The sequence below is a fragment of the Seriola aureovittata genome, chromosome 18 (assembly GCF_021018895.1).
Source record: "Seriola aureovittata isolate HTS-2021-v1 ecotype China chromosome 18, ASM2101889v1, whole genome shotgun sequence".
Classification (NCBI taxonomy): Eukaryota; Metazoa; Chordata; class Actinopteri; order Carangiformes; family Carangidae; genus Seriola; species Seriola aureovittata.
In genome coordinates, this window is record NC_079381.1 from 10,044,359 (window position 1) to 10,292,500 (window position 248,142).

The following is a 248,142-nucleotide window of genomic DNA, read 5'->3' on the forward strand; positions in this document are numbered from 1 at the left end:
GAGCTGAGTAGAGAGAGAGATTGTGTCTAGGGAAAATAAAAGAAACAGGAGTATAGGGACTAGAAAGCATGCAGAACTGGGGCAAATGGGGGGAGGAGTGAGGAGAGGGAAGACTGTTGAAAGTTTAAATGGAGAAAAATGACGAGCTAGAGTATGAGACAGAAGCCAGAGGGGCCACTTACGGGAAAGAATCAGAGAATGTGGGAAGAAATGATAGCAGATATGGAGCAGCTGCAAATGGAAGAACGTCAGAGAAATGGATGACAACCTGCAGGGAGAAGATGACAGTGACCAGTAACCTGTAACCTTTATTTGTGTCTGTGTAGTGACCATTTAACCAACTTTTAATTCTTCTGAACAGGCAACTTTTCAAAGGCTCTTTTAAGGCTGGAGGATATCTGCGTGAACATTAAATGACAGAAAAATGGAGGCCTTTTAAAGCAAGGCAGAGGAGGAGAAACGGGCTGCTGAATGTAAATAAGCAAAATGATGGGATCATAATAAATGGAAATAGTTTAATTTGTACACCATTTATAGTGTTACTGCTTCCCCAAGGGTAGACTTATGTTTTTATCTCAATTCAGTCTTACTTCCTCCTTTGAATTGACCACAGACACATTGACCTACTTAGAATTTCTCTCCCCAGTAGCGTTAACTTTTCCTCTTTCATGATGAGGAGCAGTAATATAAGTTGGTTTCAAACTTGAGTCATAGGATCACCTGTGATTTTAGTGGCTGTTTCTTAACTTCAGTTTATGTGTATCATCCAGTCAACATGTACATCCCTGATCATGACCTTCAGTCTAATCATAGACACAGGACACTCCTTTAATTGTGTTGCTTTCAAGAGTTAAATGAGGCTAAATTAAATCTAAGATATTTTTGTTTTTGTTTGGTTGAATGATTTGATACATTTCTGACGACCACATCATCCGTCATTATCATTTTAGATTAATTATTGTCCTTGAGAGGAAAGTTTTTCCACTGTCATATGCAGATGATAAATGTGCACATAATTTAACATTACATCCATAGCAAAAACACTGTGATGTGTATTCATAACACAAAATGTTCAGTTGTTCAGCACATGTATGGCAGAAGGAACAAACCTTTTGCTAACACCTATTAAAAATTATGTAATATTTCAAATGTTGATCTTGACTGTGGGCTTCACAGATTTTTTCAAACATATATGAGGCAGTTCATCTGTGTAGGAGCTCATGGATTAGTGTTTTGCACACTTTCTATATATTATACTACCAGAGGAGGGCAATAGAGGACTGTACAAGAGACCAGGTCTGTGGTTCACTGTTTTCAGACACTGATGTGAAAACATCAAGGAAAACTCATAATCTTAAGTCATTTTGTCATCTTGCTATATCTCACTCTCTGGATATTAATTTTCCTAAAAAATGAAATAACATGACAAACATTCACTCAGGAAATAAATATAATCAAATAATCAATGTCAGTGTTGTGGAATACCTGGAAACATTGTTATTAAAACATCTTTTGAGTTGCAGAAACACTGTTACCACATTGTCAAATGTCAATTATGTAAAGGAAGACATTTTTTTTTAGGAATTCAATTTTCTGACTCATCCCCGTGCCAGTGTGGGTTCTCTCCGGGTACTCCGGCTTCCTCCCACAGTCCAAAGACATGCAAAATGGGGACTAGGCTAATAGGATACTCTAAATTGACCATAGGTGTGGCTGTGAGTGTGAATGGTTGTCTGTCTCTATGTGTTTGCCCTGCGATGGACTGGCGACCTGTCCAGGGTGTACCCCGCCTCTCGCCCGAAAAGATGCTGGGATAGGCTCCAGCCCCCCCGCGACCCTACTAGAGGATAAGCGGTAGAAAATGGATGGATGGAATTTTCTGACTCATAGTGGAGGGACCAGTACAATTTCCTTGAAGCATCCCACTCTCTGCCCACTCTCAGTCTCACTGGAAATCTGATATCAAAGGGCTACTGCTGCTGCAATTTAACAGATATAAGTTCAGTGACCACTAGTTATTGTATAATGCCTGTGCAGTATTGTCCAGCAGTGCTGCTTCATGTCATCAAGAATCCTGAGCCTAGAATAAGGCTACATTCACAGTGCTGTGCAGGTCTGCATAATGATGCACCGCTGACAACAGGCTACGGCTGCTGTGCATGTATTCATGTCTATAAAAAAATATATTAATTCAGTGTTTACTCTTCTCCTTTTCAGTGGAGTGAGTGTTTCAGTGTGTCAGAAAGTTTGACTATACAGGACAGTTGGTGTATTTTGCTGTAAGCGGCCCACCAGCCACTGTCGCAGGTGTCCACTCTGCAGGGGTTTGCTCTGGTTTTGAATATTTTAGCTGCTCTGTGGTTCCTACAGAATGATTGATTGGTTCCTCCTGGCCCACATTAAGTCTCTGCTGGTGATAGTTGGTGCAAAGGCCTTCAGGTGTTCACTCTGGCTACAGAAGAGACTCCTAATGTGTCCTAATATACTTGCAAAACTGCATACAGACTAAATGTAAGTTGCCTATTAAATTACAATTTAAATGGAATTTTGTAACACATACAATGCAATGAGACTGACACACACACACACACACACACACACACACACACACACACACACACACACACACACACAGTGGTACCTCAACTCATCACGTTCATGCAAGGGCAAAATGACCTGTTTTATCAGGACACACTGTGTAATGAATTTTAACAATGGTCAACCACACTAATGATAATTCAAGGACAGCTATGCCTGTGAAAAAGTACATGACTTCAGTTACAGATGGAAAGTAAATAATATCTTAACTGTATTATTATTTTTTTTTTTACAGCACATGGATATATCCCTCATTAGGAAAGAAATGAATGAAGGGTTTGTTGTGTGTGCTGTGTGGGGACATTTTACCTGTTAACACGATGACATTGTGAGGACTTACCTCCCCTCTGGTGACAAAACCTTGTCCCCACAAGGTAAGTTTAACCATTTAGTGTTATCTGTTTTTTGGTTACATTTAGGATGACAATATAATTCCTCAAATCTGAGAGAAACAAGAGTGTGTGAATGTGTGTGCATGTTTGTAGGCCTGAGGATAGTGTAGACTATCTCTTTATCTTGTCTTTTCACACAGCTGTTTTTCATATTAAGCCATCAATCAAGCTTTCTACTTTGACATTGAGCATCTATTTTTTTAATTTAGCCTACTGCACACACCATCTTTTAAAAAAAAAAAATCCATTCATATATTTAATATTTTTTCATTTTAGCTACATACCTTGCACATTATAAACCATGTTTATTATGAGAGAACTTTATATCCTTGACTGTGCCGTCTCCTACAAGGTCAGCCTTCACTAACTGCTAACACCACGTGTTGTGGCATTGTGCCCTGCTCATCTCTTCAGCCGAACATCGGGACATATATATATATATATATATATATATATATATATATATATATATACTGTCTGCTTGGTGAAAAAGGTGCACAGCTATATGATAGTCAACATTTTCATTAAGATGGAGAGCTACAGATCTTGCCACCCACCTGCATGTCTTGCATTGAAATAAACTTTTAAGACCACCTTGCTTGGCAACACACTGTCTACCAACACAATATGAAATTTACTTTAAGGGCGAATCATTCTCATCATAACTGAATGTATCAGTTTTCTAATAACTGTCTACAAAGACGCTTAATAGAGAGCTGGATATATAACAAATTAAACTGCTGCCAGTTATTATTATCTCAAAAATCGCACCTGTTTGCACATACTTACACACCTCTGAATTATTCACATGCAAAGCAGTACATCTTGTTTGCTTTGAATGCATTAATGAGTCACGTTGGACTTGTTTCCTGTTGGATAATAAATGAGAACAGTGAGCTTTAGAAACTTGTGTGTTGCTGTTTTATCTGGACTGCATTAAAGGCCTTCAGGGCATTTCACAGTCATCACCCAATAAAATGTGTCAGTTTGTTCACCAGAGAAAGGCCAGAATGACGGTCCAGTGAGATCAGGAGTGTCTCTCCTCTCATCCACTGACCCGGTATTTTGCTTTTTTTGAAAAAACCCTCTAATTCATTTTGCGTGGCAGAATAATGATGAAATTACTGACATTAGGTGTAAGTCAAAAACAAAACTTTAAAACTTCATAATAACCTGTATATTCTGACAGTGTTACTTGCAGATTTGAGGAATTTCTTGTTATTTGCGCTTTCAGTTCCCTCATGACATTTCAGCTTCATACATTGCTTGTACCCTGCGTCTGTTTTTGCTGCACTAGTCCACACATGTTCCATCAAGGTGATGTCGCTCATGTCCTGCAGTGTCACTTCGTCACACCGGACGACAGGACTTGGAGGCAATGCCTCTACTCAAACTTCAGCTGCGTAGAAACGAGCCGGCGCACCCTTCCTTCCTGCCGTATCCCCTGGTTTGTGTGGGCAAGAGTTGAATTCAATATGACCTCTTGTGGAATGTGACGGCAGAGAGCTGCCAGAGATCTGTCTGAGAAGTCTGCCAATTCTCCCACCATGAAAGCTTGAAACAGCTCCTTCTGCTGACCCCCACCCAGCTCCCACCCTCTCTCGTGCATCAACAAGGAACTGGGCTCTTGACAGCATCACTTTTCCACAGTGCAGTGACTGAGGGAACAGTATACTTTGGTGCGTGGACACGCATGATTACATACACAAAGTGTTTAACAGAGGACTCCACAGGTCAGTTCTTCTGCACAGGCTATTGGCATTGCATTTCATCTTACTGTAGGAGTCTGGAGTTTGTGAGTTTGGCATCTGTCTGCCAAGGAGCCTCACAAGTTATATGAAAACTGTTGAAACTTTTCCTCAGTTTCCAGTGGATTCTTATATATATTTAAAAAAAAATCTACCAGTTAGTAACTTTTCTACAGATGTCAGCCATAGCAGTCCAAATGTCTGCCTGCGCGCCTGTTTGTCTTTCATTTCTTTGTCTGTTTTTTTATTTTTCTGTATGCTCCCCTCTAAAAACTCAAACTTCTTCATCAGAGCTGTCAGTGGTTTTTGTTGAGGGTTTCTTCCATGGTTCATTCTTCATGAAGTTCCTATGAAAAGTACCAGAATGAAAGGAACAAAAGATGATTTGTAATACAATGTGTGTATGTGATGTGTGTATGTTTTTTGCAGTCATTAGTTGGGATTAAACTGTAGGCCCTCAAACATGGAAAGAGTCACAGATCAGGGGCCTCAGGAGACACAGAAGTCTTGAGTTTAATGCAAACCTGACTAAATAGAAATAGACAGTTATGAGACAGCAGCACCAATCAAGACCATCAGGTTATAATGTATTAATTAAATACAGTCAATGTAGAACCGCTGATAAAAATGAAAGGATTTTTGAAAAAGCAGTAACCTAAATTAAAAACTAACTAACTAAAAAAACAATTCCCTCATCAAATAACTTCAGTGTATACACAGTGCTAAAACTTTTTGGAATTGGTTTGTTTAGAACAGCAGCTAAAGTAGGATCAGTGGTCAAACTGCTGAAAAGTGACCCATCTTGCTGCATTCGCCCCCGGGAGCAGGTGCTCTCCCGGTGGCCGCCGAGTCACACCAGTTAATTAACACCACTCAAGTGTGTCAAGAGGAGGGAAGAAAAATTGCTGCTCTTAGTGGTGTCACACCTCGACCTGCACGGCGTGACAACAGGGAGATGCTGGGGGAATAACAATGAATTCATTTTAAACTAATGTGGAATTTAAAAAAAAAAGTATATTGAAAATCATAACAGTACAACCTATTACAACAAAACACAATGGAAGTTGTTAATCTCAGAATAGAATGAACTTGCGGGATAGAAAATGCACTTGTAAATAGAATAATAAACAATCAAGCAAAAGGCTCATTACTGTGGAAATAGTGGTTGATGCTTTTTATGCGTGCTTATTTTACCTCAAAACAGAGTGAAGTGTGGTTGTACAGGATTTGGTGGGGGTCATCTTCAACCTCTTAGTTAACTGAAGTGAGAGTGAAACCTATGGCTGACATCAGGTTTTTGTTCAATATTCCCAAGCACTTTTTTTTCACTTTGAGCTGCTGGAAATTTGTGAATCAGGTGATATTACTTCACCAATGTTCTTCCCTTTAAAAAAAATGCTATATATATATATAATATATATATATATATATATATTGTGCCAATCTGTTCATAAAGCCACTCAAAAGTGTGAGTGTGTGGTGTGATGACACAATGTGCTTTACATTCCCGGTGAACAGCAGTGACCATTACAAGAGAAAACATGCTTAATAACATCAGAGAGATGGAGAACATCTCCCAGTTTGTGTCTGCAAGCTGTCATGTTACCTTCATCTGTCTTCAAGCCCGGGCTCCTTTTCAATGACACTAAATAATTACACACTCGGCCCTCACAGCTGCAAGACTGACCACTCTAAATAATCTGTCCTGATATGAATTCATGTGACCACACATTTGGCCGATAAAGTCATTCGGATTCTTTTATTTTTTTACAAAAATATTTTACATTAGAAAACACAGCTTGAAATATACACAGTCCACTTGGTTTTGCAGGAACCATGGAACATCTCGACTCAAATATATCTGTGTCTATACTTAAACTGTAGGTAAATATATCAGCAATAATAAATCCGGTTGCTATCTTGTGAGGTCTGCGAAGGACGTCACCAGTAGGAGCTTGGATTGATGAAGAAAAGGCTCAGTGAACTATAATCTGATCAAAGCAATATGGAATCACAATCTATCCATATTCAATACAAAAAATACAACAAAACCGATACTGCCTCTGATAGAGGCAGGGAATGCTTCTGTATCGGGGGTGAAAGTGATAAATTCATGGAGATACATGAGCAGCAGTTCCTCGAAAAGCGTGGGGAGTATGGGTAAGGGATTTAAGCGAACATAATGACGTTAAGCGACATTAAGAAAGTCTGGGATCTTAACTCTCTGTCTAACAAGAAATCATTCATTTGTCTCACTTCCCACATCCCAGCGTGCCCTTTTCTCCACGTAGCTGCACTTAATGGTATTCACCTGTCTACCTTTTTGAAGCCCTGGGCGCCATTCATCTACCTGTCGACATCCCAGCTTGCCATTCATGTGTCATCCTGTCAACACCCCATGGGGCTGTTCATCTGTAAGCCTAACTATCTATCTACACTAAATCCCAGGGTACTTTTCACCTGTCTGCCTTGATACATGCCCAGGTGTCAGTTACCTGTCTAACGATAGTATCTGTATTTCCGAATGTCATTCTTTGCCCTGGTTTAAGTCTTTCAGGCTGCTCTACCTGTCCGACTGAGTTAAAGTCCTCTCTCTTTCTTGAGGATTGGTGGAACCAAACCCCAACTGTGGCCATAACCTTAACTGTAACTGAAACCAACCAATTTCATTGGTGGAGAATGCTGGGATGCAGTAAGCAGCTTGGCAGAAAGGTCTGCTTGCCAGGCACGATTTAAAGCAATAGTCAGACAATTTGGGGAATATGCTAATTTACATTCCTGCCAGAAGTTATATTAATATAGCAGCTTAGCTTGGCCTCACATAAAGCCTGGAAACAGGGAGAAACAGTAAGCTCTGTCTGAAGGTAACACAATCTGCCTACCAGCACACAACTACCTGTAAAAACTAGCACTCTTCATTGTACACTGTTTTTGTATGGACTAGATAAAATGTGATCATTAGCTTTAGAGGCGTTCTTGAGTGGAATGAGTTCCTGTACCTTTGGACAGAGCCAGGCTATAGCTGTTTCCCTTTGTTTCCGATCTTTATGCTAAGCTAAGCTAAGCAGCTCCTGGCTATCGCTTCATATTTAGCGTACAGACACGAGAGTTGTATCGATCTTCTCGTCCGACTCCCAGTAAGATTTTTTCCCAAAATGTGGAATTATTCCTTTAAGGTAAAAATGTACCTTTTAATCAATGTCTATCTGCTTACATCCCACAATGCCATTCATTATTGCTGTAAACTTCAACATGAAAAAAGTAATTATCATCAGTGTGGTGCAGAAAACTGTTGTAGATGTGAACAGTTGATGTTGATCAGTCCCACTCTTTCCTTTCAGAGACAGTTTAGTCACTCAAGACGGTAAAGAATAGAACTTGTGATTCCGTGTAACTCAATCTGTAAAGTACGGTACTAGCACTGTTATTGTCAGTGGATTGATGATTACTAGGGATACCCTAGTGTAATAGCATGATAACTGTATGCACTACTCATACTGCAAGGTGCTTTAGATGACCACCAAATGGCATGTGAAATAAATAACAGCAAAATAATAGCAAAACATACCAATTGATATTTATATGAACAAAATTTTTAAGTTTGTATTTAGTTTCCACTGGCCCTCCACGAGTGAGTCTCTCTCTTGTACCCAACTTGAGAACTTTGTCCCATGCTTTGGCATCATAGCAGTTCAGAGCGGAGGGCCAGCGAGAGCGTCCAGAGTGGCGGCAGGAGCCAGATGGGAGATGGGGAGGGGCGGACACCCAAAGGCGAGGCGGTGTCAGAGGTGCAGGAGCAAACCTCGTATCCATTCTCTGCGTGGTCTGGGTGATGGTGCCCGTTGATTCTCGTCTCTGTACTTTTGGGCTCTGTGTCTGGAGAGTCCGACTGCATCTCGGTGCACAGCAGCCAGTCCTTAGCGATGAGGCGGGGGTATCCTGGCTCCACCTCCATGTCGCTGCCCGGCACTCGCCAGTACTCCTTCCCCTTGAAAAAATAGGACGAGCCTTGATGAGGAGAGGGAAGAGAAAGGGTTGTTATTATTGTGTGCTATGAGATTGAGACAGAACAACAAGGATCAGAAATCAATTTAATATGAAACTCATCACATTCCATTGTCTTTGCCCTTAAGGCAGACAAAAGCACAACAATGATGCATATCAAGTATTAAAATACAGTAAAAAGAAATATATGAGCAGGCTTATCCAGAAAGACTAATGTATAACTAACATTATGGATGCTCTTTTGCTCCTTCCTTTAACTTATTTCTGCTCTCCCTCCAGCATTGTTCTTATCAAGCCAGTCATTTCCTCTCATCACTTTTCTTATCCATCTCTTAAACGTGTGATTTCTCTTTGGCTTCTGTCTCTCCTTAACACTCTTCTGACTCACTGTTCAGCAGTGATGAGTTGTCACTGCATCTTCCTCACTTCACCTCTGTCTATTTCACTGTTTTTCTCTTCATCCTAGGCTTGAGGAAGCAGCCTGAAAGCAGATAAAGGCTTTGATGTGGCTCCAGCTCCCTGGTCCAAAGGTGTGGATATATGTGAATATGTGTATCTTGTTTATATACAGTACGTGCTTGTATTTGTATGTGTCTTTCCATAGAATTGTGGATTTTGCTGGGGCTGTCCCCTCTTTTGGATTTGTCTTGTTCCCACTCACACGTACACACACATCAAAGAGCTTGGAGCAGGACCTGTGAAGCTGGCGAAAGCTCAGACACAACACAGACCTCTAAACAACCAACAGGGAAAAGAGCCGCCACACATTCAGCTGGGAGCTGCCGCAGGGGAGAGAGGTGATGTTGCTTGCTCCCATTGAGAGTGGCCTGAAACAAGGACTGAGTACCTCCTGCTAATGAGTTGTTTTTCTGCCAGTTTTCGACATCTACATGTGTTTTTATTAAGGCTTAATCTGGAGAACTGGTGGAAGCATCCCTTAGAGGAGATTTGCTTGGTAAAGGCAGCCAAAACAATGCAAGCTAAAGTAAACATTAATAATCCCTATGGGAAGTATGTCCTCAGCATTTGACCTATCATAATTGCTTAGGAACAGCAGGCAACCTTTCTCCAGCGCCTGGGGGCCGACTCCAGATCAGAGGCTCTTATCTAGTCAAAGGAAATGGCAGGAACATGCTGATATGATAAGTTGAAAGTGTCATTTACTTAGACAAAGCGATCACAATATATGATTATATCTCTACAATTGTTCAGTCATAAAATTTAATTAATACATTACATTACAGGCCAAAAACAGTATTTTTGCAAAGTTTCTATTGATGTAGAAAGGATACATCAAATATGGATGTATGGCTGATTTTCTTTTTACTGCATTACTGCGTTCAAGATTTATGGCAGAGTGTAAGTGAAGTATGAAATATTTTGTTATAAAATGCCTTTATGTGTCAAATATGATAGTTCATTACAGAATAGTAGTACAACTAATCAGTCTAGGGTTTATAACTATGAGTTTATAACAGTATAATAACCAGTACATAACACAAGCAAAAACAAAGTTAAACAACAAAATGATGCTTATTCAAGTCAAACCACATCACTGACCTTTCAGACTTCGCAGGGTCAAGAGTTAACACACTGACTATAAGTAGTTTACTGAATAACATCAGCAGCTGTTTAATGAACTCTTAACGTCCTCCTCCCTTTATAATTAGAATAGGAAACAACCAAACTTTAATGTGCACATGTCGCTTGGATTACCATAACAACATGCAATAGTGGGTTACAATCAAGCATGACAGCTCATTTTACCCTTCAGCACCAGAGCAATTGATTTGTTGACTGCCAGTGACATGCAATATTTGGTCTGTGTTTGAGTCTCACTTATAAAGTGGAACTAATGCTGGCGTTCTGCTGTGACTGAGAGGATTACACTGGATTTATAAAGAACATATGGGTTTAGATGTTTAATTATCCAGTTTTAAAGGTATTTTAAATGTATAAAAATAACTACACCTATGTTATATATTTTGTTCCCTTGTGTACTTACATTATCCCAAATATTTCCAGCAGTTTCCAAACCTAGAGAAATCCATAATTTTAATCAAGGTAACGGCCCATTTCATTTGGTCGCCTCTCAATTGCCCCAAGCCCAGCGCACCTAGACCCACCATCTAACCTTGCATGATTTGGTTTCTCTGAGTGTATACCTGAAATCTGCTATATTTTAATTCGATCACTCAGAAAGCAGTCAGCCACTGAGCCTCTCTTCTGATTGGCTCACCAACCTGTTGTTACTATAGAGCTCCAGAGAGAAGCCAGAGACAGGAGATGTAAAACTACATTGAGATGGTTTTTGGTTCTTAAATGCACAAGAATTTCTTCTTACAACTTCCAATAAAACACCGTCAGTGAATCACTGATATTTAACATGAAATGGCTTTATTCTGTGTTTCTACCAGTTTTAATCACATGGTCCATTTGATTTGGAGAGGAGGAGCAGATAATCCGGCTTCCAGTAAAAACCTCCTGAACAAGTGACACTGAAGGAATCCTAATCTGGGAGTAGCTAACTGCAATGACGGCAATGGTGGTGAAGACGACGGTGAACAACTCTCATGATCCCATACTTCTTTACAATGTCACCAAACACCGTCTCTTGTTATTGTTTTGATTGACTAGCGGCAGAAGTTACATCCTGTGTACTTAAGAGAATATCGTACAGCCAAGTAATGAGTAAACATAAATCTGATGGCCGGTTTGAAAAAAGTAGTTCACACAAATCAATTTAACTCAATAAGGTGAGTCTAAATGGATTTTTTTCTTTCTTGTTGAAAGCATTGAAAAAATATGTCCTTGCTGTGAAAATGTCCTTCATTACTTTTAATATTATTCGAAACTTTCAGAGACCAGGATAATAGCTGCCTTCTTGATTTATTTCATATTTTGTTACTAATTAAGTCTTATACTATTGTCCTCCACATCCTCCTATGCTGCACAGTAATTAAATCAAGTTATGAACCAGGCTCTTGGTTTCAGCCTATTTAGTCAGAGAGTCTAAATCTCAGTGCACTTATTAATTCACTTTTCGAGTTCTAACTGTGAGAGAAACATCAGAACAAATAAGCTGCAGACAAAAAATGTACATATCATGTATATGATCAAAATACATTTAGAGGGCAAGGGTTTCCATAAAGAGATAAGATGCATCAAACTGTGTTAACTGGCACACATATCGTGAATCTTCTACAGTATTTACACTGTCTCAACAAACTTCAACCCCTTGTGTTCATACAATGTAGTGGCATAGTGTGATGAATTTTTCTTATTGCAATTTATTTTCTGGAACACCCTAATAATGACTGTTCATAATGGCTAATGTCACGCTAATACCACACATAATTACACAAAGCGAGCTGTGAGCTCTCTCTGAGACACACACACACACACACACACACACACACACACACACACACACGTTTTCACACTCACATATGAGCGTGGGTTTTATAGAAAGTATTAGACATTTTATAGAAGCTAAAAGAGCAGAATATTTTACAGGCACAGATGCACATAGTCTGTCATAAAGATTACTGACATGGCAGATTCAGGCGTGACATGATCACATTACCTCACCTCCACCTATAAAGCCATGAAGCCACATTCAGAGAACGAAGAGGAGGGAAAGAGAGGGAGAGGTTGGGAGATGGGTTTAAAGGGAGGTGAAGGAGAGAGATAGGAAGGGAGTAAAACACGCACATCAACACACACACACACACGCACATCAACACACACACACACACACACACACACACACACACACACACACACACACACACACACACACACACACACACACACACACACACACCCACACACACACTCACTAACTGAATAATGTAAGATAAATATGCATTACATAACTTTATCAATTGCTCATTAAAATTGTTGTGTGTAAATACCCCCCGGTCTTTCTGGGGCGAATGGTCCAATTTATATCGACTAAACTATTTCACTCAGCTGGACAGCGTGGTAAATATCTGACAGCATTATTTGTACATGGAGGAAATTACAAAGGCAATATGCTAAATGTTAGGCAACTGATTTTTTCAAAAGATAAAACAAAGGTGTGTTCAGTACTTCAGAGCTCTGCTCCTGTGAATGTCGTTAATTAGAAATATCCAACAAAGGCTGGTGAAACATGTGTCATAGCTCTGAGAGCTGATATTAATATCCGGCTGATCTACTCTGTGTCAGACACAGAGTTGTCTACAGAATACTGTAGGAAACACATCCAGATCTGTAACAGTACTGCAAATGTATCACTTATATCATTCCTAACAAAGCAATATCTTGTTTGCTACAGAAGGTGTGTGCTTACTGTATGAAGTAGAACTGCTCGATCGCTGATCAAAGATCATAATTGACTGACTTATGTTTGAAAAAGGTCACCAGTGACTGGTGATGACTTTTTCAAGTTACTGACAATTGCTGTTTAGTGGTCGACCATATGTCATGAAAAATATGAGCCAATTTGAGGTCGTTAGCAGAGAACAAGACTTGTGTCGTCCATCTGGCGCTGACACTTCTTCCCTGATGTGTTTCAGAAATGACACAGACTCTAATTATATTCCGGAAGCTGTTTAATTATATAGGAACAGACGGTAGTGCCCGTGCTGCCACAGTGACACACCACAAATGCCTAGTTTATGAAGCTGAAATATTTGGAATGCAAGGTCACTCACAGACTCGAGCTGGCCCCATTTCTAACATATCATCCATTCTTTGATCGACATCGTCATTTGTTCATGTGGAAGCTCAATGGGAGAAATGCAAAAACTGTGGCGGTTGACAGCTGTAAGGGAAGTAACTGATGCTCAGGCAGATAGTGTGAATCTGTATGCCAAAGGGCAGTCTGTCAAACGGCTAAAATTGGCATTTTCTTTCATGCTGTTGTGCCATTCAGGACTTCCACAGAAGACAACTGCAAGCTGACTGACTGCTCAACTGTTCAAATGACAAACCTCAGCTCCATCTTGGAGCGCGGCAGTATCGGAGGATGGATCTGTAGAACCGGATCAGGATCGACTGTGAGACATTGATTGTGCTGAGGTTAATGCAGGAGGAACATTCTGTGCTGGACCTCCTTGATTAGATCAGTGATCTTGTCATGCCAACGCAGTGTTTCTCAAATGGTGTGCTCCCTGTGAATCTGACTGACTCCACTGAGCTCACTCCACTGTGGCAACATGGATTAATAAGGGGAGACCGGCGTGTGGATTTATAACACCCAACACTCTCTGCTGTGTTTGCAGTGTAAAGGTCAAGCCTGTTGTTGGCAAGCTGCGATGCCAGTCTTACGACCTCTCTCTGGTAGACTGGCTCAGTGACTGTAATCTAAAAAGTTTGTTGTCTGGAAACTTGAGCAGCTTGCATCCAAAAGGTCCCTTAAGGCAAACATACTGCAGCACAATTCATTTTCCATAACCACAGTTCACTTTTTTATGGGTCACTGATTATTTGTTATTGTATAGGCTATGTATACATCATATTTGCAGAGAGCCTGTAAATCTGTTTGTGAGGTTTTGTGTGGACGCAGAGTGTGAGTGTGCAGTTAGTTTATAGCATTCACTTGCATGATAAAACACTTAAATAATGCTGTTATTGAATAAACGTAACAGTTGTGTGTTTTTCATATAAAAGTTAATATAACCTTGGTGTTGCAATTTTTCCCAACTTTTCACAGTTCCCGTTAGAACCACATAAGACTTTATGAATCTGTCCTCACATTTTCTATTACTTTTCCAGTGATGAAGAGATTTCTGTTCAAGGCTCTGTTTCAATTTTGGCATAATTTAAAACTAATGTTGCTATATAGATGTACAGTGCATGAAGAAACAAACGCTTTGGAATCAATGGATTTGTCAGTTAGAGGAGGTAAAATGAAAACTAAAGAAGAAGGAAGGGTTCATTTCTAAGGCTCCTCACCATCAGACCACCTCATGGCGTCGTCCAGCTGTGGTGGCAGCCCCTTCCAAAGCGTGCTGTCTTTAGGGTAGCCCATGTCCATTCGCCTCACGTGATCATCGTAGCGCCAGTAGTCGTTGTCCTTGAAGAAGTAGGTTTTGTCGTTGTGGAGCCAAACAAAAGCTGCGTCTACGCCTTCTGAAGGTAGGCCAAAGTCACTGATTGGACGAGGGTAACCTTCCTCCACGTTATTGTCTTTAAACACCCAGTACTTTAGACCTGAGAGGTAAACAAAAATGTAATAATTAAAAAGAGTAATTATGCCTTTAGTTTACAATATATCCACCCAGTTATATCAGAAACACTTAAAAATGAATAAATGTCATGCTGATATTTAATCCACAATTAAATCCGCACAAATACAAAATACAAGTGAAACTTGAAATCAGATAGAGACATTGACCTTTAAAAAACACAATTTTGTGGTCCCCTGGTCTCTCATACACAGCGTCCACACTGTCCAGATTGGGTGGAAGGCCCCTCCAGAAGCGATGGATCTGAGCCGGACGCAGAGACACCAGGTGCTTCTCTCGAGTTAGTCGCCAGAAGTACTTCCCTGTGATGGACAGGAACACGTTAGAGCTTGGAGCCTCTTCACAATACATGTGCCGTGTTTGCAATCATCATAACAAAAGTCCTCCCTCTCCTTCACGTTGACCATGTTTTAGAAAAATTTTTAATTAAAATGCTTATTTAAAAATAATAAATGATGTTACCTTGTTAGTTTAGTTCGGTTACATTTATCTACTTGTGAACAAGAGTATTTGGCAATCAAGCAGTAGGGCTTGTGCTTAGGAGGAGAGAGGAGAAACTATTTAACAAGAAGGGGAACCTTAGCCGATACACATCATATAAAGTTATGTTATTAAAATCATTTTCAATCTTACCTCATTAAACATGTTGATGATAGTTCTCTTGCTCTGTAAATATACTGGCCAGACTCGCCAATGAGACGAAAAGATCAATTTCAAGATGAGCAAATTATATGTTTACAGCACGACAGCATGGCCACTAAAGGAACGTTTTATTTAGACTGCAGTATATGTGATGGTGTGTGAGCCTGTGATACAAGTCTGAGGAGCCACACATGACTTGGCTTTCTATCGATCGTTGGAGCCACCGCTCTGTCTTGTGCCCGGCCCCTGTCCCTTACTCTTTCACTTTATCTCCTCTCTGTTCACCTCTTTTTCTCCTTTCTCTCTCAGTGTCACTCTTGATCTGTCTGTCTGTCTGTCTGTCTCTCTTGTTCACTTTCTCCTTTTAGGCTTGAATACCTTTGAAAAAGAAGGCCTCCCCTCGTATTTGGGCCACAGCATCAAAGTGACTGGTGCATCTGTCTGGGGCATCTCGCGCCAGCCTGAGAGAGGAAATTTGGAGGAAGCAGGAAAGAAAACGCAAAGAGATTAGAATAGAGAAAGTGGAAGGCAAGGAAGACCTTATATTCAAATTCATATTCTGAACGTTGAGTGTCTGAGGGAAAATACATACTGTACCCACCTATTTTTTTAATATAAAACACAAAACAAGCACACTAGGTATACAGATCATCAAAAAAGAACAAACCCAGTCAATGCCATTTGCACACAAAGAAAAATAAAATAACCATGTGATAATTGAACTCACCTAAAGTGCATTCACAGAGTATTCAGAACCCTCCACATTTTTCATATTTTGTTATATTACAGCCTTGTGTTAAAATCGTTTTCATTTTTAACACATGACAAAGGGAAAACAGAATTTTAGAATTATTTGCAAATTTCTTAAAAATATATACATTGACAGAAGTATTCAGACCCACTTGAAATTTAGCTCAGGTGCCTCCAATTTCTCTTGATCATCTTTGAAATGTTTCTATACCTTGATTGGAGTCTACTTGTGGCCAATTCAATTGATTGGACATGCTTTGAAAAGACACACATCTGTCTATTTAAGGTCTCAAAGCTGACCATGCATATATATAAAAAAACCAAGCCATGAGGTTGAAGAAGCTGCCTGGAGAGCTCAGAGACAGGATTGTGTCAAGGCACAGATCTGGGGAGAGCTACAATAAAAAATTCTTCTGCATTGATGGTTCACAAGAGCACAGTGGACTCCATAATTCTTAAATGGAAAAACTGGAGCAACCTGGATGCTTCCTAGAGCTGAGCAACTGGGGGAGAAGGGCCTTGGTAAGAGAAGTGACCAAGACCCCGATGGTCACTCCTGATGGGAGAAACTTCCAGAAAAGCAACCATCATTGCAGCACTCCACCGGTCTGGGCTTTATAATAGAGTGGCCAGACAGAAGCCTCTCCTCAGTGAAAGTTTGCAAAAAAAGCACCTAAAAGACTTTCAGATAGTGAGAAACAAGATTCTCTGCTCAAATGAGATTGAACCGTTTGGCCTCAGTTCTAAGCGGAGGAACCTAGGCATTGCTCATCACCTGCCTTATACCATCCCGATAGTGAAGCATGGTGGTGGCGACATCATGCTGTAGGAAGGTTTTTCAGCAGCACGGACAGGGAGATTGGTCAGGGTTGAGAGAAAGTTGAAAAGAGCAAAGTACAGTGATATTCTTAATGAAAACTTGGTTCAGAGCGCTCAGGACCTCATACTGGACCGCAGGTTCAGCTTCCAACAGGACAATGACCCTGAGCACACAGCCAAGACAACACTGGAGTAGCTTAGTGCAAAGCTTTTCATAGCCAAGAAAATTCAAGACTGTAACTTATGTCAATGTGATGTTTTGGTTGTTCTTTTCTAATAAATCTGTGAAATTTTCTAAAATTCTGTTTTGACTTTGTCATTATGGGCTACTGAGAGTAGATTGATGAGGGAAATAATGAATTTAAATATTTTTTAGCATGAGGTTGCAACATAACAAAATGTCAAAAGAAAGTGTAGGGGGCTCAATATTTCCTGAATGCATTGTTTTGAGATGGTCTGAATTCTTGTATGCATGTGCATGTGTTTCCTTTAATTAAATAGGCTAAACATTAGGTGAAATGCTATCAAGCTAACACAGTGAGGTCCCCTAGTGCATTTATCCCCAGGGCTAATAAGTGATTTAAAGCACTGACGTGGTCTGCCTGCCAATGATGAAGCCATTAACACCACAGGGCTGCCACTGTGAGTGGGAGGCTGCCAGGCCTTGTATTATCAACAAAGATCTCCATTCAGAGCTCTATTAACATGACACCGCTGCCTAGTGATCAGCATTTGTGACCCTTGTCAAGCATAATCCAGTTTTTCCATGCATCATGCCCTGACGGAGGTGGTGAAAAATGAGTAATGAGGGCAGTGAAAAGCCAAAACTACTGAGGGTAAGTGGGTTTTATAAGCTTACTTAGTTTTGGGACTGCTGCGTAGTTTGTTATGTTAGTGCGAGTATATGCATGGAGGTCGAGCAACGGGTGTTGTTGTCAGCGGAGTTTCAAAAACAGTTTGATCACTCCCTGAGCAAGCTGACATGTATTGATCCCATTATCTAAAAAGACCATGAGAGTACAGCTGATTACTGTTTGAATGATCAAAAAATATGGTGCAAGATAAGATATTTTATAAGATATTTTATCCTACTATTTTAACAATGTTATGGCATATACAGCCATGGCTCCTGCAATATAAAACTAATAAGATATTTCCTGGTGGCTACTGTGACGAATCATGTGAAACAGCAGAGAAAGACTCCTGAATCCAGGTCATCCCTAAGAATTCCCTTATGGTTCATGTGCTACATGTTGCACTGCTCTGAATTTAGGTTGGCTTTTTTGGACTGTTCAAGACTTTGGTCCAGAGATATCTTTGGAACTACTAAACAGATCGCAATGAAGTTTTGTATTGATATGCATGGTCCAGGGGGATGAACCCGGTGCTGATCTTTCCTCTCTGCAGCCAAAATATCCAACATACATATCCACCCATCATATTCATGCTCCAACGACTATTTTTGATCATTTTGACTGTTACATTTTCTCCCTTCTAATGACTACCTGAGGCTGAATGATAAATGAATGCCTAGATGGTCATGAAATTTTTAGTCATGGTGGCCAGAGGATAAAACCTGGTTATTGTGGTGATCCATCTGCCTTCAGCACCAGCACATTGCCATGACACTGAGCATACTCATGCTCCTGAGGCAAAGAGCTCTTGACTTTGGTGATTTCATGGCCTGTGTGTGTGTGTGTGTGTGTGTGTGTGTGTGTGTGTGTGTGTGTGTGTGTGTGTTTGTGAAGCCCATAAAGCCAATCTTTATATTATATTTTTCAGTTCTCCTAAAGCTGTGGGTACTTGTACCAGGGAAGGTACCTCTGCAGATGCCATGGGTTGAGTACTTCAACTAATTTGATAAAATAAAAATTATGATATGATTCCATTTCTTAATTAAAGCAATTTAGTTATTTTACAAAAAAGTATGACATTTTTTAAAAATAATAGTTGAACAACATCTATTTTAATGAATTCAAATGAACACAATTGGACCATGACAGGTTGTGTACTTCAGTTGAACTGGCAGGGCTCTGGGGGTACATCTAACAAAAAAGGTTGGGAGCTACAATCCCAGAGGCTCCACACAGCAGCATTTAGGGTCAGTTAGAGGGTGTTTAACTTTGCCTGTCTGTAGGGCACATCTATTACAGCCTCTGCTCCGACATATTTACTAAGGCAGCGGACACCTGAGGGAGCTTGGAAAACAATGAACCATGAGTGTGTGTGTTTGAGAAGACCAGAAAAGAAGAGAGAGAAAAGAGGAGAGGATGAAACATTATGGATTAAGAGGCTGAATGTGTTGTGTTGTATGTGATTACCAGAACAGTTGCAATAAAAAGACACCACAACTTACAAGAGGGTGGATCTGTTTTCAGGAAGGTCCAGCAGGACGGGAGGTTCAGCTGTCTGGGAGGGGTTGACTGGTCGATTGGTGTGGGACACAGAGTCTCTGACACCTAGGGAGGATATGTGATTAAAGATCAGATGAACATACAAAAGACAAGACAATCAATTGTATATAATTTCTTATCATTGTTAATTTTGATTTGGGTCTTGTACCATGCACTTTGAAGACATAAACCAGGGCTATGACAAACTTGTGTTGGGTATCTTTTAAACATTTTTTTGTCATTCCAATTGACAAAAAAACAAAACAAAAAAACAATTGATCTATTAATCAGAAAGCTAAACAATGGACGTTCTGCAGGAGGAGCTGGCAAACATTGCTATGGAGGGGGATGTCTGGGCTACCTTGCTCAGCCTGCTGCCACTGTGACCTCACTCCGGATGAGTGGCATTAAATAGATGGATGGATGGAGCTCAGTTACATCCTCTTTGGTATTATAATATACATTTCTTTTACTGTTCCACAGTACAGCAGTTTTGTTTTAGTGTCTATGTTTAATTCAATTCATCTCCTCTCTTGCAGTCCTGTCCCTCAGCATTCTTTCCTGCAATTCATTCTTGCCTTTGTGATCATTAGTCTCTCCCCCGCACACTGCTACTCTCTTTACCAGGCAATGGTGTGATAAGGTCATATGCCATAAAGAGGTCCAATTAACTCCACCCGTGTTTTCATTAATCAATAACCCTGCTCTACAGAGCTCATCAATTCTTCTCTCTCTCCCTTTCTGCCCCACACACACACACACACACAGAGCAGTGGATGGACGTTGCATCGTACCGTAGAGCTGCCAGACGCGGACCTTGTCTTCATAAGGTAGGTCGTATTTCAGAGGGTCTCCTACAGGACCCTGGTAGTACGGTCTCATGATGGACTCCATGGCTGAGGTGTGGACCAGGCCGATGGCGTGACCGAACTCATGGACTGCAACAGCAAACAGGTCCATGCCGTGGGAGTCTGAAGAGAGAAAAGACAGAGAGATAACTCATCTTCAAGCTTTTTAAAGGACCAGTTTGTAGGATTTAGTGGCATCAGGCTGTGACACTGTAGACTGCAACCAAGAATACTCTCTCCCCACTCCCTTTACAGCAGGTAGGAGAACCTATGGTGGCCTTCAGGAAAATAAAAATGTCTCTAGAGCCGTGGCTTGGTTTGTCCGCTCTGGGCTACTTTAGTTTTTAGCGTTGCAACATGGTGGGCTCATGGCTGTTTAAAAGTTTAATAAGGACTAATAAGGACGATGTACCATACGGTAGATGGACAGAAGAAGAAGCACAACTAGTCAAGTGCTATTCTTTTCATTTGGTGGAAGAGGACCTGCTCCCTATGTAGATATGAAGGGTTCCCTAACGAAAACACAGCAATTCTTTGTTGATGATAATTATGAACATTATATTCCATTTCTGCCAACAAAGCCAACAAATCCTACGCACTGGTCCTTTAACACTATGCTTTTATAAGTCTTATTTTATTTGAGGGGATGGATATATGGAACATGATTATACTCAAGTTGAAACTGTATTTTACAAAGCAACACCATAGATCTAATGTTTCTTTTTATTTTGTTTTTGTTACATTACAATTTGTTTTCAGGAATTTTTTTCCTGTTCAGTAATACTGTTCATGTGACATTTGTCTTTATCCAATAGTAGCTACTGTATGTACCATTGTCTTTAAAAATAAATATTAAATCAATAACTAAATGAAATGTTCCTTGGACTTGGAACGGGAATAAAACAGGAAGACACACACCCTCCATTATGAAATGGAGTAATTTACGAGAGCAGTCAATTCAATCAAAGAAGCACACAATACTGCACACAGCATCATTTTCTTCCCTGCAATCATTGCTGACCGGAATGGTCGGAAATTACTTAATTCAAAATCTTAGACACATCTCTTCCATTGCTTTCATCATTTCAAAATGAACTAGCATCCTTTTGGGCAGGAAGAGGAAATAAAAAGGTTTTCACTTTGAACTCATGACACAGCATTACACCATCTCTCTCTCTCTCTCTCTCTCTCTCTCTATATATATATATATATATATATACTGTATATATATATATATATATATGTATATGTATCACCAAGAGCTGTCACAATGTCAGATTTTTACTACACAATTATCATGGCCATAAGAATAAGATAATAAGATATATATAGAAAATTAAAAAAATAAAATAAAAAAAATAATAATGACGCTTTAACTTTGTTTACTCTGTGTTTTGTGTTTTTTTTGGCAAATGAATTAGACTCAAATACGAGTGTAGGGAGCTGGTAAGAGAGTCTGCAACCATAACTGTAGAAAAGCAAACGAAAAGAACAATTACACTTTATGTAATTGAGAAGGCAACCAGATGAACTGATAAACAAAAAATACACAAGACCATAGATCTGCCATCATGTTATTATATGTGCATTATTAACATGATATCAATATTTTATTTTTTAAATATCATGGTTAATATTGGTACATCACGACACCCCTAATATCACCATATCACCAGATATTTTTAGTTCAACCGTCTCAGCTCCAGATTTTGACAGCGATCTCTTTGCTGCTTAAAGTTTGTGAGCTTTGTAGGACCAACGTGACCCATGTTTAAATGTTTATCTCTTTTATAAGTGAACTCTGTAAGTTGTAAGTTAACAGGGATGTCAGACATCTCTGGTGGCTTTGAGTGCTGTTAGGTGTGAGGTGTAGTGAGATAACTGTGGGAATACTTCTCTGTCCCTTGGCTGCCAATCAAAGCCTGAGCGTGGAAAGACACCTCAAGAGCATGCATGCTGTTAAGGCACATTCCCCTTGATGTTCAACTAAAAAAGAAAAGGCAAAGCCTCCCAAAACTCCTTGTCTGGCTCTGCTAAGCAAGACAAAACCTAGGGCTTGGAGATTTAGATTTGCAAAAATGTGAGTGGTAGCGTGTCAAGCCAAGCTAGCTTAGAGTTCTTCGGTGGCTGGGCTCAAGTCTGCATTCAGTTAACCTTATGTTGGGAACATCTCAGTGCTACGCTCTGTCAAAAGACAAAGGACAATTGGAGACATGCACTTGTGCTTACAACACCTGGGGTATTCAGAGGCTAAACGCCAGCTGTAATCTACAGGAGCACAAGGTGCAGAGAGGAAAGGTGGATCAAAGGAGGGATCGAGGGAGGGAGAACAAGGATTCAGAACAAAGTAGGTACTGTCGTCGTATTTACAGTCTGTCTGAGGTGGACAGAAAGAAAATCCCAATGCCTGCAGACAAAGTCAGAGCTGAGAGATTTGGGTGGATAAATGAGACTGATTGAGTTAGACACCCATGGCAGAAAGACAGAGAGCAGGAAAGAGAGAGAGAGAGAGAGAGAGAGACATAAAGAAAGCTTTAGTGTTAATGGACAGGAGCAAAATGATATTGCTGCATTGTAGAGGGCACAACCAGTAACACATATACAACTAACAGACCTGTTTCCAGTGTGTCATAAGTTATTGTATTAAAAAATCTCATTACTTTGAAACACAGTTAATACAATATATAAAATGCTGTCACTACCTTGAATATAGCATGATGTATCCTGGATGCTACAAACATAGCCTGTAGCATTTGGTTAAAAGTTTAATAAGGACGGTGTACCATACGGTAGAGGGAAAGAAGCAGGAGCACAACTAGCCGAGGGCAATTCTTTTCATTTGATGTGAATCTCTGTAGCTTTGTGACCTTGCATTACCTTGTGCTGTAATGACTCCGGAATCAATATTTTTATCAGAATTTTTCAGGTTTCAAATTTTTTTAAACTATGCTCAGGTTTAAACAACATACTCTCTTGATTTGTTCACGAGCATGTAGGTGAAATTAAGAGAGGATGATGATACAGCGGTCCCCTTTGTTGATATCACAGGTCTGGAAATATGATGTATTTCATAATTCAAAAGATGAAGCAAAGCTTAATTTGAGTAAAGCTGCTCGCAAAGTCACAGCTGTTAAATTAAAATATTGCATTTTGTAGTGACACGAGATGGCAGCTTCAACTGACAATATTTTGGAATTAAATTTATCTACGACAAATATTGATTTTAAGACTTAATCGTAGTGCAAATGGCCAAGGATAAACATTAAGGAGTCTTAAGTTTTATGGAAGAACTGTTCACGCAGGAGAACTGACATATTGATTGAGCTCTTCCTTGCGAGACTCAAATCATTTCATGAACTCCCTAAAAATCAATTCTGGCGATACCTGCTCCCACAGCTGACCTACATATTTTGTGCTGCTTTTTTTTCTTTCTTTCTTTTAAAGCATGATGATGCAATTATCCATATGTACTAGAGTGGAAAGTATAGGTAAGCCTTAATTTTATTCCATGTTCCTGCAGAGCTCACACTCTAGCCCTTACTCACAAATGGGAGGCTGCTCCTGACATAAATTTTCCTGAGGAGGAATGGACCTTTTTTCACCTAGAAATATGTGGGAAAATGTGTCCAGAGAAATCAAAGTTAGACTTCTGAAATATTTATCAAAGTTTATTGAACTCCATCAAGGCTCCAAATAGTGAAACTACAACTGAAATCAGACTGGAGTTACGGTATCTTAAATTTGGAAAGAACTGTGACCAATATATATTGGACAGGATATTTTATAGTTGAAAAATGAACTTGTAGGTGCTCTCTGTTGGACAAATTATGTAATTTGTCCACAAAATTACCTCAATCATATGATTGAGGTAATTTTGTTGCCAGTATTGCCATTACATTCGGAGTCTCTGTGTTGCAATTTCTTGTTACTTATCCACCGACACACAGGCAGATAATTGCCCGATAATATCCCTGCTGCCAGTGTATTGGTCAGGCTCTGTTAAATTAAATGCAACTTTCCCCTTTCACCTGGTGTGTATGTGTTTGGAGACAACTCCCATCTGTGATTTTGGCCTGCCCAAGGCAAAGTGGATACAAAGAGCTATTATGTCATGTTGAAAATTAATTGAAAGGAATGGAAGTCTGCACCAGCTCCTTTTGTGAATATTTAGTGTGTTAAATTAGGCAAGTTGGCAGCTCTAGAAAAATTGTCCTTCAATACACCTCAAAAATAAACCTCAATACAAAACAAGAGGTGTGGGACTGTCACATCTATGGTCCAAATTTGATTATTATCATTTTCAGTTTGTAACAATAAGCAACAGTCAACATGCAGCCACATCTGGCTCTAAACCATCAAAGGGCAAACACAGGGGAAGAAGAAAAAAAATGCAGCATGTTGTTTTCCCCGACCAACACACTCTGGAAGCATGCCTGTAAGGTGCAGCATGTTGTGATAAACAGAAATGCTGCAGCCAACACACAATGAAGACAAAATAATGATTCTTTAGTGAAAAAACATTTTTTTTTTTAAATGTTTTTTAAAATTCAGGATGAATCAACTGTTCTTCACGGTCCAGTATTATAAAAGTGACCAGAATTCACTGAAACTATTTCACCATGAAATTACATTTGAAACATTTTTAATCGTCTCTTTAAAGCTGCTATAATCAATATTTTGATATTACCACTGGATCATATGACTACTTTCATATGACAAGGGTGGCTGTACTGTAGGGTTGTAGTGATGAACTCACAGAGAATTATCACCTGGGCTTTTTAGCATTTTTGTTTTGGTTTTACGGCAACAGCCTCACTTCTCTCATCAGCATCATTTTCGGCTGCAGGAGGTCTTTGTTTTCAGTGAAAAGCTCAAAGGTCCACTGTACACTACCTGCTCAACAGCACACAGCACCCAGACAAAGCTACTGACAAGCAGGTGAACATAGAGGAGAATTTAAAGGTGCTGTTTGTAAGTTTAGCCATTGCTACATCGCCAACATTACAGTAGCAGCTGTTAACTTACCAGTCTTGGCAAGAGCTTCAGCCATCATTGCGTTAACAGGACAAGAGGTTATGATACGCCCTCTGAACAGCACTACTTCTTCAGGACAGCCTGGACGCTATATTGACTTGGTATCAGAAAGTGATGGGGTAGTCAGACAAGTCTACCTGGGTAGCAGCAGAGTAATTTCCGTAGAAGAAAAGTGACAGAAATAGAAGCAAAACAAGAGGGTTGCTTTCTAATGCTGGACACAGCTCTTGGTGAGTAAAGGAATGAAGTTTGATGCTGAACTTGCAAGATTTCTTCTAGACTGGTAAGTAAACAGCTATTAATGCTAACGTTGGCTATGTAGCAACAACAAAACTTTAAAAAAGCTAATTTAACAACTAAAGATCCAAATATTTTCTTCAGGAGTTGTTGGAGACATGGAACATGGTAACGTGTCATATCAACTTTATCATGGTCTTGTGTTTATAGATCATTTCTGTGCTATACTCCCCAAGTAGCCAAAAAATTTGTTAATGCAGGTTTAAGAAACAGAGAATGGGAAATTGGACGATTATTATCACAGTATAAAAAGCTGCACAAATAACACAGCTTGTAGGTGCCACTTGCTGCACGTCACTTATTTAATTTATCTCATAAACTGCATCACTAGCGCTGTGAAATGACTTGAATTTCAGACTGAATCGTTTGAATACCACATTGCTTTAGAGTTACACAGTTAATTATTAGAGAGCACTAGACAAAAAGAGAATATTTGAAATTCTATAATTAGTGAAGACTTCATTAGCCTAAAGGTGAGTCCCAAATTGCTAAAGGCATACTAGACAATCTCAAAGTACAAGAGTATGAGAATGATCATAAGGGCAGAGGCAAAACTTTCAAGGAGAGGATCAATACCTTGTTTTTACAGCGTAGAAATAATGTTGTCTCTAGTATAATCTGTATCTAAAATCACATAAACCCTAATTCTGTGCTAAAAGAATGATACAAAAATCAAAGGCAGCAGTAAACAACAAAGGGCTGTTTTTATTGCCATTGATTGGACTAAGAAACAAGCTCTAGTGCCTTTGCCGACTATAGATGAAAGATGAAAGAAGAAAAAGTCTGATGTGTTTTATTTGGTGTAGATTTCACCCTTCATCGAGGTGAGTGAAAGAAGTAGCCTTGAAAGCAGAAACATCTAACAAGGTAAGATGATTGACAGCCTGCATCTTTTCATTCTCGCTCAAAGTGCCTTGTTTTTAACACTGGTGCTGTATTCATCAGACTGTCACCACTGTTCAGCTATTTATTACTTTTTATTTGTTGTATTTCTCTGTTTAAATCAACATTTCTCTATGTTGGAAATTCTGTTGTTTGTAGAGGGAAATACATTGGCATCATGAAAATAAGAAAACACCCCTGAACCCTCCCTCCTACACTGCCCTGTTCCCATTAACCAAACTTTCATCTACGCAGGCAGTGCTACTACAGCATCATGCCATCATGTCATGCCACTGCTGCGGCCTGCTGGGACATCTAATTGGAGCAGATTGAGCCACCGTAACATATGGTTCACAGCTTTAACAGCTCAGAAGCAAAGAATGGAAATGAATACAGGTCGTGGTTGTATCACAGAGTCACCAGCTGGTACAGTCAGCATCATCCGCACCCCTGCTACAAGCTTTAAGTTCCAGCTGTAGGAGGACAGCACGGTGAGCGGTGTTTCTGTGTATCATATGTTTCCCCCTGTTTCCAGTGTTTGTGTAAGCTGTTTGTGAATGGTATTAATCTTCATCCAAATCTTGGCAGGAAAGCTAATTATCAAGAATGTCAAACTTTTCCTTTAGGTAAAAGTCTAAGATTATTCCATTAGTCAATTTAAAAATTGAGTGTAAGTGTTAGCAACAAAATAAACATGTGTATTAAAGGTTAAAGTACTATATTATAATATATTATATTACTGTATATTAGTAGGTTATTTTTCTGACTCGTTCATGTGTAAGAGGCTTTTTTATGTTGTAGCTGCTTGAAGCTGATTTGAACCAGTTTATAGTTCAATCTGAGCTATAAAATATAATATAAAAGAGTGGCGTAACTAGTAAATACAGCTGTGAAAAAAGAGCATATAAGAGCAAATATTTCTCTCGAAAATCAAGTAGAGTGGAAGTAAAAAGTAGTACATAATTGGAAATATTAGAGTTGAATACAAGTACTTCAAAATTGTACTTGAGTAAAATACTTGACTAGATGATTTTCCACCACTGTTTCTGACTATAAAGCGCGACTGATATTTCTGCACAGTGTGTCCGCAACTCTGTAAATCTCATCACCACGTCATTGTGTCCAAATCCTTCTTTTATCGATCATCATTAGAGCAGCTGTTAGTTGACATCACAGATTATAGTGCTGCTTCGAGGTCTCGGAGAGACATTTTCCTTTCAGCTTTTCATTGCCATAAATCAAAGGAAACACTATTCTTTAAAAAAAAAAAAAAAAAAAAAAAAAATTATCACTCAAATATTGTCCTTTTCTCTCTTTATTTTTCTTCCAAATCCTTCATCTGTTAAGAGATTTAAAAGACTCAAATGTTGTGAAAACCTTCTGGCATAATTCAACAATCAGGTGAGATCTATATAAGTCAGCAATAAAATCCCATTTCTTGTGTTAATTTCTAAAAAGACAAGACTTCACGGGTATCAGGCATATTAGAGTGTATTATTTGTTTATGGCAGTTGGAGGAAATGAAAGGATGCCTTCTTTGCCTCCTAATAAGCTTGTGATAACAATTACCGCTACTTTAGTCACTACTCTGAGTCCTGTATCTGAAGCCATGTTATATTGATAGTTCTAACACATTAAATATTAATTACAGAATCTGGAACATGAACAAAGGGTGGAAGCGCAGCTTGGCTTCAAAATACAGTCAGCGTTCTAGTTTTGGATATAGAAACCTTGCCGAGCATGGCAATTCAAAACAGTGTTCAGGCTCTTTTCATTTTCTAGACGCTGACTGTTTAAATCTCCTCATTTTATAGTGCTCTGGGAGTCTCTGAGAAATGTTTTGGTGACATGTTTCCCAGAATATCACTGCATATCCATTCTCCCACATCACCCTTCCAAATCTGTCTTTCACTAATTAATATAATACATGCATATTCAAGTGCATGTGTACAGCACTTAACATTTACAAGAGAAGTTCCTCACCTGGTGATCTGAAGGTCCACGCCTCATCATCATCAAAGTGTGTATCCCCGGCTGTGAACCTCTCTCCGGGGAAAAATGCATGTGCCACAGTGCCCCCTGGCCCGTCAAAGGGATATCCATCATTGTGGTCGGCCTTAGTGAAGTCGATTTGAATATCTGCGTCACTGCCGGCAACCTCGTGGAAGTTAAGAGGAGCGATGTCGCTCCAGACCTTCAAGGCGTAGTACATCAGGGCTCGAACAGTATCCCTGCCCAATAAGGCTGAATCCTTAGGGAAGGTCCTCACTCTGAGATAAGGAGGGGAAAGAAAAGGATTGGGGATTATTAGGTGGCAGATTTCAGTCTCAGGTGTGTCAGCCATGTAGTAGTTTTCAGCAAATTCACCTTTAGATCTTTTTACATGTATTTTTACGTGTAACCTGAGGAAAATAAATCTTTAAAAATACCTACCAAACACGTTAAGTAATATATCTAACTGAACCCAAATTTTACTAGCGAAGTAAAACAAATAAATAAAAACACCCACAATCCTCACACTGCCATTGTTAGACAGGCTATAAAAAAAACTTTTCTTTTGTCCATTCAGGTTGTATCTTTCAGGAGTTATGACAACAATTTTGATTACTTTGGTGAAGCATTGGGGCCCTTTGTAGTGCAGTACAATTTAAAGAGAATAGAATAGAATAGACAGTTTTTTGCCACCAATAGAGGTGACTCTTTCCATCAGATTTTTAGTCCAGTTTTTGACATAGCTGATAACAACAAATTGGCTGGAAAACTGACTCTGGCTTACTGATGCAGTTTTTAGCTAGAAAAAAAATAGTTCCTTCTATGAAGACCTTTCTCTTTTGTATTTAGGAAGACAGATAGGAAGTTTCAAAGAAATTCTTTTACCTTGAAAATGGCAGTGACAGCTTGTTTTACTCTCTGCTTTATTCATTTATTTATCAGGGAGACCATACATTAATTAACATTATGATAATTTTCAACTGAAAGTCCCTGGGCAGTGTTGTACATGTGATGCTTTTACAATAAATGGACACATTTTTGGGTTATATATTTAATCTTCCGTTTCATTTTTATCTCAAAGATTGTGATCTAGATAACAGAAAATAAGACAATGATCTAATTTGTTTACATTCACAGCAGACCTGTCTACTACTTATGGACAAATTATTACTCATAATACACTATGGAAAGCGGCTGCTGGTCTTTGATCAGCCTCAAAGGACACTTCACTCCGCTGCTCATTGACCTCCACTGGCTGCCTGAATCAAATTCAAGTCACTAATCGCTGCCTTCAGAGTAGCTTCAGGGTCTGCACTCATCTACTACTTTAACTCAATCATACAGGCTTATGCTCCTTCTCGGCCACTTCCTCCAAGGAATATTGTCTGGCAATGCCATCCCTACACACAAGAAAATCTGAGTCCAGTTGTTTGTGGTTCCCTGATGGTTGAACGAGCTACCGAATGCTATCATAGCAGAGGCGTCCCTCTCTGTCTTCAAGAATCTCTTGAAGACTCATCTCCTCAGAGGGCAGCTCCTCTCCTAACACCTCTATCACCCTGACATGCCTAACTAGCACTTACATTGCACTTTCATGGCCTTCTTTACCTGATCTGCTTGCACTTTGTGTTATTGAACAGAAGAAGCACTGAAGCTTTAGTGTTGTCCCTCACTTGGAAGTCGCTTTGAATGCAAGTATAAATAGTAACACAGACTAGAAAAATGGCTCATAGAAAAAATACCAACTCATCATATGTCTGAGCCCAGGCAGAAACTCAAAGACCCCTTAGGTCTTTCCATAGCTTCAATATGATACAGTCCTTTGTTGGCATAAAAATGTGGACATACCTAGTACAGTAGAGTTTTAAGGTACTTGAACATTTCCATTTGATGTGACTTAGGAATATTACAACTACAGTTCTGATGGAAATGTTGTACTTTTTATTACTCCACTACATTTATTTGACATCCATAGTAACTATTTATAGCTACTTGGCAGATCAAAGTTTTACATACCAAACATACTGTATGACTGTCTTATAAAACATTATACACTGCTACATATTGGACTACCCTATAATATAATATAAAGCAGGCATGCACTGATCTGAACTCATTGGTATAAAAACTGCAATACCGAAAAACATCAAACACAATAATCAGTGGTAATAATCATTTCATAAGTATAATGTGACACTCAACGGGCCATTCTGTCCTTAGGGAGAACTTTTAATTGTGAGACTTAAACACGTTTGCTGCTATTGTTTAATACAAGTACCGAATAGATGGTAAAAGTAAAGTTGGGTAATGCTGCTTTTACTTAAGAGATTTCATCCACCTCTGATTGAAAGTGAAGTATTGCATGACCAAAACAAAGGGGTCATTCCAAACTAATATATCACAGTTAATATTTGCCATCCTGACTGAACCACTGTTGTCAACATGCCCTATTAAGCAGAAAAGTGATGAAACATCTACTTTCTGTGCCAGGTTATCTGTTATCTGCAGCTGAACTTCATGTAAAAAAAGATAACAATGCTTTATGTAATCCATTAAACTCCACTGCAAAGATAAATAAATATCCAACAATGTTATGAGCTATGTTTGGAGCTTTGCTAACCCATCATAAAGCCTTCGCTATCCCGATGACCTGCTGATTTTTTTTTTTTTTTTTACTACAGAAAAGATATCAAAGTATTTTACTGATAACTTGAGCCACAACAACTTTTGCCACCAGCTACATTTCAGACCTTTCATCCTCACATGAGCCGGAGCAGAAGCTGTTTTAACGACTCAGCCTGTAGCTCAGGGTGACCTGACCTTTACTGTCAAAGTCAAACTTCTGAGCACCTGCCAGAGGAGCACACACCAGCAAGCTCTTTAATCTTTTAAATCACTTCTCAAGGCACACTTCTAGTGGCAAGTAAGTTTTCTTGTTTTAACGCTGTTTCAATTTTGCTCTCATTAAGCTATTCATCCTCTTTTCATTGAGTTTGGTCATTTATCTTATTTGTTTTGAATTTGTTATGCAACACAGTTTTAATTAAACACCACATGATAGATAAATAGGTAGATATCTCAGACTTTAATTTGACTTTTTCTGCTTTCTTTTTTCCGTCTCTCAACCCTTCTGTTCTGTTTCTTCCTTGATATTCTTCTCTCCTCCCATATTTTCTCTCAATAATTTTGGTTTCCCTTTATCCTCTTTAGTTAATCCCTTCTTCATTTCCCTATTTCACCTTGTGAGGCATGAGATGTATGTGTATACAGCACATGACTGATTTTCTCTCAGGGGTCCGTGCTGGTTGTTGTTTTTGTGAGTTTTCTTTTCCTTGTCCTTCTTATGTGTTAAAACCATCTCTACCTCAGAGATGATGGGTCCCACAACAACCAGATATAGCGATTTTCTTGAATTTTAGGCAAAACCTACTCTTCGTTTTTTTGTTTCTTATACGCTTCATAGAGTTACCAACGGGTTCTCACTCTTATTACCATGACTGCTGTTATACTACACAAATTATATCAAAAGAGTAGTTCTATGAAGATCCTCATGGTTCAGTATATGAATGTATACAACAAACACAAACGTAGATGATGATGTTCAGCCCTGTACTATAAAAACGAAACTATCAACCCCCACGTCACTTCTTTTCAATAAAATCCTTCCAAGCTTATCTCGGTAGCTTCCTAACATCCATAGTTTTAGCCTACATTCGCTGATATTTTCGCCTGCTCCTCACTGCACTCAACACTTGAGCTGCCTGTTTATCTGCTGTTGCCACGACGTCTTTAACACACCCAGTGATGCGAACGAGTTGATTAGTGCAGCTAATTAATGGATTAATTAGCAAATATGTCTATGTCAACATGTTGTCACAAAACACATGGACAGCATTAGCAAACGTTAGCTTAACGCAATGAGGAGGTGGTTGTTTGAAAAATGGGATTTTCTTCATTAATATGCAAATCTATGCCACAAGTCACGTCCTAATCAGATCACCTATTCTAAGGGGAGACCTGTGGTGTACAGTAAGTATGAATTTTTCTTATGTTCATTTGCCGACAAAAATGTGCCTACGCAGTCCACTTATTCATACTGCCTGAACGCATGGCCCTCACTCCTAACCACAGTTAGCCAAGGTCACTGCAAATGGCTCAACCTCCACAGACAATTCACCTGCTTATTAGTCCTAATTCAGACGGACGAGGGTGGGCGATTGTGTATATCTGTGCATTTGTGTGTGTGTGTGTGTGTGTGTGTGTGTGTGTGTGTGTGTGTGAGAGAATGTTGATGAGAGAGAAAGATGGAGAGGTAGACTGCATGGTTTTGTCAGTGTGTAAGTGTGTGCATCCAAATGTGTGTGTCAGCTTGTGAGTGTGTGTGTGTGTGTGTGTGTGTGTGTGTGTGTGTTTGTAATTGTAGGTAAGTCCACCAAGGTCAGAGCATTCCTGCCCTGCATCTCATATAAACTGAACAGTCCCAGGGAACTGCTGGTGTTTACACAAGGAGTGTATAAGTGCATGAAAAATGAAGCAGGTGTCATTTCTCTGTGGTGTCTCCTTTAAATTTGATTAACTTTACAGATTGTGACAGGGATCTTGTCACTTTGTCAATCTTACGCCTTGATTTAACAACCTTATTGATCATGTTTTAATTCAAGAAACCAACTGCGGTCAGTTCTTATGTTTATTAAACATCTTGTTATCATCAAGTCCACCCTGGTATGTTTTTGTGGTCTATTTGCTGTAATTATTTTTTCTCAACATAAACTACGAAGAAAGACCTTTTCCATGACAATATCATAAATCATTCTCTTATTTTGTAGACAAACATAAATTAAAATAAAAACACTGCAACATGTATATTACTGCTATCACCATTGTCAAAACAAAAACCTGTTATTTGTAAAATATGCTGGGAACTGGTTAAATATTTAATCTAATCAAAAACCTCAGTTGACAGTTCAGTTAGATCTCCTGTTGTTTTTTGTATTTATGATTTATTTTTAACCTGTTAAATCATCTTTAATTTGTTAATGGCACGATGATACAATAAAATATCTGAAAAGGCAAATACAAAAGTTATTACAAGAGTTCTGGGATTTATTCCACAGTTGAACTGATCAGGTATATTTAACTTTTATCAACCTGAATGTATTATTTTACTCGACATGGTTGTGGAGAGGAAATACTGCAAATACAATACTGACACTGCCAAAATGTTGATAGCCTGTTGGTTCCAAATCTAATTTATAACTACAATGTGATAAATCCTCATGTCAATAAATGCATTTCAGTTTTACATGCAGGATATGCAGCTAAACTTTTCAGTGCCTGATGAAGCGAAACCTTCGAGCTAGGTCAGGCAATCAACTCGACTTCACTGCTAGGTATGAGAGAGCCATTTTAAAGCTGAACTTGATACTCCTACCCTGTGTCTCAGCCAGTCTAACAGAGCACTGTGATTGACTGTGTCAAAGCACTAAGGTCCAGAAGAACAAGGGCTGAGCACATCCCATCATCGGTCACAATTACAAAGTCATTAGTCGTTCCAAGAAGAGCAGTCTCAGTGTTGATACTTGTGAAAGCCAGAATGAAATTTTTCAAAATGTTATCGTTTTCTGCTGTTAACAGCAACTGGCTGGACTCATATTTTTCAAAAAATGGTCGATATAAAAAGTAGCTTGGACATGGATTTTGTAATTTTGAGGGCAGGTAGGATCCATCCCATTTTTCTTTTAACAAATTTGCAAAATGATCAATAGGAAAGAAAGTTAGAATCTCATTCATGTCAGCTATCAGCATGCAGTCAGCATAGAGAGGTGTGTCTCCAGAGGGAAAGCTCGACGATGTGCGGGCGACTCCCTTCTACAAAAGGTGGGGAAGGTTTGTCCAAAAAGTTCCTAGATTTGTCACGAGATGCTTTTATGAAAAACAGTCTCTAACGAGGTCTGAAAACTTGGTTAATCTAGTGACACAGGCGCTAATTTGAAAATACTCCTTGCTCTGGCCAAATCATTTTGAAAGAGCAATGACCAACTCCATCACTTGGCCAGTCGACTAATGCAGTTGGCTGACCAATAGTGTAACTTCATCACTCAGTCAGTCAGTCAATCAGTCAGGTTGTGCACAGAAAGTAATTTGAAGTAATTCAGGTTACAATCATTAGATAAAGAAATGTTAAAAACTAACAGCAGAAAACGGCAAATAGATTCAATAATTCTGAGAAAAAAACTTTGCTGGTATTACATGAACTGGACAGGATGACACAGTGATTTAAAATGTTCTTTGGTGGGTGATGAACATTAGGGGTAACAGAAGCTCTGACTTTATCTACTTTATCAATGAAAACTTTTCACAGTCAGCATCATTTTCAGCTGTGGCACAAAGATGGGATGGATTTACCCGCTGATCCACAGTGTTAAATAAAAATCTGGGGTTAATATTGATGACCAGAGAAGTTCAGAGAAGTATTTTTCTTTCTTTACCATATAATTGTAGTGGCGTAGTAACTCCGTCATAACCTCATAATGTACTTGGAGACCTGATTTCTTCTATCTCCGCTCTACATTCCTACACTCTTACTATGAATACCATGATGTATCCAAGTCTGCTTTCTTTGTGCAGGCATTGACCTGACTTAATAAAGAGCAACATTATTGAATATGGACGCGCAGACAAAGTTAAAACAGTCCGTCAATTCATTGGTGTGACAGGGTTCAGGCAGAAGTGGGCTATGATAATTGAAAAAAAGAACCTTGAGACACTTTGTTCCTTTAAAATGCAAGAGCAAATAGAGTGGGTTGGACAGTGTTAACGCTATCTATTTAACAGGTAAAAACTATGCATTTATATTCAAATACACTCATGTTGATTCCACGATGAGAAATCTCACACCCACGTTAAAAACACTGTTGAAGATTAAAGGATGTAGTGATGTTTAAAAAAAATTGTGCATTGTGAAGGTTTGAGGAGTCATCAAGATGAATATTAAAATAATGACAGAGAACAAAATTTATTAAATTGTACTAAAAAGATACTGACAGATTTTGGAGGGTGATCCTTTAAAGTAAATATGATTAGGTGGAGACCACCAAGTTTAATCAGGAGAACACCAAAGGAAGAAAATTAATTACATGGTAAACAATGGCATTTGAAATGGTTCCTAGAGACACTCACAAGGCCACCACCTCAACCACTGCTCCTGGGTTTGCTAGGATAGTTGTAGTGTTGATGACACAGTTCAACAAGGCAGTGGTGAGTTTGTAACCAAGACTTAACGTCCACATTGGCAGATAAAATACAATCATCTAAAATAAAAGTTTTACTGGTGAGAGATCTCACATTGAAAGTGTAATTGAGCTAGGAGCCATAAATGATGGAGAGGCAGCGTCTGTTGGTGTGACAGTGGTACAATTTATGTACTTAAAATTGTTTTTTTTTTTTTTACCTAGAGTAACTCCATTAGTTACAGCAGTCTTAACAGGGAGATGAAGTGATGAAGGTGATGGTGACAGTGAAGGACAGGATGGGCTAGCACCCAATTTAGTGCATTGAGGCAGAACCATAGAAGAAGAGGCGGTTTCCATTGTGCATGAGTGAGAAGTAAACAGTCTAAATGTCAACGAGACAGCACTGTGTCCTGCATGTTTGCAGTAGTCAGCATCTGAATGCCTGCTTTCTTTTGTTGGATAACGTCTCTGTTAAAAAGAGACGATTCCAGAACAGGTTAAAATTGTCGATAAAACCAACATTGTGAGATCTACAAGCTGACAGCAGCCAAGGACTCTGCTGAGACAACCAGTACTGCGACCTGAATGGGACCTGAGATAAAAAGAGACTTTCCAAAGTGTTTTCAGAAATTAAAAAGAAAATCAGATTTGGTCAACTTGGGCTGTTGAAGAACTGTGTCAATTGCTCCCACATGGACTATTACTCTTCTAATAGTGGACAGGAGTGATGACAGTAAAGCCTCAAGCTTTTGAGTGCTTTGAGTGTCAGAGGCTGTGGCACCGGGGAAACAGTGTGTGACTGCATTAAGGAAACACACAGTTATGGAATCACCAACAATTAGTGTTGAGGGGAAGAAGAGCAGCTGAAGATGTGTACACTGGACTCTGTCAGGAGAAAACAGAGTATGTTCAGCATCCACAGAGTGTGCTGCATGGTCCCTTGCTAGGACTATCACTGCTCCCCTGCACCAGGTCAAGAAATAGTATTGTGCATAATTCCCCATTGTCCTGATCTTTTTTGGTTTTATATACGTATAATGTGTCCATTTTAGAGGTGCTGGAAGACTAAGTGTCTTGTGAGCCAGCCAATCTCTTTCCCTTTGCTTTCAGATTTTATGGAAAATTAAGAAAACTGGCTGCTGGCTCTAGCTTTATATTTAGCATACAGTGGCATCGCTCCTCTCATCTAACTCTCAGCAAGAAATTGAATAATCAGATTTGCCAAAAGTTCAAAAAAGTTTTTGGGCTACTACAAATGGGACTTTTACACATGAAACTGATATAAACTCAGTGGGAACAAAGTAAGAGCACAAAAACAGTTTGTTGATGAAAGTTTTAGTCAAGTTTTTGTGAGTAGCAACACATTTAGGGTCAAATTGTTGCACAGTTTTCTCAGCTCAGCTCAGGTTAAAAGGGATAAACCTGTCGCTGATCAAAGTCAATGTTTATTTTCTACAAATTTCATGACTGTGACTGATGAGTAGTTAGAGAGTGATAAGTACCAGAGCCAGCAGAGTTTGGAGATAAAAAGTGCAGATGTAAGTGTTTTTGGCTGCAGCTTAAAGCAGGAGTCATCAACGGTTCAGTGGCTGAGGGGCTGTTTAGCAGCAACACAGCTCCTGAGTGTGCATCGTTGACTCACAAATAAATATCTGAGAACAGAGTGTACTGTCAGACATTTCCACATCAATCAAATATAATACCTACATAAAGAACTGCTTACATCAAAGAACACCCTGACATTACTGAGCAGGCAGTCCTGGACAGACTGTGAATCTCTCTCCATGATGCTTAACTGACAAACAGAGGATGGAAGAAGCAGAAATAGCATGGGTAAGAAAGAGAGGGAAGAGAAAGGGGCATTGTTACAGGCTGATGGGAATTAGGAATGTAGGCGGTAGCGAGAGTAAGCACAAAAAGAGATGAAATATGCAATGTCACAGTGCTCTTGATGATTCGACACTTATTTATACCTTCGTTTCGATTTATTACATCCAATTTAAACCTGACTATGTCCTTGCTTGTCAAAAACTGACTGAAATCATTCTTTGTAATCATGTAAATGTTTTTACTCTTTTTCCACAAGTAGACAATCAAAGTTGAATACACTAGAAAGAACAGTAATTTCAGTAACATTAGTAACATCATTTTGGGTTCAATGTAGCCTACATACGTGGCCTGGCATCAGTCAAAAGCCATTAAGGAAGTTCATTATAAGGACATGCAGAGTTACGGACCCCCAATTGACACTTTGCGACTCTTTCCACCATCAAACTATCAGATTGATAGGAAACAGAGACAAAGGACCCCTCTTCCACAAACAGACCATGCTGTTAGCATGGCCGAACGACACAGAACCAGACCAAAGATCAAAGGGTCAGCTCCAGAGGATCAACCAATGGACACCAGACAACTGGAGAATATAGGCAAAATCTCCAGTTTGTAACAATAAGACTTTGTCTATTGATATTTGATTGTTTCTTGTATAGGACAAGTAACAACAAAAGGACTGATTAACACTTAGGTGTGAATCCTGCTCTGTCTGTGCCATGCATGAACACACACACACACGCACACACACACCAACCTCCCTTCCTCTGTCCCTCTCTAGATAAGAGTCATAAACTACAACCCACATTCCAATCCTGGGTAGTGATCAGCAGGACACTCCTCACAGACACAGATCAAAGGATGAATGTAAAATTAAATATCTAACTGTTCTCTAACTCATGAGATGTTCCTATGCAATAGTTTAACCCCAAACTTCTATCCCATAGAATGTTTGAAATGTAACATGTAGATTTTAAGACAAGGTCCTTCATGTGACCATACTGTCAGCATCCCTCACACAAGGTAACACAATACATGACATCCAGAATGTGCATATTATTATTATTACAGTCGAAGAACTGCTGTGTAATCCATATGTATAGATTATTAGCTTTGGGAAATGTTTATATTGTTGTTTGATCAATTAACCACTTGTATCATAATTAATTCCAGGTTTGAAGGATGTAATATGAAATTAACACTCCTATTACTCCTCTCTGCTATTATTAGTGCAAGTAGTTTTATGTTATTCCATTTAATGTTTTGTGGTCATGGTGGAAGAAGGATGTGCGAGTTTATAAATAAACTCTAGATTTAAATTATTCTAAAGTTCAGTGGAAAATTACTCTCTTCTCCAAGTGGAAACACAGGAGAAGATGGGTGACGCCCATGAAACATGCGCCAGCCCCCAAGGGATAAAACAGTCGTGAACAATTCGCCTATTGCCTATCCTAAGCCAAAGAAGCCAAAACCAGGCCTAAGCCTAAGTCAGGACGACAAGAAGATGTGAGAAGCGAGAAACGATGCAGAAACTAGAAGCTGAGATCTTTGCTCAAAGCTCAGAGTCCCGGCTCAAAGCTCGGCTCTGTAGCCATGTAAACTCTTAGCTCTAAGCTGCTCGCCACAAACTCATGGCTCTTAGTCATTTTTGCACTTTCTGCGTCTTTTATTTTTCTTTGCCACCAGCTCCAAGTAACATGATTTTTGTCTACATGCGCGATCTTTTATTTTTATAAGCCAAGTCAAGACCAACTGAACCAAAGCAACAGAAGTGCCTCAGAGTAATTTTGTAACTTTTAATCATCATCAAGTTTTCCTTTTTGAAGATTTTGACAACTTTAGAGTCATCTGGTCAACGCCAGTCTCCTCTAAGTTACCCAACCAAAGTGAAGAGCATTAGAGTTTATTTCGCATCAACCCGCAAGAGACACCAGCAGATAACATCTGCACGACCTCCTGCAGAGAAGCCGAGCAGAAATCAAGAGAGCCCGAGACAGAAAGTCTCCTGGCAAACTCCACCAGAGCTGAACCGCTGAGACACCGGCAGAATCCGTCATCGTGATAACGGGACACGGCCTCCAGGAGAATCCACCTAGACCCCGCGTCTCCAGGGTTACCACGGCAACCACAGCCACCTGGGTTCCAGCCGAGGGTCTTCAGCTACAGCGCAACTCACAGTAGGCCGGTCTTAACACTCTGCTCATGACTGGGTTGATGTCGAAATATAGCAATATTTAATCATCAAACCTAATTCGTAGATGTAGCATCATTAGCTGTATAGCCATAGTGTATAGCCATAACATATTCTCTCCCACCATTGCCAACTCATCACACTGCTCATTTCATTATTATTTTCATCTTTATGATTATTATACCTCGCATTTACTCTGTACATAGTAGTTTAGTTAAATAAACTCATTTATTTACACCCAGTTGTTGTCCTGTCGTATTCTTTTGACGTAGAGACTGGAGATCCATTGAATCGAGAAGTCATGGCTTCCGATATGAGATTGATAAATTTGGCAATGAAGTAATTCATTGTTGTCCTCCTAGAGGACTGGTGCCCCATTTCAACGAGAGTAAATCCTTAAATATGGACTTAACGCTACATCAATATCACATAAACCTTAAATATATTAATTCATATTCAAAAATATTGTTGGCAGAGTGATTTTTTTCCACAATTAAATTCATCAATTGTCAATTTTTTTTCATGAATACAGTGCCAACAGGGCTAATCAGAGTGTAGATAATAACTTGCTTTTAATTTGAAAGTAACAAATTACTTGGCTTCTTTTGAAGCTTGTTCCTGAGAAATTGGATTTGTTAAGGTTTTGGTCTCTTAATTTCCCCTGTTTAAAAACCACAATGTTGTGAGAAAAGAAAAGCTGTTAAATGGACATAAACACTGTGTAGAGACAGCTCAAATCTGTTTGCCTTTAAATCAATAAGAGGAGGGCAATGTTTGGCAATCCATTTTATGTGTAATGCATTATTTGTGCAAATTAATGTCTGTCCACCATAACACAGACCACACCCCAAGAAAATTCATGATTCTAAAGCAATAGTTCACAAAGGGGCAGGAAGAATGTTAAATAAAGCCTTGTATAATACACAGTAAAGTCTTTCATTAGGCTGCATTTCTATTGCATTTGAACAAAGTGAGATGAATTTCCCAAGAGACCAGATAATGATGGGAAAATAACTAAATTATTGCAAGTTAATGTAATAAACCTTCCAGTTTTCATGTTAATCAATAGGCTGTGGGGAGTTTTTCACAGTTGAAAAGCAGCTGTGTGCTTAAGTTTTGAATCTTATCTGACAGATGTAAAACTTCCTTTTGTGAAGATATCTATGAAATTGTAGCCTTGCAAGGTCTTTAACCAGTTTAACTTATAAATTTGTAATGAGGAGGGAAATTTGTTTCGCCATTACAGACTCCATTATGCAATATCGTCTCACAGTAATCCAACAGTCCAATTACAATGCATTGCTTTTTTTCTATTGGGATACTGCTTCAACACACAAAAAGTGCAATTTTTTAAGGCCATGTGTATAGAGGTGTGTTCCACCTCAAGAAACCTTTAACTGACGTGAAAAGTATTTGAGCACCACTCACTGCCTGTCTGCTTCATCTGTTGCAGATGAATATGAATGTTCCCTGTGTGACTTCAGCAATACAGGGACCTTGGAACTGGATAAAGGTGCAGTAGACAATAGAAAGCAAAATGTGTGAGATTCTTGTTGATGTTGTACAGTGTGTAAGTGATGATTTTCCATCTCAAAAATCAGTAAGTATCAGGATATTACAGTAAATATCTATAATAAAGATGCAAGCGAGCAAGGAACCATGCATTTTCCACATTAAACAAAATACGTGGATAAATATTATACCCAAACACTCCTGAGGCAGCAGGTCTGCTTAAATTACTTATTTTTCTATGTTTCTAAGTTAACAGTGCTTTCTATGTTGCTATATTGATAAATCACACCATATGGAAACCTCTCAAAATATGACTGAATGAAATCAACAAATAATCCACAAGTGTTTATAAGAAAAACAGGCCAACAAATTCACCATCTGTTGGTAAGAGTTCCAGGCTGAAAAAATCTACAATAGACACGAGGTTCGTAAATCTCAATTTCCAGTAAATCTTGGCCGCTTTGTACTGTTACACAATTGTGAGAGCTGTAAGTAGAAAGGTGGCTTGACTGGGCTGAAGAGACAGGCTGCCTTATTTCACAAAGCTGAGTGGGGCCAACCTGAAGGCAGCATAAGGCAGTAATGATTGGCAGTAGTAGGTTGGCAACAGTAGGATAGAGTGAGGGAGAGAGGAGGAGAGAGCGAGTGATGAGAAAAAGCAAAATGTTCCAGTCATAAAACAGCAGGTCCTCACAGCAGTGCGCATGCTGGTGCCCCGAAGCAGATGTTGACACTGTACAACAGTTTCTGTGCAGTGTGATGCTGGATCGCTTCCATCCTGTGCTCCAGGTCAGCTGACACCGTATAAGAGCCTCCATGCAATCATATCCTGATCCCCCCCAAATTTTCTGTATCTCTGACAGAAAGCCTCCAGTGGGTAGATGTGAGGGTTATTTGAACAAGGCAATGCCACAGGGACAAAGACCCCAGGTAATTTGTTATCACTAAGCCATAACCCCCCTGACCCCGGTGACAAGTGATTCATCCCTCTGAACTCCTCTCTCATGCGGTCTGAGTTGTTACTTCTGCAGCTGCAAACCAGTGTGGAGCAGAAAACTCTCTTGCTAATCCCTTTGCTGAAGGAGCTTACTCTTCCCCGTTAATCCTGGCTGGATGAACCAGCCCAGTAGTCTCTGGATATTAAGTTTATATTGGACAATTCTGCACCTACCTATTCACGTTCAATGATAACATTCAGTGCTAATGGAGGAAGTAATGTGACATTTATGTAGCCAAGTCGAAAGTTATGATGTGGAGGCCAGGGTGACTTCCATGTTCTTGACAACTCACAAGACATTCACGTTTATTTTGTTGTTTTTGTACTGTAACCACAATCTGTCCCAAACTACAAGCAAGTGATCTAGTTGGCTAACCTTAATTCTACTTTAACCACAGTATAACAAATGTTTCTTAGCTGTAAGCATAATCTTTTCCAAACCTTAACCATACTGGAGTTGCCAGGCATAAATGTTGTAGAAATAAGTAATTAAACAACATTGCCAGTGAACATTTGACAAGACCAAGATCCTGCAGCCTTGCTAGCCATGTTTCTGTGAGGCTGTACTTAGACACGGTGCTTTGAACTAAATGCTAACATCAGCATGTTAAAAGCCATGGTTAACGGGAATGCCATTAGTTTTCCTGGTATTTGGTTCCATTAAGTGTTGGACAAATTCCCACTTTCACCAAACATAAACATTGGAAATAAACCAACAATTGAATGGCAATCCATTCAATAGGTAGTATTCAATAGAATTGTCCAATATCAGTGTTCTGTTTAGGGACAGGTTTATGATGAAGCACTCATCATTACAAATGGATAACAATGACAAACAAATTTAGTAACAACAGACTATAGCACATTTTACAAAGGGTTTGTAGTTAAACTGTGCTCTTGTTGGATCTGGATTCTCTACTGAACTCTACTTTACTTTCTGTTCGGCTTTTACAGTAACTACTGCATCCCCCTCACTCCCTCTTGCTCGGACAGCATTCTCATCAGCTGAGAGTTCCTGCTTATCGACCTGTTTTTCTTCAATTCTCCAGTGCCCTGATGTCCTGCTTTCCCTTGGCATCTTGCTTCATTTTGCCTTCCTTCTGTCCCAGTTTAGATCTGTTAGCCTCCTCAGTTCATCATTCTTGATGCTTTGGCCTATCTGGCCTGTGTGTCCCACTCTCCTTAACTGCAGGTTGGTCTGGCCAACATAAGACAATGTAAGACTTTCCTCAGGCTCATAAACACTTGTTGAACCAGTACTTGTCTAACAAACATATTGCAACTTCCTGATGCAGATTCAGTCCTGATTACTTACTTGAGGGTGTCTCCTCAATGGAGACCTTTTCAGTTACAAGTTGGCAAACCTTCTTCAACTCACTTAGCTTTTTATCTTGACCTAAAGCTTTACGACATCAGCATCTGGAAATTAGGGATGGGAACGATAACGATGGTATCACGATACAGCGATTCTGCAATACTCAATACATTGCAAGGCAGTCTACTGTGATAGACCATGATATTTGTGAAAGTGAAGAAGAAGAATACTAATAAATCAAAAAGCAGGAATCATGTATTTATTCACTGCATTGTGGTGTCAGTTGCACAGAATTCGACAACTGAGATGAAGTGCATAGAGTCTTAGCTTCGGGCCTCACACACACTCTGACTGCAACTTGTCCATGTCCATGTGTGCCATCACTCCAACGTAAAATGGCAAACGCCTGAACTGCCAGAAGGCTGAACAGTTCCAGAGTTCAAATGTTTTAAATTAATTTGATACAAAAATACACATTTCTCTCTCATATCAGTATCCAAACTTGGAGACAGCAGTCCCTGTCTTAGTCAGCTGCCAGCTATAATTCACATGACAGTAAAATGTCCAGTGTGTAGGTGTTTGTGTGTGTATCTCTGTGTACGTTCAGTCTCATTAGCAGCAGACTGCTGACCCATCCACTCCTCTTCATGAAGCCTGCATGTGTTTATGCCCAAGTGTGTGTCGGTGTGTGAGAGGGAAAGACCTGCTCTCTCCGTCAGAAGAAATAGAGCCTGGCTGCTGACAGAGCACTAAGTAGTTAAAGTGTATGCGTGTGTGTTTGTGTGCAGGACAGCGTTTCTGGACTGGCAGTGTGTGTGTGTGGCCTTTGATATCGCATAGTCTTTATTGATTTTATTTGTGCCATGAGCGTTGTAAAAGCTGAAGTCGGACCAGACTTTCAACTTGAAAGATGATGGTACTGCTCTGATTTGTCTTCTATGTTCCCCCTGTGAGTTTCTTCTTCTTCAACACAAGTTTACCATCATTCGTTTGATTCGCGCCACCATGAGGAGTCATGAAGTAGTGACTCTGGTAAGTAAAATTAGCACGATCTGTTTACAGTGCATGCATGTTTTATTAAAAATATTGATATTTGGCACCAGTTTAACGATAACAAATTGCAAGAGGAAGTAATACAATATATTCCTGTATCAATATTTTGTCCCACCCATACTCTGAATGACAAAAGGTCATTTCATCTTGGTAAACCAAACAAATACAGCCCTTAATAATACAGGCGGCAGCTTGTCATGTTGATAGTCTACAATACCAGCATATTTTTCACTCCAACTGAAACACACTTGCAAACCAAACTTACTTTCTTGACAAACAGTATTCTCAGCATCACATGTTCTCAAGCATAGCCAAGATTTTCACAGTCCACCTGTCTGTTTGCGGTGCATTCCTGCTGTCAGGTACACACTGCAGCTTGTGGTAAGGCAACACCCCACTAACCTGAGATGCTGTGCTGACCTGTCAGCTATAAACACCCTATTCCTCATCAGAACTAAAGCTATTTAACCACTTACACTTGTGAAAAAGGAGAATAGTAATAAAACTAAATCAGAAAGACAGTACAGTCAAGTGACACAGATCAACTCTACTGCAGGTTTCTTGTCGTTTCCTGTTATTTGCTTGTTAGTGTACCTAAATGCAATACATCCTGCATCTGTTAGCAGTCCTAAAGTATAATATTTACCAGTTTTTTATTTTCATACATAGTTAGAAACTTTGCAGCTTTAAAATTTACAGCCAAAACTGTATCACTGGATAATCAATAAGCACTCAATGTACACTGAAAGAGCTATACTAGGTGATGCAACAGACTATCATTGAGCAACTAAGCAACTGTTAGGATGTGCACAGGCAGCCCAGTTGAGTGTGTTATCGTGCTAAAATTAGGCTAATTAGCACTAAACACAAAATGCAGCTGAGACAGGTGCAAACAGCAATGCAAGTGAAAGTGTCAATAAGACACTAGCAGTGACTGTACAGTACATAATTTCAATTGGTAATAAGATAATAATTGGTCATTAAACAAGTTAGTTTATGACCGACTCATCTCATCACCAACAATACAGCTGGATGAAATCATGGAGCGGTCAGTGGTGAGATTTTTTCAAAAGTTGTCATGACTTGTGTCTAATGGCTGATTGACTGAGAACCAGTGACCCTCTAAACAAATCTCTCACTAGCTGGGAGACAGAAAACAAGCTGTAATGTGGAAGGGGACTACATTAATGTGTAGATTGTTGCCTTTCGACGCCTGGGTGCACACAAAATGTACAAACTAGACAACACACCAGCTTTAGATCATCTCCTTGTTGAATCACCCCTGATAGTGTGTGTGGAACAGCACAGGCCAACCATATGTTTCACTGCCTCCTCCTCTGCTGTCTAGCACTAAGCTGTATCCCTGACAGATGGTTCGCTGGCACTTAGCATGACCATATTATTCTATCATGTACTGTATAAACCGCAGAATGACTCTGGTGATGAAGCCTTTGCTCTTCAGGAATCATACAGATGACTTTGGTCTGTGAGTGGGACTGCACGGACCAGGTGATGCAATTACTTTATGTGTGCAAAAACCTCTCCTATTCCATCCATTACTCTTACTGAGACACACCAGTGTTTTAAATTATTACACATTTTATACACAGCAATAGGAATTTGTTTCTTTGTATATTGTCTGAGAAGGGGTAAGCACTTGCTGTCTCTCTGCATGCTGCTGGTCTTTCTAACCAGCATGCCACTTTAACACAATGATCTCCCTCTGAGCCACAATTGATCCAGAAACCAAAAGACCACCGCCTTGAGGAACAATCACCTGACGTAATCTATCAGGGGATGCACAGATGGAGAAAAAAATTGTAAAAATGTAAAGGTTTATGACTTCTAGTTCCCTGCAGGTGCACCAATGTGATGTACTGAGCTGGACTAAACATAATTGTGTTAGACTTATAAATAACCTGCTCTCATTCCACACTGAATGAACTATACTGAAATACAAACAGTGAAACATTGTAGTGTGTATTTGTACAAAGTCATACTTAATAAAATAAATAATTATCCTTAATTGTAGTGTTTTGCTCCTTCCAGCCTTGAAGTAAGAAGGACCAACTGGACAATTTCTCATACACTCCAGGAGAAATAAAAATATAAAAATGTTAATAATATATATAGAATATGAGAATTATGTATTTTATTTTCATTCAAGTATCATTTGATTACAATCATTTACACTTTAATGTTGCAACTCATAAAAATGGTAAGGGTGATTATAACTACTTTATATGTTGCTTGGTAGCTTAATCTGTAATTGTAAATCATAATTTATTTGTTGATTTTATTTTGTAACCCTGATGATGATATTTGTTCTCTGAGCTAAGGCTCTAATCTGTGTTTCCACAGTGTATTATGAATAATAATTTGTCCATATGTAACAGACGAGCCTCTGCTGTGAATGTAAACAAATTAAATAACTTCTTTTAAAGATATTTTCTTATATCCTACTATCTAAATCAGAGTTCTTGAGGTACCTCACAAGTATACTTAAATACAGTGCTTGAGTAAATGTATTTAGTTACTTTCCACCACTAGTTATGGCTAACATACACACAACACATACAAGTGACTTATAACTTATAATGAGGTTGCCCAGCAACAGCAAGACGCCTCTCACTGCCCAATACACGCCAATGTGATGGGGATAAGAACTCACTCTGAGTCCATTGACTTAATGGTCTCATCAATGTGAAGCACCCTTCAGCATTCAGCATTACTACAGATGTAAATGGTGAATGATTTTTGTTCAGTGGTTCAATGCACTTGAAAATGTCAAATATGATTCTGTATATTGCTCATTCTATTCCCTTGAGGTATAACTGTGTAACATACAGTAGAATGGCACTTAATTGTTCCTTACCTCCAGGAAAGATGCCTCTTATTCCATTTGTTCTGAGGGTTCAAGCCTCGTTTCCTGCGGCCCACTGTCACCTCAGCCTCAGACACATCTGGCAGAGAACATCTGGGTGTTTTCATTAGACCCAACGTGGCTTGGTCTAAAGAGGAGTGGAGAGGAAAGCAGACGAGAGGAGAGGTGACTGTGTTGCAAACTAGTGGAATTATATTTATCAAAACTAATATTAATATAACACCATGATTACAACTTTTTGACTTTATTTATAGCCCCCACATGAGTACATGTTATCATGAATGTATAAAGTGGAAAACATCTGATCCACCACCATGGTTCAACATCAGTTTGAAAATGTCTGCTTAAGTAGCTGTGACTCATATTGTATGTCCTTATGTGCATATATATGTGCATGTGCGATAGCTTATGAGAGGCTATTTGGGCCATAAATCATACATGCTTTCTAGGATACCCTCTTACATGCACAATCACACTCTCATATACACCGCTGTTCAGGCCATAAATTCTACTTGCTTACACACACACACACACACACCACTGCTATGTTTTTAAAATCAATCACACACAGTATCATGCTTCCTATTCTCTATAGTCCTGTATGAGTTTGAGAAGCCATAAAGAATGACACTGTTTGTAGAGGAGTGTATGTGTGAGTCAGATTGGCAATACCTATGTACAAAAACAATTTGTACAGGGTGTGAAAAAATAGTAGAGAGTACTGTATACTAATCAATATACTGTTATTTGTATTACACACACCACTATTATCAGTCACATAGTGTGCAGCATTGTGTTTCTACTATGTGTGTGTGTGTGTGTGTGTGTGTGTGTGTGTGAGACAGCAAGTATGATTTGTTTTCAAGGTGTATCATGGTGTATAGACATGTTGGCAATCTAATGCAACCCAACAGAAATAAGTTAGATAAGTACAATCTTCCTAATATTCAGTGGCTGTTGTGTCACTGTGACATTTATTCAACTCAGTGGCAGTTTCTAAAGCCACACTGTGTGTTGGCTGGATTGCATTATATTGTAGGGTATATCTTGTACTTTTTCCAAAGGTACACTTAACATTAAAATAAATACTGTGGTCACACAGTAAAAACACACACAGTGATTCTATTAAACCAAAGTACCAACTCTCCCATGACCCCAAACAAACACATGCATGTACCCAAGACTCCGGTCTCCTTCAGCCCTCCAAACTTCTGCATGGCTTTGATGGCCTTGGTCAGGGCCTCCTTGGTCTGAAGCTGACCAGTCACTGGGTCAGGGGGCGGGAGGTAGCCGAACCTGCTCAGCCAGTCCTGGAGGGGAAACAGTAGACACAGAGTTCAAGAGTCATCCCAGGCATTTCAGTGACTCCTAGCATCCCAAAGCTGCTGAGATCTGACACCTGCTCATGTTTACTGTCTGTGGATTCTGTGTGTGTGTGTGTGTGTGTGTGTGTGTGTGTGTGTGTGTGTGTGTTTGTATACAAATATGTGCTTTCAGGATTTGCGAAAGCTTTGGGTGTGTGACAATTTACAGCAGCACTTAAATGGAACACGGCCATAATTAATGTTATTAGTAACATCTGTGCTTTTCCTGTTGTGACAAGGTAAAAACATCTGCTATGAAAAGGTCTATTATGTGGTCCTTAAAGTGAAGCAGCTAAATGGATTTAAGTCATAGGTCATTTTATTATTGACACCTGTGCTTTCCCTGCTGTGACATGCCAAAATGTATTCAGTGAAAAATGTCTATACATCTGTTTAATCCCAATACTCTAATTACTGTCAGGTCAGTTTGCGTATTTTTGCAACTTGCACACTGGTCACCTTGCAATCGATGGAATGACTGTTTAGCACATGAACACAGTAGCTTTTGTGAAAAAAAGGATCTTAGGAAATTTGCATAAAGTGTTCATGAGTCTTTCTTTTGGTTGCTTATATGACGGATATTTATTCACAGAAGCTATGTCAAGTGACAACTAATAGTTTCCTGAAAGATTCATTTTCATCTCCAGCCAGTTATCATCTGTTCCAATTACAACCAAATCCACTCCCTTTCTTTCCTGATAATTGATTCTGGCTGTGTCTCTTTGTAGTGCGCTTTCTCTCTTGCTGTTTCTCTTTCGCTGTCTCTTGTTCTCTCTGTCCTTCATATAGCTCAGCTCCACCCCTTCATGATCTGATAGCCAGCGTGATTTTTAATGGCTTTTTGATTTGCGCTCATCGGAGATGACTGACACTGATCAATAGCAAGGCGACCATTCTCTATTGACAACACTGGGAAAATTCCATTAACTAAATAATTGACTTTAGTCCTTACAAAGCTGTCTGTTGGCTGGTATTTGCCCCCTCATCCTTGGCTTTGCTTAACAAACAGGGAAAGTTAACAGAATACAGATGACCCCAAGTACCATGAGGCATGATGAGAAAGAAAAGCAATTCTGGCAGACATTTAAAAATGTAGGAGTCAGAATGTCATTCTGAATAACAACTTAGACAATAAGAAAGGTTAATTTTCTAACAAATGAAAACACAGAGATCTGTATTTATTTAACCTACAAAAAATCTGATGAAAAGAAAATGAAGAAAATTTTTCCCAATTTTGTTTTTTCTGCATTACTGGAAGCTTTACAAACTGTTGTGAGAAATGCCTTGTGTGAGTAATACAAGCATAAAATTGACTAAGAACATAAATGACAAGCCTTTACTAAACCTGGTGGGTAATCATTTATGTGTGTACATCAGTATGAGTGGTTACACTGTGTAAATATGTACATGTCTCAAAATCTTTATTTAAATTCTGGTGTGTACACAGTGAGTGGTACACTCTTGTCCACTGTAAGCACAGTATGTGAGCACTGAATTATATCACTGATGTCCACAAGATAATAACTGCCTGTGCGTTTATACACACTATCTTATATTTTAATGTCCCGATAAATGTCAGGGAGATGGGCCACTTTCCACTTACTAATAAACCTGAAGTAACTGTCTATGTGATGATGTGCTTTTAGTGTCTGTGCTCATGCCAGCCGGGTGAAATCCAGCTTAGATATAAAAGGTGGATGTGGGCAGGTTTATGATTGAGACGTTCTGTAAATATATCACGACATATCTGGCGGTTAAAAGGTTAGAAAAATGAGAAAAACAGAACATTTAGGAAAAATTCTGTGGTTGTAGGAAAAGTGGAAAGATAAAAAAAGAAAAGAAACAAAATTCTGAACAGCATCGGCCTGAAAGAGTTGATGTGTCGTACACTGTATGTGGTCTGGGTCAAACGCGCTGGGATTCTGGGGCAGGTTATGCTGAGCTGGAGGTTCTAGCTAAGCACTGGAAGGTTCAAAAGCCACCCGGCCCACTTTTCAGTGACTGAATGATATGTCAGCAAACTGAACGCTCTGGCAGAAATGCACAGAAAAAAATTATGATACTGTATAAGGCAATATTGATTCCTATTGTTAAATTTCCTCGTCAGCTTTTCTCCGTTCACAGGGCAGTCACAGTACAACACCCCTGCGGCTGCTACAGATTCAGCCTCTTGCTCAAAGACCAGCTTTGATTACATATGAACATGGTGTCTTTAGTAGGAGGATGGTTTCACTTCACCACCCTGCTACTGCTAAACAGAACATATTTTTACTGTATGCATTGGGAGTTATATCAGCTAATACATGGATCTGCATATCCAGAGAACTGTCTGTGCTTCACACAAATGAAAATAAAAATAAAATAAAAACCAGAAATACTGCAAATACAACCACACAATGCTTGTATGCATTAGTGGACCTTTTGACTGCAAACGGAGCAATTTCTGCACAGGAGTTGGTGTTGCAACCACTAAGAGAGCATCAATCCAAAGTGCTGTCTTTGTCGGATTTAAAGCAACAAAAGGCAAGGCAATACGCATAGCACATTTCAAACACGTTGTCAATTCGATGTGCTTTACATAAGGCATTAGAAATACATAAGAGCACTTACAGACATACTGAGTAGGAATCTAATCAGGTAATAGTAAGTAGAGATGAAATACCTTAAAACATTAAGGTTCTGAATAATCTTTATGAAAGACTACTGAAAGGCAGTTTCTTTTATATATGTATTTGTCAGCACTGTAGACAGTCGTAGCCAGTCTATTAACAATAAGACATACACAGTATATATCATGCAACAAGCCGCACTGCAACTATCAGCAACGTGTAAACTGCTGTGAGTGTCTTTATTCAAAGATCAAGTGTTAGACACTGCTGGTGCTCAGGTATCTTGCAACAAATGCAAAGTAGTAAAATGCTTTCACTAAAGGCCACATTTGATTACATTAAACTCCCAAAGAAAAAGAAGAAAAGAGAAAGCTGGTGTGAAGAGAGGGCAAATACCTTGCTCTCATGCGGAGACGAAAAAGGCGGTATATGATGAAAGGACTCAAGCTGCCCATACAAGTTTATTCTCTCTAAATCTGTGATTAACTGCAGCACGAGGTGGCTGACGCAGATGGCTGAGACTCCAGTCTTCTTTAATCATCCATTATTAAGACACACAGACACACAAAACAGCGGCACAAAATGATGCCTAACACTCCAGCATTCTCGTAGTCTTGTATCTCAAATGAAGAACATATTCAGAAAACACACCCCACCATGCCAGCTGCCACTCTGATGAGATCTTTGTCTGAACAATAAAATATCTCTTTGTGTAGTGTGCTGTCATGTTTCACTTGTTCTGCTGTGGTCGGCATAAAAGTGCAGATTCTTGTTCAAGAGTTGCAGAGCAGAACCAGAGAACTGAGTTGACAAACAACTTGCCCCATAATTCAAATGCTCTTATGTTACATTTATTCAAAAGGCTACATGAGATAAAAAGAAAAATATTGGCTCTTGACATACTATCAGTAAGTACAAGAAATCGCTTCTTGTATTTCTCTTTTGCTAAATTAAGCAGAAGAAAAGCTAGTTAAGGAACACGCTGTTTCAAGACAGAAACACGGTTTTTGATTTGTTTGATACTGTTCCTCGTATTTATCATCACTGTCCTCCAGCTGTCCCTCGGAGCAGAAGTGCATTTTCTTATTATTTCTGCAAAATTGACTCTTTGTATGCAGCATGGGTATCATCAACATGAGTCCAAAGTTGCTAATAAATGAATGCATTTTGGTTTAGATTCCCTGTGGGTTTTTTCCACAGGGGTTTAACTCTTCTTCTCTTCTTTGGACAAGCTTTCCTGATGAATTCAAAAGTTAGACAACAGCCATGCTAACGCTTCAATGAGGCTGTACTGAGGCTATTTCCACACTACTATGTTTACATTTTAAAACGATCTCCATCCAAACTAACAATGCATACATACATGACCATTCACGTACACTGGGCATGCACAAGCTGGTGTAAAGTTAGTTAGACATTGGTTAAAAACTAAACTACATTTTATCAGCAGGTCGGTGCCCCAGACTCAACATTTCTGAAGAACACAATTTTCATCCAGTGCCAGCATTCAGTGCTAACGCCTGAACCAGGGTGACCTTTGTTTAACAAGGCGAGTAAGTAGGCTACAGTAAGAGTGTTGAGGTCGAGACTAAAAACAGAAGCACTGAATGATAAAGACGTTATAACACAATTACAAAAGTTTTGCAGAAATGCCCAAAGTCAACGTTCTGTTTGGCAATGGGGCCGTTTATTAGAAAGAAGTACGTCATTGTGTTGCGAGTTTGTGGACACACAACAAGGTCGTTGTTCTATGCTGTCAAGAACGCCCAAACTCTGTCATCCGTCTAACTGTCAGGGCTGCCTGCTGTTCAGGAAGGTGACTGCACAGTGACTGTGAGTATCAGCATGTACTGTACGTGTTAGTGAGTGTGTGTGTGTGTGTGTGTGTGTGTGTGTGTGTGTGTGTGTGAGTGTGAAAGCAAAATAAAGACAGAACTTAGCCCTATAAAATACCTCACTCAAGAATAGAGAAACGTGAAAGTGAAGATGGAGAAAGACACTGAGGGGAAATAGAGGGGGTCCTCTGATGAGAAGGTCTTCTTGAGTCTTTAAAATCTACTCATCCTAAAGGGAGCCTTCTGTTGTACAGCCTTGTAAACATCAAACCAAACCACTGGCTATGATTTCACACACCACGAGAGAGAGGGGGGCAGTGAGTCATCCATGAGCAGCATGAAAAATATAGACCGTAAAAAAAAAAAGCAAAAGGAGAAGACGAAGAAGAAGAAACAGATGCCCTTACATTCACATTAGCAGCATCCCATGCTTCCTACTGGCCTCGTTCCAGCTGACCTGCCTACAATTGGATGGTTCTTCAGAACAAGGAAGGACAACAGGTCAGTGTGAGACGGGTAGTTGCATCTCCTCATGTGCATTTTAATACCAGCTGTGAGTGTTTAGTCCATAAAAGTGGACTGTTTTAGGTAGAGTCTATGGCCAGTCTGGTTTTATATGTTCCTGTGGGCATTTCTCTACTTTTTTCCATCGTAAAAAAATTTTTCCTATTCAACTGACAACTGAACTCAAGCCGACCGCAACTGCTGTTTAATATGAAGGATAAAACACCCAACTTTTTAACAGATACTTTTTAAGATGACAAATGGAGATTATTTGTACTGAAAAGGCAGATTGAAGGTTTTATGGTTGTTTACCAAAAATATATATTAGATGAACAGATCAATATGGAATTTATCAAGGAGAGACTGAAAACAGAGAAAGCATTTAGGTTTTTTAATAAGGTCATTTTATAGTTTTAGATTATTTCATAATTCTACAAACTGACAAACACCAAAAAGACATTTAGAGAGTTGAATGATGAAAGTGATGAAAGGAGTTCGGCTGAGTAATAACTTGAATTAACTTGATGATTTCTTAATGTTACACCACCATCAGTTTAAAACTGTAAATTGCCTAATAGTTTGCTTCATGAAATTAAATGCTATCCCCATGAATCTCAGCTGTTTTGTGCTAAGTGGAAAATGTTAGCATGTACACAAGATAAATTATTAGTTTAGACATGGTAAACATTATGTCTGCTTGACATCAGCATGATAGCATCGTCATTGTTCGCATTTCACTCAAAATTGCCACAAATTACAGCCTCACAGAGATGTTCTGGCTGTAGACTTATAGTCTAATTAACACCTGTGTGGGACTGCTTATTTAGCACAACAGCTTTATGCAGCCCTACCTTTGAAGTAGTAACTTCACACAGATTGAAACACAAATGCATAGAAGGAGGAAATGGAAAATGAACACTTCTGTTCTGGTAGCTCAGACAACCATAAAATACAAAAACACGTATAAAGCAATGCAGTATTAGTTAATTAAAAAAGGAATGAATTACAAAATAAATTATTCAGAATATCAGCATGCATGTAAGTGTTTATTATTATTTAATTGGGAGGGCTGGTTGGATCACCCCAAAGACCAATCATTTATATTGGTTTGGATGGAATTTTTGCACAAAACCTTTTGCAGAAACACAAAATTGCATTTCTTGACATATATTTTGCATCAGCCAATACTCAGTGGACGAGTAACTACACAGAAAAGGCTGTTTGATGAACCTAAACCCATTACAAAGGAAGAGAGAAAAGAGGAAACCTCATTAAGATGTCACACATGTCAACATACAGCGTAATACATAAAGATCAGTGGGTTTTATGGAGAAAAAATAAGCAGTGTTCTTTGACCAGTGTAAGATTGGAGACCTATAATTGATGCATGTTCATGTAATTTAATTATTTTATTATTTATCATCCTCTTTCGTACATTAACCAGGTCATTTATAAAAGTCATATTGTTTTGTTTTGTTTTTGTTTTGTTTTTTTGTTTCAGTTTTATTCTTAGTGCATGAATAAGGTCACGTACACCATAATCATAAGCACTGGCCCAGTCTCTCCCCTGCACATTTTAACATGAGATCAGTCACTGAACGTGATTTGAATCAGTCTCCTGCAACACAGGGGCAGGAGAAAGGTAAAAAAAAAACAGAGTGGAAAAAGGGATAGATTGATGAGTAAAGAGCAAGTTAGCAAGAGCAGTTGAAAGACAGGAAGTTAAAGAGGATTTTGTCAGCTGCTCCTCCTTATCGCTCACCGGTCAAAGAGCCAGATGGACAAAAGGGTGAGTAGATCTTAAGAACAAAGAGAGTGAGTGAGTGAGTGAGTATCAGATAGACGGAGGTGGTGGGGATGGATGTGATGAAGTTCGATGTAAAGATAGCGGACCAAAAGAAGAAGGGAAATACTGTACATCTTGAAGTGGATAGGATCAATACATGCATAGTTAGAGCTGCAGTGTGTGGAAATCAGTTGAATTTACATAACATTTAGCACAACATAAGCGTTATATAAAAATTGAAAGAGAAAAAAAAATTAAAACTCACTCTACATTCATTGTACAATGTGTTTTGAACATATATTTCTGACATATAGCTGCTTTTTTTGTGGGATTTGTATCTGCCTCTTAATGAGACACTTTGATCCTCCACAGTTTTAATTTATAAAACGATGCAGTATGGAGGAACTTTGGCAAAAGCAGGGTAAAGATGAAAGAAAGCGGAATAAATAAAGGCACACAGAATCAATATATTAAACAGAAATGTTTTAAAATTTAACTTCTTCAAAAAGAAACATCTTTTAATTTTAATATAGTAGAAAATGTATTTTTCCTGGTGTCACCGTGTCTTCATACAGTTCACTAACTTCTCTTGAACAGTAGTTCTTTTCACATTTCCCATTTGCATGCTTCATTATATTTGGCAATTTATGTGCCACCGTCTGCAACACATCAAACCAATTAGTTCTCAGATTAGCAAAACAGTTACGCAATGATACACAGAATTCAAAGGGATTAGTAAAAGCAGTAAATGCAAATGGCTACAGGGAAATAAATGTAGTATAGTGTTCACTGATGATGATGATGATGATGATGACGACGATGATGATGATGATGATGATGATGATTGTGTAATGCCATTATATTTCCTATCTCTGGGCATTCAGCTCACTGCTTCTGTAAGACACACTGCTTTTCACAAGGCAGCTATAAATCACATTCTTGCAGGGAGCTACGCTGTATGTTGTATATTCTACAGCAGGGAGCTATAGACTGTACATTATACTGCAACACTGTAGACAATGTAGGCTACCTGAGCGCGCAGCCACATCTGTATAAATGCAAATGCACCGACAGCTAAAGTCATGGCCATACAGCATGTAATTGCTTGTTTATAATTCCCTGAGCAAATGTGTTGTTGAGAGGATAGTTGACTGCATCTTTAGTATGGGCACAGCGTTGTCCACAAAAACAGCAGGTACACTCACTAACATCAGCGCCTGTAAACAGATACACAGCATACTGACCAAGGCCTGGTCTAATAGAAACAAAACAAGACCTGTGTGATCTGTCAAACCCTTCGATTTAACAGAAAACAGAAAAGTTCCACTATAGAAAAAGACACATATAGAGAGAGTGTGATTATGACATGTCTTTCATCTGGATGCATGTATATACAGCACTGTGCCACGGTTTTACGCGCTTTAGATGTTTAGATTCTTTTCAAAGACACAAGACCAGCATGGAGGCATCTGATCCATCCCAAATTCATTCTGCAGCACAACAGTGACCGCAAACATACAGTCAGAAACAACTACCTTCAGAGACAATAAGAACAAGGCGTCCCGCCACAGATGGTCTGGCATCAACATCCTTGTGTCAGTCTGGGATTACATGAAGAGACAGAAGAAACTGAGACAGCCTAAATCACTTCAGAACAACTGTGGCAAGTAATCCAAGAAGCTTGGAACAACCTACCTGCCAAGTGCCTTGAAAAACTGAGCACAAGTGTTCAAAAGAGAACTGTTGCTTTTTTTAAGACAAAGGGTGGTCACAGCAAATATTGATTTGATTTAGGTTTTAGCCTGGACCGTAACAGCAGGGTCAGCCCCATAATCGTAAATGTCTGTGACTGACTGACTTACTGATTGACTGAGTGATCATAATTCCACCACTCTTCAACCAAATGCCACATGACTGAGTTAGAGTTTCCCTATTGACTGGTGCTCTTTCAAACTGTTTAGTTTGCTGTGTTGCTAGCATAGCACATTCAAAGCTAATGTTCTCAGTTGGATTTGCTTCAAGTCCGTTTTGCAGTTCGCTTATCCTGTGCAGTGTGAACACAACACGCTCCAGATTCACTTCGCCTTTTGCCATTGTATTTTAGCCTTGCTGTTGACAGATCACATGCTCGAAAAAACATATAGATGCAACCATGGATGCTGGTAACAACAGCAAGGAGGAACGAACACAACAAACGAAAACTGTCAGAACTGTCTACTACGCACAGAAATGACCCCCCTCCTCTCTCTCGCTCGCTCTGCCTCTCCCTATCACACACATGTGCAAATCACACACTTTCTCTTATAATGTTGTATTTGTTCATGATCACACAGATGTTACTGCAATAATACAATATAGTGTATATATATATATATATATATATATATATATAGTGTGTTTTTTTGTGTATATATACAGGGGCTGTGAGTAGACATCGTTTTGCTTTGGCAAAACAAAAGCCAACATTTTCTGGGAACCGCTGCATTTGAGGATACTGCCACTTAGATTATCTACTTGGAGATAACTGGAGCCCATATAGTCATCATCCCAGGTCTCCCCCTTTTAAACGTCACAGAAAATGCTAGGCAACAAGTCACTAGAGTGTATAACACAATTTTGAAGTCTTTTGATACAGCGCCAAAGCACTCCCCAGTAAACAACAAATCCAGTTTGTATTTTATCCACACTTGTTTATAAAAGGAATTGAAAATCAATCCATGCAGTATTCGCACTTTTGTCCTGCTATAATTTAATAGTTCACACATATACATGCAGACATTCTCTATGCTTCTCAGCTGCTCTCACACACTCACACAAATTGTCAGTGGGTATTAAAGTGGGTATTAAATCATCCGAGGTTTTGTTTGTTCTATTTCGTGCTACATTATCCGTGGAACAAAATTTGTTTGCTCTGAAATGTTGAGCCCTGGTCACTGTAATCCTATTATATGTAAGTACTACAGCAGTTAAACGGCTACAGTAGATATTTCTTGTTCTGGTTTACATCTCCATCCCTTTCATCGCTCTTTTTTTTCATTTTCAACCTCTGTGTCTAATTTTTCACTTCCGCTTCTCTCCATGGACTCTACACCCTTTCCCCCCACCCGTTTTGGCAATGCTTCCTGTATATTGGCATGTTGTGATGAAAAATAAGAATGACCATCCCCATAGAGATGAAAGTATAGACAGAGAATAGACACTGAGACAGGAAGACAGAATCATGAATGCAGTGCGGCCTATAAACAGAGCATTCTGTATTTAACTCAACTACATTCCCTCATCCTCCTGTTACACATTAAAGTCATTTGTACATCATACAACACTTCCTCTCTTCCCAATTTCCCAAAAGGTCAAAGGTCACCTCAGCCTCTATATAAAGCTCAGTCTGTTTCGTCCCTCCTGCTTGTGAGCTCCTGTCTGAAAAAACCTCCCTCTGTTTTTCCCTCATGAGCAGCTGTTGAGACCCTTCAACCTCGGCCTTATTGACAAGGAATGAGTCACCAGGAGACATTTAACCCCGCGACCTGACTGTCTCTCAAAGTTCGCTGCGGCCACTTCAGTGTTTACATTGTTCTTAATGCCTCTGGGACAAGGGTGGACCTTTTCTTGCCTGTCTGCTACAAGGTTACGCAGCAGTAAAGTACTAACAGACAGCAGACAGATGAAAGGTTCAAATCAAGTAGCATTGACAGGAAATACCTCTTATGAAGTTTTGCTGGAAGTTTTTATCCTCTACATTGCACTTTTATACTAAAATACATAAGATCTGAGGCTATGTTTATAAAAGTTCTGTGAAATTCTTTTAAGTTCCAACTTAGGAGTAAAAAAAAAAAAGTTCTCATGGAAAATTTTCACCATAGTGTAGTAACCTTTAAGCACAGCTCTCGGGTGATTAAATGATGAATCACATGTATACTAAGAGAGGAAGAACCATTTAGACACGAGTATTTAACCTACTTCTGCCCCATTTTTCTTTCTTTCAAAAAATCCTTACATTACTTCAGTGATCATTCTGGAAAGGCACTTTTGACTTTGAGTGTATTATTCAATTTATGTGAAATTTCTAAAATCTCCAGTGGAAATTAAAGATGCCTTGTGGGGTTTTCTGGTAAACAAACTCAACGAACTGTTTACAAAATGCAATATGTCTATCCTTGAGGTCTTGCAAGTGCTAAATGTTAAGTGCATTTTCTTCGGCATAAAACATTTGCCGAAGTTCATGTTTTAAATTTTTTAAATCAAACATTGTTTACATAATTTCACTACATCTGTTGGGCTGTTACTGCCCATATTGCTTCAGATGTTGCAGCTGTTGTGTTCATTTTGATGACTGCTCTGATTGCAGTCTTTCCAAGACATGTCCCAGAAGGAGCGTGCTCACCTCTGTCTATGTTACCACAGCCAATTAGGACACAAACCAACTTAAGAGACCTCTGGAGCGCTAGTCAACTATATTTTGTCAAAGTCAAAATAAATATGAAATATAAGTCAAAAGGAATATGATGTGTCAATATTTTTATGTTTATCTTTTGCTTAAATTTAACGTTTCTTCTAGCAGTTTGAAAAACGCCAGGATAGATCTAGATAATGTACTGTATGAGATATGGTATTATTCTAAAATGGCACACACAGAATACATCAAAATAAACATCCACAGTCTCACATGTAAAGGATTGACTGCAGTCTTCAAAAAACATCCTCGTCCACCAAAAAGGCTATAAAAAAATGTTGCCCCTTCTGCGTCACATCAATCAACACAAAATCTGTGCTCTCAGCCAAGCCGATTTCTCTAAACCATTTCTCGCCATAACTCCCCGAGAGTGGATGCAATAGCTGCGGCGATGCGATCATTCTCCAAAGCAGTTGGAGCAGCTTTCCATTTTATATCACCAGCTTATTCTGAGAAATCGTTTACTTAAAGTATTACACTGGGATGATTTAACAGGCAGGCAATGAAAGCTTGTGTGTTTGACTAAGGAGCTCATAGAAACCAAAACCAATGGCAGACTTTGAAAGCAAACACTGTTTCCTGAAGAAATGAAAGATTTAGACTCACCTGTGCAAACAAAGGAGGTGAAAGAAAAAGGATATAAGAAATAGCAGGAGAGAGAAATTGCGGGTGACATACAGGGATGGCTGCACAGCCTGAGAAACATGCTTGATCACAAAACATTACTCCCAGGCAGAGGAAAGTGAGAATTAAACTGAGCTTAGATATTATCTGTATTCTGTGAGGCATTTCCCACACCTGTTGTCTTACCTCTCACAAACAAATTGGACTTCCTTCTTTTTGACTAGACAGCCAGACTCTCTAGACAAAGAAAGATGAACTAGACTTTCTGCCAAATTGGGACCAGACCACATCTGTGATTTAACACCCAGCAGATGACTGGACTGATCTACAACGAGGATAAGGATGCTCACAGGCCGAAGTGAAGGACTTCTCTCTGCGCTGTAAACATGAGCTCTTTCTCAGTGCCAACAAAACTTAAGAGATCATCACTGACTGCAAATAGAAAATCATCCAATTTTCAGTAACTTGCAATGTGCAGTAGAAATTACCACTTCCAGATTTTCTTTACCTAGTCTGAATGTGCCAACTGCATATGAGAAAAAGCTCAATGAACAATTTTGTGTTATAAAAAGAGCTTTTTGAGCTTTAATGTGACAGGTTTGTGAGTGAAATGGAATATGCAGGCATCACATTTTGAGAGGGATTTGATCAAACTGTTCAGGGATCGGCTCAACAGAGGGCGCGAGTTAGCGATTTATAAATGTAGATGACTTTTCACTTCAACCTGTTAAATTGGGAGGCAGAGGATAAGGCAGAAATTCATAAATGAAACCAAAACCACACTCTTTTTATATGCAAGGTTTTTGCCAGCCGATACACACACACACACACACACCTCCAACCCACACTGCTCCTCTTGCGGCGACCTAAGAACTAACACAGCTGAGAAGTACAATTTTATATGATGGGGCAGGTTGGCCCAAACCACTTTTAATTGCATAAATTTATGTACATACTCCTGAGTGCTGAATAAGTCATCACATTTTCTTTTAGAATAGTTAATACACAGATATATTTTCTCTGCTGCAGCAAGAGTATGTAGGGCAACATTCACACCAGGCTTTTTTTTTTTTTACATTATCATGTCATCATGGTCTTGCCATCATAGTTTTGGGCCATAGCTTTTAGTTTATCCACAGGCAGTAAGACCTGGTAATAGCAAACTGCGGTGCTATTTTTATCTACTATATGTTGTGTATTTTTAACCACTACTTAATGTATAATGTTATTCTCTGAAATTAGGTTGCAAATGGGTTGACCGTGATTCAGAGTCAGACAGACTCATGCGGTGACAGCCACTACACTGAACTGATGCAGTCTTTGGAATGTGTAAAAAAAAAAAAAATCTTCTTGGATCACTTATGTTGTCCTTGACAGTAGCCGAGGCACAGGCTTTGCTCTGGGTTGATATGTGCTGCTATAATTACAATGCAGATGATAATAAATTGTCTGAACTTGAACTTGAACTCCCTCCTCTCCATTTCTCTTTACTCTTATTTCTCCGCTCAGAATGCAGGTCATTTTATTTCATGGCCAAGTGCGGGAAAGGTAAAGGTCGACAATTCACGAAGGCCCTTATGTCTTTAAGTGGACGGCAGAGGTACAGGCTGTGTTTTTATTAATTAACATACTTAATTTTATGCTCCATAATCATTTCTATAGTCATTTATTCCCTCTTCCTCGATTGTCCTATTATGACGTTCTAAATGTACATTCAAGAAAACCAATATAATGTCAAAAATGTAAATGAATACGATTCCCTGAGGGCTCCCGGATGCCTCGTGTGTAGCTGGTTAGAGTGTGTGATACATTGTGTTGAGTGAGAAACTGAAACACAAGCACGCTACACCAACAGCATATGCTGACCCCCAGGTCATGCTTAATCCGAGATGTTCCTACAGTATGTGCCTCTATTTGAGTGTGTGTGTGTGTGTGTGTGTGTGTGTGTGTGTGTGTGTGTGTGTGAGAGTGACATTCACACTAGCGAGTATGATGTCAGAGGGGGTAAGAGGGACAAGTTAAATGGAAACTTGGGGAGAGGCGTATCATTTCTCTCTTCATCTCATGGTGTTTGCGCTTGAGAGGATAGAGACCCTGCACAAAGAGAATCAGTGAGGATGCTTGGAGGGACTGTGCTGCAGAAACTCTTCACAACTTTGAACTGCTGGACGAACATTATTAGGGCGCTCGCATTGATGTTAATGTTTCTGCTATTATTCACCAGTTTTCTTTTGAAGAACTAAAATGTTCAGCTCAAGCAATCAATACATCCACATTAGCACTGGATTAAATGCCATTTTAGCTTACAAAAAACAAGTAAACACAGACAGCGTTAGCAACTAGCTGCTAATCATAGTGAGCCACAGTACCCAGTACGATGAAGTGCCAGATATATTTCTCAGGAGTTGGTGGAGCCAGAGAAGGGATATTGAGCAGAAGGAGCAAATATCTGATTTACATTCATCATGTTGCCAGAAGCATGACTCCAAATGAATGCTAATGTAGGTCTTTGTCTGCTAGATGTGTAAATGGGCAATTGTTTGCTGACACTTTCACCACAACTTTATAAAGCGATGATATTGTGGCTGCGTGTTCAGCTTGCTGTGGAGTTCCTCTGCCTCAGAGGGGCCAAAAGAAAATCAATTACAGTGAATTCAGCTACTATTTACATTCAGCATTCCCCTTTATTTTAAATTACTTTCCATTTCCTTTCCTGTCTTTCTAACTGTGCTGTCCTCATCCATGTGTGAGCTGATTGTCCTCACACTGGGGCCCTTCCCATATATGAAAGGCTCAAACTGAGTGAACAGTGAGAAGGATGAGGAAAGGTGTGAAGGTGAAAGAGAGATTTAAACCCCACCTTCCATCCACTGTCATGGGCAATATACATAAGGTTAAGAGAGATAGTGAACAAGATAGTGAGCTCTCTGCCTTGGGCAGGACACAATGGGAATATTAGCGATGCTGTTTTATCTGCTTCAGAGAGAAGGCTCCAGGAGAATACAACACACTCCAGAGCTGAACTGCCAATTTTTCAAAAGGTGTGAGAAAACAGGGGGGAAAGAGCGATATGAATAGAAGACCCCAGCTTTTTTATCCAGCTAGTTCCTGAAAGATCACAGACACATCTGCCTTCCCAGTAACCTCAGCCATGCTCCCTCTTTTCACTCTGGCCAATATCAAAAGTTTCAAAAAAAAAAAAAAAAAATGACATGCAGTTAAATGTGACCTCTAACTTTTACCTGAGCCTGAGAGAGGGAGACAAAATATCACATTTATGAAGTACCACTGCAGCCTCACACTTCTTTCCCAGTAGATACACTCTTGACTACACAAAAATTCTGGGATTTTTGAGGAGTGTCCCATAAGGAAAACATGAATAGGTAAACATTTTATACTAAAAAATGGGTTTGAAACAAACAGCTGCTATAATTTATTTTGTCAGTTATGGGCGGAACAATTTGAAGTTGACAAGTTGATATCCACCTGGTCTTAAACTAAAAGAATTCCCTGGTCAGCTCTGTAGACGTGTGGTAGACAGAGGATGCTAGTGATGGGGTTTGTAGCATTTTATCTAATATGATTCCTTTCATGTCGCGTTTCATATGTTTTTGCGTAGTTTGTTTAGTGGGAAATGAAGACATATTAATTGAAAAGAAATGTAAAGTTTATATTTTTCAGTCAGGATCTTACTTAAACCACAGAGATTTGATGGTGATGAAATGGTTTAGCATCTTCTGTCACTCTGAGCTTCATTAACGCTGCCCTGACTTATGTTTGTGCTTTATAAATCAGAAAATCTGCATGCACAATGCACTTCAGGCCATGTGAAGGCGAAATCATTGGTTCACAGGTCACCGAATACAATGTACTGGCAGTGATAGGCTGAGGAGGAGCAGCAGCACTCTACCGTCCATCATGTTAAGATAAAATTTTAATCAATGTAACGGAATACTGCATTCCACAGTTGTTTCTTTGACCATGGTGGAGTGTATCCATGCTTTAGAAGATTCAGGTGTTGAGTGCTGAGTGAGAATGTGTTTGTATATGTTGTTAGTTTATTTTCGTTTACAGATGCCTGCAGTGTTAAAAAGAGACTATCTAAGAGATATCATGAATGAAAGATTCAATAAGGGATTCGATGGTCGCAGAGCTTAATGATTCTGGGTTTTTTAACATCTTATAACCAGATCCAAAATGAAACCAGCTATCAGAACCTCTAACACCTCTAAAATCTAATCTCATGATAAACAAAGCCCTGTTTGCTGAACAGCTATAGGTAGTGTTCATATATGACACATTACATCCGCTACATTCACAGAAACATAAATGTAACCATTTACACTGTGTTGTTGAAACCTTTCCTTGCTGTCCATGAATTTCACTGAGACATGAATTTTAGCAGTGGACATGTTCTACCTGCAATCTGTCAAAAGTTGATTAATTTTCAACTTTTTTTTAAAGAGGGGTCACATTATTTTCAAACACTGCACTCTGCTGTCAGTCCACGTCACCCATCAAAATGTACATTTTGCCCAAATACACAGATACACAAACTGTCAGTCACTGACATCTGTAATGGTGATGTGAGTGCTACCTTGGAGACACATTAAACCCTACATAAAAATTGGAGCAGGCAACAAAAAGTCTTAATGCCTGTCTAGACATTATCTGTCTTTTTGCACCTTTCCATCATCCCTCTGCTCAAAAAATAGCAAGTTTCTCCCTTCATGTCTCACAGGCACATTTTAGGAAGGTGTATGACTAATGTACCAGATTAAAATAGAATAAGAAACATTTTTGAAACAACGCTTTGATTGCTGATGACAGTGGAGTGGTTCTCCATCCATCCATCTGAAAACCTATTCCCACAATGCAGTATTTTAGACAGGTTTTTCTAAAGGTGTTTAGAAAGCTGCATTACTGTACTTCTTCATTTTGAGTTCTGAAGCCTTTCATTCCTCCATTTGTCAGGAAGAACAGCCAGATGCGCAACAGCTCTTTTGTTTAAATCCTCAAAAAATTGATGCATTTGGCACAATCACATAATGATTGTGATTCATGCATTGGAATTAAGACATTCATGTCGACTCTCAATTTTGTGCGGATGAAGTTGTTACTAAAGTGCATAGTCATTCCACTTATTGCACTGATTGATTATAATATGGCTCTTTATAAAGCTATGATTTCCACATCTTACATTGTAGTTTGGTTCTTTCTCAAAGAAAAAGCCTTTTTCAAAAGCATTTCAGAAATAAAAGAATCACAATGAAGAACTTTATATGCAGGAATCTGGTGTCATATAGTACATAGAATGAAATAAAAAAAACAGTTTGATAGGGAACAGAAGAAAAAAAGGAATGAAAAGAAATGACCCAGCCTGTGTGGTACAGATTGAATCAAATCACTTCTAACTTTGAAAGGCACAAACACAATGGCGGAATTATGGATAATGGGCTGCATTGTCAAGCATTCATTCAGGAAAGGATCTGAACTCTGGACAGATTTTGATGTCATCTTCATTATACAAAAATGAATATATAAATATTAAATCCATTCATAAAGTACATGATCAAGTTGCAAGTTTTAACACGGAATGGACATTTCTGAGCTAGCTAAGGTCCAGTCAGATTCATGTTTCATGAAGGAAGCAAAACAAGTTGGAAAGCAAAATTCTGCTCTGAGGCGTAACAGTCTGTATTTCTTCTTGCAATCATTTTATCTTTCTCATAATTTTTTCATCATTTTATTGTCTAGCCGTTATCTTGTCCCCTGGATTGCGATAAAGTCAATTCAGGGGGCATCTGGAGTTCAAACCCCTCGATGCAACCTCTTCAAATTCGTATCATCCATGTCTCATCCATTTCTAATGTGCTGCCCTTCTCCTGTCCTCTCTTGGCTGTGAAACATATACATACAATTTTAAATCAAATCATTTTTTGATTCATCACTTCATTTCTTTGTGCAGTTTCCAGCTGATGCAGCATTAACCGCGTGAGGAATTCATTCCATGGTTTGTGCTTATCTGGAGCTTTTTAATTTTTTTGGATCCAAACTTTAGATGATATGATCGCTATCTCCGAGTTTTTATTTTTTTACTTTTTTTTGACCAAGGAGTCATCCTTTTGCAGGGACAGAGGTCTGGTTTTTGTCTATTTCTGCCAAATTCAGTGTCCAACTTTGTTGCTGTCAACATGACACTAACATCTGCAGCTATTATTTGGGCTTACTGGGCTGTTTACTGAAGGTAATTGCAAAGTGTTCAGCATACCGTTAGAATTTCAGATGAAGTACAGAGTTTTGCTCATGAAAGGGGGCCTGCACATGGTTCACTTTTATTATTTTTTAATTTTTTTGTTTTATGTAAATACATGAGCACTACTGTCTGTTATCCTACTACTGTTCTTATTAGTAAAAATCTGTATGAAAACCAAACTTCCTAAAATGACTAACTAAATAAATAAAACATTATCTCCCATGTAGGCGGACTGCACCACTATCAACCTATTACGTTCTGAATTAACATAAAGAAACACAGATAATGTGTTTGCTGGAGCACCAAAAAAGAGTAGGTTGGGACCATACTTTCAATAAGTGTGCTTACATGTATGAAGCAAACATTACACTGGGGTGAATGTGCAGAGAAAACTGATTGTAAGCAGAGGACACACACACACACACACACACACACACACACACACACACACACACACACACACACACACACACACACACACACACACACACACACACACACACGCTTCCGGTAGCTACAGTGTTCTCATAGTCTGAATCTGATATATTGCAGTCATTATCAAAAAAATGTAGGCATCAGAGATGATACATATGAGCTCTTATATGCCTTTACAAGTGGACACCAGAGAGCAAATAATCACTACCACTGTAGCGGGAATGTGCACTACCTGTGCCGTCCAATATAATGGAAAACAGAGGAGGGATGTAATAATCTTTGTGTATGTGTGTGTACATGTCCCTCTGTGGTTGTTTGGATACATTTTGGTTTGGAACCATCTTTGTGAGGACGTTTTGGTCAGTCCAATCAACTTCAAAGGGCTGTTTGATGGTTAAGACTTGGTTTTATAGTTTGAAGTTAGAATTAGGTTTAGGTTAGGGTTACACATTTATTTGTGATGGTTAGGGTAAGGGGCTAAAGAATGGAACAATTGTGACGAGCAGAATAGCTACTATACCATTGAAAAATATAACTTTACTTAAGTCTACATCAATTATTGACAAAGTGATAAGAGACTCAATATCATCAATGATTTTGACACATACCTTTGGCTCATTTCGAAAGCATTTTGGAAACAGATAATGGTCCATATTAGCAATTCATAAACATCTTTTGCAGGTCCACATGCTCCAATCTGTTGTAAGAGTTGCAATTAATAGAATTTAATCTTGAAATGACAGTTGATATGACTTTATTCATCTTAATTGGCTTGCTGAGCTAAGAGACCAAACTGGATAAGGAGCTGTTGATGTGGTAGATATTGCCAGCTGAGAGAGAACAGTATCATTTTCTTGAGGGAGTCCTCAGAAACAGATGGTTTCCTGGGTGAGACGGGTCAGCCAAGCACTTTCTTGCTTATTTCTTGGCTCCGCCATCATGCAGATCCTCATCTGAGAACAGTTGGTCGCCATTTAGCCTCTTTGCCTTGTGAGCAACAAGTACATGCTGTCCATGTCCGTGGTGCAAGTGCAGGTTGTAATGGGGCGCACAGTAATGGGGCACACAAGACCATTAATGGGGGTGGTGAACTGGCTTTCCTCTCATAAGAGAGAGAGCTGGAAGTGTTGTTGTCCAGAAATAAGAAGTCCACCACATTCACAGCTGTGCTGCTGACAGACTGAAGATGATGAAGTGAAAGGCTTTATCTGAAGTTAATCCTCAACTCAGGTGTTTTAAGTGCATTGAGCTGTAAGTTCCTTTTTTGTTTTGGAGAGCACCATATTGTCAAGTGAGCACCCTCGCATCTGTAAGACTAGTAGGGTTATATCATCTGAAGACTTTACCAGACTTGACATATAGTGCTATGAGCAGCGTACAAGGAGAAGTGAGGGTAAACAGCCCTGTGGTGCAGCAGAGCTGGCTGCTGCTTTATGTGGCATTGTGAAGGAAAAGCCCCAAAGACTACATGAAATCTTGAATGCGCTGGGTTTAGTCATATAATATCCTTGGGACAGCAGCGAAAATCAAGAGCCATGCAAGCTGGCACATTCAAAAGCTCTTACTGAATGAGTAAGAAGCACATGGCACAGAGTTAAAACAAACACAGAGGGAAACAATGAATAAGCAGGAGCACCAAAACACTGGATGCCAAGGTTGGCACCAGAACCGCAGTGAGTCAGTGTTTCAATGTTTATCCTCCTCTTCACCAAGAAACTATTTAGTCAGATGACAATGGTAGAGACTCTTGATTAAAGATGCCATATCTATGTAAAATACCATTTTCTTCACATGCCTTTAGGGTTGCAAATAATTATTTGAATTATCGAGCTCAATCTTTTTTTTTTTTACTCTGGAAAATATCACTCTTTCCCAGAATCCACTATTGTTTGTTCAAATTGCCTGTTTTTCTCTGCCCAACAGCCAAAGATATAAAATTTACACTGATATCAAACAGAGGAAATCAGTAAAATCTGCACATTTGAGAAGCTGGAACCAGCAAATGTTTGGTATTTATCCTTGATAAATGACCTGCAAAATGAAATCTCACCATGCTACTTTACATGCTGTGGGCTTAGGGGGTAACAACAGCCAAAGAGTGACATATAATAATATTCATCTGTTGGATTTAAAGCCACAGTGCTGCAAGCAGATGGCACACACCCCAGCCTGCTGAAACACTCAATCACCTCATTAGACAAGTACTTCCACCTAATGTGCTTATAATGGAACACATGGCTGATTTGTCGTAAGGATACGTTCTGCTGGATGTGCTTGCTTTAACACCCAGTTTCCACTCACAGCCGAATGCCAATGTTTAATTACATATATCTAGCTCTGATATAATTCAAATATAATTCAATTTAGTGGACCCACGTGAAGCAAAGAAGTGTGTGTATGTGTGTGTGTGTGTGTGTGTGTGTGTGTGTGTGTGTGTGTGTGAGAGAGTGTGAGTGTGTGTGTGTGTGAGCGAGAGTGTGACAGTGAGGATTAAAATGCGGCTGGTAAGTGAATCATTTAATCCCTGGCTTAGAGTGAGCTGGTTCTACAGAGAGCTGAGACACAACTCCTATCTGTTGAGGAGGGAAAAACAGAGAGAGAGAGAGAAAGAGACAGTGAAAGAGAAGCAGGGAGAGATTTAAAACAGGTACCTCTCCTCCATCTTCAACTCTACGCGACCTACACATGCTCGGTTAATGGAAACTGCCATTTGTTCAATCCTGTTAAATATGGAGCAGTGAAAGAAGGAAGGATGGAAGGATTGATGGACACCTGGTAATAGAGGGAATTGATCTGAAAGGCAGCAGTGCTGAAGTTAACTGACAAAGACACATACCTACACAATGCATGTAATGACTGAAGCCATGCACATAGGGCAGAGCGACCTAATGGTAACACAGACCAGAGGTCTAACACTCAGCTTTCATGTAGCAGTCAGGGCGGGTGGCAGTTCATATACTGTATACTGTCAGCATCACTGTAAATGTACTGCACTTACAGAACAGAGAGTGTTTCTCTATCTGAGCAGCACGAAGCACTTCACAGCGCCTTTCACATAATCACACACAGTCACACACTGATGGTGGCCGAGCAGCGATGCAATGTGCGAGCCTGCTCTCGGGAAGCAATTTGAGGTTCAGCGTTTTTCTCAAGAACGCCTCGACCTACCACCTGAGCCACACCAGCAAACAGCCAGCCAGCTGCAGGAGATTATATCCACCTTCCTCTGGTTTTTGGTGCCAACAGAAGGGGTTAATCACCTGAGGTGCGCCACGACAGCTCAAGCTGTTCAGGTTAAGTGTGTAGGATTTTAGCCTGACACATCCCAGGTTGTGACAAAAATCCAAGAAGATTTAAAAAAATATATGAACCGAAACAACATATCCAAATGATAAAATACACTGTTTATAACTACCCTTTACACAGACACATTAACAAATTTTCTGATTGTGATTTGGGTTAAAACATAGAGAGGGGAATGTCCTGCAAACAAACGTTCCCCAGCTGGGAATCAAACTTTGGGCATTATGATTATGTGGTGTGCCTTAACCATTAGGCCACAGTGCTACTTCATAAAGGTTACGACAGAGGTTGTGGATAAAAGAAACCCACATTGTAACAATCAGTAGGGAATGGAAATCAAATAGCAGATGTTTTGTTGACCCTCCCTCCCTACATAGACTTTGTTGCTCTATAATAACATCACCTTCTCCAATAATATTTCAGTAACTTGACCATAAATAGATGAACTTGCTGAAACAACAATAATTTTTCTTGGTAGGACAGTCTCGAAGAGATGCAAAAGCGCGGTCAGGCTACACCATTATCAACATTACCAGTCTAATTCATGCAACACAATGCATTACATTAAATGTGTTGATTCTAGGTGTAAATGCCTAATGTATGCTGTAAACAACAGCTTTATAACCCTGCCATAAAGTTCTTCCCACTTCAGGCCAAGAGTCATAACATGTTTCCATGAGGCAGTGCTTTAGTATAGTGTTTTTATTTTATTACTGTTGCTTCCGAAAAGGATGTTGCTGCATATCCCTCTTTGCCCTCCTTAATGTCATTGCATCTGTTTGTTTGGAAGGCAGAGATGGAAAAGAGCCCTTTTAGCAAATATGTATTCCTGTGAGGTTATTTAAGTGCAGGCAACATAGTGAAATCGATACGTTCGAAGATTACTTGCAAAATAAAACACTTTATGTATTGTAATGCAACATTAAGTAGAAATTGAAGTAAAGAAAACGAAAAAAGAGCGCAACACTAATACAACAAAGGTGTCAGTCTTTCCACAGCTGTCAGAGTGTTGTGGATGTCTGAGGAACATTGGACAAAATTATCAACCAACTAGCATATTTTATGTTAGCTCCAGAGGGGATTCACACAGAGTGCACGCAGTAAAAATAAGTCAGCCTTGGTTTAAAGATAAACAAACTGATGGCTTTTGGAGCCAATTAGGACATGCCCCTGTAACTGGAGTTTATTTTAACAGGCAGAAGATTCAGTGGCTCCACTCAGGGAAAAAGCCCCCAAACCTTCTTTGAAGTTCCCCTCTCTGTGGGTGGTAATGTGGCATGGCACCCAGCCAAAGCCCACAAACACGAGGATTGAATAACGCCTGCCCAGTGTCCCTGCAGTGGCATTCATCCCATATGCCACAATATAGTAGAAATATGCAAAGTCACACACATGCTATGCATATAAACACAAGTGCACACACACACACACACACACGTGCTTGATGGTGTGACAGATCAGCTTAACTATCACCTATGTCAGGCTCTGCCAGGAATAATGTCTAACATTTTGTGTCTGAGACGGTGAATTTGTGCATCAGTGCGCAAAGTTTGGTGTCACCGTCAAAATAAATCCAGGGAATTAAGACAACTGTGCTTCTTGTCTGTTTAGTTTTACTTGTAGGTTTATTACATTCAAGTGTAGTTATGACAGATGGTATCTCTGTCAGCTCCAAGTTAAAACAAGTTGTAGGAATATATATGAGTGTATTTATGGATCTTGTATGTCATTTATAGGCCCAAGGGTTTAGCCATGAGGCCAGAGCATGACAACACGCTGAGAACTGGTGGCAACTGGTCTGAAAAATACAAACGCACACTACCCAGATCTTGTTCCAAAGTTGGATTTAGGTGGCCATGTTTTGTTTTTGGATTGTTACAATGCAAGTATTTGCTGATCCGCCCCAAAGCTTGTCCGGTAAACAGTAGAACTAGTGCGATGCTCCACGGCACATGCCACATTGTAATCTACCTCATGTACTGAATTTGTCCAGTGAATTGAATTGGCAATGGTTGAACCAGGTTTAAATCTGAAGTTGTTTTTTTTTGTTGTTTTGTCTGGTTTTTTTGCCTGAACTCAGAGATGTTGTCACTGTGAATGCAGCCTTACATATTATAAGTGTGTACGCTCTCTGTCTATGTGATACCTCATATGTGCTGCTGTGTCTGACAACAAAAGCAAAACACCTCCTTACCTGTCAAACAAACTTCTCATCCCTACAAGCCTTCAAACTTTAGGCACTCCGTTTTCACACACAAGCAGTTTAACCTTCCACCCCCAGCCCCACCCCCAACCACCCCAAGGAGGGAAAAAAAGGGTCATCAAACAAAGAACAACAAAGAAGTCAGGATTTTATTTAGAAACCCCCATAGCTCAAAGCTGTGAAAAGTACAACACACACCACTTGGTGATGAGCAGTTATTGTGACACTGAAGAATTATCTGAGAAAAGAGGAGTAGTACCGGAAGGGAAAAAGAGGTGGGATGTTGGTGCGTGCGTGTGTGCATTTGTGTGCTGCTCCTGCAGAAACACGAGCTGTCTATATATGTGCTGTTTCATTAGCGAAGAGAGGCTGAGAAGAACTGTACTGGACCTACAGCAATAAAACTGCTGCACAGAAATGACAGGCCCACTGTGGATCAGCTGATTCCTCCACAGCCAGACACGGAAACCTGCAGAGGTGAGTTCATAGCACAACAAAGTCGAACTTCAAGGCTGAAACATGGAGAGTTGAATTGGACAAAATGAGGTGCAGGGGGAGTTTGCTTTGGTTTGAAATTTGACACAACTGTACCTTGGAAAGGGGGTCATAGTTGACACTGCAGCAATACTTCTGGTCTGGGAACGAAATCAGGTGCTGTGAAACAGCCAGAGCTCCACACTGAGACAGACAGCTTGTCCATGTATGTGCATGCATGAACCAATGCAATTCATGGCCTATCTTTTACTCTTGTGCATTTTCATTCCTAATGCATATGGTTCTCCATGCTGGATGTCAGGGGGATGGTGCTGTGTGTGTGTGTGTGTTTTCAACTCATCTCCTGTGGATAAAGCTGTGATCATGCTTTGTGGTAATAAGATGCTTTATGGGCAGAGAATGGCCCAGCTGCAGCGCTAACTGTGAAACTATAAACCAGGACAATTGTAGCCAGCAGTAGGAGAGAAATTCAAGTAGAGCTCACGTTATACTCATGACAGTCTGGTGGTCAGGGAAAAATGATTTGAGTTTAAGTACAAAGTTAAAATAGCATGTTTATGTTCTTGTAATTATGTGCACACAGGGCAGAAAAAGAAAACATGAAGGATATGCTACACTAGAGGACACCAATTGGCGGTCCACATTCCAAATCCCAGATGTGTAACATATAAATTATTGACAATTATTAAATTTGACGTAGCGTTCCTATTTTAACTGGCACAGCTTTTCTAGCCCTAACAGCACTGGTCATGTGATGCTATTCAGCCAATCATTGCGACTTGAGTCAGTTAGCAAGATATACACACACGATGAAAGACAATGTCGGAGAAATAGGTGGGGAAAGTGGGATGAAGAGGGAGAGAAAGAGAAAAGGAGGTGTTAAAGCTGTTCATTTGTTAACCACTGCACAGCTGCTCCTTTTAAAATGTACTTATGGCATTGAAAATCATGACAGTATGTATCATATCACATAGTCTAGAAGTATAAATGTAACTAGAAATTAGAATGATCACATAATATAATAAAACTGTATTGACATTTTAACAATCATTGATCTTGTAGGCACATCCCTGCTGATTATGTCCACTTATACCAAAGCCACAAAAAAAAGGCTGCCAAACTATAACAATCAAAAAATACCAAATTAACCCAATTAAAAAAAGACAACAAAACCAAACCAACTAATCAACCGACTCACAAATCAACAACCAGAATACATAAGCACACAAACATGTACTGCATAGAAACAAACTATCAGAGTAGATATCATCAGTTTAGGCAGGAATTCCTTGTCTAGCCAAATCTGCTTGACAATAGAAAAGAGGATAAACAAAAGAAGAGTCAGATGTTTCACAGGGAGAGCCAGATAAAGGAGAGAGAGAGCCCCACAGTCCTGGAATATAACGAATATGTTTTTTTATCATCCTGCCACGATCTGATAAAACTACGTGATAGGAGTCGGGGGAAACACAGAAGTCTGAGAAGCATAAGTGAGTTTGTGGAGCGACAGGGTTTCTGTTTACCTCAGCAGTACTTCAAACAATAGAGATGCTTTAAGCAAGTGCGGTTATAAAGAGTATCTGGTTGCTTCTGCAGAGTGATATAAGATGCACCTTCATTCGAATTTTACATGCATTACAAATGCATTAAAAACTGTAATCCACTTCAGCAACTCGACTCTGATAAGGACAAGTGCTTCTAGCATACCGAGAGACACAGAGTACATAATGTTGTCTTTGAAATGATTGGTCGATTAAGCAACTAGTTGTCCGAGGGAAAATTAATCTTTTTTTTATAAAATCAGTAATTTATTATAAGTAATGTATCATTAAAAATGTCCAACATTTATAGGTTTCAGCCTCTCTGAGAAAATCATTTGCAGCTTCTCTTTATCTTGCATAAATAAAACAGAATTTATTTGAGTTTAATGACTTTGGTCAGAAAAAATAAGTCTGACCATTTGTTCATATTTGTTTTTGACATGTCACATGATAAATAATTGATCATTTACACAAGCAAAAGTTGTCATTAAATTTGATTTGGTAAGTCGGTTTGATCATACATACAATAGCTGTATTATCCTGTGTTCACAGAGCAGACTGAAAAGGCAAACCATCACAATCAACATGGGCTAATAAATATGAACAAAAATGTCAAATTTATAAAATCAAAACAGACACACAAAGCTCCAACATACTGTATCTAACTCATGCTTTCATCTGTTTGGTCTTGCCTTGCTGCAGACACTCTGCTCTGCTCAAGCTGAACACAGAGCTTAACGGGCCACTGTGTACTATTTACTTTGAGTCTAGCTTCAATTCTGTGTCCGTATTAATGACTGAGTGTCGAAGCAACCGTGGGTTACAAACAGGCTGTCAGATCTGAGGATTTGTTTTGCTCCTACAAGTTTAAAAAATGTCAGAGTCTAAAAAAATAAAATCAATACACACTCATAGCCGGTGTTAACCGCTCAGATATCTCCTATATTCATGTGAAAATACAGGGGACTCAAGGAGCTTAAGATCTGATTTCAATGTATCGTGCTGAGATTCAACAATCAAAGGCTGTTGAAGTTTAAATTTCCATACAAAGCAAAGATAACCTGCAAATTGTGGTTTCGTGAGAAAGTCAGCATATTCTCCAACAGTGTGAATATTCAACAAGATAAAAAAAAAACAAAAAAACAAAAAAGAGACGTGCTGCTTTGACACTTGCTGAAGGCTTCGCTGCAGTTCCAGCTCTAGCTCCAGGTGGAAATTTGTAATGTGAATGTTTGTTGTATTGCTGAAAACATTTGATCTTTCCATGACCCAGTTTACATACTGTACGACTCTTATCCAGTTTCTTTCCACCCCTACAATTTGTAAAATTTTAAAAAAGAAAAAGACAGCTCAGACTCAGCCAGAAAGAAATGGCTGCAGACGAGTAAATATGGATTCAGTCAAAAACTCATCAAACAAGAGCTGTTTGACAAGTCCACTGTGTGAGACTCTGAATATGTTGGCTCCAACAATATTAAATGACAACAAAATAAATAATAAAGTGTTCATTTATTTAGAAAGTTTATATTACAAACTGAATCAGACTGTACTCATAATGCCTTTGCACAGAGTGATGTTTTTGTCAGTGCGATAATAAAGAATAAACTCTTTGGAAGAGCATCAGAACTCTTATCAGGATCAGTTAATTAAACTTAATTACTACTATATAGGATCATGGAGCAGAATGGCTGTGACTTATTAATATTACATTCATCACAATCATTTAATAAATTTGTTATACTCCCTCCTCCTCCCTCAAAAAACAGATTTCATCATGGTGAATTAAATTAATCTGACAGAGGTTTTTTTTTCTGCACCAATGCACTGATTGATCAAAACATATCACAACAAGAATCTATATTTTTTCAACTGAGAGGAGTGTTACTTTGTTCTTAGTATCTGAGGGTCCAAATTATATTCCATCTAAAGATGTCAAGCAGGGTGTGTATGTTTTGCAGCACATCTCCAGTCTGTGTTACAATATGTCTTAACACCCAAATAAATCCTAGCTGATGAAAAAATTAGGTTTTTCTGATGCAAGATGGAGTGTGAATTGTAGAATGGGGAAAAAGTTCATTTTTTATGATTTAAAAAAAAATTCATTTACATACATGTGAAGATCTCTATTGAGAATAAATCCATGAGCCTGAACCCTCTGAGATCACTTCCAGTGTCTTATTCTAATCTAATCAGCAAATTATGAGTAACTAATCAAGGTCAAACAGAATTCTATCTTTCTTATGCAATAATTCTGGCTGCCTGCCACAGCCATGATCTTGAACTCTGATGTAATTTCTACTTTACTCCAGTAGAGTTTACAGTCTGATCACTAAACTGCTTGATCTTTTGTGGGGGATATGTAATTAGTTTAATTGTCATTTAGGGAGATACATACTGAGAAATAACTCTTTTTGTTTGTCTCCCATGGGCTGGAGAGAGAAGAAAACACTGCAGATACCTAATTAGCCAATGAATAATTGCTGAGCTAATAGGGACCTCAAGATACAATCTTGAACGTAACAGTCACTCTCCAAATTAATGTGGCTGTGTATTATTCTGTGGGACAAAATGATTGTGCTCTCAGTAGCACTGTCTGATTTTTATGCGTTAATGCTTATTGCATCCAAGCTTTTTATTATAATTCTATGAGCACACTACTTGCAGACATTGGCCAAACACTCAATGTCTCCCAGTTGTGCAGTTTGTCTCTCTGCCTGTCTCTCTCCCTCGTCTTCATTTTGCTCAGGCACACAGACAAATGTGCCCTCATTTTGAGAGCATATAGTACTGAAAGTTAATTCCAAATCACACATCAAACGCTCCTGCAGTTTTCCTTTCTCTTTTTCTCCTTTTATTTTGCACAAACTGTCCTTCAGGTTGATATGAAATAAACTAAAAACCAGCAGTGCCCATCACCCCTGTGCCAATGTCGGATGAAAATCAGTATGTGTCTTGCTCCGGAGAGGCAACAGCCTTATTCTTTATCCTTGCACGCATACAAACACACTGCATTTATTACAATGCTACCAGTTTCAGAAGACGAACTTCAGAGGAATTCTGATGTTTGTTTGGGGTTTCCTTCAGTTCAACTGGCGGGCCTCTGGATTATTTTAACTTTAACATGCAAGCAGCACAAGTTCAGAAACCACCATAATTACAAGATCTGGTCAGTCCTTTGAATAGCATTGGCAAACAAAACCTTGATCCAGTGTATGACTAGAGAGGTACGGGATGCCTCGGTTAAAATGAGATGACCACATGGAGTTAATTTGGGGGTTTTCTACATGGGAAGCCTGAGAGTGAGCCAGCATGCTTTTAACCCACAGTTACAGTAAGTCATGAAACCACTAAGAGCCAATGGGAGACTGGAAGGATCAGATGCTGCTGAGGAAAACAGTTTGGTCCAATAAGCTCACCTACTAAGACTAAGACAGAAAAATCAGAAATTTGCAAATGCATTATTTTTGTCAGATTTATAAAGCCATGCATATGCATGGTTCTCTTTTATAAACCTCAATCATTGTGAAACTTGCACAGGCCTGATTTCCCCTCCCACAGTTTGCTATAGATGGATGTACATGCCTTCAAGCAGTGGTTTGCATATAAAATACCTCTATCTGTTTCTCTGGTCTCTCAATGAAATATATTTTCAAAGAATTGCATTGGCTAAGGTTTCAATCAGCACCAGAGCATCAATCTCTATACATGGCTGTGGGAATACACCCATAAGGCTCGATTTCCATGTTGGTGCAATGACCAGCACAAGCTACACTCTGACAGTTTATTTTCCTGACCTTGAAATTCGCTTTGTCCATTTGTGCCAAGCACAGCACATGCAGAGAGGTGCATACAGGTGGGAGGTTGATTTAAATGAGGCAGTGCAAAACGAGTCACAGGTTTTGATGGAAAACGTGTCTTAGACATTGGACTGAGAATAGATATCTCAGACTCACATCTGTTTCTGGTGCAGAGTCAATCCACTGCCAATTTTTGATTTTGTCTACACGGGCAAACTAAATACTTGCAGCAAATGTGGTGGAATAATGAAATAATGCTTCAAATGTAAATGAACGGTATTTGCCACAGTATCTATATAGTCCACAGCTACTAGTACTGTTTGAGACTCTTCTCCTTCAGTACATTAAAGCCCTGCAGCCATCTGAATGAAGCAGGACAGGTGTGTTGATAAATTTGATGCTTCTGATTCGAAAAGAGTACAGTGCGTTGCAGTATGCACAACCACTTTGATTAAATCCCATGCAAATGACACCAGGCTGCTACAGAATAACCCCACATGTTTATGTGCACGTTGTTGGATTGCCAGGACTCATTGATTCTGTGCATCATTGCCACATCACAACAAGAAAGATACGATGTGACCATTTAAGATGTGACACACAGTAGCATTATGAGTGAAATAGCTTTGGACTGATGGGAACAGATAGTCATCATAGAATTTTTTTTTTCTACCTACTGCACCTACATGAGCTGAAATAGCAGGTGTGCTTAGAGATGCCCACACAGTCCATGTGCCACTTTTTTTGCAGGTTGTTGTGCTTGGAATAGGGCCCATAGAGTTATTAATTAATTAATTCATCAATTCTGTGGCAGCAATACTGTATCTCAGTTGACATCATGTTTCTAACTGTCGTATCAAAATTGAGTTTTGTGTTTTACAATAGAGGATAAAAGGAGAAGCACCTGAACACGGGGAGATGATGAAACAGTGTAAAACACAACTGCTCTAAGAACAAGCTTAGTTTGAACTTTATGAACACAGTTCAAATTTCTAGGTGTGTACTCACAGATATACACACTCCAATCCACTTTACTGTATTACACTTGCTTGATCTACAAAAAATGTATATATGAGACATTGTCAGTGTGCATTCTGCCCTTTTATACCAGTTTATGTGTGTGATATTGCATCTGTACGGTTTTTATGTGTGAGCATCTTTCATAAACCTGGCTTCTGTTGATTACAAAAAAAAATTACTTTAATTAGTGTTTCAAATTTACACTGAGAGTATGTGGCCATAAGTCTTGTAAGATTCATTTAACTATTATATTCTCTTGTACTCATGAGTCAATATGAGAGTCCCCTGCAGTCAATCAAGTTCAGGATTCATGCCATCAAACTTTATCTTGAAACCAATGTGTTGTCATTGCCTGAAAAAGTCATGCAGAAATCTTGCAGCTGCCACACATCAGTCCCACACCGCCATGCTACAGTGGTGCCCAATGAGGTGTCAGGGCTCTTGAGACCCTTGTTGGATTGGTTTCTGAGGAAATCATAAACTCCTCAGTCTTCTCAAAAACTTGCAAGTCTCGGGAGAACTTTTAGGCTTAACAAGGCTGAGGTGACAGATTGGATAAGAGTGGAGTGAATGACTGGTTTCCCTCTTCCCGAGAAGCTGACAATGCGCTATATATTACATTCTGAACATTCGTTTTCTGTCAATCTCTGTGGAGAAATATACTCCCTCCAACATTCAAGCCCTCTCACACATGACATTGTTCCTGAAATAATCTCGTTGCCCTGAATACGAGTCCCACGATGCATTTCTACAGACAGAAGGTCACACTGCTTGATGGAAGTGGGACAGTGGTGCTAAAAGTATCCTAATGATCCAGGCTGGGAGTGTAATAACAGATATACATGAAAACGAGGATAACAGTGTTTTTCTGGTGTGGTTTTACATTCCTGCATGCATCATTGTCTACCTAACTATTTCCAACAATTAGTCTTTGTGGAAGAATCCTCTTCATTTGGCATATGTCTTCTCTTGACCCATAGCTATTTCACTGCAGCAAACCCTCCATCTTACTTTCCCTTGACTGTCACTGCTTGCAGTTTTCTCTTTGAGCCCCCTCTATCCCTCGCCCGCAGGGTGTAATCAGAAGAACCATGATGTGTGGTAGAAAGAAAGCCTCCTACGAGAAGTGCAGGAAGGAAATAGAAGAAGAGAGGCTGAAGGGACTGAATATAATGCTGGTGAAATGCAAAAAAAATTCAGGCAAACACTGTGCTACTGAGCGTGGTGTTAATGATGACAGCCAGACTGGTTGTATGCGAAACTGGGTTTGGACAGTAAATTATTTCACAATTACATTTTTCAGATCAAACACTGAATTATTAAAATTAGCATTTTCCAACTTGCAATCCACACTAAAAGCTCCTGAACCATTGTTGAGATGATTAATGGTACTTGAACGAAATGAGTTGGGATTCAAACCAAAGCATGAGTGGATGTTATTGCATGAGTGTGTTTGAAAATGGGATTTTATTTTGGTGTTGAATGCTCTTTGAGTCACTGTTATGCTTCTCTTAAGAACACGAGCTGCACTTAAATTATTGACCTAATTACTGAACATATTAAGGGTTTTCATGAGCCCTATCTATGACCATGGAAAAATAACTCAAACAGATTATAAATTGCATCAGAATTTATCAAAGAAGACACAACAATTTGAGGATTTTTGGGTTCAAACAATACAAAATAAAACAGTTATGCTCCTGATTACTGGACTTAAATTACTTTGTTTTTTTATGTCTGTTTTTTCGCTCCTTAATGCAATTTCAAGGCCTGATAAGAAGTCATAATTTTTGATATCTAACAGGGGGGGTTGTCAGTGACTGCTGAAGGCATGGGAGCAGCCGAAGGGTAGCGACTACCGCTCCAGTGAAATTGATGCCAGATGGTGCTCACATTGGAGAAATTAAACAGCAAAATGAAAGTTAGAAATGGGTTGGTGGGGTGTAGTCACACACACTCGCACAGTCTTAATGTTTTAGGATCATCACTCAAATGTGTAATGGTTGTGTTTCTTTAATGAATAAAGCTCCACAGGTGGCTGAGTATACAGTAATTTAGGTAATTTATCAGATGCTAATCTGGTCAGCTCCCTCTCGCTTATCAAAAGGGAAGCCCTGATTGTTCAGGTGAGCAGCTCCTCTGGGAAACTCGGCAGTTCTGTTTCAGTGGAGAAAATTCTCCTCACAAGAAACAGAATATGATGAGCAGAAAACACAAGGCGTATTAGATTTTAGTCGTTATGACTCAGTTCCTCAAGTGCTGAAATTGCACAATGCAGTAGTATATCAAGCCAGAGAGCAGCAAAGCTATAAAATGAATACTTCTGATCAGTGCTTGAGTGTGTGGTTCAGTTCAATTGTGGTTGTTATGAAGACGCATGCCATCTATAAGATTCACAATCTCAACTAAATGCCAAGTGATGGAGAGCTGCAGCTATGAAGTGTAATGGTTCTCGGTGGGAGCAATGATAGAGATCAGAAGATTGTTTTGTGGATGTGTGTGTTTTTTTTCTCATATTTTTTCTTTTTCTTTTTGTGTTTCAAGTTCTGAGTGGATAGCAGTAATGATCAGACACACGCTGGCAAACGCACACACACATACATATATCCACTGAGAACAATCATCTGATCCTATCTGTACCTTACAGCCTTTCCAGTGGCACAGAATGATGCTCTGAGTGTGTCCACTGGCTCCCCGGGGACTTGAAATCAGTCATTGGCCAACTAATCATCATCGGAGCTGTCTGCACTGATACTCTCTTTCTGTCTTTCATGATGAACTAGGAGCTGTAGTTAGATTTCACTGCCTAGATAAATTGTCTTTGCTATCAGTGATCAAACACAGGAATCTCTGTTGTTACAATGAATAAAGAAAGAAAACTTTTTTGTCTCTCAATTAATTGAGAACAGCGGGTGTCTAAATTTAATCTTCCTCCTTTATCAGGTACATCCTCTTCCAAAGAGATACTTCAGTGAGCCCTACTTTGTTCATGCTTTCTCTTCTAACAGGACTTTTTAGCATATATTATGATCAAATATTTTAGTGGGATAGATAGGAATATGAACTGAACTTTTGCTATCTGCACCCCTCCCCCTTGATCTCCAAAGTAACGGAGTCACATGCAGTCTCTGAAGAGCAGGCAGGAGGAGCAGGAGGACACTCATTCCCTGAAGCTTCATGAGCTTCTACAAAGAAGACTCTCTTCTCTGCCTTCTCTTGAGGAAAGACGAAAGAGTCTGTATTTCTTGGCACCCAAAAAAAAAAAAATGGAACAGTGAGACCTGTCCTGGACCTGCGGGCACAGTACAAAGATCATTCCACATGCTTCCTCGTAAGAACTGGTCAAGCTGGGTGACTGGTACAAAATGATAAACTTGAAAGGCACTTTCATGTCTTTGTGGTTTCTAGGCACAGGAAGTTCCAACATTTTGCCTTCACAGCAAGTTACTTTTCAGATGCTCCATTTTTCAAAGTATGGACACACTGAGAGATACACTGGGGTGCAAGGGAATTCTTCCATCGAGACAACCTCATCGATGGTCAATGGTCCATGTTGCATCCTCCCAGAAAAATTGAAAAAAAGTGTATAAAGCCGGATTTTGGTGAAATACTGATGTGAGGAACAGTCTGAACATACCAGGGGGACAGCAGAGAAGCAGAACATACTATGATAATGTTTTTTGAAGTTTTGAAGTACAGAGGTTTTTATTCAACATTTTTTTTTCCCCCACAGTGAAAACTCATCACGAAAGCTGCTCTTCTTGTGCAAGAAAGAAACTACAAATACATTTCAGCCACTATGCAAGCCTACAGATTTTAAGTGTTTGATACGGAAAGTAGAGATTTTGGTTTGGATATACAGATATCAAACTGGAAATAACTATTAGAATTAATCATACTTTAGATCTACTAAAGATCCAATATTTGTCTTTGCTCTGGTACAAAGATTGTCAGATCCAACATTATATTAACATTATATAGATACCTTTACATTAAAAAGTAAAAGTAATGTTCATAATTTTACCACACAGTGTGAAATTATTGTTTTACGGGGTTTACTAAGAAAACCATGACTTCTACAATACAAACTGTGTGACCCGCACCAACAGATATATTTAGCTCAAGACCATTGAACTAATGTGCACATTTTCAGATGTGTATTCATCACTGGGCTGGCAGTGTTGCTTTGCATTTACCGGCCACACAAAATGGGGCAAGGCATCACAACAAGAGTAATGGCTCTCAGACTACAGGCTGCACTGAGGCTGCAGGACTACTTTGGACTGTGTGTATCATACAGCTCTATCTCAAAATACAGGAAAGCTTCCACCTTGAGTATTATTTTCTCTGTCATGGTAAATGGAAGAAAATTGCTCCTCTTATAACAGCTTTTCATCGGGTGATACTGCTGTGTTTGTGGTGTCAGAGTTCACCTAAATCTCCAGGAAAGAAAATAAAAAGTTTGTGCTAGAGCTACTGTACGAAACTATCCACAACAGTAAAATATTTTATCTTTACTGGATGATGTGTCAGCTGAAATGCATTCATGTACTTTCACGACTGTGAAGTCTACAATTAAAGAAGAGAGATAACAATGCCCAGTAATAATTCCTGGCTGATCAGGGTCCAGCAGACACTGACATGGCATAACTGTCTTTAAGAGGTCTGACCGACAACAGACAGATAAACTGTAATTTTATTTCTTTTTGAACTTTCACTTAATGTTCACTGAAAGACTAAATGATAATCCTCAACCTTACTGATTTGATTTTCTACTGTGCTGAATCCTGTCTATTTGAAATGCAAAGTGAAAAGAGAAGTAACCCGACAGATACACAAAAAACAGCAAGTATTCCCATAGGTTGAAAATGAAGAGCGGAGTTGCTTTTTTTTTTTTTTTTCTTTTCTTCTTCCAAAATGATCGGATGAAGCTGGGAGACATATGGTTAGTACTCAGAGGTAGCAGCATAGTTTTATATTACAACCAGAGAATAAAATAAGACAAGAAATTAAAAGACCAAGGATGGGAGAGCTCTGTTAACGTACTGGCCTGTTTTAAGGCTTTGGTTGTTTGAGGCCGAAGCTACACAGTGAGGATGAAGTGTGTATAGGTCCTGATGAAAACCCTGTCAGATGCGGCCCAGCTGACCTTTTGTAAAACCAGAAAAAATTGATTTAGAGCTAAGATGCAACAGACCATGTCCTGGTGTCAGGGTTGTTGGCATCCACCTCAGCATCGAGTCTGGGTATTTCACCCTGATAAAAAACATAAATAATCTAGGCTTGGTGGGGCTATTGTGTGTGCTGTTTTGTTTTAAGGACGACTTCTTAGGTTATGCAATTACTGTACAAATTTCGGTAGCCTACATAATTTGTATTTAAGTTCAAACTGTCTTTGTCTCGCCCACACGCAGTCTTAGTTAGATTAAAAATGATGGCCCATACAAGCTCACAATCAAAGTGTTTGGTGTGTAAGATGTGTCAGAAAATAGCAAGACAAAAGAAAAAAGACAGACGCAGCAGTTCAAGGTGAAAGAAAAACCTGAAGCAAAGAATAAATAAAGAAATGGAAACTGATCCATTTTATTCCTTGTTCTAGTCTTCAAGAAAAACTTAATCCCCAAGCGCAGGTTTGAGAAAGAAGAGTTTGAGCGCTGCAAGAAGACAAAGACAGAGAGACAGAAGTTGAGATGAGCAGCAAAACAAAAAACGGATGTTGCCTTGAGGAGTGAATCTGGACAAAATGCAGCTTTAATGGGGTTGAAATTCTAAAGATGATGATGAGCTTTTGCAAGTCAACAAATTTTTCTCATATCTACACACAACATTCAAAATGTATTCATCTATCTGGATAAATGGAAAATATATATACACACATGCAGTATAAGCTTATGTCAGTTCATTTACAGCTCTTGGTTTTTGTGCCATGCTCCTTTAACCTCAGTCTTGACTGCATTACATATATGCTGTGGGTGTGTGATGATGATGTATCGCCACTGACCACTTTACAGTCTGCCTGGGTGTCAAAAGGCTTGCTTCATTACTCATGCAAAACATAAACTTAATAATATAATGCATTATATAAAATTCACTCTTAATGAGATGTTTTGGGGTGATCTGTTACATCATCTGTAAGGGCTTTTTTTCATAAGCAGTCACAGTTCAACTTGATTAATTTATGTCTTTTAGATGGTAAATTCCCTGCTATAATGAATTTGTTTAGTTGAATTTGCTGCTCAACCATAGACATGATCCTCTATGTAAAGGCGTCAATTGTCTGAACTTGGTCTTCCAGAGTCCTGACTGACAAAATATCCTATAAATCCTCATGGATTTAGTATATCCCAGTGAGCTCCAGTCACCTTATTAGCACAGGATATGTACTATGTCAGCACACTTTGGAAGAGGTCGATATGATGCCAATGGAAATCCTCTCACATGCATTCATTTCTTACAGCCCACTTTATTTATTTATTTTTTTCATTTTATTTTTTTGAATGAGGTTATTATTTGACAATAATAAGCTCCTATCCAAATTTGTATTTGTCGTCATGCATTGTGCCGTGGGACTCTGCCTCGTGCACTGGACTGCAGAGCGGTGTTAACATTCAGAGCAAGTATTTTGAGAAGACTGCACTTGCTCTTTCCTGGATGTTCAAGAGTAGCCCAAGTAGGACAGGAGAGAAAACCTGCCACCCCACTGCCCAACAGTATGCTAGGGTGAGACAGAAAAAGACACACCAGCCCTACATTCAGTGGTGCTATCAGGTAGAAAAACTTCCAAGACCCTTTTTCATAAGTAGGTAGAAAAGGTAGAAAACTTACCACCCCCATGTCCAGCTGCTCGGTAGTCAGGGAAGGAGCCGCTCCAGTCACTGGTAAAAACCACAATATCTGCACCAACAGCAGCATCTCCGGAGAAATATTCCTCATCCACTTGTGAAGAACCAGAGAAACCATGATGCCCTATGACAGGCTGCTCCTGCAGGGCTCAGACACCGACCCCGACAGCCGCATCCACGGGATAAATCACACACCGACACTCCTGCAAAATTTGTCCGAATAAGTCTACCTCACTGTTGAGCGTAAACACATAAAACACATTAAAACCGGTGCCGGTAAAAACACTTAAGACCATTAGGGCAGTTTATCTCCCGCAAAACTACACTAACAACTTACACCTAAGTGTTCATGGTCTGAGATAAACTGCGTGTTCTTGGCTTATATCAAGTCCATCTGAGGTACAATCCCTGGAGCAAGAAGCGAGAGCTCCTCTATCGGCGGTTGCGTCTCGAGCACTGACTGAAAGCAGCTGTGTGCGGTTGTGTCGCGAGCAGCAAAGATCAGCCTCAAGCCTGCCACAACAGCCTGTTCAACTTCCGGACAAAATTCCCAAAATAAAAGTCTCTCTGCTGGACGTAAAAGAATTACAGGTAACGAATGATAGAGTCGCAATATAACTAAACCTTTCAGGCTTTAAGTCCCTATATCAATGTAAAATCACAGATAACGCTTCCAAGCACGATTGATGACGTGTACTGACATATAATAACAACATGTTTGACTGCTATGATAATTATTTAAATTAATAGTGCTGAAATGATTTAATCCAGTTTTGAGGGTGATTGTACTTGTGTCAGCTACATTATACTAAAGTTGCTGATTATGATAATGAGAATATGAAATATTATTACTACTGATATATATCAAATACATTCACTTTTCTTTACTGTTTGTTCTCAGCATAAGCACTTGGGAAACATCACTTCAGATTGTTATAATCTGTGATGGACATGAAGTGCTTTTGACATTTATTTACTAAATGACTAAATTAATTAATTAGTCAGATTAAATTAAATTGAACCATTTAAATTGTCGCCTGAATTAAACACACCGTTGATTAATCAGATTTGTACTTGTTGTAGTTAATTATACTTTGGCCAAGGAATTTCACAGAGCTTAGAGAAGACTGTTCCTGACTGTTTCATTCCCATATGATGTTTTTACACATGGCAAACACATACAGGTCACGATTTCCTTGATCTCATCCACAAATATAATGTGAAGAGTAACAAATAACAGAACACATGTAAGAATAACTCATTAGACCTGTAACACCATGCCCAGCAGCCTTTTATATAATGATTTTAATACTATAAAATAATCAAGTTTCAATGTTGTCAATATATCATCAACTTCCCGCTCCAATTCACTGCAAATGTTAGTTTGTGCTTTTACTTTGAAGTTAGATTTTCAAACTTCCACTATCGTGCTACTTGAGTTTTTTCTAACTTTATTTAAACAGCTGTGATAGAATTTGAATTCGGCTTCAGGCGCCCTTTATTTGGCCTTTAATCATGATTCATGCACAAGATTAAACAGTTAATGAATGTGATTAAAGAATGGTCATGTTGTTACACTAGAAAAGTGATGTAATATGATGGTGGAAAATACAGTAGATGACACATCAGTGCTTAATAACTGCTGCTACTGCTGACCAAAAATGTTGGTTTCATAATAAGAAATACTGCTGTTTCCCCCCAACAAAACAGTTTTGTTCAGTAGTTTTAGTGGAGATTTGTTTGACGGATATGACTCACTGACAGATGTGATTGCTATGCCTAGGGTAAAACAAACTCCTAAAATCCTCATTTAAAACGAATGAAGTCAAAGGTAGCCTAAGGAAGTCTAAACAACAAGTGATTACATTTTTTTTTTCAGTTTAAAAATATAGCACATCATAGTATGACAAGGAAGACTCTTCAAGTGGAGGAAGCAAGTTCGAGCCCCCAATACGGCAATTATCCGCCCTCATGAAATGTCCTCCACCTGAATCCTTATTAGATCTGGTGGCGCTGACCTGAAGATGACCCTGCACCAGTGCACTCAGACCTCCCTGTGGAGGGTATGTGTAAAAAGAACATTTTCCGGTGGGAATTTTAAACAGTAAAACATTATTGTTAGAGCTGTTGAGAATCACCGTTAACTGCCTCCACAACACCAAGGTGAATTATCTATTTAAATCTTGAATCATACGCAGATTCACACACGCAACTTGGCAACCACCCACATACAGGCACCCACATGCAAGCACCTTAACTATTCTGTGCCTGCTTTGATAGACAGCCTCCTTAACCTTACTGCACTGTCACTAATGATTCACAGCACTCCGTTATTATACCACAGCCTCATGGCTCGACTGCAAAGAAATGCATAATGAGTGCATGGGCATGAGTACCCACATATACAAATTAAGCTTATCCAGTTGATCTCCTGCTGAAACTATTACATTTCCATATCAAATACTTTTCTGTGTAATTTTTAATAGATATGTTATTATTTTCAACTGGCAGGTCTAGACAAGTTGTGACGTGACTGTTTGTGAAATTAAAGTCCAGGAGCCCCAGAATCTACTGGGGAAACACTTAAAATGAACTGACACCCAATTAAATACAAATATTAGCAGGAGGTTGCTCCTTTATGTGGAGAAAGTGCACATTTCTCTGAAATGCAAAGCTTTTGTACCCCTCATTTCTCTTCTATTTTCATTATATTTGAAACAACACCAGAGAAAAGCAAAAAATGTGCTGAACTGCAGAGATAATCTACATGAAAACATTACAGCGAGGAAAACAATGCATCATACAACCCTGTCAGCCCACTCCTTGCTTCCTCTGAAGAAAGATTGAAACAATTATTAGTAAATCTTATGTTAATTATTACCAACATTCACCAGGTAACCCAGAAACATTTCATGATCAATCAGTTGATCAATCGGTCAATCCACAAAAAAGCCATAGATGCAAACACTTCCTCAGCTGGTCCCATTATTTATTCCGATCCATTACATTCCTAGAGAAATTTAGCTCATTTTCTTTGGTCGGATCATCTAATCATAGGGAAACTCATTGCCCAGTGTGAACGTGGACTGAATTTAGTTTTTTTGGCTGCTATTGTAACACATGCAGTGTAATATTTATTGTAGCACGTGGTGGCAGGTTGGCTGCAGACTTCTTGCATTGCTGAGGCTAAATCCTGAGTAAAAAAATATCAAATATCTTTCTATACCATCAAACCATGTTCCATGATATCACTGAATAGTGATGTGAATGCTTCTGTGTGGCGGAGTGGGATGTTGTTTGATTATGGAGACAGTGTTCGATTGTAATTGTTAATAACATAATTCATACTTGATGTATTTTGCATTCACACTGTCAGCTCTACTTAATGGGCTTTCCCATTAGTCAAGTTAACATTGTGATGTCAAAAAAAAACACCGTGTGTGTGCCTGATATTATTTTGCATATAATGCTACACAATCCTAGTCGCTTTAAAAAAAGTTGCAACTCATCACTTTTCTCACGTTGGTGAGGATTATCTGAAATAATCTTCAAAGGCATAGACAGCTGAGCACCCAATATCATGACTATGATGATGCCTCGCCTCACCTTCTTGTGTGTGTAAACAGCTATAGCGGAATGAAAATGCCCAAGGCTAACCAGGTAACATCCTCCATAATTTGTTATTTTTTAAAATTATGGAAACACACACTAAATTATGCTGTTTGCACAGCTTGTTTATTTTCATGAATTTTCTCCAGAAGTTGGTGTTTGTGGTACAAACAATAAATCATACAATAAAGGAACATCGGAAAAGATTCGATAAACAAATAAAAAATTTGAAAACAGAAACAGAAGGGTAAAGGCATGTTTATAAAGGAATGTTATGCAGTATCATGACCAACAAATACAAGTAGGCTCTGCAGTTATAGGGACTTGAAGCAGCACCAGCTTCCTTCCCACCCAACACACATAATTGTTATTGTTAAAACACACGACCAAGCTGAGTGTAGCAGGGAGCCAAAGGGAGGTATTTAAAAGGGATTAAATGTGAAAACTGATTTGGTTTGAAGATTGGCTGTAAGATATGCAAACTGTTCCGAAGATTAGGGGCTCTAACTGCAAATGTGCTATCACTCTTAAGGGAAATGAAAGCAGACAATATTGGCAGATTTAAAATGTTACGAGTCATAGTAGCACTATCTATTGCTGTAAAAGAAGAGAAAAAAGAAAAAAGAAAGATAGTCTAGTCATTTGTCAGTGATTGAATCTGTGATTGTGCAGGGACAAAGATTTTACCTCAACTTTGCGACTTTATTTAATTTCTTTTAATTATTTATCATTTCAGTAGGTTGCATAACTTGGCAGATAAAACTGGAAGAACATATTTGTCCCCGGTGTCACCTTAGACACAGCAAGTAAACATCATGTAAAAAAACACATAACAGTATACATTACACCGCAATGCAATACAACGCACATGCATAAACACTCCTAAAGTTCCTTGAGCACGTTGTGAAAAATCTCTCCCTTCAAGTCATGTCATTCACCAAGTTTCCAGAACGCCTCAGTATTGACTAGAAACACACCTCAGATCTCTTGGCATAAAATACCATGCCAGTCATATGTGAGTGCCTTGGGGGTCAAAGCAAATATAAAACAATCGTTTTGTTTTGTTTTTTTATTTGTTTATACAGATGGAGGACAGGGATTTATTGAAAGGCTTCTTCCACACTGATCCCTAGAAACCAATTCACACTGTCTTTTTCAACTTTTCTTTTCCAAAAGATTGTGCATTTCTGGGCATATACACATTCACTCTTGTGCAGAAGCAAAGTAAAAATACACATTTTCATAAAAAGAAAAGTGTTCTTCAGTTGTTTAAAATGCCATTTTTGCCAGGGCATTAGGAAAAAAAAAATCTATGTATTCATCCCAGGATGCGTTGGGCAGAATACAGAAAAACACCCTGAAGAGGTTGTTGGTCCATCATGGGTCAAGAGAAATTCAGTTTTGATAAATGCAAATCCAACATCTGTCACCCTGGGGAAGTTTGAATGAGGAGAACTTTGTCTGCCATTCTGCAAATGCATTTATGTAAAAATGGTTGGACTTTTTACCTTCAGCTTAAAGTGCTCCTGAATCAATGAGAGCAATGGATAAGTGATAAATGTTGAAAAAAAGGCCCGACAGTAAATCAGATCTATTGGCCAAGAACTGATGTTGTATGCGCTGAGAATCTGTCATGTATTTTTATGACTTCCAGTTGTCAGTACTTGTTGTCTATGGTCAGAAAAAAAACTGCTTTATTCAGACAGAAAAGCTAAAATTATGCAGGGCTACAGAGGCACCACTTCACTACGAGGAGTACTGTACTCCTCTTTAAGTAAGGGCCTCATTTTAAAAGCCCCTCTAGAGCTGCATTCCACCACAAAATTGTTTTACACGTGTTATTGTGATGAGAGTGTGTATTTCTGTGTGTCTTCCAACAAGATTTGAGTTACACTGAACTGCTGTAGCTGCTGTACCTCCATTAACATAATGATAAAGCATTATTCGTACCACCAGCACTAGGGGCGTTTATCTATATCCTTGTCCCCTGAAAATACCAGTGTATCCACTCAAGTCCTACAATGACGGTCATTTTTAAAATCTCCCCTTGTGGGATCAATAAAGTTTATGTTATATTTTATAGGGGACAAACCTGTCAGGTTTTCTCATCACCCTAAAACAAAGACATTTTGATTAATACTTGCTGCTCACCTGGCTCCGTGCAAAGTTAACAACATCTAAAGTTTATATTTCCTTTGTTTAATCCATACAAAAATCAAGACTTCTGTGATGTTACCAGCCCAACAAGCAGAAGTCCCAACCAAGAAATAGTCAAGCACTTAACTGCCCATAAACCTGCAACTTTTTTTTGGTATTTTTACAGATCAAACAAATAAGATATAGCATGTTAATTGGTGAGTTTTACCTTCAAGCAGAACCAAGCTAGCTGCTTCCAGTCTTTATGCTAATCTAAGCTAACGGCCTCCAGCGTTGCCAGCTGTTTTCAGTGGAAAGTAGCTAAAGCCTGTAATTACATCACAATTTACATACCTGTGACATCAGCTATTAGCCATTTTCATGCTGCTATCATCTCATCAATTGGCAGCTAAATGTAACTCAGGTACTGTTTTTATGAAGGCTGTTGTATAGACTGCGGACTGGGGTGTCATGAATAGGGACACGGGGATGAACTCACTCCTCTGAACCTTTGTAAACTGTGTATTTTGAGGAAATAGGCTAGCGAAGTTAAATCATTTAAAATGGTCAGCTGAAGGTGCAGCTGCTCTCCCCCCGAGCCACAGAACCCAGTCTCAAAAGGTCTTTTTTGAAAAAAAGTTGCTAATGTTAGAAAGTCAATAAGTTGGCAAAAGTGAACATCCTCTGGTCGCAGCTTCATATCTAATTTATGAGAGTGGTATCAATCTTCTTATCTAACTCTTGGCAAGAAAGCAAATAAGCGCAAACTATTCCTTTAAATACTTCTATTTAAAGCCCATACATACTGACACAAAAGTTACATTACAAAGAGCTGCAACAGATGATACATCACAAAACAGAAAAAGAGAAATAATCATGCACCGTCTAAACATAATGTAAGGCCAGAAGAGGAAATATGTGTTTGATAGAGAAATAACGCTTGTAGCTACAGAACAGGTTTCCCTCCCTGTCTTCTGAAGACGGTGTCTGTTACTGTCAGTGTTACAGCGGCTGAAAGCAGCGAAAGCAGCCACGCACTTGCTCCCTCCTTGTTACAGTGACTGCTCTAATAGAAAACGTGCTTTGTGTTAAGAACTTGTTCGTCTCATCGGTAGGACCTCAGCATGAGCCATCAGTGAGAGTCATCAATGATTTAGATCATCAGCACTCTCCTCGCTCCTTAACAGGATCCGCAGGTGTGCCGGCACTATCATTCATCACCGAAACATTATCAATTCTCTTCCAGTTTCCTACAGTGGCATTACAAGCACCTGCCCTTCACTCCACTGTCTCTCTCCCTCTCTCTGCTTCCCTAACAATGTGTAGCATCTTTTTTATCAATCAGGCTCACTGCCTGTTAAACCATTGTGCTGAGAAAAGTGTAATTAATGACCTGTAATGAAAATGATTTTCTTTTGATAATAAGCCTTTTCTTCTGTTTAATTGGGGGACAGTAGATAAATGAGAGTCGGAGAACATGGGGAGAGAAATGACATGTGACAAAAGTTGAACTTGAAATGGGGACATCAAGGTTACACACTCTGCATCTGAGATTGTTTGGCCGCTCTGAAGGTTAAATTTCACTGCTGGACCATTAATAATAAAGGCCAATTCATACTTTACGTGTCAGAATGTCCACGAGGGTCATTTTCCGTCTGCATGCGTAAATTACGTCATGCACCCATGTCAATGAGGATCCGCTCGGACCCCTATGTGGACGTCCACGTGCAGCCCAAAAATTGTGACCGCACAGACTGTAAGCGTAGCAAGTGCACTGACTGTGCATGCTCCCGATAACAAAATGGATTCTCGTTTTGAAGAGAGGTTGTGCAAGGAGATCACATTTATATGATTCTCCTTTGAAACACTACAAAGACAAGACAGCCAAGTCATGTAGAACTCCTCGGCTTACTCTACTATTCTTGTTAAGAGGTTGCACATTATATTTTCTCTTTTTGCCTCCCTCTTGTTCTCTTCTTCTGCTTCTTGATTTTTATAGTGGTTGGCAAACAACGTTGTGGTGCATTACTGCCACCAATTGGAATGATGTGTGGATCGGAAAAAGAGCCCGACCAGAGGAAAGTCTGCAGCTGTCCACGGACGCAGGAAGTGTGTCCGTGCCTTAAGACTGAATTTTGTTTCATTCATTCAGCCTGAAATTGCACTGATGATTTCTTGTTGCTGGGCGGAGGTATTGTGTTTTGTCTGTGGTGGCGGTCGCCAGAACATTTAATATGTCGATTTACCAGTTGTTATTTCTGTATTAAAACTAAAAACAACTTGTAGCATTGATCTCTTCCACACTGGTCAACATTTTCCTGTCACTATCTTCCTTTAACGTAGCTAGATTGCTGCTCAGGAAGATGAAGTCCTCATTCTCAATACCACCTTTGCTGATTGTGTTTTGAGCTGGCAGAAAGCGGCTGTCATTGGGTAAAACATTTGATCTATTTGAATCACTGAACAAATCTGAGATGTGGGTGGAAATCCAGGGGCCTGGATCCATGGCCAGAAATGAGAAAGGTGTGACATCACATCCCCAACTAACCAAACAGGATAGTGCTGAATAGTACTGGCAAGTACAATATTTTTGAAGAGGTAATGGAATTTGAGCAATACATTTTTTGAGGTACTAAAATCCAGTTTCCCGTTTCCATTTCAAAACAGCATAAGAAGGCACACAGACCACCAGCTCTGAGTCAGCTACCTAACCCTGCAGCAAGGATAAGTGGGATGTGGTGGTTCAGCCTGACTTCCTGCACAGTGACAGTCCATTAGGTTTAGTGTCTGGAATTTCAGATTGTTACCCTCTCATCCTTTTCTGAGAAGCTGCTATGGTCCAGAGAGGTGACCTGTGCCAGTGTAACCTGTTAAATATTGGGATTTAGTTTAGCTGCTGAGTATATAGTTATCAGTTTTTGCCTTCTGGGCCTAAAGAGCTCCACTACAGGGCTCTGACTGTTTCAAAATGGAACATCACTTATGCAGTGCAACTCTAGTTCTCTGAACACAGGTGGACCTCTCTATTCCCTGCTGCTCTATGAGCTGAGAGAGACTTACATTTGGTCAGAGGGGCTAATCCCCAGGGGCTGAGCTTGCACATGCAAATTTTCACTATGCAGAGATGGAAGAGATGAGTGTCCAAGCCTTAAGAGGCTTGTGAGCGCGTGATCACAGAACTAATGTTACAGTGTGTGCTTATATTATTTTGCTTTCATGACATGCATATTGATCCCAGAACGCATTTCCATTTGTTGTTGATGGCAATAGTATGATTACATGCTTGATTAAATCTGTGGCTACAGCCCAGTGGTAGCACAGCGTAATGAAATCTGACATCCTGGCTGAAAGAGGTCTGCATGCAGACTGCCGCAGTAAAAAAGATGAATGCCTTAAGTTTCTACCATCTCCTTCCTCCCTGTTCCCCTTGGGTCTGAATGAACACCAGCAGGTAATGGGATATTTAAATGGGAGAGGTCAAGAGGTTGCAGATCTACAAGTTGTAGATATGCATCTTTCATCTTTCCCCATGTTCATGAGACTATAGTATAATTCCGATGGGTGCATGTGTACAGCAGATCTATGATTTCAGCCCCAAGACAAACAAAGGGGGACATGGCATACTGAAATCAATTTGAGCTGTATACAGCAGCAAACTAATATGTTTGTTTATTCAGGAGATTGCCCTTCGGTTTTCCATTACAACGATTTACAGTGACCTCAAATCTAAGACTTTCCATAACCTGCACTCATGTAAACTTGATGTTCTCCTCTCTTTGTGCTTCAAGTTTATTTTACAAGCTAGGACACTGCAAATATGAGCTGGACGGTTTTCCAACAAGACAGGAAATTTGATGAAGTCAAATTACTTTGCTGTTTTGGGGTTTACTCCAATGTGTGCATTATGGTCTTGTGTTTTTCTCCTATCCCCTTTCCCAGTTCTCATAAATGCAATTTTCTATGGCTTACCTTTTCATATTTTACAGCCCATTTACACTATATGTTATGTTATGTTATGTTATGTTATGATTAATTGGACAGACTCTACAGCACTTGCTTGCTTCTCTGTGTATTTGTTTAGGTGCTGTGTGGTCTATTAAGCTTCATTTATTCAGTGTTATTAAGTGTCAGCACAGGGAGGGCTAGTTAGCATTACTTGCTTTGCCTCAGTTCGACAGCGCTGTGTCTCTGACAGATAAACAGCTGCACCATAGGGGATGCAGCAAAGCAATGCATCATCGAAGCAATGGTCTAGTCACCCTGCCCTCCTTCTTCTCTGTATTCTCCTTTCATCCGCTCTTCACACATCCTGCTATTCCATCGCCGATGTCATTCCCACATTTTGTATTTGTCAGTGTGCACTGCTTGCCTTTGAAGGCCTGCTGTGTCTCGCCTGCAAGACAATAAAAAAACATTGACAACTCGTGTTTAGCAAGTAGAACAGTTCAAAGAAAAGATCAATCCTACCTCATTTGCATAGCGTCTGTATGTGAGGCATTACCTAAATACTCCAACATTACAAGCTATTCTACAACCTAAGGAGTTTCATTGCCCTGAAAAGTACTCAGATGAACAAGAATAATTGTTTGGATTTCAAGAGTAACCACTGAAAAGAATATTTAAGACGGAACAAAAATATGGAAAGGGAAACAAAACCCTGTGTTTTAATGAGTCTATTATTATTATAAGCACAGAACTAAATACATGGTCCCCTAAAAGGCTTGCTTATAATTTATCATGGTACATGGCTCTCCACACTAAAGTGCTTTCTCACTTTCTATGGAACAGACAGAATTAGGCCATGGAAACACCCTAAGGAGTCCAATTAAAGGCTCTAATATTAGTAAGTAACAGTAAAAACAGTGGGGTTAATAGCTATTTAGTTATCCAGCTTAATTACCAGCCTGCAGCTTATAGCGAGGCCTACAGAGCCGGGGTTCGCACGGTGGCATGTTCAAAGACCTGAGATTTTATCACATGCATTGTCTTTTATCCTGACATATAATGCAGGAGGTGCAGATTTGGCCAAATATTACAAATACTTTATTAACTTCCCTAATTTCCCCCTTTTTTTTTGAGTGTATGGGAGAAGCAATGAAAAAACAGAGTGAAAAACTAAATGGAGAGCAAGAGGGAAAGAGAATGAGGTAGAGATATTTTAAAGGTTGTTTTTAAGAGAGCCCATAAGGCATTGCCCATTACTTACTAAGAGGAATTTACAATGCCAAATGTTTTGGCTTTGACATTTTTGCAGGCTCTGTTAAAGGCTTGACATGTCCTCTGGGAGTTTAGCAAATGCTGATAAGGGAAAAGAGACCAGGAAGTTCTGACTGTACTATACTGGCTGCAAGCTGCGTGCTACTGTACGTGCCCTTGTCCAAATCTATGAGAGCTGGTGGAGTAACTTCCTTGAAGGATAATAGTACGGTACTTCACTGCAATAAAATGGCTAAAGAAGCTGCTCAAAAAGCTTGTTTCTGTGTTGTTGTTGTCATGGAACATTTGTCACACCAGGAACATAAGTTAAAAAGCACCTGTAAAACCTTATTTTAATAATAATAATAATAATGATAAACTTTATTTGTAAAGCACCTTTAATACAAGAAATGCAGCAGAAAGTGCTTTACAACAAAGAAATTACATTCACCAAGTGCATCACATGAAAAGACATAAAATAAAAACAATGAAGTAAATAATTAAATGCCTTATAACAGCATTTTAAAAAAGTGCAGAGCAAAGTAAAAAATTTCAGAGCTAGTTAAAGGCTAAGGTGAAGAGAAGTTTTAAGCTTTTTTAAAAAAAAAATGCTTAGAGAACTGGCTTCCCTGATATTTATAGGTAGTGTGTTCCATAGATTTGGGCTATAACTGTCAAAGGCTGAACCTCTAATTTTCCTCTGGCTGTTGCTGGGAACCCTCAATACTATCACTAACTATCACAGTGTTCTTGGAGGTATATAGTTAATCAGGGAGTTAGCACTGTAGCTTGGTCCGTGGCCATTAAGGGCTTTGTATACGAGGAGGAGGACCTTAAAATCAATTCTAAAGGAAGGAATTCATCAATTAGAGCATTACTCGTAAGTACAGCCCGTACCCTTTTATGTAATTTTTGTATCCTGTCTTTGCTTTTCTGATGTGTGTGATACAGTAGTGTTATATTATTTAACTGAATAAAACTGATAGGCATGCAGTGGAAATACAAGTGTGTTTGTCTCTTCGAAGCTCCTGGAAACAGGAGCATTGTGCAGTGAAATCTTGAACAAAGTTCATGAATGTTAAACCTGCTGTGACCTGCTCCCACCTGAATATCAACAAATTTCTAACTAATTGAAAGACAGTCAGCGACTCACAATGTGGTAATCACAAGATAAAATTTGCATGACAAGATCTCTTGGCTCTTGACTTTGATAACAAAGTATCAGAAAGGCCCAATATATTCCATGAAGTCAGGTCTACACACAGTGCGCACACCACAGCAGGACTGATATTAAATATACATTAGCAGCAAATGTCATCCAAGGGACTGAGATACAGTGAAATATATTTAGCAGGCTTAGTTTCTTACCCTGTACACTGGGTAGGAACTCTTTGCCTCTATGCTGTCTAAATCGCATCATTCAGTTTCTGCATATCTCTCAGCTTTACATTTGTACTACAAACCTTTTCCTCCACTCCAATCTTTAGGTGTTGTGTTGGCTTTCCAGGCCACTGCAGCATCTTGGAATGATGACTACTTTGCGACATGGTGCATCATTCTGCTAGAAGCATCCTAAAGTAACACTGTGACCATGAAGGGATAAACCTTGTCTACAATGCTGAGGTACACTGTGGCCCTTAAAAGATCCTCACAGGTGTTAAGGAGTCCAGTATGCCAAGAAACACTCCCACAACCACAGAAATTTTTCAGGCAAGGTTCTTAACCTGCCAAGGTGTGTTCTACTGCTGCTGTAGCAAATTCACTTCAAATTTAACTGAGTTTTGTATGCTGAGTTGCTAGGATGACACATCCTGCCCCATGTAATGTTTAGTCAAATTAAAAGCCAGTATTTTTCATGGCGGAATAAATTCTTTAAAGTAAATTCTTCTGGAACTCAATTATTAACCCTTCCATTTTTACAATATGTAAGAATGTGAAGCGATTTACATGTTTTAATCACTTTTATTGCCAATGTGTGAAGGGATTGTAACATAACTTAAAAAATGTGACCTCTCCCAACTTTCTCGGTTGGCTGTAACAGCCTGTGGACTGATTTTATGTAAAGGGACAAATTTTCGAGGAAAATCTTAAAGGTGTAATTTTTATTCTTACTGCCAAGAGCCTTGCCTCAATTCCTCCTCCACTCCCCTACGCCAACCACATCTAACACTGACTAATGTCAACAAGCCATCACAGACCAACACAAACTCCATGTTAGTGAAACTATAGTCTAGTATAGCCGTACCTATCTCCACACTTGGATTTAGCGCTGTGCCTGCACTGTTGAGTAAAATATAGTCTTAATATAGTTTATAGTCAAATCATAACAACTTGTTACTTTATCAATATGATGCCGGTCAATCACGTTTAGTCTCACGTACATCAGTATGTTTTTTTTTTTTTAAAGGTCCCATATTGTATAAAGTGAGATTTCCATGTCTTTTTTAATTATAAAGCAGGTTTAAGTTCTATATTATTACTGTGATGGTGTCGAATGCACACAGCCTGTATTCAGACACTGAGCCTTAAAATGAACCGCTGGGACTTTCGTAACTTTGTGATGTCACAACAAAGCAGTCACCGCCCTCAGCCATGCCCCACACCCAGGCCACTTGGAGCCACCATCCAACCTTGCTGGATTTGGTTTCTCTGAGTGTTTACCTAAAATCTGCTGTATTTTTGTTCGATCACTCAGAAAACAGTGAGCCAATCAGAAAAGAGGCTCTGAGCCTCTCCTCTGCTTGACTCACCGACCTGTTGTTGCTAGTGCTCCAGAGAGAAGCCTGAGAGGAGATGTAAAACTACACTGAGATGGTTTTTGGTACTTATAACCACAAATATATCTTCTTATGGATTTCAAAATTTCTAACAAAACACTGGAAAAGCAAAAAATGTGGGACATTTAAAGATATGTCAGCAGTAGGGTTCACAAAACTCACAAATCATTTTTTTTAAGTTTAAGATTTTCTTGAGTTTTAGAGCCATTCCATGAATAAATTAAAATCATGTTTTAACCTTTTCCCTAATTATATATTGATAAGAAAAAGTTACACGTTTATAAAAAAAACAGGCAGGCTCAGTGGGGATACAAGGCACTCTCCCAACAAGGTACTCTCCCAGCAACACTGGATCTCGTTATTGATACGACTGTCACTTAAGAAATCAGTCATTCTGGTCTTTGAGATTCATCCCATGCACACAAGAATAACCTGTCTTAACCTTTTTTCCCCGATTACTTATTCATATGAACACAGTTCAGATAAATGTGCCCTGCTCTGGGCTTTCTAAAATATTCCATTTCCTCTTTTGATTTCTCCCTTAAATTAACATTAATGGAATCATCAGAGTGCAAGTAAACAGAGTGCAGCATTTCTGTGCTGCTTGAATGCACACAGATCTGTTCCCAGTCTTTCTGCTGTTTATCCATCATCTTACTGTCCACTGTGTTTTTAAGCTTTAAACAACTAACTTTATTTGATGAGCCTTTATGATTTTTTTTTGACACAGGGATACTAACCGGCCATCCATTCAGTTCCTCATTTTGAAATTCCATTTAGCTTGATAAATAAATAATGTTATTCTCCACCCCATCCTCATCTCCCCCAAGTCCAGCTTATAAATTCTACTTATTTATGTGTTTGTGTGCGTGTTCAGTGGATGTGAGTGTTTGAATCAGGCTGCTCAGGGGAATAAATAAAGAGAAAAGAAGTAATATTTTTGGCTATTTCAGTCAATTGTAGCAAGAGGGAAATCATCCTGGAGCCTAGACAGACCGCTTTGTGGATTTAGTGGTTCAACAGCATCAACCACACCATAGCAACTTTTGAAAATATTCAGATCCTTTTACCTTTTTCCATACTTTGAAGTGTTCTGAAGTGTTCACATATTTGCTCTTCTTTGTCCTTGTCAGAGTGGCCATGGATGTTTATAAGTTCAGGCTTCAACAGTCTCACTCAAGGACATTCAGAGACTTGTCCCTAAGCTAGTCTACCATTGTTGTTGTAGTGCTAAAGGGCACTCCATAGATGATTTCAGAGTATGCCCTTTTTCCATTTGAGGGCCTGTTGGTCCATCATACTTCCAACATAGGGATTGTACCATTCAGGGATGCATGGCCCAGGACATTCCCCAGACGCGCTGCTTGGCACTCGAACCAGAAATCATGCTCTCATACTCCAAGTCCAAAAGTGCCTTCCAGATCCCGGTTGTGCTGTCATGTGCCATTGAGTGTTCAAAACCTTGCCACTCTCTAGCAATTTCTTGATTGATGCAATGTTACCGAAGGGCCGAGATGCCCTGCTGGAGTTGCTATATTGAGGTCTTGGTTTCTCCTCTGACCAACACTCTTTTCATCTTGTCTGTGTTAGAGAGACAGTTCTGGCAAGAATTCAGGGTTCACACTTTTTACATAATTATGATCATTACAATAATGCTGTGGCACCTTTGTAATTCCCTTTGTTTGTGATGATTTCTGCTTCATGTCAGAGGTCTACCAAGAATCCCTTACTTCAATTCATATTTTCACTCTGAAATGCATTGTAAAGTTTCCCTTCATTTAGTTACATTATACCTTTCTAAATCATATCTTGTAATCTCAACACACTTTTTTTATTACGGATATTATGTGCAGATTGATGGCAACCAATGCGGTTTCTATTAAGAAATAATCTATCAAATTGTTGAAAAAGTAAAGAGTTTGAATAAAAAATGAGGTCATTATATATAAATAATCAGTTGACCAAATTGAATGGCCAATTCTTTGATGAAGAGACTTTTAGAAGAGCTGCCTTTTGGAGAGACTCCCATTGTTAACTGACTTGAGATAGAGAGCACAGTGGACCCACAATAGTGTGTGATGCTTTTGGAAAGATAAATGTACCTTTCAGAAGGGTCAGACCTTCAAAATGTCAGTTCTTAGATTTAGTAAAGTATAACCCACTGGCAATCTTTAAGCAGCTTCTCTAAGAAGTTGTTGCCCCCATAAATCTAGAGAATGTACTCTGCGCTTTCTTTGAGGCACAAATAAGTGGGACTATATTTATCAAGGCAAAGGTTTCTGTTGAGATATAGCTCATCAGCAACATCTCCAAAGGGGAGCTGCCTTAATGTTGCACATATCATTCTTATCATTCCAAAATCTCAAAAAGCATCTCCTTCTTATGATGATGGGAGAATTCATAATGATTTTATAAAACAGTACCAAATGTTTATCAGCATTTTTTAAACATGTAATGTTGTTAATATGGTTCTGTGCCAGTGTTGCCAAGGAGAGGGTACATTTAATCCATCAAATACATGTCTAGTACATTAATTCTTCAAATGGTATTCACATTGAATGTACACCTAATATTTGCCTTAACTTACAGCCACATATAGCTAATGGGCTGACTGTTGAGACACTGTTTAGCTAGTTAGAGCTAATGTCTGCTTAGCCTCTATAATATGCACTGACGTGACTAATCCAAAATTTAGTAGAAACCAGTTCTTTCTGTTTCTTTCCTATAGGATCTCTCTTTTCCTCATCTCTGTATATTCATGAGGCAGAATACTATAGCTGCAGGATAAGCTTAAATGTTGTATTTAAATAAAGACATGTCTTTGCATCAACCCTTGGTGCTTTGCGCGAACTTGCATGTTGCAAGCTTGCAAGGTTTTCTATTGATTGCATATGTAGGCACACCGCCTCAAAATTGGCTTTACATTCATCCTAAACATGTTTACCAAAAATGGAGCTAGCAAAATAAGTAGAATTACAAAATACCTCAGTGTTAAAAGAAAAGTAATCCTGAGAATTCTTGGAATTACATATAAAATGGCTCATACACTTGCATTAGTAAGAATACAGCGTGTTATTTTCACACTCAAGGTTGCTTGTTTTGCCCCCAATTACACTTTCCCCAATCAACTGATTTAGCCCAAAATTGGTGAAACACACAAAACACACACAACACACACACACACACACACACACACACACACACACGCGCTAGCTCTCCTGTCTCTCCCGGTGACACTCCATTTAACTGTTCCATTAAACACTAAAGGGCCTACAAAATGTAGTGATTTATTTATGGCCAAGCATCGTTGAAGCACACTTAAACCCTGCTATACAAACAAAGGCCTATTTTGTTGAATGTACAGCTTGAATGAAATGTTCATTTGTACGTCACAGGGCAGTGAGTAGTATTTCAGCAGGGCAGCACTGAGGGAAGTATTATCCTCAGTCAATCCTAATCATATAAACTATCTGGCTGCATGAATGTAAGAAAGGATTAATTACAGGATGAACAAGGATCCATAGACATTCCCATTTTTCAATTTAACTGGATTATCATCATCTTCTTCAGCTCCATGAAATTGCCTAAGCTGCCCAGACTCTGATACACATTTGCCCAGACACTTATGTGCCCTTCAGTGAGCAATAGAGGAGAGAGGAGCCATTATCCTCCACAAGAAGATCCCACATCCATATCCCCCTTCCTTCTTTCTTTATCACTTTTAGTCTTCCTCTGCCGCCTACCTGATTTCACTCTTTCTTGCTGTCTCCAATGAGTCTGTCCTCCTCCCTTGCTATTTCTGATCATCACACTGTATTTTTCTCTTCTTCTGTTTCTCTACTGTACCACACAGCTGTCTTTCATGTTCTTCACCCATCTCATCGCTTCTTTCCCTCTTTGCTGTTATGGTTTCTGTCCCCACTCCCTTCATCCATCCTTCCATGTTCATCCATTCTCTCAAATTAATCTGGTTAATGGGCCCTGCCTTTTTGCAACCAAGCAGGGCAAGCGCCACAAAGATGTGTATGTACCAATCTATCAATCAAACAAACCAAAAAAAAAAATCATAAACATGCATGTGTATTCAGACTTTGAGCAGCTTTGCAAATAGAAATCTTCCTGTACTCAACAGCAACATTCAAACACACATAAGTAACAGAGTAAACTAATTCAAAATTATTTATCTCTTTGCTGAATAGTTTATCTGATGATATTGCCAGTATCCCAGAGAAAAAGAGAAAAAAGTCTTTGATTTATGTGTCAAGTGATTTGATTGGGTAACCCTTTCGTGGCACTTCATTAATTAGCAGCTGTATGCAAGTAAATGGCAGGGCGGAGCATACCATAAAGGACTTGTGGGGGGTTGGGGTTTTTCTCTTAATTACTCCACTATCTCTGGCATCTGAGGAGACAGGAGGGGCATCAAAGAGCATGTCTAATAAAGTCCATAACCTACACAGCCCAAGCAGAGAATTTTTCAATCCTTGTAACTTTTCTGCAGCTACTGTATTTCTCTATGGTGCAGAGGCTCCTGTACCTTAATTTAGTTTCCATGTGTACCAACTGGCTCGAGAAATCATCAAGGGGGAAAATTACAGTAAATTACATTTGGTCTTGTAACAGAATCTTAGTGCATTTGCCATGTGCTCAAACCTTTTTGTGCAATTACGAGCATTTCATTTTACTTTTTCCTGTTTCGCATTTCCTATGAGCCACTACAAGCTTGCAATTAATTTGCCCCACACAGTACACATTGGGGGGTAATTGAGGCCAAAACCAAAGCCCTGTGGGACTGCTGAAAGCTTGAGAGCATAAGAAAAAAAAAGTAAAGACTTCCTGTCCATCGATTTTCCACCACTTATCTGGGGTGATGTTGTGGTGGCAGCAGGCTATGGTAGTCCAGAATGTCCCTCTTTCCAAGCAACGTCTTGCTGGGGAATCTCAAGGTGTACTCTAGCAAGATGCCATTCGGACATGCACCAGAAATCCAAAGCCACCCTTATAAGATGCCTGAATCACCTCAACTGGCTCCATTCGACATGAAGTAGCAGCAGTCTCTAAGGGTGAGCCCAGCCAACCTATGGAGAAACTTATTCCGGCCAATTGTAATCAAAATTTTATTCTTTCAGTCATTATCTAACGTTCATGAACTTAAGATGAACAATGACAATGGAACACAAATCCAGTAGTAAATTGAGAGCTTCGTCTTCAGGCTCATCTCGCCTTTCACATCTGCTGAATGTCTTGGACATTCAGATGAAGAAAATCAACTGATCATCCACTGGTGTTGAGTTGGTGGGCAAATCCAAATGTGTACTGAGTGTGGACTGGGAACATCTGGGAGAGGGCCCTGTTGGTAAGGTCTTTACCGCACATACCCAGAGGAGTTTGGCATGAATCCCTGGGGAGCACTACTGCTGATATCACAGTGATTTGCTTACAAACCTCATGCTCCATTTCATCCTCACTCATGATCAAGAGCCAGAGATACCTTCTTCACTTGGGGCAGAAACTCACTTGCAACCTAGAGTGAGCAATCAGCCATTGAAAAGGATGACCACAGACTTGGAGGTGCTCGCTCCGATCTCAACTATTTCCCAGTCAGTTGCAAACCACCCCAAATGCTTGAGGTCACAGTTTGCTGAAGCCTATCACCATAGTATCTGCAAAGAGAAAAGAATCAATTCTTAGGTCCCCAAACTGGACACTTTACTTTACTTCAGCGGCACATTGAGGTCCTCTCCATGAACATCACAGACAGAATTGATGACAATGGACAAACATGGCTGAGCCCAACACTTCCCATGCTCAAATGAAAGATCAAATTTTGAAGTGACAGCCCTAATGTCAAATAAGACAGGCCAACAATTTACACAATCTGAGGGAGAATATCTCATCCACACCTAGAACCTGGCCTCCGGGACCTGTACCAGGGATAAACACTTTCCCCCAAGTCCTCCAACTCTGTTTACTCCAACGATGTTAGATAGGTTCAGGAGTTCCTCGAAGTACTCTTTCCACCACCCTGACAATATAGTCAAGGTCAGCTCCTCTGGTGAACATAGAATGAGCCCAGACCTGTTTTCTCCTCCTGAGTCATCTAATGATTTGCAAAAACTTCCTCAAGACCAGCTGAATGACAATTCTTATTGGTATTCCTGAGCTCCCCCAAATTCAGGGGTATTGCTTCTGTGACCAAGCCTGAAAGGGCCCCTTCATCACCAATGTCCATCAATGGGTTCCTCAGGTTACCATCACAACAGACAACGATGACTACAACTCCAAGCAACCATTTGAGATTGATCACTGTCTCCTCTGGAGGTGGGCATTAAACACCTTGGGGACAGGGATCTCTCCCCAGACCTCCCCAGTCCACCCTCAGTACAGATTTAATTTACCCATCAACTCACCATCAGTGGATGATCAGTTGAATTTCTTCACCTGGATGTCTAAGACATACAGCAGATGGGATGATACAACCATAAAGTAAATCACCAATCTTTGACCTATGGTAGTCTGGTATCAAGTACACTAAATCATCCTATGCTTGAACGTGGAGTTTGTTTTGGGTAACCCATGACTAGCACATTAGTCCACAGACTAAGCACAACTCAGTTTCAGATTGGGAAGGACATTCCTCCTTTCAATGCTGTAACTTTTAAACTGTAACTTTGTAAAACATTAACACTGAAAATCATCAATTGTTATTGGACTAGGTTTCATATGAAATGCTGCTGAAACAACAATAAATGTGATCGAGACATATCTGAAAAGCTTGATTTTTTTTCATCCAAATAGCCAGAGGCTTCAACCTCAACACCTGGATGTTTTTTAACTTTCAAAATCAACAGAAGTACTACCCCAGCCTTACTGGGACAGACAGGAAAATGAAACAAAAGCAAAAAAAAATGTATTGCCACACTATGCTGTCAGTCAAACATTACTGTAGCTGACCATTTTCAGATGCTTTGACCGGTGGTTTTCCTGCTGTCTGCCTCGAGCTTTAGCGCCTCAGAGCTATCCAGGTTTCCTCTGTGGGACTGATACTGCAGTTAACAAGCACAAGTTTATGTCTGAGCCTCAGCATTCTAATTGCTTATGTTGTCATTGTAGCTGAACCCATAGATGTTCTACTGTTCAATTCTACATGTGCATTCTAATTCTATAGGAGGTACTACCTATTTTCACAGTGTCAAACATTCAATTTTATAGGTTTTCAGGGGGTCCTAGGTTTTAATTAAGACTCCCTATATTCTGAACACTGGATGCCCTTGCTGTCACCCAAGATCTCTATCAATTAAAATGCAGATTCCCACTTCTGGGCTTGTCAAGATATAAGTATGGTGAGTAGGACGTGATTGAGACCTTGTTTACAAGCAGTTTTTCTAATGATAAAGCTTAATTCCTGTAGTTGAACTAATTTATTTACTACTATTTTGTGATGATCAAATTAGTTTTTGACACATAAGAAACAATGTAGTAGATAAATATCTCATCGTTAATGAAAGTTTGAGTCTATGATTATCTGTCAGAACGCTATCACCATTCACTAGCTGCTTAATCTACATGTTACAGGCTGAGCATGTTTTTGATGATATTGTGATGTTACCAATAGATGAACCTAATTCAATGTATTACTATATCATTATATACTTTCTATTGTAAACAAAAAAATAACTTGCATCGTCCTGCAGGAGTATATTGGTAAGCACTGGTAAAATGGCAGCCAAGCAAACCGAGGCCTGAAAACTTGTACTGCACTTTAGATGGCATCAATGAATTATCTGTGGCTCATTTTAATCTGAATATCTTCTGTGTGCACTTGTGTGTGTGCCTTTATTTGTTTATAACATGACCAAAAAAACATCTAACAAAAGGATTATTTTAGAGACCCTCATGACCCTCTCTAAATTTACAAAAACGCTTACAACAAAAAGTATTATGATCCTGTAACATCTGCTCACCTCCAAAATGAATATTCTGTGTGAACAGCGTCAGAGTGTAACAAATTAAGTTTACAATTTATAAATGCTACACATTGAGTGTTTGTCATTCATAAGATGTCTTCAAATTGAATCCGATCATTGCTGAAAAAACGTTGTTTTACAACAATACCTTTCAGATTTGGATAAACTGCACTAGAAGATTATTTTGGCGTGTGACAAAATAAGACAGTGTCACTGCAACCAGCTACATCTGTTTATTTCCATCCCTCTCTATCTGTGTTATATGGTAGAATGAGCTCTGTGGCATCTATACCACCTTACTGAAAGCACAAATCAGATCACAACTTAACTTGTATCATCAGTCCCGGTATGATCACTGTCTAATGAGCCTGGAAACAGCTGCTAACACATGGTTTTTTGAATAATAGATGTAATGGGCCAGTGGCTCCACCACCAGTCTTGCATCACTGGCCATGGGTGGAATGGATCTGTGATACAATAACAACTACATGATGCATCTGCTGAGAACTAAAGCAGAGAGGAAGCCATCGTTGCTCCACAGATGCTCAAAGAATCCACACTTATCTGGTCTTAGCCTGTGGTGATAAGATATTAAAGTGATGTCAGGTCTGAGGCATATGATGTTTCCACACCACGACGACACATATAGAGATCATGCTATCTTGCGAATACACACTCACAAACTTTTGATCCCTCAAGCCCTTAATCCCGAGATGAGTTGTAGTTTGGTTCACTGGACAAGCCCCTTGATTTGTACTATGTGTCATTTCATGTTTGAGTGCATGTGTACCCTATTACTGTGACTTTATCTGAAAATAAGCAAGTTCATGATTGCATCTGTGCTTTTCTTCTCGGAAGGAACCGTGCCCCACAGGCTACATGAGCAAAACACCATTCTTTATCCCGTTCCCTGGTGCTGCTGGCAGGACACAGATTCACACCATATTCCACTGATCTAGTCCCTGTCATTAAGAGTCTTTTTTGTACACTGTGTACAGGAGTTCTTCCTCCAGCTGAGGGCAACAATGGAAATCTCTTATGGGGGAGAAGTTGTTCAATGAAGCTCTGTCAATTATGTACCTGTGGAGCAGAAAACATTTCTTTGTAATAATTGACTCTTGTTGAGGAATTAAGTATTCCAGTACTACATATATTCATGTTCATCTGGCAGCACAGAGGAGGGCTCAGTTGTCATATGTGTCATTTTTCAAAGCAGGTGTCAAAAGGTTGTCAAAATGTTCTCCTGCTCAATATTATCACACTGATTGGGCTCATGAAATTCTTTCTTTCTTTATTTCCTGGGCAATTTGTGTCATGGTGAACAATACAAGGTTAATAAAATGACAAGGAAATAATTAAAATCTCAGAGAATTACTGACTGGTTACCATTGTTCAGACCAGGATGTGCCCATAAAAAGAGCATGTATGTGAGAATGCACGTAATAGAAAATGACCCAACAAGTCCTCATACACATCTGATACCAAAAACTCTTCATGAGTGCTCTATAATCTGCCACCTCTAGCATTAAAGGACAACTGAGGTCTATTACATTTTGGGTTTACTTGTCACACCTCAGGCCATCAGTTACGGTAACATGTACTCACCAGACTCCAGATGCTGCAGCATTACTAAAATTATTTCAACTAGGCCTCACGATTGTACAGGTTGAAAACAAGACGACATTTTGGCCAGATTAACTAAACCACCTAATTTGGAGATAAAAGTGATCATGTCCACTTCTTCACACCCCCAAGAAAACATTGAGCACACACTCAGTGACTTACTGTCCAGCAAGTTCAGTAAAAGTAAAGATGAACCAAGAAGTATGTCTGCAAACTGTGACTAATTTGCCTTCATTTACTCAATAAATTCGACTGACTTGTTTTTTTTTACAACCTGTGTGATCAACTTACCTAAGAGCAACTAAACAACTTGATTGAAGCTGCGCAATCAATATTTTAATATTATGAATGAAGGAAATGACTGTGTATACAAAGTGTTGCAGAGACAAACCCACAGATAATTATCACCCCACTGCAGTGGCCCGCACCTTTGCGGAGCATTCTTTCAGCTCTCTCTAGCTCTTCTTCTTTTTTTCTTTTTTTTATAAATGGCGTGCATCTTGGACTTGTTTGGTTTCCATCATTTTGTTGTTTTCAACTGGAGCATGACGCTATTTTCAGCGAAACGCTCTAAAAACCCACTGTACCCTAACTGTGCTGCAGAGAAAGTTAGCAACCAGTGGCTGAGGAAAGTGGAACATCAAGCAGCTAAATAGATAGATTCTTCCCTCAGGAGTTGATGGAGTGAATATTGGACTTGTTAGGTACAACTCCGACTGAATGCTAATGTTGCTATGTATTTGTTGGATGTGTAAATAAGCAACTCTTTCCTAACACATTTGAAATGTCAAGTAGGTGACAATGTCAGTGTTATATTTACAGCTTGTTGCAAATTATTAATAGAAAATACTTCACATACACACTTTCTTGAGCTACTCCATTTGTTTAATGGGAGTGATCACAGGGGCATTAACATAGAAAAAGCAGCTCCCTTTCTCTATCAATCCATCATGAATCTAAACCCACAAGCACATTAGTAGCTTTAAAAACAGCAACCAATCCCCTTCAAGCTCCACAAACCCTGCTGCTCTTTTTTACAATCTAACCAAGTCACCATGAATGTCAACAGGCAGCACCTCAACATCAACTAAGAGCAGCACAAACTCCCATAGCCCCACATGAAACAGTTGTGCCTTTATACCAACATGTTATTAGTGAGCTCATTCGTCTGTAACTCAGTACCAGCCTCAGTAGGGATCAGGCTAAATAGAGTATGTGTTTCACTTCAATAGCAGTAAACATAGAACACTCATTCACCTATTTCATCTTCTAAAATGTATCGATTCCTTGATCCCCATGAGCAATCCATCAAAAGTCATTGAGGTTATTCAGCCCAAATTACAATTGATCTCTTAAAAGTTGACTGGAAGACACCAGGGAGTAAAGGACATCTTTTCCAGTCCAAGGAGAGCTGCTTAAGTGAGTAATATAGGAGGGACTCATGCTCTGTCAAGTGAGCACCTCCTCAATTAGAGTTAAGCTTAGACATCAATGGGATCAGAGGAGAGGATTTGACTGCTCTTCTCCCTTCCCTCCATTCTTGTGGGATGTTCTTGTGGCAGCCAACTTCTGCATGCAGCTCTGTTTCACAGAGGAGATAAGAGCCATTGTAGTAGAGGCTAGTCATAGGTCTTATGCATCTGCAAGGACATTCCAAGGACTGTCCGTATAAAGATGCACTTATCTGTCTGCATTGAAACCAAGGTATTCATCTCTGCCAAAGGCTTTGCACTTAACATTCTGAAACAACTATTTAAAAAAATATCAAACCCTTTAATTGAGGCAAAGTTCTTAGAGCGAACTGCTTCCCGTTCTCATAAAACCTGCTTATAAGTCAAGTTCAATTATGAAAATATCACAATTTTTATTCTCTGTGCACTGTTAAGCCGGTGCACCACAAGCACAGGATTGAAATGCAGATTGATTCGTACAAAGACTTGCAATGCTTTCATTATCTTTAGATTACATTTCCATTTAGAATTGAAAATGATGGGATGCATTGGTACCTAACCTGGTTAAATGCATATGCCATATATCAAGGCTGAGTCCCCACCGCATCAGTTTGAATCCAGCCCGGTCATACCCTCTCTGACTATCTCATCTGTCACTGTCATTAAAAAAAAATGCCCAAAATAAATGATTATCCCTTCTTGCCTGCCAGCAGCCACAATAAAAGCCAGAGGGGCAGTTCCCTCAAGCCATGCAACATAATGCAGCCTCTTCCATGGATGCTGATCTCTGGTAAAACACATGCACCTATGATCTTTGCACTAAACATTGTTGTTTTTATGGTGCGTTATCAAGAGATATAGAGTACACATGGCATGAGGAATGGCAACATTGGACTGTTGTCTGTCCATCGCTTTGGTACAGAATGACATTTCTCATCAACTACTGGATGGATTGTAATGAGCTTTTGAGATGCTGTTCCTGGTACCAAGAGGATGAATCCTAATAACTTTGAAGACCCCCCTGACTTTCCCTCTCACGCCACCATGAGATTGACATTTTTGACAACTTTTTAATCATCAATTTTAAAAGGATAATCCACTTCATGCTGTCAGATTAGATGTCAGAGACACCCTGCATGTACTGCAGTGTGTATTCATTTCCTCATTTCTAATACATCAACTTCCCTTCCAATCTTGCTTTTACAACCATTACAATCACACCGCATTACGGAGGCGGCTCATGATCTCTGGTACTCAGAGATGATAAAGGAGGCTTTTCTCTATCTGTTTCACACAGGGTCAGTAAAGTGAGCAGAAATGAAATCTTATGAAAATAACATTTTAAATCAGACATATTAAATTGTGCCATGAATTCTGGGAACCACATTCTAAAATATACTACCACTTGACCTCAGTTGACTTGATGAGGAATATTATTCTTTATTCCTCCTGCACACTACCCACTTCCCCCATCTAAAAGAACCCTACTTAAGAATAATATTCAGTGTGGCATTTTGACTGTGCAAGAAATATGAATCATACCATCTCCAAATTTCCATTCCCTGGTCTTATCTCTGTTGTTATGTCCTATAACTTTACCTACTGTTACTTTGCTGCTCATTTACTGAGTCTGACAGGGAAAATATGAATCACTACATTACGCATTAGGTTGTCGATTAACCCTGTTTGAGACTGTCTCATCCACTGCCTGGGAGACAGTCCCGGAAGGCTCCATAGAAAAGCTCAGGGAAGTGTTGGCACACTGCTCTTTAAAAGAGATGGGTAGGTTAATTTGCCACAAGCCAATAGTCTTCAGAAGTCTTTTCTCTTTTAAAACAGAAAGATGTTGTTTGGAAACACTTCAAGAAAGCATGCATCTCCCCTTTGTCTCCCTCTTTGGAGTTTGCTTTCGAGTGTGAAATGGGCTCATTGTTGCTCCTTGTGGCCTTTGGGGGGAAAGACGCTAAAACTCCTGGTCTGACCAACAGTCAAGCGCTAGTGGGTGCTCTCCGCCCACCAGCCTCAGGGGGCAGTAACGAGCCTACTACGAGTGGGCGCACCAAAATGAGGCAAAGAACATGCTGCATTAGAGGACTTACCTGGACAAGAGACACAGTTTGAAATTTATGGTTAACTGCCCCATTTCCATTAAAGAGCAGCATATAGCCACTTCCCTGAGCCTTTAAATGAAACCATCGGGGTTGTCTTCCATGCAGTGGATGAGATTGTCCTGAATGGGACTAGACAAATATATATTTGTGACCATTTTACAGAATTACCTCTTCAATAGGAACAGATAGACTTATAGGGCTGAGTGCCACAGATAAGGGAGAGAAATAAGAACATTTTGAGAAACGGACTAATGCGTTGTTGGTTTGGGTCTTTTCATGCAAATTGTTGACACAAAAACTATAGAATAATGCCAACCTTATCCTTCAAAAATCTCTTTTTGAATGTTTCGACTCAGCCCCTTCCATTCCTCAAGAACACTGCATAATGTCAGTCTCTTATCACTCCCCCGATGTTTCTACTACATCCCCTCTCCACTGGCTGCTTGTGTCAACTTTAGACCTCTGGTACTGGCACGCATTCCCAAACCCCCACGCTATGGTGCAGTTTTAAACACCAGCAATCTGCCACTGTCAGCCACTTGTATCTCTCTACTCTACGATGAATTGATCAGTCGGTCTTGGCCGTTCCTCCTCCTGGCTCCTCCGTAGAGACGTGACCTTTTTTTTTTTTACTCTATTCACAGCAGCAAAGTCTTTCTTCGTCTTCCCTTGTAAAATGAAAATATTTCACATTCCCCACATTCTTCTTTCTCCACCCAATCAAATAACCTTATTCCAAAATCTAATTGCCGTTTAAAGTATCCTCTCTACGTTTCTCTGTTTATTTAATTCTTTTCCATAGCTCTGACATTATCCTTCTTTGATTGTGACCACTGAACTCCTATAAACTAATTAAAATGTTGGTATTCTCAGTTTAACCATTTTGAACTTATTCCACAGTTTTGCTCATTTTAAATTGCCTCACCTGAGAGAGTAATCAGGATGCTAAAGACAGATGAATACAAAAATCAGAGATGTATAAAAAAATTATAGGTTGTGAGTCTGTAGTGTGGAGTCTGCTGCACAGCTGCACAGCAATTATGTTCTAAAATACCCACCTGTCCGTTAAGGATCTGAAATGAATTAAAACAGCTAAGAGTAATCCATCAAACCATTCTAAAGAGTATTTGTGCTAAATCCTATGAGGAATGTCATTCAAGTCATCAGTCAGCTGGGACTTAAATAATTAAGGTTTTTTTTTGGCAGACAAAAGGCCAAATGTACGCTTAATGCAAATTAGGAACATCAGGCTTCAGGAAGGATAAATTTGGACAATGGTTTTGAGATTCAGTTTTAGTCATTTGAGTTTTGTTTTTGTCAAAAAAGGCTAAAGACGCTTTAGTCTAATTTTCATCAGTCATGTGTGAGGCTCATTTTCAACATATGTTTTTGGCTGGACCGCAACAGTGGGATCAACCCTGTAACATGTCCGTGACTGACTGACCGACTGACTGACAGTGATATAGTTGAGTGATACACCATTTGTCGGCCAGCCAAGTGTTGGAGTCTCCTCATTGGCTGTTGCTCTTTCAAAATGCATTGGCGCAAAAAGTTTCTATTAGGGGGACATTGACAGCCTGCAGTGTTGCCAACTTATTGCATTTGTTTTAGAGACTTAGAGACAGACTTAGAGACTTTTTTCAAAAAAGCACCTTGTGACAAATGTAGCGGCTTTTAGATAAATCTTAGCTACTTTCCAAACATGTAAATGTTTTTCAGCTTTTTTGTAAACAGCTTTACTGGGAATTCTGATGTATTAAAATACTGTATTTGTGAGCATAAGGAGTAGGAGACAAGCAAACAGATAAAATGCTGAAACCAGCTAACAGCAGGCAGAATGCAAATACGACACAATGATGTCAGTTGTTTACAGCGGGTCCGCAACAGTTTTCAACTGCATCCTCAATTTCACACATTGACTATATGTGGTCCAGCCACTTATCACTTTTTGCTACAATTTTTATGTCCTCTAAGTGTTTTGAGGCTACAGCTGTCGGCATATTTGTGTAACGTTACCACGGTTGTGTCTCTCGCAAGCTGTCCATGTCCCTCTGTTCTGCAGCACACACTGACTCACCTCAGTAGATCCAGTTGGCATTTCAAAACACTGTCTGTTTAAGCAGAACTGCTCTCTCTAATCTCATCTAGCACAGTTATTCCTGCTAACCTAGCATAACTGCAGCTACCTGTGGATTCAACAGCCTGAGAGGAGATGTTATATCATCACACGACATCATTTCTGTTTAGCAAACATCTAGAGGACGATTTAGATGGTTGACCACTCACTGACATTGATCCTGGAAGTCACTCAAACAATGAAGATATCCAGCTGAAAGTAACGTCAATGTTACCTCAACATCCACAGTGTTTGATAGTTACATTAGCTTACCTTTTTATAAATGTCAGTGTACTGCCTGCATGTTTTTGTAGTTTATTTTAGCTCTTTTGTTGCTTCTCAGTGCACGAATCTGTTTCTTCCAAGAACAGGTAATGTTAAACACCATTACTGACAGATACATAACTTTGCAAGCTATTTCTTATTAATAGTAGTCTTCGTCATCTTCCAAAAAGTAATACATTTGGTAATTGTTCTTGTTTTCAAAGGTTACTTTTGATTTAATTTTAGTTTTCACTATGGAAAAAAAAGGTCGTCAACGAATACTTTTCATCATAGTTTTGATTAAATTAATGTTTGTTTCAGGGAATAATGTAAAAAAAAAAAAAAAAAAAAAAAAAGAGAGAGATAAATAAATAGATGTAATATCTCATACATTTTCAAAGCCAAACAATAAACCATGAATAAAACAACACCCATACCAACTGGAACACATCCTTTAAAACTGTGGTTTTGGAAGACAACCAAGATGACAATTCATCCCAGATTAAAGTTTTACGATTCTTTGTCTGGGTTTGTCGGGTGGATCCAACTGACTGCATAGGCTCGATCAGGCTGGCCAAACAAAACACCCCAGGGATGGTAGAAAGGGATCAGCCAAGAGTAACAGGACAGCAGGTCATTACACACAACAATTGTCTTGTGGGGTGTGGAGCTATAGTGGAGAAGTGCTAACCGAGAGGTGAATGTGTGTGTAGCATGGTTATTCTTTGGCAAAAATACGTGCATCATACAATAGCTTGTTAGCATGTCTTCTTTTTTTTTTGTCACTGCCCAAAACTAGTGAACTCTACTCTTGAAGCAAACTGCACTGCTAACTACATACACTTTTTCATGCATAAATTAGCCACTGCTAACACATATTGCACAATGAATACGAACACCAAAAGTGCAAAATTTTGATCTATAGCTTTAACAATTTTATTATCTATGTCCATAATCTTTTACTAATCTCAAGCCAAAGGTGTTATAGAAATAACACATTTAAATAATATTTACCAAAAGTGCTACATGCGGATATTGTTGGACTACTTAGTTGAATTTATAAGTGGACATTTGTCAGATACATTCAATACTATACTTATTTTATACTTATTTATACTTGTGTATGAGTACTTGGGTAGAGAGAGCTACATAGTATATTTAAAAATTTGAAACTATATTTTTCATGTATTCAAAATAGTCTAAATAGTGTTGTGCTAAACTGAATCACAAGTATACCTTTGTATATTCATATTTAAAGATCTGGGACCTGTTTCACAAAAGCTATTTGTAACCACTGTTTACACACAGATCACAAGTGGCGACAGTGCCATGTTCCACAAAAGAGACATGCTTGCAAATTGCAGATTTTGCTATTTTATCATTCTGCAATCTTTGCATGCTTTAAATTAGATGAAACGGACCCTTAGTTCAAAATATACTATCTGTGCTTGAAATGTATTCATAGTTCACCTCTGAGCTGTATCTGCTCTCATTCAGAGAGTAGTTAGTTATGGAGTAAACTGCATCCTCAAATAAAAAATATAACATTTTTAATCAGCATCTGGATCTTATTTGAGAAGAGACTCTTAACATGCATAATGTTCTTGACTCAATAGACAGACAGTAACAGCATCCTTAAACATCATATTTAAGTAATGAGGGGAAAGTAATTTGAATCCTCAGATGTCTAGAGATTCAAAAATTCAGAAAAATACTATATAGTGATTTGAAGTGTATATGCAGGGTTAAAGTGGGCCGGAGCTATTGGGAACAGCGTTCTGGTGCCTTTGATAAATAAGTGAATGAATCTGATCGGCAATGTAATAGCCTACATATAATGTCAGCGAGTACATTTTTTGTGTGCTGTAGCCAGGCCTTCCAGCTGATGCCATTGAGATACTCACTCAACAAATCTGAGAGTTGAGTGGCCTTCCTTCCAGCTGACATTTGTCTAATATCATATTTGTCTTATATCATCATCGACTCCCCACTGAATTCAGGCAGATGTAATCTCAGCCAGTGAATAATAAAACATGCTACAAACAGACAATTACCTCAGCTGAACTTGGGAAACAAGTACAGGAAACTTCATCATCCCAGTCTGACCCACTGACCCCCAAACAGTCTGCACACTGAGCTTATGGCCTTCAGCATGTTTAACAAGGAACATGAGCTGTTTCTTTTAGTCTGGGTCTCTAATTAAGAGCCGACACGGCTGTGAAACTCTCAGTGGTCCTGTCTGCCTGAGACTACAGCTGGTCGCAGAAAGACTCTTGCTGTGGGACGCTTATTTGTGCCCGTCTCATTCTGTCACTGACACTGCAGTTCTGAGGATTTGTCAAGCGGAGCGATTACATCCATAATAGTTTAACTGTGGACAACAGGATGTATTTATGCAATAACAATATAAAAAGGAGCGCAGCAGGGGAACGGGTCAATCCAGCTGTTATCAGAATGAAAGGAAAAAACTGAAATTCTATATTCTCTGTAGTGAGGAAGAAAATGCACATTTGGGTAGGTGGGACTTGACGCCTGTCTGTCTGCATGCAGTGCCCTCTTCTATTGTATTGCTAAATTCCTCACTATCTTACAATACCCTTACCTTACTAGCTGATTCATCTAAACGCCCTTCCTGGCTCCCTGGTAACATGACACTAGGTGTTACACAAGGCCTCTAGAGGACATTACCTTTTGTTTCTATACCTTTTGATCACCTTGTTATCCTGTCTGACCACATGTCTGTCACCCCAAGTCAACTGCATTTACATACTGTTGACCCCCACCTTTTCTTCCACTATGTAACTGTCACCCTGCCCTTTACTCTGGTTCAGTCTACTGCCTCAGACCCGCTCTGTGTCAGTTGGCTCACTGTATCCAGGGATACCAATAAACTCGCATCACTACAGCAAACTTGGAACTAAGGACTTGAGTGAATTTTCTTCAACAGTAGCAAGGGCGTTGGTTTGATTTGGAAAGTGGTGGGGACATAAGTTTGGCAGGGACTCTTCCCCTGAAAATGTGGGAATGTTTCATTGCATTTCCAGCAATTCTATACAACATAGTATGACTATGTAATACTTTCTTGAACACAATAACGTGAGAAATTATGATTACAATCACAGAATCTTAACTTTTAAGCAATTATTCATATACAAGCTGGTTGTATAACATTAATATGCCTAACTATTGAAGGGTTTTTCCTAGCCGAAAATTAGGGGGGGGGTGGCAAGGCAATAATTATATTTTCATTATCTCTACATCCACTGTGGGTCAAAGCCACTCACTCTATGCTTTTCAGAACATCTTGGAAGATTAGTAAAAACTGATGTTAAAATCATGTAAACGTGGGCTTTAATACACTCATTAATACACTCCTAAAGACTTGGTACTCTTGCTTTGACTCCTCTCTTGCACTCTGATCCTCTCCTCCACCAGCACCTTCCACTTGTGGCTGAGAACTAGGCCTACTTTCAGTCCTGACAAATTAACCGTATCTCATCAGTAACATAAATTAACTTTTTTTCCCGTATTAGCAGAAGTGATGATGTCTGCACTCTGCACTGTTTCACTTGTCCTCGCAATTCTCCTCCTCGCAAACTCTCTTTTTAAAATAATCTGTGATTTGAGACATTTCTGAAGAAAAAATAAACATACACGATGGGATGTAACGTTATTTTAGGGAAACTTTTCAAGAAGCTGGGTGTGCTTGAATGTAAAAGAGATAATATTAATCTGTAGGGTCGCCAAAAGTTGGTTTAGGTTTACTTGACATTACATTATTCACACCACTTTGAAGACATAACATGAACAAAAATACAGGACAAATTGCTTCCCGTATTGATTCAAATCCACTGAGTACCGATAAAACAAGTACTAGAATTTTGTTGGGAGGTGGAGGTGTCCCATATTGATCCAATACAGGATGTAGCATTTTATTTTCAAATACAGGGCGATCCAGTAATATACGCGACAGGTGGCAACCCTATTCACGGGTCGCCGCCTCCTTCCTTCAACAGGCAGAAAATCCAGCGCGTTGGTATTCTTGGGTTGGGTTCGTCTTTGGCAATTTTGGATGGCTCTGCTTGATGCACGGATTACGATACAGCACCACTGCATTGCCGTAGTGGTGTACAGCCACAGGATTAGCAAGACTACTACAATCCCTAGTCTGTATTGTGTTACTGTGTCATATCACAAGGCAAACAAACACTAATAGAAACTGTATTCCTCAACCAGTGGGAACATGAGGGACTTAACCCTTTGAAAAGCCAATGGAAATTGTATTTGATTTTCTCTGTTGCTGAATCGGAAACCCTCTCATGGCGGGAGCAGGTGGTGGTGATTGTCACTTGACAAGAAAATAGCTTCAGCCATCATTTTCTTTATAATACAAGAGGATATAGTACGCCCTCTGATCATTGCTGCGACTTCAGGGTTCAGCTGGTTAGTGTTCAGAAAAGACGTGATAGTGACAAAAGTTAACATTTGCGTTGGTTTCCTCCACCAGAGACAGCTTTTGGTGAGTAAAGGAATGAAGTCTGATGCTTAACTCCCAATGTTTCTTCTAGACTGGTAAGTTGTTAATGCTAACGCTGGCTATGCAGCAATAACGAAAGAAAAAAATAGCTCCTTTAAACACATATGCAATTTATATCAAAGTTGTGGTGGGGACAATTTTAGGTAATCAGAAAAGTGGTAGGGATATATCCCCACCGTCCCTACCATATATTACGTCCAAGCTCTGTAGAAAACACAGAGGGGCTCACCGTCACTGCTGTTATTGCTTTCTTGTTATTTAGGTGGGAGAGGTTTCGCTGTTATAAACACACACAGCTGGTTAGTAAAAAGCCAGATCAAATACACGATACTACTATTAAGAGAAACCCCAGCAAGGCCACCATGCCTGCCAGTCAGAATGAAGCTCAGACAGGTTGCGACCTCACTCTGTTGAATGTGAAGAGGCTGGTGTGTAATATCTGAGCCAGCAGGAGACTGCTGCTGCTGCTCTGCTGTGACAGAAAGAAGCTTGAACATAGGGACGATGAATTTCTGTTACAAGGAAGGAGAAAGGTTGATGACTCGCTTTAATTTTTTGGCAGCCAAGAGAAAGTTGATGGGATGACACAATATTAAGGGTCAGAGGTTAACAGGAGATATGAACATATGGCACCCATAGGCTCCTTAGTGTTCCCTCAGGAGTAATGATGCCCCTTAATTAAGAGGCATTCCTCTCCCACCTTTCCAACAAGTTTGAGCTGAATAGTGCTCCCTGCAGAAGGAAGCAACCACTCTCCTTTTATTAGGAGATATTAGATGTGACTGGGCTGTTCCGCTGACTGGAAGCTCATTATAAAAAAAAAAAAAAAAAACTGCATTACCTCAGCAAGCTGTCCTTATCCACATCTATTCGTGGAGAGGGGAGAGAATTAGAAAAGGAATAAAAAAAGTCTTTGATAAAATAAAAAAAAAAAAGAAAAGAATTTGCATGCGCCTTCCAAGAAAGGTAGTTAGGATGCACAGAGAGACCAGTGAACAGATCAGTGAGTAGGAGTGTAGCCTTTAGTATGAATGCAAATCAGGCCAGACCAAAGGATAGGACGTGCACTGTGGGAATGACCGGTCTCCCAAATGAATATTCTCACAGCAAATCCTCACATGCGAGCATACACACACAGACAATGCCAAAATGGTCCCATCCAAAGCCTTCAGAGGAGAAAGACAATACAAACTCCTGGGCTTCAGGCTCGGTGGCCCATGGTCAGGCATTCAGCCTGACTCATTAGAGGTCTTTTCCAATTACAGTGGAACTGTCTGCACATCCAGCGTCACGGTTATTCAGGGGCCATTGTTTAGAGAGCTCTGCCTGTGTTCCAGAGTTTGGAGCCTGAGAGGATGGATATGAAGGAGTTTATAGTTTAGGAGAACAATGGCTGCCCTGCACTGAGTGGGGTCCAGGGAAGCAGGGCTGTTTGTGTGTGAGAACAGGCCAAGAGACTGCAAGAGACACCAAGAGAGGATAAAAACAGGAACAGATCTGTTGTTGTTGTTGCTGCTGCTGCTGATGTCCTCAGACTCAAAAACACACAAATACCCAAGTGCTCTCCAACAGTTTGATTGGCCTTCTAAATTTGAGAAGGGAAAGACAATAAAAGCCACCCAAAGATGGGATATATAGAAAGATCACATCTAGTTGAAAAAAAAAAGAGCTCTTGGATAAAACAGCAGCGATCTAGAATCGCATTTAGATGGATTGGGCTGCATCTTCCCTTAGTAAACAAAGGAGTATAGACAAAACAGAGAGAGTGAGGAGAAACAACAGGAAAATACAAAGATAAACAAAGTGCCAGACAGAGACAAAGTGTCAAAAGGGAACAGAAAAAGAGGACTGCAGTTAGAACAGATATTGAACATGATAAAGCAACAGAAAGTTCATTCATAATGAGAGCTAAAACAGCATATATGAAAGACTAAATCTAATGTCTACCCAAGTTCTACCATTGTGTGTACAGAGTGCACAAGTTGGTAAGTGGTTTTAAAAGCACTAGGGAAGACATCTCCCTGCTGTGTTGCTCCACTAAGAGGAGGGAAACAATTGAAGCATGCACTTGAAGGCACTCAGACATTTTCAGCTGGCTGTAAAGCAGATGCTGAGAAGAGAGGACGTAAAGGTAAGGGGGGGGGGCTTGGCACTGTCCATAGCTGTACTTGCATGTATAAGTGTATCAGGGTGCGCATGTACAACATGGTATGTTTGTCTATGTTTAGTACAGTTATGACAGCATCTCAGTGGTATGACTGTCTTTGAGTGCAGGGGTTTAAGTGGGATTTGGCAGGTGGGGGAAACCTAAGATCCCATGTAGCGGTGCAGCGGGAAAAAATGACTTGCCTCAAAAAATAACTCCAAACTTGATTTACAGTACCGTTCTGGTATACTAGCAAGACATATACCCAAGTTGCACATAAAAGAGCACGTGTTTGCTGAGCTCTGTTTGAAACTTTTGAAAGCATTTGAAATTACCTTGCCACTACATAGAAAAGCAGCTCTGTTTACACTTGCTCCACTTCTGTAGCTAGCTAGATCCTTACGATAAATATAGCGATGACTCAAGATGGGTTACAGGAGATGGAAGCGCCGCAATATGACAATTCTCTCGCATGAGCAGTAGCCTGGCTGTTCACACCAATTCTGCAACTTTGCTGTTTGCTAGTAGGCTGTGGATTCTTCTGCAACAAACAAGTTAAAAGGACCATCGCCTTGTTTGATCATCTGCGGTGAAGGGCTTCTCTCCTGTCTGCGTGTGTGAGTCTCCTCGGCTAGACAACTGACAAATATGTAAGTAAATCAAAAACACCAAAAACAGTGATGCTATAAATACAGCCTAGCGAATGGAGCGATTTTTACATTTCATAATATAGGGGGAAGAAATTGGGGGAATTGAAACTCCCGGAGAACAGCGAGTAGAGGTGCAGGAAAATCTAAATCATCCAATGAAGGGAGGGGATGAGGACCGAAGAAGGATGGACTGAGTGTGGGGGCTTGGCCGTGGGGCGATGTTACTTTCTGATTTGTTAAGCAAGAAAACCCTTCACATTATTATGTATTAAACTGCAATCAGATTTATTAACTTTTCCATTTCCATTCCAGCCCACTTTAACCTGTGTTTTCCCCCTGAGGATTTGATGAACAAAAGCACTGCAGTTAACTGTATGACACACAGGTACGTCGTCATCCCAGATGAGGATAAAATAACAATTCAAAATATGATTACACAGAAAAAAAAATATCACATTGAAATACAAAGGGAAAATATTATATATATAATAATTATATATATTACATATATATTAATAATATAACAGTCGCATTATTTCAAACATGATATTGATTAATGACTATAAATCATGGTTTTGAGTTTCAGTCAGCTCATTCGTCCTTTCATTCATTCAGTCCAGCTACTCGTGCATAAATATTCTAATTCTGCTGGTATTTCACACCCGGCCTCTCCCGCCTGACTGCCTTTGCCACCAGTAGAATCACCTGATCCGCTCCTCCTCTCCACTCACCTGCTCGCCTGTTCCCTATTCGCTTATTACCTCACTAGTATATAGCCTACATCAGTCTGTTTTCACTTGCTCTCTGCCAGATTGTCTCTGTGCCATGTGTCTTAGCTTTCCAGCGCCCTGTTCTTTGCCTGCCTGTTTTGATCCTGATCCTGATTTGGACCTTGCCTGCGTTTTTTTGGATTTTTCCTCTGCCCAATCCTCCTTCTTTGTTTGCCTGCTTGGATGTTTTGTGTCCTTGTTTTTTTCTAAGTAAAGAGTCTTAAATCTGCCTCCTGAGTCGTGCCCTCGGGTCCCTTTTCTGTGAACTGTGACACTATAATATATTTACACAGAAGTCTGGTATTTCTGCAGGCAGCTGTGTCAACACCTTTTCAGCATCAGTATGTTAGTTGGGATTTCTTAGTGGTAATTTGGCAACATGTGAAGGAACGGGAATAGAGCCGACGTGTTTCAGATAGGGGGCAGGTAAAGATGCCAAGACTTGGCAAGGATGTAAGGCAAAAGAAGGGCAGGTGAGGCAGACATCCTGGCAGCTTCACACATCCCCTTAGTTAAACCCAAGGGGAGACAAAGCAACTCATATCCAACACGCCTAAATCTAAACAACAGAATAGGTCTTTCTTTGTCACCATCCAAAATACACCAAGCAGCTGTGTTAAAAATGACTCATAGGAGCATTTTGTATAATGTTGTTATGGTATGGTTAGGTTAAGGCGATTCAAAAATGTTGTAAAGGATAGGAAAAAATCATCCTCATGGTTAAAAAACATTCATGTGGGGTGTTGACCAGGCAATGATTGGCCATTTTATAGTTCTACATTTTGGGAAATACACTTTATGGCCTTCCTGAAAATTTTAGATGAGATCAATGTCACTCTCATGTCTGCGTGCTAAATATGAAGCTACAGCAACAACTAACTGCCAGTTGGCTTAGCTTAGCATACAATCTGGATGCAGTGGCGTAATGACTCCCTTGAGCTGACTGCTGGGTAATCTCAGTGATGGCTAGTTAAGTCTAAGGTCTGGTAGTCTTAATTTATATAATTACATGCAAGGTTACATGTTGACGAGATAACGAGCAACCGTACCAACAAATTGCATAATTTTTAATGTTTAACGTCCATGACAACTTCTTATAATCTTATTTAGTCACGTCTTAGCAACTGGCCATTTTTCAGTGTGCATATGCTGTCTCACCCGATCATAAGATTTAGCAGCCAAAACAAAAGTATCAGTGGGTTTGTACATTACTTTTATTGCTTGGAAATATAACTTTTGTATTTAACGAGAAAGAACTTTTGTACTTTTTGTACATTCAAAAGTTACACAGTCTGTCTTTGAGAGTTTGAGAACATGACCAAAATGTATTTTTTTCTGGTGAGGACATTCTCAATGTATCAACAATGTCTCATGAGTGGTTATTTTCAAAAACTGCCCTTTCTATAATTCCACAAGATACCATCATTCTACACTGTAATGCAGCCCAACACAACAGCAATGCAACATATATTACCTTGCAAATGCTCACAGTGTTCACTTGTATTAGAGTTTATTCTGTTAATCCAAGGATCTAATTTGTTGTGCTTTTGTATTGGATTGCATTATGCTGTGAGACATCATTTTGTCTATCCTTTGCTGTGGAAAGCCCTGCGCCTTTCTCCCTGGAAGCCTAGTGCAGCATTGGCCTTATGATTAATGTCACTGCAGCAGTGACATCAAGACAAATTACTGTACATTTGCTGGACATTAAGCTGATTCTGACTAATAAGGTACAGTGTATAAGCCAAATGTAACACTAATGAGGGATATATTTCTTTATGAATGTCTTTCTCCCATATTTGGAAAATTTCTCTCCATGTCTTGCTCCTCTGCGCTCCTCTCATCCCCACCCTCCCTTTCTTCTTACTTTCTTTATCCTTATCTTTCTGTTTTTTTCTTGTCTCTACATGCAACTAAAGAAAGTAAAATCAATGCCAAAACACAATACTATGCATTCTCAGGTGAAATTGGCACCACTGTGGAATGCAATCAGCTGTCTTTTCTGAAATTGTATCAAAAATTGGTACAGGAGTGCAAACCACTCACGTTCTTATTCAATGTTGTTGAAAATGATTGTTGTCTGCATGTATAGTATGTGTGCATGTGTTTGGCTACCAGACTGTGAAAGAAAGATGTGACAATGAGAGACAAGGGCTTTGATTTAGAGGGATGGATGAATTATATCTGATATTCCTACTAATAGGAATAATGCTTCCTGTATAGACTTTATAAATACACAGGCAGCGTGCATTTAGTGTGTGGTGACTCATCATATTCACAGTGTCTGTGTGTTGGAGTGGCATTATCAGTTAATCCATTTGAAAAAAGCAGTGCGTATGTATTTTGTCATGCATGACTGTAGTCACTTTCATACATGTCATACTACATTTATCTTTCTACTGTAGTTGTCCCAACCTTTTATTGGCTTGTGACTCCTCACAAATTTTACTGCTGAAGGAGTAAGTTTACTTTTCATAATTTAGATGCTTGTTGATGATAATACATAAGTTGGACTTTGAGTGCAGAGCTTTAGTTTTAATGGAGTATTTTTTCATTGTCAAACTTAAACTTTTACTTAAATAAAGGATATTAATACTTCATCCACCACACTGTCCAACACAAAACAGACAATATACCCAGGGAATAGTCCACAAACATTGTCTGAAGGATTTGTTATGTGGGGAACCCCCTATTGTAATACTGTAAAGTTTTCTGAACGTTCCTGAAATGTTCTTCAAAAGTTGCAAAAAACATAAAGAACATTTAGGGATTGTTCCCTCAAGATTCTCTAAGAGTTTCACAAAAATAAACACAGAGCAAGCAGATAATCAGCAATATTTGTCAAAAGTGCCAGGCACATCATCTTGGATTGCATTGGTTTGGGGTTTCATAGTGGGCAGAGTACTTTTGCAAAACAATCTGATTGTTTGATTGCTTGTGAAGTCTGGCCAAGTTATATAGTAGACGTGGCCCAAATCAAAAAGGGAGGTAAGAATGGGAGTCCATAGGATGATGGTCTTATTGTCACTAATAGCACGGACTTTCAAAGAAAGTACTGACAAAAGTAGATTACATTTTACAGTCTGTGAGTCACAACAAGAAAATAAGAAACCAACCAACCTCAAAGCAGTTTTATTGTGCTAACCTGCAGCTTCTAAGTAGTAAGCTACTATATATTCATCGACAGCTTTCAACAACAGCAACTCTCAGCAGTAACACTAGAATTCCCTTCATCTTCTCCCTACAAGCATCATTAATAACACCAAATATTCTCTGCGGTAAACACTAGAATTCCGTCTGACTTATGTGTCAGTGCCTTTCAGCAGTGAATGTGACTGAAATTCTCTTTGATGTCTCTACAAGTTTCAATTTTTCTTTGGCAGATGGGTATTGAGTGTTGGTCAACAGAGAGAAACTGTCTGCCTTGTATCTCTGCATTGTCTCACATACAGAGTCATGGCTAGTGAACAAGGAGAGTGTGTCTGAAAAGGATACTTATTTGCAGAGTTAAATTAAACCACAAAAGGTCAAACACAGGCTGAACAAAAGGAATCCTGCACTTGGTGTCTTGCAGGTTGTCAATAAAATGTAGGCAAAGACTGGAAGAAGTAAATCTCCACTGTTCTTTCTAACCATCTATTCTGAACACTGTCTCACCTCTCTGAAACTAGGACCTCTGCCAAATGCCAAACCCATTGAAATGTAAATTTGGCCCCAAAAACAAAAGCTGTTGACCGACTCAGCCCTTTTGAAAATGCAGTTAGCTAAAAGTCAGATTTTTCATTACTCTCTTTTTTCTTTCAGACTCACAGAGTGACCGAGAGTAGAACTGGCAACCGACTTGGATTTTACAAGATCTGACACTGCTCTGATATGAAATGGACAACATGCTTCTATTATGTCTACGTGATTACTACATGGTTCCTGCAGAGTTATTTTAGGATTACTTAAAACTCTATAAAAGATAGTTGACAAAACAATTTCACCTCAAGGGCAATTTAGCAGCTGTTCAAGAGCTTTTCATCGTATCACACAATCTGCCTCAGCAGATAGAGTTGGTCCAGTTGACATGGAATTGAGGATGATCAAATTTCCACTTCTCTGAGCACTTTACCGCCAAGGTGGCTTAAGAGTTGAGATTGAAAGTTCATTCTAGACTTTGGAAACATAGTTGACAAAGCAATCTCACCACAAGTCAACTTTCAACAATCCCAACTTTTAAAATGTGGGAGAAGTCCCTAAAGTGCTCTGAAAAAAATGGAACTACATCTGCTGATGAAGATCATGCGAGTCAATTCAAAGGTCAAGAGCAGCTATGAAATGGACCTTGTGGTGAGATTGTGTTGTGAGCTACTGCTTCAAAGGTCAAGAGTGAACTTTCGATCTCAATCTATCCAAGATATTGGTGGTAAATTGTAGCCCTATAAATCATCAATTTGGCTTTATGTCATCTCAGCAATAGCTCGACATGAATGCAGAAATCGAGCTGTTGCTTTAATTTCTTGTAAGGTGAGGAAATTAAAAAGAATCCTAAACGGTTACACTACAATAATGAACCTCTGGTTTTAATCCAGCAGCAGCCACTACGGTGAACTGAAGGTTGACATCTCTGTTTAGTAAATATATTCACAGAATGTTTGCAGCCTAATTTGGCAGAATTTGATCATGCATTAAAAGAATAGTTCAGCATTTTGGGAAACACTAATATTAGCTTGCTTACCGACTGTTAGATGAGAAGATTGATACCACTCAAATATGTGTTTGTTAAATATGATGCTACAGCCAGCAGACGGTTAGCGTAGTTTAGCACAAAGACTGTTTTGTGGAGTCTTTTCGCTACCATGAGGTTGCCAGGCGACTACATTTCACTTTTTTTTTTTTTTTTGTATAAATTAAGCAAGCAAGATAAGACATGTTAGCTAGTGAATGTTTAAGATGCTGGATAGGATTACTTTTGGACAGTGCCGGGCTAACGCTTTCCTTCTAGCTTCTTCTCGTCATATTTAAGGTAAGGAACTTTTCCTTTAATTTTGACCACCAGGAAACAACTGCAGTCTACTGTGAAAAGGTCAAACATGGGACAGGCATCTGGAAGCAATGTTATGTGTGCCCACTACATCAGACAAATATTAAGAGTATATTATGTGTATATATATATATATATATATATATGATAGCTATATACTTATTTACCATGTTTGACATGTTCTGTCCAATGCTACTGACATGCAATAAAACCAGTACATCACAATTTGCAGTAGTAGCATAAACGTGGATGACAACTTAGTCAGAGATGGCTCCAGTTTGTACTCACCCTGCTGAGAAGACAGACAAGTGAGTTGTAATGATAACAGTTGTCACTGCGGACAATAGCTGCTAACTGTACAGCACCAGTGGAGCCAAGATTAGATTACAGGATTCAGGACACGATTCAAGTTATAGTAATTACGCTGTACAATCAAGTGTGTCAGTGATGACAGTCCTCCAAATCCCCTATTCAAAGATAAGAATGGTTTTGACTTAGATTCTTGGCACACACTCATTTTTTTCTCTACATTGTGGTATTCCATCTATTTTCTAACTCTTCAATCTGAAAAAAAGATCTGTTGACTTTCAGATCCCAGGGGCTATTATCCTGTTGTCGTTGCAAGGAAACAGGGATGTGATGTGACTAAATATAAATGGAATAACGACAGGTGTGTTTGTGAATGTCATACTGTTTGTTACACTTCTGGCAGTAAAATACAAAATCTACACAAATATCTGCGGCTCTACAAATCTTTGCATGAATGATTTCTAAAAAATTGTATTTTATTCCCGACAAATACTACACAAAGTGGTCAGTGCAGCAGTGTGCATATAAACAGAATTGCACGCTCAAATCACACGCATTTCAGTCTTATTTGATAAATGCTGTAATGTAATTCTTACCAGGAAAAGAAGACACTGGGTGGGTAATGAGTTTGTTTCTTTTTGGTCCCTAAACAAAGCTAATCTCTGGCATAGCAGTAGGCCAGAAACTCTGGCTGTGGAAAGCATAATGTGATCCCCATCCATCACAATGGTCCACCGTTTACACCTGAGCACTTCTCTTTCAATAGCATCCTCAGGGGTCTACAACTGGCAGCAATCAGGTGTGCTGAACATGGAGTATTGCATAATGAAGTCAAACCTTGCCACACAGGTTCTAAATTGAGACACAAACTTCAAATAAGTTGAAGTATGCAAGAATTTTTGGGGACCTACAAATTAAACTCCATTACACAATTTGTTGTGCAGTTGTATCCAATAATGTGATACTAAAATATAACACAGAAGATGTGCTGCAAAGTAACACAATGAACCACCTTCAGACATTCATGCAAAGCAGTAAAAGCCATCACCAAATCATAGCCACATCACATTCTGTTCATATATATATATATATATATATATATATATATATATATATATATATATATATATATATATATATATATATATATATATATATATATATATATACACACACACACATGTATATGGATGTGAATACACTTGGACTGTGTCGCTATAAATAAAAAAAGGGGGAAAGTGGGAATGTGACAGAAACTGAGGTAAAACAAGAGTGAACCTCAGACTCCATCAAGTGAATGCCTAGGGATTGGGACAGAAATTCAGCCTTGCACTTATCCGCTGGGGCCGACTTCATGTATTTTTTTTTTGCTGTCCACCACCTCACCGATGCAGCGGCCCATGGGACTTGGCCATAGGGACTGTCTAGTCCCTATGGCCAGTCCAACTATGGAGAGAGCTCTGGGAGTAGAGAAGGTTCAAAACTGACATTCAGTTGGTCTGATTTATACTATATCCGTAAAGAACAAAATCTACATGTTTATTCATTTACTCTGCCTTTATTATAGCACTGAGATCTGGGTTTCAAGTTCAAACTGGGATTTTTGTTTCTTGCTAGCCAGGCTGATAGTGGTAGCCATGGTGCTAATGCTACCATTAGCAGCCAAAAACAAATGACTCTATCTGTTTGATAATCTAAACAAATTACGTTTCCTGGCTGTGACCTTTCTGAAGAGCGCAGAGGTGAAACGTAGTATATCCTTCTTTGCAACAGTTTCTCCCTGTTAATTTGTTATTGTCCCTCAACAGCATCTTAAGAGCCCCAGATTTCCCTGTGACTCACTTCAGGTTAACTACAGTAATATAGACTATGGCAGTAGACAGGAATGGCTAAAATCCTTGGGTATAAAAACAACCCTCTACTGAGAAGCTGAGTGGACGGGTGACTAAGTTAGGTCAAATACACATAATAAGGTACTTTGCCTGAAGGCATGTTCCATATGCCATTTGTATTTTAGACCTTGCTTCCAGAAACATATGCACACCGAAGAAGCCGGAAAGAACACAGGATTAAACATTACAAGATACAGCTTGTTTGTTTGAAAAAGAAATCATGTATGTTTTGATTCAGGTGTAATCTTTCTCTGACTGTAATCTTCTCCTCATCCAACACATACAAAAAGAACTGCTACCTGACAGGAAAATGCACAAGAGAAAAACAGAAAGAAAAATAGAGAACTAGAGGAAGGAGTGCAACAAAAGAGAGAGAAGGTGAGCAAACAAACAAAGCAAAACTGAAATTGAAAATAGGTGGAGGGCAGACGAATTAGGCAGGCCAGACCAAAAACAACTGTAGTAACCAGTGTTCAATAGCGTAGGTGACATGGATGCCAAAGTGAAGCAAGCCGTGTCCTGGATAAGTGCAATTATAGTAACTTCTGATTAATGCATATCTGGTGTAAAACACAGATGACAGCACTCGGGAGCAGTTCTAAAAACATGCAGGTCTGTGTAAACCCATGTACAGGCGCAAGTACTGTAGACTACAAATTACCTTTCAACCAATGTATGCCAATGCCAGCACGCATGCATGCACACACACATGCACACACACATGCACACACACATGCACACACACACACACACACACACACACACACACACACACACACAAAGAGAAGGTATTGTTTGAGCCTGTATCAGTGACCTTGTCTTCCAGACTTCAGTTAGGTGGAGTTTTAATAAACCTCTGTTATGTTGACACCATGCAGCAGGTCAAGACACATTACATAAACTGTTCCTTTCAGCTCAACCTATCATGGAAGAATATCCAGGGCACCGTGCTGAATGCAGCAAGAACATTAATAACAGTAATCATATTAAATGGGTCTGACAGGGGCCATGAAGCAGATCGTCTCCTCTGGTGAGTGTGACTGACTTGAGGTCACCAACCATAGCATCTACATGAAGTGAAAAGTGATTAAAAGAGTGATTATAGATAGATAGATAGATAGATAGATAGATAGATAGATAGATAGATAGATAGATAGATAGATAGATAGATAGATAGATGAGCACAGGAAATCTCTACATCTGTCTCATCCTACACTATGTTTACAACTGGGACTTTTGCCAGTCTGCTCTCTACTTGCCACATGTCTTAATTAGACCACTGTGTCTCTGTCTGGGTCTGTGGCCAAGGTGCCCCGAGTCCTCACTCCATGTGCAGTAGCTCCTCTAGTTGGCGGTCACAACACATCTATCAAGGCCACTACAACACCAAGTGAAATATATTGGAGCCGTGAACCATGATTACACTAAGGTGCAGCAGTATTTCTCCAAAATGAACCATCAAGTAGACGTGCGCTGGAGCTCATACGGTAGCTCAGCATCATGTCAAATGCTATCATGGATGTGTCACTAGAATTAAATGTGTCACTTTGAATTAAGTTCACTTTGCAATGTGAGCTCAATACTTACTCAACGAAACATGAGGATTGAATCATCGTAATGTTTGGCTATAAAGTCATAAAAATAGAACATTATTATTTTTAATAAACATGAAATGCATTTTGGAATAAAACCCTTCCTCTTTATTGCCCGATTCTTTCTTCTCCTCTCATGTCTCACTGAGTTACGATGCATTCAGGTCCCGTAAAACAAACAAATCACTCCCCTGCCCTCATGTTTCTCTCTAACTACTTTCCTGAGTCACTTTCTCCTGCCCCACACACTCTCCCATTCTGCTTTCAGTGTCTTACTCACACACACACAATCTGTCCCTGCCAGCATGACTTAATGAAATTGCAAATACCAGGCAGCAATTTAGTCTAGAATCAATCAGTGCAGATGTGATGAGCTCGATTTGATTACATATAAAATTGTGATTTAATGTTTGGCTGGGGCCTTGTGGTTATTATAGTCACTACTGAGGGGGGTATGAATACAGAAGTGGCTATTCAAATGACTTATTTGGTGTTTTTTTTTGATGGGCTATTGGCAATAATGTGTCAGGGTAATAAGTACAGGATGATGACGAATTAAAGGAAAAACCTGAATAAATGAGTGGATAAACATAAATGCAGTCGCTTCCACGCAGGCGCACTCCATGGTACAATTAAGCAATGAACATCCCATCATCATACTCATCCTTCTCTATATTCTTGTTAAGTGGGTGATTGCATTTGTGGCATACACCAAGAGAACAGTACAGGGCTGAATGCTGAATTGGGGGGGGGGGGGTTATATGAATCTACTATGAATCTAATATACTATGACCTTCACAGTCACCAACATGTTAGACAGCGTTCTCCATCACTAACATGACAACACCAAAAATATCTTTTGAAAGAACAGTGGTCATCCCTCCAATAGAGTTCAAAGACCTGTAGAATCAATGCCAGCACATGGGGGCTGCTAAGAACCTTGGTTTTTCTTTAAATTAGTCATGTGTTTGTATTTAAACCAGTGGCATGCAGACTAAAACATACCTTTTCATGACAGCAGCAGTAGCAAATCCCTCTTAAATTCAGAGCCTGTCCTGTTTCATGATTTTGTGCTGCCTGACTTTCATGTGCTGAAAGTCTCTCTCCTGTATCTTGCTGCTCTCTGCCTGGACATCTTCAAACTTCTCCTTCCTGGCTGAGGAAGTATTAGGATTATTCTTCTGAACTGACAGTAAACATATCAAATGGGCAGTACAGAGAGAAAATATCACTTATATGGATAAGCTTCAACATATTTACCAATTAGTGACAATGGTACACTCCTGTGACAACGTAGAACTGTATTTACCTGCCTCAGTGTTGTTAACCTTTCTTGGCGCACTGTAGTTGGAAAGCACAGGGGAGACACGGTAACTTGGGTCTTGAGGAGTCGTAGTATTTATTTACTGACAAACAGCCTAAAGTGCACATACACCGCACTGTACGTTCACAGCTACACTGCTAACAAACTAGCTTCCTCTCTGTTCTGGTCGCCGGCATCACCACTCTCACCTTCTCTCACCCGCTACGCACACAACTTACGTAGTGAGCTATTCCTGAAAGGAGTTGCGCTACGTGTGTAACAATATTCTGTCTCAAATTTACCGTGGGTCTTGCTAAATCAGTATAATTTGCTCGTTTACGTAATACTACTGCTACCTCTTCAGCCTGATGTGCGAGTTTAGTTTACACACAAACGCACATCTCTGCGCATGCGCGTGATGGCTCTAATGTCATAATTGATCTCAGAACGGTAGAAGCCGAGTCAACAAGTATTCCTGACTGCAGCCTGCAGAACGGGGCGGGGTTAAACGTCAAACATTGAACCCGCCTATTTTGAATTTCATTTGCTTAACAGGCGTTTAATTACGCTCACTTTGGATTTCATTGGTTTAAGTGGCATTTAACTCCGCCCATTTGTATTTGATTGGTTTAACTATTGTGAACCTAAAGACTTTTGGAAGAACATTACTATGAAGTTGACAATAAATATGACCTCAAGTGAAGATCTAAATTAACCACCGTACATTGAAAGTGATCACTTTATTAAGAGCTCCTAATAAGATCACAGTTCATTTTGATCTTCAGATGTTCTTGCCACCAACCAGCAACTGATCAGTAATTGGCGGTTGGGGGGTTGTGATCAGTGTTAGGCATATACATAGTTATGCACATCAGTTTAGTTCATCATGTTTCAACACCAACTCCAACAACTGTGTCAGACAGGTCTTGGTTTTCTGTGTTTATATGTATGCTTGTCAACAGGGTCAAATTAAACTGAATATTTTGGAATGGATGTTAGCTGTTAGGGAGATGACATTTTTATGGGAGCCAGGATCAAATGAAATGCGTCAGTTATTTTTGATGTATGCTTTCAGTATCTTTTTGATACATGCTTTCAGTATCTTTGATGTATGTTTTCAGTAACTTTTTGATGTGTGCTTTAAGTATTTTTGTCAGCAAATACTTGACAAGGTGTATGAAAATATGAAAATAGTGGAAGGGGGGAAGACAAATCCAGTCTGTGATAGAACATGTCAGGGTGTATTAAATCATGGTCACTTACCAAAGAAGGATAAAAGGAACCAGTTTTCAAAATGTCATCCATTTTTAGAAATGTTTAATTCTACATTAATCAATTTTAGAATTCCTAAATATATTCATCATGTTCCAACATCAGTTCTAAGAGTTGTGTCAGAGTGATCTCAGGTTTTTTCTTTTTTGGACATCTGTCAAAATGTTTGTATTTCTGAATGAACTTTTAGCTGTAGGAGAGGTTGATCACTTTGATGTTTCCCAGAGTTACTGCTGGTGTCAGGATTACCAAGATGGGAGAAACTGGTCTGTTTCTCTTTGATATATGCTGCCCTGATATATAAAAATAATGGACAAAGAGTGCTGTCGTCATCCATTTGTGAAAATGTTTCAACCTGTGGTTTGATCTTTAGCCACTTGAGGGCATCTCAACAAGTTGCATCACCTTATGAAGTTAATATGGTGAACATTTGAGCATGTGAGTGAACAGTTGCTTAACTACATAGTCAAACTGACTCATCCTAGCTCTGATCTGGTCTCCACCAATTCCTGAGGGAAAACAAAACTCCAGCTAAAAACTCCACTATGTTCACCATCTTGGCACTGCCTTTGTGTTTGCCATTTGGTGTTGGGCAAGTAGCATTCAGCTGCTTGCTGATGTTAGAAACATTGTTGATGAGAACGATGAAAATGTAAAATTGGTAAAGTCGTAAAGTTGCTTGCCCATAAAACAGAAACACCCTAGAGCTCAGAGGAACTGCTGATTTAGGTCATAATTTTGTGTGGGTTCATCACCAACACAAGAAGTGAAGAATACAGGTCAGGATAACCTTGTTTGCCCATTGCTAAGAACTACTCTGCTCAGTTTCTACAGATTTATGCCAGCATACCACAATTAACACTACAAGCATGTTTTAACCTTGTAGGCCATTATCCCTGATTTATTGTGGCAGTTACAACAGAATAATCAGCACTGTGCCATTTGCCAACCATGATGCCAAACATAAAATGAGTGAAGATATGCTGAGGCAAACACTGGTCTTCTGTGTCAGCGTCCTTTTTCTCGTCTCCTTTTGACATTTGGAATATGAGCCAAAAGAGTCAAATGTTACACAAACGTCATACGTGCTTAGAAGGAGTATGAGACTATCTGCTTTTGTAATAAAGGGATACAGGCTCATTCCTCATATAAATCTTCCTCGCTAGACTCTTTTTGACTCATACTTATCTATTCCTTAGTGGTGGCGCACAATTACCCGTTGAAAAATGCTGCATAAGGCATCACTCGCATGTCTTATCAAAGTCAGAGCAGCTGTACAGACAGATAAAGGGCAAAAATAATAAAATAAGTGTCTTTTCACACACTCTGGATTGGCCAGCTGAAATGCTTGTTGAATTTTTGACCCATGTGTCGCACAGTATCAAGGCAAGACACTCGCTGATAGGAGGGAGGAATGCCAAAAAATCTGGTTCATTTAATTTCTTACCTCATAAATTTATGATGAAGGTTCTTCACCAAAGTTTGGTGCAGTCATACACCAAGAAACTTGTCATGCATGAGCAAGAGCATAGCGCAGGCTGCCCATTTGTTTTCCTTCCCCAAGCAGTACAGCTGAGACTTGACTTGGACTCATCTGCTGTAAAACCTGATCAACTTCAAACACCGAAGCCACGTTCAACATTTATAAATTAATCCAACAATTGCTTGCAGATTCCTTATTCATGTGCTCCTTTTTGTTATTCATAGAGCTGCTCTTCATTTCTGTAACACACTGAAGATTGCAAGTGATGCCAACCAGGAATTACAAGAAACATTGTATTATCCATGGTCTTTACCCAAATGTGATAAAATGACCAATCTGTGATAATGCAAGCATACTCTTAAAAAGAAAGGACCATGTTAACCAAAGGGATTTCTTCATAATCATGCAATAGGAGAAGCTTAAAAATAATAGTCTTGGGTCTTCAGAGGAGTACATCAAATCAAAACTGCTGCTGCACTGAAAAATTCAAGGCTGTTACATATCTGGCTGTAGCAGTATCAGTGATGTAAAAGCAGGTGTTTTGTTTATGACAGCTGGTGGAAATGCTGCTTATTAAGTTCTTTTAAGAACTTAGTACAAAGCAGTCTTTGAAAAACTCGACCAATGTTTGACAAGCTTAGAGGTTTATTTTAGTAGCCATGCCTGCCTTCACAAGTCTGACATACATTTTGCAGTTGTTGCAATTACCGTATTATGTCGTTGTGACAAGATGTGCAGCCATCTGGTGGGTACATACATGGTGCCTCTTACATGTTTTTTTTTTTCTTTATTTACTTTCATCTGTGCATGAGGGCCTGAGACTTGACTTATAGCTTGACTTGAGACTCATACATCAGTGTCATACTTCAGTTGATGACTTGGACCTGACTTGTTCCTTCACTTGGACCTACTCTAAAATACTTACAGGTCTGCAGTTATCTAGCAGTCCAGAGTGAAATCAATAAAGAATCTCTCAGCTTGCCCTAAAGAACCCTTGCACAAAAGAAAAGTGCTGGCAAATGTAAGACTGTTGTCGGCTTGCACTAGTATTGCTGTACTGTTTTGACCTTTTCTGTAAGATGTTCAGCTCCCTCACTTAAAAGTGAAGAAGCGCAGGAAGGAAAAAATAGTGAGAGCTCTAAAAATTACCAGCAGAACTAAACTGAATCTATTGTACAGTATGTATGGTTCCTGAGTGGGTCAGGCACAGCACTGTTGCCTGGTGGGAGGCACAAATGTCTCCCTCCCCCCTGCAGCATTTACTTACAGACAAAGAATATATACGACATATACTATACGGTACATACATATATCTGAGGGTCACATATTATGACCAATCTACCCCTTGGCTGCCAGATTAGACACGCTATGGAATTGAAATGAAACCACGGAGGCCATCTAATTCCTCCAAACAAATACACCAACACATACACTTACATAGCACTTACATAGCACCCACACACATCCACATACATCCACATTCACAGAAAATGAAAGACATAGTGGTTGTAATAAAACTATATAATTAGAAAAAAGTTGTTACCGCAACATGGACCTAACTGGGTCAAGACAGGTCCATCAGGCATAGACCAACGCATTTTCTCACCCACTGCCTGCTCACCCCACAATTCTCCACAGCATAGTATAGTATATTAATCATGTTGACATAACTGAGCTTCTACTTGTGCACGTCACTTATTCCCATCCTCACTTTGTGTGTTTACTGTATGTGAATGACGGTGATCAGCAGATGTATTGTAAGGATCACAGTGGAGGTGTCGGCTGTCAGATGTCACCCCATCAGCCTCATCTCTAAAATGGATTTAATCAGTTGTGTCATGAATGATTTTAACCTTTGAATTAATTATCAATTAATAATTAAGGTTGCTATACCTAATATTATTTCATTATAATTATTCAGTTCTTTACATTCAGACTCCCATTCATAGAGAAAGAAGCTCTTCTCTTTAATCTCCACTCCAAATTTCATTTAACTGCACTCATTTTCTTCGAATTTAATTGTTGTGAATTATGAGATAACTATAGCTTCAGACCTTACACAATGCTAATATCATATGAACTGCTACGTCTATCGACCACTGCAGAATTGCATTGGCAGGCTAAACCAAAAGTTTTGAGTCACAGTGGAGTGATCATCACATTTGCAATTTGACTTGAGTTATGTATTTTAATAACCGGTTTATATGAATTATTAAAACACTAGGCCTACGTGTATACGGTAGAGCCCGTGTGAATTTTCATGATTGATCAACCCAACACACAAAAAGCTTCTTGTTATGTTTTTACTTCAACAAAACATCTTACTAGTGTGTATTATGTTGTAGTGTTTCTGTTATTTGCAATCTCATACAAGACTTCATCTACCATTGGGTTGAATCTACACCCCTCAGACATATTCTCAAGCAGGATTGAACTCATTATATTTCCCTGGTGTTTGTGTTGTTGTGTCCCTTGCTGTAGTTGCCAGTGGAGACAAAGTGCTTTTACCTTTTTCGATAAGACTTGAGCAAATTTAACAGAAACCAATCCAGCCCAATTTTCCACTCTGTCTAGCACCGTTTGGACAACACTAAAATCAGGATGAATACAGACTGAAATTTTTTTCCAGTCTGAGTGCTGTAATGGGACCAAAATTCACAAGTTAAACCATTAAAGTAGCTGAGTTGTCAGAAAACATATTTGAATGGTTCCACTTGTGATAAAGTGAAACCATAGTGATAAAGGTTAGTTTCTTTTTTGTTCATCGTTGCTCCTTTGCCATGCACATTAAAAACACATCAAGGCAGCAGACTTAAGCTTTGATGTGTTTGCAGCAATCTTTTTGTAACCGTCCAGTGGTGACTTAAGTGTTTTGATTGACATGGGAGGACTGACGGCTTGATTAATATACAACTTTAATTATTGAACAGAAAGCAAACTTAGGGCTGTTAGAGGTAGAAACGTTCAGGTTTTGCTGTATGAACATATGCTTGTGTACATAGTGTAGATACAATAGTCAATATGGTGAAAGGAAATAATGCAGAGGAAAAAAAAGAACATCAGCTGCAAACTGCGTTTGTGTCAGCTGTTTATGTTTGTCAGTATTCTCAAGGCCTGAGGCTAGAAGCAGCTCTTTACTTTGGTGGTGTGGGAGCTAATGTCTTTGTAGAGTTTTCCTGATGTTGGAGGGGAGAATTGACTATTGCTGTGATGAGAGGAAGTTTGAAGTGCCCTTTGCAGAGCCTCCAGGTCAGCAGCAGTTGGGATGTTTTGTGATGGTATATAAAAGGTGGTGAAGAAAGAAGCACATTGCTTCTCTTAGACTGAATAGTTTATATACTATTTCAAATGCTAGTTCATATGTGAGGGAGACCCAAAGCTCCTGACAATTTCCACTGAAGGCTGTTGTGCTATTTGGTGACCCTCTGACTGCAGTGCTATATCAGCTGGTAACAGTCAGCAAGACTTCCTCTCTTCCATTTGTCTTTACGTTAATTTCCTCTTTAACTTATGCAAAATAAACTGATTTTAGCTAAAACCCATATGTGATGCCCCCTCCTTTGTCCAGCTTTGAGTTGGGTTGTGACAATTTAGGGCATAATCCAGGGTTTGAGACCGAGACGTCTTGCATCCTCAGTACTCTTTGGTATTCTGTAGTGAATGACAGACTTTTTAGTTTTACTGACTCAGAAGAAGAGGTTAAGGTTTGGTTGGGATTAAGTATTTGAATAGGATTAGGATTTGTGTTAAAATCATTTCACTAAAGTTAGGGAGACTTTGTCATCATGGCTACAATAATAACTACCTGGTTAATGTTAGGGAGCAATCCCATACATTGTTAAAACAATTTAGTGTTGACTGTCAACTAGAAATGGGAAATGAACAGCCTCTTCTGCATTAAAGTCTGATTTTTATTGGTTAATCAAACAGCCCCCAAACTAATCCCTCTAATGAATTTGTGGCTTTATCACAGTCTCTTTAAGACTTTGTCACATTGACATAAACATAAGTCATTATGGGTATTTGGTGAAACTGATGCAGTGTACCTTGCAGTTGAGCAGTTCCAGCACAAATGTTGGAATTTGTGTCAAAAATATAACAAATGTCCTTGTGATAGACTCTGGGTATCGTTTCAATCATATCTGTCCTAAACCAACCTGAAGCACTTTGGAGGAACTTCGGAGTCTTACAGTTAACAAAGTATGGAAGCCCAGTAAATACACTGAGCCCTTTGAGAGGTGACAGCAATCTCTAACCCTGACCCAAAGTACCTTTAGACCCTGAACAGGGTCTTAGGTTGGTAAAACAAAAATAGATGGATTGATTTTATCTCACTAGTGCTGCAGTGCTCGGCAGCCAAAAACAGGGCATCAGTATGTTCAGGATGCTGTAGCAAAACTTTAAATGAGACTGAAGAGAAAGGACCATATCTCTTGTCTTTTTTAGTGTCTTTTCACTGTTTGCCTGCTTGTTTCAGAATTGATTTTGGCATTTAATTGATTACTTTGAGGCTCTGTATGACCTTAAAAGGGTTATCTTTCTGAACATTTAATCTCTTATGCCTGAGGTCATCAAGCAGGAATCCACTAACAATTTCTGTGTACTGGGTTTAACTGTGCATTGGGTCACAAGTGCCATCTCAGTGGCAGCAGCAGTAGCAGTAGCAGACACCTGGAGGATATCAGCTGATCAACTGTTAAGTCTGTTGGGTTTATCAGCAACGCTGCAATGACACTAAACTTCGCACAGTAAATAGAGGTGAAGGTTTGGGGGCAGTAAACGTAATTCTTTCCATCTTATCGGTGTACCCCAAATGAAGGACGGTGAAGACATGGACCGCAGGGTGAGGGCGGGGTGGGGGTGGGGGGGTGTTTGAGTCTGTTGCTGATATTTGAACTCCACTATGACACAAAAAAGTGCATGAAGGTGAAGAAGACAATGAAGAAAACTGTTGTAAAAGCACGAGTAAATCATAATTGAAACTTTATTGACAGTTTGGATTAGAAAGTAGTTCTGCATTAAATTCCTTACAGTACAAACCAGGAACAGAAATAGAAGGCCACGCACTAGAGCTGAGGGACAGAGTAAAAAATTAAAACAGCTTCTCAAGTAGATGGGTGAGGTGCTGGAGAGAAAAGCTGGGGGAGGAAATAAAAAGGGAAAACAGTGGAGAATACCAGAGGAGGGAGGAGAGAAATGAAATTATCAAAACAACACAACCCTTCATAGAAGGAGAGAATACAGACCTCCTGTAGCTTTTGGTAATGCGTCACAGAATGACTATCAACACGTGGGAGATAAGTAGGGTGTCTTAAAACAGAATGCAAAATAACATATGGATTATTTCCACATTTCAGTCTCCCTGCACCAAAATTTGTCAACTGTCGACATGATCTCCCAGCTGATGAACTGTTTTCTCAGGTCAGTAATTAGTGCCTTTACTCCACTCTTAAAATTCTGCAGATGACATAATGTGGCCAAAGTGAATCTGTTGATGCTCAAATCAAGATGAAATAATAAATCAAGGAACAGAGGGTTACAGATCCAGATCAGATAGATCTCCAGGAAATCGGAGAATGCTGCTCGCTGATTGGCCGAGGCTATCACGACTAGTAGAAACCCGTGCCCTCTTTAGGAATTGGGAGGTTGGAAGGTCTTGGAAGTGGCAAGCATGGCTCGCACTTTGGCCATCAGATCCTGAAAACACAGGAGAGACAGATGAGTTTAATGTAAGACACATCTCCACACGTTCTACCTGTCAACAGATAATTGAGAATGAACTTAAAACATAATGTAGGGCACTTGGATTCATGCATCATGGGTGTGGGGAACGAGGGTGTAAGAGCTGACAAGACTGTTATACACCTGAGGCTATAGCACTACCAATGACTGCAACAGCGGCTGCCAACGTGATGAGGGCCTGAGGGATATTTACATCAGATCGTGTGTGTTGTTGAAGCCAGCAATGGCTTGAAATTCTGCACAAACTGATAATGGTTCTCTATGTTTTGGTTCAACTTAAACCCATCTATTGATTCCTTTCCAACAACAATAAAGAACAGCTATGATAAAGTATACTTGATCTAGAAACAACAACTGTGCTGGAGAGCAACACAGTACATTGACATTCTAAAGGGAAAAGCAGTGAGCTTTGATCTCATTTTGAAATAATTGACAGATACTTTACTATTCTCTTACTGTCAAAGAGCTGTTAATAATGCTGCTCCCACTGAGAACAAGCTCCCTGGAGTTATCTGGAGTTCTTTCCAGCTTCTACATGTCTTTAGGTCTTTGTTTTGTTTAGGATGTTTTGCTTTCGTCACCTCCATGAATTTCTGCATACATCTTTTAAAGTGACATAGTATATGAACAGAAAATATCCAGTAAGAACACAAATGACCTCCTCTCCAAAATTCTTGCTACAGGCAGCTTATCCTCAGTTTTAGCAGCCGACCTGCTCATTGGACGACATAAACTGTATTACAGTATATAAATAAGTCAATGATAGGGAAAATAGTGTCATTTGTAGAAAGCTGCAGTTCCAAAAATGAGTAGAACTCAACAGGGAAATAGTAGGGAGTGTGGAGTAAGAAGATTCTAAAATGCAATTTTTTAGCTTTCACTTTCCTTTCCCTCCCTCGTCAGGTAGAAATGTAAATTTTGCTGACCAGGGGGCAAATGCTTGCATTGCAGAAAAGGAAGTGTTCATTTGTTTCGCAAGAGTGATTCACACACGCGTGGACAAATATCCACCCCTGAGCTCTCCTGACAGATGAGACAAATTAATAGCTATAATCACAGGGGGAAGGAGCTGTCATATCAAATCATTCAAAACGCTGTTTCTCTCTAAACCCTGGTGTATCTGAATAGACACATAAAAAAAAAATAAATAAATAAAAAAAACAATGAAAAATGAAAAAATAACACAAAGACGAGTTCACAAAATGTTTCAATGTTTCAAATTATTATCAACTGAATGGAAAGTAACTCAAACGGTTGAATTCTTGCCATGAAAATATGACAAAAAAAAAATCATATCACATTAATAGATCATCACAAGTTACAATACAGCTGTCACACATTCGATAGCTAACTATGGTTACATAATACTGAACGAGGATGAAGAATTCCAGTAAAAAATACATATGATAGCTTAAATATTCTCTTCATCATTCAACATGTGATAAAAGATAAATAAAAGATTACATTTGATACAATTTAATATCCCAAACCCACTGCTGCCTGAGAAATAACATACTCCACACTGATTTGTTACACAGTAAGTGAGCAGGGCCATATTTCACCCGCGGAGGTCCTGTAATTGGAATGTTTACTCACTATGTCATTAATTCAAAGGAACACCCAGATTACTGACCCCGTCTTAGAAATGAACAAACCTCACTCAGTGCTGGATACAAGAGGCCCGTGGCAACAGGCACCTGATTCTTCTCTGCATCTTTAATCTTTCACAACTTTTGTGTATTTATGTCTGCAGCGGTGTCACTCAAGAGATGATACACTGGTTTTTACGTTTATGATGAATCTTTAAAAATGGTGATGCAAATCGAAAGCCATACTTTAAAAGTTAGAATCTTTAACATTCTAATGAAATCTAACCCTGTTTTTGAAACTATTCAAGGCCAGCACGTATCTACATTCTGTAAATATGTTTCTGATCATAGTTTTGATTGTTAGTGTCAGAGTCTGCCATTCCTGGATTCAAATTATTCATCTACCAATGGTGTATTCACTGGAAACAATTCATAAATGTAATACAGAATTACGGTTTGTAATTTTTTTTCATGTTCTTGACATCAGCTTCGCTTTCTACTCTCCTAAAGCTGTATGAAGTTACTGTAACACTTTCTACTGCTCCTAGGTCACATCAAAAGCATTTACCTGGCAAAACACATGGTAGCTTTTAATGTGAGACAGTCATAAGTAACTGCCACTGAGGTTAGCACTGACAGCAGCTGCTGAAGAATCTACCTATAACATAAGATGATGGTCATTTTGAGCATTCTTTTGACAGCACATCAGCTTTAATTAATTCAGGAAGTAATGGAACAAGAAGGAGCAGCCACAGTGAACTGTTAGATGAAGAGCTGCAGCATGAAATCAGATTGTGATTGTTCACAGCGTGATGGAAAAAGGCAAATTATTGACTGACTTCTACAATAAAACAATGGAATTTGTTTGGCTGCACTGCAAACAGCTACACCAGTTGCTCCTCTGTTGTGTTTTTGACAAAGTAGCTGCTTAAAGAGTGTTTGCTGCACCCAGCATTAAACCACACTTGCTGTTACCGCCACTTATCACAGTTGGTGCTAAATCAACCTGAAAACCTTAAGCAATATGAGTTTAAAGTCGCAATAACACTGAGGACATAATCCTTTGCAGTTGCTGTTTTATTTTTTAAGCTGTTGCTGTTTCATTTTCTTTGGGCTTTATTTTTCGTATAAATTGTTCTTATCTGTTCTCCATCTGTCTTTTGTGTTGCTCTTCTCAGTCACAAACATGCGGGTTAGTTACATGGTCAAACAAAGCTATTCTGCGTGGGAGAGATTTCTCTTTCTATCAAAAAAAAAAAAAAAAAAAAAAAAAAAAAAAAAAAAAAACTTTACTCGTTGTGGGAAAACCTTGGATTCAGTAAAAAAGGAAGGACTAATCATGGAGACCCAGGCACCGGTGATGACCCGAGAAGGAAACACAATTAACCCCATGAGTAATTTGTGCAATTTCTACCCAACATCTAAGACTTACTGAGGACTTAAGGTATCTTAGTCCAGGCTAAAATTACACGAATTTTAAAATCCTAACCAGTTTGAAAGCAAGTTGCGTCACAGACTTGTGAAGAAATTTCACAGATTCGCTGCTAATTGCAACGTTAATTACACTGATATAGTGTCAGGAATATCCTGAGTGAGCAATGCAACACACACATATTCACACTTGCCTGAAAAGTCCCCCTCAACTGTTCTCTTTTCAGACCCACTGCGGGTCTAAAAGCTACTCTCAACGTGCACAAATTATGTATCAAACGCAGTAAAACACATCAAACATATAGCAGAGAAGGGGGGGGGGGGCAGAAGACGGAGGAACAAAGACAAACATTAGGAAAATGAGAGGCGGGATGAGGCAAATAGCAACCAGGCACCATCAGGAAAGACGAAACCATTAGGAAGATGAGGATGTGCTGAATTATTCAAGAAGTGTTTGTAAAACATCACAGACGGGGTATAAGTAGTTAGTGGTTGTGAATCTGTGCATGTTGCAACAGCGGCGAACAGCATGTTTTCATGAGCCCGCTTATGTTGGCATGTTGAGATGAAGGCAGGAGAGAAGCTTGTGTCTGTTTGTTTGTTTGTGAGATAATGAGAAAGAAAGAAATATGATGTTTTTGTTGATGAGAGAGAAGCGTCAAGAGACGTGTGGTTGTGTATATGTGGTGCAGCGAGTTGGTAAACACTGGAAGCTCATTCTGAGACAGACAGACAGACAGACAGACAGACAGACAGACAGAATGAATATAATCCAAATTTGGTGCGTCACAGCATAAGTTGTACCACTGTTCACAGAACAGCTAGTGTTGCCTCTCCATTCACACTCTATTGACCTCCATTATCTTGAGTCCCAAAGCTTCTTTGCCTGCAGCCTCTCTACATTCAGGGTCACACTTATTCTTGTAGGTATAACTTCTACACTCAGTAAATCAGTAAATTTACAGTTCACATTTACTGTGTATGCCTAGATACTAAGTACATTCATACATGTAGTTGCACACTGGTGGTGTGAAAATGAATACATCAACATACTGCATCACTTCAAATGAAATAACTGATATTTCAGAGTTATTAAACACAAGAGAGCCGTGTAAATGGCTTTTCGTCTCTTAACTGATTTAGGGTTTTTGACAAATGAAGGTAATTGATTTTGAAATTTGTCAGGGATGTTTTCTCCATGTTTCAACAGCAGTCAAAATTAGGTAAATGAACAGTATATCACAATATTACAGGAGGAAAGAGGCCAGTTAGACAAAGACGAATAATAATAATAAAAAAAAAAAACGTACTGAACAGTGTGTGATTTGTGGCCTTAATAATGACTGATTGAACTGAGCATTGGCTTGCAAAGTTCACTTTAGTATTGATAGCCTTTGGAGCATTTTTGCTCATTTAACTGCAGGTGAGAGTACAGTGACACAAAACTCCTATAAAGAAAATTAAAGACGAGCACGATTGTAGTGGTCTTGCCACTATTTATGCCTTCCTTCAATCCATTTAATTTATAGCTTTTGACCGCATATTTTTCTTTTAGAACCGGTGCGTGTGCATGCATTTGACTGTGGTGCATTTCTGTGAGTGGCGATAAAATTGCACAGTGCGGTTGTAAACAGCCAGGGTGGAGCAGGAAGAATGTGTACCGGGGGGGTCAGAATTTATTGACGAGGTATGTGGGAGGTTACATTGAAACTAATGAGTGTGTACCATTTATTCAGACACAGTTTTCCCTTTATTGTGAGCTCTTAATACCCAAATGGGGAACATAGTGTTCCATAGTAAAACAAAACAAAGACAAAGCCCACCACTTAACTGCATTTAAACTGTAAACCAAGTCATTCCATTACAATAGGCTATATAGCTAAAAGTATGTGGAAACAATTATACACTTTTTTCTACTTTTGGGGGGCTGTTTTTCATGGTTTGAGCACAGCCCAGTAATTCTACATCATACAGTGATACTTTAGACAATAGACAGTTTGGGTTAGACCCTCCTGTTTTAACATCCTCAACCCCGTTAAACACCTTTTAAAATTAATTTTGAAACACGGACCACGAACGAGACCTCATCGCCCACTATCAGTAGCCTCACTAGTGCTCTCGTGGCTGAATGGGAGCAAACCTCTGCAGCCAGGTTCCGAAATCAAAAGCCTTCTCATAAGGAGTGGAGGCTGTTATTACAGTGTATTGATGCCCATGGATTTGGATTGATGTGTGACAACAAACATATGTAATATTTGGTGGTCCACAATGTAATTTGTCATTCACAAAATGAAAGGGGGGGGGGTTAATAGCATTTCATTTGGGGAAATTCTAGCTGCCATTGTCTTGTGCAGAAAAGTTAAGGATCGCTGACTCCAATTCTGTGCCACCCTAACAAGTCTGTCAGTGTCAGAAAGAATACAAAAAACACTTTATGCAAGTGTTACATTCAATTAGCGTTAAATGCAAGTGCAATTGTTGCATGACTTCAGCAGTGTCATTCTGACAGCTGGTATAGACAACTGTCAGAGAGTGGCTGCATACAGAGCCTAGTGTATGACTGATTGTATGATTTTACGGATGGAAGTGTCTTTGCTATCTTTAGGCCCTTGGCAACAGTGGCAGGCATCCAGTCGAAATGATATTTCCACATGCTGTGTTAAACCTGCAGTAACTGCTTTTTTGGCCACCTTAGGGGCAGTAGAAACTGTGAGAACAACACTGACATCATCCCCTTTTAAGTTTATATCATATCAGCAAACAGCTGATTATTTAGCCACCAACCATGATTCCTTCTCTTTAAGCTCTCATTTTGGTCTCTACCAACTCCTGACGGAAATATCTGGCTCTTCCGCTGCTAAATGCATCACTATGTTCACCATCTAGTCGCTAACTATGTCTGTCTGACTTTTGGTGTCGTGTTTCAAGAGATTTTTTTTGCTGAAAACAGCTGCCTGCTGTGACCGAACATGAATATGAAAGTATTGGGAGTGAACCGAAACTATGAAGTTGCTGGTCAGTCAGCTAAACAATAAGATGAAACTCGCTATAAAGCTCTGTACAGCTGAGGGGAGCCCCAGATTCAGTTGATTCAACTGTTATTTGATGCACTGTTATTATACAAATATCGATTACCGACAATTAAGATCACATTGGAAAAAAAACAAAACTGTGGACAAACAGTGGCAGTTGAGGAGGCTAAATCTACATTAAGAAAACTATGAAACTTTTTCTAACCTAATGTCTCACATGAGGATTGACTTCTGTGAAAAGGAGAGGCTGACTTAATAGATTATAGTTTTTGGCAAACCTCTAATTAAAACTAACCTCAGTAAAAGTGGTAACTCCTCTTCTTGTCTGAATTTACAAGTGCCGGACAACAAACAGTTTCAGGGGAGCACATGAGCTCTGCATCCTTCCTCAGAAGAGAGGTGAAATCAAGATAGTTTGTGTAGTTAGGGGCAGGTATGCCACGGCCTCCACTTTTGCCTGCCGCCCAACTGGCATCAAACAATATTTAGCTTTTCTCCTCCAGAAATTCTTGGCTTCATTCCCAGAAAGAGTGCAGGGGGTGGAAGTGCAATTTCAGCAAGGAAGAGTTACTACAGTTGTTAGCACGCAAACTTCTGTGTGTCACAATAGCATCATTTGGCTAATATAGCATTGATATCACCTCTGTGGAGGAAGACAAAATACAAGAACCACTTAAATAATGCCATTCAACACAGCACAGCCAGAACTAAAGTGTATCACAGAGACCTTTGACAAATCAACTCAACGTCCACATGCTCGCTTGGGGGAGGACTTTTGACCAAATAACACAATCCCCATCAGATTATTCTGATGGCTACTGTTTTTGAGGTTGAGAGTGAAACGTCAAGTTCAACTTTTAAGATAACATGGATGACAAATCCTAGAGGTGAGGATTTAAAGTTCCATGGCAAAGTCATTCTGCTGATGAGGACCATGTGTTACAGTCAATAGCTCCAAAACAAGTAGGTGGACCAGGAGTTGAGATCATTTCGTCAACAATTCCCAGTTCAACAATGAACTGTCAAGCTGACACTCACAGATGCTGTTTTTCTGCAGCTGTAATGCATCAGATTATACTAATAATGAATACAGGATGCAACTTCATACACACAAATGCACACACACCCTTCAGTGGCCTCCATCCGTGTGACAGAAAATGACTTTAGGTAACAGATGAGAAATATGTACAGCTACATCAATTTACTGCGATCAGAGAATCCCTACATATAAAGATAAGACTGGTTCTTCATGGTTCTAACAAATCAAGAGTATTAAAATATATAGCATGGATATATTGTACAAACATACCATAGATGAAGCTGAATATGTAGGACGAATAAAAAATTAATCCAAATGACATTTCCAGAGAAATGTTACTTAACCAGACTATATTTAACTAGGCTATATTTCTTGTGTGGGAAAATGAACAGTACTTTCTGTCCTTCCCATTTGCATGGTGGAAACAGAACAACACTCAGTGACTGTCCTGGGTAGGCTGTAAAGTTCAGCAGAGGACATATCTGGGATAAAAGCAAAGAACAATACCTGAGTTATTTTGGACTGAACAGACGTTACTATGGAAGAGGACACTGCCTTGTCTTTCTCCTGAGAACCACCCCTGTGGAGAGAAGAGAGAGAGAGAGAGAGAGAGAGAGAGAGAGGGGGAAACAAAGAAAGAGAGGGAGGCAGAAAACCAATCATGTTAACAGGAGAGCATATACAATATTCATGATATCTTCTGAAATGTTCAAAGTTGGACAGGCATTGAGAGCAGTAGAAAGCAGAGGAGAGGGAAATGTCAGAGACCTGAAAGAGAAATGTGACCTGTAGAAACGAAAATATCCAAACCAAACCAAAAGTGCCACGTCAACATTATCAAATGCAGCCAAGTGTATAACCATGCAGACAAACATCAAAAGTGCCAAAATTGTAGGCCTCAAATTCAAATTCACGACTCTGTCCAAAGCTTTTAATCTCTCTGCCGTCTAACATTTCATAATTTATCAAGGGATTTTTAAAATAGAGAAAGTTGTGTGCATCAAGTTGATTGAACACAACAGGTGACAAGAAATTGCAGAAAAGACTGCTGCTGATGTTACAAAGTTTTAAGCTTCAGTTCGTGGAGAAAATGTGTGTCTGTGTGTTGTCTGTCATTCTTGGGAATTACATCTCTTTACATATGTACCTTGTGATTATTTTGGGATGCTGCTCTAGCTCCATCCCTTGTGGATAGTAAACAGCAAAACCCAAAGTCACGCAAACCAGCTCCATCCATACACACACAGTTTATCAGCGATGCAGAACTTTTGATAACAAAAGTGAATTGACAAATACACTAATCTCCCCCAGGAATGATTCTGCTTAAGTGGCTGTTCTAATAATTGCACCTCTCTGAAAAGACAGACCATGCGGTTGTATATCTCCTTAGACCAATCAAGTTGCAGGAAGTATGCTCACAATCTCCCCTTTCTGTTCCTGAGTTACAGCTTTGAATAATGGCCATAAAAGGTCAATTTTTGTAGAACATGAGGCTGTCAAATTGAAGTTGACCTTTGAACTATTGGATATAATAATTGTTGATAATTGTTGATATCCAACATTTGGTCAGATATGTATTCAATAAAGCATATTACATATAGGTCGATAGACATGGGACATTTATTCATAAGTGCGCACAGAGTCGTGAAGAGAAAAATCATCTTCACCTGCAGAGGAGGCAAATCTGTTACCTTTCAATGTTAGCTAGGGATACTGGAAGCAAGTACACTATTGTACCAGCATGCAGGTGTTTCCCTGGCTACCACTGTAGTGGTGACTCAGCATTATTTTAGTATTAGACCAGTCAGACAATTCTGCGTAACTTGCAAACCCCTCAGGAGGACCATGGAGTGAAAGAGTTTAAAGAACAGGTCCCGTGGATCCTTTGCATGTCAGATTTTTACTTTAAATAAAAATTAGCCAATTCAGTATTAATGGTCCTGTCGTCCTGTGTCTTTGATTTGGTTCCTTACGAACGTAGAAGTGAATGTTCGAAACCATCTGTTGAAGGATTGAAGAATAAAGAGGAAAATCCACAACTTGACCTTCACCACCACAATCTGATCAGTTCATTTGAATCCAATATTCATGGGACAGACGTAACGAAAACAGAATACCTCAGGTTATGTCTGTCACCAGTGTGGAGGCACAATAAAAGCTTCTGTCTGAAAATATTCTATTATATTAGGAAAAAATGAGCTCAAGATAAAAGTGACTGACTCAAAAATAATTAATTTCACCTAATCTGCTTCAGTAAACTAGGTACCATTTCACTTGTCATGTTGGCACACATGACAGTGATTTCTTTGTTGCTACATACAAAGGGAATATTCTGTTTTCATTCGTAATGGTCTGGTGCTTGCCTTACTACAATGGATGTGCGTTTTGTCTGAGGACAGGGAGGGGAGGGTGGGGAATGATTTAGCTGTGAGTTTATTTTGTTGTCCATGTGGCTCTACATCCAAAAGTTAATGCATGCAGCTATAATTGTTTCTTTGTTGGAGATATTTTAAACAGTAAACCAACAAGCCCTAGATATTAGAAGAGATTATGTCCGTTTCCATGAATGCCTTCGTGGCTTAAGACCTTAAAGCTGAAAGATGTTGGGTCTGAGCCATCTTATCACTGCCTCTTTAGATTCAATGTAGTATCTTCCATCCATACTGGATTTATAATTTAAACAAGACCCATGCTTTGTTTTACCCACTTTCATATTCACAAAGCTGGTTTTACAGTTGTTTTTCTACACATCTTTTTAATGAGACTGTGGTTTATAATGATGTCATATTACATATGGAAACAAACTTCAAGACTACTGCCTCTCTGGCTGGATTTAATTTTCCAGCTAATCGTTTTAAAAGGAGAATCCTTTAAAAATGATCTTAAATATGATGGCTATATACTAAATGTCATGCTAAAAGACTGAGGCTTTAAAAAACAGGGCAGGAAAGAGCTGTTTTGTTACTAAACACCCCACCCACCCACCCCCAGACTTCCTTAAATCGCTGTCACTACAGCCTCATGAACACTTGTGAAGAACGTGGCAAAATCCATAGCTTCACAGGCCTGTGGGCGCCTAGTTACAGATCCTAAGCTATGATTGGACAAAAGCTGTCAGGGGAGGGGTTTAGTGATTCTTTCCACTAGATGATAAAATAACAGCAGAAATATGTTTTGAGCAAGAGTTAGTGTTTGTCAAAAACCTTCAAAGAGAGGATATTAATTGGACATATCTTCAGTTTGGCCTTTGTGTGAATCAGTACAGTTTGACAGGTTGCTATAACAGCCATCTGCTGAAGTACTGAACTGTTAGATGCAGTTGTATATTTGTGATTCCTTTTGGTTCATGAGAGACAGAAGCTTCACAGGCCTGGAGGCAGCAATCTATTGGTCTAAATAACACACATTTAAAGGCAAGAAGTGTAAATTGTATAAATGTTTCATTTGTTAGCTTTACACCCAAGCTCTCCCAACGATCTTTTGTTTCTTACGGGAAGAGACTTTCAGTTACGCCTGGGACAGCAATCTAAATGCTTAGCTGGTTGATTGACAGGTTGTAGATAGTTACCTGGAGTGGGCAAGGCTGGAGGCAGGGCTAGCTGATGGGGACAAAACTCTGCCAGGTGAAGAATATGGAGAGAGAGAGGAACCCACAGTTTGCATCTGTCCTGAGGATGACAAGGAGTTCCTCCTTTTTTCAGCAGGAGACCTGGAAGACAAAAGCAAGAAGGGAATAGCAGCAGTTAAAACATTTCAGATTCAGACAGTGATATCACACAATACACAAAATATCAAGGGGGTGGATTACTTTCTGAAGGCAGGGCTTTTGTATTCAGCAAAGCCTTAATTTAAATTCATGCAAGTGAAAGCTATCCATTGCAGCTTCCCTCTGTGGTCAATTGGGGATTAAAACATTGCTCAATAGTAGATACACACAAAGCAAATGTTAAGATTTCCCATTATTTTAGTTATAAACTAAAGAAAAATATCAAAGATTTAAGATTCAGCACCGAGCTGTGGCAGTGTTAGTGCCCCTCTCTGCTTTGACTGGTATACTAATCAATATTTTCAGTGTTAAAATAAACAGAGCGATATGAAGACCCATGGCACCTTCTCTTGCCACAGACTGATATGATGACACCTGCTGTTAGGTTTACCTGGATCTAGAATGCCCCCTGGGCAGGTTGGAACTGCTGCTGGGATGATGGCGCTCCCGCTCTCTCTCTTCACGTCTCCTCTCTGATGAGTTACCCCTCCTGTCCCTTCTCCCTGGGGAGTGTGAACGGGATCTGGCAAGACAAGGAGGACAAAGAAAGTGTGAGATGGGAAGAAGCCATTAAAATACAAAAGCCAGAGCTGGGAAGATGAGCTAATGTGCAAGAGGAAGAGTAACTGAGAGAACTTTCAAGTAGCTTAAAACCAAGAAGGGTCAATGAGAGCTTGAACAAGGTTTGAATAATGTTCCATTAGACCTGAATGTTATACAACATACATTAAGACAGTTAAAGAGAGACTAAGTACCATGCAACTAGGCCACAGGACAAAAGTATTAATCATAATTCTGTGAATTACTTTAATAAACATTATATCACATGGACACTCAATATGCAAATACTGTTTTTCTAAACGAGCCTGAAAAGAAAACAGCATTAAATATTAAAAGATAATATACGTACGAGATGAATGCACTTCTCAGGTTTCTTTCCATAAAAGGCACAACTTAATTCATTTTCTCCCACTGGTTCATATGCAGAGCATGCATGTCATTTACAAACATGAAATAGCCAGGGTTAGAAAAGGAAATTAGACCATTTTTCTAAAAACAGCCAGAAAGGAAAGGCCAGCCAAGGTAATGTCAGCCAGCGCAGGGCAGCAAAACAAAGCTGTCTGGTCAATATTGTTCACTTTAACCTGACTGATAAATAGCACAAACAAAGCAGCCCAATCTCTTCCTTTGATCACCTCCACTCAACCCTTAACCCGTTTTAATTCTTTCTTCAAATACTCTTTCCTATACATTCTTTATTCCTCCCTTCTCCCCTGTTCTTTCTCCTTATCGCCTATGTTTCTTGCTTTTATTCATCTCACTTTTATCCTCTTTTTCTTCCTATTTCAAGAGAGGCAGGGAAAGTAAAAGAAAGCACAAATGCAAATAGAGAAACAAGGGAAGGGACAGAAGGATAGATTTATTTTCTATTAATATTTTTGCAGTGTGCTATGCACTAAAGGTTCAGATGAGGTGGGATATAAAACAGAGGGTGATTAATCATTGTCTCATGTCTCATACCATTAACAGCAGGGATAGCAATCACTGAGGGGCTTCTTCAGGTAGGAAATTAATATTGTTTATTGTTTGTGGAGATATTGAAAGCCTAGTCATGATTTCTATCAATAATGGATTTTTACTTTAGAACACAACAACTACTATTTCAAGTTAGTGGGTATTTGGTTACGTTTACATGCCGCACTGTCAGTAATATTTAAATAGACATTTGCATGGTTACATTAACTGATGAATCCCCATAAAAATACAAATCTAGAAAGGTTGTTATTCTTTTTTCCTGAAAAGATAATTTTGTTTTTTGGTGCACACCAGTCAAACTTATGCAAGACAGGAGAACACTAAGATTGAGGACATGTTGTAAAAAAAAAACTAACATCCTCCTCTTCAGTTCATATCTTTACTTTCCCACAAAGGATTTTTTTTCTGTATTAAGGCTGAAAAAAATAAAACAAATAAAACCACAATAACAAAACAGAACAATAGAAGTTAATAAAAGTACTCCTTCCAGGGTGCTGTGTCTGTCGCGAGCAGCAGCAGAGGCCAATAAAGATCTGAACTTGACAGCTGCGCACTAATTTTTTTTCACTAAATCGGAAAAGTTAACATCTCTTCAATATCCAACATATATTTTTCATGATACTTATGCTATTGTGAATGTCATCATATAGGAAAAGAAAAAATGTAAATCAAATAAATGTGGGAGAGATATTCTAAACCCCTTCCACTGACAGTTGTGAATGAGAATGTTGCCGTGTCCACAATGTCTTACCTGCGGGCTCTCCTGTAGGCACTGGGGAGGGAGTGTCTGTTCTTTGACCTTGACCTTGTCCTCCTCTTGTGTTTTTTCTTCTTTTTCTCTTTGTCCCTCCCTTTGTTCCTGTCTCTGTCTCTATCTCTATCTCTGTCTCTATCTCTGTCTCTATCTCTATCTCTGTCCCTATCTCTATCTCTATCTCTGTCTCTGTCTCTATCTCTATCTCGGTCTCTCTCTCGGTCTCTCTCTCGGTCTCTGTCTCGGTCTCTGTCTCGGTCTCTGTCTCGGTCTCTGTCTTTCTCTCTGTCTCTGTCTGCTCCTCTGGAGGTAATGTGGGAGGATGAGGAGGACGGGGCCTCCCTGCTGCGATAGCTTCCTTGGTTCTCCATGGGTGGCCTTTTATCTTGAGGATACGTAGGTTGCGCCGAGGAAACTTGAGAGGGCGCAAGGTCAGACAGAACAGAAAGGGCTTCTTGCATCTAAAGACAATGGTAGATTGAAGAAGAAACAGAGGAAAAACATCAGTGATGGCACTGTTTTAACAGACAAACTTGGATGCTGGACCTTCTATTTTTAATTGGTTTAAAGATAAAAAGAACAGAAATAATGTATTGATTGAATTAAACAGTCACCTGCGCTCCTTGACATGAGGGACATTGCAAAAATTCCCAAATGCTTACTCGCTCTGTACATCTGTGGAAAATCAATATGGGGGCCTGTCCACTTAGGCAGATGCAGGTGATGCACAAGGTTGTCTGTATATAGACATTAGAGATTTATTTATGCAAAACCCCAGTTGCCCCTTCTTGTCAATGTTACAGAATAATGCAGCTCGCATAATAATAAAAGAATTAGAAAAAATTTATAAAACAAACAAAACAACACCGAGTTTGCTCGATATGGTTGAAAAGATGCCAGTATGTAACTTCTATTTGCCTGACAGCATCTGATGATACATTCATTCGGGTGCTCCTTCTAATCCTGTATTTGCCAAATATAAATATTTATCGTCACATATTTCCATACTTTGGTTTGGAACATTTGACAGAATGAAACAGAGTAGTAAAGATGTAGCTATAATAACAGAAGGTGATGAAAAAAATTTACATTCGATTTTTTAAAGAAGATATAATAAATAATCATGCATGCACTGAAAGGGGCATGAGATCATAAGTGGATGGCACAGGCAAAATCAAGGTCCCTTGCTCTCTTGGGAAATCATTACTTATATTCTTCCGTTACTCAGCTGATTAAAAGATGGTGTGGGTTACACAACACAGTGTGGCCCTCTGGCTACACAGTGAGTTACAACTGTCAGCTGCAAAGTGGCTCTAATTACCCCAGTGTGGGTCTGTCTGCTCATATTATATTGGTCTGCTGCTAGATTCACACTGAAAAGATGGCTCCAGTCCATCAGTGGATTGAACATGATGCCAAATCTTCCTAGGTCAGGTTTCATTTTCCAGGGTTACACCTTAGATTGCTCCTGGGGCCACCCATGTTACATACAGATGCATTCATGGTACTATAAGCGGGTCTGGAGAAACTCAGGCATCAGATGGCATAAACTGAATGCTGACATTAACATAAATGGCAAGACTGCCCAAGTGATGAGTGATAAACATGGAGGGCACGGAAGGAAATGTACGGTTGTGTGTATGTCATACTCTAGCTCAAATAAAATATAACTGTCCTAGTTCAACTTAATAACAAGTGAGCTGTTCTCTCTTCCTAACTTCAATCATTACAATTCAATAACTCCCACTCTGACCCATCTGCTAAAATTTATACGAAAAGGGCGGAGCATAAAAGAGAGAGGGGGAGGAACAGAAGAAAATACAGAGGGAAAGCATGATGATGAAAGAAGATGAAAGAAGGGGGCAAATGAGGTAAAGAAGTAGAGGTGGGAAAGAAACAAGAAAAAGGGTTCACGACAGAAGACAATAAGTAACTAAAAACAAGCAAGGAAATAGAGAAAGGAAGGATATTTATTACACCTTTCTGTTTGCACACTATCTGGCGTCTCGGCTAAGGAAGAGATAATGAAATGATAGGAAGCAAAGTTTGCTTTAAAATTAGGACTGACATATGGGAGGCTTATCCTGACACCAGGCCCAGAAAATGTGTGCCCCTCTCACACCTGCGCTGGCAAGATACGGAGAGGGGAGGAGGGGAGCGAAAGCAGTAAAATCCAGGGCAATCTTACATCTGAAAATACACACATTCGTATATTGTTGGGGTGGTTTCCTAAAGCCCCTTTCAGACATAAATCTCCTTATATAAATGGGACATCATTTTACAGGTTGGTCTCATGTGCCTGTGTCACTTTTACGTAAGTCACCACAGCAATCCTACTCGGTTGGACCTGGTAACATTCCTGTAACACTTTCACAGTAGCACAAGTCTGAAGTGAATGCCATCGGATTAACATGACGGCTGCAGCAACATAAGGTTAGACACAGATTAAACACTCACATATTTGGCCAAATATAAATAAATACATAAATCTATCACTTAATTACCATCACCCTAGCTTATAGAAAATAAAATCAATCTAATGAGATACCGTGAATAAGCCAATTTTACAATGTTGAGGAACAAACAAAAACAACCCATACAGTACTCTATTTTACACTCACTTCCGTTCATCCTGTGTTTGTGCCTCGTCTGGCATTATAAAAAAGGCTAGGCAGCAGAAATCTCTCATGAATGAAGAAATTGATGAGCAAATTTATTAAGAGATTCAGGTGAGCCTCCTGCATGCTCACAATGGTCATTAATTATGGCTGCAACAGCAAAATAAGTTTTTAAAGTCTATCAGCGATGGCATCCTGTGAAAGAACCGAGAACACCCTTTCATACTCCTTCATATTACTCTCCAGTTAATTGCCCTTTTCAGCAGTACCACCGCTCCCCTCCCGAGAATTGTGGTTCTTACAGTACAGTAACTGTCCTGTCATGTCTGAATTAACTCATAACAAATATTTATATATTTAATATTTAAGTCACCAACTGACAAAAAAAAAAATCCGGAATTCAGCCAAGTCCATGTCTGAAAGGGGTTTCAGATTGTGCCAAACTGACGACTGTTGCAAACACAAGACATCACACAGCAGTTTCCGCCCCTGCAGTGCGCAGGTCTCGTGCCACCGTCACCATATCATTATGAGCCAAAATGCACAAACAAACAGCTAAGATACAGAAATACAGCACTAAAAGGGTCTCGGCCTGTACAGCTTATTCAGCGTGTTTTGTTTACTCCTGACAGCTTACACTAGCTATTACATCGCTGTCGCATAAACAACATGATGAGCTCTATGGGAAACATGGACAGCTTACATCGACAGATCCAAGTCGGCTCATTTTGCCAACTCTACAAAGACGTGGCATCAGCATTCCCAGCAGTCCTCAAACATGTCTACAGTGTAGAATTGTACCACTGTTTTCTGGCCTTCCAAAATACAGCATTCAAACTTCCAAAATGCGGCTACAAGAATCTTCACCACAGCTATAAGTTTTAATCACCTTAAAGTCACCTGGAGCTCTCTTCACTTGCCCCAAATTCAGGTAACATTTGTTCTTCAAAGTGTTTCGTCTAATGAACAAATCATTACACAGGCTTGCACTGTCCTATTTATCTGACTTCAACATTGATTCTGTACCCCTCGTGTCCTCCGATAGCAGAATACTCATTACCTCACATCCCTAGAATCAAGGAATTAAAAAAATATATATATTCACCAGGCATTTTCCCATTGAGCTCCTCATATCTCAACCTGACCTCGGGAAACCTTGAAAACAAACTCAAAAACCTGCTCACTTTTAATAGTTTTATGCAAAATTCTCGCACCAAAAGTCATGCATGTTCTATAATAGATCAGTTAACACTGTGTTACCCTTTTAACATGGACTGTCCAATGTCTACTTATTACCAATGTTGATAAGATCCCACTTTTTTTCGCTCAAAGAATTGAATACATTCAATCACAACATCAGTACGTATCCATCAGTGCACCAATGACTTGACTGTTGGTAGTTCCTCCAGGACGTGTACGCTCTCATGGCCATTGCAGAAGTCACTGAACATCTGGAGAAGAGTGACAGAGCTGGTGCAGTAGTGACAGGAGCCAGCCCACTGCCACCTGGCCTAACAGGCAATAGGCCAGTTCATCCCGCATCACTTGGGCTCACATGAGGAGCTGACATGCAACATCCATCAAATGGATAGGCAATCTACACATCAAATGACCACAACCGAGTCTTATTTACACTATAAAGTATTCTTGCCTTTCTTGTCTATGTTTAATATGACAGACAAAAGGCTTTTAAAATTTGCATTACTGCAGCAACGCTGTGAAACTTTACAAAGGAGAATTTTAAAAGCGACATACCCTGCATCATCTATGGGAAACCAAAACAGAGAACATGGGAGTTGGTGGGTAGAAGAAAGGCATTATTTTATGATTCAATCTTTAACTTTCTTTATTAGGAGCCACACTGTGTGGTTTTGTAGTTAGTTTTCCACCTCCACAATGTGTGCTCTGAGCATTTTACGGTATAATTACATTTTCCAAACTTTTCTTGGTGCATGGTATTGGCTTATTATAATCACTGAAATGCAATAAACATTTTAAATTACATTAAAATATACTGTAAAAATTAAAAAAGACAATCACTGTTTAAACGATGTTACTATCGTGTTTCTTTCACCCATACCAGCTCGTTCAAGTGCCCAGTCCACATGTAAATACGCAATAGCTCATACTGATTAATTTTCATAAATTAACATACTTATTTGTATGGAATTAAAATGACCTAAAATCATACTTCATACCTACAACAGCAAAATAAGCTTTGTAAATCCTGAGTATGAGTCAACCATCTATCTCTGGGTCAGTCTTTCTTGTTTACAACACTACATTATGAGTCAAGGATAAAGTGTTGGGCTTCATTAGCAGTGCCAACAGCTGCATAGTGATCAGCTTATTCAGCATACAAATCCCACCTGTTTCTCATGCAATGACTGAGAGGCACACCCCAGGGCTCAGGCTGACTATACATGAAAAGCAGTCTAAACTGAGCTTCCGACTGTGTTAAACACAGACTCAGCTCAACAGCAACAGCTCAATAAAAATTAAAATATGTGATATGCTTTTATCAGCTGTGTATATATACACACAAGATTTTTAAGTTAATGATACAATAATACATTAAGAGATTAATGTCCGGTTGCTGGGGGAATATCATCAGATATATCACTGCCACAGAAGTGAATACTACTAAGTATACTGGTAAGTATTCACTTCTGTGGCACTGATATATCTAATGATATTCCCCCAGCAACCGGACATTAATCTCTTAATGTATTATTGTAAGTGCCATCAATACTGCCACGCGCGCATGCGCGCGCACACACACACGCACACACACACGCACACGCACACGCACACGCACACGCACACACACACACACACACACGCACACGCACACGCACACACACACACACACACACACACACACACACACACACACGTAGGTGTCTGCAATTTCATTTACACATAGTCATTTACACAGTCATATAAAAAAAACATCACAGGATAAAAGATTTAACAAAAAATCAAGAAAACACTGTATGCCATCTGGTGTTGACATGTTTGGAATCTTATTCAGACATAAAGACTGATGCTGTTTTAGTATGGGCTGACTGAACTGTACTAACTGTAGAAAATTAGATTTTCCATTTAATGAAGCTCTTTGACCAAATATTTGACCACTATTCACCTCATGAAAAAATAAAAGGCTAAAAAGAGAAAGCAGAGCCAGTAATAATCTGCAGCTGACCTCAGGCCTCAGGGTGGATGGTTCCAGCCAAGAGTGTCGACTTAAAACTATTTGATGTGAAAAGCTCTATGTTTTAATTGAACTGGCAAACTTGTACTTATTTATCCACTGATACTGATGCATTAATGGCTGTAATTCTATATCTTGTATTATCCAGCAATTTTATATCTTATTATATTTTATAATTTTATATATTAAAAAATCCCAATTTCACCTCAATCTGTTCATATGGAACATTTCACAGTAGAGAGCAGAGGAAGGCCAGATGTAAAGGTTGGGTAATGTCAGTTCAAAATATTTGTTTAGACCGTGTCTGAATATTGAGGAAAATAATGGCCTGAGAGCCTTGACAAAAAAACAAACAAAAAAAACAGGATCATTAACGCTGGCTAAACATCAAGTGGCATTTTAATTAAATAATAAACAACTGATTCAATAAATGCAAAAAGGCAATCAATTGCAGACATGTCTAAATGAGGTTAACTTAATTTGAATGACAGTAAGTATTATCTATATACGCAACCATCTTCTCCGCTCTATAATCCAGTTAATGCAGTGACATTTTCACTAGAATTCACAGCTTGGCCTAACATCTTGGAAATGCAGATCTGCAGATACAGCATCTTTCCTCTGATATCACTTGATGATCTACTTTATATTCTAACAAAACATTGCAGTTGCAGTTAGGCCAGTAAAATGACTCAATGACTCTTTGGTCCCTAATTACATATGACAAAGTATCACAGCAGCAAAAAGGAGTCTGCTTTTACTAAACATTTGTGATATTAGGAGCTCAAAAAGATCTCAACCTTGATTTTACTTAATAAAGAGTGTAGTCAGAAGCACACAGTACAACCCTTGAATGGCACAAAGTTGGAGAAAATATTTTGCAATGACAAAACACTGACACACCTTTGTCAACCAAACACCTACCTCTAGCTGTGCAGATGAGTCTAGCTCAACTCTCTTGGCCTCAGGCTCTCCAGCAAAAGGGTTGCGGAGGGTCTGTAGGAAGAGCGCTGCCTTCCTCTTCCTCTCAGCCTGTAGCTGTTTCTCCTTGGACTCCTTAGATGCCTGGGCCAGCTTCTCCCTAGCTGCAGCTGCTAGACGATCCTCTAGTTTCTGCTTGGCTAAGGGCAAGGAGATGAGAGTGTAAAAACAGGAAAGAGATGTTGGATGAAGATGAAAAAAAATTGCAGTCATTGTTCTTTTTTTTCTTTTTTTTTTAACTGATATATAGATACATTGTACATCTACGAAATGGTGGTCAGGGAGGAGAAAAATTGAAAAGACAGGCAAGAGGAGGAAAAGAGTAGTTGTGCTGTGCTTTTCACGCAGCCAATTTTTTTCTGGCCACAAGTAAGTGGTCTGAGGAAAACAGAGAATTAACAAGAGAAGAGGACAGAGGGAGAGGTGAGGGGGAAGAGACTATGACTATATCAGAGAGACAAAAAGGACGAAAAGTGAAGGATAGACAAGGAGGAAAGGATGATAAGAGAATTTTCCACTCTCGCTGTCAAATCTGAATAAGGTGATGACTGGCATTTTTCTGAGTTTCCCACTGCTGTAGGTTGACACAGTTCCTGCTCTAAATGATAAGGCCTGACTGAGTCTGTGGTGATACATAATTCCATGCAATTCAAGGTTTATACAGAAAAAGCAAAGTAGGAGGGAACATGTGGGTGGAGAAGAGGAGACAGACATCTTCGTGACAGTGGGGGTGGAAAATATACGCGGTTTTCTGAGAGATGAGAAACGGATATGAAGTGACGGAGATGGGTAGGGGATAGATAGGTAAGGGGAGCACAGGAATGAGATGGGGCACAGAGAGCAATAGGATGAGTGAGACAGCGGAGACAAAACAAGACAGTGAAGTATAAAGCAAATGCTAGTGGAAAACAAGTTGTTTAAGTTATGCAACCACTGGGGCTACTGTTATCTCTTCAGGGTTAAAAATAGGCTGGCTGCCGAGGCAAATCATATTTGAGTATAGTGTGAACAACAGCCAAATGGAGCAGAATCCATCTGTATCCCAGACAGTGACACAATTCACAGTCAACGCCAGTCTGAGTCCCACTACTGTATTTACAGACTTGTCTGACACAACTTATCATGGAAGACAATCTTTATGTCCAGGAGGTTTATATAGTAAACAGTTTAAAGCATATGTTATGTTTCATTGAATATGAAAAGTGCTGAAAATCATTTCATGGTACTAACTAAAGTCTAAACAATTAAGCAACTGAGAAAAAGTAACTAACAGACTAGTTGCAGCCTAAAACATAGATTTATATGCCAAAAAAGTCTGTGAGAAATATATTTACAGTATGTTTCACATCGTCTCAACATTTCTTGAAAATATATTATCTATATTTTCTACAAAGTCTTCTACCACCTCTAAACATGCGCATCCACTGGGAAATGTTTGCAGTCTAAATGATTCATGTACTTATCACTGGAAACTGCATTTGGTGTGTGTGGCTGTTTTCCAGCCCATCAATACAGATTAGTGTTCTGCTGTCTGCCACTGATTCTCCTGCTATCTGATCAAGTTAGGCCTGCTGACTGACAGCCACTTTGCCACACAGCAAAGCCAATTCAGTCAGCTATTTATTAGGCTTTTCCAGCCTCTTTCTCTGGCCATCTGTCAGCTCTGAGAGAGACCATTACACTCGAAGACTGTTCCACTGAACCTAAACGGGACCTGTCAGCCCCCTTGATGCTGAAAAGTAGCACATTTGCCTTTGACTGTCTGTCTGTCCATCTTTTCAGGCTCTATTTTGCCGTTGTCTTTCTGGTGTAAGGGATGATACAATACTTCTACTGTGTCCTTCTAGACCTCATGAAACGCTTAAATCAGTGCCTTTAAAGACCTACAATGTCTTAGGGTATTTGGCTGAACAACTGACTAGAGGGCTGGTACCTCAATCATGAGTCTCTGACAAGCAACCTCATGCTATTCCATCACTGCACAGTCTGGTAAGCAACTGTAGGAAATATCACTACCTAAAGCGCAAGCATAGAGAAAGACATTTAGTAGCCAGAGCTCTTGCAGGTTTTTGCTCACTGGAGAGGCCCCTTTCAAATCCATAGCACAAAAAGTAACTATTAATTGCTATAAATAATTGCAGCCTTCTGTCAGGTGTTGCTTACTTTAATCTCTTGTTGTCAGAGAGATTTTATTGCACCAAACATCTTCAAAGAAAGTCAAAACCTTGAAAGGTTTAAATGCAGTTCAGTAAAAAATTTGATCAGCCATCCGGCCAAACAGCTACTGATTGTTTAAGATAATTTGAGTTGTATATAGCACAATTACTTACACATATACTGCATGATAAAGCATTAGCATGTTTAACAGACAAAGCAAGTGATATATACAACATAAAAATATTGTAAAATTGTTCTTCATCATTTGCTTTTGTCTGCTTGTTAAGCCAAAAATATTTTATCTTTCAAGGAGGAGGCTTTGAGAGGCAGACATCTGAGTGCTTGCTCAATTAATCACCGAGTCATTTGTACAAATCAACTCACAGACACATACAATGATTATTTTGAGAGATGACAATACAACTATTGCTTTTTACACATTTGATATAGAAAGCTTATGTGTAGCCTAAACGAGTCGGGTCAAATGGATTATTGATGTCCCCAATTACAATGGCATCTGCTGGCTGTCAGCTGTTGATTGACCGAGAAGTGAAAATGTCTTCTTGGAACATCATTTTGTATTTCAGCTGCTTTGTTATCACCCAGAGAGGCATGCAGGGGAGGGCGAAGCTGTCTAATTTTTTGAAGCTAAGAGGGAGCAATTGGAGATTTTGGAGGGTGTAAAAGTATCCCAAGATGCAATGAATCAAAGTCAAGAACAATAGCATCCAGCTTCCAGTAGAAAGGCCTATGGCTTTTGAAATTAATAGCCAGTGATACATAAGAATATATGAATAATTTAGGTAAGTGAATCTAATATTTGGTTGCTTAGCTTTCTGTAGAAATGGTTTAGATCCTGAACTGAGGTGACTTATTTTTGTTACTGTACTAAAATGGTATCAAACCTAAAAATCCTTATCAGGAGGAAGATATAGAGTGTAGTCTTCTTGCAGGACAAATAAGGTTTTTGTGTGTGTATGCATTCTGACGTGGACCAATATCTGTGTATAACTCTACTTGGTTCTTCTTTGTGCCAAATCAGTTGTGCATTACTTTAAGAAAGACAGAAGAGACCCAGTGTATAGTGTTTTAAATCCACAACTGAACCAAACAGAGAAAATACATTTCCACTGGGTCTTTAGAGAGATACATCATATGACTGTCATTTACACTGCTTGTAAGTGGAGTCAGTGGATTTATTCATCACCTCTTTTCCCTTTTTTGTTTTTCCTCCAATTCCAACCCTCCCAGGAAGTAACAAAGGCCAATAGGTGTGACAGAGATGTCTTATAAGGACCTGTGCTTATTTGCTGATGCTGAGACACACAATTCAATTTTAGCCCACCTACATTAAAGCCATGGAGCTGAGAAAAAAAAGAAGGGGCAGTTGGGGCGGAGGGAGAGAAATGGGCTCCGTCATAACCATCAATAGATGCTGGGGTTTATTAACCTTCTGTCAATCATGCAGGCTGACTGAGGCAGACAACTGTCTGAATGCACAAACTGACAGGCATTAATGGGGAAATAAAAGTCCAAATCAAGACTGCTTGTTTACTGAATTTGAAACATGACGTGTTTTAACTAGGAGGTTATTAATAACGTGAGTATAGTAATTGTTAAACAGCCAAAAGCAAAGTGTAACTAACAGAATCTATTTACATTTATATGTTTTTCATATTATATTTTACATTTTTATTTCTCTGTTTTAGCACTGCATATTAGATGTATATAAAGAGGTACAGTGCCTTAAGCAGTGCAGTAGTTTTTACAATATTTTAAAATTTCCAAATAATCTCTTCGATAATGTTACCTTGTTTTGCCTCCAGCTCCTCCAAACTAAGGGAGGGTCTCTTTTCTTCTGGTGCACTGACTGGAGGAGGCTCCTTGTCAACCATCTCAGCTCCACCCATCACAGCTTCCAGCCCCTCCTCCTCCAGCAACTTCAATCAAATTATGCGTAATAATGTGTTAATTTCAAGGTACTAAAAATATATTTTCAAGGAGCAGTTTATATCCATAGCAAATCATCTCTTGATTTATGTGCACTGAATATATAAAGTTGAATTAGACCTTGTCCTCGTCTGAGTCATCGTCCAGTCGAACTCTGTTCTTCTCCAGTGGCAATAAGTCATTTTCCTTTGCCTTGATGGCAAAACATATGGGAGCAAACAAAGCTGTAATGGCACAGAAAAACAGAAGGTTAGATTGTGATGCATGAGGACCAAAAAGGACTCAGGAGAGTTCAAGTTCATAGAAGGTAGACAACTGCATACTGGTCTTCTTTTGATAGAATAAAATTCAGATTGAAATTAAATATGCATGACAAGCACAGGAAAAAGATCTGGACAAGGAAGAAAGGTAAGACTGGATTAGGAGCGAAATGGACAATGAGATAACAAAAGAAGAAATAGGAAGAGAATAATGAAAAAAGGGAATTGAAGAAACTGTAAGAGTGAAAAAGGGTTTGTGAAACATGAAATAGCCATACGCACACAGACAAGCGAACAAACAGGCTTGACAAGATGCAGAATACAATGTAGACAGAGAAAGAGTTGGACAAACAGAAAAATAGAGAGTTGGCCACGAAGCAGCTCGATATGAATCAGCAATGGTGTGCCACATTGATTTCTATTTCGTAATCAAATGTGTCAGCTCTAGTACAGATGAAAGAGACAGTGCGCTTGATTCCCTAAAGAAATAACCTTAATGAAGGACCTTAATTCTTATTGTGGAAGGCTAGATAGTTTATTTGTGCAGTACTCCAAATAGTTATTAGCTTTCCAAATAGTCTGTTTGAATTCATGCCTTCATTTGCATATGTGTGCATGTTTATGGCTCCTGCCAGCATTGTGGTAAGCAGACTCTTTCATCTCTGCATGGACATTTACAGCCTGATACCACCAAATGAAATTGCTAGCATAAATACCAAGATTCACAAGCAGCTATGCACAAACACCAACATATGACACATATTCACACTCGTATACACACTAGAGTAAATACATGCACACAAACTATACACTGTACACATATTCACCCAAGGGCTTTGCATCTCATTTAATGAGTGAATGAAATAAAGAAGAGGAAGTGAAAGCAGCAATATGTTCTATGTATTTCTGCTCATGTTAGTGTCCCACCTTTAGTCAGCTTGGGCTCCTTGACTGATTTGTCTGACTCATCGTCATCATCTCCCGTCCCACTCTGGATGAAAGCAAAGAGAGACAGAAAAAGAGAAGATATACACTGTAAACTAATTTCACTCAATGTCCTATTTAAATTCTTAACTAGTAAATGAGTAACATTTTTTGTTGAGGCCACACAATTTTCTTTCATGTATCTACAATGTGGACAAACCTTTACAACTTTGACAAAAGACAGACGGTGTTGAAAATTCTACAGAAACCTACTTGGCTTCATTTTTTTTCACTTTGTACTTTTATGATGGGAAGGAAGCAAAGCAGCAATATGTTAGTGTTAGGAAAGTTTTAAAAGAAGCATCCAGAAATGCTGGTTGTTTATCTGCCTGTCAGTTAGTAAAAAGATATATATATATATATATATTATATATATATATATATATATATATATCGGATGGATCCGAAATGTTTGGATGAGTCACTCCTTTACTCCTTTGCATTGCTTTCCAATGAAACTATAACTGTTGCATTTAATTATTGTAATTACTCATCTGCAGGGTGCTATCCATGGTTAAGGTTTACACTTCTGAAGATGTCTTCCTGCTGTGCAACAGTAAATGTTGCAGTTGAGGAACTAAAATCTACCGTGGAGAACAGAACATTCTGGCAACAGCCTCATGGATATTCTTCAGTGCTTTCACATTTCTGTGGTGGCAGCATGTGGAGGTGCTGAGCAGAATAGAAAAGGTCAGGAAATGATTAACAAAAGCACAGGACTCTTTTGAGTTGAGCCAATCTTAACAGATGAAAAAAGAGATTCTGCACTTGGCTACTGTCACTGCACAGTAAAGGAAGGTTAAAAAAAAAGAAGCAAACAGTGGAATTTATTAGCTGGTGTACAGCAGCAGTCTCTCAAGGCGAGCCTATATTTTTGCCTCTGTTACTGTGCCTTTCAGGTTGCCTGTGCAACACATGACTGACAGGTCTCTCCTTCACTCCAACATAAACATGTGTTTTTCCTCCTGACTGGAAAAACACACCGCTCACTGGATTGTCATTGGTCCTTGTATCAATGGCTTATTTTTTCCCTTATAATGGATTCGAGTTATATTTTTGTTTGAAAGATGATGGCATGACATGAAATGATGAGTGGTACAAAGATAGCAATTTAACAGCATATTCAGTAAAAAAAACAAAAAACAATAATTAGTTCCTAATTCAAGTTTCCTATTAATTTTCTAAGCCATACTCATCACAATGTGACCTTTTGTTTATTGTAAACAGTGATGAACATTGACTATGAACAGAAAACACAACAGTGTCTGGGTGCATATGACATGAGATCTATGTGAACATCACATTCAAAAACAGCCTGCTCATTTATAAAAATGTGAACTGTTCTGTGTATGGATCTAAAACAATGTGCCTTGGCTATGCATCATGCAGAATGATGCTCATGTTCATATCTACACCTTGCTTTAATAGTTGTTGATGAAAATCATGTAAATAATCCCATCTAAATTCTATTCAATATTCCTTGTGCATTTACTTGTTACTCTTCTTTCTTTCTGCTAACAATTACATGTCTGGAAATACAATTAGTTGCTTATATAGCTTTAATTATCTTAATTGGCTTTCTAATATTGCACTGTATGGTCTGTTACTCCTCACATCAACAAAGCATCTTCACAGAGCACTTATAACTCGCATGTGTGCACAAACCAGATAACCAGAATCCCTCTGTAGTAATACCTGTGGACCAAGTGCTCTCAGCTGCTATCCCAAATGTAAACTGCTGATTGAATGAGAGGGAAAGGTGGGGATGAAACCAATGCCACAGGAGGAAAAAAAAAAAAAACCTAACCTCATGAGGTTCATTTTACCATGTTTGAAGAATGCTTCAAAGGCAGCTTCCCACTATTCTGCTGTAATTGAACAGTGCTTTCAACAGTCAAAGCACTTTACAGAGGCCCCAGAGAATATAACTCCTAAAAATCTCATAAATCAAAGCTCACAGGAGAAGAAGCAGGAGGAAGCTTACTCTAAACCATTCTGGGAAGACTTCACCAGGAATATGCAGAAATTTGATCAAACTCACATACACAACTTTAGCTCAGCGTTTAGAATCCTTAGAAGTATTCATTTCCATGTGTTACCTTCACATAGCACAGAACAGTTCAGAAGGTAATAATCCTCCATTCTGAATGGGAACATGCAGCAATTCATAGCAAGGCTGAAAACTGTGCAGGTTACAGACCTTGGCTACTCAAGGCAAATGGTCAGAATTCAGAGGAATTTAAAATGAAAAATGCTTGTTGCGAATGATAAATGTTTCACCCAATTGCAGCTCTAGATTTTGGATACTTTCACAGCATCTGACCTCTCCCCTACCCAATTTTATTGTTGAGAAGAGGATTTCTGCTTTGTTTAATTATTTGTTCAAAAATTACTCTGCGCCCAAACCATGTCAAATTGTCAGGTCAATTCAAAAATAGACTCAATAGGAAACAGTGCCTGTTTCATTTTGTTTATAAGAATTAAATGACTTCATTGCAAAGGAAAACTGTCAGATTATAGTAATATGTCCAGTGAAATATACAACATTGTACTCAAGGATAATATAACAGCAGAGGAGACGAAAGCTTCAGTGCTATACAGTGCATCCTACATAAGCTTGGAGTGCTGTGCCCAAATTCAGTTGTCTCAGTGAAACATATGGACAATGTCTTTTGTAAACATGTCACCTCCTCTCCCTGTTAAAATATTCTCTTAAATCTGACTTTGTGTAGTTTAATTATTTATTTTCCATTGGCTAAAATACAATCCTTTTTTGAGATTTCCATTCACGTCTTGTACTGAATGGACTGCACTGTCAAAGCAATATAAGAAATGCTGAAAGTCATTGGTGTTTTCTGTTACTTTGTTTTTTTTTTAAAGACAAGGGACCCTATCATATACGCAGCCCAAAGCAGCGCAACGCAAGTGTTTTTGCTAGTTTCAGACTGACGCAATTGTCATTTTCTCATCCAGCGCCCATGTTGTTTACATAGCAAATACCATTGCGCCCATCTGAGCGCCCATGGGTGTGTTGGTTGTAAAATGAGGTGTGGTTGGGTGTGTTGTTGGCAAATTGATATCTTGAGGCAGTGGAAAGTGATTGACCAACAAAAACCTGGTCTGACATCAGTGGCTCAATATTTTACTGTTATTTCAAGGGCACATTATCAACAGAGTAATATACGCCTACATAGCTGGGTGCACAACGTGCATACACTCTGCCTGTTACGCACAACCTCTTCTCATCATATAACGTAAAAGATGTCTAACGTTGTGATTTGTTCTGTTACTTCATTGTAGATCTGTGCGCAGCTCACTGATTCACTCAGCCCGTCCTTTCTCCTCGGGGTGCACAGAGCTGCTGCGTGCTGGGACTGGACTCACTGGTCAGTCACAATATGTAATCAACTCACCAAAAGTATTCTGTGTGAAACAATGCGCTATTATGATAGTAATCCGCCAATGTGCGAGCTTGCCTGGCTTTAATAGGGAATGGGGGATGGCACTCTGATTGGTTTATTGTGTGTTATGGCAAAAACACTCCCATGATTGATTAGAGCGGTTAGTACAACCCTTTTTAGCCATGCTCCTGGCACAATGACAAAAGTGATATGGACACGCCTTAAATGTATTTGTGTCATGCTCTTTAGATCGTGCGCTTTGGACCATTAAAATAGAGCCCAAGGGTTTCCCTGAAGTGGGGCCAGACTTAGAATATTCTATTAGATACAAGGGCAGGTAGAAAACAATTCTATGTATTACAAGTATGCTTTTAATACTTAAAACGAATTTGGGTGTCACATTCAACCCAGCATATGAACATAAATCGATGACTTTCTTTACATCTTATTAGCAAAGCTCTCCAAACAAGAAAGAGACAAATCTTGTGATGATTCGGACCATATAGAAAATGCTTCTTTTTAGATAACAATTTCATTTATCCACTCCCAAAATGCAGCACTCTGAAGCCTTTAGAGATTTTAGTGATACTAACACAGAGGAACAGCAGCCGCACACCCTACAGCTGTCAGCTTTGACTGATTTTAGCCCCCTTTCTCACTTTTTTCATTAACTATGAAACTATAAATAATAGCACTGTGAGAGCAGCGATATCTGCATCCCATTACCCACAGCACAAATCACAAACACAAGGCAGGTTTTTTGATAGAAAAGCCGAGCAGCTGCTTGTTGGAGCAGCCTGAGCTGTGTCATAATGGGCCACACTCCTCTGCACTCTGACAAGCTAATGGATTTGATTCGTCAGAAGACAAATTGCCCCTTGCAAAACTTTCTCACTTACTTCTCGCTTTTTCCTTTCTCACTCTGACACAAAGCAGAGTCAACAACCCCTGAATATGTGTAAGCATATATAAATACATTATGTACATATGTATAAGGCTTATTTCCATCTATATATTCATTCACCTAGGAATCTGACTGTTCAGATCACATACAATTCCCTTGTCTGAGAGGGATGATGGCTTGACGTGTGAGCTCCTGTGAACTTATAAACACTATGAATGTAACAGATGAACAAACACCAAAGCTCAGCCTGAAAACCTGAAAACCCCTCAAGCTGATATGCACAGCCCTGACACATTCTTGTTGAAACGTGAATTTTTTCTATTACCATGCATTATCAACAGCTGTATAACCCAACCACAAACCAGTTTCAACAGCCTTGGAAGTTATTATAATAACTCCAAGAAAACTAACTGCCATTCAAAAACCTTGCTACAATGCAGGTACCTTGTGAATGGGCTAATATGCATAGTCTATTAATCTTCAGTGGTGTCGTGAGATTATATTCTGAAGGGACCTTGGCGGGAATACAGGTTGTGCTTTGAAAGAGTTGAGCTCATAATTGCTTTCAATTTTCTGAAGTATGTAAGATTTATCACTAGTGTAGAGAAAATGTATGACGTATCTGATGTTTCTCTTGTCCTTCGCTAGAGTCAATTTCAAAGAATAAATTCATATTTTTTCTCAAAGTCTTTCTCAAAATAATACTCACATGCACGTGTGTACATTCAAACAGGATTTGGTTCGCTATTTTAATGCAATGTTAGTAATACAAGAAACATTAAAACAGATTTAACTGACTAATCCGACATACTGTCAGATATACTGTATAATGACACTGTCATATCACATATTGGTTCAAAGGGTACAGGGGGAGCCTGACTCAGAATAGTGACACAGGGGCCCATTCCTGTAGCCAGCTAAATTGAACATATTGAGTATCATCTGGCGGTTACCTAACAGATGCAAATTTACACTCTAAGTGCCCATTTCCAAGGGATATGTAGTTGAAGAAGTTGGCTGCAACACCCTTAAAACACCGTAAGCTTAGTCTGTGTGAGGCTCTGTTATAAACATTGCAAGTATATTATTTAACAAGTGCTTCTCCAGGGTATGTACCAAAATATAATACATGACCAATAAAAAAACTGAGTTTGACCCCACCCCTGCCTGTACCTAAAGGAGAAACACAAAAGCGACAATTTACCGAGCATGATGACTGAGGGGAAAAATCATAAACTGCCTCACCTCAATATTAGAAAGAATATTCTGTGACATTCTGGTGCACCTTAAGGCCATCGGGAATGTATCCCTGGAAACAAGCATCCATCGCCAAACCACCGGGGAATTTGTTGAACAGTTACTTGTTAACCAATACACCATACAGTATCTAAAGCATGTGCCACTAGGGAGCTAGACCAGCCAGAAGAGCAAGTGAGAGAACTACATGTCTGTTGGCACTGCTGCTAATTGGGTAGGATGCCTCATTAAGGTCCTTATACACAGCGACTGGATTTCAGTTCTGGCTGCGGGTGCACAGACAACGAAAAAGAGTAGGTACGAGAAGCCTCGCAGCACTTGCAAAGCTGGATGAGTCTGCTAATCAATTTGTTAAAGAATTAGGTTTTAATAGTGGTGCAGCAATTTGCCTTGTTTCAAGATATTGAAACTTGATATAAAATTACTAAAACAAGGGATACTGTACTTCTGTAATTCTTGAAGGTGGAGAACTAGACTGGTTGACAAGTTAAACAGAGGATTTTTTTTGCAGTGTATTGCTCTGGTGCCTGGTAAAGTGGCTGGATCTAGTACTCTGCTATTTAATCTCTTCCCTGTTCTCTGTCTCACTCTCATTCTTCATTTCAATATTATGGATCAGGATACCTCTAATTTTAGCATAGCAGGTCCAAGCAAATCAGCAACAAGAAGCAGCTAATTTCAAGGTTGACTGTAAGTGCAGTGACTGCTTAGACAACCTTTTTCCATGCTTAAATTTTGGCTGCAAATGCTGTTAAAAAGAATGAAATAAAGGAGAGAAGAGCAGTGATTTTAATGACAGGAGGTGAATGGAAGAACAGTGTTTTTCCTACATGTACGTGTGAAGTATTAACCTTGCATTTACTGAGCTTTTATCTGCTTATACTGAGCTTCTAGTGAGCAACCGAAATGAAATGAAATTAATAGAACATAATAACAACAATTTTTTTTGTTAGATACGAGATATGAAGGAAGTATTTCTCTAGGTGGTGTAATTTTTAGATTGCATACGTTCTCCAACAACTGTGCCATCCCACTGTGCAAACAGAGGTCCATTTGCTGTCATTTAATTTCATCAGATTTGCATGCGATTTTAAGTCTGAGGGTTGTAAAGGCAGAGTTGAACATGTTTTTGCTTGACTGATATGGGCCCAATAACACTGGCCTTTCTTTCTGAAAATTGTCTTGAACTGTTCTGTAAAAATCCTCTTCAACAGCATCCATGATGGCACCGCTGTTACTCATGTGCCACTTGGCACAACTCTATTAAGGTATTTAATTATTTAAGTGGGAGTTTTTATCATTTCTGAATATGTAGCAAAAAAAACTGTAACAATAACCATTAGAATTCATTATTAAAGAACCACAAGTACCCATATCAAATTTCATGGAAGTGTGGCAGTGCTGTAGTCGTAGTATTGTCAAATGTATCAAACACATCCCTCTGTCCAATATACAAGCTTTGATCTGGTGTCAAGGTGTCAAGACCAGGACAGGAATGTTAAGTTGCTAAGAAAGATGGAGAGGCTCCATCTCTCAGATTCTTATGCACAGAAACACATTCACACATATATAAAGCTTATAGTACCTCTGCCAAGCCTTTTCCTTCCTTCTGCATGAAGTAATTCTTCTTAAACTCGTAATAGGTGTTGTACTGATGCCAAGACTGCAGAAAGTCAAACCTACAGTAGACAAAGGGAAGAACACACACTGTATAAGATGAGAGGTGAAGACTCATAAAAGATTAGCCAGAGGATTAAGGAAAGGGTCTGTGGTATCTGAAGGGAAAGTTACTGATAAGAGTTCCTAAAACCAAACCCTGACCTGAGAACACTTACCGTGGATCATTCTTGGCACGGACACTGGCCTCAAACTTTAAACCGTTCCTAGCAACGTACTCGGCCAGCTTGTCTATGACTGGCTGAATGTCAGGTGGTGGGGGGATGATCGCTGGTGCTGCTGGTGTGGAAACTTGAGCTTCGGCTTTCGAACTGTTTTCAGGGGGAAATTAAAGGTGTTAAACTGAGAAAAATGTTTCATATATTTAAAATTGTGCTCTTTCTTCTTACTTGTGTCTAATGACTCTGTGTAATAATTTCAGTTAAAATGATCATTGCTCAATTGCTATACCTTGAAAACATACAGACATCCAAGGCAGAGCAAACACCACTAATTACGGTTTTTAGGTAAATGCTTTGACTAAGCCAACAAAGAATCCATTTCATTGATGCTTGATTAAGTTTCTCGAATATAATTATGAACATATTTAAATCAGATTACTTCATTTTTGATGAAGTGAGAAATACCAAAAACACTGAAATTCAATCACATTTTTTAATGCCACTAAGGCAGGGTTTATTCCATTATGTCCTACCTGGTTTCTGGTACACTTGCTGGAGCAGCAGAGCTGGTGACCTGAGAGGGGGCTGTAGCTGGTGGTGCCATGGTGATAGTTTCAGGAGGGGTGGGTGTCCCCAAATGAGGCAAGGCCGCAGAGGAGGTAGGGGGAGCAGCCATTACAGCTGAGGGCATATTATTGTAGTAGGAGGTTGCCTCTATCCCTGGAGGTGGTGGGGCCAAGCAGAACGTTCCATCAGGAAGCATGTAGTACCCATAGTACACTGCTGCTGTATTTAGTGTAAACAAATGAGGAAAAATTACATCATTAAATGGAGTATCTTTCATAAAAGTTTCAACTGTGCCAGATGAAAGACAAACAGTTATGTTACTATTATGGGATATATGAAGACAAGGATTTGCCTCAATAGTTGGGATGTATGGGTGCAACTATTCCGCTTTGTTCATGGATGAATGGATGAACGGCTCTGCACTTGAATGTGGACACAAACTGAATAATCAACTGAATAATCCCATGAATTGTAACAGCTGTTACTCTGTGTTGACCTTAAAGGGAACAGATTGTAGAGTGTTTTTCTTGTGTCCATCCCCAGTACAGTTGAGTACAGAGTATTATGTATTATGAAACTATTATATAAAACTATTATACTATTATAACAGTTAAGAGATGATTTACTAATTCTTGTCTTGTCATGTTAATCTGTCTCTTTCACCCTTGGCAAAGAACATTAACAGGTTCAGGGAGATGTCATCTGCCACTGGAAATGGAAACTGTCGACTCAGGCTTGTTTTATTAAGCCAATAAATACACAAATGCCTCATTTGTGCTCAGTCACTGTGTTGAAATTACATTTACAAGGTAGGAAAGATGGAAAAACTGGTTCATATGGGTTTTTATGGTCACTGGCATACAAAAAAGTTATACACATAAGACATCAAAAATGTGAACCAAACTGAGCCACTTAGAAACACTACTACATGAACTTCCTTTATGATTTCCTGCTCTTATGAACACTATAAATTGTGTCAACACTAAAAGTGGAGGCAAAGTATAGCAGCTGCATTCAAAGTGGCCAGCGCACGGCAGCGCATCAGAGTAGTTGTGGTCAGACCTCAAGAGTAAAGTGGTCTAGAAGTGTTCATTATAACGCTATGATGGGTTTTCTGTTTCTAAGGCTTATTTTGTGTTGTGGCTGTTTTATGTACTGTGCTATCTTGTTTGCTGTCAAGCTATATTTTTATGTTATGTTTAAAACGTCTACCGCAGTAATCAATTTAAATTAGCCGAAGGAAGCAAACATAAATCAGCATGTGACCTGTATACAAAAAAAGGTCATCTCCCTTATTAGTGTGTTTGTATTACAAAAACCCTTTATTGAGAAGAGAGGTAGGAAGAGGAGGGGGCAGTATAGGGACAGGGACAAAATAAATGGTCAGTGTCAAAGTGGAGACAGTGTGATATTAACACATTAGTCACTGAGCTGGTTGACTTTAATGACATCCAATTTTCTCTGGTCAGGAAAATGGAAAACCAAATCAGAACCTCTCATTTAAAAACTTGACATGTGACACCGATGGGATAGACACTTAAGGAAATTAAAAATTCAATGTACAGATAGATGATATTTCTAAAGTTTGACTTTAATGGTGAAGTTAGGTAGAGTTTTTGGAGCTGGTTTTAATGTTAGTTCTTTAGCATACTCACACAGTATCCATTAGGTTCAGACGGAGTGATTTCATACGCCAAGACGCAATCTAGTACTAAAGGGGTAATGGAGCTATGTATTACCCAAGGCCTGTATCAACATCATCAGTGGCAGAATGAAAAGACAAGAGAAGGCTTCCTCATTGGACCAAGCCAAGCATAGCTACACGGATGGACAAATTAACAGCCCTCGTTTAGAGCAACAGTGCTTATCAACAACATTAAGCAAGTAGATCATACACAACCAATATACTAACACTAACAGCCCTATGTCTGCCACAAAGATCAGGTCAAAGGACACCCTCCAGAACTGTCTCAGAGATGAATAAATTGCAGTAATGGACAAGTAAACACACACGGGTCAACAGTGGCCAATGACCATGGGTTTATTTTAGCCACTGTTTCAGGGGAAGATGAACACATGCATGGTACAATTACTTAAGTGGCTATGCAATGAATAACGCAGAGAGGGGGTGGATATGACTCATCAAGAATGAATACGTTTATGGCCTTGTGTACAGTATGCACACGAGGCAGGCATTGTTTTTTTTCATGTAATGGCAGTCCTATTGTTTTGTCTCATTCATTCTGAAGATGACATTTTTTGAATGAAAATGTCATCTTGGAGTTAGTTTCATTTGAGTATTATATACTTCTCCTATGGGAAAGATCAAGGTGCCGCATTACCCTGAATGCTATTTGTCATATTCATCTTTCTTTTTTTTTCTGACAGGAAGGGCAGAAGAGATAGAGGTGAGGACTCAACCTTGTTAGTGGTACGTGTTCTACCAGGTGAGCTACCAGGGCACCTACATATTCATGGCATTTGCATCTGAAGTAGGCCATAATCACACAATTGTGACTAAGAGGTTCACAATAGCAGCACACAACTATCTGTAGACAAGTGCTTATTTGGGGGAACTATTAAGGTCAGGCACATTTTCTATCAGTCTGAGGGAAAATTTCTACATGAAAAGAGTCTAAATGACTTTCTGACGAGTAGTCCTTAATTCTCTGAGAAAAAGAATAAAAAAACGATGTACTCACGGTCAGCAGTGTACTGCGCTGGTGTGCTTGATGCAGCTGGATCTGTCACTTGCTCTGGTTTGGTTGCCATTGCTGCAGTGCCATTTCTTTCTTGCCGGGCTTTTCGTACAAGTGCTGCCAGAGGATGGTCTGGGTCCATTACTTTGAGAGGCTGCAAAACGACAAGTGCAGTTTGGTAAAAACAGTATTTCACACCATTATGTTATGGTTTGTTCACGTAAAGGTAATTGAAACTCACTACAGGTGCAATGCAGAAGGCAGAACTGTTTTACAGTAATATTATAATACATACACCACACATTCAAACTCTCTGAAGTCAGAAACCATGAAATTATTAGTATAAGTATAATTATAAGTATAAGTATTTGAATGCAGTGCAATATTTAAGCATTACTCTGCAAGTAACATTATGCAGTAATCTTCCTCATTGCTATTTAAGAGATCTACAGAATTAAACAGTTAACCCAGTAAAATATTAAATATAGAAAATTAGAGAGGATGATTTGAAAAGGAACTCCCTCTTGATGGGAAGCAACTGTTAGACAGCATTCTACTAAAAGGAGCTCATTATGTTTCTTTAAAAAGACATGATTCCATACTTGCTGCTCAGTCAAAGACTAATGGCTGTCCTGTCAAGGCACATGAAAGAACTCGCAAAAAAGTTTTACAGAACTATAAAAGCATCGGAACAGGAAATATAGTTATTACAGCAGATCACAGACATGGGCAGTACAAAACAGGATGTACATGTAATTCAAATGACAAGCAGTGGTCGCCTACTGATTAGGGCAGCAGCATTCTTATACAACACTATAATGACAAGGATGTGCTGAAGTCAATTTCACTTTGACTCCTTCAGATAAGCAGCCTATTGTCACTGTCCAATGGAAACAATGTATTTCAAAATTTGGTGATTTTTCAGATAAACTGGGGGATTAGATAAAGTTCCTATGCTAAAAACTGGGCTGTTTTTCTTAGCTCATTAAAATGAGACATTTTCAGGATGTGTGGTTCTCACAGGAGAGTGATGCAATGTAAAGTAGCAACTGGATCAAACAGGTAAAGATCCTCACTCTGTGGCCTATTTACATTACCTTCACCAGCTCCTCCAGGCGAGAGCTCTTTTTCGGGGCAAACAGGCTGGGATGAAGGTAGCTGCCATCCCCATCCTCATCTGAATCATCAGAGTGAGAGTCTATAGCAAGATAGCAAAAAAAAAAAAAAAAAACGAACATAAAAAACAAAACAAAGGAAACGTAATGAATATATGTATGAACAAAATTTTTTAACATTAATAATTGATGGAAAATGTTACAAATTATTACTCCTTCCATCTGTTCAATTGTTCATGTACTACAGATCTGATATTTATGCTTTAGCTACAGTACATGACTCTTGATTCGGTAAATGCCTCTGTGTCTGTGTGTGTGGTTTCAGTGGCTGCTTTCTGTAACTCACCCTGTGACTGCTCTTGCTTGTTGGAGGGGACAAGGTTGTATCGACCCTCCTTCATGGCCCGCAAGATGTGTTTGTAATAAGGGTTCAAGTAGTGGTCAAAACGAAGAAAGTCAAACTGGGAGTTACCAGCCTGCTTGGCTTTCAGCACTATCTCAAACTGAGCCCCCTGCTGACACACAAAGTTGGCTGTCCTCTCGATGATGTTATGGGTCTTAATTGTTGCCGGCTACAAAGAAGAAAAGTCAAGAAATCAACACCGATGTTTTACACTTAACATATTTAATGCAAGGACCGATTCCAGTGCCATAGATGAAAGTGTGTGAACCTGACTGCAGAACATAACATTAAGATGTAATGTACAGTTTATGAATGACTTCTTCATACCAAGGACACAAGCAAATTTTGTCTCTGAAGTATTTTCATGCAAAGCACTGTTATGTTCATTGTGATGACAATAATTCTCAAAATACACACGGGGAGGGAAATCAGTGGAACAAGAAATGGTCCATTATTCATTCATTATTGTTCCTCTTGTGTGCTCTCAGTGATTAATCATTGTCATTACCTAGAGAGTACAGGGAAGTGCAGCAATCTCCAAAAGAACGCACATATCTCATCAAAATGAAAGTCATAAACACTACCTTTCAAGACAGTGGCCAAAAAGATGCCAGTGTCAGACCATTATTGTCTTCTAAGCTGCCAAGGACTTTCTGACATACAAGGACCCTTCTCACTCCTATTTAAGAACTTAGCCATTAAAGAAAAAGGGGTGTGTAATTCGTATTTCATGTTGATGTGTTTTTCTCAAGGAAAGTGTCCTCCCCCACACCTATAACATAACAGTCATAAAGCATGCCAGCTTCCTGAACGTACAACACATGGTTTACGGCCATTGTGACATTCTGGCCCAAGACCTTTTACTCAAGCCATTCCTCTGCTCTTTTCCCAGGCTTCCTGTTATTCTCTGCCATGACTATCAAATACAAGGAAAAATCAAAATAGATTATGAATATTCTTCAAAAAATAACACTACACTGAAATTTATTGAGATAGAAGGGTATACCCTCAAAATCTACAGAGCAGAGGCTGAGAGGCATCATACACTACAGCTATTTTATGCTCTGCGTGTAGGCACAAGGGTGTTTTGGCTGTTTTATACCGAGCATGGTATATACTGAATATTCACACAGACAATGACAACATTAAAGCTTGTCTTTCTTCTCATGCATAAGAAAGTGGCTGCTGAAGGGGGTCGTGGAGGGTTCTGGTTGCGTACTGGCCTGGTCCTGAGGGAAGACTGTCTGACACAACATTATTGCATAGAACTAAGCAAGAGCAATGCATTTTAAATATTTCAGTCTATTATACTTTGCCTGTTGTTACCAATGGATTTTATGTCAACGTGAAGCGTTACTTTTCACATACAATGGATACATGCGGTTTTGTAGCATAAAAATTAATGCCCTTTTGTGACACACTATGCTACTTCACACAGCAAATGCTTGAAAAGCTACTGATTTTAACTGTATTAACTGTTAGCTGTATTAACCTTCTATAAATATGCATGTTGTGTATACATATATGAGCACAGTAGGGTATTAACATTACAGTAAACCGGCAGAATATTTAATACTCACCAGTTCCACATCAGGAGGGATGGCCAGCCCTGGGGGAGCAACGAACGGTTCCTCACTCTCCTCAGGCTCTGCCTCTTCTATGGAGGTGATGAGATATTAAGACAAAAAGATCTCTATTAGTCATTTGTAACAAAAAACTAAATATACCCTACTGGATGTATCCCCAGTTGAGCCATAACACAAGATTAATTTTGAGTTCCTAAAACATTTTAAACAGGGGAAAATCCTTTCTCCCTGCTACACAAATATACCACAGTAAAATGCCCCAGTAAAGTGCGCTTAATCATTACTTCAGTTACATAATAGGATTACTATCATAGCAGACTAACTTCTATTTGGATAATGCTGTTAATTTTAAAGTTCTATATTATGGAACCCTCAATTATTATCACACATTACGACTAAGCCGCCAAAATGGATGTATTCTCGATAGTTTAACAGTCCAGCATGAATTCCATTAATCCTGTAACCAAATTACAAAGCATGTCTCTTTCAAAGTTAAGGTATGGCCACACATTGACTCAGAACCACACAGGTTGACAAGATCACGGTCTGCAGTCGACAGCCAGTAGTATCAAACAGGAAATAGTAATTCAGGTATTTCAGGGGTGGTGAAGTGAATACATTTAAATAAATTCAGCTAAAAGATATTTAAGCTCCTTATTTTAACAGAACATGAAATTAATGGGTATATTGACTGAGTAACAATTAGTGTCACAATAAGACCCAGATTTGTCATGTTTTGACAGAGAAAACATAATGAATCATCCTGCAATTAACCCCTGGCTTATTTGGCTTTCACTCAGGAGCTTAAAATAGTGAGAATCATTAAATTTATATTGTGATAATGTGTCTCCGTATCTGCCAGCCTTAAAACTCTCTTTTTGAGGCTATAATTTTTATTTTTGTGGGGGAGGTTCTTGACTTGTACTTGAATTTATATTTGTGGTAATGTCAAAGTCTTTAAAGTCGGGAAGGGAAAGACCTGACAACAAACAAAAATCCAAAACTGCAGGGATTCAACTGAAATTGGCACAAAATGTTTACAGTCAGTGTGATGTGATGCTTCCTGACTTATTCCTCAAAAAACTAATTCTGCTGGCACTGGGAGGTTTGGCAAAATGTATTCATACCCTTGACTCAGCCATCTCCCGAGAGAGAGGCATCTAGTCTGCTTAACTGTTAGGCCACTGGCTGGGACAAAGTGCTTCCAGCAATGTCTACATCAAATATTTAAAGTTGCAGGAGAGCGTGTGAGCGGGTGTATGTGTGTGTCAAGTCACATATGGAACCAAAGTTGACGCTGGTGTGCACAGGTGATTAGCAGTCTAAATGTCACACCTCCCTCCATTCATGGCTGTTTTTCAGGAAAAACTTTTTGTGCTAACATCTGTTGGGCCTCAAATAGGGAGTTGTTGTTACTGTCATGACAAATTTAAATGGCATGATATTACTGTGTTATATTCAATTAAATATAAAACTCCAAATACGTTCGACATGTTCAATATGTGTTCTGCAGGAAGAAATTCAACTTTAGCAACCCCTGGAGGGTGTGTGTCTGCAGATGGTTGCCTGGATTAGAATAGTTTAAAAAAGAAGAAATGGATTAGACAGAGCTGCTGTGTTCGTCACACCAGACTGCAGCAGCCAAAAATTCAAATACTAAGTCAAGCAGCTAAAAACTTAGACACGGCACAGAGCCCACTACAAGCAACATGTCATAGACAGAGGGCATATGTCAATAGCCTCTTTTATGCAGCCTGTTCAAGGTGGGAATGTTGTGCCGTTATTCCACTTCACCCTTATGTCATGTTTCAGTTCTGTTTAAACAGACAAAGCTGGCATAAAGAAGGGCCTTCTTTGCAGCAATATAGTGGGATCATTAAAGAAGGGAACTGATTCCAGATTTTCATGCAGTATTTAAACGCACTCTATAATGTGATCACTTTGAAAAAGCAGAAGTACAGTAAGATGTGCGGTTGCCTACAGGAAACACATTAGTGCCACAATGTACAATGAGTATAGGAGGACAGAGAGAGACTTCACTGGATTTATGAAGCACTATTCCACAAGTTCCTGTGCTTTGCAGTGTTAGCACTTAATTTAAAATTGTGTTGTGTGTTTTGCTATCTTGTATGTGTATTTTCAAGTATGTCCAACAGACTGACCAATTCCACAGCTATGTGAGTGTGACTAACTCCACGTGAGCTTGTGAGTGATGTGAATTCTAACCAGATTCCTTGTTAGCATCCTCCTCCTCCGTGGGCTGAGAGGGGTCATAGTAGTCAGCGCTGTATTTAAAGGCCACTGCAGTGTAGGAGCCTTCATCAGCCAGAGCCTCACTCAGACGTTTGTACTCCTCCTCTGTGGAAAACAAGAAAACACAAAACAGAGAATAATTTACTTCATTCTGATATTTAGCATTTCATAACGGCAAAATTCCTGAATGGTTGTGTATTAGAAACTGGCAGTGGCAAATATTTTATTGGCATCTATATGGTCAGATTTAGAATAATACTCTAATAATAACTAATAAAAACTGATGATAGTTATTATATATTAATAATAATAATAATGATACAAACATTTATGAGTGCAAGTGACTGACAGATTCTATCCTAAATTACTGGTATTGTCTGTCATGTTAGAAGCTTTAAAATTGATAAACAAAAAAAAAAAAGAAGAAAAAAAAAGTACTTACAGGGTGCTAGACAAATGTACACTGTTGCTTAGCCCCATACACTAGCAATTCTATTGAAATTCCTGGCAAACTATATCTTTATTAAAGAAGCAAGGGCAAAATTCCCACTAACACAATCAATATTTCTAATGCTTTCCTGCTGTCCCTTCACTGGACAGATGGGTAATAGCCTGAGTGAATGGGGTCAGGCCTCCAAATTCAAGGGCAAACCAGCCTGGGGGATGAACCTTCTGCAGTGAGTATGTGAGCGTGTGTGTGACACATATCATTACCTGACTCATTCTGTCCTGTCAGTTTGGGCATAAGACACCATATTTCACTTAAAACTGTGGCTTATTAATTCAATTACAGTCATTGAGTCTGTCTTTCAGAAGGGTGCTTTGTCATCAAAACAGCCTGTTTCATTACACTGTAAAATGACTGAGATGCAAGAATCCTAGATGAGTCGAAAGTGATTTCCATAGAAATGGCAGCTCTTGAGCTCAGAGTCAAAGCCAGTCCTTTTTAAAGAGACAGAAAGCTGAACATGCCTTAAAAGGAGATGACACTCTGGAAAATCAGATTGTGTTAAGAAGCCAAGATTAAAGTACATAGCAACAGTAAGAGTTGCAGCTCTTCTATTTATACAGACAGACTTGTCAAATTAGCTCAAGTGTTAAAAGAGGACAGAGGCCTGAGATTAAAAAAGATCTGGACACAAATTCAAACACTGACAGCCTGAGAAGAGAGTGAACACTGTCACTCTCAAACAGCAAGACATCACTGACAAGGACTGAAACGATGACTTGAGAAATTCAAGTAATTAGTGTGATTAGTCTTCAGTAAAAAAAAAGGCAGTAATAACCCTGCAAAGTGTCAAACTTTTGGAAGGATTTCAGTTCGACAACTTTGGCTACCACAAAGTGACAGCTGCCTGGAGGAAAGGACCAGTGTATACCAGTGAAATACAACAGTTAGAACTGCTGCTGATGGGAATTAATATCTGTTAGTGGAACACAAGTATCAGGCCAACTTTTACGTGTCATTGTACCAGTAAGAAGACAGTATATGCCAGTAAAACAACAATAATAAATTGTACTAATAAATATTATCTAAAAATTTGTATATACACAACAGCAATTGTTCATGTTAAAACGTTGATTTCTCTCTCTCTAACTCTTGCAGTAAAAGTTACACAACCACAGTATGTACGTGAGTAACAAACTCATCCCATGTTGCAATGTGTTTTTATAGTTGGTCATAAATTTGCTGTGCCTCATTACACCATCATGTCATAAGATGATAGGTGAAAAATGACAATAATTTCAGTAAGACTCCTACATCCTCTGCTGGCTAGGTGCTTGCCTTCATTAAGTGTGACAGACTACGACTCATTCAAGAAATTAAAAGTAAATGTTTATTTTAATATCCTTCTGTATGACACACTATGAGTAGATTCACATTTAGATGTGCCATATGTGTGTGTTAAATTCTATTTTAAATATTCTGCTTGCCCAGTGTCAGAACGGGCACCATGCCTACCTTGTCTAGCCTCTTCTTCCAGCAGGTCAGTGTGCAGAGCCAGGTACCTTTCTTCATCACACAGTGCCTCAATCCTGGCCTCTTCCTCCGACAGCTGGTACGATGTATTCCATGACCCGCTGTCATACTCTGAAAGGTCATGTAAGTGACCGCGCCCATCGTATCTGTTGAATGATAAAAAGGATTAGACAGAAGGAATTTGACAAAGCTTTTTATTCACAACATGGACCTACTTACCAAGGAAAAGGGACCTAAAACCCAACATTTAAAACATAAAAAATGCTCTACCTCTAGTCTCTCATGAGGGATTACATACTAGGAGTTGTGAAAATTTCTCGAAATATAGACAACACAATAATCTCCTAATCAAGTCATTGGGCTTAATTGTCAATGGTGCTCTTAAGATACCTAGCAAGCTTTCTGCTGCTATTTCATTCCTGAACAACTCTTACAAACCAACAACCCTACATCAAAAGAAAAAAAGAAAGAAAAACAAACAAAGCAACTCGCCTCTTACCTTACAGGGTTCAATTCCCCCCTGTAACACTCATCATTACTTCTACATCTGCAAAGATAGTTACATTCACACAAACCCGAGCACATAAATACCTATCCGTAAGAACCCAAATGGACGACATTTTCCAGGGTTCGTCCCTCTACGCCACTTCTCAGTTGCAGTTTCTTCATGAAGACAAAGAAATGGGGTGCTGTGGTTGGCATTCGGGGTTTTGGCAGGACCCCTTAGCCTACCTTGCTGGGGAAAAAACTGGGTTATGTGATAAAGACACACATACAAAAGCTGTACAAATTAAACACAAGTTGGGCCACTGCAGATGAAGGTGATTCAAAAGGACAAATGCACTATTTTAAGGAGTAATTTATTACTTGTTCTATGTGGAGGTGGCATTAAATGTGTTACTCCATCACCTGCAGCAATGTTTTGCAGAAAGGTTGAAATCATTTACATTTAATCATTTGGCAAACGCTTTCATCCAAAGCGACTTACAAGTTAGAGACATCATTAAAGCTTCAGTGCAGTAGTAGACCTTGATGTGAGTCCTACAGTACTACATCTATTCAAATCACCTTTAAACATTTTTGTTATTTAGTCAAACCTGAGTTTTAAATGTCATTGTGATATTTTGAATAACCTTAACTGCAGTAACTTTAGTCTTGGTTAGAATTTGCTCTGGCCTTGTGGATATCAGCACAGCACAATAAAATCCCCAGGTCATTTGCTTTGTGTACACACTGGTATTTTAAGCAAAACTCAATTGGAAAAGGACAGAGAGAATAAATCATCTTCTGTGTCATACTCCCATTTTTACTTCCATATTTGTGAACTACAAAGTGTGCGTGGAGTGAAAGTCTCCAGAGGAAATTCTCCCAACATACCAAGATGCAAAGTCCAACTCAAAGCTAACCTATGTTGACCTAAGGGAAATTTAAATATCAGTTGCCAGTTAAGGAGGTGCCTAGCTTAGACTTATGCAGTTTATTACAGCAGTTCTACAATGAATCATATCTTAATGAATGTTGTAATGTTTAGTTTTTGTTTAAAGTTGGTACCAGTGTTGTTGTATTCAACTGCATTAGCTTTAGGATAGTGTGCCTAATGAATTGGCAACTGAGGGCCATATTGATAGTTCAACATCATGGCTAACGTTAGCAGAGATTGGCTAAGATTTGCATCTTCGCATGTTATTCTAAAAACTTCAAATACCATTTGTTGTCATTTCAGGACGTCCAAAGACAAGTTAGCAAGCAAGAAATAAAACATTCGTCGACAGTTGCACGTATTTCCAAGCTTCTGCAAGACAAACTCCCAAGTGGTCCCTTGCATTTTGAAACAGGCTAACGGACAGGATAGATGGTTAGCATAATGTTTCGGTCTAAGTTTGTTCAACCGACCTATCAATCATGATGCTCTTGTCCCCCATCCATGGGATAAGATGTTTTCCATGTTCGTGGTAAAGAGCCCTTTCGTCGTCTCGGAACAGTTTGCAGGCATAGCCGAACACCAAAAGGTCGGCGTATTTATCACTGTCACTCACATCCTTCTTCACAGGTTTGTTGTTGTGGTCTTTCTTTGCAGCTCCGCGTCGATACATCTCCCGGTTAAAAATGGCTTGCAAGACAGAATAGTAATAACAGCACAGTGGTGGTTTAGAGTACCAAACTGCTTGCCGGTGGCCCAAATGTTACGATAATCCGCTATGTTATCCTCAAAAACAAGATTCTACGTGCCAACAGCCGCCATGTTGGAAACTAAGTACATGCAGCTGCGTTTCCGGCCCGCAGTTACGACACTGTCTTTAAAACTATGGCACTATGTTAAATGTTTATTTTCACAAAGTTATATCATATTTTTTCAATTTTAAGAATTTATTCCGAAATATGAGCTGTGTTAGATGTTGCATTAGTGTCGTATTCCAGCCAGTGGTTTCATCGCTGTCGAATGTGCTGCTGATGAACGGAGCTTAATTTTACATTGTGCCGCTACACAGCGAAACTGAACAGACGATAGATAGATAGATAGATAGATAGATAGATATAGATAGATAGATAGATAGATAGATAGATAGATAGATAGATACTTTATTTTAACCTAGGGGAAATTCATGAGCTGAGACTGATCAGTTAACCACGCTACAGTGTTTATCAGCAGCATGAGAATTATTATGGGTCAAAGACGAGTATATTTAGGTATGAAACATATTCCCATTACCCCACATGAAGATACTGTTGGTGAAAATGGGCTGAGGGACAAAGAAAGTGTTACATAAAATAAAATAGCTTTGCTTTGGGATACCTCAGGAATATTTTAGCCCAATGCTCTGCCTTTTCTTGCATGGAAGCTAGTGCTATTTTCTATCCTAACATAGATCATTGTAGTCAGAGCCTATGATCTAAATTACATGACCATGAAAACAGAACACAATGAAATGGGTAAAATACTTACAGTAACATCAAATTTGTTTTCATTACATTAGACAGAAGTGCTATGAATGATGAAAAACTGCACATACATAAAGTTGCTGTTGTTTTTGGAAGAATAGTCAGTTTTTGTGTGATACAGGTATATTATGGGCATTATGGGAACTTGCACCATTGAGCAGTTTTAAATGGAGTGACTGGACAGCCATGTTTTAAAGGAGCTATTTGTAAGTTTTGCTATTGCTATAGCCAGCGTTGAACAGCTGTTCACATACCAGTCTAGAAGAAATGTTGTGAGTTCAGCATGAAACTCCATTCCTTTACTCTACAAGAGCTGTCTCCAGTGGAGGAAACCAATGGCAATGTTAACTCTTGTCTTTATCACTTATTTTCTTCTACTGAAGTTAGCATCATCGGCCCATTTCGTCACTTTCCGATAGCGACTCACTGCAGCCTCCAATCTGCCCTGAAGAAGTGGTGCTGCTCAGGGGGCAATTACCACCACCCGCTCCCAGCAAGAAACCACATTCAGTGGCAAAGGAAACTTACAGCCCCTTTAAAACATGACTACTACTAAACAACTATAAAGAGAGAATTTGTCTTTTCTGAAGTCTAGAAATTGTTGATGCCTCTGCTTTTGAGGCCAAATCCATGAATCAGGTCATGTCATGGTCTGTTACAAGGTACAGATGATACGGAAGTATGCCTGGAAAGGTTTTTTTGACACTCAGGGTTAATTGGATAGATTGTTTCAGAATTTGGGTGGAGAAAAGATGCGGGGCTTGGACTGGCACTTTATCTGACTAGAGCAGCAAGATTAGGAAATACAACATTCTAAAATGTTTTAGAAGAGAGGAGCCAAAAATCTACTAAGAAATAGTGGCCTAGGAGTTCATTTTATCATTTTTAAGATTATGGTTGGTTTCTTTAATAGAGATGGATGTAGAAAAGTTTTAGATTTGTTGAAATTATGATGAAGTTGTGTCCCTGATTTGGAGTAAATCATTGAGTTTCATGTCCAGTTATATTTTTAGACAGGTAAGATCAATAGTGGAAAACATTTTTAAGCCTTCCCAGTTCTGCTTCTTTTCAAGAATGCGTCTGTATTAGTAATCTCTTTCACAAATCTGGCAGGACAGATGGTGGAATGGAAGCAGCCACTGTCCATTGTTTTCTCTGATGAATGCACTGTAGCCAAAAATACTTGGGAATAGCAAACTGGAGAAGACTTGTTTCTCATATGATTTTGATTGAATTACTGTTTTCTCTTGCCATTGAGAACGTAGATGATTTTTCACTTTTTTTTTATTGTCCTTAAAATATTTTTCATCTGCAGCTGCTCCCTTCCTACATATGAAACCTATGAGGGTTTGATACCTATGAGGGTATCAAACCAAATACAGCCAAAAGAGAGCTGTGAGTGAGGAGTACTTCCAGGAATAAATATGCATAGCCTATTATATACTGTACATTTTCACTCAGGAATGTATATATATATAATGTGTGTGTGTACACGAAAAATATAATTCTATTCAATGATAACATTATTTATCACAGAAAATCTGAGTATCCGTGTAATTCATGAAGCCTAATGAAGTGCATAGTTGAGCTGGTATACTGCAGTGAGACAAAGGAGATAGAGCAGATTGGCTTTGTAGCCCTTGCCACAAAGCTTTTATCTCTCCCCTCCATTATTTACAACCCCTGAATGTGTTTTGTTAAAATTTGTCTATAGGTTCAGACTAACACACTCATGAAAGCAGAGGGTGAAACAAGGAGGGCAGCGGGCAAGAGAGACAGAGAGAATTAAGGTATTCAGACAATGGTCTGCAGTACTGCAGTGGAAACATATGTGTGTATTGTATAGTGCATTATGGTGAAGTTTTTGTTTGTTATTAAATATGCTCACAACAATACTTGAGCATCTTAGGCTAAGTGAGTGTTGTGATTCTCTGCTGTTACTGGTTGCAGTTAGCACATCAATGTGCAAGAATTTTTAATTGAGAAAATTTCCATATTTTTCAACAGTAAAATGATATTCTTATTTTTACATTAGCATCCATTAATATGCTGCAAGTGTTGTCTAAGTGCCTTCATAAAAGTAGACTTGCATGTCTACAGGTAAATTTGTCCCTATATTACCACTATTGATATAGATCTTTTAAGTGCAGTTTACATGTGCTGGTGTGTATAGGTTCTGCTGGACTTCCCCAACAGGCATTGTAATAACCCATTCTTAATCATTAGGTGATAATTAAATACCTTGACCAACCATGAGAGAGGCCATTTGGAAGTTGGTAGGCAGATGTTAAGCAAGGCAACAAAGGCCCCCTTCCTACACTTATGGCATTAATGTGGATCATTTATGCTGCTTTCCCTCTGTCTCTCTTCCTTCTCTGTGCTTATAGCACTATGTGTGGACTTATGAGGAAAGTTTAAAGCCTTGAATAATATTTTTAGTAATATTCACCTTCTAATACTTATTTTGATTGTCAGACCCTTGCAGTGATTTTTGACATTAAGTGTCAAAGGATTTATGGCATTGTCAGCCTGCCAGACTGCTTTGAAGTTACGGTGACACCACGTAAGATTTCTAAAATTTATTTCTTGGTTTATTTAGTAAGGACAGTGCACAATAATAAACCTTGCTGTAAATGCACCAGAGCCAGCCAAAGACTATTTTTCATCTGTAGTCTCTGATACATAGTTTAACACTTAATACTTATATACATTATATTATTGTTAAATCCTTTATTTAAACAAGTGGTCTCATTGAGACGGGGAGACCTGTGTACTAAAATAAACATATACAGTTTATACATTGTGAGACACACAGAAATTCACAGGCATTAAAAATAGACACACAGATGATACAGACATATGTTATGCATTTTCACATTTAGGAAAAGCATGAACAAGTGTGATGTATAAATACATAAGTATAACCTTTTAAAATCTTCCAGTGAAATAAGAGAATGTAACTTCATATTTTTTGTGGCTCATTCCATTTCTATGCAGCATTGTGTTTGCTGCATTACAGGTACTAATTAAAAACATGCAATAGATAAAATGTTAATAGAAATACGCATAAAAAAAAACAACATTGTGCTACATTATTGGGCACAAACTGAAGCATGTAAAGCAAAAGCAATAAACAGTCTGACAAAGCTACCCACACATAAAGAATCCCACACATAAAGAAACATAAATCACTCTGGCATGATAAAAGCAAGCAGGTACACAAGGACAGAGTGTCTGATGACAGCAATGAGTGACAGAATTCTAGCGCTGTCAGAGCTGACTGTTAATTAACAATTTCTTTAAATGATTTCTAAATGAATGGCGTCTAGTTTGTGTCCTCGGATAGAGTACCAACACAGACTGACGAAAAGCAAGTTGTACACTCTGCCATGTATTCTATCAGTATTTATTTATTTATTTTCTAGTCTTTCGAGTCTAACTTTTCTATAGGTGTTCATAGTGCTAGCTGTCCATGAAAGTTGAGAGGAGCAGTGAATGGTAAAAGACTAAGAGAGGAGTAACAGATATGCAGTCACACATTCACCACTTCAACAATTAGGCTGTAGGTGCCTGTCTGATGGTCTAACAGCACACGTCAATACCCTCCACCGTTTCTTTTTTGGGGGTGAGTGCGTCATTATGTTGACATCTAGAATGGGCTTCTGTATACATTTTCACTGTGTACAGTATTATAGCACAAAGGATCACAACAGCATTTCTTCAGGACTGGTACATAAAACTAAATAAGGATTTCAGCAAGAGTCACTCACTCCATTCTTTCTTGTTAAACCCTGCGGTACCATTGAGAAGGAGGTATTATGGCAAAATTTCAGGATCCAGCCAAGTGCCTCTTCTTTATAGTCAGTCAACAGAGGCTCAATAAAAAGGCTTTGCTGTGTGTCCATGCTGAGAACTGGGAATAAAAAAACGCTTGAAAAATTCTCTTTACAGGTCTTTATAGTTTTTGAAATGATGCGGTCAAAAGAACGCTGCATTGTCCTTTTTTTTTTCTTTAATTCTGCCATTTGTACACTGTAGTCTCACTAGAGAGAAACAGGGTCAGCACAGATCCATTTTGACTTTGACCATTAAATTTACAGAGTTTATTATGAAACACCTGCCGTCTCACAGTAATTTTTTTTTTTTTTATGTCAAATAGAACTTTCTTCATGATCTGTAGTAGTATCTGTTATAGGTCTAGACAGCAAATTTAATGCTTTGCCTAAACAACTGCATTAATGCGTCTTGAGTAACATTTTACAGCCTAGTATGGAAGGTGTCTCAGTAATCAGCTCTCTGAATCAGAGCATAAAGAAACTTTGAATGCTCTAAGTCTACTCTTTGGTCTAACTGAATAGTTCTCTGAGAGGATTAAACTGTCATATTAGATAGATTTGCCTCTGTGGAGAATAATGTAGTGAGATCCATAACCTTTTGCATCAAGCGGCTGTATATGGCAGCATGAATGAAAAATGCAAATGGCTCCACATTTAGAGACTTTGTTTTTTTTCTTGTTATGCTTGACACAACACATTCAAAATTCACAAGGGTGACAGGGATGAAAAATCTACATCGCTGCATAAAAAGGTTGTATATGAAAATTGAATTTATTGTTGCAGTAAAGTGCATCCAGCAGCGTATTAAACAAATTCTTATGACTAAGCAGGGGTTGTTTGATTGATACAGTGACGGTAGCTGACTCCTGAGAACACAGTCAGCTCTTCTCTGTGTTTTTAACTTTCAGATCTTGGACAGCATTGTTAGAAATGACCCTTTGAGTCCTTGCCATCTGCTTCACACAGTATCACACACTCATACATGTCTGGTGTGCCTTTCACGTCAAGGTCCGTGTAATCAATCCAGGTGATCCTTTCCATGACTGACTGTTTGGACAGGACATGAGCCAACAAGGACAAATGTCTCCGTGCCGCAGCTGTCACTATTATTTAAGAGCAAGACGAGTCAAGTTGGATCGTACTGCAGAGGCAAGTGGATTTATTGGGATTAGTCAGAGGCTTAATGGGACCCCAGGGCTCTTATCATTATTTCACACAGAGCCAACCTTTCCAGGTGGGGTTAAACAAATTATGAAATTAATTTATGAATATTTATGGCCCCCTCAAATGAGGCCCTGCTAATCCGTCAGGACTTTTTTGTGAGAATTGTGTGCATGAGATATTTTGAGCTTGCCACCTGTACGGCTGTTTATCTATCCGTCTTCACAATATCTGAGTGATTAGTGCTGTGATTATGTCTTACCTAAGACAGATTTTAGCTTTTATTAGCCACCAAGGTTTGTCATCAAGGTGATTAGAATTTGTCCTCATTCATCCTCAAGTGAGTCAGGAAGAACAAAACACAAAAATTGAAGCATGTGTTGGTGTGCACAGACACAAACCCACACTTAATTAGAAGGAAGAACATAGAAAGATGAGAAAACTGTTGAGAGGATTGCCTCTTAACGCTGGGTACTGTTTTGGTCTGTGTGTGTGTGTGTGTGTGTGTGTGTGTGTGTGTGTGTGTGTGTTTTTTTTATCAAGAAAATCCAATCCTCTGTATATGCATACCTTCATATCTACCCTATATACATATTCAGTATTTCACATTCAGTGGCTACACAGAATGACATGCAGTGTGTGTGCAGCCATGAAATTTGATATGAGTTTCCAGTGATGAGTAATGGGGAGATTGATGTGAATTAGGTCATCACCAAGCTGAGGCAAAGAGCACTGTGCAAATCTATTTTATTATGCTCTGTATGTGATCTTTGTTGTGATTAGGCTGATGCGGCTTGAAGGGAAAATGTGGCATTTTGAAAAACTGTCTCGCTTTCAGTCACAAAGTAATTGTCACATTACACGTAGGGCATGTGTGTATTTGATTAAAATGGCCATGGGTTAATCTTGTGTATCAGAAATTTAGGAATGTGTCTGTCGTGCCAGTGTTTGTGTTTGTCCATTCTGGGCTGCTGTAGAAGCATGCAACACGGCGGGCTCCATGGAAGAGCACCCACTCCCTATGCAGATATGAAGGCCTCATTCTAAGCTAATGAAAACACAGTGGGTCATAGTTTCAGGTGATTATACACTAATAAAAACATAATTATGAATATTATATTCAGTTTCTGCCAATGCATTCCCTAAATCCCCCCAGTCTGTTAAGAAAAGCTAATGTTTTTGTCCCACAATGTTTGTTGTTTGCTCAACAGAGTGAAACTACACACTGAAATCAAAAGATGTAGTCTATAATTTCCTTCAGGACTTCTGGTCTTTTAGTCCCTGCCCCTAGCTTAGAATTATCAGGCCTCACCCAGTCTCCAGTCAAAGTCAATCAAGTACAAAGACTTAATCCACACAAGTAGATTGGCCTCTACCCTTAATAACACTAGACAGCAGGTCATAAACATGAACTCTCATGTTTTATTTTGGGACTGATCAAAACTTATTATTGTATCAATAATCAATAGAAGCATTCTTCTAGTAAACTGACCTTTTCCCGTGGCCTTTTCCGATGAATAATTGAAATGCTATGTGACAGCAGCTCTCGGAAGGATTGAGTTAGTGCAGAGTAAAATCCGTTTTATCCAGACCACTGTCTCAGAATATATAGATACTTCAATGAAGCCCAGACTTGGCATTTCACTCACTGAGCTGCAGGTCTAAGATATTAAATCACAGGAAGTATCTGTGACTGCATAGGGGGGCAAACACCTCAGCTGGCACTGATCACAGAGCAGCCACAGAGTTAAACTTTTCTCTGTTTTGAGTTGCAGTTTTAGTAATGCTCACGACATGGGTCTAAGGATGGCAATGTCAGTCTGTCAGTCAATCCACCACTTTGGTCCACAGTAATATATCACAACAATTATTGGATGGATTGCCGTGTTTTGTACAGGTATTCACGGTCCCCAGATGATGAATCCTACCGACTTTGGTGAACCCTAGCATTTCCTGGGTCCATGAGTGAATCAAAGGGTTGTGGTTATCTCAGACATGTCTGAAATAACAGCAGGACTGATTTTATGGGCATGGACGAAACCAAGTTATGATGATGTAAGTAGTACCTGCTCTGACTCTTGTAGTTTAAGGGAAATCGTTTAATTTTTGTTGTGGATGTTGATTTTTCTTGTGAGCCCCTGGAACATGCTACATCTTTCAGAAAGACAGAGGAAATAAACACTGAATGACAGATTTTACTAACAGTGGCTTGTGGAACGAACGATGAACAGATTTGTCTTTAAAAGAGCTATTTGTAAGTTTTGCTATTGCTACATAGCCTGCGTAAACATTAACAGCTGTTTACTTACCACTCTAGAAGAAACGTTGCTAGTTCAACATCAAACTTCATTCCTTTACTCACTAAGAGCTGTCTCACACCAATGTTAACTCTTGTCTCTATCATTTCTTTTCCTCGAATGAAGTTAGCATACTAACCAGCTAGCCCCAGTCCATTTCATCACTTTCCGATAGTGACTCATTGTAGCCTCCAATCTGCCCTGAAGACATAGGGCTGCTCTGAGGATGAAACAATGGCAAGGGACAGTCACCACCACCCACTCCTGGTGAAAAAACCACGTGTGGGGGCAGAGAAAACTTAGAGAGGTGGCTATGGGTATTGTCGGAGTCAGTTTTTGTCATTTTGTAGGATGAACAACAGTATGAACAACACTTCATGCGTACGCATATATTTTCAGGAAACAAGTGAGACAAATGATACACAAACATTTATCACTATCATTTAGTCTTCATTTATGCCTTAGTGTGCCATCTTTTTATACTATGAGTTCATTTTAAGATGTATGCATTGTTGTGAATAATTACCCCTTCAACATATAATCAGTCAGGATGGATAATTGTTTTTTATTCTACAGTAGCATGTGTTTCAAAGACGGACACAAAGAGACAGAACAGCAGAAAGAGAGGAAAACAACTTTTCTGCCAAAAAGAATAAAAATGCAAATATAAAAGGGCCAAGGCAGAGAAATAAAGAGAGAGAAATGGGCAGACAGAGACAGGCAGGGCGAAGTCAAAAAAGTGATCACCAGACTGGGACAAACCAATAAATGGATAGAGTCAAACAAACAGCCAGCATACATATACTGGTGAAATTTGCTTCTTTTCATATGTGACTGAGTATTTCTGTGGGGAAATCTCTCAAAACTGCGAGGCCTTTTCCCCAAGCAAATGATAAATAGGACAACTCAGCAGCTCTGACTGGACTGTGGTCACTGTGCAGCAAAGATCTCATTCTTCATCTTGGCCTGGTTGGAATCTAGCCTGACAGTGTTCGACCGAGGGCGCACTGGTCAGCAGAATGGTGGCATATTTCAAATACTGGACATCACTGAGGATAATTAAGTCTGTGTTTACTTCTAATCAACATATGCGAGTAGTGGCAAAGCTACAGCACGCTGACCTGTTCACTCGGTCGTCTCTGTGGTGGTTGCAAAGTGGAAACATTACTGTTGATTAAAAGGCAGTTTCTCTATTAATTTTGACATAAATAGTGCTTTTTTAGTGGTTGAAAGGATTCAAAAGTTTTTGTTTTGATTATTTGTTGTACCTTGAACCACATTTACAAAGATTTTTTGTCTGATGGTGGCCTTGTAATAAGTCTGAATTGGCTTTTCATTTCACTTCATTCACACAGCTTTCTATTATGTTTATCTTAGTTGATTTCTTGTTGGGATGGAGAGGGTACTTTGTTTTGATTTGCTCTAACTAATCAGTAGTGAGTGATTTATCCATCCCGCCAACGTCATATTCAGTTGACACATGGATCAAAGAAATATGACAATTCAGAAGGTAGATATACTTGAACAGCTGTGTCAATCTCATAAACACTTGTTGCCATATTTCTGTTGCTATTTTTCATGAGTGCAGTGAGAGGATAATGTCCCCATTCTTAATCTTGCCTACAAAACTCTGAATGATTTTTTCTTCAATTTGTGGAAACAGCACAACACCAGAGGCTATTTGAATTTCTGATCAAATTTGAGATGAAGGTGGGAATTTAAAGGTTTAGAACCAGGCTTGTATTTTCCAAAAGTAGTGACTACGTGTCTGGAAGTGCTGGAGGTCAGTGTCTCTTCAAAAGCAACTATTTTACAGAAAACACAGCGAATACAAAGTCACACCCACCACAGGTAACAAAAAACACTAGTGAATGTCTCTCAGATTTCCATTAACGGGCCTTAGTTGTTAATGGACTGAAGCAGTGTAAAGCCACAGAAGGTGGCAGCAATTGGACCCCATTAAAAGAGCACTACACTTCCTCTGAGGACACACAAAGAGTGGAAGAAACAACTTCCTCCACAGACAACTCTAGATACCTGTTGAAAGTGTCATGCAAAATGATTTATTGTCTTGCACCCACACTCTATTATACTGTTTGTATAAAGCACTCAGCATATGGTGTCTCCACGCAGCTGCTGCTGTAGGGAATATTTAGCTGAAGAATTAATTTACCATAATTTTGGTTCAACTTCCCGTGACAGGCCTGGGAGCTTCTTTTGTACCCGGGTGTAAAAGATTTTAAAAGGCAACCATTGAATGGCTGCAATGTTTTTTTGTTGTTGTTTTTTTCCTTTTTGTAAATTGATCATGTATGAGATGTAATGAGGTCCCTGTTCGGAGCCAATCAATTGAAAGCCAACTGCTCTGTGTTTAGTGTGTCCTTATCCCCCTACACCTTGTTATGTTTTCCTCCTACTAAAGCTTGGTGTCTCTAGGTAATTTATTACACGCTGTGTCTCTTTCAAACCCCAAGCTGTTCCGCAAACATACTTTATTATACATGATCATGTCTTCAATTGGTCACCATAATTTGTTGTTTCCCAAGATGGATTTGATGGGGGACCATGAATTAATCAGTTGTCATTCATTCCATTGTCCATCAATCACATGCACGAATCAGATATCACTGATTGGATTTTGAATAATCTAGAGGGTTTGGCTGGTACTTTCAATGTTATCCTGATTGATTTAATGGCATTAAAGATATTAAAAATATGTCCTTTTCAACAAGTTAAGGACACCTTGTGGAATATTTGACCCCTTAGTAATGAGGGTTAGGGTTAAAGTTAGGTCCTGCATATTTTTTAAATGGTGTATTACATACACGAGGGTTATGTGACACATATTTCTGTCAAGTACATGGTGTAATACCTGTCAACATCTGATGGAAGTAATGACATGTAAAAGGTTTTATTTATTTGCCAACAAAGGAGATGAAGACAACTGCTACCTGGCAGGTTCCAAAACAGAAAAAAGGCTTTGCAAATGTTTGGAAATGAGGTTTGCAATAAACTCACCAAGCCTCATGCATAAGCACAATATGTTTTAGTGGTAATGAAAACAAAACTTACAATCAAAACTTGAAATGTGGCTCAAAAGGAAATGAGCAACAGAGTACCAAAACTTGAAAATTCGGTATATTAGCTGCTGCAAAACCTAGTTTTGCCTTTTTGATTACATCCCATGAAGTGGAACTACATGTCACTGTTAGTCTGTGATGCTACTTTGTGATTTCTTTGCATAGTACCTTTTCACTTCTGTTCTAAAACTCTGATTGGCACAGATGTTACAAACATGAAATGAATTAAACCTCCATCACACTTTTTCCTCTCTTTTTCCCTCCTCAGTAGTTCATGAGAAATGATCAATCGTGTGATGCTGCAAAGCGTCATATAGACAGGCCAGTAATGAGGATATGATTCCACAGTGCACCACCTGGGCTGGGGTTCGGATTAGAGGAGAGGAGAGGAGAGGAGAGGAGAGGAGAGGAGAGGAGAGGATAAAATTAACGCTGTTTGTGGGATCATGCTTCCATAGTCTCCAGGCCCTGTCTGGACCCACAGGCAACATAAGCAGCATCTGCTCTGGGCTACAAGAGATGGAGGGCGCAGCTAGATTTTTCTGCATCATCTATTTGCTACTGTAGGGATTATGAGATATGCACATGTTATTTGCTGTATGCTTGAAGAAGTACGTCACCAATTAGCAGTGACTTGCCACTGAACAAAATATCTTATTTCGCTTTGTATACATCTAGGTATCGTTAATTTATACCTTTGTTTTAGTTTCACTGTGATAAACAGTTCAAGAGGTGAAATATGCACATATAATGAGTGAGCAAACAGTGGAAATACTGTAATGACTCCTGTCTACGGGGAGTCAATCAGTCAACAAATCCTGAGCCTGGCATAAGCAGCAATAGAGGAATTAATCACCAGGAATAAACTAAGGTCTACATTTCCATTTTTCATTTGTCAAAACGACACAAAGAAAACAAGACTGGCTGTGTTGATTAAGAGCACTGTTTCTGACACCTAATAAGTCTGAGATCTGATAGATGGTCCAGAGAGAGACAGGGCAAGAAGAGACAATGTTTTCAGCTGTGTGTAGAGTGTTGTTTTGTCTTAAGCTCCAGACTGCCCTGAGGACCTACTAACAGCCATAAAAGCCATGTATGTGGATGTGACAGGGAAAAATGTCATCCTCCTTCATTTTCCTCTCACTTCTCCTGCTGCTTTTCACTGTCAGTTCTCTGACATGATGACACATACTGTATGGCAGCTGATATGAAAACACGGGTCTCCTGTGCTGTGTTTACAGCACCTGTTGTCTTGTTCTTTTTTGTTGTATTTTATAATCTGCCCTGTAGCTTGACATGGCAGCCCCCACCCCCACCCCCTCACCTCCCTCACCCCAACTGAAGCTGATTTATGAGTCAATTTGTTCCTTCTCTTGTCAATAATGCATTCTTGGAAGGCACACATCTCATTACTAGGGATGAAGAATAGCATTTTAATTTGTTTTGAACGTGTAATTAAGTCTCATAAATAGCTCAATCTTGCCATACATTATGGAAATGTAATATGCAACAGCTATCTGTATAATCACCCGTACTATATCTGATTAGAATTATGTTAAGCTTATTTTGGTTACTTGTTGGATATGTATTATTAAGAGTCTGTAACCACAGTGAGAATGAATAAACATAAACTTTGATTGGAACTTTTAAAAGTTTTGTATGCCCTCAAGACATACAATTTGCCCCGCACAACCACATAGTCCTTAAAACATGTGTTCAAGCAAAGAATTGAACATGAACAGATGTGAGTGTGATAATCTACAAAGTTAACTTTTAATGTAAAAAAAAAAATTACTTTATATTTTTCTCAGACTAACATTATAGTAACAGATATGTCTCCTCGCCTTGCCTCAACCACCACAGATACACAAAATGTGTATCTGATTGTGTATCTGTGTGTGTGTGTGTGTGTGTGTGTGTGTGTGTGTGTGTGTGTGTGTGTGTGTGTGTGTTCTGTATCTCTACTATGTGTTAACAGAATGTGACAGATAGATGAGCAAGACATTATTTCTGATGTAGTTTTCTGAAAAAATTGCTTTTGCTTTAAGGAAATTTACACTGTAAACTTTGAATGTGCTGGACCTTTTGCAAGAGGGGTTTTCCATTATATCTCCCTCAGTTTAAATACACCTCTGTATGTGCTACTTATATATAAGTATTATAAATATAAATTCCTCCAACCCCCCAAATATCAGTCGATAGCTTCTTTTGGTATTAATGTTTCGTGTTCATTCACATTGTTACATAATTCTAAAGAATTTATGACATGTCCCAAATGTAGGCTACTGGCATTCATACTGCATATGTGTGTACAGGAGTGCAGCAACCCCATAGGAACTGACAGTGTTTCACAACCTTTTACAAACTATTTATTTATTTATTTTAACAGTCACTTCATTATTCCCATTCAGAAGCAAGACTTACCTGACTTTGCTTGTTCTTCTTGAGTTGGGACATTAACTTTTAACTGTCTGTGACAGAGAGAGAGAGAGAGAGAAAGTGAACAGTGATCCTAAGCAGGCTAAAGTGATTTTGCTGCTCTTTAAAACTCATGCGCTATGGTACTGTTGTACTACTTTGGGAAAAAGAGAGACCTTGTAAGTGCACCTTTGGTTACAGACCTCACACAAAGCTCCTTGCTCATTTGGCTGATCATTATGCCCTCACCCACTTCTGCAGTTTCCTCTCCCAGGGTGGCTGACTTCCAGAGTGTTGAGCTTCAGAAGGGCCAAGAGATTTTGCGCTTACCCAGACTGGCAGTTAAAGCATCTGGGTGGGTAATTAGGGAACTGGTTGCAGGTGTGTCCAGGTGCATATTCTCATAAAGTAAAACATTTCAACGGGAACAACTTTCCCTTTTAATATCTGGGCTAAACATGGGCCATGTCGCTGTCCCTGGTGCTGAACACCTTAACCTCTATGCAATCAGCACCATGGTCAGCTCCAGTCAAACTATAGAGTTCTGTTTACTACATTATGTATCTCCTGTATTTGGATTATGTAGACGTTTGCACACACAAATTTCTTCTTAACTTGTATGTACACAAACTAAAAACATTTTGGGCTGAATGAATGTTCCAAATTATTTGTAGGGGTTATGTGTGAAAAGGGTATTTACCTTTTAGGATGCTTATAAACTTTGCAATGAAGTGATTCATTGTGAGCATGATTAGATAACTGTGTCACTCAGTGTGACTCACTTAAAATCACAGCATGAGTGACTCTGTGCTACACATGCTGATGTGTTACACCATGTGAGCCGGTGCAGCACATCAGCATGTGTAGGTGCACACTTTTCAGCTTGTGTTTGCATGCTGAGTGTTATTCTGTTTCCATGGGAACAGCATCGCTGAAGTTTTTGACATTTCAATCTTGCCACTACTAATTTTGGAAGCATGCGTGGAGATGCTTGCATTTACACAGCATCAGCACACATTCAGCAACTGCACAAAATAGTCAGAAAGTTAGATAAGTTTCAACTTTTATAAGATTGAGCCACATCTCCATCATTTAGCAGCTAATGAACCAGCTATTAGAGCAAAATGTAACTAAAAGGAGAGTAAATACTGGACTTACATTCATGAAGTAGCTACAAATGAATGCTTATATTACCACGTATCTGTTGGACAAATACAGTTTGCTAGTGAGTTCACCATATCAAGATAAAACTGAAGGCTGCTGTGGATGCATTGAGGCAGCAAAGCATCACTATTGGTTACCGTCCTCAGATCCCCTTGCTTGACTGCATACTGCTACTCGCTAGTTCCTGCGAATGAATGGAAAGCTGGCTCAAGGCAGTACAAGAAAAATGATGGTTGTCAGCTGATTAAAAGGCCTGACTTGGAGTCACAGTGCACAACAGAGGGAACCTCCACGCAGTTTCAACATACACAGAAATGCATGACTCTCCTGGAACCCTGCTGATGGAGGGGCACTACTACCAACTGGGATACATCAACAGGGCATCAAATACCAGCCCTGTCAAACATCAAAACCAACTGGTTTTCAACTAGCCCCCTCCACTCTTCCATAGCATCTTTTTAATGAGTTTCTGTAAAAGACACAGTTGCAACAAGCACGTTGTAATGCATCATCTCTTTACTACTAATAATAGGTATAATAAGCCATGATGATGTGTTGTTTTGTAGTTTCCAGCTGTTCTGCTTTCCCAGTAAGTCCATGCTGATTATAGCTGCTTGTCAGTGCCTGAACATGTCTTTACATATCTGACAGTACAAGAACAATGCAAGTTTTCTACTGGCATAATCAAATATTTATAAATTGAAGCCTGAGATGGTTCAAAAACTGGGTCAGAGTGGCTCTCTCAGAAAAAGAACTGATCCTATATCATCAGTTATATCAGTGTGACTGACTGATTCAGCCACACTGGTTCTGATTGGCTGGTTGGTGTGAATTAAGATGAAATATCAGGATAGCTTACACTTTACTCAACACAATCATCAATGACATCTCAATGGCTTCTAGTTTTGTTTACCAAGTTGAACGAACAACTCCCTCATATAGTATCGACAAAAACAGCACATAGTTCCACACATTGGTATTATTGCAATAAATTCCATTGGGTTGTATCTAATAGTTTACCTCATAGTTCTAGAGAACTGAAGACAGATGGCAAGTGATATTATGTATAGGTATATACAGTGAACAACAAAACAGAGTAGACACCTGTGCAATATCACTAAGATTTTACAATAATTGTATTATTTTTAAGTTGAAGTGGGGGATTATTTGACCTTGAACAATGGAGGAACCAGATTGTGAGAAAGATCTCGAAAAATGGTGCTTCTGACTTGGCACATGGATTATCTGTGGAAACTGGCGTTTCAGTGGCAGATCAAACAGAGCAAAGGACATTGCATGAAGTCATCCTCTACGGATGACCCCGGTCCTGCCTTCCGATTGTTACCACCCTGTGTCCTTAGACTTTTCTCCCTGTCAACCCATTTGCACACCTGGTTGCCACTTATCATCAGCCCTCAAATCACCTAAACTTCCCTGCCCCCACACACACAGTTCCCAATTTCTCTGCCAGTACTTATACCAGCCCTTTGTCCCCACTCAGTCTCAGATCATCCGTTTTTGAGCCAGCCTATCTTCTCATCTTCCTGGTTATCCTCCATCTACCTATAAACCTGGTTTTCTTGATTAAAGTGCTTCACTTCATCAGTCTGCCAAGTATCATCCCTCTGCCTCTGCTGCCTCCATCAGCTAATTTATGAATTTTGGTATACCTTCATATACTTGTGTGTTTTCCAACTACTGTAGCTGTCCCAAGTCTTTATAGCATATCTGGTCACACTTTACTGGAGCGTGGTTTCTATGGGAATGCAGCTGTCGAGGCTTCCCTCATTTCATCCAGGCTTTCGTCATACGGAAAAGGGCAGTGTTTCATCTAAACTCGGTTAGAAAAATGATCAGGCTGTCTACCTGATGCTCTGGTTGCTCTCATTGCCAGCTTCCATTGCATCAGGTTCTAATCTTATGCTCCCTTGTATTCCTCTAGTGATCCAGTTGTCTGTTCTTGCTCGCCACCCTGCCTGTCTTCTCATCTGCCTGGTTTTCCACCATCTGCCTGTAAGCCTGGTTCTGTTAAGTACATCACCCTACTTTTAGATCCTTCCTCTGTCTGCACTGCCTCCATTAGCTAATTGTGATACACAGACTGTACAGTGCAGACTGTGAAACATGGAGATGGAAGTGTGCTGATATGAGGCTGTATGAGTACAAAAGATGCAGGGGAGTTTACATTTATAGATGACACTATGAATGGAAGTTTTTGACTCTCAGTCTCAAGAGGCTTGGCAGGAGAGGACCTTTCCAACACGACAATGATCCAAAGCATGCTACAAAAATCATACAAGAACTATGACCTGACCCAATGTGTCTCCTGACTTGAATCCAATCGAACACCTTTGTATTTTAAATGGAAGATGGATTAATAAAAGCCTTGCAGCAAAGAGCAGCTGAAAAGAATTAATGAAGAATGGCACAACGTCTCTCCACAGATTCGTGGAGGATGGGTATCATCCATGCTCAGGAGGCTCTAATGTGTAAAATATTAAAAATATAATATTAATTACATTTAGACTATTTTGTATGTCTGACATTTGTCGATGGTTCCTAAATATGAAATGTTCAGATTATTTAGGCAAACATTTATCTCATTGATCAAATTATTTTTTTGGGGCTTTGGCTAAAATACAAATAAAATTGTATTAATTGAACAGGATTTATAAGTACTTAACATTTTAGTGATATTGATCAGGGCCAGGGGAATAATCAAATTTGTTGTAAACTGTAAATTAAATCTCTTACCTTTTCCGGACTTTTTTGGAGCGGAGTGGGAATATTAGTGAGTGTATCTGCTGTGTCAAAGATAACGTTTGGGCATCGAGAAAATTATGAGATGCAATAAATGGAACACAAATGCTGTACTCTATGTAAGACAAATAGAAAAGGAATCCAGGGGTCAATTCAGTGTCCAAATGAAAGCCATATGATATGAGCTCAAAAAAGGTTGATGATGACTTTATCATGTTCTAATGTGTCTTTTAATCTTTCAAGTTACTAACTTTAGAAAAATGTACCTTCCTTCTTATATGATAGCTGAACCTACAGCTCATACAAGGAGTCGAGCCCTTGATTTCCATAGAATTTCTCAAGAGCCACTTCCTTGCTCTGTTTCACAGGAAAAACCCCTTCATTAGGATACAGATGCACCCAGCCGTGCTTTTTTCAAATGGATGCTCACAGACACATTTCTAAATATTCATGTTACTGCCAGCCTCCTATAAACCAACACTGCTGACTCTATGCTCTGCGCTACCTTTAAACCCCTTAACCCCCACTGCACAACTTCTAAATCCCATAACCCCTGCCAATCTATACTTGATGTTAAAATGTAAACAGACAATCCCCCCACTACCACTGTGATTTGAATAGAAGGGGACAAGATAGGCATAAGTGAGAGACAGCTGGAGAGCAGCACCTGCTGGGCTCACCTCCTTAGGAAGCCAGATGACAAAATAAGCATCTTATTTATGACTACATGGTATTAACGGTGACAAGGACTGGTGGCAGCCCCAAGTGAGATGGCTCAGAGTCTGACGTTTGCCCCTGAGAGCTGCAATTACAGTCAGTTTTTGGAATTAAGTACAGTTAAGACTAGTAGGGGGTAAACTTACTGGGGTTTAATATTCAGAAGCAGCACTGTTACTTAATCATGAAGTGAGCAAACTTGAATATCACCATCACTAATAATTCGTTGATGATACAATGGACAGTCTATGAGTGATAATCAAAAAAAAAAAATGCTTTTTTCAAAATTTGAACACCGTCTATACATCCATCGTTATGTCAACTGAACAAACTCCATCTCTTGCTGAGGGTCATGAGATGTTGAGGAAATCCCAAGGTGGAATATCAAAAACACAAAGCCTGAAACACTGCATTACAATGAGGTCTCACAGGAAGAGTTAACTTCAAGTGCTACTCAAGTAAATCCATAATAACCTCTGAAAACAGAATTTTTTAAAATGGGTAACTGGTTCCAATTGGGTTACAGGCTGTCCACACCATTAATCAATACAGTTGTGTATGCAGGCCATGTTAGCAAAACATGGAGCAAAGGGTTCATTCAAACAGAGCAGTGATGTCACATTTACTTTGGCCAACGGGCACAAGCTGCTTCATTCAGGTTTCCCAATCATTAGCTCATTCACATGCTCATGTTTGGCTACCAGCTGACTTCTAACATCCAATTAAACTCATATAGTAATACAGCACAGCCATTACATCCTGACACTCACTATAATTCAGCTAATATGCTCATGCCAATGCTGTTTGCTGTTGCCAACATCCTAATCTCCTCCTTATGTGCAAAGTTTTTGGTATTTGGTTGATTCAACTAAGATTTCATGTTGATTTAAGTTTTGGCATGTAGTGGTGAAGTTTCAGATCGCTCACCAAATGAATACCCTTAACCTCATCTCCCTTTCCAAGCTTGTAGGAAAAGCTATGGTGGTGGCCTTCAGGTATTGTAAAAATGTGAAAGGCCCCCAATAGAGCCATTGGTTTGTCCATTCTGGGCTACTGTAGAAACATGGCGGTGCAACATGGTGGGCTCTGTGGAAGAGAACCTGCTCCCTGTGCAGATATGGGCTCATTTTAAGCTAACCAGAACTCAACTTTCTGCCAATATACCCCCCTAAATCCTACACACTGGTCCTTTAACAAGGTGGGATTAGTTCTCCCAGTAGAATCAATGTTGCTACTTGTACACATCCTTCAAAGAGCAGCAGAGCCTTTTCCATCATATCTGATTTGCCCTAAATGGTTGATTCCTTGACTTCAGTGACTAAGCCATCTGTGTTTCTAAATCCTGATGTTTTCACTTTTATAAGTTAACATGAAACTCAAAGCAAGGCAGGAACTGTTCCCTCAAGAGCTCTGCTATTGTCTGGAGATGGGCATAATCATACAATAACTGACACCACCAATAAGTAGTTGATAGGACTGGAGCAGCCTTTGCCAGCACTTTTTTTCAACCCATGTTGAATTTGTTGTGCTGAACGTGCTGTTCAGCATTGCTCAAATTGCAAGTTCTTTGTTTTGTTGTCATAAGCTGTTTCATATGGTACAGGATGTTTGTATACAGGTTGACACAGGTTTAGGTTTCCTTCAAACAGTATGTCTGTTAACTCAGGAAATAAGAGACTCATGTCAAATACTGTTGAGACTCGTAGTCCAATTATGGTGTCAGCCTTGATTTTTATTAAAATGTTGAGTCCTTTCTTTTTCTTTTGCAGTCTATAAAAGTTATAGTATTTGATGTTTACAAGGCGGACATCACATGCCTTATTCTCTCCCTGTTGCACACAAAAACATCTCTTTGTATATAGTGTCAACTTTTTGGCCTCTCCCTTATTTGGTTCTCTAACTGGAGCATTGAATACATAGCTAGAAATACATGACTCCAAAAGAGCATTCCAGCTGTCATCTGTCAATTGCCTGCAAGTCAACTGTGGGTTGGATCCAGTAGTATTGATGTCTTTCCCTCCCACAGCGGATGTAAGTGTATTAGCTTGAAAACTGCAACAGCATCAACATTCAAACATGGTTAGCTTGCTTTCTGGAGGATTTCAAAAAGGATTCGATGGCCACTCTGAGCAGTGAAAGTCAATATTTGTACTTAAGGAGCCAAGATAGCTTCAATTTTAACTTTCAAAATGAGACAGCATGTATCTCATTAAAACACAGACCACAAACCTTTTCCTTCAGTAAAGAACTCGGACCTTAACAGTATGTCTCGCCTGCTAAATGCAAACTGTAGTTTATGAAGCATCTACATTCTTCTGTTGTTTCAGTCATGTTTTCATCTGTTTAAATATGTGAGCCATTGTTTTCCTTGCCCCTGCCATCTAAACGCCCTCAAATTAAGCTGTCTGCTCAGCCTACAATCTTGTCAGCCTTTTAGCCAGATGCACCGGTCTGCTTTGTTTTTAGCAATTGCTAATATCAGATGAGTCTCTCAGCAACAGTCATGAGCACATGGTTATACGTTTAAAATTACTGGCTTACCTGTGCATTACTTACCTTTACACAAAAGCCTGTCTGCAGCTCATAGTAGTAGTTATGCTTCTCTTAGTTTATCTGTTTTATTGTTGAAGTCAGCGCTGGATAATGGATAAAACCTGTAATCTCCATGAAAGTAGCCTGCAGTCTGTCAAACAAAAGTAGGAAGTCAAAAATTAAAGTGATCGGAATGGATGTTTCCAGATAAACGTATTCACAGCAAAATCATAGGTTGTCAAACACCAAGAAATGCTGACATAGATAAGATTTTACATACAAAACTAAAACAATAAAAAAGGGATTTCAAATTCGTTTTGTTTACTTTGTGACTACCTTGTGACAGCCCGTCAACAGACATCTGGAGCAGTAAGAGGTGGTAAGGTAATATTACAAGTGGGAAAACAAACTGCAAAGTCTGGTCACTTTATAGTGCTTTAGTTCTTGCTCAAAGTGCACATTGACTGACATTGTTGTAATCAATGTCAGTGAAGGATGGGAGAGGACAAATGCTGCGCTTTCGAAGATGGACAGCTACTGAAACAAACCTGACCAAACAAACAATTCTCCATCTCAGGCAGCAGAGACACCTCTCGGGAGAGTTATTCAAAGGCTGTGTGCAGGATGTGATGTTTACTGAGGCACATCTAATTGTTGATATTTGAGTTGAAACAGAAGATAAATGAAAAAGATAGACATAATCTTTTACGTTCATTCGAGTTTAATATCTGACCACTTCTATAACCTTTTATGCTTTGTGGCCAAACACCTTTACCTTTTAAGAATTTTACACTCGCAATTTTTTATTTGTATTATTAATATGTGAAAAATCTAGTTCATTAGTGGCTGCTTTTTCCTGTCATTGCTCAGTTTTTAGCTGATAAATGCACCTGTTTTTGTTTGAGATGCTACTTGTGACCCTTACAGCCTGTCTGGCACAGTCGTTTATTTGTTGGACCTTTCTGTGATTCATTATGTGTTTCTAAAAAGGAGTTTGAAACAGAAAAGTATCACATATTCTGTCTTCAGTTTGGTACTGGGGGCTTACTGTTTCGTTAGTGTCTGATTCCTGGATCAGGCTTACAAATTCAAACAGATTTTATAAAAACAATGAGTTGAGTTTCAAAAACATTCAGTATTTAGATACATTCAACAACAGAATTCATACAACTGCAACAATATGCACAACAAACCCAACTCTAAAGACAGGATCCTGCCACACAGTATATATTTTGATTCTTATGTACAAAACACTTTGAATGTAAAAGCACCATTACATTACATCACACCTATAACAGTGTATGTGCATATACAGTAGGGTTCAAAAGTGTGTGACCACACTGAAAATCTATAATATAAATAATTAGAATATGTGAGGATTCAGAAACATTTAAAACACAAGATGTTATGTCATGTAAAATAAAGAAGAAATGTTTAAGATCCTTAATATTCAGAGACTCATCCAAGTGACTCAACTTGCAGCCAGTGCTCACCTGTTTTGAACAAAGCTGTGCCTCAAGTTTCCAGCAGATCATTGGTCACAAAGTAACATTATCATAATAGGAAAAAATGACATCAGAACTAAGTGAAACTGTCAGAAGTGAAATTGTTATTCTAAGCAAAAAGGGGCTTTCTTGGCATCAAATCTTGGCTAGACTAAAGGTTTCTAAGGAGGTGTGCATGGAACTCTAAAGTGCTTTACAGAAACCAGATCAGATTTATCCAAACCATGCTCAGGTATACCAAAAGTGGCCATACCATCAGAAGATCAATACATAAAGCTGAGTTCCCTGAGAAATAGAAAAGCAACTTCATCACAGATACAGAAGTTGCTAAATAAAGCAATCAGAAAAAGTACTGTCAAAAGAAGACTAATAGTGGTCTCATAGGAGGAGTACCACTCTCTAAACCACTTCCCAAAGGAGCAAACAAGACCAAATTGGTTTGGTCTAAAAATACAATCATTTAATAGTAGATGACTGGCAAAAAAGTCCTATTCACTGATGAATCCAAGTTTGAGATTTGTGGCAGTAGCAGAAGGGAGTTTATAAAGTGATGAACAGGAGAAAGTGATATCACGATGTATCAAACCAACAGTGAAACATGGAAGTGGAGTTGGACACCTGGAACAAACTGACTACACACTGACCCAGGAGTACCAAGTACCACTCTATTCTTCACAGATATGCTATACCGTCTGGTATTACACAGCAGCAGGATAATGAAACAAACCTCAAATGAACCCCTTAAACCCCTTTGACTCAGTATGAGCAAGCCAACGGTATGTTCATAATACACCAAAAAACCTAGAATTATCAACCAGCATAATTAACGAACAATGTGTTTTAGAAACAACCCAGGACTTTTGAGTGCACCTAAAGAATGAAAAAAGATATTCAGCCACAAAAGTTCCCGTCTAGATAATGTTAAGTTTATGCTCATTCTTTATTACTGGCATGTATCCATATCTACAGTCAACAGGTGATGCTTCACATTGCCAGTTTTACTTGTGGAAAGCTTGCAAAAGTAGCACAGAGTTAAAGCTTGTGGCATCTCCATTAAACACAAATGGTAGCGTTGATGGGGTAGGAAGCTAGTGTTGGATCATGTCCCTCTCATTGCTGACAAGTCATGCCCCTGCTCAGGAGCACCGTGGACAAGAGAGGCTGAATGATTTTGTCATATTATATACCAACTATGAACAAGTAAAAAAAATAAAAAATTGCACCAAGTGTAAATTGTGGAGAAAATGTATGTGTGGGCTGCAGCCATCTTGGTGTTTAGGTTGCTAACTTTTTGAATGAATTCTAGTAGGACTATACTGAGGAAGTTGATTGCATATTTATAATTGGTAGTGAGATGTATGAATGGGCACCAAAGTGCCCATGTATAAAAACTAAATTACATGGTTCCATACAAAGGGTAGAATGGTTTGCACCTGGGCCTCGCAGACAACCATTGCAGACATGGGCCTTATTACAATTACCACACTGCAACTGTGTGTAACAACAGTCAGTGAGAAACTAACATGACAGCATGTAGAGAAATGGAATCCTTGTAGCTTGAGCCCTCACTCTAGGCTTTTACTGTCTCCAGACTCACTACAACAGGGTCCAGTTGGCTTACAAGAGGACCTGGATATGGAGACGGCAGAATTGAGCAGAAAACAAAGCTAAAAGGAAAACAATGGCCAAAAACATAGGTTTGGACAAAAACGACGAGGGAGATCACCTACGAAACAAGGAAATAATTAGCTTAGACTAATTTATAAATTACCTTTGGCTGGCGTGTAACTATTGGGCCTAACATCAAGCAAACAGTAAATGTTAAAATCCTTTCCACAATTGAAGTCTAAAATCATGATTCACCACTTCAAAAGGAGTGATCTTGGAAAGTGTAATGCATGGTGGTATTCTGTGCCAGCAAAAGTCTGGCACAGCTTGGCTGGTTATTTTTGAATAGAGGGACAGGAAGCAACAGTTAATTCCCCAGGTACATTTTATTTGAAAAAAAACAAAATGAGCAATAGCACTGGGTACTATGAACAAACATATCCTCTAAACACATTACCCCTTAGTCTGCTACAGAACTTGCTTTTATAAAATGAAACTAAAGTTTGGACGATATAGAATAATATAGGAGAATAAGGGAACAATAACAAAAACATTCAAGAACAATTATAACGAATAAAATATAGGAATTTTAGAAAAAGTTAAAACGTATTAAATATCACAAAAGCATTTCAATAAAAATTAGTTTTAAGCAAAGTCTTAGCCAAGACGTCGTCATAAGATGAAAGATATTTTATTGAGCAGATCCAAATTATGCATTTTACTGTGGATTTCAAGTAAGGTGAGCAGTTTTGAGCAAAGTATGTGGTTCTAAAAAGTTAAACACTTGAAAAAGCTAAACCATTGAGCCAAATTAAGATCAATACAATCCATTTCCCTTGTTTTATAAGTTAAGTCAGGCTGCTTCATTTTGAAGTAGTTGCTTGGCCTTTTTGGTGAAAGGAGTATAGAGCTCTGAAGAACTCTTATCCAGAGATGATGAAGGCCGGAATAACTATCAACATAAGGTTTTATGTCATTGACAAGACTACCGAGGGAATATATATTATTTTGTGCAGCTTTTGGAGCCTAAAACATGAAAAATTATGACCTGAGTATTATTATCATTAAGCTGCATGAAGCTTTGTGAGATCCCGTATATAATATCTGCCAGATAATCCTCATGTGTATCAGGCACATCAGATGTGGTTGGATTTGAAGGTAAAGTGGGGTGTCATCAGCATAACTGTGGAGAGAGATGTTATTATTCCTAACAGTAAGTCCCAGAAGCAACAAAGAAATAGAAAATAATTAGGGAGTGGGCCCTGGGGATTACCACAATTCAGAAATATTGGATATAAGACACAGTCTTCCATTTTAACTAGGAACTTGTATCCTGGTGGAAAGAACAAAAAAGGATGCAGTATTCCCACATGTCAAGAAAATTAGATGTTATGTTATGTTAGCTGTTATGATAGCTTTATAGTGAATGTAGATTTATCATATGAAGAACTATTGCCGGCTTAGAATACAACGCTGGACATTTTACTGTGTATTGAACTGTAGTGTTATAGCCAAAGGGGCCAATTATTTGTGTAACCAATGTTTTGATTTTCAATGTGCCCCCTTGACACCAAGGCCCTGGTGTAGTTACAGTACTTGCACAGACAATTGTTTAATTCATGGATGGGAAACTTTATGACAATGTGAGCCCTTTCACATCAGTGACATATTGATGTAATTTAATACACCAAACACAGCAGAGAAGCCCCATATTAGTTGAGGCTCAGACAGCAAGTCAACCAACTCTTTGTTTGGTTATATCTTCCTGAAGTCTGTGAGCTTAGAGAAGTCCTTTAAAAGAGCCTCCTGTACAATCCCCATTTTCCTATAACTACTGATGGTGTTCCCATATTGTTTTGTTTTTTTCTATAATTTTTTGGATCTGTGGAAAGTATCTTTCTTGTCTTTTCTTCTTTGTACAGGTAGGGTGCCAGGAATGGTGTGTTTCTTTGAAGCCAAGTCTACTGAGCAAAAGCAGGGCTATGGACTAAACAAACTATACATGAAGCTAAACCTATTTCTGGTTAGAAGTCAAATTATTGAACTGATGACTTTGCATACAACTTTCAACATTTGTCAATATACTGTAGTTGTCTCATTTAGTGTTCTACATAACACAGTTTGAATTAAAAAAAAAAACAAAAAAACAGATGGCTCCAAATCAAGGAGTAGTGAAAAATTAACTGGTGCAGCAGGACCTCTGAGCTGGGATAGATTCTTATACATGGATAAACAAGTATAGACAAGTATAGCATCAATGTTATATTGCACGGCACATACGGGACAGACTCAATATATTTGAAGTCTATACCATTTCTAATTCATATTAATGCGTATGTGTCACAGAATGCTTCGTCTTTTAAATAATTAAAATGTCACAAAATAGGCTTCAAAACTCAGAGATGAAGAAGATTTACCTTTTATTCTAACTGGTCTACCGCCTTCATCTTTTATCAAGGTCTCTATCCTCTGAAGCTTTTTACTAATAAACACTTGACAACACAATAAAGCCTGGAACAGAAAAAGGATAAGCAAGCAGGGAGTGAGGGATTGTGCTTAATCTGTAAGGGAGCCACGAAGGGGAGACAAACAGAACAGGAAGAAATAAGATGAGCTGAGACATGCAACAACTGGAAGATAATGTTTTAACCTCAGTGATATACAGTGTCACGTTCCCTGAATGTGATGTTGAAAACACCCAAAAGCTTAAACTGGCCACATTAGTTGCATAACTCCTACTGAAACCTTGACACACCAATTTCAGGCTACTGCAACCTTACTCATTTGGTAAAAACATCCATTGCATAAGCATGTCTGTTAGAGCTCATCGCATGACCTTGATGATAATATTGTGTTACTCAAGAAAGAGGTCACAGACAAAAGGGCCCCCCCGAAAAAAAAATATGAGTATGTTTTTAAGTTTGATTATCAAATGTACACTTTGATTGTAGCTTTCAGCATGCTTGTTAGTGCCTACATGTGTACTTTTATGCATGTGTACCAAGAGACTGTCAAGCTGGTGTCCCCAAGGGCTTAGGAACCAAAGACCGATGCTGTAGGTCATTTATCATTCCGACTGTTATCTCTTCTTATATCTCTCCAATCTCTTTCTCTTCCCTCTCTCTCTTTCAGTCTCCACATGAGATGCTATCTTGGCGCTCTTAATCAGGTTACCAGTCACAGCTGTTTATGCCCCTGGGAGGACAGAGTCTTGTCGACTGTCAGGACACATTGTTCCACCAGTGAAGAAGAGGAGATGAAGAGATTAGAGGTTGCACTCACAGTGGTACCGAGACCTCTGAATAGACAGAGAGATAAAGGCGAAAAGGGGAGATGGAGAAAGACAGGAGTGTGAATGAGAAAATGTGTGTCAAAGCCTGGTCACTCAGCTGTCATTGCCTATGATCTCAGCATGTTTGAATATGGTCACAGCAGTGAATGTGACCCTCAAGCCACCTGTTTTTACATGTTGTTTTATGCTCCCTTGATGGCAACCTAATCTATCTCTGTTGGGTTGTTTTTTGCACCGTTGCTGCAGAAATTGTTGGCGATACTCTTGGAAAGTCTTTGTTGCTGCCTCTTTGTGTCACTTGTCACAACCTCTGGGGCATGTCTTATCTTTGCAATATCTGGCTTCACAAAACCAAAGAGTGTCAGTCAGGGTTAACCGGTCTCATGAAGGTAGTAATCAATTTGCTGTCAACCCAGGCTTTTCCAATCCAGCTATGAGCACAATGGCATAGGATCTGTGACAAATTGACCATCACAGGCCACATGGACAGAGCCATAGTGGTGAATATAAGATGAAAATACTACTAGGTTGTTGCAGCAACAATTCTGATGCAAGTTAATCCAAAGTATTTTAGAATCATGCAAAACTGTTCAAATACTTTGATATAGAAATACATTTCATCCTGTCAGATATACATATCTGGGAGGATATGAGCTTATTTCAAATATGTAATGCAAGTTTCTACATGCAAGTGAATACCTGTGGTTATGCATTCTATTTTGGGTGTTTAGGAGGCAATCAAAATGACTGCATTAATATAGCACTCTACAATTTACCTTTAAGTGCTGGTCTGACCATCAGGAGCCATTTGGGTGTCTTGCCTAAGGATACTTCAACATGCAGGAAGAACACTCTGGGGATTGAATATCCTGCCCTGCAATCATTGGATCACCCACTGTACCTTATGAGCCACAGATGCCCAAAATAAACTACAGCAGACTATGGAGTGCATAACATGCAATACCAATACCTGAAGTGGGAAAAATTGGTCTTCTCATCCCCCATGGGAATTACATCTGACATAACATTTTTTTTTTTATGTTCAGTAAGTGCAGCAATTAAATTTTACATTTACAGTGAAGAGAGCAATGATGGAATGAAAAACATATGACATAAATGCAGTTTCAAAGCAAATCATAACTGATGCTGGCACATTATAAGCGGAGGCAACTGTAGTTCACATCAAATGAAAACAAATGACTAGTACATATTCTTACAATAGTGCTTTAATCCTCCCATAAATCCTCTTACATATTACGATTGATTGAATACTCTATTCATCATGCAGTGTAATTAGTTGTTTTCAATTACAGGGTTGGTCCTATGTGTCAACATTAAATTTCTCCTCTTGTCCACAAATATAAAGATGCATTAGACAACTGCTATTTCATTCTCAGCCACAGTTTGACCTTTCTGCTCTTTTGTCATGCTTCATTATAATCAAGCAACAGTAGAGTGGCTACATAGAAACATCAAGCAGGTATATTCATAATGAAAAAATACATTTTACATGCTGGCAAATGTATACTGCAGCAGGATGGGCTTTTCAGTTTATGAAACAGCTCCTGAAAAAAAAAATCTTTACATTAATCAAAAATGGTACGGTGCCACTCTTCCCTAGAAAGCCAAATATCAGTAACTGAGTTTTTGACCTCGGGGACAAAAATATTACCGATACCCAGTATAAAATACAATATAGACAAAATAAAATAGACAACTGTGGCAGCCAGTCATTCTAAATCCAGCCTACTAACATACAAAGTCAAAGGAAATTTTTACTACACACACACACACACACACACACACACACACACACACACACACACACACACACACACACACACACACACACACACACACACACACACACACACACACACACACACACACACACACACACACACACACACACACACACACACACACACACACACACACACACACGTCTCAGCTGGTTAAACCCTTACAAGACTGTCCTCTCATTAAAAAATTGCATTAATATAATAATACATACATAATACATGTTATGGTAAAGTGACCTCTGGAGGTTGTGAGAGTCAGTATCAGTTGTTCAAAAAAATGGCCAAAAACGACTTCAACATGGGATACTGCTGTTAATTTCCTGTTTCAAACTGATAGTGTTGTTTCTTTTAAACATAAGGACAAACATCCTCTAATCTTAACCACTATTTTAACCCAAACCATGATCTCTCCCTAAGCCCAACCAAGTTGATTGTATGCCTAAAATCGAAACCTTTACCTTTGCAGGGTTAGTTATTTATTTTTAAATGATGATGTTTTGCAATTTGTCTTTGGCATATCTCCTGCTGCTATATTAGGAAACTCTATGGGTTGTATCAGAGGGTTGGAACAAACAAGTTATGTGGACTTTGTTAGGGGAAGGTAAGTTCAGGACCCAAATGCAGACAAGAGCTAAAGATTGGTGCAAAAGATTAATTCATAACAAAAATGACTTACAAACTGCTGAGCAACACTCGAAGAACTGTCCAGGAAGCATAACTCTTGAATATCCAAATGATGGGGAAAAACTCAGACTTAGATACACAAGAGAGGCAAGGCTAAATGAACACAGGTGAAACACATTAGGGCGGGGCAGACAGACACAATGGAGGGAAATCAAGACAGAGACAGGAAGTAAAATAACAGTGGACACACAATGTAAGCAATTTCAAAATAAAACAGGAAATAAACAAAAATCCAAAAAATAGTGAAAGAGTCCCTTCAGGACTGACTATGGCAGTCTTTTAGGTTGGAGAATTTGGTGCCTTTCACCATTCTGCCATCCCCCTCCTTCTAAACGCATAATTCAGTATTCTCATATATAAACATAGGCATATTTTTTGCACTTTCTGTTGTCAGACAATTGAATGATTATATATAAAGTGATTTTATCTCGGGCTGATGATTGTTACTTTTTTACAAAAATACCTTCAGTGCTGCTGATTTATCACATAATTGTTTCAGTCTCATGAAGTCATCTGACAGCATAAAAACAAGTACATGTTTATTGTAACAGGCGATTTCAGTTCAAAATGAATGATGAGTGAGTTGAAGGCAACAGAAAGTTGGCTTCTTAAAACTATTGCTATACACAGCAGCAGCCATGTCTGTCCAGGATTGTGTGATTGTAGAAAAAGATTGACAAGAACAGCATTTTTTAAAAATTCATCCGGTCTTTCATTCTTTCATTCGTGTTTTTAAAAGCTAGCTTTTTGGGTATGAAATTGGTGAGGATGGAAAAAAAGAGGAATGGCAAAAATGGAGTTGAAAATGCAAATTTTCAAATTTCACTGCCTTAGCCATGAGTCAAGAGGATCAATTTGTGGCATGAAAGCATGCATTGTGTGAAACGCAGAGAGCCACCCAGAAAAAAGACAGTGGTTTTTCAAAATAGGTCTCAGCACAAAGGCAAAAAGTGAGTGTTTTTAGCTAGCCACTAGAGTTTTTAAGTATATCACCTAGGAGCTAGTATGACAGTATGCATTTGGGGAAAGGACAAACTCCTTTCCTCAAATGCAATGCAAATGTTGTCAATTCTGTCCACGGGTAGTAGGAAAAGGTTGAATGTCAAGTATGAAAACATAAATCTTGAGCAAAGTCGTTCACTCAGCTATTCTCCAGCTGGAGGGTGAGGCAATTATTGGTCCTAATTTAATGGTATTCCACTATTCCACTACAGCAGATTTCAATTTGTATAGAAAATGCACCTGAGCAGAGAGTATGGCGAGAAGTTTAATAAAGCCTAGCAAGTACCTTCACTGATATGACTGCATAATGACAGGCTTGTGTGTATTTAATAACAGGCATCATGAGAATAAATGGAGTTAGAGGGATAAAGGAAGGACTGAGAAGGAAATTAAATTCAGATGCAATAACTTCTGCTTAGTAAAATCTTATTCTGTAATGCTGATTCTCTGTTCGTTTTGATAATGAGTTTTGTGATGTTCATTTAGGGCTAGGTGATAGTGTTTTGCTGTAATTTTAATTTAATGCCGGTGATTAAATTTTCTGTTACGTTGATTTGAGATGCCATTCTGCTCTGGTATTGGAACTATTTATCATCTGATTCTGCTCTGCATGGCAACGACAGCAATTATCACCAGTAAATCTTTAAAGAGCTGAGTGAGTGTGATACTGTAGTGGCCCAGAGGCTGTGCTGAATATATTTATAATGGGTCCTGCTTGATTTCTTGAAATGTAAGCAACATTTTAGATAGTTGCCTTTGTTTGTTTTTTCCTTTTACCCCTAAGAAAACAGTCAATGGAGATGTAATTGGAACCACAGGAAGATGTCACCCATTATAAATATGTGAATTATTTATCAAGAATGAACTGAACTGAGTGCTGATGAGAGTTCAATTACATCTAAAGTGCATGGTGGAGGAGGAGGGAGGTAGGATCTGTGGTGGGGGAGTAACACAGCGAGAGAGGGAACAAAAGAGAAGATAAATATGAAGAAATAAATATGAGGGAGACCAAGTGGGTGGGAAGACAGAGAAAAAGAGCACTAGTAGTAAAGAGAATGGAGATGGGGGTTTCCAATAATAAATAAAACAAGTCTGTGCGAGCTTTGATTATATTGCTTTTCCATTTGCACAGGGGGAAAACAACTGAATAATTAATAAGAATCCAAATGTGTGGGAGCTTTCAATTCATATTCTCTCTCGTTTTTTAAATATTCCATTCCAAGTGAGAGTGTAAAAGGGGCGCGGCATTATTACAGAGCGTGGTGGTCATTTTTATTTGACCTATTACAAAAATGTGATGAAGCTGATGACAATGCTGCATCCCTGACCATTCTGGGGAACTAGAGTTTTGCTTAAATTTGACTCAGGATAATGATTTCTTTCAGTTTCTCGGGAATGCTGATAAAGGAGTATTTGACTGCGCTCACGTGAGAGATCATAAAAATGTAATTCTCAAATTCAGCAGAAGAGGTGGAGTGTGTGTGTCTTACAGCAATTTGCTTCTGAGTGTGTGTGTTTATGTGTGTGTCATACTTGTCTGGGGCTCAGTGTGATTGACAGGACTAGCTGGGAACCAGTGACACTGTATGTGAGAAATGACTTGTAATAGGCTGTTACCGCACAAGAACTCCTCATCTCCAGCCGTCTGCCTCTGGGATCTTTACCACCACTGGAGAAAATAGAAAATACAGAGAGAAGAGACAGAGAAAATGACATAGAGACTGACTGACTAGCATGAAGAGGTAAAGAAGCCAGAAGGAAATCAAAGGTAGTCGTAGGCTCCGGACAGATTAGATGATTTAGAGTGTTAGAGGGATCGCTTCATTTTCTAAAAAGAGGAGGAATAACGCAGAGGAAATAAGTCTTTTGTTTGCAAATGTCATGTCTGTATGATATGTGTTTTAAAGGCACAGTCCACAATCCAAATGTATAAACAAACCACAAGACTAAACCTCGCTATCACTTCATTCAGTTCCCAAGGTGTTTATTACTTAGGCAGCAAAACAGTTTAATCAACAAAGATATATATGGTGATCTCCAGGTCCAGTCTAAATAAACATTATTTGCTGGATGTTCTCCATACTGTTTAGATTGGTTAGCTTCGTGTTTGTGTGTTTACAGTGTGTGTTTGCCCCTGAGATCTGTTAAGTGGGAAATAAAAACACTAAGATTACTCGTCTTACTTTACCATTGCTCTCAGCAATTTCCTAAATGCTGCAAAATTATTTGGTCAATACTATCATGCCATTTTCTGCCTTTTTTATAGCCCATGCTGTGTACTGTAAATATGGCTGTATCTGAATCAAAAGGTCAGCATTGTTTTAGTCCTGCTGGCAGCGGGTCTAAGGATGGTGATGGTGGGCGGCCCAACACTTGAACAATCTATCTTGAGCGCTACTGGCCAGATATTTATGAAATTTGATATGAATATCTACATCATCCTGAGGATGATTCAAACTTTTTATTGACCCTTCCTGTTGTTTGTTCAATGGAAGTATTGCAGGCTCTTGGAGCCTCTAGTCAGGCGTCAGAATAGAAACTGTATTTTCATATTTATTGAGATTAGGTTCTTATTCATTCGTCTGACTCGCATAGAAAAAGATTACATTTTCAAGTTATTTACTGTATTTTCCCCAATAAGTACTCCGACTTAAACGGTCGCTTGTACCCTCAGATATGATCCATTGGAGCATACCACTGATCTTTGTTGACATGGTAACAATAATTGGTCAGAGTTTGGTTAAGTTCAGGCACAAAAACGAATTGGTTATGCTTCGCTTCAATTCTGGTTTGGGTTAAAATAAGACATTTGTTGTCGGTGGTTGTGGCAGTAATAATCACGCAGTTAAGGTTGTGGAACGGTCATGGTCGAGACAACAACTACTATTGGTTTCAAATGGGAAGCAAACAGCAGTATCCATCAGGCCCACCTGTGCCTCCTAATATCGCTTTTTATACTATGTCATCCAACTTCCTCTTTTGCTCCCGTCATAATTACTACAGCCACTAGAGGTCGCCTGACAATAAAACGCAACCACTGGGTCGCAATAGGCTGTATGCAAGGACACCCTATGGGTTTGTTTTTTTTTTTTACAGGAAGACAGTCTCCTTCTTCACTGGAAAAGTTTTTTTTATTTTTATTATTCATTTATTTATTTTACTTTTTTCATGCTTTGACTGCATGCAATACCACAAGACAAGCTAAGCATAGCAACAAGCCACAGTTTTCTTGAGGTCAGAATAAGGATAGATAGTTCTGGTTTAGCCTGCACTAATCACACATCAAGTGTTGTGGCATATTTCTTCCAACGTGTGCCTTTGATATTGCAAACTGAATAATATTTAACATGAACATTTTAGAGGAAGGAAAACTGAAAAGCAATCTATGTTGATGTAAATTCGGAAATACTTTTTTTTTTCCAAATGTCCTTCAAATGAATGACTGTTGCCTTTCACTCAGCAGCCAAACTAGGACAGCAAATAAAAGATAAAAAGCAGAAATGGGCACCTTGCTAAAAAGAGAGATTTATTGGATATTTACCCTCTGCGCTCTACAGCCAGGACATCTTAACAGGGACATAAACATCACAGTCCTCATAGATCTCTGATCAGTGGCTATGAAAGATGCTTTGTTGGGCCAGTAAGACTGCAGTCAGGCTCTGTTTTTGATGAAAGGTTTTACAAAGTGAAGTTGTATCTTTGCTGTGTGTATATACCTTTAGTTTATTTAGTCCGCTGAGAAAGTCTTGTTCTTCTCAGACCAACAACACTCTCCTCATTTCTTTATAGCTCTTACATGTGAGTGTTGAGTTCCCTGCCACTTTAAATCCTGATCTCAGTGTCTCTTGGACTGGGTCATTATTGGGCTGATGTTGGCTAGTCTGAGTCTTTCCTTAAGTGTTGGACCTCATTTGAATTAAGATTGCTCATAAGGTTCACAAAGATCAAACTAAGAAAGGAAATGCTGCCTTTAGCTTTTAGAAAATCTCACTCTGTGCAGCAGGTTTCTGTGGCCTCACATTTGCTTTCAAGAACTACAGAACATGAATGTTTTTAGAAAGGCAGCACTTTGCCAGAGCACCTTAACTGCTTGTGCAATTACAAAGCTGTGAAATGAGACAACCAGGGCAGGGCACTGAGGCCGCCTGCTTATATTGTATGTTAAGTGAGGACCAATGAATGCAGGAAAGAGAGCAATAGTCTTTTTGGTGAACGGTCAATTAAGAAAAGCATACAAATATCCACTCATACTCTGTGTTTCCAAGTAACAGTGAATTAAGGGGGTTTTAATTCCTCAAGTAATGCATCGACATAATATACATTAGAGTTTTATCTGTGTAATTTCCCCTATAAAAATCATACATGGAGTGTCATAGAGATGATCTGAGATGTTTACAACATGACCATAATCTCCAGTTCAAATCCATCTTTGTTGCATCCCCAACCCTTTCCAACATTTCATATATCTTCTGTGATATTAAACAAATTAAAAAATAAAGGATTAAAAAGGAAGATGTTAAATAAGTAGGAAGAAAATTGAAAAAAATAAGAGGAAAAGAGAAGCACTGCATATTTGCAATTATCTTGCAGTCACTTTTTAAAGTCTCTCTTTTTATTCCTTTTTTTGTTAACTTGTTTTAAACAAATGGCCTCCAATCAATTTCTTTTTAATTTTTAATGACTTAATTTCTGAGCCACTGCAAATTTCCCTTTTCTACTGGCTTTTGTGGGTTCAGAAAGTCATAATTTATCGGCCAGTGTAGTGAAATCTTTCCTCAGAAAGGTAATTGTTGCAGTATGATACAAGGGCAAGTGGTGTCCCTAATAAATCATTAATGAATGGACCATGTTATAACTACCTTTGATATTTTGTTGTCTATGAAGTACTATCTATGGATCAATTCTTCGATGACCAAGTCTGACTCTCAGTTTGTCACAGGGAAGTCAGCACACTCACATTTTGCTGAAGGACACTGCTTTATGATTATTTGATAATCATGGTTTTCGATTTAGAATTGTATTTGCCATCTTAAAAAGAGTACCAAAGTACATATGATGGTGAAGAGAGTATTTAGGCATCTCAAGGGGTGAGAAAGAATACTCACTGACAGATTGAGATTCCCTCATTGACACCGTCACCCTGTCACTACATGTTGTGTAAGTCATGTTTTTTGTGAAAATTCACAACATGGATTTCAAATAGAAGTTCAAAAAGTGTAAATGTTTCACTGACTATTGATGAATTTATTGATACAAAAAGTACAATATTAACTCAATACGGTGCTATGGAGTCTTTGTGGTATAACACTTTCAATCAGAACATCTGAACTGATATACAGTAACTCCTGAAAAACAGTGTGCGATAAATTATTAAGCATGGCTGGATCTTGAGTTTTTCATGAGGTGTCTTTTTGTAGACTGTGACTAAAAATTTTTAAACGCTATTACTGGAGGTAGAAATTTTCTGACAATACTCCATCCACAGTCATCGGCCGCTGACTGCTGTGAGGCTATATGAAGGCACAGTGCTACTTTGAGATAAATGCCATCTTCATCATGCTAACACGCTCAACCCTAACAAATTTATAGTTTTACTGGATAATGGTGCTAGATAAAAAGTTAAGGGATTATTAAAATTCATCCTGAGTTGGGCATGGGTACCAAATTGCATGGCAGTACATCAAACTAAATGGTTGTCTAGATTTTTCACTAAATCATAAGTGAAACCAAAGGATAACCAACAGGATAACTAAAGTCAGCAGGATTTATACACCTGCAAACATGAATGTCTGTACAACATTTCATGGCAGTCCATCCAACAGTTGCTGAGATATACCAATCTGGATGGAAGTTGTGCACCAGCAGCACGATGGCTAAAAACCAAGTAATTCACACATAATTTGTTTCAATACTTTAGCCATTTGGTTTGAACTAACCACTGTTTTGAAAAAACCTTCTGCAGCTTCAAAAACTGCTCTTGGTCATACTGTTTTCTGGATATATCAACTGAGAACACAACATAATGGAAAATATATTTTGAAAAATGCCACCTGTGGTGATTAAAGCGAGATGCTGTTTGATGCCTGAATATTTCATCCATCCTGTATGAAGAAAAGTTTCTTTTTGTTGTTATAGATGCTCCTCAAAATTGATGTGTGTGCACATAGATTGCCAGAAATGGACTCGAAAGAGGTTGCATCGACATGGGTTAGGGATGCACCAGTCTATATGCATGTCAAATAAAAATGTTAATGGTGGAAAGAAGGCAGGAGCTTGACAGAGCTGGTTGAAAGTTACATCAACACTTTATATTTTGGCAAGACCCAGGGAAGCTATGATCATCCTGAAAAGTAAAAAAACAACAAGAAACAAAAAAAATGCCATACTTCTTCAACCGTATCACTTCAGCATAGAATATTAAAGCAAGTTTCACCAAAGCCTCATTTTCATAACCCAAAGACGGCTGAACAGATATTAAATGCAACACTGTATTGTTTTTTATTTGAGGTTTAGATGTAGAGCCTCAAGTGTGAGGCGGAAAGTAAACACTGAAACATTGATATATGAGGCTGCCTGTTATCAGTCGCTGAGCTGACATTTCACAAGAGACAACCTCATAATGTCAGAGCCAGACTATTACTTATAAACTTCTTTGCAACTCTAACAAAGTCCCTCATATCACATCATCTTTGTTCCTGAATTAGAATAGGGACAAAGTGTGTGTGTGTGTGTCTGTCTGTGCTTGCGTTTGTGTGTGTGTGTGTGTGTGTGTGTGTGTGTGTGTGTGTGTGTGTGTGTGTGTGTGTGTGTGTGTGTGTGTGTGTGTGTGTGTGTGTGTGTGTGTGTGACAGTGGGAGAGCGCAAACAATTTAGTAGTGCTTATGGTACTGCGGAGTTAACTGATGTTAATTTTGATGAATTATGTGCACTGGGTTTTTAAGCAAGCCCGGGATCCTGACTCCCATGCTAACCAGCCTTCTAAATTTGCTCATAATTTACTTGATTAGACAGCGGCAAAGACTCCAGGAGTCGCTCTGAAGGAGGGGCAGTGGAAATCATCAAGGACACCTCCAGAGGAAGAGGGAGGAGGATGTGATGAAGATGAAAGAGGAAAAGGAAGAGGCAGCCAAAGAGCAGGAAGGAGGTGTCGGTTTTACAAGCGCACAGAACAAGGTCTACAGCAGTAAATAAATATTATTTATATTTCCACATGTGCAATAAGACTGCAAGACCTGTAAAACAACCCAAAGCTATTCATAGAAAATGTCAATGACTGAAGCTTAGCGCTTCCAAAAAGCTTTTCAGCACATCCAAAAAAAGAGCAATAATAACATTATAATTTTTCTAATTTGACTGTAAAGAAATAAGTTTGCAGATTCTCAAGAAAGATAATAGACTACGTTGTTTATACAGTGTCAGCATTTAAAATTGTTGATCCACATGAAATATTGGCTTCAAGCATCTATCATTGCTCACAAGCCAAGTTTCAGGTAAGTAGCACAGCACCGACACAGGGAGGAGGTTTATATTTGGGGGACTTTGAACATTATTTTTAGTGTGAGTGAATTTTCCAAAGAATTGTCATATTCTACAGCTGTGCATTTCCATATGAGATGCACAGGCAAAGCATAGCAAGATTAATGGTTCAATTTCCTCCAGAAAATCTAAGCCCTTTGCATTGCATCACATTATAATCTTTTATATTAAGAAATTATATTAAAGTACCCATGACCACTAACAATAATAAATATGACCTCAATAATAATAATAATCACATTCATAATAACAATAACAACTTTATGTGAATATATTTTAAAAGGGCTTTACGTGATCAGCCAAGAAGAGTGAGGTAACTAATACCCACCCCTATTTATCACCTGTAAGCTTTATATAAATATATAATACATTATTTATAACACTTTATAATTATGTGATAATAACATGATTTTAAGTGTTTATTAGTACAGTATTTTCAACAATATAACTTATTCTATGTCATTTTATAAAGTAACAACTATGTTGTATTATATTGCCATTATTATCAATTCAAATATCCATTCACAGATGCCTCAAAAGAGCAATTAGAGTCCATCAATAAATATGTGAAATAAAGTGTTACCATAATATGTATTTGATTATAGCAACCCAATCCTTTACTCCCAGCACCACAACATTTATGTAGTTGCAATTCTATGAAAGTGTATTTTAAGATACTTTTCTTAGATGATATTAAGGGCCACAAGGAACGTTCTGTCTGAGCTTTAAAGCAAGCCTTGATAACTGAATACATAAGCCTAATAACTAATACTGAAGATGAGTCATAAAATCTGTAAACTGCCTCAGTAATGTCAGTTACACAATATCTACAGCAATAAAGATGTTTGTTAACATTAGCCGCCCACCACAAGCTGAGCCACTAAGCCAAGACTGTAACAGAAAAGCCCCTGGTCTGAGGATATTGAATTGAATGTGAAATCTTTTTTTTTTTCTTTTTTGCTTCTGAATTCAACTTTTCCTTTGTAAGAGGTGTAATGAGTCATTTTGACATTTAAAAGTCACAGGGATCCAACCTAGCAAAGCTTTTGTAACATAACTGAGAACCAATTAAGAGATGAAAAAATTGAAGACACAAACTAAACCATAAGAAAATGGCTGCAGCTTTCCCCATCAGCCCCTAAACAGCTGAACTTGTCTAACCAGATGCACTAACAGCATGGATGACCTTTTCTAGATGGAAGAAGAACAAATACAAATGTCTTATTTTTAGACTTATCTGCAAAGACATATATCTAACCTTTAGATAGGAGTGGATAAATAAAAAAAATAAAAAAACTTGCTCTTTAGATATATTTCCAAAAGTCAAGACTCTGTTACTGTCCCTCCCTGCTCTTCAATAGTCACTCTCAAAGTTCACTGCAGGGTTACAGCCTTTGTGTTGAGCTAAAGGACACATTTACAGACATGTAACACGAGTGTTTCATACGCGCTTTCAGATCAGGCATCTTAGCAGTTAGGTCAACAAGGCAAATGGAGCTTGGGTAACACACTTTTAATGGACATTACGTCTGTCTATCTTGCAGTGGAGAACGTATGAGAGCAGTATAGCACTGCTGGTGGGAGCACACAGGGGGGAGAAGAGAAGAATTTCTCCCTGACTGAACCCCGATGTGTTACAGAGGAAAGTGAGAAATTACCAAATTTTAATGAAAACGTCACATTTGGCTGAAACAACCTCATCTAACTCGGAGCCGAGACAGTCATATCAACTCATTGCTGAAGGCAGTACATTAACACTACAGGATAAATGGTGTCAGATGTTGTACGCAGGATTAACAGAACTAAAATCAGTCTTCTGCTCCTGCCTCTAAAAGCCGTGTGACTCTCTGCCATAGTATGTCGCAGTATATGATAGATATTTTTGGCGTTAAAAGGGAACTGATGAGTGAAAAGTGACCTTTCTTAAGCTGTGGGCCAAAATAAGAATTTAGAGATATTTAGAGCCATCCCTGTATTTGTTGCTCTTTCATGGGGACTGGTTAAATTGGCCTGAAGAAAACCTTAACTGAGAAGTTCAATCTGAGAAACCCTACTATCCATTAGGAGGTGATGAAGCGATGTTTCAGTGGTCTGCAAGGCTGTGAGCTAAAATGGGTTCTTACTTTTACTTCTGTCAATAAAAATCAATTGAAGTTCTTATGGGGCTATTGTTAGGGGACGTCTGGTCTGTGTCTGCAAGGACCAGGCAGTGAAAGAATAACTCTGGAGGACAGCAATGATGAATTTCTGCTTGGTTTTAATTTACAAATAGTTCTGTGGCGGATTGTAAGATACCTTGTAATTTAGCTTATCTTTTTTTTTGTTTGTTTTTTTGGGTAAATGTGCCCTTGCTTCATTACACTGGTATCGAGACAATTTAATTCTATTCATCCACCCAAACATTTCAGAACTGACACTGAAACTAATTTGAGTATGTGCACTGAATTGGGCGTTTCATTCTTACACTTATGCAGTGTATCATAATTTGTTGATAATAATTTGATGGCAGCAAATGTCAATCAAGTGTCATAGATCCAGACTCTGGCTACAATTTTAAAATGCACAGTGAGTACCACGCTCGCAGTGTCAGCCACAGAATCCAAAGAGAACGATTTGTGATTCGAACCCAGACTTTGCTGAGGACTGATACATTTTGCAGGTGCCGCCTACAGAACTGTTTGATGACTAGCCTGAAAACACAAAAAGATTGATTTAAAAGTTTAAGAGTTTAAAACATAATGGTAACCACCAATTTAGATATCACATTTAATTGAATTCATTTGAGCTTTTTCTTTCTCGTGGGAATCGCATAAGTTATTACGGGAGCTGGTAGAAAGTGGTTCCAGAGAATTGTTCAACATTTTGGGAAATATACTTATTCACAATCTTGACAAGAGTTAAATGAGAAGATTGATACCATTCTCAGTTTCCACACTCAACCAAGTGGTCCAATTCTTTATGCTGTGTAAAACCACATATTTTGTACAAATAAATTATATGTTAATTAGTGACCTTTAAAGGTGCTGATGTTTTTCCCGCACTTGCTCCCAGTGCAGATGTTTGCAGAGGGTGCTCCTCTTCTTCGGATTGCTTGCAGGTAAAGTCTGGAGAATGAGCTGGAGGTCAACGGTTGCAGTGGGATGATTACAGTTGTGAATCTCTTTGCCATTGTTTTATTTTCTACTGTTTCATTTGCTGCTGGCAGACTCAGGGGGGAACCCTGCAGTCCAAACAGTCTGGGCCTGGAGTGCAGGATCCTGGGGGGGGGGGGTCAAGCTCACAATATGAAGCCTGTCAGATGGGGAAGCTCATGTGAACTGAATACACTGAATTCTTCGGTGCACAAAACATGATTCAAAAACATTTTTTGATTTCGAGCAAATTAAATCTTTAAAGCGAGGCTATTAACCTGGAGGTGATACAGGCTGGAGGAAAGAATGTGTTACTGTCTGTTCTTAGTGCTTGAATTTATTTAATTCTGAATTATTGTTTCAGTCTGTGAGCATTTCTGCCAAAATAAAATGGGAAAGTAGCGGACTGGCATTGTCTAGCTACACTAAACCCCTGATGATGTTACGGAGCAATGAGGCAGTAAAATATTACTGATTGCTCCTTTAAACACTATCCTCTAAAGTATTCTATTATGTGTCAGATGTAATTTTCTTTGTGCAGGAAACAGAAAAAAAGTCAGCAGAGGGAGGGCTCGCTGGCCTTTATTTTTAAATAACTTAGAGAACGGCAAACTATAAAAATTCATTTTTATCTGAAGAGCAAAAAGATAAAGGACTTAAATTTCATGATAATAATATCTGATAATAATCACTAATGTATTCAGAAAGCCTACAGGGCATAGCTTGTGAACACTCTAAAATATGAATACAACCTGAAAAAAAATTCATCAAAATAAATATTCCATTGCTGCTGCTGCTGATTCTAAGAGATATCAAATCCATTTTTTAAGAGTTGCATTAAATTTGCACATATTTTCTAAGGCAGTGCTATGGATATTCTCTGTAAATTGTTCAGAGAATGTGAAATAACAGAAAGTGATTTCAATCTGTGTTGATTGACTGTGATTTTGTGTGTGACGAATTGGAAAAAAAAAAATGCTCACAGCATTCTCCATAACCTCCATAAGCAAACAATTAGCACAGAGAAAGAAATAGTGCTCTACTCTCCAATAAGCTCACTGCTCAGCTAAGACACCTGGGAGCAGTGTCATCATACACTCCAGGGCAAATCTCCATAGATGTAGCAGTTGGGCAGAGAATGTGAACCAAAAAAGAAGAAAAAAAAAGCCAGTATCCAAAGGGAAAAGCTTTGAATTGATCCCCAAGAGAAAAAAAGACAGTGATCAGGATTTGGCAGGCTGCTGTCTGCTGGCCTGGAAGACATATTATCCTGTCCTCTCATCTATCCTCTTCTTCCACCCACCCAGCATGTCGTCGATGATGATGTTGTCGCCATGGATGATAAAAAATGCAACAAACTGAGTTCCTAATGCTGCCCTAAGTAAATGAACTTGCAATATCTCTTTTTATAATAATCATGATAATAATAATAATAAAAATAATAATAACAACAACAATAATAATAAATGATTATAATAATAATAATAATTATTATTATTATTATTATTATGTCTACGTTTATTTATAGCCTAAAGCACTTATCAGAACCATAGGAAAAAATGAAAAAGGCATATTAACCAACACACACACACACATGCACACACACACGCACACACACAGGCTCACAATAAAAATACATTTTCAAAAAAGAGGAAAGGTGTTTGTGAAGGAGGTTATAAAAATCTATTAAAATCTCTCAGAAGTTCTCAGAAGCGATTTAAAAGATGATATGGATTTTCAAAGTCAACATCATGTTGATGATAATACCTTACTGTGACGAGAATTTTGTCTGCCGTAATGAATGGCTAGTTTTCGATCTTTTTTTATTTATTTATTTATTTGGCATTAAAAAGCTGTAATTAAAATTAGGCATTGGGAACACTTCCAGTTGGAAAAAACATGACCTAATTAAAGCAATTTAGCAATAATAAATGTTCATTTAAAATTGGCAACAAACACACTGCATACTGTAGCTCCTTCAGACTCATCCTTACTTCCTCTACTCTCCATTAACAAGTTAATGAATTCGTTTCAACTGAGTTCTTCTGAAGTTTTGCCAAACAGCCACACTGAACAAAATCTTAAACTCTCAAAAGCGAGGCCATTGCATGAAGAATGAAGTTGTCAAAGTGGTTATTGTGCTTTCCACAACCATATGTAAATAGAATGAAAATTAAATAACAGCTAAAATCTGTGTTGTTAATTTACTAGCTCTACTTAAAATCCATTTTGGTTTCCTTTATGGCACTTCAAGATATATAATGTCATGTTTGCATGTTTACATTACTGTCCTGGATTTGACTGATGTTCAGTTTTACAAGTAAAAGAAAACATTGCGCTCAACCGAAGACAAAAACAGCAAGAGATGGGATGAGTAGAAAAGTCCAAAGCATGAAAAGGGTTTTTACACAACCAAAAGTATGAGCATAGCCAGCAGCAGAAATGTGCAGTATGGAGGAAAATATCTAAAAAAAAAATCACTTCTATCGTAATCTTCAAAATATTTACCATTGACTGACAATGACAGACTCCAGTGACAATGCAGAATCCTGTATATTCCTGCCTCCATGTTATTAACCTGGAGCCCTACTGCCACATCGTCTAGACTGTAGTTGGGAAGCACTGGGGAGGTGTGGGAACTTGAGTCTTGAGGAGCTGTCGCATTTATTTACTGACAGCCTGAAGCCTGAAGTGCACATACTGTACATCGCACTGCTACCTTCACAGCTATACTGCTAACCCCTAACGCTCTGCTCCAGTCGCCGGCCTCTCTGCTCTCTCCCTCTCTCTCTCTCTTTCTCTGCTCTGCTCTCTGCTCGACAAGCCCCAGCCCCTGTCAATGGGACAGTCACACCCATGAAAATGACAGAAACTATATAGTCTCAGTGGCTATTAGTCAAGCTAGCTTCCAGAAATGGGCAATAGTGGGTAATGAATTACATGATGGATGCAAACAGGCAATATCAGATCCTTTATGAACGCAGCTATAAGGAGAGATATCGCTTCCACTTCAATATCGTTCTAATTGATGATGATCAGCAGACAGTCCGTTCAGGTTTCACACGTTGTTGTCACCAATAAGGGAGGGCAACCTGTATACAGTTTGACAGGTGAAACCCAGGAGGAAAGAAATAGTCAGTGTATAAAAACACGCCCTTAGCAAAATGTTTAAAATTAGAATAAAAAGTTAACTCTATGGAGTGACACAGGGATGCAGGTCAACGCCCCCAGCTCTCTTTTAGTTTTCTTCACAGCACCAACAAAGATCTAACTCGGTTCTCATACTGCATGATGCAAACATGGACTCAAATGTGTGATTTTCTTTTTTTTTTTGGCTGATGACAATGTGCTATTGTTGTTGACATCTATGTTTTCCCGTTCTCCCTCTGACAGTTTTTCACCACTAAATATTCACACTGCTGACATGTGCAGACCTGTCAGGCTGTGTTAATTTTGCCACTGCAAAGGAAAAGAGACATAATTTTACTTCCCACTTCCTTGGGAGCGTCTTCCTTTGAAGAAGTTAGGAAAATAAAACCCGAGTTCACCAATCTCTACTTTTTCCAAAGTTTGTGTTCATGAGTGGGAAGAATTAATTAGCAATTTTAGCTGCATAATGAGCTGAAAGTTGTTACTCAAATGGGAGACATGCTGAATGAATTACATTTCACATACAGTAACTGATCTCTTCTATTTGAGTTTTCTGTTGTGAATAATTTTCTCTGCTTTGGCGATGTATGAAATCTGTATCAGGCCATTGACACTTTCATTAAATTAAATTGAAAATGAGAGAGCATTAGATAGAATAGGTACGTGGGGTATAACTGTTGAAATGTTGCTTAAACACAGTGCTTAAAATTCAGCAATAATTTTAGACTAAATTAGTGTCGAAAATGGATTCATCCATACGTCCTGAAGCGACGACAACACTTGAGAGGACGGTTGCTGCAATGATGCCTTGGAAGGTGAAAAGGTTTGACATAATTTCCGAGAAAGAGAAAGTTGCCCTGACAGCAACGAGTACATGACATCCCTCTGCACCCGCACAGATGTCAAGCAGTGCTTCGGGGCTGAGATGAACAGAAAGGTAAAGCCCCGATTTAACACATCTGAAAAATGTTTAGCATCCCAGAGTGTGTGGTCACAAACTTAAAGGGTGGACATGGCCGGAGATGAAGCCATTATAATGAATGAATTTCAAATAATCTAAAACAGTGCATGCTCTATGCTTACTCTTTGGAGATTTTTTTTTTATTATTCACTTTATTCCCAGTCAGTTGTCTTTTTCTGCTTCATTGCATTAACTGATTACAAGATGTTTTTTAAAGTCTTACTAAACAAACAGCTGAAAAGTAACAGCTTTAGAAAGTAATTCAGTGTCTCCTCCAGTGGTTCAGAAGGTGGAGAGAGAGCATATTTGTTTTACTCATGTAGACGTCTTGGTCTTCCCGTTAAATAGTGAGTCAACACAGAACGATAACAGTTATCTATCTACTATATTATTCATTAATTTATTTTCTACCGCTTATCCTCTAGTAGAGAGGCGGGGGGGCTGGAGCCTATCCCAGCATCTTCTCGGGCGAGAGGCGGGGTACACCCTGTACAGGTCGCCAGTCCATCGCAGGGCAAACACATAGAAACAGACAACCATTCACACTCACAGCCACACCTATGGTCAATTTAGATTATCCAATTAGCCTAGTCCCCATTTTGCATGTCTTTGGACTGTGGGAGGAAGCCGGAGTACCCGGAGAGAACCCACACTGGCACGGGGAGAACATGCAAACTCCACACAGAAAGATCCCGCGTCCGAGCCGGGACTCGAACCCGGCACCTTCTTGCTGTGAGGCAACAGCGCTAACCACTGCACCACCGTATATTAGTCAGAGACAAAGTTAGTAGAACAAAGTGCTCAAAGTCTTGCATATTCTTGATGATGGTCACATGGCCTGCTGCAGTTATTTTTTTATCTGTAATCCAGAGGTGACAACAGAGAGGCAACCTGCAATCCACCATCTTTCTTATTTTCAGCCGCGCCATTGAAAATGTCCAGATAACAGGGCTGCTGGGAGAATATCAGCCATTCAATCCGGTGAATTCATGATGGAGATGGGACATACAATGAAAATGAAACGAGCAGAGGAAAGTGGAGATGACAGACAAGAGTGCATGAAAGGGAGGTGCACAGAGGTCTTTAACGCTGTTCAGAAATACGACTGAGGCAGATTCTTTCACTGTCACGTTTTAGTGCGACAGAGCTCCTCTGATCCTGCAGTAAATGAAGCTCCCACGTGTCCTCTGCACAAAGTGGAGAGTTTTTACACTAATGGAGTAGTGGGTGAGTTGCTGCAAACTGTTTATATGTTTCTCAGATTTATTAAAAAATACCTACATGTTCAGCACAGCCAGCAACAATAGCAAAACCTTGTATATTTGAGGTATGTTTTTGTAATATAGTAATAGGTTGTCCTTAAATTTCAAATCTGTAGTGATGTTGTTGAATGTAGTTCTAGAGAAGGTCTCTGTGTTTTCACAGGGACATGGTCATCTTAGTCTCATTTTGCCTTGTATGACGCATCATGCTTTACAAACAAGCAGTTTGTTTAAAGTGGTCGCCACAAATTTAATATCTCAGTTTTCCACTCTGTTTCTGTGGTTCCATGCTTTTCATGATTTCACGTTCAAAAATACCACGTGAGCTGACTTATATATATATATATATATATATATATATATATATATATATATATATATATATATTCGCAGTGTTAAATTTGGGCCTGTGTGTGCAAGCGCTTGTGTGTGTGCTCGTGTGCAACTGAGAGGGAAAAGTATGACCACAGCTACAGAGAAAAAGTCGAATACAATGTGGACCAGTCTTTCTCTGCCACTGTGTTGTTCTGTTTGCTCCTTTTCATCAGTTCCATCAATTTAAAACATCTCATTAAGTCTGACGAAGTTTCAGTGACAAAAGTGAACCTTTGTTTAACAAACAGACTGCAGAAAGAAAATTCCCCCTGGGAGTTCTGGCAGTGGTCTGAAGCTAGGAAATTTTACACCTGTCACACAGTTACAACGATGAAGAGATCTTTTTCCAAATCAAAGCTAATCAAAAACTACTTGCGGAGCAGCATGGCACATAATGGTCCGATACAAAGGACTGACCATTATATCTACTGACAGCGCCAGGGCTTGGGACGTTGCTATAAAAGGAAATTGGGGAGGATTTTGTACAATGCCGAGCTTGTTGGAGAGATACTGTTATTCCACCAGGCTTTGTGGTTTCTGAGTGGCTGCTGTGGCAATCTGTATGAGAGCGTCATTTCTATGCTTGGTCACTGCCGACTGTGTTTTTGATAAGACTTGGGCAAAGCTGCTGTGCAAAACAGCAGTGTTATTATACATACATGCATCCAATACAATATGTGTTGTGACTCAAAATCCTACATCTGTATGCAGCTTTTTGTCTGAGGGTATGTTTCTGTTAACAGCACATTCGACTCACTTTACATAAACATAGCGATCGCTTTGGAGTTGTTGCGAAATGGTTTTGTGTCTGTGTAAAAATAATAAGCAAAGAAGTTAAATTAATTAGTTAATAGATAAATAAATAAACAAATCTGTATTAAATTGCCCCGGACCTGTTATAGCTGCCATAACTAATTAAAGATTGTAACTTTTTTTTTTTTTTTAAGAAAACTAAGCACTATATTTAACACATAAGTACTTACATGGTCATGAGCATTTTTTCTCTGCCAACCACCACTCATTACTACTCATATTTGAGCCTTTTCTTTCTTTTTCTATTTCACTTTGTTCCTGGCCACTAATTGGACAGCCCATAAATACCAAAGTTTATAGCTAGTCCAGGGAGATAATTGGTCAGAAGTCTACAGTCTGTGCCCAATACTGTATTTGTCTATAAAAAGAAATAGAAATGAAAGTTAAAGCGATGGCACAAAAATGTAAAAATGAGAAACAGAGTGGACAGCGTGAGTTGTGGGATGTGATGTCAGAAAGAATTTTGCAATAGAAGTAGAGTGCAGAGCGAAAAAGCTTCTCTCATGTTTCTTGGTAGATTGCTTCAGGCCAATGAATTAACTCTGGTCTGTTCTCTGATTGGGGTTTTCGCAAATGTACACCCACAGACTTGGTTTAAACAGAGCCAAGTGATACATCCAGACCAAAGAAAAATGGCTCCCTCAGCCATCAGTGGTGCCCATTCTTTCTATCACCATATGTGCTGCATTATTGCTCTCAGTCAAGGATGTGTCTGGCCAAACGCCTCCTTTTGGCACAGCAAGGTCCTGTCGCTGCCTGCCAGGTACACAATTGGACAACAAGAGATGGCAAATGGCCACTGACAAATGATGGTCTCACACGCGGGCTAGGATGGGTGGCTTTCAGTCCCAAATGACAGGGCGGACAATAGAACTATCAAAATGTTCACATTTAGTTATTTCACTCGTGAGCCTATCGACAATTCAGCTGTATTTTTGTGGTGAGAATCTAAATATAATGCTACATGTACTGTAGTAGAAGAGAACTTATAGGTCTCCTTGAATAAAGCCTCTGAATGAAACTATTACACTCGAAAGCCATCACAGTCCGCGCTGAACATAAAGATGTGGGTGGATATTCTGTCAGATACACTGTTTATTCTTCAGCTAATTACAGTGATGTACAAAACATGTCTTCACTGACGTCCGGGCTGCTTATGACTCATTTATTCTCTCATTACGCTTTATTCAGCACTCAGTTTGTCTGTCCTCTCAGTTGTGTAGCTTGTGTTTTGGTTGACGGCCCTTGTATGTGTATGTGCGCGATCACCTTTTGCTGTAAATGCGGCATAAGAGCCTTTTTTAATAGATTGTCCTCATCCTCAACTGAATAATTTAACCCTACTTAATGTAAAAAATCATGTCCACAAAGTCATTTTCTAGATAGCGAAAGCAAATTTACTGCAATGTAAGTAATTCAGTAATCACCGAGGATGACATCCAAGTGCTTAACAATGAGACTAGAGTTCAAAAGTTCCAAGTCCTTTTTCTCAGTGAGGGCTGCGCCTCTGTACTTGGAAGAGACAGCTACAGTCAGCAGGGGGGACAGAGTGACAGACATGTGAGGACCTAAAATGTCACCACGAGGAAGGGAGAAAATGAGCCAATTAGAGACTACCTGCCCAAAGGCCCGTGACCACCAATCAAATAGTAGTTTAAAGGTCATTAAAAGTTCAGAAGAACACGTCCCTGGAGGTGAGAGAAATGGCTGACAGTCTCGTGGTCTCTGGTGCCCTGTGCTTGTTAGCTCTGGGGTGAAATAGCTTTCGAGACTGAGACGGACATCTGCTTTGCTAGTGTCTTTCGCGATGAGTGTGGAATCTGTGCAACTGATCCCTGATCGGGCTCACCCTTCTCAGTGTTCATTATCCAGTCAGCACTCCCTTCCTGACTGGATCAGCCAGCTTTAATATGAGCTTGCAGAAAAGCTTTAAAATAGTGAACCTTGGCACTGCGTCCCCACAGTGAATCTGAACGAGTTTGATGTTCATATTACACTCATGCCTCCAGTATTTGTGACATTTGAGAATCAAGATTGTGTTGTTGAGCTTACAGTCTGAAAATATTCCAGCCTGAATATCATACTATAACATACATCACTTGGAACAGGAAGTCAACAGGTGAGTTTGAACCATTTCAGGAAGGAAATGGTGGACTAAATGGATTGACTTCTTATGGATTTTATTCACTTGCAGGTATTGCAGTGCTTCCAAGTTTGGCCATTACACTGATTAAATAAATAAATAACTTAAAAGAAGACATTATATATAGATACTTTGCAGGTATTGGTGAAATATCTGTTTGTGTGTTTAAATTTAATGATACTGTGTAAAAAAAATGCAGTGGAATAGGCATTTTGCTGAAATATAATTACCTCTTATGTCTTATTCACATAAAGAGAAAGAGGAAAAGGTTATTGTGTTAATTAAACAACACGATGTTTCTGAATTAGAGATAAGTTACATTTAAAAATTCAAGAGTGTTAACAAAATAAATGAAAGAATGAATTCTTAGTGGTCTTTATGGAAATATGTGGCTGCTGAAGGTCTTTCCAAATAATGTGAATGAAGCAATTAACAAAATCATTAATTAATTTGCCACACAATTGCTCTTACTTATATTTACAGCATATATTTGTCATCTGGAGGATTTAATTCTTTTCCATTTTGTTGAATTTGTGTGTTAATGTTTTTGAGTATTGTGTCTGCCTGTGACACTCAATTATCGACAAGGATATGAATGATAACTCAGCTCTACTTTCTAACCATGTAGTCAGTCAACTAGACTACATGGCAGAGGATGCAGGACAACGAGCGAGGAGCTGAAAAGCCTGCACTGCTCTCTGCTCCTCAGCATTACAACACTGAATAAATCTGAAAGTTTTTATTTAGTATAACCTGAAGACTCTGACTGTTATGTAAACTGACAAAGAGAAATGGATCTTTTTGACCCTATCCATACCGGAAAATAAATGAAAAAAAAAAAAAATCATACTAAGTTAACTAATAGAAATCTAATCACACTTTCAATCTGAACGTGTACATTCAGCCAAGACCAGCTGGGCATGAATTTAAACAACCTTTTGAGGTTTGAGATGCATTATGGCCACAGCTTTGTCAAATGTAAATGGTTATTCTGAGAAAAGATGATGGAAAAAAAATAAAAACACTGTCAGGCTACAGGCAAAATCACCCACCATCAGAGACTCACAGCTGGAATACAAATGACACCAGATGTTCACTGTCATTGTGGACAGACAGCGCTGTCCAAGCCAAGCTAATATGCATACGGTGAGTGAAAACAAGGGAACTCATTTATAAACAGCTTGTGAAGATTTGGTTTTTATGGCCATTGTTTATTTGATTTAGATAAATCGCTTCACACTGTACAAAATTCCTGGATCAGACATTAGGATATCTAACATGTTCAAAATGTACTGATGTCAGGGCATAAACTGCATATAATTAACATTCATTCTGTCAACTTATTTTAGTTCTGTTTGGATGAGTTTCACTGCAAGATCTGTTCCTTGTAGTCTTCAGTTATTTCACCAAAAATGAAGCAATTGGTGTGTCAAGTCAGCCTTCTGCTGACTCCGGAAAAAGTTTTGATGACTGACGTTCTGCAGTTACTTTTACAACCATATCAAAAAACTGAGAATTTTTGGAGACTGTATTATATTTTACTGCTGTCTCAGCCCAGTGAACAAAAACAGACTTAGCCTGTTGGCCTGTACTAAACAATATATATGTCAAAATGCCAAAAGAGTGACAGCACCATATAAAGGGGAAAATAAAGGGCCTATTTTATTTGAGATAGTTGGATTGTTATTGATATTTCTTTGACTTTATATTTTAATGTTTTTACTGTATATATAGTATATATACTGTAATGTCCAGGGTTATCCATCCTTATCAACTTCTTATTGAATTAAACTTAATTTAAAATGTGATGCAGACCTTACTCTACCACTACAATGGATTGTAATAAGATCAGCCATGCTGTTTTAATGGTCCACAAATGCTGACCACAGAAAATTTTCCTTGTCGATTTCTTTCCTAGACTAAATATGATTTGAGGAGAAAATTTATTTAGTCCGGTATTTATTTTAGAATGATCTTCAAAATAAGGAATACATCTTAAAGGATCAACCCATTCATTATTATTACAAATAAATCACAAGATTAGTCGTTGGCATTTGAAAGCAGCAAATGTGTTTTATTCGATTGCTGTATTTTGCTCATGTATCAAAAGACAAGCTCAATCTTTATCTAAGCCTGGTGGTGGAGCTACCATTTTGCTTAGATGTATATCATGGACTAACATTAAAAGGACATAAAACATTTGTGTGGTTGTGTGTGTGTGTGTGTGTGTGTTTGTGTGTTTGTGAGAGAGAGAGAGAGAGACAAGAGAGAGAGAGAAAGAAAGAGAGAGATTTGGTTCAATACAGTATAAACCTGTTTTCTGATTAGCCCCCTGATGCTCATTTCTTTATCTGTCAGACACAGAGGGGTTTGTGTTGGGCCTTTGCCCTTTAGTCTACTGTATGTTAATTTCATGCATGTTACACCCATGCCAGAGAAAACGGGGCAGAGGGCGAGGGAAAAGTGGATCCAATGCATCAGGCTCTTCACACCGCGTCACACACTCAATTTTGTTCAGCCACTTCCACCTCCCATCGTTCATTTCCTCTCTGAGCAAGTATTTCATTAGGAGCAGAACTCCAATTCATTTTTTTTTTTTTTTGCGGTGACTCTCCTCTGAGCGGTGATTTCTTATTCCTGACTGCTGAGTGACTGCTGCTTCATATTTAATAATTCATGAAATGCAGAAGTTAGTTACAAAATGAAATTGTTTATCTCCATCCTGTTCGTGCCACACAAGTGTTATAGGCCAGGAGAAGCAAACCATTTCATGTCCTTTTTTTCCACAAATCAGTGTCAGAGTATATTATGTGACCATATTGGTTTTTGATGAAGAGCACCACTTTGATCAGGTACATTTACTGGTACATTTGCCTTGTGACCTTGTTGCAGGCAAATGCACACAAAGAACTGAATGTGATACAAAGGACAACAAGAAGGACCAATCAGTATTTTGAGAAATTTACCATCAGCACTAATGTTTGATGCATACCATATGGTTTCTCAGCCACTCTGAATATATTGCATAAGCTATGAATATACTGCATACACTTGAGATGTGCTTCACTGAATAAAAGTCTCTGATGAGAGCTCAACCAAAAATAACAATCTTAGAAGAAGAAGGCAGTGCATCCACTTTAAATAAATAAATAAATAAGATAAGAAGATGGAAAAATATTACTCACTTTACACTGGACTTCATTACCTCGAGGCATTTCTCCTTCACCCTTCATCAGTGTAGAAAATTTCTAACAAAGTCAGGTAAGGTAATCTCTGAAGGTGAATGTAATGATGGTAATCAATGACATGTGACATGTCAGAAGACACTGGTGTAGCTAATTATATTAATGATGGCTCGTTTCCATGGGTTGCAGTAACTCATACCAGTGAGCCAGCATGCAAAAAACAGTATAGAACAAATTTAGATAGCGAAGAGGTTGAAATGATCAATTACTAGATAATTTGTTGAAATTGATAGTTAAAAGTAATGTATGAATGATGGAAATGGTTTAAGCAACAAATATGAAATGGATGGATAAACAGTTTAAATAGTTAGCTAAAAGAGAAACTGTTGAAATTGGTAGGCCCTAAATGTATCCACTATCAGTTGTAATAGTTAGCTTAAAGGAGCTTTTGTAAGTTTTGCTATTGCTACAAAGCCAACGTTGGCATTAACAGCTGTTTACTTGCCAGTCTAGAAAAAGCGTTATGAGCTCTGCATCAAGCTTCATTCCTTTGGAATAAAATTGAGAGTAAAAGGGATAGTGCTTGGAATAGTTAGCTAAAATAAACTGGTGAAATAAACCTCTAGCTTCTGTCACTTAGAAAACAAATTTAACCTAAGCAATCTGAGCAGTGCAACTGCATAAAACATACTGTAGCAATATCTACTTTCAAATAATTAATGGTGTTAAAATAACATCCAATTTACCCATTGTATAAAACGACATTTGGAAGGGTTGAAGGGATAATTGAGCTTTTCTGATAGAGCTGCGGGGATATGTCGGACTAAAAGCACTGGGAACACATCGCCCTAGAACAGGCGCATGTAAATGGCATTCAGCCATCATTAAGGTTATTAGTTTCACCAGTGTTCGACAAATCAAAATGTGTACCATGAGAAAGGTCTTTTCAGTCAGCAGCATTGTATTGACTCTAAGGTGAATCTCATTTCTCCTCTGTCCTACCCTGACCTGAAAATCAATCAGACCCACCATCGTGGAGGAGGTAATTGTTCTAATGCTGCTCAGTGGAGTGATGAAAAGATACAAGTGAAGGAAAAGAGCCAGTTAATGAGAGAAATGAGATGGACCTGAAGACTTCCTGAGGTTAATGTGTGCAACCTAGGTTCACTCCCACGATATGCTTTATGACTATGTGTGTTTTTATTGGATATCACTACCAGAAAAAACTATAAGAAATGAGTATTTGCTTTTAATTTATGCATTCAGTGTTTGTGGGCGTTTGGTTCTGTGGGCATTAAAGATAGTTCTGCTGTAATGAAAGTATTAACCATACCACTTTATTCATACTATAAAAAATAATTAATTAAATTGTACTCGTGAAAGAAAGCTCAATTTTAATGTCAAGCAGTGAATGAAAACACTTTTTAGACATATGAAAGGAGCTGATTAGCAGCCATTAGTGAATGGTTTGAGGTTCACAGACAGATTGTAGCGGCAGGACAAATCAGGATGGGAAGCTGGTGTAATACTGCACCTAAGTCATGCCTTTTTTCTCAGTCTCTTCGGGCTAGCAACTCTGATTACTACCTCTTCTTTTTTATTTTTTCATTGTCATTCACTATTTTAGTTTTTCTCTTTTTCATCTATACATCTGTCTGGTCTTACATTTTGACCTTGGACCTGTTTACCTTTAAGTCTTTTTGTAATGAGCTGTGGAGGAGTTGGTAAAGCAAAACGTGATGCATTATTGATTCCAGGTATTGAACTCTAAAGCTGTTAGTGGCTGGGATGCTCCACGATACATTTAAGTTGCTGATCACAGTTAAAGAGTTTGCAAAAGACCATTGAGGGCCTTGTCAAGCTGGCAGATGGGAGTTTATGATTGAGCATTATTCCAAAGCACCGGGACCACATAAAATCATTATCTACAAGCTTGGCTGACATCTATAGCTGGATAGATTCCAACACAGAGAGATGCATTTTTTTGTAAGCCTGTTGTACACCACTTTGTTTGGGACAAAGTTCTGGAGATGAACTGCTAATCCTTTTTATAATGTTGACATCGGGGACTATTTTTATTCCAAAGCTTCAGGTGACCAGGAGTTTCCCCGTAAATATACCTGTCTGATTTAGAATAACTTTGCTTCTTCAATTTGATGTTAAAATACTATTTTACTTAATTTATGTGGTGATGTGATTAAATATTTATTCTACTGCTGCTAGTATACCATTGCCAGGAATGTTACTTCTCCCACTTCAAAGACTAATACAACAATACAACTTATTCTGTAAATTCCAACGCTGTCACTGTTGGCCTTACGGAAAAAAATTTTCATTATTATTTGGTATGCACATTGCTAAACTTATAATAAGTATGATAACAATACACATTAGCATTCTTACCATTATGAGAGATGAATCACATCATTAAGTTTCTGTGGCTGTTCTGGCCAGTAAAAATAACTTTGTATCCAAATTTCAAAACAGCCAGATTCTATATTTTCTACTCATTCAGATAGTGCTCTAGTTCAGATAATTGGTTTTGGTCAGTCATTTCAATTCAAGTCAAAGTCATAATCATAAGTTACTTTGAAACAAGATGGAATTCATTGGCACATCTATTGCGAGTCACTCGACGACAGTATGTAAGTTGCCGTAAGTTCTTTTTCACCATCCGACTCTGCGATTTGAGGTGATATTTGACAGACTTCAGAAAAAGTAATGTCTCTCTGAATTGGATAAAATCGTGTTGATAGTAGAGCACCATGCAAGGAGCTATGCTGCTACCATATAGTACAAGCCTTATTGCATTGTTTTGTTGACTGTGACAGTTATTGATATCCAATAGTCTGAGCACTGAGCAGTCACCATTAATAGCTCAACAAATAGAAATCCTCTCCGCCTCACCAAGCTAGGGAGGAAAAGGGTAAACAAACAAACTTCATGGAGAAATTGACGATGCCACAGGTCAAATGCTTTGAGTCCTGCTGAGGAAGGTTTAGGTTATTTGAGTGAACACTTGACCTTAACACCTGAAATAAGTTATCATGGCACAACAGAAAACTATGCATTCAGTAGTTCAAATATATTCCCTTTTTACTGAAGTTACCATTCATGCAAAATTTCATTTTGGATTATTTCTGTCTAGATCTTTTTTTTTTTTTTTTTTCATATTTTATTCATCAGAAGCAAATGCTGATATGTACTTGTGAGAGAAAAAAAAGCTGCTACTCAGATTGGGTTTATGTTTTTGAGGGGTTAGAAAATTAATTAAATAAATATTAACATATATCTATATCATAACATTTCATTTATATATAGACATAAATTAATTATAAATACAAAATACAAGAAAATTCACAGTGCTATCACAACTATGACAATTAAATAAAGTTTTTCATAGATTTTCAAGCATTTACCTGTACGTTAACTTATTTGTGAGGTTAATTTAAGTCCTTTTAAACATTATTGTACAGATGTTCCCCAGGATTTGTAGTTTTTACAACATAAACTGAGATTCACGATACAATAACACAGTACAGCTGGAAGATGAAGACATTTTCAGGGGCAGAGAGAAGCTAAAACAGTGAATAACCAATGACAGGTTTCAACTGCAAACGGTTCAAAAGTATCTTCAAAGAACCATTGCAGATAAATAAAAAGAGTCTATTGCAAAAAAAAAAAAAAGAAACAGAAAAAGGTTCTTAGTGAGAAACAGACAGTGAGCAAAACTTTAAAGTTACAAATCTGAACTGTGGACATTTTCATGTGTTTTTCAGGATCTGAACTTGGTGACTCATGATCACAGGCGTGCCCATAACAAATGAAGACAAATATAAAGGCAGTCACTGCAATCCAAGTCAATTTATTTTTGTGCGTTAGTGTACTTTCATGTATGCCGCTGTATGAACCTCTCACATTCTGTTTGGTAGAACATAAAGTAGAGCCAGAGCAAAGCTGGGTACTGATAAGCGTTCCCTAAGGTGCAGGTTTCACTGAAACCAATTGTTGTGGTCCAGTCAGGTCTGCCTCTGTTGGAGTCAGAAATTCTAGACACCTAATAGGTTACATCTGGTGATTGTTAGGGCATTTGCCCCCGCTCACTCTCTCCTGTGATTTATGTCCCCGTCATGATGCCATGTGGTCATAGTGAATGGATCAAAAATCCAGAAAATTAAACTTTAGACCTGCAGGTATATTATTATTTTTGCCAAATTCCGAACCAATAAGAGCTCCCCTCGGGCTGTATATCGGCAGGGCTCAGCATGGTTTCCAATTCAGACTGGAAACAATTGCAAATGGCTTCGGCAGGGACTGACCAGTAAGGTCATCCTACTACTAAAATCAATAGGAGCAGCCTTCAGGTATAATGGATGCTCTGTGGGCCTCAAATAGCTCAACAAATGAATAACTGTCAACAGGTGCAAAAAGGTAACAGCCATTCTCAACCAATGCATAAATTTTTGTATTTGATTAAAGGTAGGATACTGCTGTTGTTGTGTCTGTAACCATTTCCATGTTCTCTTGGCAGAGTAAAGGCAAAAGGACAAAATAAAGCATGGAATGCCACCAGCTGCAATTGTTTTGACTAAAGTAAAATATACTGCTGAGAGATTTGGGTTGGGGGACATATATGCATTTTCTTCAGCTGATTAGACAGATTTTGTGGGACTTGTGGAACTGCCTGAGTTTTGATGGAGGCAAAATCGAAACACCATGAACAATCTAGGTGACTGAAAGTTGTATAAATTCAGCTTATGTGTCACCAGTGACAACCACCAGCTGGTCCTGCCACAGCTACAGCATGTTGATGTATCGTTTGGTGGTTCAATATTGATTTTTGAAAAGAGCATGATACTGCTGTGGGAGCACAGGATATTAAGATTTAAACTTCGCCGCCTGCAACTTTTGTGATCAATTGTTTACATGTCAGTTGGAATTCATTCCTCAGCAAGATAGATCATACAGTGAGAGGAATGTTAGAAGGGAATCTGACAAAAACATATTGTAGGGGTTAGGACACTAAACATTTGGGACTACAAACAGGCGGTTTGTCAGAATTCATTCTAAGACAAAGAATGTACTTTCCTCCACCACCTCTAACAAGGCTGAAATGTTGAGAATGACAGAAAAATTTGGAAAATAATGATTAAGTAGGCCACATGAAGGTTGAGTATGATTGAAAGAAATCTCTGTCTAAACTGCCTCTGAATGTATGAGATGTGTTTACCTTAAAGGAGCTATTTGTAAGTTTTGCTCTAACCCCATAGCCAAGGTTAGCTGTATTTACCAGTCTAGAGGAAACATTGTGAGTTCAGCATCAAACTTCATTCGCTACTTGATAAGAGCTGACTCCAGCTGTGCAACATAACCCTCTTGTTTTGCTTCTATTCCTATCACTTTTTTTATTTTACTGAAGTTAGCATGCTAACCAGCAAACGCTGGCCAAGTCGACTTTTCTTGTTACTTTCCAATACCGAGTCACTGTAGCATCCAGTCTGAAGAAGTAGTGCTTCTCAGAGGGGGTATTCTAACCTCTTGTCTTGTAAATGCATTAATGGCTGAAGCTCTTGGAAAGACTGGTAAGTATGCACCTATTAATGCTAACGTTCGCTATGTAGCAATAGCAAAACTTACAAATAGCTACTTTAACTTTAGATTGTAAGTCATTTCAGTATCGTAAAAAGAAATTACACTTTGAATAACTGGTATTTTAAAGATTTAGTTTCAATAAGCTAACTATAACATTCTTTTTTTTGTTTGTCTAAGAATTTTAACATGAACGCAAAGTAGATTAGCACAAAGTAGGTATTGGCTGTCAATCACTGGTTGGCATTTTTTAAATTCAGATTTTAGACTTTATACATTCATGAAAAGCACCCATATTAAAAAGCTTGGCCTTAGTGCTTGAAAATATGGCACTGTATTTAGATGAAGAGCACCATAAGACAGTAAATATCGATGGTGTTCATCATGCAGCCAAGCTTTTAAGCCTGTTAATGGACACGTATGATGGACTGACAGTCACCCTGCAGATTGGCCTTTGACTTGCTGCTGTAATCAAAATGTATGTGTATAACCACACTCCACCCACAGAGTGATTGGATGAGCTTTGGAAGAGCAGCTTCTTCAGTTTGGCCTTGGAGGAGGGAAGCTACAAGGAGAAGCTGCTGTTGTTTCCAAAGGTTTCGAATGTGGGTGTTATAGAATGTCATCTCTGGACTCCATCCATTAACAATGTCAGCCTTTTTTCATAGCCTGCTTTATGGAAAAAGAGCTCAGCCCTTAAACTTGTTTATTTTTTGTTCAATAAATCCACTCAGCAGGTATCCTTGGCAGCACATTAAACTTTTGCTAATTATTCAGAACGACATCAATATGTTCAAGATGACTGAAATTCATATTTTTCACATATTCCTCACCCTTCACATATATACATATGCTATGACCAATGTTACTATGCTTTTTGTGCTAATCAATGGAATATAGTTCACTGACTTAAGGGACATAGATACAGCATGTCTGACTGATTCTGGATTCCTCCAGATGTACTAGCTGTGTATACTGTGTGAATACAGTATATAAGGACATGGACATTTCTCCCTTCTAATGAGCAGGTAAAAATACCATAGGTGTAGTGAGGCAGGAGAAGAGGAAGTTTCATGAGCTTGTATTCTACTGAAATCTCGATGACAGCAGTCTGACGTAATGCAATGTCCCTGACATATTAAGTCAGACATTGAACGAGGACAAAGAAAGACACACGAAGAAATTAAGTAGGCAGGAA

At 39.0% G+C, this 248,142-nt stretch overlaps 2 protein-coding genes and 1 long non-coding RNA gene across 9 annotated transcripts; all 3 read right to left on the reverse strand.

Moving 5' to 3' along the window:
• Positions 1 to 6,477: 6,477 nt before the first annotated feature.
• On the reverse strand, positions 6,478 to 87,155 carry mmp17a (matrix metallopeptidase 17a). Its single transcript, XM_056404407.1, has 11 exons — positions 87,052 to 87,155; positions 86,698 to 86,917; positions 48,828 to 48,960; positions 47,642 to 47,777; positions 28,628 to 28,914; positions 20,378 to 20,554; positions 19,547 to 19,649; positions 16,000 to 16,082; positions 15,129 to 15,281; positions 14,687 to 14,944; positions 6,478 to 8,746 (listed from the first exon to the last, which is right to left on the reverse strand). Exons 2-11 carry the CDS (start codon positions 86,830 to 86,832, stop codon positions 8,421 to 8,423), a joined length of 1,791 nt encoding a protein of 596 aa, XP_056260382.1. The 5' UTR covers positions 86,833 to 86,917; positions 87,052 to 87,155; the 3' UTR covers positions 6,478 to 8,420.
• A 3,286-nt stretch (positions 87,156 to 90,441) lies between these two features.
• On the reverse strand, positions 90,442 to 134,640 carry LOC130187053 (uncharacterized). Of its 2 annotated transcripts, none has more exons than XR_008830380.1 (3): positions 134,196 to 134,640; positions 133,892 to 134,042; positions 90,442 to 96,852 (listed from the first exon to the last, which is right to left on the reverse strand). It is a non-coding gene; the product is annotated as an uncharacterized LOC130187053 (long non-coding RNA). The 2 variants fall into 2 exon arrangements; XR_008830381.1 differs by lacking the exon at positions 90,442 to 96,852 and adding an exon at positions 108,652 to 109,479.
• Positions 134,641 to 141,910: 7,270 nt separating this feature from the next.
• Positions 141,911 to 188,249, reverse strand: sfswap (splicing factor SWAP). Of its 6 annotated transcripts, none has more exons than XM_056403524.1 (20): positions 187,895 to 188,030; positions 186,593 to 186,664; positions 185,984 to 186,147; positions 183,994 to 184,125; positions 181,762 to 181,838; positions 180,125 to 180,350; positions 179,761 to 179,861; positions 178,667 to 178,817; positions 175,931 to 176,183; positions 175,395 to 175,547; positions 175,145 to 175,238; positions 167,941 to 168,004; positions 166,874 to 166,977; positions 166,614 to 166,743; positions 162,590 to 162,786; positions 155,831 to 156,294; positions 153,935 to 154,066; positions 153,346 to 153,486; positions 150,285 to 150,357; positions 141,911 to 142,641 (listed from the first exon to the last, which is right to left on the reverse strand). In XM_056403524.1, exons 2-20 carry the CDS (start codon positions 186,619 to 186,621, stop codon positions 142,576 to 142,578), a joined length of 2,751 nt encoding a protein of 916 aa, XP_056259499.1. In that variant the 5' UTR covers positions 186,622 to 186,664; positions 187,895 to 188,030; the 3' UTR covers positions 141,911 to 142,575. The 6 variants fall into 6 exon arrangements, with proteins under 6 accessions (XP_056259499.1, XP_056259498.1, XP_056259496.1 ...); XM_056403523.1 differs by having other exon boundaries at positions 186,593 to 186,737; positions 187,895 to 188,004; XM_056403521.1 differs by lacking the exon at positions 186,593 to 186,664 and having other exon boundaries at positions 175,931 to 176,117; positions 187,895 to 188,249.
• Positions 188,250 to 248,142: the final 59,893 nt, after the last annotated feature.

Excerpts from the sequence above, each read along its gene's own strand:
- mmp17a (XM_056404407.1), bottom strand. The coding sequence starts at position 86,832 with ATGGTTTCTCTGGTTCTTCACAAGTGGATGAGGAATATTTCTCCGGAG. Across the intron at positions 20,555-28,627 it reads GTGGACCTTCAGATCACCAG|ACTCCCACGGCATGGACCTG; the intron begins GTGAGGAACTTC and ends TTCTCTCTTCAG. Across the intron at positions 8,747-14,686 it reads CGCCATGAGGTGGTCTGATG|GCTCGTCCTATTTTTTCAAG; the intron begins GTGAGGAGCCTT and ends CTCCTCATCAAG.
- sfswap (XM_056403519.1), bottom strand. The coding sequence starts at position 188,094 with ATGTATCGACGCGGAGCTGCAAAGAAAGACCACAACAACAAACCTGTG. Across the intron at positions 176,184-178,666 it reads AGCGCAGTACACTGCTGACC|CAGCAGTGTACTATGGGTAC; the intron begins GTGAGTACATCG and ends CACTAAATACAG. Across the intron at positions 162,787-166,613 it reads GGAGCTGGAGGCAAAACAAG|CCAAGCAGAAACTAGAGGAT; the intron begins GTAACATTATCG and ends CCTTGCCCTTAG.